Here is a 261,957-nt window from a genome sequence, read left to right as displayed (position 1 = left end):
CATACCAAGCTGCTGTAGAGGGTATTGTTCTCCTGAAGAACGATGGTACTCTGCCACTCTCGAGTAGCATCAATAACATTGCCTTGATCGGCCCGTGGGCAAACGCAACCACCCAAATGCAAGGTAACTACTATGGTGTCGCTCCCTATCTCATCAGCCCCGTCATGGGCGCGATGGATGATGGTTATAACGTCACCTACGTGTTGGGCACTCACATTGTATCTAATGACACGAGTGGATTTGATGCTGCTGTTGCGGCTGCAAAGGAAGCAGATGCCATCATCTACGCTGGGGGTATTGATCACACTGTCGAGGCCGAGACCCTGGACCGCTATACGATTACTTGGCCCGGCAATCAGCTTGACCTTATTGCTGAGCTTCAGACAATAGGCAAGCCTTTGGTCGTGGTGCAATTTGGCGGCGGACAACTCGATGACTCTGTTCTCAAGGGCAATGCTTCTGTCAGTTACCAATTCCACTTTTCTAGCCAACTTGCTCAATAGTTGGTTTAGGTCAATGCGCTTGTTTGGGCAGGGTATCCAGGTCAGAGTGGCGGAAAGGCTGTCTTCGACATTCTCAGTGGCAAGGTTGCGCCTGCTGGGCGCCTTCCCATCACGCAGTACCCAGAAAACTATGTCAACGAGATTCCCATGACGGATATGAACCTCCGTCCTAACTCGACGAGTCCGGGTCGTACCTATATCTGGTACACCGACACGCCTGTTTACGAATTCGGATATGGCGAGCACTACACTACATTCTCTTGCAAATGGGTGCAAGCCCCCGCAACATCATACAGCATCCAAGCTCTCGTTGATGCAGGGAAGCATGCTGCGTACTTGGACAGCGCACTATTTGCTACGCTCGCTGTCAGTGTAACGAACACCGGAAACAGTATGTGGCCCACAATTTGTTACGCCACACTATCTCATTTCCTTATTTTCAGGAACATCTGACTATGTTTCCCTTCTTTTCGCCAGTGGCACATATGGAGATGCTCCCTACCCTAACAAGAATCTTGTCAGCTACGCCCGCTCTCACAGCATTGCACCAGGCGCTACTGCAATAGCTGAGCTACCGATTGCACTTGGTAATCTCGCAAGAGCAGATACCAATGGCAACTTTTGGCTCTACCCCGGCACTTATGAGCTTGTGCTCGACACCACTAGAGTCTTGAACTCTCAATTCAAATTGACAGGAAGTGCTGCACGGCTCACATCCTTCCCGCAAAACACTATGACTTCATAACGTCGCACAGCCCTCGACGTCTCACGATTGACGCTCTGCGCATGTCGTGACTTTGACTGTTTGTCACGATTACATGGGCAATTGGAACTTGATGCTCCGGGCAATCACTAGATCTAATAATCTTCGTCGTGGGTAGTCAATATATTGTCGGATTGGAAACTAAGGGGAGGTACGGCGTAAGAAGCTGTGTGATGGCTCTTTTAATCAGCCGGCGCTTGGCGCCTGTCCTTTTCAATAATAACGATATACACGATGGTAAAGATTCCCGCACCTTCACTGATCTTCTAGCCCATAGACAGTGTTCTCGCCGTGGCTGTAACCGGCATGCCAAGGGATGCTGCCATTATGATGTCATCAACACTGTAAGATATTCCATACGGTGGGTATTGCAATGTGGTCACTCTGTTTCGTACGGGTGGTTGACAATTCTTCAGGCTTTTTTACTTGCGTGTTATTTGTTGTTTGATCTACTTACAACAGGACATCAACTTGTGGTGGCTGTCCTACTGTTGATACAGTCAGCGCTTCTTGCTTCTCACATCTGATATCATTTGCTAACATCATACAAGCACATCGTCGTCATCGACGTCATCTGTGCCGAAGATGGACTGGTAAATATCGCGACATATTTCTAGGTGAACCGGCAACATTCTTCGTGGACGTTTTCAAATCATATACCGGAAGCCTTGCATGTCACGCAAACTCTGTTTGCTGTGGTAGGTTCATATTTTATCTGCTAGTTTAGGACCCTTTGAGCTGATAGAAGCGTTAAAAGATCTACTGGTGTTATATTATGTGGATATCTATCCGTGTCATCATGCATCGGCGTCGCAGGTCAGGTGGTAGTGATACTCAGGATGCAGTGTTGTCAGATGATTGCCTCGCAGCGATTGACATTTATGCGTTATTGAAAAGCCGAGCTTCGATCTATTAGGCCATGCCGATCATGTCCATTGCCTTCTACATCGTGCAAGCAATAGAAACCGTCGCTTCTCGACTATTCCTAGAATGACAACGAGTGAGACTGAACAGGGAAACTCATGGTCATATCTACGGACCCTCCATGTGCCCCAATTGACCTGTGATTGGACTTCAGTCTACGGAACAAGAACTAAAGACCGATCATCGATCGATACGCACAGCTGACTGAACGAGCCCTGCAAAATGTGGTCATAGATTCCGCGCTTTTCGTATGTGCTTCTACTTCCACACTCGCACTCAGCCTCCTGCCATGATTTGTTGTGTTCACATGGACATTTCGAAATCATTATGATGCTCCAGTAGCACCGTTTGCTCATCGCTGACAGAAAGGATTGCAAATGTTGTTAGCTATTGTTAGATCGACTTCGGAGCCAAAGGGCGTGTTGCGCAGGACGTTGTATGAACATATATGTAGTACTTGGTCAATTGTCCATCCAAGTCCAGAAGGCCAGAATCAACCAGAACCGCCACACGGAAGCATTACGTTCTAAATACGGTAATTACGAAATATCGGGACGCTACCAGCGGTAGTGGTTAGATGCTCTTGCTTTCGTTCCATCATGAGTTCGCCTTATGCAAATGTACCCCGACCCTCTCCACGACCGAGTCCATCCAGTCGGAGACCTTTAACAATTGCAGAGCTCTCAGAACGTGCTCTTTCCAACCTTTGGGATCCTTCGAAAGGTCTCAAGCAATGGCTGAAGAAAGCAGATGGCTTCCGGAAAGCTGGTAGAGCATATGCCGAGGCTGGCGAACTTGAGGAAGCCTTCATGGAATACGCAAAATCTGCGACAATAATTCTTGAGAAGCTTCCGATGCACAAGGAGTACTACACTTTATTGTCACCAACACAGCGCCACAATCTTGGTCTTGTGAGTAATTCATGCCTGCTGCGCTTCCCGTTTCTTCCGATCATGAAATGTGTACTTTGTCAAAGTACGATACGCTCTTTATCGATCCCTCGTGAAATTGATCTCAGTGTGACTCTATCTAACCCTCCTTTCAGAACGGTCAACAAATTCTTCTTGATCTTGGTGAAATCAAACCAATCATCGTCGACCGCTATGAACGATGGAGAATGCAAAACATTGAATCTAGCAGGCCATCGTCATCAACCGGTTACCCAGAGGGCAGCAGGCACACAGAGTACAGGCGACAAGATGATGGTCGACGCTCTCCCTTCGATGATTCTGGATGGCTAGCACAAGAAGCAGCTCGTAGAGATGCTGAACGAAAGCGTGAGGAGCAGCGAAGAGCTGAGGCACGTTATTCTATGCGTTCATTCGAGACACAGCCACCGCGTCTACAGATTGATACCGGAAGCAAGAAAAAGGAAGACGCCTTGGGAGCTGCTAGGCGCGCAGCGAATTCACAGCTATTCGATTTGACGTACTACAATCGCGAAGGTACCACTACTGACCCCGTAACCCCTGTGAGCGCTGTGGAGAAACGGAGAGAGCATGACGAGTTCAGGAAGCATGAAGACCGAATAAGAGATGAACAAGATGAAGTTAGACGAAGACGCAGGCGCGAACAAGAGGGTATTCTGAAACGCCAAGAGGAAGCAGAGCTCGCTGCGCGGGAGGCTCGCCGCAGCATTGCTCCTTCTCCCATGCCTGCGGCGTCCGCAGGCGGTTCTCAGCGTTCATCTTACGCGGATCCACAATTTTATGAAGATGTAGCTCCTCTTCTTATGCCTATCGAGAGCCCAACAAGGTCAGCATCCTCGAATCTTGAATTTACATGTATTGACTTGGTATATAGAAACCGCGCTACAACTCCAACAAGTTTGAAGCCGTGAGTATCTCCTTATCGTTTTTGAGCGCACCTCATTGTCCCTTCAGCCCGTCTTATCCTGCACCAGTAACCACAACATCACCTGTTCCACCGGACGGACATATTCAATACCCAGAACTCATGTCGCAACATCAGCTCAAGCAAGGTTACGCACCTTCCCTGCAATCAATGTTCAACTACCCTACTCTTAAGCCCACCAATCTTGTACGGTCTTCCCTACTTTTCGTACCAGAATCTTCTCAATTGTCTACTAATCAACTCCCTGATACATCTGTGGTTGTGTTGCCAAGTCAGCCGGCACCATACCCATACTCTCAAAATACGCGGCCGCCTTCTGATGCCTACTTTGATTCTGCAACCCCGTATTCTTCCCTTTCACGAGCTCCTCAGGCTGCGCCTCCACCACCACCCGCTCCTATACATCATGTCGATGGTGACCGGTACCGAACCGCTTCCCAAGAGTCTGCACGGATCACTCGTAAAGCCAGCGATCCTGTTCAAGTACCCGACCTAAAGACTGTGAGCTTGCCACGAGAATGCCTTCCACGGTTTTTATCCATCGCATCGCTGAATACGGCACGAAATCGCGAAACCTGTGGGCTATTGCTTGGAAAAGACAGAGGAAATAAATTTACTGTCACGACACTCTTGATTCCAAGGCAACATTCAACGAGTGATACCTGCACTATGGACGAGGAAGAGCTTGTCCTGCAATTCACGGAAGAAAGATCTTTGATTACCTTGGGATGGGTATGTTTCCTCCGGCTGTCCTGTGTATCGGCATCTAATGATCTTCGCTAGATTCACACGCATCCTTCACAATCTTGTGAGTCCTTTAATTTAGCCCAAAATCTCTCGCTTACCTAGCCCTTTACGAAGGCTTTATGTCGTCGGTTGACCTACATACACATTCTGGATTTCAGCGTATGCTTCCGGAGTCCTTTGCCGTTGTTTGCGCCCCAAAGTTCACTCCCAAGTGCGTACCACGTTACTCGCACCACTCGTGTCCTGACTTTTTTTCCACGATTAGCTTTGGAATTTTCCGCCTTACCGACCCGCCAGGCTTGCAAACAATTTTGGACTGCAATGTTAAGGAAGCCTTCCATCCACACCCAGAAGTGCCGATCTACACAGTGCGTAGCTTCTGGAGTGGTTCGTCCACAGCTATTGATTGGTTGTTTAGGACGCAGATAAGGGGCACGTGCAAATGAAAGATATCCCACTAGAGATCGTAGATCTGCGATGATACACGAATCGACTTTTCCTGACTTTATCTATAATTTACAGACGTAGCATTTTTGGCACTTGGCATCTGTACAATCCGCATTCGTTACCCCATACATGCACATGCCTTCGTATCGGATACTACAGCACTTGTAAGATCACAGTCGTATCGTCCATATAAGCGACGGGCATCTCTACGCTAAGCATGCGCGAGACATCATCGATGTCTTCTGCCCCCAGAGCGTGTCTTAACAAGCGCAGCATTGCCTCCTGGATGTCGTCTCTCACGACGTCACCTACTATTCCCACCCACTTCTGGACGAGAGATGTAAGGGATTCAACGCGATTTGGGTCATCCGCGTAAAGGTCTCCCAGGCCGTCCGAACACATCAAGATAAAGTAGTCGCAGCTTGACTGCTCACGAAGATCGACATAACGAACGCTTGCAAGATTCGAGACATACGGCGGGCTCAGATTTCGTGGAATCAAAGACTCAATCACAGCAGGGACGCGAAATCCCGGTTCTACATTCAAGAATATTTTCTCAGTGTAGATGCGAGGCAGTTTGAAGGCGTGGTCTCCGACAGCTTGACGCCGCATCGCGGTGAGATCGAATGATCCAACACTCGGTAGACTCACCTCTCGTGACAGCAAGATTACCGAGCACTCTATCGTCGAAAACGCATTCTGGTTCGTCAGGGTGTTGCCGTTTGATGCGATCGACCTCAGCGGGGTTGCTGGCATTGTGATTATCGCTCAAGATGGATGCGTCCCATTGCGAACTCGCGTCTCGCCTACTTCCGAGGACTGCTCAAAAGTCGATGTTAGTGATTTATTTCCGCTTGCGCTTTGATAGCCTTCACCTCGACTTACCCACGACGCCATCACCGAGATTTAGCACCCAAAGATGTTTCCTTGTAGGGTCGACGAGGGTTAGTAGGATTGTAGATCCCCTCAAGCAACGCAGGGCTTTCTGGTGATTTCGTCCTCCAGAAGACTGGTCGTTGACCCGCGTTTTGACTGTTGTATCTGACATCGTAGCGATCTCCTCGACTTCTTCCGGAAATACTTCGAGGAAGTCCCGTTTTATTGCTTCGTCCACATCAAAGACCGCTCTGGTAAGGACATCTGAAACACCCTCCAAGTTGGCTACTGTGGGCAACAATCCAGCCACTAGAAGAGAGGGTAATTCGGCGACGAGGTAGTCAGCTGTTTCATGCCCTCCATGCCCTGCACATAAGTTATGTTTAATTGATTGATAGGATAAGCGGGGAAAGGTGAAGTATCTGCGCCTCACCATCGAAGACACAGTTCAAGCTCCAGACACCATTTGGGAGGCTCAAATCCACGATCAGATATCTGTCCTCGTTAGCCGAACCGTCATGAGGCTGTATAGAAGCACCAAGACTGCTTCCGTCACTTGAGATACTGGTTGTGCAGCGTTTCAGGATCTGAGCACGTAGCACGTGCTCTGGAAAGAGACGATAGCGCCAAGGGCCGCGGTCAGAGCCATAGCCTTGCATGTACGCACGACGGAACACTTGGATGGATGGCATGTCACCTTTGTTCACTAGCACAGATAGGACTGCGAGGTTAAGGCATGCAGGCCTGCCACGGTGTGCAGCACAGGAGAGTTATCGAAGATGTACTGTGTGAAATTTACGGCCCGTTAACAGGTCCAATCATAGATTGTCATACCGATGCACTACTAGTAGTAGTACGAGGGTTTTGGTGCCGGGTGACTCCGCAACACATGCACTGTTGTCTTGATGTCCCACGGTCATACGGTCCATCTCCAACAACAAACAACAGATCCAGGTCAAGTTACAAGTAAGGTCCCCATATGTGATACAGTATTGTACAATGCTAACTTGAATCCAAAGATGATTCGGACGAGTGGAGGAGAGAAGGCTTTTGTGAAAGTATTTCCTTTCTTGCCAGGCCTGGTACAAAAATCAAAAAAGATCGGACTCGCAAGAAATCACACGTACTAGACTCGCTCCCCTTTTGCGTGATCCCACATGCACACACGAACTTTAGGATCAGTGACGAGAGTCGCAAAGCCCTTGCAGCCCCAAGTCCCGCAGCAAGGGCAGGGATTACGCCGGGGTCTCCATAGCTTGTTCAGCACGTAGACTAAGGTTCCAGATGTGTCTCACCTCATCCTTTGCCTTGCTCGGTGCGTCTCTGGGTTGTGAGCGCCTTTGGCCCGTCTAACGATATTATTGTACATGATTTCTCTTTCCATCTTCTCTTTGAGAACTTGAGCGGGAACTTCGTCCTCGTCGCGACCTGCTGCATGAATGACTTCTATGTCTTGCTCTGTCATCTCACTCCGTAAACGCAACTGGTTCTGCGTATCCGCCCGAATATGTATATTGATATACCTGTGCAAGGTGATAATAAGGGGCTCCGTTGCTAATTCCTGGGAATATGAACGGAGGGCCTACTCAAGACATGTCATAGCGGTCATGGGTTGCTTGAACCGAGTGCCTGCGAGTGGACAAACGCGTACGAAGGGCTCGCGTTCTATCGCCATCTCAAGGATGACAGGGTTAATGTGACACCCAACACTTACTGCGTAGGTTATTGATTTATTGTTCTTCGAGAGCCCCGAATAAGAGAAATCTAGGAGTCCGACAGGATCTTTGTCGTAACCCTCCCTATTATGCTTTTCTCGAATCTCGCGCCATTGGTTCATTCGCTGGGGTGTGAGGGGGCGCTCGCCATGCATACCCGTATACCACGGAGTCATGGCGTTGACTTGCAACATCCCTTGAAGTTTCTCCCGAACGATCTTGTCATCGAAATACAATCCAACAAAGTCAAAAATGTCACTTGGTTCAAAGGCAATATCAACACGTGCCAGGAACGGCAACTCGAATCCGACCCGGGGATTGTTGAGCAGGTTGCAATCGAGAACGATAGCGGCTTTGAGGTACATCATGAGCAATGGATTTACACTGAACATCCGAACGAGTTTGAGTACTCCTGAGGAGTGTTCGATTTCGTTGCAGATTCGTTTGTGGGTGGGCCTGTCGTGACGTGCGCGATCTTGGGTAAGGGTTTTGATCTGTATCGATCATAGACAGTGCTCTCACCAGTTTTTCCTTTGACACTACACATGCACGGCATCAGCGCTTCAGACTTCACTGTCGTTCCAGTAGCAGAGCCTACCTCTTGTGAACAATATAAAACACTCCTACACTAAAAGTGATTTTGGTGACAGTCGATGAATTCCTGCTGACAGTGTTTAGATATATACCACTACTGACCTTTGAGCATTTACGAGGTTTCTCCATTTCCGTTTCGCACTGGGTACATTTCAAGCGAATTTTGTTCCTACTCTGCTCTTTGAGGTATCCACTTGTAGCTGCTAGAGCACGGAAAGTGTTTTCTCGCTCTGGGTCAATGACATGTATGATGGCTTTTGGAATCTCAGAGTCATTCGTGTCAGTCTGCATGTTACTGTGAGATGGTGAGTGAACTTGTAAGAAAGATGTTATCGATTATCTGCAACGTGAATCAGTGATCATTTGAAGGTGCGTCGAAACACTCCCTATTGTGGATCCTCCAAGCCTTGATGTTGCAGACCTCGGCTTCCCGATCTGGAGCCTTTAGATTCCCTGCACAACGCTGTAACACCGATCGAGGTTATGATGCAAGGCTAGTACCGTATTACTAATATCTGCATTATACCACATAGCTATTATGATGACTGCGCATCATATCCGACGTATCACAATAACCACCACCTATCGCACTGATGAATAGTAGCACGGGCACTGTCGACTTCAAGGTCGGCGACGAGACATACCAAACCTGGTACAACGTCGTCGGTGACCTCAAGTCGGGCAAACGGCCACTCGTCATACTTCACGGAGGCCCCGGAATGTCTCATATCTACATGATATCCCACACCGAGATCTATTCGCTGTATGACATCCCAGTCATCTTCTATGATCAACTCGGCATCGGGAAATCTACTCATCTTCGTGACAAACCCACTGAATTCTGGACCCCAGAACTATTCATGGATGAACTCGACAACCTTCTCGTGCAGCTCGGTATTGAAAGTGACTTTGACCTTTTGGGGCACTCATGGGGAGGGATGCTGGCTGCTGACTATGTCGCCCAGCGTCAACCTCCCGGGCTTCATCGTCTAGTCATATCCAGCTCTCCACCTTCAATGCAGTTGTGGGAAGAGAGTTTGCTGGGATATCTTGAAGCTTTTCCGGCAGAGTTCAAGGAGATGGTGTTGAAACACGAGAGAGAGGGCACCGTCTCATCGACGGAGTATAAAACAGCCATTCAAGTTTTTATGAGCAAGCACACATGCCAAGCAATACCCTGGCCCGAAGAGCTGGTTGCTGGGTTTGCTTCTGTGGAAGAAGACCCAACCGTGTCAAATGCCATGTAAGTACACCCACTTGAATCCCGGAGGACCCTGAGCTGAGTCCCAAAATTCAGGGCAGGGCCCGCAATTTTCCACTTGACTGGTTCGTTGAGAACTTGGTCAGTGATCGACCGCCTTCATCGTATTTCATGCCCTACGCTCGTCACGAATGGGCCCGAAGAGGGAGCTCAGGACTATGTGATCGCTCCTTTCATCGAGAAAATACCCAAAGTTAAATGGGTCAGGTTTGCGAAGAGTCACACTCCGTTCTTTGAGGATAGGGACGACTACTTCAAGGCTATCGGTGATTTCTTGAGGGTAGACTGACAGTGTTGGTTTCGGTCTTCAGAAGTTTCTACTACTTGTCTCGGGGTATGTTTATGACGAACGCGTACGAGAATGTGCTTTGATGTTGCCCGCTGATTGATGATAAGACCATGATACGGGAAGAGTGTTTCGTTTGCGCACCTCATTCGTAGTGTACATCGTTGACTAAGTCCCTGCCACATCATGGTTCATTGACATTTCCTTTCGCGAAGGAGCTTGGTCCAATGCTGAAGCGCTGATGGAACAGTCGTCGGCAAGATGTCGACAACTAATTGCATGGAAGTCACTTTACGTCAACATCGACAGTAAAGAACGCTTGTCAATAACGATGTCGACATGACTTGCGAGTGTCAACCGTTGTGGCGCCCGATACTACCTATATCGGTTGCTAATCAATGGCTTTATGCCAGTCGTGAAGTCTGCGGGTTTTAATAAGGGGGTGAATCGAAGAGAAGCCTTACATATACATCTGCGAGCCGTCGGTTGGTCAGACAAACGGAGACGAATGAAATTAGACAAAGACGATCAGGCCCCGGGAGCACTAATATCGACGCACGCGAGGTACAGACTCGCGTTTGGGCATCGATGCATAGTCGAACGTTGGTCTTGCTCAGTTCTATTTTGGGATTGTCATGGAGCTGCGTATCCAGCGAGACGCAGTGATACGATGAGAAATGGGATTGGGCCACAGTTGAACATGGTCATGCAGGTTCTGGAATTCCGGCCATTTGATAGCAATAACGATTCTGCCTGATTAATTAGAATCCTGTCCATGGGTATAGAAAGCTGACCGTCGTCCTACAGTGTCCCCCCATCCACAGAGATATCATTCGAGATTCCTTTCAGAAGATTCTATATCACTTCGCAAAGAAAATGCGTTTCTCCTTCCTCGCTGTTGTTGCTGCTATGACAGCATCTATGTCTGTCAGTGCATGCAGTACCGACAAACCTTGCAAATCAGATAAAGATTGCCACTGCCCATCGTGGTTTTGTGTGAGTATGAGCAGTGCAACCAGGATTCAACTGCACAACTCACCTGCACGCCTTAGTTAACGACAATGTCAACTTGCACAATATGGTTTGAAAAGTAAGCAGGCAGTTCGAGCGGCACGTCGCAACAGTAGATTGTGTTTCTGCTTTTGCTTTGATATCATGGTTGATGGTGCAATACCTAGTCTTGCTCGTGGTCCGCTAAGGCCGAGTTCAAGAGGCTGTCGCTGTTGATGATTAATATTGGGAGGTTGTACGAAGATGGAACGCACTGTGCAGACCATCTTGAATCCGTTCGTCTAACGTTGGCCTCGAAGGCTAGCCATAGATCCGAATCTCTCTCTCTCTTTGGTGTGATGGCGCCAAGGAGATGCCGCTTCGTGATTCGTGACGACGTGTTATTTTCTGGTGTGCAATCAAAGGTCGTACAGGAGCGTGCACTATGATGAAAGTGGGAAAAGAGGCCCGGCGACAGATCAGTGAAGATACAAAGGAATCAATATTACTGTCTGTGCAGTACTTCCTATCAGAGTAGCGAGGGAGCTTGAGAGTGATTCTCTTCATCGAGCGAGTGTTGGATCAATGGATATGGTACAAGAAATGGTCAATGAGGAAGCGGAACTTGATGATAGTCATTAGCTTCGTGATTTTCTCCAACGCCCTTACTTGTCTCCAAGGGAGTACAGGGTCATGGACCAACTTGTACGAGATGCGCACGAACTAGTGGTAACCAATACCATAGTACTGATACCAATATCTAGCTCGACTTTGCTGATCTTTTCACATCTTCTGGTGACGACATTTTTGTTCGATTGCTTGAATTGATGTTCGTGTGTCCTAACCTTGATTAAATTCAAGATACTCGATCGAAATTGACCAAAAGTAATTCGAAGTAACTGCGACTGGAGTTGGGAAATTTGGTTTCACTGAAATTACGAGCAATTACCAAAAATTATCAGGAATTACCTTGTTTTCACGAAGGAGGTTTTCCCTGACGAGTCCATGGCAGTATCGATATCTCTGTGTGACCTCAAGACTAAGTCTCGACATAAGTCTGCAGTCACAGCAGTCAGTCAAATCAGGAATAGAGAAATCAAAGGAGCCCTCGAATAAGACTCGAGCTCTTGTCAACACTCATTTCACACATTGAGCCTATGTTGTAGTACAGGATCACATTTCCGCCCATATTATGAGGCCTGGAGTCCATATCTATACAATAAAATCGGTCAACATGTTCCAAGATGCGCATTAGATGACTCGGCCTTGCGACGTTCAGTGCTCTGAACAAAAGCAACAGGTATTCGTAAACATGTAACACGAACAAGGTTACCAGTGTGAACATACTAAACCGAGTGAAAATGCACCTAGATATGCAACGAAAAATGTCCACCCACTGGGGTCACGATTTGGAGATCTGAAAAAGAGCTGAATGCAAAAATACGCTTGACGGGTGGAGGAGAGAACCAACTTAGACGGGCACAAAATTGGTGTATCATTCTAAGTATAATATCCGCCGGCTCGGGTGCAATCGTGTCCCCCACCATGTTCAGGTCTGTTATTGGGGCCGTTAACTCTGACTTTCGTGAGCACTATAACTTGGCCTGATACCGAGACTATGATCTACTATGCTTCGTTTTAACCAGTGGGTATCCATCTATCACAAACGATCGATCACATATAACTTAAACTGCATGCTTTTCGCCACATGAAATGGCGTGTTCAGCGCGAATCAGCGCACTGGCACAGTACTCAGTTCTTAGATTCGTCGAACTCTACAGAATGACACGACGTCACAAGAATACAGCAAAACAACAAGCCAGAACAGAGCTTGCAGGAGAAGGTCAGAAGACAGGCGGCTCTCCGAGTTTGTTTGCACCTAAGACACAATACTAACATTTCATTTCACGGTTCATATTGCGAAGATTCCAAGTTGGACCTGTGAAGTGTGTTTTCAGAGTCCTCTCGAGCACTCTGCATGTAGACACTAGATCAGAACACTGAATGATATTCTTTGCAGGTCCGAACCGGAACGACAGAGAATGGAAGGTACGCCTGCGAATGGACGAACGCGCTCATTGGAGAACCTTTGTTGAGTGATAATGGACGGTTGACGGGAAAGAGCCAAGGCTGTTATGAAGCGAAGAAGGATATGGAGCTCGTCGTCGACTTTGACCCTCCCCAAATTACGCATTTCCGGAATGGCATGGAACAGGTCGTATTGAACTGGCGCAGAGAGCGTCTGTGAGTAGGTCGCGGCATAAACAAGTGTCAACAACGTCCAAACCAAGAATCAAGCAAGTACTTCGAGTACAATTTCAAATTATCGTACATTCCATCCATCCAAAGAAAATGGGCATCTCCTGAGCCTCACTTTGAACAAGAAGAGCTGGCGAAGCACATCGCCCGCGCTAAGGAGCTTGGTGGAAAGGTGTGATGATCCACATAGTACTTTGGACAGGCGCTTGCCAAGATATTTAACCACGAGTTATTGGTGAGTGACAACTTGTTCGACCTCGACGGTACTTCTATTGATGTGAATATATCTATCCTCGCAACACATGACATACACTCACACAAGATGAAGCTTGCAGGAGAGATGCACCCTGGTTTGCCTGAATTAGCACCATCCAAAATTCCAAATCAATCTTCAAACAACTCCATCAACTCCTTGTTTTCCAAGGTGAGAATCAATAGGACCCCATCGTCTCCCTGGAACTGATTGGGAATAACATATAGTCCATCAGATCATATCCTGTTGTCAGAGCGCTCACGAGCTCGACATCGTGCGTAACTTATTGCCTCCTGAACAACTCTTGGAGCTCCAGCTGACGCCCGAGATGCTCGATCACAAAGTGGATACTGCTTCATTTCTTAACGAGCGCTGAAATAACTACAATGTACTAGGCTCTGTTTGTAAGTCGTTCATCATCCGACTTTAAAAGTTCAACCAGTGTTATTTTGGCGACATTGCTCCTCACGGAAGCATGGATTAATGACCAGCTGAAGCTATGGTCTGGCTTCAGCCGTGGCGAGCTGTGATATATTGATGTATCTGGGCAACACAACGCACTCGGTTTCATATTCTGCGGTCGTTTTGAGTCTCGCGGTCGGTAAATGTTTGGAGGCAGCGTTGCGATCATATTGGTCTTGGGGCTCACTTGCAAGCATCTATTGAAGCGCACATAGCGTTTGGATGGGTGCATATTGCGAGGTTTTGCGAGGAATCATGCAGATAGTCGTGAAATTTCAGATCTGGTCAGTAGATACTAGAGACTACCGTGACGTACTTTGTCTCAATCATCCATATAAGCTTAACCCACAGCCTATCAGATTCAACGCGCACGATTCAGATGTGGTCGAAATCCGGGTGTTTAGCGCTTGCAACACAGCTAGTAAGTAACTGCCTCGAGGCATGCCAGAATGGGTTCACAGCAGGTTCACAGGAGTGATTGTGCCCTTATTCTTACTTCGCTTCAACTACTACTAGCATTCACCATGACTTCGAGGAAAGGCAACTCATCTAGGGATTCAATTCAAGGATCTAGTCAAGTAACAGATCCTGGAGGCTCGGTACGTGGCTTATGGGATCACTCAGCTCACACCACTTCAAACACTGACACATCTTTCGTCTAGCATCGACCCCGTAGCAAAATCGGTCAGTTTCTAAAGAAGCTTAAGGAAGATACGAAAAAGTTAAGGACGGTGAGTCCACGAACATGCGTGATGAGCATCCTGGAACACCACTAAGATTGCAACAAGCGCTCGAAGGATTCCCGCAGCCAAGTCAGCTCTGCTCCTTCCAGCAGTGAACGTCCATCGACCACAAATACCTATGTAAGTTCTCATATTTGCCCTTTAGTCTCTGTGCTCTTTCTAAATGTGATTGCTGCGCGGGTTCAGGCTGCTCCATCTAATGTGGAAATCGAGGCTGATACTGAATCGGCACTTCGGGGTGCACAAGAGGATTTAAATCGCATGCATTCACTTTCGGGACAGTCTGATAACTGCAGCATCTGTCGTCGAAGGCGGACCAGAGGATCTCGATGCTGCTGACGAATTCCAGGACACATATCTCAAACCCCTCAGGATATTCGACGACGTTATCGGGAAGATCGCTGATGTATGGTTCCTCCTCTTAATCGAAACCGAACTAATCTAGTTTCACAGTTACATCCATATGCAAAGATGGCACTGGGCGTGTTGTCTTGTACTGCCAAAGTATGTTTTCCCTTTTTCTCTTCCTATCTCTCATAGCTCAGCAATTATTTGCACAGATCATTCTAGCTCAAGCGGATCGTGACGCAGCGGTACTCCAACTTCTGAAGAAGTTGTGCGAAGTTTACGACTTCATAACACAAGACGGGAAGCTTGACAAAAAATTGTCTATGCGCGCTACTAGTGTTCTTGGAAAGATTTCTAAGCAGATACGTGAATGCGCCAATTTTATCAACAACTATTCGGAGACAAGCAACTTTTGTGAGTGTTACTCGTTGCTGCGCTCTGTACCATCTCAAGTTTATATCACCATCACAGGGAAAAGACTCGGAAAGAACGTCGTCTCGGAAACGACAAATACGATCCAAAAGTACAACGACGTGTTAGATAGGCTCATGGACAACTTCCGGCACCAGGTTTTGCTTGATGTAGCCGTACAGGTCGACGACATAGACATACAGGTCCATCATATAGGTAAGGATTTGGATGTCCTCGGTGACTTGACATATATTTATACCTTTCCAGGACAAATACTGGAGCTCAGCGGTATGACCTATGCAGAGGGCGCGGGATTCGATACCAGGAAAGAATGCCTACAAGGAACGCGCACGGAAATACTTTCTGACATTACGAAGTGGGTCAACAGTACTGGGAACAATGTTCCACGCGTGCTGTGGCTATCTGGCCCTGCAGGCAAGGGAAAATCGGCCATCGCACACACCATTGCTAAGTGGTTCAACGACGTGGGAGGGCTTGGTTCATGTTACTGTTTTGACCGCCAGCGAGAAGCAGATCGTCGCCATGAAAAGATCTTTTCCACGATCGCACGCGACCTGGCTGACCGTGACCCGAGATGAGGCGGGCATTGGCAGAAGCAGTTCAGTCCACAATGTCGCTCAAGACGACAGATATCGTCCAGCAGTGGCAGAAATTGCTTATCGAACCACTCAAGAAGTCAACTGAGTCAAGTATGTCAACTGAAGAACCCATCGTGATCGTGATCGATGCACTGGACGAGAGCGGTGAAGCAAAGACACGGGAAGACATCCTCCGTATTCTAGAAGGCAAATATCAAAACCCCAATGTTCCTAATATCACAGCCCTCCCAAACAACTTCCGCTTTATTGTCACCTCTCGCCCGCTTGGTGACATCGAAGACGAGTTTTGCGGAGTTAAGCACATTCGACAGATGTCGATGGATGATATTCCAACAATATTTACAGAGCGCGACATCCGTGCTTACGTATCCAATGAGTTGGAGCGACTAAATTTCCAGAACAGAATAATCGCAGATCTCGCTGAGAAAGCTGATGGACTTTTCGAGTGGGCGCGTCTCGCCTGCGGATACATCAAAGGGCGCCATGTGGGGCTATCTCCAATTGATTGCTACAACGAAGTGATGTCACGCGGTCCTGCCGAGTTGCACGGCATTTATCGCTTCATTTTAACAAGTATCATGCCCAAGGATACATCTACCGATGTCCAGCATTCCCCGAAATTGCATCCGACGGCGCTAGCAAGGTTCCGCTCAGTGATGGGACAAATCCTAGGCACAGCTGAACCCCTTCCTTTAGCTTCCCTGAAAGCCATGAGGCGCCATTTTCCAACACCAGAGGATAATGTCGAAGTGGAGCTTGTGGTACAAAACATGGGCTCCCTCCTGAGCGGCACCACTAACGCAGATTCCCCAATACGACCCCTTCATGCATCCTTCCGCGATTTCTTGACAGACAAATCATCCAGCAAAGAGTTTTTCGTGGACCTGTCAAAGGCGCAACGCGGCCTTGCATTCGCTTCTCTTCGAGTAATGGAACACGGTCTTCGCTTCAATATCTGCAATTTAAAGTCGTCGTATCTACCCAATAGCAAAGACCCCGGACTGCAAGAACGAGTCCAAAAGTACATCTTTCCACATCTGTCATATTCCTCTCGATTTTGGATTTCGTACGTACGAGACACAACCTTTGACGAGGAGCTTGCGAAAGAAGTGAAAGTGTTTTTCGACCACGAGCGGCTGTTTTTCTGGATAGAGTTACTCGCCCTGATCAATGCCCTTAGCAATGCAGTTCATGCCCTTCGACTCATTCCCCAGTGGTTAACGGTGAGTACATGACTACAAAGTACTAGCTAAAACGCTCACGCGCAACAACAGGGTCATCCTGAATTCAAAGATGTCTCATTGACTGCAATGGACGTACAAAGGTTCATTCAAGTCTTCGGCAGCATCATTTTACACAGCACACCGCATCTATATGTATCAGCACTCCCATTCTCGCCTGCCAACTCTCCGCTATCGAGAACATTTTCCGCACGATTTCCGAATACTCTTCGTGTGGCAGCTGGACGTGATATTCACTGGCTGGCTGTTCAGAACGTGCTCAGGGGGCACACTGATGCAGTTAACTCGGTCTCGTTCTCGCCGGACGGCACTTGCATCGTCACTAGTTCTTCGGATCACACTGTTCGGCTGTGGGATGCAGGAACGGGGAAGCAAGTCGGTGAGTCCTTGCGGGGGCACACTTCTTCAGTTTGGTCGGTCTCATTCTCGCCAGACGGCACTCGCATCGTCACTGGTTCAAGGGATCACACTGTTCGGCTGTGGGATGCAGGAACGGGGAAGCAAGTCGGTAAGCCCTTGCGGGGGCACACTTCTTCAGTTTGGTCGGTCTTGTTCTCGCCGGACGGCACTCGCATCGTCACTGGTTCAAGGGATCACACTGTTCGGCTGTGGGATGCAGGGACGGGGAAGCAAGTCGGTGAGCCCTTGCGGGGGCACACCAGTTCAGTCAACTCGGTCTCGTTCTCGCCGGACGGCACTCGCATTGTCACTGGTTCTTCGGATGACACTGTTCGGCTGTGGGATGCAGGGACGGGGAAGCAAGTCGGTGAGCCTTTGCGGGGGCACACTTCTTCAGTTCGGTCAGTCTCGTTCTCGCCGGGCGGCACTCGCATCGTCACTGGTTCGGACGATGACACTGTTAGGCTGTGGGATGCTGGGACGGGGAAGCAAGTCGGTGAGCCCTTGCGGGGGCACACTTCTTCAGTTTTGTCGGTCTCGTTCTCGCCGGACGGCATTCGCATTGTCACTGGTTCACAGGATTCCACTGTTCGGCTGTGGGATGCAGGGACGGGGAAGCAAGTCGGTGAGCCCTTGCGGGGGCACACTTCTTCAGTTTGGTCGGTCTCGTTCTCGCCGGATGGCACTCGCATCGTCACTGGTTCTTTGGATCGCACTGTTCGGCTGTGGGATGCAGGGATGAGGCAGTCATCACAACAGTGCGCCGAGTCAGATCATCCAGCTCTTCCAGTTGAACATCGCGCGATCGAGGCCACCACTACCATGAAATCAAACACCTGGAACAATCACTTCATTCGCTTCTCATCTACCTCCATCCATGCGCTATGTGATACCTATGAGCTCATGGAGGGAGCATCCCATGACGATCACCGTTTGACCCCCTCGACCCCCTTTTTCCTGAACAGTAAAAACGGATGGGTGGTGGGGCCCAAACAGCGGCTTTTATTCTGGGTACCACCTGCTTCTCGACGCCTATTTTATAGCCCTGGAACTGCAATGGTGATCCCTAGAGGAGGTGTTGAGCTTGATTTGAGCCGCATGGCACATGGACAGCACTGGCAGAAGTGCAGAGAGGGGTGAGTCCTCAAGCCCTTTTCCGATCCTCAAAATCTGAACTCGACACTTGCAGGCGCCGCCTTAGTGACGACGACGATTGCAGTAATGAGTCCGTTATGGATATTTTAGATGGTATTTACATATGACACCGATTTTACAGTCATTGTTTTCGTGGTAACGACGAAGAAATCAGATATATTGGTTCAACGAATATATCTGATTCAAAGTGAAGGCCCACCGACTGAGAGTGCATGACATCCAATAATACTTGCACGCCTTTCGCAGAGATCGATAAATAAATAAGAGTCAACAACTGAGCAAGGTCCACGTCGGCGACGCCGACCCCTAGTCTTACAACCTCTTCTTGATGGCGCTCGTGCTTTTATGACAGTCAGTAAAGTTTCGCGCGCGTAGTACTTTTTCAGTCAAGTGGCAAGAAAACAGGTTTGATTTGGAATTGGACGTCTCTCAATATGTTGGCTTACCTCATGCGAGCTTGCTATTCCATGCTATACTTCCCACGGTTACAATGTCGTATCCTAAAGGTCATCCGCATTTTCTTTGCCTGTTGCCAGCAAGCATGCCCTTGTTCAAATATCTGTCATTCAACGACAGAAATTTAGACAAGTTACCGAGCGACTATGTTGACCTGCTCCATGCATCATGTATCATATATCACAGCTCGTGCTATGTTAACCACTTTATGCAATGGTGGTGTCGTGGACTAGTTTGGTGCCACACTCATAGTTCCTGACCACGGTACCAGGTCCGACCGGTCAGATCTGATTCCAAAACCCCTGATATACAACAGCAGACCTCGGCGTCCGTCTTCCCAGCGATGTTGCTATTATAAGCGATCTGGGAAAATAGATGGCCTTCAAGTTTAGATTCCACATGTCCAATCGAAGGGTCCCACAAGATCTCACGACTCATACCCAGCTGTTATAGAGTTTCGTTTGAAGAACAATGCAGTGTAACACCACCTACCCCACTGATGAGTAGTAACACGGGCACTGTCGACTTCAAAGTCGGCGACGAGACATACCAAACCTGGTACAACGTCGTCGGTGACCTCAAGTCAGGCAAACGGCCACTCGTTACGCTTCACGGAGGTCCCGGAATGTCTCATATCTACATGATATCGCACATCGAGATCTATTCGCTGTATGGCATCCCAGTCATCTTCTACGATCAACTCGGCATCGGGAAATCTACTCATCTTCGTGACAAACCTGCTGAATTCTGGACCCCAGAATTATTCATGGATGAACTCGACAACCTTCTTGTGCAGCTCGGTATCGAGAGTGACTTTGACCTTCTGGGGCACTCATGGGGAGGGATGTTGGCTGCTGACTATGTCGCCCAGCGTCAATCTCCTGGACTCCATCGTCTAGTCATATCCAGCTCTCCACCCTCAGAGCAACTGTGGGAAGAGAGTATGCTGGGATATCTAGAAGCCTTTCCGGCAGAGTTCAAGGAGATGGTGTTGAAGCACGAGAGAGAAGGCACCGTCTCATCGACGGAGTATCAGGCAGCCATCCAAACTTTCATGAACAAGCACACATGTCAGACGATACCCTGGCCCGAAGAACTAGTTGCTTCGTTTGCTTCTGTGGAAGAAGATCCAACGGTGTCGAACGCCATGTAAGCGCGCCCACTTGAATCCTGGAGGACTCTGAGCTCAGTCCTAAATTCAGGTCGGGCCCCGCACAGTTCCACTCGACCGGTTCGTTGAGAACCTGGTCTGTGATCGACCGCCTTCATCGTATTTCATGCCCTACGCTCGTCACGAATGGGCCCGAAGAGGGAGCTCAGGACTACGTTATCGCTCCTTTCATCGAGAACATCCCCAAAGTCAAGTGGGTCAGGTTTGCGAAGAGTCATATCGCGTTCTTCGAGGATAGGGATTATTATTTCAAGGCTATCGGTGATTTCTTGAGGGTAGACTGACGATGTTTGTTTCTATGGAATTTGGTCTTCAGAAATTTCCACTACTTTTTTTTTTTTTAGTGTTGTCTTTTTTGCACAATTGCAATGTGCCGAGCTCTGTTTCCAATCATGATGGGGTGGTTGTAGAGTCGACTTTTGGTGCGGCGCGCGTTCCTACTGTGGACGGTCGGTATAATGCGCGTTATACACTATTAACTGAGTCCGATCCAATACAAAATATCCCTCATGGTTCATTTCATTTAACATTTCCTTGTCGCAAATATGACCACGCTGGAGCTCGGTCCAATGCTGATGAAACAGCCGTCATCGCAACGTCAACAACTAATTCCCTTGAAGTCACTTCACGTCAACGTCGACTCATCAATAACGATGTCGACACGACCAATAATGGCTTGTGCGTCAACCTTTGTGGCGTCCGATATCAAAGCCCTATATCAGTCGCTAATTAATATTCTGGCTTTATGCCAGTCGCAAAAGTCTTTGATGGACTTGGAGCAATATGCGAATCAGAAGAATAAATTAATCATAGACGAGACAGGTACACGAGGCAAAATCTCTACTGCGGACTGTCCATCAATACAAGAGCTCATACACTCATTTCAAACATCGATGCTGTCTAAATCACATCTCTGCCCACATCACCGGCCCCATCACAAGGCCCAGAGTCCATATCTAACCCATCAAAAATCAATCAACATATTCCAAAAGCATTAAATGACCTTACCACGTTCAGCGCTTTGACAAAAAGCAACGGGTATTCGTAAAATTGCGGAGCGTATTTATTTCCAGGTCTAGGATGGGTGAATAGCACCCAGATGGAGTATGCCGCTATAGCGAGAGAATTGCGTGCCAGCATCGACGGAGATTGGGTGATCCTGGGAATTCCAAAAACCAAATTAGCGCGATCGTTGGGATGATGTGTGTGTTACTGACCCAGCTGCTAATGACATGGGTTCGTCGGAATACTTGGCGCCTTTCCCGAAAAACTTGAATGCTCCTTCCTGCATAATGTCAAATGCTTCGCCTACGTATATGGTCAATCATGAACCTTTAAGAATTTGACAGTTAATATTTACGTACCTTGGGCCGCGAATATGCCAGCCCAACTCATGCTCATGGTATTGATAGTGGACGCGAGCGGTTTTCTCAAGTGGTGCCACTTCTGGAGGACGGCCGAGATTTCATGCCAGTCGCTGAGGCTCTCGATGTGGCTCAGAAGATCGGAGAGAATGACTACGTCATTCAAGGCGACCGTCATTCCACCCGCAGTGAGCGGGTGGCGCATGTTCAATGAATCTCCTAGTAGGAACGCGCCTGCCTTGTTACGTTCACCCTGCTTTGTGGGCGGAAGATAAAAATGCGGGGCTCTTCGCACACGCGACGTCTCCACAGCATTAAGAACAGATGCGCGTATCGTTACTGGAAGCTGAGGAATAACGTCACGCAGTATATGCTCCTGCAATATTGATAGTAAGCAAGGGCGATCACGACCACACTACAAAGCAGAATTACAAACCTTGAGGTCTGGCGGCGACTCCTTCATTTCGACCAGCATCCGATACTCGTTATTGGGGAGCTCAAAAAGGACGACCGGTCCAGCGTCTTTCAGTACGATCATAGTGGCATAATTGGGCACCGGCAGCGTCATGTCTTTCAAAATCAGACCTGCCAAGTAACCCTTTTGGGAAGGCTCATACGGCATGTTCCCGAGGATGGCATTTCTGAACTTGGATGAGGAGCCGTCCGCGACAATGACGAGGTGAGCGAAATATGGCTCTGGCTGACCACCCGCTGTGGAGGCGCGAACACCTACTACGCGTTGTGTATCCTCGCTCTCAATGAGAGCCGTTACTGTGGCCTCGATCACGTCGACATTGGGTGCCCGCCGTGCGCGTTCGCGCAAGGCCATGACAAATGCCCCATGTTCGAAAGCTCGTGCGTTATGGCCTTCAGGGAATGAGGCGCAAATGCCCTGCTCCCCTCGTTGAACGTAATAACCTGACAAATAAACGGAGCCGAGTTCCTCGAGGCATGATTCTAGACCGAGCTGCTTGAGCGCGGTAACGCCGCCGGGCTGGAGCAATTCGGCGACGATGCGGTCTGGCTTTGACAAGGATCGCTCGAGTAGAGCTATCCGTAGAGGAGTATGACGCTTGTCGCATGTCTTGATGGCGAGGGCATAGGCGAGGGCTGGGCCAGCTACACCGGCACCAACAATGAGTACATCGTAAGAAGAGGGCATCGTGAAATGAGAATGATCACAGGGGAGGCGGCTCACCTGGTATTTAACAGAAAAGGGTCTTGACACATAGATCATCGCTGTTCGGGTGATGCCAGCGCGCCATCCCAATAGATGGGATAGTTGGAAGGTATTCGCGGCAGATAACGCACGAATATTAAGATTCTGGCCCAAGTCCTGAGGATCATTCGAGACAAGTTGGACAGCCTGCTATCAGAAGATTACCGAGCATTATCTCTCTTCGGTTGCTATCTATATAATTCATTTTAGAGCGATGCTTTTAGGATATTTCGGGGACACGGAGAATGCCATAGCAGAAAATCTTTTGATCTGAGAATCGTGAAATTCGGAAGTAAATTTTTCTTTCCAGCAAGGTCTGACTGTGCTGGGGTTTGTTGAGTAATGCTTATTGTAGTAGTTCGGGAAAAAGCGTCAATAAGGCCTGGGCCTGAGGCCGCGCATGAACCGGTCTAATAGTCGCGTACCTTCAATACCAGCGTTCCGAATCTTGGCCGTGAGACTGCCGCAAAACATGTACTCGTTGATTTTTAGTACCTAGTACAAGTGATTTGAGACTGCCAAAGAGTTTACGTGTTGTTGTCCGGTGTCCAAGACACAAGGCAGACTTGTCAGTTGTATGGCGGGAGGCGAAGAATGACACGATGCATTATGTAATGCATGCGAGGCACAGGCACTGACCTCTCTTTACCTAAATGTCTTGCTACTTTGGGCATTCAGTTTTGCCATCCTCGGAGGACCTTCCTTCACCTTCAAATCGTTGGTTTCTATTATCCTTAGGGGGAAGGAGCTGCGAGCATTGTGGGATAATACGAAGGATACCACACGGAGAGTACGATGGATATGAATACTTTGACTTGCGGTCCTCCTCAGCTTTGACTTCGCACCTGGCCATCGGATGGAAGCGTTGTGTAAGAATGCATATGCGGGGCTGACGTTATCCTGGCGGTGGCTGCATTGCGAACAGAAGACTTGATTGCAATCCTCGGAGCTAATGTAAATTTAAACTCAGTATTTAAATAATATTCGCATTTTCAGCGCTCGCTGACTGATTTGAAATTTCAATCGGGTTGATCTGCGTCGAGGCTCCGTGCGCCGTCATACGTGCTTCTCCTTAGTCACATCGACGTTCCTGGCCTTCCCCGCACTTCTCGCTACACTCGCCCTCTGCGATGCAGACTCATTCGACGGTTGATATCACTTTTGTATTGTATAGCATCTCCGCAGTCACTTTTCAACAGATATGTCTACCAACTCTTTCCCATTTGTAAACAATACTCTAGCACCGTGGAGTTCCGAGACAGAAGAAGAACAGAGTTGATTTAGGTTGGCATGGTATCTTGATTATTGCTATATAGATAGCTATTTAATATTTGGATAGTCTATGCCGATAACTGACTTCATGTTCTTCAGACTTCGGTGTCACCTATTCTTCCGGAATCGAGCCACTTTCAGTTTCCATCTACTGCTTTCCTTGCTCTCTCATTCCTGCCGTGTTCTGGCGCCTCAGCGCTCAGCACCTGCGCTACCTCACAACAGCAACCGCAATCTCCCACTATCACACCTGCCATTCACGCCCTACCCTCACAATGCATTTGCTTCTCCCTCCAACAGCGCACCGATTCTCGATCTTCTACATACGCCAATGTGTGCTCTGGATCCCAGGTCCAATTCTCTAAGCACTCCACCAGTTCTGTACTCATGTAGCTTCCCACACCTAGTGCGTGTAATTTGGATTTAGCTGCAGCACAACTTGAATGTCTACGACATCCAGCGCGGTACTTGCCAAATTTCATTAATTCCGTCATCGCCTGCCAAATATTCATTTCTCCAAGATCGACCAGCTCGACTACGTCAAAAGTCACGTTAGACTGGTCTGTCAAACCAAGATATCGCATGATTTGTGTGCAGTCTTCATCCAATGGATCATTTAATAAATCCATATAAAAGCCATATTCGTACACTTACGTCATCAGCAGAATCTTGCGCTTATATTTAATGACGGTTTTTGACATGGGAAAATGTAGTTTATATTTAGTCGACGGATCAAAGATATCGATCGATCGCGAGCGTGAGACTTTGCTATAGTCTTGGCGCCGCGAGCATTGACGGAGTGGACACATTTAACACCGAACCGGCGGCTCTTTTCGTGCTTAAATCGCAGTCATATACTTGAAAGTTGAACAGCACGATGAGATATCATCATCACTCGTATAACACAAATAGTGGGAGAACTAGTACGTACTATCAAAAACGACCTCGTTCCCGGACTCTTTGATCAACATGCTTCGCGAGCACAACATCGAGTGCGTGCCTCAGATAGGGGCTCACCTAGACTTTCATTAATTATTCAACTTTCTTGGAGCTCCGCTAGTGCGGCCATTCGATATCAATCAGGATTCTGCCATATCGTACGCATCTTTCTTCCATGATCTTTTGAGGCTCTTCACAGTTGTATGAAGTCCAGACCCGCCATTTTTTTGATAGCTCCGCTTTTTGATGTGCGTCCTTCTGATGCATCAGTCTAGAAGTCACGGCGATGGAGTGCAGTCCAATAATAACCCGACAGCATCGCAAAGAGTTCGAACAACATGCACGGGGAAGACGTACAAAGAACCATGATAGAGACTGCGTGAAAAACGTATGATGAACCATACGGGGAAAGGATACTACGAAACGTGTCCAATATAGTCTCCACGACCACAAAGGACTAAAATACGATGCAAATAAAAAATAAAAAATGATGGCGTCTCAATAACTTTGTCGTATAAACGCTTGAAACACGCGTAGCATCATTTTGCAATGTGCCAAAGATCTAATTTTTCATACTCCAATTTAGTTGCTTTCTATGAATACACAGACGAGGATAAAACTCTACAGCAATATCAAATCACTAAGACAAATAACAATACTGATTAATGACTCGACACATCAAAGGACGGACATACGGGGTCAGGTTCATGAAATAACTGATCCCAACGTCGGTCCTTTAATGATACTTCGCTTCCGACTCTGAGCAATGCGAATTGGTCTAGTGACGAGTTCATACACCGTGTATTGCGGGAAAAGAATAAGGATTTGATATATGCTAGGGTCTCTCGGGACATCAATTTCATATCGTCTGTACCCTAGAAGAGAGTATAGGTCTGGGCGCACTTCAAATTCAAATTGACGGCACGGCTCACTTGCTTACCGCGAAATCCCATCGTTTCATGGTGATCCTCAAGGCCTTCGACGTGTTTGTCATGGATTATCCTTCGATGATGACGCTGTTAGGTTCATGACGGGTTAAAGCCGAACAGACAATAAAACAAAGACTCGAAAAAAAGTTGAAGATTTTTTTGTGATCTGTCAAAACTCTACTAGTGTCGGGCGCAACTAATACGTACCAGGGCCAGGGCAAAAATCGCCATTGATATCTGCTCTTGGAGTGTAATCGGCAGCTGTGAGAGCGGGTGTTTGACAAGAACCTAGTTGGGCAAAGTCACATCCCATCAACGAGGGTGATGCGTCTAAAGCGCAGGAACAGCGGACTGGTAAAGTGCGCCTAACACCGGCATTCGCGCACCCCGAGATGAGATTGAGATACGGGTGTTTTCAGATGAGTCCGACATAGAGTTACACTATGAATAGACAGAAATTGGAAATTCAGATAAAAAAACCTTGTTGGGGTAGGGGCATGTCCACATGCACCACCGGTAGAAATAAGGGAAACATCGTCAGATGTCCCTGAAGATAAGGAAATGAGGTAGTGTGGAGTGACAAATTGCATTTCACGTACATTTTCCGGAGTCTGTTACACTGACAGCGAGCGGTGGGTCATCCGAGTACGCAGCATACTTCCCCTCCCCCCCGTCAACGAGAGCCTGGATGCTGTATGGTGGTGCGGGGGATGGCACCCATTTGTAATAAAATGCACTCTGGGCTCGCCATATCCAAAGGCATGTCCGTTTACTAGATATAGGTACGAGGACTCGTTGACTTGGGACGGAGGTTCATACCCGTCATGGTCACGGTGATCTCGTTGACATAGCTTTCCGTGTACTACGTGATACAAGGCAGCAGGCGTAACTTTGCCACTGAGGATGTCGAAAACGGCCTTTTAAACCACTCTGACCTAGACACCCCAAATGACTCTGAGCGTATTGACCTAAAACAACTATTGAGCAATTTGAATCAAAAAGAGAGATTGGCTGCTGACAGAAGCATTACCTTTGAGAGCAAAGTTATCAGGTTGTTCACCGCTAAACTACACCATAAACAAAGACTTGCCTATCATCTGAAGCTGAGCAATAAGGTCGAGCTGGTCGCCGGGCCAAGTAATCGTGTAGCGGTCCGTGACCTCGGCCTCAATGGTGAGATCGATATCCCCAACGTAGATGTCTACCTCCTTTGCAGCAGCAGCAAATTCACTCGTATCGTTAAATGGAATGTTGGTGCCCAACAGGCTGTAGGTGACGTTATAGCCACCATCCATCGCACCCGCGACAAGGCTGATGCAGATAGTGAACAACACCAAAGTGATTAGTACCCCGCAACTGGGTGGTTGCGTTTGTCCAGGGGCTGATCAGAGAAATATCGTTGATGCTACTTGAGAGCGGCAGAGAACCGTCGTTCTTCAGGAGAACAATACCCTCCACAGCAGCTTGATATCCAAGTTGTGAGGCAGTGGGAATATTGATGGTAAATTTCCTGACCTCCTCGGTCAAAGTGATTGGGGCTGAAGCAAAACATTGGACTGCGAACAGAGCAGAAAACATTCCGTTATATTGCCCTGTCACAGCTGAATACACCTGGGCCAAGAAAAACCTGGAGCAACACACCATCAACTGTGATTTGGCTGCATTATTCATACTGACTTTTGTACGAAACCACAGACTACATCACCGGCGGCTCGTTTACGCAGCCTTTGGTATGACAGCAGGGTTCCCGTGGATCGAAAGTTCCATAGTCGCATAGACGTTCCAGATTCGTATACGAGTCTTTTCGAGATGAAAATGATACGATGTAAGCCATTTGTACAACATGAAAAGAACAAGCTCGAGTATCCAAGATGTCAAATCGCGAGTGCGAGAAAAGAGAGCTAATTTTGAAGAAAGAAAAAAAGGGATGTCGAGAAGCTCACAAGCTCACAATTAGCGATGTCGCATGAATGAGCGTGGAAATCGTATAATGAACTTTGGCCTTCTAGCGCACGTTGATGTCCGATGAAGATTCATGAGGCGGCCGTCAGCTGTGATCCTTTCAGAATCTCATCAACAGACGCGAACAAAGGGTGGGATGATAGCAGATAGAGCCACAGCACCTGTTCAACTGTCCCGAGAAACCGTAAGTATTTAAACGCTTTGAGGGCATCTGGGAATCGTTGGTTCGGGAGGTAAAATTTTCCAGTAAAGTCTGATTGCGCTGGGGTTTGTTGGGAAACGCTTATTGTATTAGTGGTGGGAAAACATAGATCAGCCAAGATCCTGAATATGAAATAGTTCAATAGGCACATAGCTATACCTAGGCCAGTGCTCTTGGCCGAGAGTTTGAGACTGCCGCAAAAAATGTACTCGTTGACCGTTAGTACTTATAGTACTGATGGTTCGAGACTGCCGGTGAATTTACTTTCTGTCAGCCTTCCAGTGTCCAGACACCACACAGGATAATATAACTTTGCAGACTTGCAATATCATTGAGCTCGAGAACGGCGGGAGAGAAGCGATGGCATTATGTAATGTAGTCGCGTAGTCAGCCAACTACTAAACCGTTGATCGTTAACCCCTCTCTTTATCTTCCTTGGAGCACCTTTCAAGTTCACCCAGGCCAGTGCGCCACAAAAAATGCACGTTTGTCTCCTCATCTTGTGTGTCGAGTATTAAGCTCGGAGATCGGCCTATCACGAATTCGAAGCGTCCAAACTACTGCCCGTATAATGATAAAACCGGAAACCTTCCAACATTGAAATAAATCGGACCTAGTACCTGTCCCATTAATAGATGTTTTCTTCTAGACTTGATTCTGGCCTGGAGCACTAATAATGGCTGTCTTGATGAATGAACATCTCGGGACAAGTGACATCGGGTACGATGTTATTCAAAGTTCACTCAACGTTCCACTCACTTTACCGACATAATACTACCGTGCAGGCTCATGGTGAAAGGCCGCAGACCGGAAGTTTAAAAGGCTCATCTGCCCATGGAAAGCACTCACTTAGACCTCGACACACATCGACATGTTCGTTCGATTCTTCACTATTTTTGTCATCTTCCTTCTCTTTTCCAAAGCCTATGTAATGGCCGCTGTTATGACTGCTGTTCAGAACACAACCTCATCCAATTCGACTAGTTGTGGTGACGGAGAGCGTCGCTGCTGCATGGAGGTGAGAAAGATTCAAAGACGTAGAAAAACACTTGTACTTACCTGTGTTGCGAAAGGATTCGTCCCTGCCTGGGAATGTTAATGATGAGGAGTGCCAAAGCTGCTCAGGGAATTGCTCAAATGGCTACGTACCATCTTGTTGCTACGTCGATGCCAAGTTGATGGTAAGTGTCACCACTCAACCAAACGGCCCGGTCAATCTCAATTTGTAATAGAACTATTATTACTGCGAAGAGGATATGTCAAGTTGACAGGAGGCTTTCAGGTGTTTTAAAGCACGGCACATGAAGGGCATTCGTCGCGTTAGACTTTTAAATGAATTATACCAGAATTTTGTATTGAATACATAGTATTCCACTCCGGGAAAAAATGACTCGAACCTATGATATGCATCATTCAGTACTAGTTTGAAGTTTCGAAATGTTCCACCAGTAGGCACATGGTGACGTAGCAGAATGAAGACTTACTATATGGGTGAAATTATGCATCATATATATGGCACAGGCTACGTGGAATCTCGTTATATTTCATCGACCAGTCGGCAGGATCAAAAACATGTGCCATCAGAGAACCTGATGAACAGATGAGAACGTTATTTAGAGCGATATATACTAGTGGAGCATGGCAACAATTGACTTCCCACTGTCGTGTATCCCTGTCACGTATCAGAGATAGTTTGAAACCCCCCGTGAACATCATTACAGGTGGCCCAGCGCGGAGTTTGGAATTTCACATCGGACTCTCAAACATGCGGGAGAGAAACGTGGTCAGCCAATTAAAAATCATTGATCGTTAACCTCTCTCTACCTAAATGCCTTGCAGGCTCCTTCGATAAGTCGGAGCACCTTTCAAGTTATTCATCTAGCTTCTAGGGCTGGCTTGTCTCGTGCTTTGACGACGGTGGTATCATTCTTGGCCATGCATACCACTTGTCGAGCACTGATTTGAAATTTCATTCCACGACCCCAGGTGCTTCTCATACTGTTCCTGGCCTTCCCCGCAAGTACTGACACCTACCCATGTGCCTCGCCATCCCTGCTCTGCAATGGAGAGTCCGTCGAAAGTCTGCATCGCTGATACTTAGGTTTCACTTACACTTTCCATTCATTGTTTCCCTCTAATGTCTACAGATTTTAAAACTCCGTGATCCCCTTGTCAAACACGGGATCGACCAGTCTAACGTAAGTCGAAATTCCCCAGCGATTATCAAACGACATACGTCAGAACTGGTCATCTATCGAGTCTACCGCCTAATCAACATCGGCGACAAGATTATCCACCAGTGTTTCACAGCAAGTGCTTCCCTTCCCAACATCATGATGATTGCCATGATACAAGCGGTAGCCTTCGGTCGTCCGCTGTGGTTGTACGAAGTTTGCTTTTGTACACTATCTTTCCATTCATTTACGGCTGAAAATAAGCACAACGTCGACGCTTCTGATACGGGAAAATGCAGTGTCACTTCTGAGGTCGCGAGAACTGCATGAGACTTTAGCAATAGTCTCGTAAGCTAGTCTCGTAAATTGTTTGCGGCATGACATCACGGAGTGGAGCGGATACAATTCACACCCAGCCGCCGGCTACACATACATAATGGTATGTCATATGACACTAATGGTGGAGAACTATCGAGTACTAACAACATACTTTGCAAGCACAACTACTCAGGACGTCGAGGGGCTGATTTGGCAGCGTCGCGCCTTGGCCCAGAATCATAATTATGAAACTTGGAGCTCCGCTAGTGCGGCATTCATCAATCAGTTTCTCCCACATCGTATCGACTTCGATCAACCCCTTCAAGGTGGTGCTTCACAATTTATAAAGTCCAGACCGCCATTTTTCTATGCACCACAGCCCGAACAGTGTCACAAATGGTTAGAGCCACATGCACGAGGGAACAGTGACGTACGGCGGCAGCAAGAGACCGTACGATGATGTCTCGAGAGTTGTTGTATGTGCTTCTGAAACGGCCGGCGTGCACGGCGTGGGGTACACCTGGGACATTTGCAATTCTTGTGATGCGACGAAGCCCTTTAGACCAGATAGCAGTGTAGGTCACCCAAAACGGACATAAAATGGATTTTGAAAAACAAATAAATTGTCGTATAAGCGCGTACACATATATGATAGCTGCATCGAAAGATCATTGTCCAAATCAGTTACTTTCTATGAATACACAGTCCAGGATAAAAAGACCTCTAAATAGGAATATCAAATGACGAGAGAAGCAGCACTGATGAGCGAACATACCGAGTATCATGTCGGTCCTCTAATGATAGTTCGCTTCAGAGTCTGACAAGCACGGAGCAACGCGAAGAATCGGCTTAGTAACGAGTTCGTACACCCGGTATTGCAGAAAAAGAACGAGTGGATAATTGTTCAAGGTTGTTCGGAGCATTGATTTCAAATTGTCCTAACAAAGACATCGAAGTCATAGAAGAATGTCGATCGCGAGGCCTTGTCATCATGGAAAGGATGTGAGCCATGCGGCACTTGCCGTCAATTTGAATTGAGAGTGCACCCAGACCTGTACAGGAATATTCCTCGGTGATGATGCTGACAGGTTCGTAATGTGTTAGACTTGGAAGGTGCTTCCGTGATCTGTCAAAACTACACCACATTACACTGATGGCGAGCTAGCAGATGGTGCGATGTCCAAGTATGCATCGTGCCTCTCCTCCATCATCGAGAGCCTGGATGTCGTGTGATGCTGAGGGAGCTCGCACCCATTTGTAAGAAAAGGTACCATAGTGCTCGCCATATCCGAGTTCGTAGACAGGCATGTCGGTCGGTGAGTAAGGAGTGAGGTTCATATTCGTCATGGGGATCTCGTTGACATAGCTATCCGGATACTGCGTGATAGCAAGGCGCGGATTAGGAGCAAGTTTGCAACTGCAGATGCCATGAAAGCCTTTCAAGTGCCCATCACTCTGAGTTGGATACCTTGCCCAGACGAGTGCTTCTCGGCTCCAAAAGACCACGGAAATCAAACTGCGCGGCACTCAGCATCTTCTCCCTCTCACTCGCGTCGTCCTGACTCCTCGACACCGCTACTGTTACTATGCACTCACCATCTTTCCTGTCTCACTCGCCTCTTCTCGAACGCCGCTCCTCCTCTGCAGCCGTTGATAGTTATTATGTGTGCTTTGCCAAGCACAACGAGTAAAGCCGGTCAGCGCAAACGGTGTTTCCAAACGCGTCGCTAAAGCAATAGGTACGTACCTTTCTCTCCTGAGACATGTGCAGAGATTTGACACGAACCGTAATGGTGCCCCTCAAGTGCGTCGGAGCGTGGCAAACCGACCGTTTCTGTGGTTACTATCACTTGTTTTGTACTCATCCGTTTCATCAGTTGCGAAGTTTTCAAGCCGTGTTTCGCTGTTGTCGACGCAGCAAGTCGGACTTGTCACAAGGTTCAAGACTTCAAGTTGTTAGGCAGTATTTTCGGTTCATTTCGCGCTGCACGTGCAAGTCAGGTGATCATGATCGCGCGCGTCATTTCTGGAAAATAATCATCAACTTGAAGGTATATTCAAGTCTGCTCATCAGTATTACATGCAAGAACAAGTGCGGCATCAACAAAACACCACCAACTTGTACGTGCCAGGACGAAGACCGTGTAAAGTATTGAGCACCAAGTCAAACTTTGGTGGTGTACTAAGGTGACTACATGTCACGTCGACAGCAACAACAGGCAAGTACTCAGTAATGCAAATGACGATACGCTAAAGATGATATCTAGGATCTGTGGGCGGCACGGTCGAGTTGCATGCTATTTTACATAAATAGCAAGTAACTTCCCTGGATGATGAGGGCGATGCTTTGCTGCCGCGTTACGTACCAGTACTCTCAAACCAACGTAAGTTTATCGTCTCGATTCACACATAAGTAGCTCATTATGATCGTTCATTTCTACTAACAAAATGTTCAAAGTTTCCAAGCTCGTGACATCATCTGACGGTTGCCAAATCTATGCTGAAGGCGTCGGCAACCTCGAGGGTCCCACTATCGTCTTGGTTCATGGCTTAGAATCATCCACGGTCGTATTCAACAACCTTTTAAGATGATCAGCTACTTTCTAAAGTCTATCTTGTAGGTGAACCATACTGTTTCTCGGACCATATTCTCAAACGTTGCAGCTGAGATATGACATGAGAAGTCATGGCAGGAGCGGCAGACCCGTAAACCAGAGCGATTATTCCTCCCCAAAGTTCGCAGAGGATTTCATGGCTGCGGTCGAGGGATTTAATCGACAAAAGCCTCATCTCCTCGGCTGGTAAGTCGACAAACCGCTTTTGTCATAGATTCTGACGATGATTTTTAGGAGTCTAGGAGGTAAGTCAGTCATGTAGGGGAACATTCCCTCTAACAACACTCGTTTAGCAACTGTTGCGACAGATGTCTGCACCCATTGTCCCGCAGGCCATCTCAGGCATCATCTACATTTCCTCCTTTCCTTACATCGGAGCAGTCATGGTGGACTTGGCAAAAGACTGCCTTAAAAACCTCTGTCCGAGACTCATCAGGACGTCGCCGATGCGCTAAAAGCAAGGATCGATTTTGTCGATTCTACGATCAATAACTGCAACGCTTCGAACTGGGACGACCGGTTACTTTGTGTTGGGGCATTCGGTCACCTGAACGCCATGTCGCGGCAGCAAGATCCGGAACCCCTTTTGGATGCAGGGAGTAAGGGATTAGGATTGCTCCATCTATATGGAGACGCCGATAAACAGCTGGACAACGCGGTAGCTGAGGCCCAAGTAAGCCAGCATTTCATTAACAAGTTGTCGTTATCAAGGGTGGAGGTCATGCATTGTTTTACGAATTCCAAAACCAGGTCGTCGAGGAAGTCCTCGCGTTTGTTACCCAGTAGATTGCATACCCCCGTTGCTAGTTGTAGATAGCCAAATCCTGTGCTTTGTTATTTGATATCTTGTATTTATTGCCGTGATTGTACATCGAACCTGTCTATCACTCGTCACAGATCAGCATCATTCAAACAGGCTACGCGATACGTGGTTGAAACTACCTCGATCAAGTTAACTGATCTCCCTGAAACTCGTCCAAGCGCGCTGAGACTGACAACACGGACGAAGCACCATGGAAGGAGAGGAGTGTGTCATATGATATATTATACCCAACTCAGACACTGAATGAACTCTAGAATATGCGAACCAACACGGACCAGACGCAGCTTACCAAACAGATTTCCCTGCCATCCATATGATGGTGATGAGCAAGACTTTGGCAGAGCTTGTCTGGTTCGGTCATTCCACACGTGCCAGTGCAGGTCACACAATCGCGTCGTTCATAGTGGTTGCAATCACTAGCTTCATCATTGACCACAAGTGAATATCACATCTGAATATCATGAGAAGAGTATTGAGCGTATCTCGATCACCATAATGAACTACAAGTGTGGTACCAAACCAGTCCACGACACCGCCTTGTATGCATCAGCAGGAAGATTGTGTAAAGTGGTGAACATAAGTGCCAAGAGAACGGCACGAGCTAGGACGTACAACGCGAAACATGCGAAATAAGTTAGATAATATGCACCCCACACGACATACTTTAATAAATCTGGAATACACCGGAAGATCGAATGGGTTACTTCCGAGTCTAAGTAGATAATCCAACAAAGCCAGGGCGTGCAAGTTGTAGCGATGGCACTTATGCGCCATAGCATCTGTTCCTGGTGTGTGGGAAAGGCAAAGGACCAAGCCATACAATGGACACCGCCAAATATGGTCGCCATAATCATTGCAGCAAGCCGAAGAACCTTCCTATCCGGACGTTCGAGAGTGATGCTACCGTCAAATGTCGGAACTTGAAGCCTTTGAGATGTGGGAATGCGAGGAAAGCCTATCAATTCAAAGATTGAGCGGGCGATGGGAAGCGGAGCGAATTCATCTGTGTCACTAAAACTAAGGCAGACATAATCAACAGCGGTATAATTGTGCAGGCACATACATACTTGATGTGATCCTCCGGCCTTGACTCGGTTGACTTCCAGTACACTGGATGTGGACATCGTACATTGAGAGGTTTGTCCCACCACATAGCATAACTTAGGAAACTGAGAACTGCAAAAGCGAGCGTGCCCACTTCGAGCTGGGTGGTTTCAAGGTGATAAATGGCGCGAGTGATGAGCTGCAAAACAAACCAGGCCACCTGAAGCATGATCAATCCTTTCGAGATGGCATTGCCTTTGCTTCTATCGCGGATCTGATTTGCCGTTAGGATAGGGATGTCGATACACTTATCATGTATCAGTTTGAGAATGTAATCAGGACGTAGGGTGAGGTAGGGTTCCCCGTCCACATAAAGCATGAAACCACCCATGAGCACAAAGAAGCTATGTGTCTGCGTCCACGTATAATCTAAGGATGCAGATGAACCAACGTTTAGTGACTAGGTGAGCATGAATGGGACTTACCTTCGGAGTCGGATTCTAATTGCTCCGACCCAAAACAGCTTGCGACCCACCTCATGGGAGCACAAAGGAAACGCCAAAGGAACACAGGCACAGATAATGCACCTTTAGTAAGCAGGATCGAGAGGCGAATGAAAGGCAAACAGAGAAGGAAGCGAATGAAGCAATTCCCAGTTGCAGGTTCTTCAACAAAATCCATTTCTAAGGACGTGCATAATGAGTTGTAAGATACAGAGTTTCCAAACGCACAACTCACCTTCAGAGTCTGGACAAATGATCAACTTTGGATATCCTAAACTCTCGAACTGTCTTGTGACTTGATGAGCGCTGAACCACTGGCGCATAGCCCATGTGACGATCAGTTCAGGAACGATTAGGGCCATTATCGTCATGCAAAGTTGTCGCCATATGAAATGAAGGTAGCTGCTTTCCTTAGGACTCGGGATATTGGGATGAATGGCACTATATATGCATGCGAAAAGAGTGAGAACGGAGCTGAAGATGATCGTCGACAAGGTTCTGGTTGTGAATGATGGAGCTTGAACACTGTCGTTAGTAATTGTAGTTGTATTTGTTGTAGGCGCAGCTTGGATCGCTCCAGCGAGGTAGAGGAAGATGCAGAAGAATACTAGTATGCGCATTATTAGATGGGTATCTCGTATGCATCCTGTGCACTATTTGTATTTTGGTAGCGGGCGTCATCACAATTTACAACGAAGCCCTGTATATGGCTTGTTTACAATGTTTGCGGGCAACGGTGATACATGATAACCCGGTGAAAACTGCACGGATAGGCTTAAGCAAAGATGCTGTAGTGAGACTTACCTTATTTGTACTATGTCAAGGCGTGCTACCTGTACACCCTGGCAGATGATTGACAGATTGGCAGGTCATGGGCGTAAGTCTTTCGTGGGCGGTACCGTACAGGACACCACGTGGCTATCCAGAAGACGCGTCATTGGGACATTGGTTACCGGTAAGCGTTTGTTGTCGCACAAAGAAAGAGAAACGAAGAGAAGCAGACGACGTGCAAGGAGGAGGCTAAGCAGATATGACGAGCTCCTGGTGTGCTCTGGTATATCTACACTGTACAATATATCAGCTCGTCAATCCAAAATGCTAAATGTGCAATCCCACCTCGAAAAAGCATCCACTGTGGTTCCATCAGCACTCGACATAGGTGTGGTAAATTTTGGTTTGTTTCGGCCGTGATAGGCATAAGAACCGATGATAAGCGCGCAAGCTCCCAGGTGTGAGCTCCCCTACTATAGGCAAACTGCAAATAAGCCACGCACCTTTCTTTCCAGAAACGCAATTTCCTTGTGCGACCATGGTCTCTTCCTCAACTATTAGGAATAATTAACATGACTTCCTGCAGCGGCAGTGCAGCATGTGGCTTCTCTTCTCTGCCTACCACAAAGCGCCCAGGCTACGCCCTGTCTGCAGCCTGCCACCTTTCTGATTTTCTTTTCTGCTACAAACTCCGGTGAGCTCGGATGGTTTGGATCCTTGCGTGCATCCGCGAAGATGCTAGCACTGCTCTCTCGTGTAGGAAGTTCACTGTTATAAAACTCTCGTCAGGTACTTCACCAGAGGACTTGGATCCGGTCACCAAGGCACCTTCTGCCGGTAGCGAGCAAGAGTATCGTCATTGCCAACACCTGCTGCTGTGCGTGTGTGGATCCCCGCACTTTTCTGGACGCAGACAGACGCTCCCACCTGAATCCCTGCCCTATATTGACGCTCGGACTGATACAGATTCCTGCAATTATGCTCACGCGGATGCCTTCTTACTACCTTTGTTACTAACTGTTTCCTCATCTAGCCTCACCTCGACGCGTCACCTTGGGGATCCGACGTTCACTTCGCTGCGTTGCATTCACTCCTACTATTGTAGGGATCGCAGCTCACCTCGACTCACTTTTGCACAGGTCGGAGTCGCTATCTGGGCCAGGTCGCCTCTTCGCTGGGGCTTCCACCCTCAAAATATCTGCTTGCAGGATTCTCTGTGATAGTACTGGTGACTCCAGAAATAAAAGTTTTTCCACGCAAAATCACCAAGAAGAGGAGTGAGCGCTCGAGCTATTTGCTGATTGGCCGATGGGGTATACAACGTGCACGTACGTGTAATCCCAAATTGAGATAAACACCTTTCCCATGAAAGACGTCATGACAGACCCACCTCCTATCAGAATGGCGCTGCTAAGATCTGATATATATAACGACCTTGTACATGTACTGCAATTGCGATTATATCGCACTTAACGCCGCTTCGCAACCGGTCTATTATTTTCAAGATATCACAGTGCACTCTCATCATCCGCACATCCAACTCGAAGAAGAATGAGCCACGCACTCACTATCTTCTTCTTCTCGCTCACTCGTGTCTTCCAGAGTCTCTACTCCATCCACAGCCGTTGATGGGGTACGCTGCACATCGGCTCGTGCTCAAGCCTCAAAGGTAACTGTCTCTTCGTCAATTGAAAATACTGCTACCTGCTCATCAGTCGTCCGCATCATCTGCTGCAGCGTCCAAGCAGCCCTATTTTTCTGCCGTCCATGATGAGCAAGACTTCAACATCCAAATATCCAAACTTCAACCTGAGCAAAGTTTGTTTGGTTTGCGTTATTTTACACCTGCAGGTCATGTTATCGTGTCGTTCATCATAGCGGTTACTGTAACTAAGTACCTACTAGTACCTAGTAAGTAGCCTTGCCTAGCCTGAGGTCCGTGGTAGACCACAGGAATGCTACATCTGCATATCACTACAAAAGTATGAAGTGTATCACAAGTACCGTGATCAGGAGCTATAAGTGCGGCACAAAATTAATCCACGACACCGCCTGGTATGCGTCAGTAGGAAGATGGCGTAAGGTGGTGAACATAAGTACCAAGAGGATGGCACGAGCTGTAATGTACAATATGATAGATACCAAACCACTTGTGACATATAATCCTATGACGGCTGAATTTGCTGCATCGGCTGTGGAAATCTCAAAAACAACAAGCCAGGGTGTGCAAGTTATAGCGAGTGCACATATGTGCCATAGGAGCTGTTCCTGATGTGTGACGAAGGTAAAAAAACCAAGCCATACAATGGATTCCGCCAAATATGGTTGCCATACCCAATGCAGCAAGCTGAAGAACAATCCTGTCCGAATTTTCGAGCTCGATGCTGCCATTAAATGTAGGAACTCGGAGCATTAGAGATGTGGGACCGCCACCCATCAACTCAAAGATTGGGTCTAAGATTGCGGAGAGGACTATGCCAATGATACGAGGCGTAGAGTCTTTGTTTCTGCTCCTGAGACTAAGGCAGACATAATCAGCAACGGTATCATCATCCAGGCGCATACATACTAAGGACGATCCTCTGGCCTTGACTTGGTCGACTTCCAGTATACTGGATGTGGACATTGCACATTGAGAGGCTTGTCCCACCACACAGCATAGGTGAGGAAATTAAGAACCGCAAAAGCGAGTGTTCCCACTTCGAGCTGGGTAGTTTCGAGGCGATAGATGGCGCGGGTGATGAGCTCCATAACAAACCAGGCCACTTGAAGGATGATCAATCCTTTCGATATCGCATTGCCTTTGCTCTTGTCGTGGATCTGCTGTGCTGTTAGGGTAGGGACGTCGATACACTTTTCACGTATCAGTTGGAGAATGTCATCATGCCGTAGTGTAAGGTAGGGTTCCCCATCCACATAAAGCATGAAACCACCCATGAGCACAAAGAAGCTGTGCGTCTGAGTCCACGTATAATCTAAATTTAAGGATGCACGTGAGCTAACGTATAGGCAGCATAAATCAGGATCACCCTCGGATTGTTCTGAGAAACATGCCTTGACGGACTTTTTGACGGACCTCGCGAGAGAGCCAGGGCAACGCCAAAGAAACATCAACGAAGATGATATGCCTTTAACGAGCACTGCAAGGAGATGAAGGAAGCGATTTCCTGTCGCAGGTGCTTCAACAGAATCATCTTCTAAGGACGTTTACGGTAAGTTGTGAGACACAGAGCTTCCAAAAGCACAACTCACTAGGAGACTCGGACTTTGGACAGACGTTGGGATACCCCGAATCCTTGAACCGTTTTGTAATAAGGCGAGCGCTGAACCATTGACGCATAGCCCATGTGACAATCAGTTCAGGAGCGATTAGTGCCATGATCATCATGCCAAGTCGCCGCGACAGGATGCGATTAGGACTATCTTTAGGACTCGGAATATTAGGATGGATGGCGCTGTATATGCATGCGAAAAGAGTGAGCACGGAGCTGGAGATGATGGTCCATAGGATTCTGGTCGTGAATGATGGCCCTTTAACAATCTCGCTAGTAAGTAGTATTTGTTGTGTTTGTTGTGGGTGCAGCATGGATTACTCCAACGAGGTAGAGGAAGACGCAGAAAAGTACTGAACGCATTATTGGATGGGTGTCTCGTATGCATCCTGTGCACTATTTGTATTTTACTGGCGGGCGTTAGTACAGCGAGGGTAGACTGCGAATAGGCTGGTCTTATCTCTTGAGTGTTCCAACGTTCAGGGAAGCACAATACACGATGCCCTCTATGCGCCTTACTCTCCCCAAGATTTGGGAGCCAAAGTACTTCAGCATGGTGATGGGACGCCTATGACTCCGGGCATGCTGGCGCCTCAAGGCGGGTTTGATGAGGCTAAAGTAATTGTGTACCTGTGAGCGTCATATTCCAAGTCGACAAGCACCTGTTCCTTTCCAAAAGGTGATGACCCTAACGCGCGTCCAATGGCAGGATCTTCCAGTTCTGATCATGGGTCTTCTTTCGACGCAGACCTGGTGTGCGATACTTCTTGCGCGCTCTATGCATCTCCAGCGTTCAAAGTTGTAGATGTGAGATTTAATTACCTTCTCTTCGGCCAACTACCGTCAAACTGGGTCGTTAACAAAGTTCGGTGAGGAGAATTTTCAGCCGAGTGCACAGTGTTACTCAAAACTCGGTTGACTAAGTTTCAAACTATCGGCCAAACTGGCCAAACTGGCCAAACTCGGCTGTTTTGCCAAGTACGGTTGTGCCCCGTGCCGGCCGAAAACCATACGAATAACGGCTAGCTGTGTAATCTCGCGTCATGATAGACCACACCTATCAGAATGGCGCTCAGGCTGCTAAGAACTGATATATAAAACGACCTTGTGCATGTACTGCAATTGCGATTATATCGCACTTGACGCCGCTTCGCAACCGGTCTATTGATGTCATGACTTGACTAGTACAACTCACTTTTCTCAAAAGGTATGGTTTCACTGGCACGCTGTTCGATCATATGCCGCATGGCTGCCTCGTAGTACATCGCCGGGCCCAGGCAAAACATATTTGCCTCATATGCTATTTGACAGCCCTATCCATTTGCAAGAACAACCGCGCCATGTCGTCCTCGGGCCCCACCATTGCTCAGACAGAAGGTAAGTCTGGTCGACTTCACTTGCTGCGTTGCTGCGGTTGACGCCCGTTCCAAGTCGTAACCATAGTCATGCCTCTCGTGGCGATCGCTGTCACATCATTCCGCTTGTATTGTCGTGCGCGGCAAAGACGTCTATGGATCGATGATTTATGGGCGACCTTCGCCATGATATTCATTTTCGCCCTATTAGTTGTCAATTCGTTGTATCTGCAGGTTAATGGTGAGCCTTATTCGATGTGTAATATACGTATCATCCTAAAGACATCCAGAAAATTTTCCTCAGGACACGAGGGTGGCATTGTATTATCTGTATGTTCTCTTATATCGTGATGCTCAGGAGACGTTAAGACTGTTTCGGCACTAGGGTCAGCCAATTATTCACTGCAGTTGTTTGGTACGGCTCCGACGACATGTCAAGGCGACACGGCTGACGCGTCCATTCATGATAGGTGTTCCAGGATATCAATCCTGTTAACAGTCGTACGACTCACAGCCCCAGGAACACTCAGGAGGGTCTTCATACATACTACAATGATCTTCGTCATCCTATGGGCTATACTTTCTGCACAAGTATTGTGGACTTGTGAAAGTGAGCCGAACTGGAAAACACAATCACGCCCGCAGTGCTATCTCGGCAGCAACGTCGCAATAGCGCAGATCATCAGTGAGGACGAACCGTCCATACAATGCTATCATTTTCTGACTGAAGTTTTAGCTGATGTTTTTGGAGACACTGTTCTTATCTTGGCCCCGGTTCGTCTCGTTTATAAAGCCAGATTGTCGAAGGCGCATAAAATACGGATTCTCCTCATCTTTTCGACGTCAGCGATCACCACCGTTGTTAGTCTTGCGCATGCATATTATGTCTTGTCCGACGGAGAACTAAAGGAGGCGGTAGCTGCTATAGTTGAGGTATATTATCAACGCTCAAACAGCGTGTATTATTTTATTGATCGCCTTTTAGACTTCTGTGTCCTTGATCGTCGCGAACTTGAACGTGGTCGTGGTGTTCTTCTTGAGAATGAGCGCAGATGACGATACATCATTGCTAGCACCGTCGAAATCTTCACCCATCGTAACCTTTGGATCATGGCCTAGGAAGCGTCATTTTAACGACCCCCTCGTCATGACCGTGATAACCGTTGAAACCACCACGATTACGTTGACCGATCTCCCTGAAACTCACCCCAATGCGCTGAAGAATGGCAACACGGACGAAATCTCTTTGAACGTCATGGAGAGAGAGCAGAGCGGCGAATTGTGGGGCGCGTGAAGGTGTAGCCACTACTGGGCTTTGCATGGACCATCATCTGTCCGCGTGGGTGAACCACTGTATTATACATCACATGCATTACATACTGCATGTATGCGCACATTGTTATTTGTCCATAGGAGTAGGTGCCTGTCCTTCATGTTTCGCAGTCACTGATGCTGTGGATCGAGTATTAGTGAAGCTAGCCAAATGAAGTACGACCTAAACACGAGTGCCATTAGTGCCAATTCAAGGCGATACGGGAGGGGCATCAACAGCGGTGATTTCCAGTTCTTGCGGATGCAGAAGGTACAATGTCAGCGGGCCACGATGCATGATGTCATAACAAGGAGAAAAGACGCATCAATCACATGTACATCTAATCATCAAATTTTGATCTCCGGTTGTAAATATGCTACAAGTACATCATCCTACATCATTCAATCTATCCTCCGTTGAAATCGCTGCGTGGTAAGTGTTTGCCTGTATCGTAATTAAGCGGATCAAGCACATGTTCTTACAAGTCTTCGAAACATAATACGTGGTTCAGGTTTCATTACACGGCGCAAAGTGAAGGCGCCTCTAGATCTTTCAAAGACTCCATCGTGCTTGACGACTTGGATAGTTGGGCTTCATTTGGGAATTGGGGTACATAAACCTGCAAAGGGTTCATGTCATATCGCTGTGCGTGTTCTTGTCCTGCCTCCCTGGCCGCCCGCGCATCAGGAATATCCATAGCAGTCTGAGTCGAGACATAACTGCGTTCTGTTTTGTTGAGCGCGATGCGAATGAGCACCATGTAGAAGGCAATCGACATGATCGGCACGGCCTAATCGTTCGACGAGCTCAATATATTTCGATAAAAAGCGTTGATGGTGGACTTACCATGTCTACGACAGTATCCTGTTCGTTGTTCCCACAGATAAACAGCACTAGCGCAGTAACTAGCACCGCAGAGTACAGGATAGCAGCATCCACGAGCACACGCACTACTGGCATCCTATTTTTCCTCGATATACCAGTGCGGAACCCAGAGACACCGCGTTGAATAACCCAAATCCGATATGCCAGTAATCCTGGACGTAGTATGATCAGAGCTTGATGTTGCACTCATGCAGGTAGTATCGCTTACCTGAGCTCAGCAAATTAGTTGCAATTGTCGAGGCAAAGAACGCCGTGACCCATTGCACAAGGTGAAGTGAGTTGACGAAGACCTCGGAGCCAGTACTGGCTTGCGAGGATCTGTAAAGTGCGGTGACACCAGTCACTTCGAGGCGACGTCAGAGCCTACGGCGAGCTGAGCATGATTACGACTAACCTGCAACACTACACCACAGCATAATCGGTAGGATGACAATCCATACAGACTGCCAAACGACATAGCAACGAAAAATCTTTATGCCAGACCAGGAACTTCTATAAGCCCAGAGGGTTTTAAACCAACACGTAAAATTACAAACTCACCACCACACCATCGGCAACAAGAGTTTGCAACACATAAAACGAATGTTTTATTATATACGTCATCTGCGAAACATCTGCAAAATATTCTGATGGCCCGTTTGGGTACACGTATTGGTTCTTCACCAGTCCGTCTTCGGCTCGGATGATATTCACGACCATGTGCTTCAGAGATGTCAATCGATGATATTGAATATCAGAAGCAAGAAGCTAACCGCAGTGCTCAGTACTAGCAGCATAATTGCCACGATAAGGATTGGGAAGATTGATCTTCTGCATGTGACGTTTGTAGGTCAAAGAACAGAGGGTACCAATGAACAGGAGTATCGAAAAGCCTGCATAAGATTAATGTCAACTCCAACGAGCTCGTTGCAATGCTCACCATATAAAATGCCTTCGAGCACTGTCGACATCAAAGCCCCTGCATCCAATGGCAGACCTGCCATGGTGGGAAAGACTGGGGAGATGCAAGGGGAATGTGCGATTCAGAAAGTGAGCGCATCTGTTTATGTATAATAGGACATCAAACACGCTAGCTTCTAGCTGTGCGATATCACAAAAGTGACTCGCAATGGAAATTCCGAATAGACTGTATCATTTGATGCCCGTCGGACCATCATGATATCGTGCATCGAAACGAGCACTTCTGATACTGCGTGATGCAAGGCAGGCATGTCTTATAATATACATCGTCGCACAATCGTCGCAGCCGCCGTTCTCTATGCATGATGATAGCAATTTTTGTCCAAATATACCCTCGACAAATTGTTACCTGCTTACCAGTATCCATTTTATTATCAAGCTTTCAACATCAGGCACTCGGTTGTTGAACGTTGAGTTGAAGAGCATGGCATGGTCGTCTTCGTCAACGCTTTGATTTCAGCTTTTCCGCTCTGGAGTCAAGCTCGATTATTTTAGTCTCGCTCTGGTTAAATATGGCCGGACCTAAATTAGCTCTCGTGGGAGGCGAATTAGGAGGTGTGTGGTTCAGAGATGACGGTTCAGATGACTGCAACTTCAGGACTAGGTATGAGTTTGTCTGTTGCGAGAGTTCTATTTCCGAGTTGACCACTGCTGACAAAATACTTTGTTTAGATACAGGTAGGATTTTTCGGATAAAAGACTGAGGGAAAACGACAATGATACGGTATCCGAGTAAGTGAGCGTTTCGGGAAAAAGCGGAATACTATATACGGTAAGTAACGAAACGACGCTATGTCCAACAAGTTGGAGCCGGCTGATGGCGGAACAGGAGGGACATTAACAGCGGTGATTCCCATTCATACCTCATTCCCGCGGATGCAGTGCGGGCCTACAACTACTAGTTACAATGTCAACGGGTTATGATATCATAACAGCCTGAGGGAGAAAGGACGCATCAATTTTGCCAAATACATCTGATCATAAAATATTGATATCCGGCTGTGAAGATACAACGTCATCCTAGATCATTCGATGTATCCTCCGCTGAATGACAAACACGAGATAGTATCAGCTACATCGATTTTGAAACGAGAGGTGCGTTTATTCAAGCGGTCAAGATGCGACGTACAGTGCGTGCGATGCTTTTAATCTCAAGACGTTCTACACGGCGAGGTATGATCATGCATTGCTTTCGGTGGATAAGACAGACATTTGTATCGATTCTGATGCGCACGGAGTGCGAGGAAGAGATACGTGTGAGGTGAATAAACAACCATGTTCTCCATTTTGAATTGTACGCCCCAGATCTCTAAGATCAAAAAGAATGCGCGAAGCCAAGACACCATGCAGGACGCCTTGGAATCTGGTGAGGACAATTTGTCAGTTAGCCATGGATACGATGTGCAATCACTTACACGTCTGCAAGCCCACCCTGCCACTGTGATGAAACCTGCACCAATAAATCTCATATATTACCCTGGCGTGGTGCATGGAAAATACGTACCGGTAATGAAAAAGAAACTATGTTTACAATAGAAATTGCTTGAAACACAGTCAAATGAAACAGAAAAGGAGTTATAAACTGGATGACATACCAAGAAGTGTCAGCGCATATAGCAAACTTCCCTTCAACAGAGTTGACGTCACATTACCAATGGTTCGTATACCATCAGAACGCGACCGTATTGAATGATATATTGTAAGAATGACCACTGCTGGATATGATTGATTCATCAGTAGAGTTAAATTGAGGCAGCATCCTGAAACGCTCACTGAGTTCAAACAGCGCTGCGCTGATAAACTTGCCCATTACTAGGTATTCCGCTTTCTCAGCAGTAAACTCTAAAGCGGCCGGAGTCGATGTGGGCACACATATGCTTTCGAGCAGAAGCCCCACAAGTGCATCGCAAGTGGCCATGGAGACGACAATAAGCTTCAAGCTCCGTTAAATCACCACTTGGGACAACTAAACAGTCAAACTTTACCAAGTAGCTCGCCAATAAAAATAGCTTTATCTTCTTGTTGTTATGCCATAAGGCAAGTATGCGCATAAGAAGCAGACCTAAGACGTAAGACCTTTGCCTTGTTGATGTAAACAAACTAACCTTCTGCGGAGAGCATGATAAGAAACAGGGACGCTAGGATGTATTAGTTCACGCAGGACTAGTGGCCGCGAGGGGACCTACCCCCACTAATTCGATATGATGTCAAGCACTGTATTAGTACTTGGTATCAACATACATCGAATATGGTTCAGAGAGATTTCATACCGTTTCCACTGACTGTGGCATAAGAGTGGCTGGGAGATCACCGTTAGTACTAATAACCTTTCCCCAATAACGAAGTGCGTTACTCACCATATATTTCGCTGATAATCCATGCTATGGGAGCATATCTGGCTACGATAAACATAGCAGTGACAATGCTCCAGCATCTAATGCTGCTGAACAGACGGACTTCGTGTTCAAGGGTCAAAAGATAATCGAGTATCTAATGAAGACGATAAAGTCTTAGCATTCACTCGCGAGAAGAGTGCGTGATCAACTCACCCAGATTGCGGTTGGTGCAACTTTTCAATGTTCTGAGCACAAGCTAGAATGAGAGAAGCAAACCAATGACAAACCTCGAAGATACTGTGCGAGAGTTAGTCTGAAGAATGACAGATCTGGTGCCAAACGCGCATACCTTGATCGTCTGTTGTGTGTAACACTCCATCCAGTATAACGACGCCATATCCGTATAGTATGGGCCTGGACTGGCTCGTAGACTGGGTGGGTGATCCTGATGCCAATATATAAGCTCCTGATCCAAAGTCTGATTGCGTGAGCTAGGAAGAGTCTTCTTACGTGGGTGGATCCAGCCTCATGGTACGACTTTGTGTCGTCTAAGTTAGTATTTCATCAATCATCGAGCGACAGAGTCGCCAGCACAACTAAACGCTGTGACGTTATTAATACATCATGCATAGCTCGATGCACGGCGCGCCCAACGAATTTGCCGGAAAAGTCCGAGCGGTGTTTATACTAGTATTTAATCACCGGTATGCTTAGGTCACAATTTTGATCTCTGCGTATGTTCGTCCGGTGCCTGACTCTACAAGATTAGACCGAGCCCGAGTCTGACTCCCAGATTTGAACGGCTCTAACAAGCTACCCAACACTCACGAGCATGGTTCATCTTACACCATCTCTTGGTCCAAGCTTTGCTAGCCTGAGCCCGTAGCGTTTTGGAGAATACAAGAAGGGACCACAACATCACTGCACGAGTCAAAGATATGACACACGGTCATCGGTGCCGTGGAAGTACTACTGTATCGGTCCGTGTCATCTCCGTTGGATGATCCACTTACTGCACGAGACGAGATTTCATTTCTATATCGATACTCATCCGTCACTTGAACCCTTGATTAGGAGGAAGGATGCCGCGGCTGACGACGGGATCGTGGGTTCTTGTTGTCACAAAAATATACTTAATCTCTTAGAGCATTTACGATGCAACGAAATCAGGTTCTTGTGCGGGGGAAATCGGTCCACATCCACCGAGTACTAGATTCGAAAACATTCTCGTTGCATCGGTCCCTCCTTGAAGCAGAATAACTACTTACTGTTTTGAAGCCCCATCAGTCGGAACTTCACGAATACAAGGCAAACGTTATCATGGACTTTACAATGTAAGCAGTTGGAAACGGACGCTGATCGTGCGAAGCTGTTACAAGACCATCTATATATTGGACCAACAATTTCTGGCTCCACCTTACGATGTCCGTTCATATTATGTCTCATTGGTATGCATAATCCCCATGGTCGTCTATGCGAGCGATGTACCTTGGGATGATAAAAGCACAATTGCGGTCATGGCAAGGCTGGGGGAGCAACAATTGATTCAGTTGTCTAACAAGCGTCTTCATTCCTCGTATCGGATATAACCAACATTTCCACGAGAAATACAAATGTGCTTGTGGTCACGAACCTCACAAAGGTCGGGGATAGTAGGCTCGTGACCAGCCTGGCGTATACTACCACCTACGAGTGGTGCACCATTTCAAATTGACGCATAGTCAGGCTGGTTACGAGTCTACGGGGATAGCTCGTCTCTCGATTCACCACCAGCCTCCTACAACCTAACGGTGCACGAGAATAGGGCTCAGGTTAACAACTACAGCCCACTCACTAAATATCACTCCAGCGTGAGTTGTCTCGTAACCGACGAGTGCTTTAGATAATGATTATAGTCCTCACTTGACTCTAGACGATATGTTGCAATTTCCAACCAAACGCGCCCAATACTTCTATCATTGATACGTCGATCCATTTTTTAAAACAATCGAATGATCAATCAACCATGCCATGCAGAATGACTCGGTCATTGCGGTCTGAATTTCATCAGGCTGTGAGTCAATTTGTAGGATCCATCAGGTCCGCGACGTGTACGAATCGTGCATGGACAAAGTCGTGGATGACCATTGCGCTCTCGATGATTGGCCAAAGCATGCGATTTGTGAATTTATGGATGCAGATAGCTAGACTAGGATCATCGTCACCGGCACTGGTTCGAGGGCGTGTTGATGTACCTGTGATAAACGATTTCACATCGGCGTTAGCAGGACATCATCCCGGGGTCCTGAAGCACATCAGTAATGAATATGGGGTACTGGGGATAGAACATCCGTGCGGTTCGTTCCAACTTTGTCCGAAACATGCACTAAGGGTCCGCCTTCGGGTCCTCTCATAGGTTGCAGATCAAAATCAGATAGTCGTCAGTTCACAAAGGTCGACGAGCTTGTGGATTTCATGCTACGCATAATTACTTTGCGTCAAGGATATGATCGAGATACATGCGCTTACTATATACAAGCACTCTAAGCCCAAGTTGGCCGAGGGTAGTGGCCATAAAGCAGAAATTGCGGATCATCGATCGCCCGGGAACAGATAGACTTGAGACCGGGCCAGAGTCTCGGGAATTTGTATAGACCACAATGCACGATGTTGTAAAGAGCGCGCACGAACACTAACGATATACGAAGTCGATACAAACGATTTCGATAGAATATACGCGATAAAGTTTGGAACTTGGGGGCCAAGAGAATACGTACGACAAGCCGAATATAAATGATGGAATAAGTAATCTGAGACCGAAGGGTTTCAAGGGGTAGGCGTCGGCGCCACATGTGACATAGGAATGTCAACTTCAAGTCACAGTCACGGGCAAAGCCTGATAAGCCCATCAATTAGACATCGAGCGCGTGATATATCGGTGACTGGTCTAGTACTGCCGCAGGGTGCCATCTGTCGCAGAAACATATAGTCCGATCTAAAACCTCTGAGATTTCCTCGAGGCTCGAGCCCCAGTGATTTGTGGTAGATCCATGCCGGCAGCCCAAGACAACACTAGTGTTTGATGTTACGTTTAAACGTCATGGTTGGATAATAAATACCTTGGACCGGCAACTGTTGGGCATGACCATGCTCAAATTAAATGCCAAGCACTCATTGTTCGCATGCGAGGCTATCGGGGTGATACTGTCCAATCCTTCGATATGTCGCTGTGCGTCCCAACTAGCAGTACGCTGGGGCGTGGTGACTCGACGACCTTCTGGGAGGTGCGAGCCGCAGCAGTAGTACAGTATAATTTGTGAATTTGTTGTTTCTCCATTGTCATATGTAATTATCACGGTATGGTGATATGGTTAAGCTTCATCAATTCCTGTGGAACTAGTGCGGAACCAAGAGCTAAAACGGAGCACGAGGATGATGTGAGCTCCAACTTGAATCATAATGAAAGGGAGATAGGATGGAAAAGAGGCTCAAAGAGGCATTACTGTCTTTCCAGTCGAAAAGTCAGACCTTGGTGTTTGATCTTGGAAACAAATGATCAAGGCTTGATTTTGACTAGTAGTATTTTGAGACCCCGAAAAAGGATAGTGGCTGTGCAGGAATGATGTGGGTTGTCGGATGTCCGCATTTTATAAGCAAGGGGCTTGTGATCAATCTATCATAGCCATCAACTCCCGCCCATCATATCAGCCATCATCATGTCTGAAGACGCCGTACCGCTCCATCCCGTTGCTCCCCGCCTCAAGGCTGGCCTAAAGGTTCCTCATGTCGGTCCTGATCATGCAGCATACAAGTCTTCTCATGCGCAAACCCTCGGCCACGAATCTGATGCTTGGTGGAGAAAGGCTAGTTCATGTATTCACTCCTTCCTATGTTGCGCTTATTTATGGATGCATTAGATGGCCCATACTACGTTGCACTGGGACCGTCCATTCCACACTGTGCGTGCCGGTGGGTTTGAAACCGGTGATATCGTCTGGTTCCCAGAGGGAGGTCTCAATGCGTCTTACAATTGTGTCGATCGCTGGGCGTTTAAACACCCAGACAAAGTAAATATCACCCTTCTTGTCGAAATTTTATGACCTTGAACTATCTACTAGACCGCCATTATCTACGAGGCAGACGAGCCTGGGGAAGGCTGTCTCATCACTTATGCGGAGCTGCTCCGCGAGGTCTGCTCTATCGCGAACGTCCTAAAAGCTCTTGGTGTTAAGAAGGGTGATACAGTTTCTGTATATTTGCCGATGACGTGGCAAGCAGTTGCTGCTTTCCTCGCTTGCGCGCGCATTGGCGCCATTCACTCTGTGGTCTTCGCTGGCTTTAGTGCAGAGTCTCTCCGTGACCGTGTTCAAGACTGCAAGTCGCGTGTTGTCCTTACCAGTGACGAGGGTAGGCGTGGCGGCAAGTCGATCGCAACAAAGGCAATTGTAGATGCTGCTCTCAAGGAATGCCCTCTCGTTGAACATGTCCTTGTTCTCAAGCGCACCGGCGGCCAAGTGTCATGGGTTGATGGAAAAGACTTGTGGTGGCACGAAGAGACTGCTAAAGTCCCTAATTACTGCCCACACGAGATCATGGCCTCAGAAGACCCGCTCTTTATTCTCTACGTCAGTGGCGTCCTTTCCATGTCTTTTTTTGCCTAATCTTGACTTCTGTTCTATATTTAGACCTCCGGATCTACAGGAAAACCCAAGGGTGTCGTACATACCACCGGCGGATACCTCCTTTGCGCCGCCCTTACTGTAAAATACGTTTTCGATGTCCACCCAGACGACAAGTTTGCCTGCATGGCCGATATCGGTTGGATTACTGGACACACCTACATTGTTTATGGACCACTCGCAAATGGAGTCAGCACCACCGTCTTTGAATCAACTCCAGTTTACCCCACGCCATCCCGCTACTGGCAGACCGTCCAAAAGCACCAGCTTACCCAGTTCTATTCTGCTCCTACTGCCATTCGTCTCCTTCGCAGACTTGGCGCTCACCATGTGGAGAACCATGATCTCAGCAGTTTGCGTGTCCTCGGTTCTGTCGGTGAGCCTATTAACCCCGAAGCCTGGAACTGGTACAACGAACATGTTGGCAACAAGGAATGCGCTATTGTTGATACGTTCTGGTAAGCGAATTCACTGAGTATTCGTGGCCGGACTCAGTATCTTCTTTTAAGGCAAACTGAAACTGGATCGATCGTTGTTACCCCATTCCCCGGTGCGATTGAGACCAAGCCCGGTTCTGCAACTGTTCCATTCTTCGGCATTGAGCCTGCTATTCTGGACCCTGTTAGTGGAAAGGTAATCAAATCAATGTATCTTGTTCAATTCATGATACTGACAGGGTTTTGCAGGAATTAGAAGGAAACAACGTTGAGGGTGTTCTCGTGATCAAGCAACCTTGGCCTTCAATTGCCCGTACTGTATACAATGACCACAACCGTTACTTGGAGACGTACATGAAGCCATACGGTGGGGTTTTCTACACAGGAGACGGTGCCGCACGCGATGAACACGGTTACATTTGGATCAAAGGCCGTATTGATGGTGAGGACGTCCTTTGGAAGATATTCCGCCTGTAATGACCATTCTGTAGATGTCATCAATGTCTCTGGACACCGTTTGTCGACTGCTGAAATCGAGTCCGCCTTGATCATGCACAAGGGTGTTGCCGAGACTGCAGTCATCGGTACTGCTGACGAGTTAACGGGACAGGCCGTCTTTGCATTCGTCACACTTAAACCGTCAGTTTTTTTGTCCTTTGATTGAATGATGATTGACTTCAGATATGACAGGGAATTCACGTACGACCACAATGACGAGGCTTCCCTGGCTAAGGAGCTCGTACTCCAAGTTAGGAAGGTGATTGGCCCCTTCGCGGCACCTAAAAAGATCTTCATCGTCAGTGATCTGCCCAAGACCCGCTCCGGAAAGGCAAGTCCAGGCCTGTTTCTTCCTCAGCAATCATATAATAACTCATCTCAATGCAGATCATGCGTCGGATCATGCGCAAGATCGTCGCTGGTGAAGGTGATCAACTCGGTGATCTCAGCACTGTTGCCGAGCCAAGTGTGGTTGATGTTATCAAGAAGAAAGTTGCTGAGAGCACTTAAACTGAGTAATAAGAAGCACAAAAGTGTTCAGAAAGTTGTATTCATCAATGTACTTTCTAAGTTTCCGTTTTCATGTCCTTCACATCATCCGTGATTAATACTTTGTACAAGGTAGACAATTAGAAGTTGCAATATAGGAATGGTTTTCCCAGCTATTGCCGAACGAGTTCATCTCGCCATGCTCCACTATTATTTTTTAGGTTAACTTCTTTGGCTGTACTGCGACTGAGTATGTAAATCAGACATTTCTCTCAGCGACGTTCGAGGCTAAATGATGTATATAGGAGACAGACACTTTACTTGACTCAGGCTGATAGCAAAAAGGTACCGATGGTCTTGAAATAGTACTCCTTATCCTCGTAGAACGGAATGTGGGATTTCTTGAACTTTACCCATTTGACCTTTGGTATCTTCTCGATGAAAGGCTCAACCACGAAATCTTGTGCACCCTCCTCATGACCGTTGCAAACAAGCGTCGGACAAGAAATTCTGTCAAGACGATCGGTAATATCCCAACTGATCAACGAGCCCGTAAGGTTGAACTCAGACGTTCCGAACCTGATCGTGCTTAGAGTGAGCACACCGATAAGCCTTAAGTCACATGTCTGCGTACTTACATTGTGGTATACACGGTGGGATTTTTATCCATATCTGCAAAAGATTGATCAAGCTCCGCCGGCCAAGGGATCACTTGGCAGGTGTACTTGTTATAGAACTCCTTCATTCCTCGTTGATACTCCTCTGACGAGGTCGTCCCGTCCCTCTCGTGCCCTCTCAACATCTCCCCGAACTCCTCCGGAAATTTGCTCAACCAATGGTGCATGCTCTGTTCCCAGAGCTTAAGCGATGGGGCAGCATTAGCGATGATAAGGCGGCGAAGACCAGGGCGTTGCTGCGCCGATGCGTAGTCGGCCGCCAGCATCCCTCCCCAAGAATGGCCCAAAAGATCAAAATCATCATTGATTCCGAGATATGCAAGAAGGTTGTCGAGCTCATTGATGAACAGCTCCGGCGTCCAGAAATCGGCGCCCTTATCTGTGATGTGTGTAGACTTCCCGGTACCCAACTGGTCGTAGAAAACAATAGGAATAGTATATGTCGTGAAAATCTCTGCGTGCGACTGCATGTACACGTGAGACATGCCTGGGCCGCCGTGAAGAGTGATAAGAGGTCGAATGCCAGATGTTGGGTCTCCAACGACCTTGTACCAAGTCTTGTAAGTCTCTTTGCCGACTCGGAAATCGACAGTTCCTGTGACTTCAGTCATAATATATGGATGTTGTTGTATGAGCTGTTGGAGCGTCATGCCACTTCGGGAGTCCAGGATTGCATCTATGCGTGTCGGCGCTAAGTGCCACGCGAGAACTAAGGTGACGTGCACTCGTGACCAGTGCAGCCGGAGGTCAATGGAAGTTTTTTTGGGAAAAACCCGGAGGGTTGTTCAGCCCAACATATATCCGAACTGAGTAGCAAGGTGAGTTGTGACGGGACGGGTGGGCCCCGATCAGGTCACCGACATTGCAAGTGTCGAGTGCAGTGCGTCGGCCGAAGGTAAGTAGTTGAAGCATTTGTCTGCACCCTGAGAGCGAGTGACCGGCGGGTACAAACAAGAACGAGGCTCGATTGAGGCGTGTGCAGACCAGTGTAAGCCAAGTCAAGCAAAGGGCGCTGCGCCGTGTCGCTTACTAACACACTAAATTCTACGCGGCCTCGTAAGTAACTCGGGTCACTTAGAAAACCAACCGATGAAGTAAAAACGTAACATCAAAACAGTGGCCGACAAAATCGTAAAACTACAAGGTCACAAAGGGCGGAAACAAAGCAGCAGCGCTACGATCGTTATCTATCATACACACTATTACACAGGAACATGCCCTACATCGCTTTCACTTTACTACAATCCTCTAGTTATGATTCAAGATATCATGCATCTTGTAGTTCCCACTGCAAGTTGCGTAGCCTAGCGGTGCTCCCAAATTTGACCAGAGCTTCGAGATTGGTTTGGGATGGTACTTCCTTCTGCCGAGAGACAAACCCACGCAGCTGCCTCGCAACTGTGGGACGTTGGCTCAAGAATGGAAATGTGGTGTCGCTAATTCCAGAAGCGTAGATCCGCAGACATCGGTCTGTTTCGGCGTGATTTGGCTCCTTCTCCTGGAACGTAACATTAAGCTTTGGTTTCGCATCCAGGTCGAGAAGAAGAGCGATGTAGGGGAGATTCGATAGGCACTGGATTGAATCATGCGTGCGAGTGACCAACCCTAAGTCATGCTCATGGCAGTTTTCTCCCGCTTTGTCGGAAATAAACATCTGTGAGACGCGATTGAGATCATCGGAGCCAAGGGCAGGATCGTCAAAATAGATGGGAATCATCTTGTCGACAAGCGGCTGCAGATGACAGCATTGGACCGCACTTGTGCGATGCCAGTGCCGCAAAGTCCACTCTTTGGTGCTGCATCTAGCACTATGTAGAGGTGATCATCTTAGATGTAATATCGCAATATCTGGAAGCTTGCTTACCTCAACGAATCAGTGTCAGTTTGATCGGGAACCGGGGTTGATATGAACTCTGTCATAGACACCCAGTGCGAGAAATTGATGTAAGCATGCTGAAAAGCTGCCTTGGCCTCCTTAGCCGTCCTTGACCAGAATGTCTGGCCAAATAGGTACTCTAAGAAATCGATGAGGGAGACCTTCCGGCAGTCCATCAGCTCTGCATCCCCACTTCCGTAATAGTATAGATCCCGGATTACGTCTTTGGGGGGGTCCTTGCGGATAAAGAGATCCTTAGCGATGAGCAGCAAAAGCCTACTGGCCAACTCCCCGCTCTGTCCTATTTCGACCATCCCATCATCAACCTTTTTTCCCAAGATGGACAAAACGAAATCCAAATTGTCAGGCCTCCCATGGAGCATAATTGCTGCAACGCAAGACAGAATGGGTTCTGATGGATAACCGGTAAAGGCCCACATTTTATCTTCGGTCGTCGAGAAGCATATGCGCAGGTAACTGCCTACTGCTTTTTCGAGATAAGACACAGCATCAGGGTGACCCAAGCAAATGTCGAGACCGAATCTCTGGGACAGGACAGCAAGAGCCTGATTCGCATCACTCGCGTCAAATGACATCGATTTGCAGAGTTTCTGGGCAGCCAGTTTCGAAACATTAGCGATATCAAGTTTCCCTACGACTGACTTCCATCTATTCATGGCGGTCAATGAGATTGAAAACGAGAATAAAAACATAGGGACAAACAGCGGACGACCGAATCCGACGATGTGATCAAAGCTCGCAACGTTATTCGCCGACGTACCAGACAGAGGATCTGCATTCTGGTCCCAACCAAGATGTCTATAGGGCGGATAGAGGAGTTCGCCGGATACCGCTACGCGCATAGAATCATCTGCTAGATTGTTCAAAGGTTGGAGACAGGCAGCTTATACCAGGTACTCACGGATCGACTGAGGCACTGAAAAATCTGCCACCTGCGGGGTCGTGGATGCAAAGACGACCCAAACCGATGCAATTCTTTGATTGGAGTAGCAGTTGATTGTCGTACCAATGATATGTGATAGACGAAATCCCTTTCTACTCATGCTGCTCAGAGGGTGGGCCTCGTCAAACGCTATCACGAGTTTGGGATCATGCCTGTCCTTGTACTTCTCATTAAATATACGCTGCAGAACCATCAGCATGTTGTTATAAGATGTCTTGAGTAACGATTCGCTGATCTTGGTAAGGGTCTGTTGCAAACTTCTTTAGTCCATTTGTCAATAGACTATGATTTTCCCTGCTCACCTCCTGATATCGAAAATGAACTTTCTGAAAGAACTCGGAACGAGCATTCGAGCCCATATTGCACATTTGGTCATTCCATGATTTGATTACAGGATTAGGATTGCCAGAGCATAGCTGAGGAAGTTTGCTGCTCAGATCCTCCTGCAGCGTCTGAAATATGGCTGTAAAGAAGGCGCGACAACGAGCAGTATACTCGGCTTGAGTACAGTCCGTATCTTCCGTCAATATACGCGCGGGCACTAGGTCTCGCATAGGGAAGCCCTGATCACGCGGATCACGAAGGTTCATGTACAAAACAATAACACCTTTGTTCCGGAGCTAAATTCGATGCTTTAGCCACCTGATACGAACATAGACTGTAAAACGCTAACCTCGATCATTAGTCTTGATTTTCCTGTACCTGAACTTTGGACGATCGAACAGAATTTAGCATAGTATGCCCTATACATGCCACCCGCCGTGAACTTCATTTTTCAGGTACTCGTAGAACCCGTCCACAGCCTTGCCGACGTAAGGTCTTACGAATGGATCGTAATCTGACTGGTCCTCATCTAGGATACAACCGACCTGAGGTGTGACTGTAGATGACGTTGCAACATAAAAGTCTCTCACCTTGAGACAACCGGACGAGATCGCTAGCTTGGGGTATTTGAAATATATCTGCGTTTCCAACGACTGTCAACACAGGGACATCTATGTCGCTGACACGAACACTCACTGAGGTCAGCGATGTGAGAGAACGAGCGCGTCTGACAGGCGTGGCGGACGATTTCCCGTAGTTGAGGGTGTTCCTGTAGTGTTTCCATCTCCACTGTATACAGGTCAATATATTCCTTCAGATATTCGCGTTTGAGCAATCTCTTGGCCACCACAAGAGTTTGAAACATGATCGCGAAAAGCATCTCGTCGAAGAGATCCGATGTGGTGACCTCTTTATCTTCACTAGTACTGATGGAATTCAGGAAGGAGCCCATGTCCTTAAGTACGACTCGATCAATCTCATTACGTTGTTGCGATGTGAGCGGCAGGAGTGTTATGGGAAGATCCTGTGGTGTTGATGAGCCTGACATGGCGGAGCGTGTCAATGTAGAGTGATTGAAACTCTGAAGTTATCGTGTTTGAAGGGATTGAAAGATGAGAGTCGAGCGACGCGTCTGATAACCACTGCCTACATATTAATAGTCCGCGACTCTCCTATCATTCGAAGGCAGAGCACAATACTTCGCGGACGCGGGGACACGATTGCCACAAGGTTACATAATGGTAATTACTAAGCACCCATGGTTCACAGCACTTTTTCCAACCTCACGTTTGTTATCTGTCAAGTAATAGCGTCGACGCAGAAACCACCAATACACCTGGCACCATGAACTGGTGCTAAAATGCACAACAACAATCACTGATTTGGCCAGTGACGTCCAGTTGCCAGATCTGAGATGCTGTTTTTATCAGTTTTCTTCCAGAGCTGACTTGCGAATTTCTCATGAAATACTAGGTAGAGTGTGCCACCCGTGAAGGTATTCTGAGGGATATCGAGAGCACACAAAGGCAGGGTGACAAGCTTGTCCATTTCTTTCCAATGCACGCATGCATGCGGCCGTTGATGTCCCTCCCCGCTGATTATTTGAAAGTAGGGACTTCAATCAATTCGGCGCGCCTGGACACCCTTCTCCAGAATGCCCATGGCGGCCAGCTGACCACCACAATCATTCGTACTTCGGACGGAACTCCACGACTGTCCTATTCCTCCTCTAGGCTCTTACTAAACAGACTCACAGAATACACAACATACGATCCCAGCCTAGGTTCTCTGCTGGCCTCAAGCTTGGTGCGGGTGAACTCCATACTTTTCGACAACAATCTTCAACAAACTAGCGAACTAGGCTGCCAGGCATATCTAAGCTCTGACTCCGGTTTTGTTCCAGTAAGAAAACATCAGGCGGAATTTGAAATTCATCTCTTTCGCTAAATCTATTGCTCATATCTTAACCTATTTCCATCAGGTCGAAAGCTATGCATGATGGGATCAGTCCGCTATCTCAAACTTTTGAAACGGCCGTTCTCACCCAACGGAGGAATCGAGAATATCTGCTCGAATTCAATTTTACAACTATCGCAGGCAACTTCGATGGTAACAACAGCCGCTTCCTTACCACACGAGAACCGCGTTGCCAGCCGTGACTGCCAGCCGTCTTCGAGTCCTAACTGCTCGATCTTCTCTTTCTCAGGAAGGAATGCGACAGTTCCCATTAGTGCAATTCGTTGGGGTCGCGTGTTCCAGCTGAGGCTCGTCATGCCTTCAACAGTGGTAACATTCCAAATTTGGATTTCGGTGGTGGACCCAGATGAAGTATAGGACTTGTTGGCCGCCAGACCATCTTCCACAGTGGGAACAATGCTGTCGATATAGCAAGAGGTAAATCTGGACTGGCCGAGGTGCCACTGAAAGAACATCGAGTCCTAGAACGATATCAATAACAAAATTACTTTATGACACGGAGGTCCACTTACGCTGTCACTCAGTATGACGTGCGAGCCTGAAGTATACACTTGGTCAGGTAAGGCTTTGTTCACCCGCACTATAGCGCTTGGAAAGTACAACTTTGGTGCTAGCCACACAGGTTTGTTCGGGAGAGTCTGAACGATAACTGAACCTACGCACCCTTTTGGTTTTGTTGAGGGCTGCCCACCAATTCTATACCCGGATTCTGGTTCGGCTGACGCAACCCTTGGACATTACGTTGCCTGGAAACAGAGGCAGAGGCAATGTTATACAATACATACGCGCAAATAACTGCGATGACCTGTAACACTAGCGCCGCCCAAGCAAGCCGTTTAGATGGGGGGTCCACAGTGCGGTACTCAGAGGTGATGTGTTTGCCGGGGAGGAGAATATCCTCTTCAGCGTCTTCAGGCTGATGGCCTAGATCATGCATTCGGAGAGGCGAATACAACGCCATGAAGGTGCGTGGTGTATTTGAGAAGTAATTGTTAGAACCTCTTTCACTAGTCATTAGCACAGTACCCACGTATAAATCCTTTGATTGAGCCAGCCGGGAATGAATTTGACTGATTTCTTTTGGTTGAACGTTGTGGCTCAAGACCACTGGCTTCTGCCAACCGACAAAGTCAGCCCCGCTCGGCCCGCTAGGCGTTCCGGGAATTGCACCCAGCGATATAGGGATTTCAACCTGTCAGGGGGCAATGCATTTACGCAGACCCATTTGTAGGTACTATGGCACGCAATACCCACCAAAAACCCCATGTGGTTCACTACAGGATTCAAACCAGCGACCTTCTGATTGAGGCGGGAAACAGTTGGTGCAGTTCCAAGATTGGTGGTACATTCACTAAGCCACAGGAGGACTAAATTGTTGAACGAGGGCAGAATTCGAGTCATCTCCACTCTTACTGTGAGCCCTGCTAGGCCCCCTTCTGTCTAACGGAAGAACACTTTGCCTAAGCAGATACCATGCAGAATTTCCCGGTCTTCATTGAGCAGCCTGTGAATGGAAGAAAGCTTTTCATAAGCACACTGGCATAATATATTTGACGAACGATATAAAGTGAGTTATGTAAATTCCTCAAGCTTGCATATTTTAATTGTCCTACTTCTTGTATCGATTGTACACTCAGCACTCTGAGTAAGACGACATACACTCCTACATTTAACCACCACGGAACCCACTTCGTATTTTTGTTTCTACTGCCATCTCTTTGGTGCAAATGACGGTGGCGTCTCCTGTCCTTGATAATCAGAAGTTCTCGTATGTCTCAACGTGTCTGTTACCAGCATTGTTCCAACTGATATATTCACTGGTTCAACAAGATAGTTGTCAATAAGCGCGCTATCGCTGTCAAGGAACATAAATCCTCGTGTGCGTCTTATGACATCTCTTATTCGTACCCTACCTCATGTATTGTTGGCTTGGATTTTGTTGCAGATGGTAACACAGATATCGACAAGCGCTCTCCTAATTCAGTTGCTGAAGTTAATTCTATCTTTGCTTTGAATGATGTTTTGATGTTGTTCGATTCTCAGGCGTTGATGATCAAAGTACGTCTTCGGTACAACCTTAGAGTCTCGACTCTTAAACAAACACCGCCGCTACTAACAAAGTTAGAAAGTCAAAATTATCTTTTTGAGACCAATAATCATTTTCATTGGTCCATTGATATCAAAAATGACGATCACAACTACTTGTGATTGATTCGTTCATCCAACTAGTCACTGTGGCCTCATACAGTACTATCTATGCTTCATACATTGTGTAGGGTGCCTCAATCATGGTTCCAACCTAAGTTGCAGGCGAACTTGATGTCACCTGTGAAGTGCCACGAGAATTTGCAGACCGATTATCCCATCAAAGTTCAGTAATATTATCAAATTCTTCCCTCATCGCGTGAGAGACTGATGACAGGTAAAAGTGTTTAGACTCCTAGATACTAGCCCTAATTATATTTTGCAGAATTTTCAAAGTACAAAAAACGAGGTGCGTCGAAGACAAAGCCTGTGATAACACCTCAGGAACGATAAATTACAATTACTGGACCTGGAACATTTTATTCGATCGTCTAGTAAAACCTTTCTGCTGGCTAGGTACGAACGTCACGTAGATGCGCGGCTCAACTTCATCAGCACTCAATCAACTTGCCTGTGGTCACTATTGAGTCATGACCTGGCTATGCATCCAGGTCATCGATACTCAATATTTTTATTGCTAGACCAAAGAGAATTAGCCGGCAAATTCCGGAGTCGGAGTTGAAACTTTTTCTGACAGCAGCATTTACACAAGCGCCCATGGCTCCGAGACATCGTCAACTTATCTGCATTCTGCTAATGACTCTGAGACTCTAGATCTGATGGAAAGCTCCATCCCTGCCCAACGGTATTGATGATGGCCGGTACTATTCCCACGGTATGCAGTACACGACATGTAAGTTAGATGGGCGGCAGGAGAGCAGTCCAGCGAAGTTTGGCATCAACGATTATTACTTGCTGAGGTAGAGATTATCATGCGCGGGTCAGCCTGTATGCGACTCGCACCCACTTTTTCTGTGAATGTTCACTCAAAATGTTGCTCTGCAGAGTTTGATCCCTGTATGAACTCGCCTGTTTTTCCATCTCGCCCACCACACGGGCCTAGGGAAGCGGATGATGTCGTCTCGCTACGCACCAGTCCACCGGATATATTTTCCTAGCAAGACTTTCGTGGCTGAGCATGCAAATTTCGCAAACCCCTGCTTACATCAGCAAATTGTGGCCCTGCACAAAAGTTTTACTGGATCTGAAACTGACCCTCGGATAACCTGGATTCTGAACGAGCTTTCCAGGAACTCACTCGGAACATGTTAAATTCAGAAAAATAACGTGGATGGACCTCCTCAATTCACTTCAGTCTTACTTCCTCTCCTTATCGAAAGCGAAGTGTCCAAGTTTACAGAATCCCATTTTCAGAAGCCTTTGCTATAAGCTTGCTTAGACGGAGCCTTGGTACATCTAAAATCTACCCCATCCTCCACCTTTCTGATCTATCAAGGACACAACTGCCCGACGCAGAGCTACCATACTGGAATCAACGTGACTTTCATCTATAGAGTATGGCAGAAAATTTGGTCCTAGACAGCGTAACATCAGAGAAGTATATGCGAATAGCAGCTATCTCCATCGCATTCTATGAGTAAGTTTTTGTTTTCCCTGTTGCGTTCCCGCGGTTTTCATGGTATTTTGACTGATTACGTTCAGTTATATCCTCACAGTCCCTGCAGAATGGCGTTTCTACCGAAGTCAACCATCAATTTTTCGTATGAGGTATGTATAGGCCAGAATTTGTGTAAAGGTTGACGAGCTCAATTCCTAACAGTATACCCTGTATCTTATTCATTCTCATACGGTATTTTTTTCCTCATTTCCTCACGTGATTTTTTCACCCACATTCAATGAAGCTATGTCAGTATCGCAACTTTGGTAGGCAGCAATTATGGATACTTCTCCACCGACTTCACCCAACAAGCGTGTCAACGATATTATCTCGTTGCGCCTATCTTCAAAGGTTCGCCCTCTTGGTGTTCAGCCACCAGGGCTCTATTGATCATGTCGTAGCCGTACAAATCATGATATCACAGGTCATCCTAGGTGTCAGGTATGTCATGCAGCTTTTTTGTGGGTCACGAGCTGCACAGGCTGAAATACCGTATAGGACATTCAATGTTGCGGGGAGAGATAGGCGTATTGGAATTGCGCTATTGGCGTTATACTTTTTCTTAGTTTTGGTAGGCTCTTGCATACAGCCATGACATTCTTCGCTTATACATTATAGGTGGAGTGGTCCACCGATATGTATGGACGGACCCGTGAGTCCTGACTTATATTTTAATCCTAGGCTCGCATTGACCATTAAAATCAACAGCTGTTGTTATTGATGTACGTTTAACAGCGTTCCTCGTAACGAGATCTCACGCAAATAGCGTTCCTTTTTAGGGAAAGTAGGTGGTTTCTTGATCGCCAGTTTGAGGTCTCCGTCTGATATCTTCATTCACCATAGCTGCACCTCAGCAGATGCTGGTAAAACATTGTCAACTTGGTTCTTCTATCTCGCCGCTATGTTGTATGACATCGTGGTGGTGACGATTTCTACCAAGTACCTTCTGCGTTATAGCCCTTTGAGCAGCAGGTGGGCTTTTCTCTCTGTGTCTTTACGGTCGCTGATTCATTGTTGCTAGGGTAGAACGGCTGGTACGGGTGTAAGTTATATATCCCTCGCAGAGGTGATGCGCATTACTCATTGTACTTAGCCTGATATATGACGGCGTTGGATATTTCGTCGTGTTAACCGGCAAGTGATGCTCTCCTTGTGATGTTCGCTCCTAATATTCCCTCAGCGTCGAACGTACTGAACCTTATCCTTTATCATACAACCGATTTCCAGACTCAGGTATGTAGGCTCGACTACTGATGCATCGTGGAAACTCAGTGATTGGCCTGCTCCTATCGTTAGTCTGCAGGGTAGGTGTTGCACTATTTTGTATCGTCTGAGATTCAGTCTGTTCAAATGGCATCATAAGGGCATCGATGGGGTATGCTGTGACGTGGATCATGAGCCAACGAATCCTCATCCATGTACGAGGTACGCACCACTCTAGAGCTTGACTGCTATTCCGCTGACTCTCACCATGTCTATTCGCTCCATACTCCCGCTCTACTCACCTCGCACCCTAAAGAAATGACAGAGATAGACCCCAAATCATCAGAAAGAGTGGTTCTCGCGCGTCCCACACTCGGTGCACAGAGAAGGATGTTGTCCGGTCTCCGCTCACAATTCGAATCTAAGAGCCAGTCGAAAAATTCGAAAAATTCCAAAGATGCAGAGCTAGCGCCCACGTCACCTCGCAATGGGAATGCCAATGATATGGGGCTCGATATACGTGTACGCGTCGAGCGCTCAGTGGTCGTAGACCATACGCCTGTAGACGAATCTGATCATTCCAGTGTGTGGGAGGCGCCGGAGGTGAAATGAATTTAGAGGCATTGGTGCAGAACAAGAATCATGGCGAACGAACACCTGTCTACTACGTGATACCACTAGGGCTCACAGACGATATTTACTACTTTAGAGATATTGGTACTTTGGATTTAGAAGAAATACATACCCCTGTTTGGACCAACTACAATCACTGCAAATACGGACTGTATGTTGAGGCGGCGACGTTTGTTTTAGCATATTTTCAAGTCGAGCATGATATTATCACGTACTTCGTCTCGAATACCATCCGAATAACATGGTGGATCGACTGTCTACCAATACACCTGTAGAACCTATCACATAGCGAAATCCGAAGGATGGTTGCAGAATCGCAGCGGGACAGACGGACTCTTCACATCACCCGTGATAGTGTGGCTTGCTGATAAAAAGGTGAACTCCAGGTGCCGCAAGTGAGGCTTCTCCCACTCCCTGCAAACTATCCGCCCATCGCAAAAACAACCATATCCTACGCTACACACTATTGCTAGTTTCCACATGGACGTGCTCCTGGAAAACAATGGAAGTCATAACGCTTGTTGTATCAGAGTCGGCCACGAGCTTGGCGTTATATTCTCGAACGATAAGGATGAGGCGTGGTCCCAGCACAGACAGCTGCGCTATCTCGAAGATTTGAGCGAGACCGATATAGATCTGAGTGTCCACTGGCAGGGAATATATGTCCTACAGAATTGATAAACGTAGAGGTCGGTGATGGATCAGCATACTAATAAGAGCCTTGAAGAGAATATACCAAGCTGGAAGCAAGAAGCAGCCAAAAAACTAGCACGTCCAAAACTTTAGCGAGACAAGAACCGCATTCACATTATGAACTCACCTCGCGAAGTAACTAACATGAGTTTGCATCAACACACCGTGAAACAGTCCCTAATAATACCTCCAGTTGAGCGTCTTCGCAGTTCACGGAAGTGTTTTACAGCAATCCAGACTGCGAGACACAGTGCAAGGACCTCCCATACAGTGCCAAGTATCCAAGTCATGGAAACTAGAAATGTCGAATCTCCCGCATAGTTAATCATGCATTGATAGGTGCCAGAGAGAAGGAATTCCTCTGGTACTTGTCACTGACTCGGATGTACTTAAACATTTCATACACAATTAAAGCTTACCCCCTGAAATCTGCATCGTCATTGTTGCGATTATCACTGCACTGGCAATTCCGACGGCCAGGAAGATGATAACAAGAAATATCAGCATCTTTCTAGATCGTTGATACATAGCATGCAACCGAATCATCATGACGACTTGCGTGATGTATCAGCAAAGTCAAAATCATGGAGATGTATAGCTCACCACCCAGTATTGCAGTCATAACCTCGACCATCCAAGTAAGTGTGTCGTATATGACAAGGCCTGATAAATACAGCAACGTTGGTTATCAGCTTCGGAGGATCACTGCAGGCCTGAAGCAAACTCACAACTGTGGGAGTCACTGTATCGAACCAAGGAGTTGGTCAAGAATCTCACTCACCCCTACATGGTAGTAGTTCAATTGTTTGCACGAGGATGGAAGGCAAGGCATCTGTGCGAAATACTCACTACATCTGTTGTCGACATTGTTGGAACACTGACTGTATGCCGCCCGTCACAAGAAAGAAACAGAGCCCACGGGAGGAGACATACCCAAGACGTTAACTCTGATTGGGAGGGATGGGTAATGAGCGCAACACCAATGGCCCAGAACGCCGAAACGTACACAATGAATCCTATTGTAACATATCGTGCCTTGAATATGTTGACGTCAGTACAAGTTGCCTATCACGCTGAAAAACTACACACAATGAGGTACAAAACGGTCACGAGGGACCAGCGTTGCCTCTGTCGTGAGTTAGTTGTGGCATTTTCATGTCGGTCTTTTGATGTGGGAGTCGCTCACCCAAACCAGTTCCACCTATAATACTATTGTCAGTGACATGACTGCTCCTGTCATGGTGTCGACCTACCTCTTGTCCACCGTAGCCAAGGTTAATCGAGTCATTACGGTCATCATGCGGTTGGCTCTGAGCAAACCTATAAAATAACTGATGATGAGATTTGCATTGATGGCTGGCCACCAACCGGGATTGTTCGAAACTAGGGCCATAGTATTAGAGGATGGGAGTGAGCTAGTAGGTAGTGTTGCGGAAGTCCGGTTTGGTCCGGTTCAGCAACAAATTTTGCGAACGCTGAACCGGACGCCATGAACGCGTTCATGGCGTCCGGTTCACGTCCGGTTCAGCGTTTGAACATCGAACGCATTGTAAATATACTCGATTGTACTATAGCTAGTAGTAAGGAGTACTGGTACACTACTGTGAAGCAAGGCCAAGTGAAATTAATGCAAGGCAAGACTAAAGATCAGTAAGGACAACAGAAAGGTCATTTTCAGTTACATGAGCGAGGGGCTCAATACGAGCGGCGGCCTCAGCTGCAGCCTGGATATGCCTGTTGTGATAAGCACTCTTCAACAGTTGGAGCGCCTCAAAGATATCGGGCGTGAGCCGGTTGTGTCGACTCTGATCTGTGATGCTGCCGCTTGAAAGGGCCCGTTCTGATGGAGTGGCAGAACCTTGAATCGCAAGAAAATCTCTTGCCATGCGGGAGAGTGTTGGGTATGCCACAGAATGATGCTGGTAGGTGCATCAGTAAATAACTACTAGTCGATGCAATAGATATAACTTACCCCCCACCAACGGACAACATCTCCCACATCTTCCAATGGAGCCGTCAAATATGTGGCGAGTTCTTGACGAGGATTCGCAATGCAGTGTTCGGATGATCGACGAGCGACGAATCAGATTCCAAGCAAAAAAGTCGCGAGTAATCATGTCATGTTCAGTGTATTGCGTGTGTGGGTGATGTCATCTCGTATGTGTGAGTAGCCTAAAATGGAAGCAGTTCAAAAAGGTTCGGACCCGTTCAACGCGTTCAAGGAATGCTGAACGCTGGACTGGACCATCGGTCCAGTTCAGCCTATACTCTGAACGTTGAACTGGACCGTGGTCCAGTTCACGAAAGGTCCGGTTCGAACCGCGGTTCAGAACCGAACCTCCGCATCACTACTAGTAGGAGACTTGGTGGACGTTTAACGATCGCATCCATGCTTGATATACCGCCATCCGGCACTTACATTACCGAAGTGAGATTTCAGGGATGATTGATCGAAGGAACGTTTCAGCATGAATTCAGGTGGAGATGGGAATGTGCATCTAGGGATATATCGATGAGATTAAAGTAGCAGCTGATGATGAAAGCATGCAATACTTCCTTGCATGTTTTCATTATCAACTGCTACTTTGACAGTGACTCGCGCGAAATGTTTGACCCAACGCCCCAAAAGATCAAACTGGTCGTGATTTTGGCAATGTGCCAGTGCGATGCGATCATTGTTCTATGCGACACAGGTTTGAACAACGCTTTGAGCAAGCTGTCCTCTGTTGCGTGAGCGGCGATAAGGATAGATACCGCGTTCAACGAGTAAGACTAGAAGCACCTGTACAGCCACGGTATCGATATCAACATGCAAATTTGTTCAATGAGTATATTCACGTAGTTTGCGTGTCTTGACTGCTATGGCAGCTAGCGTTGATCATTCCGATTCAGACACGGCAAATTGAGGTTCGTCCCACATTCTCACTTACGACGTGTGATTTTCCCCCAGTGATCATTGGGACGGAACAGAAAAAAATCACTTTGGGGAACTTGGCCCCTTCAGACATAGACTGTACTCGGCGTACGTGTACGGTACTAACCGGTGATGATTTACCCGCGGGTAATCGCAAGGTCCTTCCTACTGAAGCACTACAGCCCGTTGGCTCGGTTCAAGTATATCCAAGTCACTAACGTGGCTTGCCCTCAGACTAAGCTTGCATGTAGATTGCCAAGGAGATGAATTTCATTCACAGAGCTGTATGTCTTCTCTTTCTCGGCGGTTTACAAAACGAGAACAGGTATAAGATCAACGCGGCTAAGTTGAAAAGGCTTCAGGGACGAACTTCTTCGACTATTGCAGTGAGTAGCCCTCTTGTGTCAGTGCCCATTTCATTGACGCCACATTCAATAGCTTTCCTAAGATTTTTTCATAGCAACTCCGCGTACATTGGACAATCAGATTTTTGTCGGCGGTGTGTGGTTCCCTCACACGTCCACACCATATATCCTGAAGCACAGTTTACCAGATACCATGAAGCTCGTTCAAATCCTTTACATCACAATCCTTACCACTTTCAGTGTCGCTATCAATCCTTCTAGGGTGGAGGTACCACCGCCACTGCCAAGCTTAAACTGCCCTGACGTAGAACCCGGGAACTGCGCTAAAACATATCCGAAGTGCCCGACAGTCTCACCAGTGCCTTTCAAAACATTGAAGCCTGATTGCTGGGTGTGTTGTAGCTACTATGTGGAGTGAAGAAGTTATTTGGACTTCTCGGTCATTTTTGCTCTCGATGCAAGTAAATGTGTCATGTCGTTTTCCAAAAGGTCGAGAACTTAGCACAGACAAGATCCATTGATCGAGCACCGTTAACTCGTGCGTTCCTGATAAGCTCTGACACCTTATTATTAAAGTGCGCCTGCTCAGAGGTCGCTGACAGCCGTGCATTCATCCGAGACCATGAGACGGTTCAAGTTGCACAGTAAACACTGTACTCGGCACTCCAGCCGAAGTGCTCTTCCTAGATATATAACATTGAAGCAATATATGAGTCCGGACCTTAATCATGAATTTGTTTTATATCGTAATATACAGGAAAGAAAGAGTGTGTAGTACCCTGTTAGCGTTCCGAAGTAGATCGGCTCCCAACAGGGTGGGAAATGCAAGTCTCTGAACGCATCAATTACATACCTGGGCAGGACTTGGACCAGCCACCCCCGCAACGTAACAACTCTACATTTTGAAGGCTAGGCGACGGACTACAAAACAAACACGCAAGCTGGGATGTGGGCGCCTGGGCCCTCAGTGCGCTACTCGCAAACACCACCACCCTCTCCCACAAAACTCGGGTGTGTAGTGTAGTCTCTCCTTTGCAGTATTTTGTTATTTACACATCACGAAATTTTGATCATGAACCAACTTAAACTGAGTGAGCACTGAGATGAATATACAGTATACAAATTATGACTACCAATATTTGATAGGAACATGTATATGGACAGTAGGGCAGTATGCACGAGGTAGGACTACAAGAAAAAATCCAGAATGCAGTGGGAATCACTAAAGAAAAATATGAATGTGCCTGGCGCAAGGTAGCGGTAAGAGTCAACTGGTGGGGAAAGACAACAAAGAGAAGATGACGACGAAGAACGCACTCATATATAACATTAAAGCAACATATGAGAGAGGCTGTACTACTTATTTGCCGCGTCGTACTGTTAGTCAGCAATTACAGTCGGTCCCCTCTGCGCATCAAGGGACCGTTTTTTGGCTATACCGGCGTGCGCCCGCCTCTCTAAATCGTGCGAGGCCCATTAGACAGGAAAGAAAGCATTGGGCTTACAAAGTCTGACGATATCGACCAATATCTAAGTTTCAAGGGTTTACTGATCGGCGATTTACCCGCGGGTAATCGTCCTTTTTACTGAATCAGTCACCAGTGGCTCAGTTCAAGTATCACTAACGTGGCTCGCCTTCAAGGATTGCATGTAGATTGCCAAGGAGATGTATTTCATTCACAGAGCTGTATGCTCCGCCGATTATAGAACGAGAACAAGTATAAGATCAGCGGCCAAGTTGAAAATGCTTCAGGGACGAATATTTTTGACTATTTCAGTGAGTAGCCCTCTTGTGTCAGACTATGTCTATTTCATTGAAGCAACATTCAATAGCTTTCATCATAGCAACTTCGCGTACATTGGACAATCAGACTTTTGTCGATAGTGTGTGGTTCCCTCGCATGTTCACATCGTTGCCTAAAGCATAGTTATACTAGATACCATGAAGCTCATTCAAATCCTTTACCTCACAATCCTTGTCGCTTCCAGTGCCGCTACCAATCCTTCTAGGGTGGAGGTACCACGGTCAGAGCCAAGCATAGAGTGCATTGGCACCAACTGCCATAAAACATATCCAGACTGCCCGGAAGCGTCACCTTTTCCTTATAAATGGGACAAGAACTGCTGGGTGTGTTGTTTCTACGCTTGAAGTTAGTTGGACTTCTCGGTCATTTGTGCTCTTGATGCAAGAAAAATGTGCCACGTCGTTTCCCAAAAAGTCGAGTACTGTAGCGTTCCTAAAAAGACTTCATTCTTACAAGGCGTCATACTTACATTTATTCACTCATTTTCTTATTGTTTCCGTACCTACAGTATATAAGGACTCCTTTATCTATTGTTAGGGCAGTTGATCTTTTCCACCCCCGAATATCATTTAGTTCGGACTATTCTATTTGTCTGAAATAAGTCTATTCTACGAAAATCGACTCTACTGTGTGTAACACTTTCTAGAGCGTCACAAGTACTTAGCACAGACAAAATCCCTCGATCAAGCACAAACAGGGATGCATCATTGACTCGCTTCTGACCTGCTACGTTCCTGATAAACTATGACACCCTGAAGGCGTGACTTGACAACTATGGCTGTGCTCCGCTCAGAGGTGGCTGACAGCCGTGCATTGATACGAGACCATGGTCCATGCGGTGTAGCATAGTGGGCGTGGTATCGTTCATCGCAATCGACTCGTGCAGGAAAGTATTGGTTCCCCCGTATCTACTGTTTATTCCAGGTATACTCATTTTGCAGGGCATCACGGCGTCCATAGATCATTCAATTAAGGCGGACCTAGAGAGTGAATTTGAAGCTTGCAAGAGAAACCGAACTCTGCGAACCATTCGAAACGCAGTGCCACAACCTGCAAGGTTGTCCTTGCGTGTCCCACACAAAGACTCACGCGTAGGCGATGACCCCGATTTCAGACACTGAGGGACTATAAAAGATATGTGGTCATTAGTGTATTGCCATCTAACCAAAGTAAGGCGCGAACCTAGGCCCTGAAAAATGCCAGTGAATGCGGTCTGTTTTATTCTGCCACCTGCTCAAGACATCAGAAGCGCACAAATCAGTCGGTGACGCAAAACGCAGCGTCACTAGTGCTGCCGTGGTCCGGTCCCGAACCGTGGTTCGAACCTGACCATTGGTCAGGTTCGTCCTTGGTTCAGTCCATGGTTCCAAGTTTTGGTACGTTCATGTCCTTTCATCTCTTGACGTTTCACACTAACATATATCTATCAGCAAAAAAAACCACTTTCAACTCTACAAGGCTCGTTGTCAAGCTGCAGGAATTGCAATGCACCCTCGTGCTATTCCAGCTGAGGATCAGGCACTGTGAGTTTTAACTAATCTTTTGTATAACATGGCACTAAATAATTGACAGTTCGAGGCAATCTACCCTTGATAGTATACTCATCACCAAAGCACCTACATTCACCAAGGCCGGTCTCCTAGAGTACATAATGGAGTTCATTGTGACCGAAGACGAGGCACTACAGCTGGTTGACAAACCAGCATTCCGAAACCTACTTTGCTATGTTCGCTCTGGCCTTACTGAACATGATATCCCTCACCGCACAAAGCTCACTGAGACCATCAAGGCATGCACAGAAGCCATAGTCAATGTCATACGTGAGCATCTTGCTAAAGTTGATAGCAAAGTCTCTATGACATTCGACTCCTGGACTTCGATCATCGGCGACCCGTTTTTCTCCGTCACCGGTCACTATATTTGGAGTCCAGATGATAAACCCCAGCAATGGGAGTTACATCGTGAGCAGCTTAGTTTCGCACATATCGAGGGCAATCACAGCGGGCAAAACATCACTCGTATGCTTATCGACTCAATTGACACATATAACCTCCGAGAAAAGGTAAGGTCTGGCCTACTATCCTGCAGCAAGGCTAATGATTCATATAGCTTGGGTGGATGACCTCTGACAATGTGAGCAACAATGATACCGCAATGAAGGAGGTCGCTCATGAAATTGATCCAGAGGGTGTCCAGTGGATACCTGCCATGCACCGCATCAGATGCCAGGAGCACATACTGAACCTTGCCGCACTGACACTTTGTAGATGCCGTTGCACCTACTCCTCAAGCTGCGCTTATGAAGAAGATCCATCAGGCACTCGATACAGGGAACGACAATGAGCTCGACATTTTGAATAAGGAGCTTGCAGCCATGGAAGTAAATGGTGATTGCGAGAAGGATGATGTGTTCAACACTGGGGATTCGCTTGGCAAAGCCCTTGCGCTCATTGAGCAGGTAAGTACTACATCACTATTCTATACTCTTACTGACTGGTATTGTTAGATTTGAAAATCGCCTCAAGCTCGTGCCTTCTTCAAGAAGGCCTGCAAAGAAGAGAATGTCCCCGCGCTCGAGTTATTGCAGTGGATTAGGACTCGCTGGGCTTCTCTATACAAGTGTCTTGATCACATGCTACTCTTACGTCGGGTGAGTCTTTTTTTTCAATCAGTGTTCATCAGTTTGATATTTATAATTGAACAGGCTGTGAACCGCTTCATGAACCTTGCCGACGAAAGTAAAGAAGTACCAAATCTTTGCAACAAGTCTTACAATGATTTCAAGCTCGATCAGAACGATTGGAAACACCTCACACTCGTTCATCAAGTCCTGAAGGAACTAGCTACTGCCTAGCAGTCATTCTCATCTGCGAAACACCCAACTGTGTCACAAACGATCCCAACATTGGAATGCCTTGCGGACCGGTGGCAAGAGATGGCAAACGATGACCAGTACGCGCCGATTGCGGATGCAATCAAGCATGGACTCAAGAACATCGACAAGTACTACAAGAAAATGAGTGACTCCAATGTATATTTCATTTGTCTCGGTAAGTGTTAATATTATTTTCTATGTTGCATGCACATCTAATTATATTCACACTCCTTGACCCCAACTACAAACTTGCCTATGTCGAAGATCGATGGGACACTTGAGACGTTGCAAACGGGAGGGCTCACCTCAAGGCTGTGGTAAGTAGTATTAGTTCTGACTGCTCATTATCCTTCCTGAACTTATGTTTATAGTTTGACAAGTATTATAAACCGCCAACTCGGGCACCTGCCAAAGAACCCGCTCCGCCAACAAGACCCTTGCATGAAAATCGGTATGGTGATGCGTGGATGCGCGAGGCCATCAAAACCCGTCAAGCCGCAGACAAATGCGCTCATAATCCTCATCAAGAACTCATGATGTATCTGTCTTCGCCGCTAGAGCAAGCTGACAACATTGTTGCCTGGTGGGGCATAAGTAATCTCATCATGACCTGTTTATTTGCTACTTAAATGGTTCCTTAGCTTCACTCATTGCAGTATCCTACTCTAGCACGCATTGCACGAGACTACTTGCCCATTCAAGGAAGCTCCGTCCCCTCCGAACAGGCTTTTTCGAGCGGAGAGATCACTTCTACTGTTCGACGCAATGGACTTGCAGCATCCACATTCAGCTCGCTGCAGCTATTGAAGGCAGCATACAAGAATGGCCATGTTTCCGCAAAGGTTGAGGCAGAAGCAGCCATGTTGGATGTGTAGCTACGAGTACAAGTTCTATCTACGTTTTTTTTGCGCGCTGTAAAATATCTACGTTTTTTTTTTTGCTCACTGTAAAAAAAATCGGGTTCAGTTCACGTTCGAATGTGAAAATAACCGGACCTGACCATTCCGAACCGTTCATAAAGGTCCAGTTCGGGGTTTGTTGAGTCTGGTAGAACCGGACCTAGGTCCGGTTCTTGGTTCTCGCTCATCCCTCTGTGAACCTGACCGAACCGGACCACGGCAGCACTAAGCGTCACTACCTGCTGTTTTTCTTGCCGTTTGCAAAACAAAAACTATGTAAGGAATGTCACCCTGATAGCCACGGACACCAGCTATTGAATTCCCTTTGTACTCACTTGGATAAAAAAAAGTTGGTCCTTACTTTCTGTAGCTTCAGTGAATAAATTCCCCCTCACTCATTCTCTCATGGTACGAATCATCCCCGTCAGACTCAATAGCAGCACTACAAAGATATCAAGTGACGGCGCTGCGAAGGAAGATAATATTGATTTTTCTGGGAGAACATTACAGTCAACGACACACAGGTTCGTGTCATATTGATGCATTAAACAGTACAACTGTAGCGCACCAATGATGCATCATTGGTGCAATTGTACTACCTTTGCTTTTCTCATGCTGATGCATCAGCCCACTCCAGGTTGATGCATGCCCACCACCATCCCCTCCGTTCGCCGATGCATCCTTTTTGTTTTCTGATGCATCCCCTTCATTTTCTGATGCATCCGTCCTCTCTTCACTGATGCATCCCCTCCGTTTGCTGATGCATCCTTTTCGTTTTCTGATGCATCAGTCCTCACTTTGTCACGCCCTCCCGCCGTCTTGTGCCCACTGTCCTCCCGCACACGACCTCACTTTCTCGCGCCCTCCTGCTCTTTCGCATGTGCTATCACACCCACCTGTTGTTACTCGTGCCCTCCCACTGTTTCACGTGTGCTATCACACCCACCTGTCGTTACTCACGCCACATCCACCTGTTGTTACTCGCGCCCTCCCACTGTCCTCCCACACACGACCTCACTTTCTTGCGCCCTCCCGCTGTTTCACGTGTGCTATCACACCCACCTGTTGTTACTCGTGCCCTCCCACTGTTTCGTGTGTGCTATCACACCCACCTGTTGTTACTCGCGCCCTCCCACTGTCCTCCCGCACATGACCTCACTTTCTCATGCCCTCCCGCTGTTTCACATGTGCTATCACATCCACCTGTCGTTACTTGCGCCCTCCCGCTGTTTCGTGTGTGCTATCACACCCGCCTGCCATTACTCGCGCCCTCCTGCTGTTTCGCATGTGCTATCACACCCGCCTGTTGTTACACATGTATTGCATTTATTATTTATCTACTTGTGCTCACTTTCTCGTGCCCTCCTGCTGTTTTGCATGTGCCTGTCATTACACGTGTATTGCCTTTATTGTTTATCTACTAATATTACAACAAAGGTCTACTATGTGTCCATGTCTATGTCTTGCTGAGCAACGAGCGAGTTGTGATCAAATGTGTCCACCAGTGCCAAGGTGTCGGTCCAGCTGGTCTTGAAGGACTCAGCAAGCATTCAACGTAAGGAAGCTTGACGTTTGGCGTATGCCATATGGCCCTCGCGTTCATCTTCACCTGCATCCTCTAACGTGTTTTCCAGGCCCCGCTCATCCCAGCGGTGCGCGTCCCATTCCAAAAATTGCAGAATCCTTCGCATCTCCTCCTTCAACAATTCTACCTCTTCTGTCCAGCGCATCGCCCGTGCCCTGGCTTTGCACCATTCTATTCGCATGTCTGCTTGTCTGTGAGTCTGACTAGGAAGTCATGAAATGAAGAGCCACCTACCTTCTGAGGCATTGTCCTTGTTGATCTCGTTGGCAGCTGCTCCCCGCATATTCCAAATCCATGACAACTTTCTCGTTCCCTCTGTTTCTCCCCATAATAAGTCCATCATCGAGCGGACGTCAGCTCGGTCTAGCGGTCGCAGTGATGAGTGCCACCCAGTCTGATTCACTCGCAGTGAAAGAACCACAAGGGCTTTATGTGCATACTCATAAGTCCTGGCAGCAGCCTCAATCCTCGCCTCAACAGCTTTCAATGTATTCCATGCCCTTGTGTTTGCTCCTTGTCCACGGAGGTTGCGGTCCTTGTACTTGAGGATTGCAGTCTGAGCACGTAAGTTTGAACGGAGAGAGCGAAGTGCATCGTGACCTTGTGCATACCGCAGCTTCCATCCGATGGCCTGGAGGCGGCTGTTGCAAGGTGTGGTCCTGCTGATCTGGGATGGCAGCCAGAGCTTGATTGCTTCTGGTGCAGCAGTCACGCTGCCAGATACTGAACTCTCGCTCACACATAGTGCAGCGAGTGATGGCATGTATAGTTCCTGCATCTTCATCCAGGTATCAATCCTCCGTTGGAGAGTGTTGCTTTGCTGAACCATCTTCCCTTCTTGATTATCTGTTGTGTGAACTCCGAGGCCAGCTCTGTTTGCTTTCATTCGCTGTCTACTGAAGTAAGAACAATGTCATAAAAGTAACAGTATACTCACTGTTGTTCCTCAAGTTCTAAGCCAGTACTAATTAATATGCTAGGCATGCAATCCTTATGTAGGGCAAGGCAAGTTCCTGTTTGAAGGTCGATCTCGTCCTCCCTAGCCAGTTCTAGTCATACCGAAGCCATAGTGACAGCTGCAATGCGTCAAGATCAAAATGAGCACATAAGCATTACCATCATTGTCTCGTGCTTACTTTCTGCCTTTTGTTTGAAAGGATTAGGCTGTGTAGAGTCGTACTCCCAAGCCTCCACTTGTTCTCTCCATTGTTTGAGGGCGGCGCCATATTCACCTCGCAAACCATCATTGAGGTCCTCGAAGGCTTCACGATGGTTCTCGCGCTCTGGGAATGCATTCTTTATCTTGTGAAGCATAGTATGACCTGAAAAATCTAAGTTGCCATTTTTTTTCACGAAAATCAATGCACCAAGTCTAACAACCTTTTTCCAATTTGAGTCTCTGAAGTAGTCATCAAGGGTGTCTCGCCGTGCGCCAGGCCCCATTTCTTTGGTGCTTGAAGCGATGGGGTTGATGTTGGCCCAGCCACGTTCTGGTGCTTCTCCGTCAGTCCTGCCTACCCTGTTCTTGAAATTGAATGAAAATGATGTTTGGCACTGCTCAATATGAGCGGGAAGGTGGAACTTCAGCATGAAAAATGAGATTGTCTTGACGGCATGCGAGAGATGCATCGAAATCGGAAAGGCACTCATGTGGTGCCATAATTTTTTGTGCCACTGGCATGCGATGTTGTAGGATACATTGAGAGTGTCGAGTACAGTATGACATAGTGCTGAGAAAAACAAGTAGCCCATGTTAATATATCTACATGTGTGTGTTAGATCGCCAACTGCTGGATGCAAATGACAATTTACCTTTCACCCTTTTGAAGATCCCCAACGGCATTGGGCAGTTTCATGTTATGGCGGGCACAGTCGACAGTACCTAAACCAGTGGTAGCGAGTCCACGGTTAGATTTTGTATCGGCCATGTTTACAGCATTGTGACTTGAACACGTTGATTTCTGCAAATATAACCATTAATATATGAAAAAGAATAATTCAAACCATGAACCTCCTGGACGCTGTCTGCACCGCTGTGCAAGAAATCTTTATATGCTTTATCCTCGACAAAATATCCCCAGCCATGACTCAGGCTTGGGTCAACATTGTCACTTGAAACAGCTTTGCGTTTTAAGCAGAAGTTCACATCTATAGCGAGGAATAATCCATATAGCCACCTAACAGTACCTATATCAGTAGAAATTCCCCTCCAGACTGGAGCTCGCTTTAAACTTACTGTTGAGGAGCATCTTTCCAACCGGCTGGGAGATTCTTCCCTGGGTGTGGGCATGCCAGGCACAATACAGTACATTCACCCTCAACTGTCCCATCTACACCACTGGGATCATGACCTCGCCCTGAGTGCTTAAGCATCTTCAAGTGGCGCCACTCGCATATCATCCGTGTAAACGAATCATACCGATCCTGGAGGAAGCTGGATTAACTTTGAAGGCACCTAAAATTAAGTTTACCTTGATGGGAAGTAAGCCAGTGTTATCGGACATCCAGCTGAGCGCATTGTAAAATTCGAAGGCAGATACTTTTGACTCAAATGAGAGTAGGTGATAGTGTTCAAGAACGCGGAATGTTGCAGCAGTTTTTGGATCTGACATTGTCGGAGGAAACCATGATATTTGAAGTAGCTGTTGTATATGGCTTTGGGCTGTTGCGCAATTGCAGAAGTCGAGAGATACTTCATGTATGCTGTGGGTGTTGACAACAATAAAATCATCATTGAATGCGCAACGAGGGTTAAAACATTTCAGGCCAGTGGTGTGGCCAAGCTGGACACGAAGGCCCAGGGTTTTCAGAGAGATTCGCTCGAAGTATTGACCGTTCCATTTCTGTATTGATATTAGATATTAGCCTTACATCCTCATCTCCCAATCAGACATGAAAGCATACCTCCAATCGGTGAAGCGGGTGGCGCACATGAGCCAACAGGATGCAAGGTGAACAATAGATCTCTGACCCTAAGCAGTCCTGACACCTATACTCTGGGCTGGGACAATTACACTCTGAGCAAGATTGAGCGCCAAGTCTATTACATCTTCCTTCAAGACGGATCATTTCGTGCAGAAATAATTCTTGGTGCTTCAACCACATCAACAAAGGATGATTCTGAATAACGGTGAGCGACATGTCAAAGGACTCAGAACATTATAGTGTACATACACCTGCTGCTCGTTGTCTCCTTTGCTGCCCTAAAAGGTCCAATGATACATCAAGCGGGAGGTCATCGAATGGCTCAGGAATTGACAATGGTGCCGCATCATGCAGAGTCATTGTCGCACAAGTTCGATTATTGATAGTTGCTTGAGCATTCTTGGGAGGTTTGAGACACTTCAGTGTATAGGTGATGGACCCGTCTTGATGAGCTTGGTATTCAGTATGCTGGCAAGAAGGGACTGGGACTGAGTGGTAAACATTGAGCTTGGGTTTCTTTTTCCATTTCTTTGGTACTCTGGACATTACTCCACAGTATATTGTCTGGATTGAAGATGTCCCTGCCTCAGAAGAGCCGACGGCACAAGTAGGATCTGTAGACATTCTTTGTTGATTTCTGCACTGATTGTCACGGTGTTGAATGAAGAGTATTCATCCATACTGATCTCACATTTACGGTTCAAGTCGCTACAAGAAAAAAAATCAAGCATTCATTTAGCAGAAAACAAACACAATGGACATGAATAGGTAGTCGAAGACTAACAAATGAGATTGATGCATGGAGATACGATGGGCAGAGCGGTGCAAACCAAACACGATGCCACAGGTAGACATGATTAGGGCCGGAATGAATTTTTCACCAGCAATGATGTCCAAACAGCAATGACGCCTTGAAGCTGGCACTGAGATGTCAACTAATGCTACCAAATAAAGTATGGTATTGAACCTACTAGTGTGTCACCTGCTTGCTGCAAGCCTACGTCAGATGGCACGATGAACTTTCTGTTCTCCCAGGACAAGTGACCGAACAGTAAAGTACGTAGCAACACAATTGCCTGGTGTCCGGAGTTCAAATTTCACGCCATCCCTATGGCAAGTGTTACATATAAAAGAGATGAATGAAAATGTGAAAACTCACCAGATGTGTGATGGAAAAACTCTGATGTAGCGGCCCTGAGTAACGCAATAAAAAGGGGGTTCTAGATCGCACTGTGAAGGCATATTATAGAATATTCCTTGATAAGAGTATAAAAAGCACTCTTCTGCCATAGCGTTCATGGCCTCCTCAAACTCTAAACTGCCCTCATGCACAGTCACAAAATCCTCTGGTTCGGCCATGTAGGGTGTCATGGTAATATCGAGCCAAAGGGGATCAGTGGATCTTGCATTGAGAGGTATCCTGGGAGTGGGTAAACTGAAAGATGCTATGTTTTTTTTGGATTAGTCCTCAGAAATGCCCCCATTAATAGTGAAAGACTCACCCTGCATCATGAACATTGACACGGTGGTAGTATTTCTGGTTTAACAGTCGCTCAGTTGATGTAAAGCTCTAGAGAAAATCGCCGGTGGTAGTTACAGTAGTTTTTGGGTCAGTCTTATGAACTGCTACTAATGATATAGCGGTGCACTCACCCCGGACATTAGTGTTGATATCAAAATTTGATTAGACCTAAATGGTGTTGTTGGAAATCAATTTCCAGCACTTGGAATCACCGGTATGACATTTTCAGACAGTATGAGTCACTGTATATAACACTGATGCATCACTGATGCATCTCTATGATTAATACAAAATATTGATATCAGGAGCAGTATGGTATAGTAGCTCACCACGTGAAGTATACCCTGTAGGTCAATCATGACATGCGTGAGCAGAATGCAAGTGGCGGCCAGGATTCCTAGTATGAGGCGAACATGTACTGGTTGAAATTGGGACTGCTCGGGTTCTTTGTGATGACACTAAAGATGTCGACCTAGTTGAAATTGGGATTGTTCAGGTTCTTTGCAACAACACCGAGAATGTTGACCAGTCACTGGAGGACTTGTCAATAGACAGTGTGAGATTTTGACATACAGTGACAATAATGTGCATCATACCATTTCAACATCTGCAAGGTCCTGTTTGATGTAACAGTTAGATATAAAGTTGTCAAATTATCAGTAAAGTGTGACTCACCGCTCATGCTGGTCAAATCCTTAGTGGAAAGGTCTCCCAACGGTCGGATGAGGTATCAAGGGGTTTCTGAGGTTGCCTTCGGGGTGCAAGCTCTTCCTGTGGTCTGGGTGCTGGGCAAGCAGCAGGTCCCTCACTCGACGGTTTGCCAAAATCAATCTCATCCCTGAGGACGATCCAGTCGTCATCAATGGTACTACCAATGTTTTTGTGAAAGTCTTCAACTGATTTTGGGTGGGGGTATCAGCACTGACATTGGTCAGATGGTTTTGTAATGTTCGTTATGGATTGAAACATACCAATGGCGCTCTTCAAGTTGATCATATTTTGGTTTGTTCTTCTTGCTGATGATGACGGCACAGTTACTGTGTCTTTTGGTACACATCAGTAGCTAGAACAGAGAGAGAAGTGTGCACTTTGCATTTGAATATCTCTTGCAGTAAGAACAAGCAGTGTCGAGTTGCCAGTCTTTTGGTGTGTGATGAAATCAAGGCTGAAGTGCTGACTGAGTATGGCTTTGCATTGTTACCGCAATTGGCAAGCAAGACCTGACACAAACTTTCAGCCAAAATGGTCTCATTATACGTCAATCATATAGTACTACTTAGATCAACTCAGAGTATGTCTACAGCGGTTCTACCTTGCACAATGATCTTGATAATAGCCATATTAGTTATTGAACTGGTCATCTTTAGGCTCAAGTGCGACACATAATTATGTTCACTGGCAAGTTGGAACTCAACTTGAACATTGCAAACACTGCGAGTCAATAACTACTATCACGCATGCTATGGCACATTGCATTGGACTGGTATCAATGCCCAGGTGATTCTCTCCTTCAAGTTGCTCTCAATGTGATGTTCTGAATGAGAGTATAGTACATGTTTGTTTCTCAACACTCGAACGTTCAATTACCTTTTGGATTTCAATTCCGATGTTCAACCTCCCATATCATTGCTGTTACGACTTGGATGGTATCTGTTGGCGACGCTCAAACAGAGCGTGTGTCGTCAACAGTCGAGGACGTCCTTGGGCTAGCCCTAAGGTTAGGGGTCTTACTTGGCAAGGCTTCGGCAAGTAAGATTTGACGCCTATGTCCAAATCGGGTAGCTTATGTCAAGCGGATGCAAGACAATAAGCTAAATCGGCCAAGGCTTACGACACCCGAAGGTTAATTGTAAGATCATCGTTAATTAGAAGGACAGAAGTCCGACTAGTTAACAGGGGCTTTGCTCGTTGACGGAGTCGATGAGTAAAGATTGAGACTATAGGCTTATCCGCGAAGAGCAGATAAGAAGATAGAATATAGACTGCTGGCGAGGCAGAAAGGATCACTCTGGTGAGAGTAGGAGGTCAAGAACCAAGTAGATTCAAGTTAAGGAATATAGTACATGGTAGCGAGTTTATATAGAGGACAGGAGACGTATTAGTGGGTGATAACTCGTACTACCAAGGGAGGCAATCGGTAAAGGGTATAACCATAAAAGGAAAGCACGTTTGCGTTGAGACACGGGCGAGGCAGAACGTGCTAGATAAGAAAGTGAGTCAAAGGTCGAAATAAGAAGTGAAACACGCAGGGGCACGATCGTGCAGCTGCGGGGCTATCTATAAGTCGCATGTGCGACTGCGCACCGAGTCAGAGATCAAGAAAGGGAACAGGGCAAAGGGAATGCGTCGTGCATCATATCATAGGTTACCGTCCGGATGGTAAGGGCAAGGGGACTGTCCACAGGATCAGTCAGGTGGTGGAACGGAGCATGGATATGCTTCGTCAGCGAAAGGATCCGGCCAGATGTACTGGCTCTGCTGAAGTGACAGATAGAGAGCGAAGGGGAAGGCAAGAATGACAAGGATAACAAGGGTGAGGTCGGGGTAAGGGTATGATGCGAGGGCTGATACCAGAAGGATGAGGAGAAAAATGGTAGGGGCCCAAGCGTCTAGATGTTCTTGTAACAATTGCCTAGGAAGCTGGAACTCAATGTTGCAAACACTCCAGGTCAATAACTACTATCACACATGCTATTGCACATTGCATTGGACTGGTTCCTGTATTTACTAACTTCTAATGTTGTCCAGGTGGGTCTCTAGTTGCTCTCAATGTGATGTTCTGAATGAGAGTATAGTACATGTTTGTTTCTCAACACTCGAACGTTCAATTACCTTTTGGATTTCGATTCTGATGTTCAACCTTCCATATCAATGCCTAGGAAGTTGGAACTCAATGTTGCAAACACTCCGGGTCAATAACTACTATCATGCACACTATTGCACATTGCATTGGACTGGTTCCTGTATCCACTAACTTCTAATGTTGTCTAGGTGGGTCTCTCCTTGCTCTCGATGCGATGTTCTGAATATGAGAGTATAGTATATGTTTGTTGCTCAACATTCGAACATCAATCACCTTTCATATTTCGATTTCCGATGTTCAACCTTCCATATCAATGCCTAGGTGATTCTCTGCTTGCTCTCAATGCACTGTCCTGAACTTATCTGAATATAAGAGTATAGTATATGTTTGTTGCTAAAGATTCGAACGTTCAACATCCAACGTCCAGGTGATTTAGTGCTTGCTCTAAATTGTGCGGTGTCCTGAACTTATATGTTCAATGTTCAATGTCCAGGTGATTCCCTGCTTGCTTTCAATTGTGCTATGTCCTGAACTCATACATTCAACGTCCACTGTCCAGGTGATTTCACACTTGCTCTCAATTGTGCGATATTCTGAACTTATACGTTCAATGTTCAATGTCCAGGTAATTCCCACTTGCTCTCAATGTGATGTTGTGAACTTATCTGATTATGAGAGTATAGTATGCCATGCTGTTCATTTAAACCATCATCAGTCACAGAATGAAAAAGTTGCCTTGTGATCAGATTATGTAGTAAGTTCATTAAATTAGCTTCCTTTTTTTCAATGGGTGATGTTGATCTGTTGTTTGGCAATGAGCGATATAAAGACGTACATAGATGTTGTGAAGGGACACACTCATCTATCATTGTGCAAAGCGAAAAAAAGTATGACGGCTCCACTATTAGTATGGCGTATGACTGAAAATTCTTTGCCAGATGCTGCCAGCTAAGTGGACTACTATGGAACAGTACCTATGGCTCCAAGAACAGTTCCAGGAGTATACTGCAATCCATGATGGGGACAAAGAATACATGCTCTTCTGGCCAAAAATCTATCTTTATTGGTTTAGCAGATGGCCCGAGCGAGCTATCCTCTTCCCTGGTATCGCTAATGAAACAATGTTAGAAAAGGAGAAACAAACCGCAGAAACTGATGCTGTGGATTCATGTAAAGCTGTAAGTCGTCAAATGTGTTGACAATTTATGACCACTAAGGCCTCTGGTAACAATTACAAACTTGGTTTCGTTGGCGGACGAATGCATCCAAGAAAAACCGCGGCTTGAAGAAGGACATGTCCGTCTCCGAAGCGGCACTGGTATCGAAGTCACGCGCAAAATCCACTGAAGAGATATACATGGACATGGTCTATAGTGAACACATCAAGCCTCCCGTCAAGGCCGAACAAGAGGCAGGTAACATAAGTACAGCTGGCCAGCGCATGGCATTGGGCCAAAGTTTTTGCAAGGAGCTCCTGGAAGACAAGTCAGACGAGGTTAAGGAGGAAGTGAGAGAGAGGTATAGTAGACAGAAAAAGGTAAAGAGGGTCGTGTTAGACAATGAAGATGACAACGATGAAACTGACACTGACGCTATCGCAAAGTAAGTACTGGCTTATGTTTGTGATTTTGATATACTCACACGACCTATAGAGCTATCAATGACTTACCAATCATATGCCAGCGCTTCACACATCTCATCAAGAAAAAAACTCAATTCATAGTCTCCTTCATGTGCGCTGGACCAGAGCCGAGGCATGATTGGGACATTGTTTCATTATTGTAAGCGCACCAAACTAGAAACATGACTAATGAACTCACACTACTAAGGTGCCATCCATCAGAAACTCCCGCTGGGAGTAATTTTTCTCAATTGTGCCCTGACAAGGACAACACATTCCTTGCGGCATACCAGCAATACGCTGAGTTGATATTCCATAAGCCAATCTTTACTGTCCAAATCACTGTAGACTCACCCCCATACTTGTCCATCAGCTGCAAACAAGCACAATTCACTACTGCCAGGTGTTGGAGATGGCAATGAGATTGAAGAACTTGAACGACACGACAATGGTGAAGAGGATATGAATGGAGGATGCGATGGCTCCATGGATTGGAATATTCCAGGTCTTTATATTATTTCGTGCCTGCCTGATGCAACTTCTGATGCATCATTGATAGGCTTTGCTACTTCCTCTGATACATCAATGATGTCAGGCTTCAGTAATACCAAAGCCGGCATCAGTGATGCATCACTCAATGAACTTGATCAATCCACGTCTAACTCTGAGGTAAGGCCATTTCATCATCCTGCCTATGTCATCTAACGGTTTTCTAACACAGGCCCAATCTAATGTACCATTTGGACAAGCCCAAACTGATGCATCACTCGCGCAGGCTCAACTTCATGCATCATTTGATTGGCACAACATTAGTACACTGCCTCCCGATCCAACTAGTGTGCCTGGGATGAATGAAGTGTTCGGGTCATCATTTTCTCATGCTGATCTTATAGCGATGGGGTTTTTGGGTGGCAGTAGCACCATGCCGAATCCATTCCCCCCGGCATTCAGCTCATTAGCACCCTCACTCACCGATGCTAGGAGTACTATACCAGGATACTATGACATGCAACATGACACACAATATGGCATGATGTGGAATTTTAGCAACCTTGATTCACAGGGGTGGGAGATGCCTAGCCTGTCCTCGTTCTTGAGCTCCCCAATTTCTGCTGAGCACACCACCACCACAGCTGAACAGGATGAGGTTCTTCCTCACTTTATTCGTCAGTTGCCCATTCTTCTGGCAGCAAATCATCCTGCAGATGACAGCACAGAAGACCTTGACAGCATTCATACTGGTGCTGGTCTTCCTAAGTCTAAGCACAAGCACAAGTTGAAGCTCCCAGCTGCCAAAGTCAATTGCAATCCTGCTATAGAACTCACCCCCACCATCACACCGCCCATGAACACAGCCAAACCCAAGGCCAAACCCAAAGCAAAACCTCTCACCAAGTCTGGTGTGGTAACGGAGACATCGCACGCTACTGCTGATGAAGGCAATACGCTGGGTCATTTGACTGCCCCCAATACTGCCATGAAACAGAATCTGGCGGTTGATATCGGTGCAGCTCCTCGTGTATCAAAGCGAATTCCAATCAAGTCCAGGAAGAATGATGTCGCTGACACTATTGGGTTAGGTGGTTCGATGTTCGTTGGCATTGGTAGGGAAGATCCACCTGTTCTGGGGGATGTCGGGGCATCAATGATGAAGCATCCTCCCAACTTGACTATGGGCAGCGTGATTCCTGCAAAGTACGACCAAGACATCTTAGTATATTCTCATTTTCTCAATGCTAACGGACACAGGAAAAGGCAAACAAAGGCATGAGCCCATGTCTTTATGTCATGATCACAAATTTGCTTCTCGTACCATAGTAATGTTTGATGCTGTTAGTAACACATGTAGTCGCTGTTTTTCTTGTGATGAATACAGTTGTGTCGTCAATTTAATCCCCTTAATAAGTGGTATATCGAGTGCGCTTGTACTTGTAAGGTTCGCTGGAGGTAGAATACAGCTAACTGACTGAAATTTATGAGATACGAGGTGTACATACTAAATCAATCTCCGAAGGTCCAGAGTGTAAACTAGTACATTATATGTGTTGGACAGCGAGACCGAGAGATCAGAGTCAAGGGGAAGATCAGAGTCAAGGGAGTCTGAAGGATCCGAGCGATAAGGGGAGATAGGTCCAAGTGCGTGCCAAAATGGATGAAGACGAGCAACATATGATGTTGGCTCGCGTCCTAGAATATTTTCAGTGGGATGTGGACCCATATCGACCATGTACAACTGTATGATGCTTCCCTTTTTTGATGGTTTGATGGATACTGATGGCAGGGCTGCCAGAAGGATCTGTGTGGAGTGTATGGAGGTGACCAGGTGGCGGCAGGATGTGGACCATACTGGGAGGTATTGTTGATCATGTACGAGTGTGGGATGCTTCCCTTTTTTGAGAATTGTTGATTTGATGCATCACTATTGCTTTGCTCCCCACTGTAGCATTGATGCATCACTGCAGAAAATGACACGGACACCTGAACAACGAGCATCGAACTAAAGCAGGATCCAAACCTGGATAGAGAAGTTTTGGACAGTGAACCTCGAAGGGTATGAGTTCAACTGGGAAAATCTCATCAAGTGAGCTTCAAAGATAATGATGTGGCGACCTCAAATAGTGCCAGATACCAATAAGGACAATTCACCTGCGGTGTCATGTTCATCTCCCACCGGTAGTAAGTTGGGATGTGGGTTCTTTGAAAGCTGTACAGCAGACAACACATGCCTGTACACAGTCCAAACTGATGAACCGAGTGACTGCAGGGCATCCCATTGCATCATAGCAATGTTCGATAAAGTTGTGAAGCATAGGTGGGACCAGATCAAATACTGGATGGGCAGTATTGATGTAGAAATTTCGAACATAGTCGATGCCCTCATGGTCTATAGCAACCTAGTCGGTATTGTAAGTCTTCATGCTGGGTTGCTTATGCAAATATAAATACCCTAAAGTCTAATGCTCTGAAATCTTCAGGAGTTTCATATATGAGATTTGGGACACCATGTGGGAGTACCTAGAGGGATTGTAAGTATACATTGTCACAAGATGGAAATAAATAAATTACCTTGTTGCGATCACGCCTCTTGACGGTATTATTCACTCAATCTCTATAAGTGTTCAGCTCCTGCTGCAACCAGGGTATGAAAACCCAATGGAAGACCATCCTAAAAGACATTATGAGCACATAAAACCATCAAACAAGTGCTACGAATGTGTGAAGGGTATTCCCTGTATCATACCAGCCTTCGATGACCCCTTCATCCAGCAAGGTCTCAAAGCCAGGAGTGAACCTATGCTGGAGCTGTGACCAAGTTATCTCTGGCATCACATTTTCTTTATATGTATCCAATGATGTTGCAGGGTTCCTTGTAGAGTTGGGTTGTAGTGCTGGCAAAGAAGGGTCTGTGCATTGGCAATACCATAATTTTTGGTCCTTAAATTACTTTGAGTGATTAATGGCATGTCTGGCAATTGTGTCAGTGAAGTATTTACAAATCATATATTTGAAAACTCATGACTGAGTTCTGCAATTGTATTGAGGTAGTAACTGAGAATTAGTTGTGGATTTTGATTGGAGTGCCAAACCTGGATCCACATGATTCACCCTGAAAATGGTTCAATTTCAGTGTGGAGACCGAGCCCAAACCTCAGCCATTTATCATGCTGGTCAACAGCTAAGAGGTCATTGACACCGGCTGCCCAGAAGTGCTTCCATTTCAGTCATCTAGCTTTACATTCCCACACTAGGTCGGGCTCATAGGCAGCAAAGTAAGACATCATGACTGACCTAGTGTAGTTGCAATACTAAGCCTCTGATAAACCAATGAATTGAAATGATGAATTCGGACTTAGCTGCCTCTGAGATTTCAAGTTTGGACTTGGAAAATTTTTCGAAATGCATTGTAATTGAATTATTAAAGTACTACAAGTACTACTACATTAATAGTATACAAATTGAATTGTGCTGCACAGTCCTATAGGCCATATCTATAAAGTGAGGGAGAACAGTTGTGGGAGAGAACAGTCGCTTGCATGGTTTTCGCTTGCACCACATAGAAATGCTTAGATACGCTTAGATTCACTAAACACCATGTGGTTTTCACTTAACTCGCTTAAAGCTCGATTCGGAAACTTGCATGGCTGTCATGTGCTTTCGAGGGTCCACTGCCTGTTAGGGCAGCACACATTTAAAAACATTTATTATTTATGAAATACACAATAAATTCAACTACATATTAAGAAAAGACAATTGAGAAATGGGAAATGGGACAGGAGAACGGGAGAATGAGGGAAGTGGGAAAACAGAGAAAATAGGGAAAATAGGAGAACAAAGAACAGGAAAACAGGAGAAAGGGAAAATAGAAGAATGGGAAAAACAGGAAAACAGGAGAATAGGGAAATGGGAGAAAAGAGAAGGGGGAGGACAGGAAACAGGAGGAGGATGACAGGATGGGAGGACAACAAGAGGATGGGAGGATGACAAGAGGATGGGAGGATGACAAGAGGACAGGAGGATGACAAGAGGACGAGAGGATGGCTTAGTCACTTACCAAGTGGCACCCCAAAAAAGACCCCAAACACCTCTCAAGCTCAACACGCCCCACAGCGCCAGTGTCGCCCGACGGCGTCCCCATCCTCCTTTTATCATCCAAGAAAAACATTAAAACCATCAAAAAACACCTTAGAGAAGTACTTTATACACTGTTCATACTAACATGCCCCTAGGAAAGTCCACTGCCCCAACAGGCATTGGCCCTCCCAAATCACAATCACCAACCCCTTCCAGTGCCCCAAATATCCGAAGGACCACATGGAACCTATCCTCTGCAGATAACATCCTAGCAATGCCCAATGATGTCATGGACACCACTGACGCAGAAAGGTACCTAACATCCAAACTCCTCTGCCTTGAGGACCAGCCCTTCTCCCTTTCCCACCTATCGTCTATTCTCTTCCACATCACCCAGATGTCTTCTGTCATCTCAGCTCCAGTAATCGCAGCCATCTGAGTGGTAGCTCTCCTCCTCTGAAAGCAAGTTGTGTGCAAGATTGCTGAAGTGGCAGCAAAGACTTTCACTATGACCATAACTGATACACTTTCATCTTGTCTCATTGACCACACCATAGCAGCCTTAGCTCCCCAAATTGCCAGTATACACATTGCATCAGAGGCCCTCTTGAAGACAGTGCAGCAAGCCAATGAAACCCTAACCACCACGTTGGACAAGGCCGAACACCTCCACAGACTCGCCTCCAATGAAAGGTCAGAACATGAAAGAGGAGTATCGAATGACTTGAGGAAGCAGCAGATGCTCTCTACGCTACTGCTACTGACTGTCAGAATGCCATCAAACTCCTCACCCCCTCACTCAATTCCACCCAAGAATACATCAACCATCTCTCCAAACAAATGATCGACACTCCATCCCCCTCTCAAATACATACTCAAATGTCATATAGCGCAGTTGTCACCGCCACGCACCTCCCACCACAAGTTGAACATGCTGTTAGCAGAGCAGCCATCTGCGCCTGCCAGATCATCCTGAATCTCAAACCAGGCACCTCGCTCTTCCCACCAGGAACTCCAAACAAAGACATTTCCAACCGACTCAAGGAGGCCATTGGAAACATTTAGGACAATAACATCCCTCCTGGATTTGTCCATGCAGTTACAGTACTCCGCAATGATAGGATCATTGCTGAAATAAACCCTGAGGAATTAGCTACTTGGCTACGCAGCACTATGGGACGCTCACTCCTTGAAGCCCAATTCAAATCCACAGTATTGTTCTGTTCTCGCACATTTGCATTAGTACTAGAATACTTACCATTAGGTCTGCAGCTTGAGGATGCCAATTTCCTCTGACTTATTGAAGCTGAAAACATGCTCCCTGATGAATCCCTCATTTCAATCTGCTGGATTAAGCCTCCTGCATGCCGCTCCCCTGGACAACGCAAGGTCTTTGCCCTCCTCCATATGTCAAATGCACACACCACCAATGATCTCCTTTGGGATAGCATCTGCATCAAACGAACGGTTTGTTGTCCACAAGGACAAGAAAGAGCCCATCCGATGTGCCAAATGTCAGAAATATGGACACATCGCCCGGAACTGTACTGCGCCAGCAGACATATGTGGTACTTGTGCAGGCCAACACTCCACCACCCAATGCAATGCCTATCACACCTCCCATTGCATCAACTGCCACTCTGACAAACACACCAGCTGGAGCAGGAAGTGCCCAGAATTCATCCACAGATGTGAACTTCTTGATGACAAGTTTCCAGAAAACTGCATGCCCTATTACCTGACCAAGGCAGCTTGAACTCACTCAATCTCTCCCCATGTCCACACCAATCCAAACCCACTGCACATGACCACACCTCCATCTCTCCCTCTCCGCGCAATCAATCAAAGGAGGCTGCCTGCCCTACCCATTGTAACGATGGTCGCAGCGCTGGGCTCGAAACCAGGCAATCCAATACCTATGTTCATACCATTCCCCGACCTCCCTTGACCTTCCAAAGGCCGCGCACACTTGTCCGAACCTTCCGCAGGCAGTTCTCGTGTTCCAAGATCCGTCCAAACCTCACAAGTTACCACACCATGTCCTATCCTCATCCTTTTGACTTTGCTGGTGCATTTTCCTTTATTCTAACTATATGTTGACCACGTCTTAGTGCTACACGGATAACAATCCCATTGGCATCCTGTCGGGAGTCTCGGAATACGTATAAGCAGTACGCATTGCAGCTTATTACATATATACTTGCATTCTTGCACACCTTGCGGCTTATTACATAGGTTCGGACTTGCTTATCTCGCTACTAGTTTTGCCTATGGATTCCGGCCTCTCACGGAAGTAGGATATAATCTTGCTCGCTGGCTACTGATAGGACACTTCACTTCCCATACTTCAAGTAGTAATTAGTAGAGTCACCTCGGTATAATCGTAAACTGTGCAATTGATCCTTGTTCATTCGGAACGATTGTCTGGCTAGACCGCTGCCAATTTCGCACTTTGTTTATTCTCGAGTCCCGATAGATTAGCATTGTTCTGGACTTCGGACGTTGCACAAAGTCTTATACTGTTATTTGACGCACCGACATACTGACACATCGACACACCGACATATATAGACCTTCGGACAGCCCTCACAAGCCTCGGAAGGCATCGCGCTACTTCAGACAACACTTTCGCAGCCTCGGACGACCTTCGGTCGCATCGGACAAGTTTCTCAGTACTTCGGAAGTAGTCTCGGAACTACGGACAAGCATTAAAGAGGTTTTCTTCCAATATCTTGTCTACTCTCTAACTGTATAAAGACTTCCCTTGCATTATCAAGGTAGTTCTTAGGTTGTCTCTTGGGATGAAGCATACTCAGCATCTCTCAGGACTAGGGACTCACATTCAGTAGAGCCCAGCCCAGATCTACTCTTTACACCATCAAACCACCATCACCTTCCCACACCTGTCTCCCTCTCGCCCTCCCACCCCTCCCACCAGTCACACTAAGCAACTCCCTTCTGCCAATGAAATGATGGCAGAACTATACCCCCCGGTCGACTTCAGCCTCCCCATGGATTCCTCCACCATCTTATCCCCATCGGCTACCTCCAACTTCTTCACACCCTCTCCATCTCCTTCCCCTCCCTCAAGCAGTTCCACCCCCTCAACACCATCTCATCATGTCTAGCAATGTCCCACAAAAACACTGTCTGACTTATAATATGGCAACAAAATCTTAATACCTCTCTCATTGCTCAACTGTTGTTACTCAACAATGCCACCATCGCTGACTGGGATATTGTGGTAATCCAGGAGCCTCACATCAACTTTCTATGCAACACCAGTGTGAATTACCACTGGCATGTAATATATCCTTCCCAGCATCTTACACACTCCTAGCAAAGGATGAGGGCTGTCACACTGATCAGTATCAGGCTGGATATGAACAGCTGGACGCAACTAACCCTTCCCTCCTCAGATGTCGTGGCTATTCAATTATCGGGCCCATTTGGCCGATGTACTGTATTCAACATCTATAATGATGGTAATCACTCTAATACACTAACCACCCTCGATGACTTTCTAGAACTCAACTCCACCTCCATCAAATCATCAGAGAACAATCACATCTTCTGGATGGGAGACTTCAACCACCACCATCCTCTCTGGGAGGACATCTGTAACCATCATTTATTCAACTATGCTGCTGCTAATCCCCTTATTGACATGATTGCTGACCACAGTATGATTCAGCTTCTCCCACAAGGAATTCCCACTCTGCAATCCACCAGCACAGGTAACTGGACCCGTCCTGACAATGTTTTCAGCACAGAACTCCTGTTGGACGCTGTTGTTTCATGCGACACAGCACCTGATTTGTGAGGACCCAAGACTGATCATATTCCTATCCTGCTAACACTAGATCTAGCTGTCCCCCATACCACAGTCGAATTATGCCGTAACTGGTGCGAAGTCGACTGGGATGCCTTCAATAATCACCTCAAGCTCATTATCTCCACGACACCAGCCTGACCTCTAACATCTGAAGCCAAATTTCAGCAAGCTGCCCACCACCTCACCACCACCATCACATCAGCTGTTATGACTTGGATGGTATCTGTTGGCGACGCTCAAACAGAGCGTGTGTCGTCAACAGTCGAGGACGTCCTTGGGCTAACCCAAGGTTAGGGGTCTTACTTGGCAAGGCTTCGGCAAGTAAGATTTGACGCCTATGTCCAAATCGGGTAGCTTATGTCAAGCGGGTGCGAGACGATAAGCTATATCGGCCTAGGCTTACGACACCCGAAGGTTAATCGTAAGATTGTCGTTAATTAGAAGGACAGAAGTCCGACCAGTTAACAGGGGCTTTGCTCGTCGACGAAGTCGATGAGTAAAAATCGAGACTATAGGCTTATCCGCGAAGAGCAGATAAGAAGATAGAATATCGACTGCTGGCAAGGCAGAAAGGATCACTCTGGTGAGAGTAGGAGGTCAAGAACCAAGTAGATTCAAGTTAGGGAATATAGTACATGGTAGCGAGTTTATATAGAGGACAGGAGACATATTAGTGGGTGATAACTTGTACTACCATGTGAGGCAATCGGTAAAGGGTATAACCATAAAAGGAAAGCATGTTCGCGTTGAGACACAGGCGAGGCAGAACGTGCTAGATAAGAAAGTGAGTCAAAGGTCGAAATAAGAAGTGAAACACGCAGGGGCACAATCATGCAACTGCGGAGCTATCTATAAGTCGCATGTGCGACTGCGCACTGAGTCAGAGATCAGGAAAGGAAAAAGGGCAAAGGTGATGCGTCGTGCATCGTATCATAGGTTACCAGTCCAGATGGTAAGGGCAAGGGGACTGTCCACAGGATCAGTCAGGTGGTGGAACGGAGCATGGGTATGCTTCATCAGCGAAAGGATCCGGCCAGATGTACTGGCTCTGCTGAAGCGACAGATAGAGGGCGAAAGGGAATGCAAGGATGACAAGGATGACCAGGGTAAGGTCGGGGTAAGGATATGATGCAAGGGCTGATACGAGGAGGATTAGGAGAAAAATGGTAGGGGCCCAAGCGTCTAGATGTTCTTGTAACATCAGCCATGGATGCTTGTGTCCCAGTTCTCGAAGCCCTGTCCCACACTCAAAATGATAGTGGACTAAATGTTTGACTGACCTCTGACAGCACATCAAGGAACTCGACAAGCTAGCATACCAAATGTGTGCACTCCCTCTCCATGATGTCCATGCCACCCTCAAAACGACCAAACAACTCTATGCTGACAAGATCATGAAGGCCAAGAAGCAACACTGGATTGAATGGTTAGAGGATATTGAAGGCAATGATCTGTAGATGGCAAACAGATACATATCCTCAGCGCCCAGAGATGGAGGCAAGACTCATGTTCCCACCCTTCACACCACCCGACCAGATGACACGAATGGTGAAGCAGCTACCAGTAGCGCAAAAAGCAAGATCCTAGCTAAGTCCTTTTTCCCACCTTCCCCAGCTGACAACTCTATTCCCCAGGATGTAATCTACCCAGATCCTGTTGAATGCATGCCCATCATCATGATGGAACAGATCAAGAGAGCTATCACCAAATTGAGCAGCTACAAGGCTCCCGGCCCTGATGGTATATACAATATAGTGTTCAAGGAATGCACAGACACCCTAGTGCCCTACCTACAACACCTCTTCAATGCTGCCTTCTCCCATCAGACCTACTACTAACCCTGGAGAGAATTTACCACGGTAGTCCTTTGCAAACCGGGCAAGCCCAACTACTCTGTCTCTAAGGCATATAGACCAATCGCCCTGCTCAACACCACCGGCAAATGTTACGACTTGGATGGTATCTGTTGGCGACGCTCAAACAGAGCATGTGTCGTCAACGGTCGAGGACGTCCTTGGGCTAGCCCAAGGTTAGGGGCCTTACTTGGTGAGGCTTCGGCAAGTAAGATTTGATGCCTATGTCCAAATCGGGCAGCTTACGTCAAGCGGGTGCTAGACAATGAGCTGTATCTGCCAAGGCTTACGACACCCGAAGGTTAATCGTAAGATCGTTGTTAATTAGAAGGACAGAAGTCCGACTAGTTAACAGGGGCTCTGCTTGTCGACAAAGTCGATGAGTAGAGATCGAGACTAAAGACTTATCCGCGAAGAGCAGATAAGAAGATAGAATATAGACTGCTGGCGAGGCAGAAGGGATCACTCTTGTGAGAGTAGGAGGTCAAGAACCAAGTAGATTCAAGTTAAGGAATACAGTACATGGTAGCGAGTTTATATAGAGGACAGGAAGCATATTAGTGGGTGATAACTAATACTACCAAGAGAGGTAAGCGGTAAAGGGTAAGACTATAAAAGGAAAGCACGTTCGAGGTAAGACACGAGCGAACGAGAACGTGCAGATAAGAACATGAGTCAAAGATCGAAATAAGAGATGAAACATGCAGGGGCATGACCGTGCAGCTGCGGAGCTAAGTATAAGTACACATGCGTGGCTGCGCACCGAGTCATAGGTCAAGAAAGGGAACTGGGCAAAGGGGACGCAGCATGTGTCGTATCATAGGTTACCATCCGGACGGTAAGGGCAAAGGGACTGTCCACAGGATCAGTCAGGTGGTGGGACAGAGCACGGGTATGCTTTGTCAGCGAAGGGGTCTGGCCAGATGTACTGGCTCTGTTGAAGCGACAGGTAGAGAGCAAAAGGAAATGCGAGAATGACAAGGATAACAAGGGCGAGGTCGGGGTAAGGGTGTGATGCAAGGGCTGATATGAGGAGGATGAGGAGAAAAATGGTAGGGGCCCAAGCGTCTAGATGTTCTTGTAACAGCAAACTGCTGACGGCGGTAGTTGCGGACCAGTTAACCTATGTACTTGAACATCGCCATCTCCTTCCCAACATGCACTTTGGGGGATGTCCGGGACGATCCACCACAGACTTCCTTCATTTGGTGAAGGAAACCATCAAGAATGCATGGCATTCACACAAAGTTGCTTCGGTTTTGTTCCTCGACATAGAGGGTGCCTTTCCCAACACAGTGACCAGCCATCTGCTTCACAACATGCGCATGAGGCGCATACCATGTGAGATAGTACAATTTACAGAACAAGTACTAACACATTGTCAGACCCAGCTGAAATTCAATGGTTACACTTCGGATTGGTTCCCTGTCACCAATGTCATTGGACAAGGTGAGCCATTGTTGATGATCCTCTATGTCATCTATAGTTCCGATCTGGTTGATGTTGTGATCCCAAGGCAAGGACAGCAAGCACTGAAAGTACTAACCCTAGCATTTGTAGATGATATGGCTTTCATCACCATAGGTAATACATTCAATGAAACCCACAATATCCTTGCCAACATGCTGGAATGCCCAGAGGGGGGATATGAATGGTCAAGAGCTCATAATTCTCGTTTTGAAACTAACTAATTTGCGCTAATGGATTTCTCTATGAACAGACTCAAACCACAACCTAATATGCACATCCAAGGGTCTGTCATCTGCCCAGTCCAGACTCACCAATTCCTTGGAGTCATACTGGACCAAGAACTCCGCTGGAAAGCTCAAGTCAACAATGCAGTGGCAAGGGGTTTGGCATATGTTATGCAACTGCATTGTCTTTCTACATCTGCCAAAGGCATTCCCATGCACCTCATGCAACAGCTATATCTAGCTGTAGTGGTACCTAAGATGCTTTATGCTGCTGACCTATGGTTTTCCCCGATCTTTTGTGCAGGCTCTAACACTCTTCAGCAGGGGATCTGTCGGTGTCGCAAAATGCCTAACGTCAGTACAACACCTGGCAGCCATTTCAATCACTGGTGCCATGAGGACCACAACAACAGACATGCTAGAAGCCCATCCCAACCTTCTTCCCACTACCCTCCTCCTTCAAAATGCCTGCTTCCATGCTATCATATGTCTTACTGCCCACCCAAGTTCCCACCCCTTGTTCACCCCAGTATGCAAAGCAGCAAGACGTTATGTAGTGTCACACCGCACCTCCCTCCATCACCTTACTTACCATTTCAACATACATTCTGACATGGTAGAAACTCTCAATCCAGCTTGTCGGCCCCCATCAGCTAAGAACCCCTGGTCCACTCACATTGCCACCAACAAAGAGGAGGCTGTAGTGGAATGTGAACACCTTACTGACCAGATCCAGATATATAGTGATGGTTCTGGCTACAAAGGCAAAATATGAGCGGCGGCAGTATTGTTCAGAGCAGGAAGGCAACCAAGGACTTTACAGTACCACCTAGGTTCAGAGGAGGAACACACAGTCTTTGAAGCAGAGGAAGTGGGGCTTACCTTAGCAGCATGCCTCCTAGCCACCGAGCATGACCCTATCTTTCCCATCTCCATCCTGGTTGACAATCAAGCTTCTATTCAAGCGGGTGAGAGTTTCTATTCAAGACCTGGTTCATACCTAGCAGATCATTTTCACAGGATAATGCATCAGGTGGCATGGAAAAATGCCAACTCTAATGTCACCCTGTGTTGGGTACTGGGACACACCAATATGCATGGTAATGAGGAGGCAGATAAACATGCCAAAGTAGCTTCTGAAGGTCACCAACACGACAGCCTGACCCATCTTCTCCCTCACTACCTACGCCATCGCACCCTCCCATTGAGCATCTCTGCCCTACTCAAATTGCACACCAAGACCACAGCTGAGCACTGAAAGACCATATGGCGCACATCCCCCCGTTTTCACCACATCAACCGCATCGACCCTCACATTCTCCACTGATCCTTCCTCAAACTATCAGCCACTTTTCCGAAATGTCTCACTAGCCTATATATCTTCCTAAGGACAGGACATGCTCTGCTCAATAAACACCTATATCGCATTCGGAAAGCCAACAGTCCTTTGTGCCCCCACTGCCCTGGCATTGTTGAATCAGTGCATCATTTCCTCCTCGCCTGCCTGCACTATCAATGTGAATGACATCATCTCACCCTAGCCCTAGGTCGCAACACCTCGTCCACTCAATATCTTCTCTCAGATCCAGAAGCCACCTCTCATCTCATTTCATATGTCAATGCTACAGGAAGACTGAAAGCAGTACTAGGTGAAGTACCCACCCCTCAAACTGAACCAGATTGATCACCCATTCTCTAATCTAGTGTATAATGCAAAGTGTATTCACCCTGCATCTACAACCACCCACTCATCATCCTCACACCACCCTATCACTCTCCCTCATCACCTATCTCTCTCACTCATACACACAGAGTCTTCAGCACTACCATAGCCCCCTGGATTACAAAATCGGGAACACAGGACCTTTGCTCATTATTAGGTCTAACAACTTCCATTCGTTCCCAATCATGACCAACCCGACTCCTGTACCTGTCCGCGAAAGCAGCTGAGTATGTGTTATAATTTCCATATAGCCAGCACACATACTGCACATATGTACACTACAGTCATCTCATCTTCGAAGAGTGGCACGTCTAAAATGGCTGGCAGGAATGGCGGACTGATGGGGGTACGCCTCACATCAGGACATTTGTGCCCAGAGATGCGAAGGGGACACCGGGGGTCCCCTAGACTAGCTAGTACTGTCCTCCATAGAGTATCTCTCTCCATAGGACAAAAACTTTGATTTAAAAAAAAAAAAAAAAAGACAAGAGGACGGGAGGACGACAAGAGGTGGTGTTTTATACAGCAGACAGTAAACCATAGGAGATGGGGCACAGAACACCAGACACAACAGCAGATGAGAAAATACATATATTCAATTGTACTTTTACTTTTGTCAAAACCCTGCTCAAAGAATGTAACTTATTTTGAAATTTTGATCACAACTCAGTGAATAAAATATAATTTATTTCAAAACCTGCAATGATTATTAAGACACCCAAAGTAGGATGAAGCTGAAGGCCAGGAAGCCAACAAAGAGCATGAAGCACTCTTTTTGCTTCCTGTGCCAAAGGCACAACGGGTGTGTGCTAGTAGAACTGTGAGCGGCTGGATGCCTTGTGGTTCGAGTGTGCTGGGACCCTGGCGGAACTGTAGAGTCTGTCGCTAGCTGCACAAGAACACAAATTTTGTGCTTCCTGTGGGAAAAGTTGTGGTTTGCTGATGTGGTGTCCGTGGTCCTGAGTCCTGACCTAATTTTAGCTTAGTAACAGAGCACGACCGTCCGGGCTTCCATATCACGGCGGCGATTTACCCGCGGGTAATCGTCCTTTTTACTGAATCAGTAGTACAGCCGGCTCAGTTCAAGTATTGCTAACGTGGCTCGCCTTCAAGGCTTGCATGTAGATTGCCAAGGAGATGTATTTCATTCACAGAGCTGTATGTCTTTTCTTTCTCCGCCGATTATAGAACGAGAACAAGTATAAGATCAGCGGCCAAGTTGAAAGGGCTTCAGGGGCGAACATTTTCGACTATTGCAGTGAGTAGCCCTCTTGTGTCAGACTATGTCTATTTCATTGAAGCAATATTCAATAGCTTTAATCATAGCAACTTCGCGTACATTGGACAATCAGACTTTTGTCGACGGTGTGTGGTTCCCTCGCATGTTCACATAGTTGCCTAAAACATAGTTATACTAGATACCATGAAGCTCATTCAAATCCTTTACCTCACAATCCTTCTCGCTTCCAGTGCCACTGCCAATCCTTCTAGGGCGGAGACAGCAGCAGCGGCTGACGTAAGTATAGCGTGCCCTGTCCCGTGCCTCTCTAGAACATTTCCGGACTGCCCGGAACAGTCACCATTGCCTTACAATTGGGGCAATAATTGCTGGGTGTGTTGTTTGTTTGAATGAAGAAGTTAGTTGGACTTCTCGGTCATTTTTGCTCTCGATGCGAGTAGAGTGTGCCGTATCGTTTTCCAGAAGGCCGAGTACAGACAAGATACCTCGATCAAGCACAAACAGAGATGCACCATTGGCTCGCTTCTGACCTGCTACGTTCCTGATAAGCTCTGACACACTGAAGGCGTGAATTGACCACTATGGCTGCGCTCCGCTCAGAGGTGGCTGACAGTCGTGCATTGATCCGAGGCCATGGTCCATACGGTGTAGCGTAGTGGGCGTGGTATCGTTCATCGCAATCGACTCGTACAGGAAAGTATTGGTTCCCCCGTATCTACTGTTTATTCCAGGTATACTCATTTTGCAGGGCATCACAGCGTCCAAAGATCATTCAATTAAGGCGGACCTAGAGAGTGAATTTGAAGCTTGCAAGAGAAACCGAACTCTGCGAACCATTCGAAACGCAGTGCCACAACCTGCAAGGTTGTCCTTGCGTGTCCCACACAAAGACTCACGCGTAGGCGATGACCCCGATTTCAGACACTGAGGGACTATAAAAGATATGTGGTCATTACGTGTATTGCCATCTAACCAAAGTAAGGCGCGAACCTAGGCCCTGAAAAGTGCCAGTGAATGCGGTCTGTTTTATTCTGCCACCTGCTCAAGACATCAGAAGCGCACAAATCAGTCGGTGACGCAAAACGCAGCGTCACTACCTGCTGTTTTTCTTGCCGTTTGCAAAACAAAAACTATGTAAGGAATGTCACCCTGCTAGCCACGGATACCAGCTATCGAATTCCCTTTGTACTCACTTGGATAAAAAAAAGTCGGTCCTCACTTTCTGTAGCTTCAGTGAATAAATTCCCCCTCACTCATTCTCTCATGGTACGAATCATCCCCGCCAGACTCAATAGCAGCACTACAAATATATCAAGTGACGGCGCTGCGAAGGAAGATAATATTGGTTTTTCTGGGAGAACATTACAGTCAACGACGAGCATCGAACTAAAGTAGGATCCGAACCTGGATAGAGAAGTTTTGGACAGCGAACCTCGAAGGGTATGAGTTCAACTGGGAAAATCTCATCAAGTGAGCTTCAAAGATAACGATGCGGCGACCTCGAATAGTGCCAGATACCAATAAGGCGTTGCTCTGAAAGGCAGATCCTGACATGGAGGTACAGCGCTTGAAAAGTAAAGTAAAGTTTGGAGGTGGGAGTTTAGAAGACGACGAGGTAGTCTGCAGGATCTCTAGAACAGCTGTGATTCTATGTCTGGTTGGGCTATGAGTAACACTCCTGCGTCGTTCACTCTGAGCTGTGAACTACATGAGAGGCTCCTAGTGGACCTAGAATTCTCTAAGTATTTGCATGGCTTGGTTACCTTACATTCATTCAAAGGAGTATAAAACTTGTGCTAGCTTCTTACTGTTACTAGTAGTTGTCCGAGTCTCCGACGCTGACACTTCGGGATCTGGCGATTATCGAAGTCACGAAACAGTCCTATGTCTACCTCCAAATGTTTGTGCTGTTTTGCGGTTTGGAAGCTGGTCTTTTGTGGACTTGGGCAGCTCCGTTTTAGTTGGTGGTGGCATCAGTGTACATAGTGTTGGCAAAACCGACGCGGGAACGGGAGGAATCAAACACAGTCAAGAAGCGCTCGATGAATGCGTAGCCATTGATAAAGTCATAACCTTTGCTACTTGGCATACCGATGTCGGCAACGATGAGATAGATGCCACTGCTACTACCGCCAATGTAGCTGTTAAGAGCACGAGGCCAAATCTGGGCGTTAGGTGTGAGAGAGAAGGTTTCCTGTGCAAACGATAAACAAGGGATGCGAAAGCTGACAGGAATGACGTACGCCAGCAATATTGAAGTTCAGGTTCTGGAGGGCTGCGTACTGGGCAGAAGAAATGAGGAGAAGACCAGTCGCCGCATCTGGAGTACCACCGGTTGCAGACTGGTAGGTGTTGAAGGCATCTATCGAAAACTGATTAGACGATGATGACTTGCTGCACTCTAGATACATACAGGTGGCAATATAAATAAAGGTGGTTCCGGCATCGACGATACCCGCAACGGGGCCCATGATCATCGAGGATCCGTAGGAAATGCTCTGGTCGATACCCCAATAGTTCGATGAAGGATTCGCATTAGTGGTAGGACTGAAACAAACCGACCACTATCAGCCTGGATTGACCTAGGAATTGAGGTAGCTTACGTGTACGTAATGGGACCGACATGCTCTTTTTTGACAGTTCCACCGAAGGTGAGCTCTCCACTGGCGGTCATCTCTGCTGAAGTGGCGGGCTCGAAATACATACTGACAATCTCGCGATGAATGGTGCCTTGGCTATGCAGGTTGTTAGTGATAGTCGGGATCGTCGTTCCACTTTCATCTGGCAGGGAACCCTTTGTCAACCCTACAGGCCCGAGGCCAAGGATACCGTCTGCGTCGCCCCAGTCGCCCGTCGTGTGATAAGCCACACCAATTGACTGTTGAGCGATGATGAGCCCATTACCAAGGTCAACAGTGTCGATGTACTCATATCCTATAAAAAATCATGAGTATTTTCGACAACTCGGGATATATTTGTGTCATACCAGAGAAGGAAGCACGTTGGTAGGAGACTGCCACACTCTCACCTGTGAAAGTACTGGTGCTGGTGCTTACGTACGGAGTTTTGGCGCCAACCCATGTGTTCGCGGTAGAGGCATCGACAATCAAGTCGTCTTCAATAATACATTAGTAGCTGTATATTTTATCCGTGCTGAACTTACAAGTTGTGGCGGGGCTGCCAATGCCAACTTCGAGGAGGTATACACCAAGACTGTTGCCCAAAGGAACGCTATGGCCGCCGTGCTTCAAGGATTGGTCTTTGATAGCAGTGACGCGAGCTTTATCCTGTTGGACGAGGTTAGTGGTACCATTGGAGACATTTAGCCTCCTGGCGATGGGGAGGGTGATGGGGGAATCGTTAACTTCAACGAGCGATCCCATGATTGACAAAGCTAGGAGGATAATCGTCAACAAGGATGCAGCGGACAACATGGCTGACTGGAAAGCAACATTATACTCATTAGTCTATTATATATGCGCTGGCGAACGCGGATATCGGGCATCTATGCCACGTATGAAATGCTCACTCTCGAAGAATCGATGAGAGAATTGTGGCGGTTCGAGTATAATGGGTGCAAAGATTCAACCTCCTGATAAAACAACAGCGACAAGTAGGTCAATGGTTTTTAAATTTTAATCCAAGATGGCAGGAATTTACTAGTTGCGTGTTTACCCATGGTTCATTGACTTAGAGATGCTCACTCACCAAGAATACAACTCGGAAAAAACGTTAGTGTCAGGAGTTGGTGTAGCAAGCGTTGCTGACTGGAGAGCAGTTGTCCCGGGCCCGGCTGTACGGTATCGATATCAGCATGCAATTTTGTTCCATGCCATCAGAGTTGGGTGTATTCATGTAGTTTGAGTATCCTATGGCAGCTAGCGCTGATCATAGGCACATGAAGCGAAGATTCTTTGTGACAATTCAAATTGAAGGTATCAAGGTGTTAATTGTGTGTCGGACAGAGCACTGACCGAGCACAGATTATTGTAGGATACAGCAGGCCGAAGGTGACAGTGCTTGAGGATCTGAGGTTGGCCCTTGTATAGTCACCTCGGGCAAGTTGTCTGGGATGAGTACGGGATGAGGATCGCAGAATTACAACGAATGTGATGATAATGTAATCATTCTATTTTCTTCCCGACACGTGCTCTGTTCCTAAGCAAAAATACGATCAAGGACTCCGCACGTTTTCGACTATTGCAGTGAGTAGCCCTCTTAGAAGACTTAAGACTTGTGTCGGTGCCTATTGAAGCCACATTCAATAGTTTTCCTAAGATTTTTTCATAGCAACTTCGCGTACATTGGACAATCAGACTTTTGTCGGCGGTTTGTGGTTCTCTCACTCGTTCACACCATATCCTGAAACACAGTTTACCAGATACCATGCAGCTCGTTCAAATCCTTTACAGTCTATTCCGAAAGTCTTGACTCACATGTTTGTGGCGGTTCAAAGATAGTGAAAATGCTGAAAATTCATTCTAGTCAGTTTCGAGTTTTGTAGGCCTACATATGAGTCAAAACTTTCGGAAATGACTGTAAGTCTGTATCTCACAATCCTTGTCGCTTCCAGTGTCACTACCAATCCTACTAGGGTGGAGGTACCACGGTCACAGAAAACTATAGAGTGCATTGGCACAAACTGCTCTAGAACATATCCGAACTGCCCGAGAGAGTCACCGGTGCCTTTCAGTTGGGACATGAACTGCTGGGTGTGTTGTAGCTACATAAGTTAGTTGGACTTCTCGGTCATTTGCCAGTGTGCTCTCGATGCAAGTAAAATGTGCCACGTCGTTCTCCAAAAAATCGAGTACTTAGCACAGACAAAATCCCTCGATCAAGCACAAACAGGGATGGATCATCGACTCACTTCTGACCTGCGTTCCTGATAAGCTCTGACACCTTGAAGGCGTTACTTGACCACTATTGCCGCGCTCCGCTCAGAAGTCGCTGACAGCCGTGCATTGATCCGAGACCATGGTCCATGCGGTGTAGCGTAGTGGGCGTGGTATAGCATGACATAGTGGACCCAGGTACACGCCGTGAAGTTCGTTTTGAAAGGGATGCGAGGTGAGAGGTACTCGCGCTCAGTCGTGACTCGTAAGCATCGGACGACAGCGAATGACCGTGCGCCAAGCCGAAAATTGTCATGACGGGGACTCGGAGAAGACTAAAAAGGGACTCCGGCTGGATACCACTGAGCAGCAGTATGTTCAGTGCTGCGCCCATGATGATCCAATGTTTGAAGCAGACTGGAGATGACACACCATTATCGACTACCTGCACAATCTGTTACATAGGAGGAACCGCGGCAATTGGAGTACCACGTCAGAGCGGATGATGAAGCTATGAGACGCGGTAAAAGATTTAGAAGCGCTTCAAATCGAAGCGATGAAGAATGTATGTACCCTAAATCTCACGAGGTGTTACAGTCACCGTGCATTCGGCGACTCCCGAATTAAACGACCTTTCGATCATCGATGTGTAAAGTTGAAGCTCTCCGAGTCGCGTGAATGCCTCGGAGTCAACCTGACATGGTACAGCATTAATGACTTCCCCGGTTTCGTATCACGTTAGTACTGCGCTCCAGGAAACGTGATTGACACAGTCAAGCTAAGTACCACCTTCCCGAACCGTCCTGATTCTTGCCAACTGTGATAGTAGGAAAGCCGGAAACCGCGAAATGAACCATCTCTCATCCTACCTCTTTGAATGACCTGAATCGACAAGTAGGGTGCGAGCATGAAATGATATGTCGATATAGCAACGTTCGATTATCACCATCAATTGATTCGATTCGATAGCGGATAATGGAACACATGCCAGGAGGCCCAGGACCAGCCTTAAAATGTTGCTGCGGACCGACGTCTCCAAAGTTTGGACTTCTGTGCAAACTCGGGTATAGAATTCTGGGTTTCTAATTCCAATAGGTTCACGCAACTGGTATCCTTCCGTGTCATGCATTTCATTGATGACGTGGCAATAGTCACACAAAGGCACAACTAATCATCCACAAGTACGTCCGTGGAGCAAATATTTGTATCATCACAAGTTCCATCTATCGCAGGGTCAGCGGATATTTTGTATCTCGATACCCCCAGCTTTGTCATATAGTTCCCCCGTCCCTACCGATCTAAGATTTAGTCAAAAGGGCACTCAGGCAGGTATCATTACTGCAATGCTGGTCAAATCAACCTTCATGATTGGACAATTGCACTTGTCGTGGACCTTTTAAAGCCTCAGTCGCACGTCTATTTGGAAAAATTAAAAACTCCTTCCTGTCGCTCTTCTGTCACAACTGACCTTGTGAACACTATCCCCACCGATCATATGAATTCTATCAGCTCTGAACACAACCGGTGTGACGAGGAGCGGCCGGAGGACTCGGTCTTGGATCTCAAAAATGTCCCAGTGCTGACGCCAGAACAGGAGAAGAAACTGTGGAGAAAGATTGACCTGCGGATAATGCCTATCCTCAGTCTGATGTATCTCCTGGCTTTCCTTGACAGAGGTGCGTAGTGATCGCAACAGTTGATATCGAATACGACTCTTCAACAGGTAACATCGGTAACGCGATGTTGGAGGGGCTCATCACTCAACTGGACCTCACGGGAGAGAAGATCAACGTTGCATTGGTCCGTTTTTTGTTCACGATATTGCCAATCTTACAGCTGGATATAGATTGTGTTTATCGTAGTAAGTAATGTTATTCTGACGGGTGTGGGATTTTTTTGAAGTAAACCGTAAAGTCATATTGCATGTTTGAATGTCCCTCCAAGTTCGTTTGGGGCCCATTGTGTTGATTATCTGCGCGCTGACTGCAATCTTAAGCCTGGTTCTTAAAGCGATCAGGCCATCCAGGCAAGTGTTCGTGTTAACATTTCAGCACTCAATGACTGACTCCCTGTATTTTAGATGGCTTCCAGGGATCAATGTAAGTCTCGCATGATGGCGGCTGAATTGATCTCACGCTCGATAGTTTGTATGGGGGGTAGTTATGTACGTCATTCAGTCTTAATACGTTCCAAAATTACTTGAGGCAGCCTATTTCCAGGACGCTCTCGGCTTTCGTGAAGACGTGAGATTGGGCAGTTTTCGCCAATTTTTTGACTTAATATTGACCTTACACTTCAGGTACCCTCAGTTTGTTGGAGTGCGAATCTTGCTTGGTATCTCTGAGGCAGGGTTGTTCCCTGGTGTGGTTTATTAGTGAGGATAAGTCACGAACTTTTGTTGGATATTGCTGACGGATCTGCAGCCTTACTTTTTGGTATCCGAGACACATGTTACAATATCGAAGTAAGCCTCCTGTACTTGGTTATCCGTTTGGGATGTTGAAGTGCTCCGAAAGTTGGCTTGTTTTTTGGTGCTGCAACGGTTGCAGGTATGTCGTCTCGTTACATCATTGGGATTTTAATATGGAAACAAACAAATCTCAGGTGCTTTCTCTGGTTTACTAGCCTTTGGGATTGGTTATATGGGTGGTATGGGGGGACTCGAAGCATGGTCTTGGATCTTCGTGAGCTCGTTCATGATCAATGTCAGAAGTGATACTCAAAACTCATATACAGCTGATTGAAGGCCTTGCAACGATAGTTGTAGCCATCATTTCTGTCTTTGGCAAGTGCAGCACGCATCTATCACACAGAGGACTGACATATATATATTGTTGTTCAGCGCTGGTCGACTTTCCGGAAACAGCTAAGTTCTTGACCCCGGAAGAGCGTGCCTTTGTTCTCTGGAAGAAAGGTAAGTAAAGTAACAAATTTTGAGGGGGCAGATACGAGTTATATTTCTTTCAGAATACGATAATTCATCAGTCGGCGAGGAAAAGCAGTTTTTCACAAGGCATGTCTGGGCGGCTTTCAAAGACTGGCAGGTAAAATGCTAATTATCTCTTTATCGTGTTCGTGCTTCAACCAACTTGTCAGATCTGGCTTCATATCTTCGTTTACATGTCAATCGTGGGCCCTCGTAAGCGATACACTTTTGCTGTTCAGCGACGGCAGAAGCTGATTTAGTCACTCAGTGTATGGCATCACCCTGTTTCTCCCGTAAGTTGACTGTTAGATCTTTGATGATGGTGTGTGTTTAACCTATCTGTGTCAGAACTATCATCCAGAGGTCTGTTGTGACAAGCTGATTGTGATCCACTTATTCAATTGCAGTCAGCTTTGGATATAACACGCCAGTCAGCCAGTTGCTCACCGTGCCACCATATGTTGCCGGAAGTCAGTTTTCTTACCCATCTGCAATTTCACTCAGTAACCTGTTCCATTTAGCTGTCACATTGCTCGCTTTTGCGCACTACTCGGACAAGCTGAAAATGCGATCCCCTTTCATTCTTGCCGGCCTTACAATGTGCCTCATCGGCTATTCGATAAACATATCCGCCGCACCCAATGGTGTCAAGTATTTTGGGACTTACGTCATTGTCATGGGAAGCTATGCATCGTTGCCTGGTGTCATTTCTTGGTATATCATTCAGTCGCGTCATGACTAAGGCTGACATACGGTAATTAAGGCTCGGAAACAATCTTTCCGGTCAGTACAAGAGGGGTATTGGCATGGCCCTTGAAATGTCCATCGGAAACCTCAGTGCTATAGTTGCAGCCACCATCTATAGATCGCAAGACGCACCTCGGTTCATATTTGGGCGTAAGTTTAACTTCGTTGACGCAAGGATCGTGTGCTGACCCTTCTTTCAGATGCATTTGAACTCATGTTTGTCGGGATCGGATTCACCTTTTTGCCGATTTTGGTGTTCACATACAGGAGGATCAACGCCAAGCGTGACGCTGCCGAACGCCTCGCGAGAGAAGGGGAGAAAGTGCAATATTCCCACCAGGAATTGCGGGAGTTAGGAGATCGTGCGCCTGACTTCAGATACACATTATAAGTAGGAACAAATTTATGCGTTATGCTTTGTATCGACTTCGCAAAGAAATGGTGTTTACTGTCTCTTTGGAATTGAATGTTCGATGATCATAATGAATAGGATTACTCCCGGTTAGGGTCAGTCCCAGGACGGGTCATGTGATCATTTTTCACCTTTATATCATGTCTGTTATAGTCACTGTCACAACCTACTGGTTGTTGATCCTGCTACCATTCAAATATCTTAGTAACGTATTCGTATTCAAGTTGCACTCTCGTTGCATCAAACCCACCCCTGACCAGCCCTGTCTCTTTCGTCATTCGCAGCTCGCGTATCATCTCCCTGGTGTGTGCTCATTGCGTGGCTGCTCGACACACGTTCACCGTGACCATTCGTATTGTTGTCCTGGTGACCCATTGATTCTAGGATCGGTAGAATATCACTGATCATTATACAATTCTTTTCTTTGTTGTCACAGCTTATCCCCTTCGGCCTGCTGTATCCTACAATAATCTGTGCTCGGTCAGTGCTCTGTCCGATACACGATTAACACCTTGGTACCTCCAATTTGAATTGTCACAAAGAATCTTCGCTTCATATGCCTATGATCAGCGCTAGCTGCTATAGGATATGCAAACTACATGAATACACCCAACTCTGCTGGCATGGAACAAAATTGCATGTTGATATCGATACCGTGACTGTACAGCCGGGCCCGGGACAACTGCTCTCCAGTCAGCAACGCTTGCTACACCAACTCCTGACGCTAACGTTTTTCTGAGGTGTATTCTTGGTAAGTGAGCATCTCTGAGTCAATGAACCATGAGTAAACACGCAAATAGTAAATTCCTGCCATCTTGGATCAAAATTTTAAAAACCATTGACCTACTTGTCGCTGTCTCCTACTATGTTGGTTCCTTCTCTGGTATGACACACAAATATATCATGAACTGTCGAAAATGCTCAAGATTTTTTGTAGGATGAGTACATCGACACTGTCGATCTCGGTAATGGGCTCATCATCGCTCAACAGTCAATTGGTGTCGCTCATGATACGAAGGGCAACTGGGGCAACGCAGACGGTATCCTTGGCCTCGGGCCTGTAGGCTTGACAAAGGGTTCCCTGCCAAATGAAAGCGGAAGGACGATCCCGACTATCAATAACAATCTGCATAGCCAAGGCACCATTCATCGCGAGATTGTCAGTATCTATTTCGAGCTCGTCAATTCACACAGGAAACCGTCAATGGAGAGCCAGAGCACGCCGGTCCCATTACGTACACGTAAGCTACCTCAACTCCTAGCTCAATCCAGGCTGATAATGATCGTTTTGTTTCAGTCCTATCGCCAGTTATCATCCTTCATTGAACTACTGGTGTTTCGAACAGAGCATTTCCTACGGCTCCTCGATGATCATGTCCTCTGCGGGTATCGTCGATGTTGGAACCTCCTTAATTCATATTCCCACCTGTATGTATCTACATTGCAGCAAGCCATCATCGTCTAATCAGCGTTTGATAGATGACCTACCAGTCTGCAACCGGCGGTACTCTAGATGCGGCTGCTAGTCTTCTCCTCATTTCCTCTGCCCAGTACGCAGCCCTCGAGAACCTGAACTTCAATATTGCTGGCGTACGTCATTCCTGTCAGCCCTCGTATCCCTTGTTTATCATTTGTACAGGAAACTTTCTCTCTCACGCCTAACGCCCAAATCTGGCCTCGTGTTCTTAACACCTACATTGGCGGTAGTAGCAGTGCCATCTATCTCGTCGTTGCCGACATCGGTATGCCCAGTGGCACAGGTTATGAATTTATCAATGGCTACCTATTCACCGAGCGCTTCTTGACTGTGCTTGATTCCTCCAGATCCCGCATCGGTTTTGCTACCACCTCGTACACTGATGTCACCACCAACTAAAATGGAGCTGCCCAAGTCCAACAACAGTCAGATTCGAACTGCGACGACATTCGAATCTGAACGTTGAACGTTGAACCTCTGAGCTCAACCCGCCAGCAACAGCCACTGACTTCCTAATACCTTTCATAGCTCTTTCTGATTGTCCAGTACTTCATCGACCTCAATCCTATTTACTTGTATTCTTGTTTATTGTCCGTTGGTGCGAAACCCTTTAGTGGACACCTACGATATGGTCGTATTTGTTACATCCTGGCTTATACATGGTGACTACTAGTATTTTATCATAATGGTTCAGGTAAAATGTGATAATGGAAATGCCATTACATAAACTGAGGGCGAATGTCAAAGAGTTACAATTGATTGATCGAGTTTTGAGTTCGTGGGTTTGAAACATGAGGTACGTGCGGGGAGTCTCACATGATCGATGCTGCTTCGCTCGAGCTCTTTAACTGGCCATGAGAGCATTGCTTGGTTACAAACTTGCTGATTTGCTGAAAGGTAGTTTAATGGGGACATTCTTTCTTGTTCGGAGTGACCTGGGTAGCATGTTGCCAGCTGATACTTCGCCTCTCGCTGCCTTCTTTGCCTGTACGTCTGCCGCTATATTTCCCGCTATCCCTCCGTGACCTGGCGTCCATCTGACGGTTAGCTTCCTCCTGTCTTCGATAGGCAGCAGCTCCTTGAGGGCGTTACGGAGTATATTGATGACTCGGACGTAGTGACCGGGTTGGGATTGGAAGGCTTCCTATGCTCCTGATTGCCGCCTGGTTGTCTACCCCTAATGCCATCGTGCCTTGTCCTCCTGCTTCCTTCAGTAGCTGGAGCGCTAGGATAATTCCGACTAACTCTGCCTCATGTGTCGTGTGCTCTTCATAGCCTCCTAAGTAAAATCTTCGCTCTTTGATCATTTTCTTTCCCTTCATCAAAACCGCTGCTCCGCCCACTCCTCCGCCCACTGCTGATCCATCTGAATAGACACGTAGGGTCTCGCTTGCGGCTTCCTGTTCCCTGATTGCATCCTTCTTGTTCGGCGCTATGCTAATAGTGATGTCTGAAATCCACTTGGGGTAGCGGCGGCCGTTGGCCAGCGGGAGTGTGCTTGAGACTGTTGCCAATCTGAGCGTAGCTTGGAAGCAGATTTTGCATACCATTTGCTCAATGCTGGATGGGGAGAATATCAGATCTCATTCTATATGCAACGTCATATTACAAGACCAATGACTAAGAAACATGTAAAAATAAGAAAAATGCTTGGCCTGCGATCGGTAATGTAACAAGTTAACGAGTGACCTTCGCGAAGAATGGAGCCTCGAGAGTCGAGTCGACTGCTGTGCCGTGCTTAACGAACCATGTCGGAATAAATCTGTAGTGTTTAGTAGTGTGACCAAACGAATACCACACTCAAATGCTCGAAAGTGTCATATAAACAGACTAAATCTGCCTTCGGAGTTAGGAGTCCCACTCGTATATGTAGGACAGCAGCTACTCACGATTATTGAGGCCTACGACCAATTGAACTACTCGCTTGGTTTGGTAATTTCTCTCTTCGCGTTACCCTAAAGATGATAACTTAAACACGTCGACATGATTGATTCCAACCACGAATGAGGGATTACGCGTCGGGAATTTTCGCTTTGAGCGCCTGGGAGAAGAACTCAAGTGCAGGCGCTGAGTAAGGAGGGTATCTTCCCTGCAACAAGCCCTCCGTCCTTCAGGATGTCCGGCGTTAGTCAGGTAAGTTCGACATGGACAGCCTCACACCCACCTCGCGTCTGCAGGGACATTTATATAGCCCCTTTGATGGGTGAAGGTGTCGAAGGAGTACTTCCCAAGGTATGATCCATCTGCAATGAATGTATGCTAAGCACTTCTCTCAGTGACACGCGGAATGCAACATACAGCCAGATTGCCCTTGACCACCGAAAGGAATTTCATAGACAGCAACCTGAGCGAAGGTTTCATTGAGAATTAGCTGCCCGCTCTGGGTGCGCTGCACGACTTTGGAACACAGTTGATCAACATGCATGATATACGTGGAAGGTGATCCCTACATTTGTTTTTCGTCTCCTCCTTTTCCGTGAAGACGTAAATGACGAGGGGAGTGGAACTATAGAGGATGAACGTTTTTACTAATAGGCAGCCTTCAAAAGACTCACCCAGATTGTATGTGTGAGATGGCGGCGTCAACATTTGCTACTGGAATGATTGGTAATATAGGACCAAATATCTCTCTTCAATCACGGTTTGAACAGTCAGCTAGATGGCGCTCAGAAGGGTACGAGCTCGACTGACTCTTCCATCAATGGGTCGTCCAACTTTACGCCGGTAACAATTGCTGGCTCAATGCGGAGATCCTGCCCAGCTTGTCCTCCGATCACGACCTTTCCTTTAGTTCGGGATAGGAGACTCTTGTCACGTTGGTAGTGCTGAGTGTTCACCACGGGAGCCATCTCAGAAGAGGAGTCAAGCGGACCCTTTGGCCAGAACGAGTCATACGCTTTCTTGAATGCCTCCACGAGTGCGCTTTCGTGTTGTTCCTGCACAAAAACATGATTCGGTGCGATACAAACCTGCCATAAGAGTACGATTATTTTGGTAATCTTGAGAGCCATAGGATAGACTTTACCTGTCCTGCATTCTGTTGCTTCCCCCATAGAATCCTCCTCGCAGCAATCTCAATGTTCGTGCTGTCCCCATCGACGAAGACGGGTGATTGTCCGCCGAGCTCGAGAGTCACTGGCGTGAGCTGCTTTGCTGCCGCCTCTGCAATGATTCGTCCGACGCTCGTACTGCCCGTGTAAAAGATGTGGTCCCATTTCAGACTAAGGACGTAGGTGGTCTCTTCGATGGCTCCGAGACAGACGGCATAGGCATCTGGATCAAGGTATTGTAGAATCAGTTTCGCCATGAGGGCTGCAGAAGCTTTGGCATGCTCTGAAGGTTTGATCAAGCACGTGCAGCCCGCAGCAATTGCGCCAATGAGGGGCAAAATCGTAAGCACCCATGGAAAGTTCCAGGGACTAGGGGTAGATTGTTAACATGCCGTCAAGACAACCTGGTTGGATGATAACGACTTGCCTGATAATGAGCACTGCGCCCTTAGGTGCCTTGAAGATGGTTGTGTCCCACCCACTGCGCCAAGCTTCTACTTGCGGTTTCTCAGGAGAATTCCACTTATCAAGATTCTCGACAGCATGAAGGGCACTTGAAACCATTGGACCTAGTTCAGGGAGGATTGCCTCAAAAGGGTGCCTCCCAAGATCAGCTTTCAGGGAGGCCATGATAGAATCGGAATTTTCCTGGATAAGGCGGGCAACCTGGAGAAGTTGCTTGCGGCGGTATTCCAACGGAAGAATGCGACCCTCACGGAAGGTCTTCGACAACCTGGTGTGAATCTACAGGGAATATCAGCGTTTATGATGAGTGCCATATGACTGATGGAAAACCTCTGTGATATGTTGCTTCGGGGTATACTTCAAAGAGGCCATGTTTAGAGTTCTGCCAGTGGGGATCTGGAAAGAAACTGAATATTGTGTACAGAGCTGACATCTTTGATAACTCACGAATTGCCTTTATGACTGAAGGAAGTGGTTCCACTCTCCAGCTCGATCCTGATCCCCGTTTCATATATTTCAACTTTCGTCTCACTTGAAAATTATTTTCAAGTTAGACGACCTTATTGAATCATCACCTGACTTACCCAGTCAGACCCAGCATAAAACTATTCTGGATCATCTAAGAGGTGCCACCAGTAAAAAGAGGCTATGCCATCAAGTACTTCGTCATGTATGTAGCTACGATGGGACTTCAGCTTTATTGTGATTACATCACTCTGATCGGAACATGCCCGAAACTTATTCGGCCCGAGTACTTGCCTGTTTGTTCAAACCTACTCCCTAGACGCGGCCACATGTGACAGTTGCTCAAGCTTCAAGGGCTGGCTAGGCTGCTCCATATTAGTGCCGTACCAGTTTTGGGAACACAATTGTGACAGACAGTACACATAGGCCGCTGCTGGGAACTACCTACTGTTTAATTGTCTTCTACATACAACGAGCGAGGATTTAGAAATCGAGGACAACAATTAGGAAGTGGTTGTTGGATGTGTTCTTGATTCGTAATGTCATCACTTGACAGACCAATTGAACCGGCAGATACACTTATACGGTCACTTGTAACATACAGAGATACGTCAACTGTCTAGAGACCCAGACTAATGAAGTCACTGGATCGCTGTGGATGAGTAGTAAATGTTTGCCGGTTGCTGCTGAATTTCCGTTGAGAACCGTGTCATTGAATGATCATATTCAGCATCATCAAGACTCGAGCTGCACTCGAACACATCAACGATGAGAGATCGTACTACAATCGATGCCCTGCTATTGCGCGGTGCGATCCAAGGGATGAAAGAGTACACACTCGAAAATCCCTAAGGACCTCTGATGTGTATTTTGGGCGACCGTGGCACATGAGGTCGAGATATGAAAACCAGGGTCCATCACAACACAGGTGTCCTTGGGGTTCCATTGTGCCGCAGAGGCGACCGTGACCTTTCAGGAGACGCAAATGGCGGTGAAACAGGTGTGGTGAAAAACACCGGTCGCGGCTGCGTCTCTAGGCCACTCCCAGGGGACGGAATCCCGGAAGGGTACACAAATAACGGCTGGGCCACATACGCTGGGTATAATGGCCCGGAGTATGGTGGGTTGCTGGTACTGTCTGACGACGGAGCACCATCTGAAGAGGGCGATCTGGACCTCCCACCAGATAATTGTCTAGAGAACATGAGGTTTGCAGTGCTCGGGCTCATGACATACGGTCTTGGAGCTGGAGCAGGCGAGTTCTGAACATGATGTGGAATACGGCCTGTAGATAAAGGAGTTGATGGACCTGAAAGCAAGTCCAATGTTCCCTTGTTTCGCGGAGTGTACCAACTCTTTGATGCTCTGGAGTACCTCTGACGACTATTCCTCCGCCGATTACCCTGCCCGGGAACATAATCACTTGAGATACGAGCTGGGGAGATCCATGGAAGGCCGCCAAGGTCCCGCATGAATCGCCGAACACGCGCCACTTGCGAGGCAATGGATTCCTCCGGTGGGGGGCGGATGGGAGACTCCATCTTTGCAAAGTCCTCTGCAGGCCGAGGCTCCACAAGGACGGGAGTCGCAGTGGCTTGGGTCGAAAGATGAATGGTATGAGGAATGGAAATCGCTTCAACGGAGCGGTTGAAGGGATGGAGAGTGGAAATCGCATCGGTAGAATGGTGGAATGGATGGGAGGTGTTCAAGGTATCGCGGTGGAAAAAATCATCATGACTGTGCGAGCGACTAGGCTCGTACAACTCATTGACAGCCGACAATGTTCGGTCACGCCTTGTATCCGCAATGGATGTGCGTGTATCAGTATCAAGGAGAATGTTTGGCTTTGAGGGAGATAGCATGTCGGACGGAGGTGTGTCAAGTCTTTCGACCTGAGGCACATTATTTGCTAGCACTTGCCGGTGTATGAGCGAGACCCCTGGAGCTTGAGGATTTGGTTGGTACGGAGGTATTGTGGTCCCATGCTTGGCAGGCTTGGCATGATCCTTTGAATTCAAACGTCCTCTCGACATGACTCTCGGTATACTTTTCAACCCATTCATAAACCCGCCGTAAAACTTCTTCTTCCCCTGAGGCTTTCTCTCATGTCCCTCTGATGACCCATATCCATTCTCCTCATCAGCACCTGTATCGTCAATGCCAACAGTCATGTACTCGTACTCAGTATCTGATAGTGTGGGTTGTGCTGTATGAGGTGCTGGACGCATGATAGGAGTGGAGTGCTGCCAGTGAGGCGTCTGAGGGGTTTGGGTTCCGGGGTATTGGGATGGCTGAGAGGCCGAAATCCATGTAACATCTCGAACACGCGATGTATGGCTTGCCCTAGAATATCTATCCCTGGGCATTGGCTCCGCAAGAAAATCCCGAGTAGTACTGGGGGAACGTGAGAAGCTCGTATCAATACCGAGTCGAGGTTGCCCATAGTCAGAATCAGACATTACAATAGACAACCGGGGTGAATGGCGCAACTAGTAGAAGTGGAATATGAAGAAGCGTATAGAAGGCGACACGAGTCCTTATATAAGTGCGGTCGGCGTAGAACTGTACTAGGAGGGAACGTCACGTTATGACACGAGGCTCCGGCGAGATCTGAGATTAAACAGACCGTGCCACTCAGAGCACTGAAATGCATGCTCAGTCTTGCAGTTCATCACAGCCCAAGCATGCATTTCTCGCATGGTATTAGACTGGCTGCAAGAACAACTGTGACAAAAGTAGTCAGAAGACAGCAATAATCCACCCTTCGGCATTTATATTTAAGTCATGCAGGCTGCAGCTCACGGTGTTTAACAGGGGCTTTTCTTGTATCACGCTGATACCACTGGGGCCGGTGGAAAGCGATGATTAACAAGGCAATGATACAACCGGCAGCGGTAATGCATTGAGGTACGTGCTGGTGCTTCTCCCCGCGAATCGGTTTGACGAAAGTGTATCCGACAGCAGTGCAGGACAGCCTGATATTCAGAGTCTTCTTTCCATTCAGTCCAAGATGGAGGAAATGCATAACGCGAATAGCTGTGAGCGTGACTGACCCGGAGCCTGAGGACAAAGCCTACACAAGTCCTGTGAACTTCTTGCAACTTCGTCACCAAATTTGCGAATTCCATGCCCCAAAGCAGGAGCCGGTGGGTCGCCGACCTCATGTATCCCCAGCACACTTGGCGGAACCTTAGTACGAGCTTATGAGTGACTGCAGCGTGCGCAAAGTGCTTCAAATTTTGTCCTCAACGAAAAGAACGTGATCACGTGTGCACTGGCACCTGACGGAGCTTGAACTCGAAGTTACTACTGGACTCTACCTTTGTAACCATGAATCGGTCGGCCAGCTCCTCGGATGCGATACGAAATGGAGTACCACTTGTTCCTACTACCCAAAGACAGCCTGACAGCTTCTGAGCAGTCAGCTTCCTGGCTCTATTGCAGATGAGCAAAGTGCTCGAGCGACTCAAGGTCAGTCAACTGGCAGTCGATAACGGAAGGCTTGTCACTGACGCTCGAGGAAAAAGCGGTTTTAAAGCATCTGGACGGACCAGACGCTAAGAAATACAACAATCCTGGGGCTTGCGTTTCAAGAGCAAACGTCCACTCCTCTTCAAGCCGTCGTCAGGCAAAAAATCGCGTCGTTCGTTTCTGGTATCTTACATGATTTCTATTCTTGTGCGTGCTCCTTTTTATCGTGCACTCGTGCACTACTCTGCCTCAGATGCCGCTCAGACTATACTTATCATGTTTTAACGTGCTTGTAATCTAGTCGTCTGGTTCCAATGCAGTGGCTTGGTATTACTTGCCTGCTGGTGCTCAGTGAAGGGCTCAAAGCGTTCAAGTAGGGCTGCTAGGTTTCGCGCTCAGGCTAGTTATCACCACACCGGGTTTTCAGATCCACTACATCTGGCCTGCTATGCCTATTGGTCATTTAACCTGTCTGATCACTTGCTGACTGGGCTAAGAGCACGTTCTGCATGATTATGATGGGCCACATACACGCGGCAGTACGTCCGATTATGTATAGGCCAATCTGGGGCAGACCCCGCACGCGTACGGGCTATTTGACCCTTAGAAATTCAAGGACAGTAAACAAAACCCTCGGAGCTAAGTTCCGGTGTCTTGACTTTGGCGTCAACATCCCTATAATACCAGTAGCAAAGTTGCGGAACTCGAACCCGCTAGATGCGGCAAACGCTCTCGCCGAAAACCCCGTCCTTGATTTTGATACGTTTCAAAACGATGTGATACGACGAGATGCATATTTTCCAGCAAGTCAATGTATTCCCATTGAAGTTACTTATACTAATACTTGGTCTGGTCCCCTAAGGATTCTAATTCTGCTAGCACAACTATAAACACGGAGTGCCGGTGGCCTAAAGTTCGAACTCGTGCTGAGTACTAAATAGTACGTGTAAGTGTGCCTACAAAGCGCATGTTTTGGTTGGATGATCGCTTTTACTCCACTTTGATTCTCCTCCATCATGGATCTGAATCCGAGGCTAATATCCGATACCCACGGTTATCTGTTCCTGATGAAGCCTGACAGGTTCTAGTGGAGGTCGCGGATGCAACTTTGAAAGGTTAACTCTGCTAGCAATCTCATGTATAATACGTACAAGGACTGTGAAACAGGATACAGATCTAGCCGCCCTCGCGGCAATGACATGCGCAGTAATACCCGGACAAAGCGAATTGATTTCATACCTGCATAATGCCATGTGTGTCTATTAATGTGCTCAGTATTGCCCATGGTTTGCTCTGACGAAGGTTAGACCTGGAAGTCGTGCGATGGGGACCAATTTAGTGCCCTGCTCGTAGTACCATCTAATTAAAGAATTAGAGTTTGGACACCGAATATTATGTAATAATACGTGCAACACATCAACTCAGGTTTTTTTTAACTTTACTTGATTTATACAAACGCGCTGCGCGCGTTGTCAGTCTCGAGCTTAGAGATGGCGGTAAGCTCTAAATTCAAGTCGCTATATTCATCAATTCTGATCCAATGATTTTGGACAGGACCGCCTAATCCACGCGCAGTGCCAGCTTAGTCCGGTTGATTTTATTCACGATACAGAGTTTTAGTGGATGTCATGTTATATATAAGGTATAGCGGCGCCCCCTTTCATACAATCCCCTTCACAGAAATGGCCATTAAAACACTTGTAAGTGGCTGATATCAATTCTTCTGCTACAATGAACTTGGCTAAGATACTACCTAGCCGACTTCAACTCAAATACTTGTTGTCGGCGGCGGACCCGCCGGAAGCTACGCAGCTGCTGCTTTAGTTCGAGAAGGCTTTGAAGTCACTCTTCTCGAAGCTGCAAAGTTCCCTCGGTCAGCGCATATCATACATGACATCAGTATACGGAATCACTAAAACACAGTTGCACCAGATATCACATTGGCGAGAGCTTGCTCCCGTCAGTCCGCCCCTTCTTGTCATTTATTGATGCGGAGGAAACCATCAAGAATCATGGATTTATAGTGAAGGTTTGGGTAGTCTTTCATGCGTCGGAGTACTTAGCCTAAGACGGTCACCCTCTTATAGCCTGGTGCTGCAGTCAAGTTGAACCAGTTCAAGCGAGAAGGATGTGAGCACAGCTGCCCTCATGCATCGTCATACTAGTATTATTTTTTTATTCCAGACACCGATTTTGTTGCGCTGAACCCAGACAATGGGTCTTGGAACGTGGTATGTAATATATTGGAGATGTGCTTGCCGTTTCATCGTTTTGCAGATTCGTTCGGAATTTGACGATTTGCTACTTCGTCATGCTTCGAAGAGTGGAGCAAATGTGTTCGATGACACAAGAGTTACTGAATTTCAGTTCGAGGGCGAAAGACCTGTTTCAGCCAATTGGAGGAATGCCAGCACTGGAACGGGGGGCCGTATCTTTTTCAGCTACCTAATCGATGCTTCAGGAAAGAACGGGATCATGTCCACAAAGTATCTCAAGAACAGACGCGTTAACCAAGCTCTCAACAATGTTGCATGCTGGGGATACTGGGAAGGGACCGAGTCTTACATGCCGGGTACCGCTCGCCAGAATGCTATCTTTGTTCAAGCACTTGAAGGTATGAAAACAACTTGACGGACTTGAGTAAGCTTATAGTCTGTAGATGAATCTGGATGGGCTTGGTTCATTCCCCTTCACGATGGATCCACATCTGTGGGAATTGTGATGGATCAAGAGTCAAGCAATCGTAAGAAAAAGGCTTCCCGTGCGGCTGCAGGAGGATCCGGCTCAAATCTTCTGGCTCATTATAAGGAAGAACTTTTAAGCAAGGCACCTGGAGTTCTCAAATTGATAGGAAATGCCACCCTTCGAAACGATGGCACACCGGAAGCGGTGAAATCTGCAAGCGATTTTAGCTACTCGGCCCCCTCTTATGCAGGGGATCATTTTCGACTGGCGGGGGATGCTGGAGGTATTTTTCTTGACATTTTATGGCACTCGCAATTGACAAGTAATAAGCATTCATCGATCCGTTCTTCTCCTCTGGCGTACATTTGGCTTTCACAGGAGGACTTTCGGCTGCTCTCACGATTGCTGCATCGATTCGAGGACTCTGCAGCGAAGAGAATGCCCAACGTTGGCACACCTCAAAGATTGCCACCTCTTACACGAGGTATGTGAATTTGGTTCCTGGAGTAATAGCGACTAAGTTCTAACGTAATATATATTGTAGGTTTCTTCTTGTCGTCCTGGGCACCTATAAACAGATCCGAAATCAAGCTATGTCGGTGATGAGTGATGTAGATGAGGACAATTTTGACAGAGCCTTTGACCTCATCAGACCGGGTGGGAATTTATGTTTTTTTTTCATCATTGCAAATACTGATACTCGAGTACAGTGATACAAGGAACAGCAGATGTTGGTAAGACCTTGACAGAAGACGAACTCCAGGTACGTATGTTCTGTGGTCATCTTCCACAAGATTCTCAATCCGATTGACAGAAAACTATGGACTTTTGTCGTAATCTATTCGCACCAACTGATCCCGAAATGCATTCTGCGGTCCAAGCTAGGTAAGGGACCATCATCTAGTCGATCAAAGTATCTCATACTAAACTTTGAATAGATTAGATCCTTCTCTGACATCCCCAGACGCACCCGTCATGTCAGAGAGCGACATCGATCGCTTGCTCGGAGATACTGATGATGAAGCTAAGATTGTTTTGAGCGAGATCAACGCCCGAAAGCCCATCCATGCGATGTACAACCCAACGGAGAACTTTGGTGTGGAGGAACACTTTGGTTTCAAAGCTGTTTTAAAACGAGGCAAATTGGGTTTGGTAACTAGCCATGCGGAGCTGTGATTGACATATCACTTATTCTCTGACTTAGATAGAATCCATCCACATAGAGGATCAATGTTAGCTGATAGTAGAATTACCGTGAACTTGTAGAGCTTGAAATTCCAGGCTCTCAGGGCAGTCTAGATTTTTGAACCTCTTGTATGAAATTTAAACGTCGAGTCAACTTGGCATTCAACGAACTATAGTTTGCACGTTGGCTGTGACTCTGGCGACGACGACATATCACCCCTTGAAAGTAGCGTATATTCAACCTTCATACTCACGCCTCAATCAGTCATCTTGTTTTTGACCTCGGAAAGACTCAGGCACTTATAGGCTAGACCGGTGACCAGGCAACTGTAGCGGAGCGTGCAATGCATTTCCAGTTCATGTTGCAACCTTGTCTCTTTTGCAATTTAATCCAGGACCAAGATCAACAACATGAAGTACTGAAGGAACGACTGCATAGTCTGCCAATGGACTTGGAAGGCTGCTAAATTAGTCATTGGCACGACGTGGGCGATCTGACTGAGGATTTCCACTGGAAGTCGTATATACTACTACTACCTAGACAAGCGCACAGATGGGTGTGGTTGTTGCAGGAGAGGGACCATCAAACACACGAATAACGTTCGCATAGGTTGAATTATCCAAGTCGTTATCTTCCACGGCGCAGCTCACCTCAGTGGCCACTGTTGACCAGAGTCACTAATCCATATCCGGATCTTGCGACAGGCTGGGTAGCGGACACTGCGGATTATGCGTGACAGCGTCGGTGGATCAACGATTGATTGTTCCAAGCATGCACAGACACGTAGAAAACAGGTTTCCGAGTCGCGCGAATGAAGGAAAGCTGCATATGATGAAACACGTCCAACATGGGGTCACTGATGCAAACGAAAGCATCGTGTGAACCAAAGTACAGGCCACAAGAAAGCTTAGGAAGAGAGCGTTTGGCTATGCTTGTCAGTCTAAGCTTTGAAGGTATATCGCCGGCCGGTCCGGGCGGTGCCGTCCTAGCTTTACACTCTGATACGCGCCACTCGATAAGACATTGGGGGTCTCAACTTTTTATCTCTTGCAAGATTTTAATCAAAGCAGATCTGGATCTGGTCGGAGCATTCTAGACCTAGCTTAGAGCACTCTAGAATACCTAGACGTAAATAACAAGCTATCAATATAGACATGTCATAGGTCATCTCAACTCTCATCTGTGTGAATAACGCGACACTCCATGATAGATACGTAAGCCCTAAGCTTGTACAGTCCTGTGACGACAAGACCGGCCCGGGATATTATAGTACGCCATTGATCCTGAAAGAAAGGTGAGCAAAGTTCATGCTAAGCCGAGGCAGGCCGCACCAATGTTCTTTCGTGACAATTCAAGATACACAAGAGATGCAAGGCAAGTGCCTGCGGCATGCGAGACGAGGAATTGAGAAGAGTTTGCTCGGTTATGAGGGAAGGAGAAGGTGTAAAATCCATTGTGTTCGCTGGGTCATGTTCAAACTGGACATGAGTGTCGGGATAGTGCCCAGAAATTCTCTCAATGATCAGGATCTTGGACTGGAAAGACATTTGAACGTGCTCTCGGAACTACAAAATGATGTCAAGGACGAACCTTTGGTCCTGCAGCAACAGCGAGTTTTTCTAGGACGTTCACCTGGAAACGTCAACTAAGACTTGACATCGATGATAAAAGAAACTTACAGCTTGAGTCTCGGGCCAGTTGTGTCTGTTGAAAAACGTCAGTGGATAATAAAGAATCATGAAGAAGGTACAGCGTACAGAACATGTCGTAACATGAAGGTATAATTATCCCCAGTGCGTGGTTGAGCAGAGAACAAGTCGTGGGCTTCAGCGACTACTGTACCACAAACTAAGTTGGGATCTAAATGGGCCTTGATGTTAGCTTCAGCAAGCTCGACCATCTCCCCCCTCTCCTGGATAACAAGACGGAGGGCAGGAAATCTTGATACTATATGTCAGTTGTGTTGCTTCTTGACAGTTTTGCACTGACTTGTTGGCGAGGGCAATAGCTAGGCTTCCTTTACCTCCCCCGCAGTCAACAATAGTCGATTCCAAGCACGTTTGCCATGGGTAGTCCGATAATATTCCTGGGGTTACATATTCGCCGAGTGCCTAAGAATATAAGTATAGTATTGCCAGTCAGGCAGATGATTCAAACCTCGACACACGCTGCAAACCGACCGAGATAATTCCTATCATCTTTCACCCATTCGAAGAAGGGCTTTGTAGTATCGTTCGCGAGTTGAAATGCGGTATGTTCTGGAGACTGAGAGAACCTGAATTCGGGATACGTGAGCCATCGAGGAAGAGCCTCTGCGATCCTCATGTTGCCGGGAACCCTATAACAAGGTTAATCGTGCAAAGCCGGTATGCAAGAAAATCCTACGATATCAATGCACGACCTCTTTGGTCTTGTAGTAAAATGCGAGCGGAGCGATTCATGGCAAAAATTCCATCCTGAATCTCTCGAATCCATCCACAAGCCGAGAGATGGCGTAATACAGTGGTGAGCTTATGGGAGTCGAGGTTCAGTTCTGACTGGAGAGTTTTGGCGGAGATACCAGACGGCTCCTTTGCCATGCGGTCCACAATACCATGCTCAACAAAGACTTGAACGGAAGCAAAATCATACATGGAAAAGGCGCTCTCAGCGGCTTTCTCAAAAGGATGTTGCAGAAGATTCTTGAGCTCTGCCTGAATAAATAAATTTGCATATCTCACAGCAGGAACACGTAGAATGTGAACTTACAACACATGCTAGAAGGGCAGAATCAGTACGTAGCCCTTGGGATCCTGTCGCATTCGAACATACCTAGTGCTGCTCGGCGGGCTTCGTATACACCAACTGGTGTGGGCTGGTCTAGGCCATCCAAAGGGTGCATGTCGATTCCATACTGTGAAGACAAAGGCGGCAACATTGAGCTGTCCATCGCGACGCGCAAACTGTTTAGCGCATTGTTTAGGGAGGTTTGAAGGTTGTCTAATTCACGGTGGCTCATCCTGGTCAGTAGTTCGATTGTCATTGAGAAAATTTTGCCAAAAGGTATATATACACCATCTGATGGAGGTTGGGCTAGAAACCTTACTGATCTTGCACTCACTGCAAATCTTCATTGGTTCCAATACAACCGAACGGGGATTAAAATTTCGATGATGACAATAATCTTGCAAATGGGAGAAAGACTCAGAAAGTGAGTTTGATGGAAACGTCGAATTCAAGCTGCTTACATAAATTTAATACATTATTTTCATTTACAGACTCGGCGATCTGACTCTCAGATCTTGATATCGGATACCAAGCGGACACTGAAAATCTGAACATATCCGAGTCAGCATGATGCTCTGTAGCGAATAGAGCCTTTGAAAGACGACGCACCCCGGGCCCACCGCAGACGGAAGGTCGTCAAGTTACTGCGGGCTTTTATCTTTAGGCATCATAAGTTATTTCAATGTAAGTAAACGCAACAGCCTTCTACGATTGATTATTCATCCTCATCAGTCATCGAACCGCAAAAACAAACAGCCCACGAAGTTTCAAGGGCGTGGCATGAGTCACACTGACTTTACATATGCGCTAAGTATTGCGATGAGTCGCAAGTGGTATGCAAATGCTTATCAATTATTGGTGAGCTTGCTGGCCGACTATACAATGGACGAGGTCACGATCACAATTCTGTAATAAGGCTACCAGACACATTTGTATCCCACACGAGAACGTCAGTATTCTATGTGAGTGTCCTCACAATATAAATGAATGTTGAGAATATCACTGACAATTCGCCATAAACTAGTGTTCTACGCCTTCATTATTGTTTTCGGGTTTCGAATTCTGAAGGCGCTCTTCCAGGTACATGGACTAAAACTGTCAGATCAAGAGACTACCACCGCAGTGCACACATACTGCAATTGCAACATTATCTGATAGTCGCGTTCAAACAATCCCTTCAACACTTGTTCTTGAATTCAAGATGACGTGACCTTGTGCTGGCTCTCTTAATCGGTATGAATTCGTTTTATCCAGAACTACAGATCGAGCCAGCGCATGTGTGCGACTGCCTGGTCATCAGAAGAATGAATCTATATATCCCGTTTGCCCAACTCAATTCATCAGATAACGCGTGATGTCGTCCTCAGCCCCACTATCACGGCTGTACACAAATCAATCGCCAGAGCTTTACATGTACGTATTGTCCAGCATTGGTCTTCGCTCCACCGAACAATAAACAAGGGATCAAAAACTAACATGGCTCAGACGTAAAGCCTTTATTTCACACCGTTGGACTTTAATGTGACGATTCATTTTGTTCGCATCCTTGACAATCGATACTTTCGTGGTGTGTGGTCTTTTAACAACGCGTCTGATCATTATATCTGACGCGTTCTACTATGTATTGATGTGTACAAAATGGCCTGCTGCTCAAACCGACACGGTCGGTTTCTGGGCGGTAAAAGCGTAGAAGATAACCTTTGACTGAGCGTTGCTCTCCCATTCCATTTCTAGATCTTCCACCAACTCTATAAATTCACCCTCTGTTCGAATCCCCATCCTTACTACCGGAGTTTGCATTCCCTTGTAGACACCAATGAAACTCTCTCGAGCTTTAGCTTTCATCTCGTCCTCGTCGTCCCCACCTCCAAGGCTAATTTCAAGACGCTGTGTCGTGATTTTGTCAAACCCGGCGCTTTTGAGGATATTCGGAATATGCTCGACACAATTGAGCAATAGACCTCTTTTAACAAAGAGGTCCTGAAGCATCGAAAAGTGCCTTTGCGTTGCCTCTCCAGCTACACAATGACTAGCTTCGACGAGCTGCACCCAGCCTCCTGGAGCAAGGACACGGAAAATTTCCTCCACAGCTGTGTTCCAATTCTCTTTGGATAACGCTGCGATAAGGAGTCTCTGGTTCACTAGCTGAAAATTGCTGGTCCAACCGTTCGGTAGCTGTAGAACGTTCCCCGTCCCCAACTGTATATGTTGCTTTTGTATATCATCGAGCTCTGGAAAAATATCCGTCTTTAAATCGATCCCACGGAAGGTAGCGTCCTTGTTGGCGTTATAGCAGTCAAGGAGCCAGGTTGCTGACGTATGAGTGATCCAACAGTGAGATTAAAGAACAAAGAATTTTCTGATGAATACAAACCTGATCCAGCTCCGCTATCGAGTATATTGTCTCCTGCGTGCAGCTCAATTGGAGCAAAGACAATACGGCCCCCGAATGCGTTTCGAAGGACTTCATGTTGAACTTCCAGTCTATTATACACGGAGGTGTCAATTTTCATTCAGGTCGAGCTATGATCTAACCTTTTACGCTCCTGTTCATCGGTTGGGAGTATATATAGAGATTTTGCAATTGCATGTGTCAGGTCATCACCGTGTGGTTTAGACTGAAGGGAGTTTTTCGAAGGCTAGTGAATGTAATCATGAGTTCAAAATATTTGGGGTTGACAAAGGAACTTACATGGGACATAATCATAATGCTTGAACGAACTTCAACTGGAATATTTGCGCGAGCTTTTAAGCACTTACTTACTTGTACGAGACTCGGACTTGCCTGTGCAAAAATCATTCATCAAACTCCTGTATACTAATAATTTATGTCGTCCCATCTTTCGTGTGGGAGTTAATGGCAAATAATACATCGCGATTCATCGCGAGTTTCACTGGATCGGCGGATCAGATGTTTCAGAACTTCTCGTCTGGGGCATGCGTGATGAAACTCAGCCAGTGATTACCATTCCTACGGGTGGGCCAGGGTCCGGCATTATATGTGCTGTAAATCTGGTTAGTGCGACACGTCTGATAATAGCGCGCTGCACCTCAGGATATTCTAATATTAAGTTGCTGCAAGTACTTGACTGTTAATCTCTTTCTCAGACCAGCTGGAGTGGCCATGAGCGTTTTAACTTCGGATTTAGAACTGTAAAATATGCCATAGTTCTTCAGGCTATTCCTAATCAGTGAGAGAGCTTTAAGGATATGAACAATTGCTCCCACATACAAAGTTCCTTGAAGAATTGTTAATTACTGACATGGTTCGCCGCACGCGCTCGGTCGCGCCACATATCAATATTTCAATATTTCAATTCTAACCTGAGGCGGCCTCATAATTTGATCCGTGAATCTTGGACCACTTGATATTATCCGCAGTGTAGGCAAAGATATTATGCTTCAAGAAGGCGTGCGCGGTGTCCCATTTGAAATTCAACCAGGGTCCACCCTATTAATCCATTCTCACGCTTTTGCCTTTTTAGGATCACTACACCAGCAATAAGTATACGCTGACATAATCTTATCGTGCGGTATCAGCGGTAGTATCGAACAGCGCTGGACGACGGAGCCTACGCTCCTAGACTCCACGGATCTATCACATTCCTTCGCATGTTTATCTTATAGGCACTGGTCTGTACTCTGTGATGAGCCCAATCTCGGAGCCTGACTCGGACGGACACTAGCGCCCGCCACAGGGACCACTGGTGCTTCCTTATGTTTCATCAACGTACGACGGACAACTGGCGTCTAATGCGAAGTTCCCCTCAAGAATTTTTTGTTCTCCAACCCTACCTTCTGTATTTGTATTATCTCGTTCGACAGCGGCCATGTCAGACTCAGGGCCTCTTTACACTGAGATTGATATGAAAATCCAGAACGCCGACGAACTGCTGGCATATAAAGAAACCCTTTTGAGGATCAGAAGCTGAACATTCTGTCCTGGGAACCGAACTGATAACATGTTCTGACAACCAGTCACTGAACGTGTATAAACGTCGTCACGGGAAGTTTCATGCCATCTGTCCTGCCGAACGCCCCTTGAAGTCGTGTATGACAGTCGCGAATGCTCTGGTGTGAAGCACACCCGCGCCAGAGTCCGTCGTTCCCGCCGGCTGCTTTATCGTAGGGCCTAGGCGCGCGCGAAAATGTTGTGAGTCGGGATCAGTGCAAAAATCTGTTGCAGACTGATTTGATGCATTGTAGAGCTCACGTGGTGCAATACGAGAGAGTGAGGGCAGATCGATGTTCGACATGTGCATGAGGATTAGCATACTGATCAATTAACCCAGCCCCCACTAGTCCTGTGTAGAATGACCAAATCACCTTGTTGCTTTACAAAATCACTAACAGTGGCGGTGTGGGAAAGTTGCCATAAAGTATTATGTAATGCTCTGCATAGTGGCGACAAAGTTTTCTGGAACAGCTTTGATAACCAAATGGTTAATCAACGAGCTCACAACTCAGTATCACATGACGCCTACAGAAAGTTAGTCGAGAAGGTTTTATTGCCGAAATATTCCAGCAGCATCCAGACACCAGCATGGACGAAGGTAGACTTGTGTACGGTGTGTATTTGACGAAAAACAGTTACAGGTGAAAATCATCGAACAGGAGAAAGATCTAAGACTGCAAAAACTACCATCACATTCAGCAGTTATGTCATGAGAACAGATTCAACAGAATTTCGCACCTTGCAGTGCTGCACGGCCTTACCAACCTGCAGACTGGATAACCTTTTCATCTGCCACTGGCTGATGGACTCGGAAGTGTAGGTCACGTACGTACGTGTAGTCAACTACTAGTATATTCGCCAGACAAGACTCATCCAGATTGAATATGGCACCCGGTGGTCGTAGTACTGCCAGTATCTGATGCTCCAGTCTGTCACTAGGTGCGTTCGGTTCACTTAGAAATTTCATGATTAGGAAGTGTTGAAACAAAGTCCGGCAATATTGCAAGTAGCCTACCCGCCATGTGCATGAAACTGCGGGCACGCGGCACCTGCGAGTGCCCGCTCAATGTTACAACGCTCAATGAACACTGAGTTGGACGTTCAGTTCAGTTAGTAAAGCAAAAGACCCGTCGGTTACTCGGCAATTGTTCGGACCCATGAACCGGGACTCCCGAACAAGTTCAAACATAACGGGTTACGGCAACCAGACAATGTTGGACTGTTGCTCAATACACGACTAACTTCTGGTATGTTATGGAAGGAAAATCAGCCAAGCTGTTGGATCTTTGTCATCTCACGGTTGGATCATGTCAACATGCTCGTCTGCTCACAAACCATTCTCCAAACTTGCACAGACACAGGATAGCACTGCCTTATCTGCTTTCAAGCAAAGGCTAGGAGACTTGGTAGTCACCGAGCTCCGTCACCGCCGTCAAGCGGAACCGGACACACCATCATGCGAATGACGTCCTCAATGTATAAAAACTGTGATACGTGAAGCGTCGCCAATGTAACTTCGATACCCCAAGGACTTCCTCGGATATCTTCAATGACTACTACATCTGGTTCAAGTAGTACACTACAACCACTCGGAGGCCTTCAACGCGGCAAAGCGTGCATTGCATGCAGACGTCGAAAAGTTGTTCGTAAATGTAACATGTGGTATCTGAAACTCGCTCATTTGTCTCGTTAGAAGTGCGATGGTACCCGACCAACGTGCAGTCAATGCGTCCGTGGTAACAGGCCCGACGACTGTGAATACACAGATGGCCAGGGACGGTCTCGGACAAATATGCTGGAACAAGAAATCTCACGTCTTCAAGCTCGAATACAAGAGCTCGAGCATCCCGAGAACACTACTCCCGCGGTTGCGCTACACCACCCTTACTCGTCGTCCGACGTCCCGCAAGGGTTTTCTGTCCCATTTGGGTTCCAGCCTTCCCATATCTCTGCGTCAATGTCATCTGCATTAAGTCCCGGAGCGCGTAAGTACTTACAAGTTGATGATCACACTGTCTCATCATTATTCAGCGTCGAGTTCTAGTTCTCGAATTACATCGGGTGACTTCAGTCCGAGCGGCTGGTGGGTTCAAGAAGAGCCTCCGAGCCAAATTGTACTCGAATCGTAAGCCAGTAATCCTGTTTGTTTATCCATATAGTTTACTTATCGTGATTTTTGCAAATAGTTTGAATAAAATTTTGCCTTACGCGGACGAACTTGGCTTTTTCCTGCATATCCCGCGCGTACGAAACACGCTTGTGACTGCTTCCCGTGATATTCCTGTTGCATTGCAAAACGCCATCATTCTGTTATGTCTCCATGTCACGAACACGAAGCAGACCGCCTTCGAGCTGACAGTGCTATCAAGATGTTTGCGTCAGCTAGCTGATATCATCCCTTCCTGCACTGCAAGTACCCGAGATTTGCTGGATGTCCTACAAACAGAAGTCCTGCTTATATACTACTTGTTCCGGGTCGGACGGACAGTTGAAGCGAAGTACTATTCAGGCGGAGCGGCCAGCCTTGTTCTGGCATTTCGACTTCATTCTTCTCCTGAAGAAGATACACCGGCGGACATGCAGTCTATGTCGTTCGATATATTCAGGACCACCCTTTCAAATCCGATTGACGATATCGAGCAGACAGAAGCCATACTTGCATTCTGGAACGTCTTCACTTGGGACAAGAGTGTGTCCGCCGTGCTGGGAGTTCCACCTAGCATCAGTAGATCCATTCGGGTATCTGTCCCTTGGCCTGGAAAAATGTAGGTGGTCAACTTGTTTGATCAAGATGTCCACCTTACAAGCCGCAGACAGGAAATTGGACCTCAAGTAGACACCATACAACAGTTCCTTGTCGACGGACAGAGTGAAAAAGGATATTCTGACTCAGCACTCGCCTTCCACGCAAAAGCAGCTGTACTCCTTGACGAGGTGAACAATTTATTGGAGCAATACACATCAGGTAGGTATAGTTAACGCACAATTTGGTTCTTCTAACGTCCTTGCATTTCAGATTCACGTGTTCAAGAAACACATTCATTCGGAGCACAATTTGGGTCACTCGACGCACTCATACAACACCTGCAAGCATCCATGCCGTCCAATCCGTCCTTGACAAGTGAGACGTCGCAATCGTCCTCGCAATCGGGTGTTGCTCCTTCGTCACCTGATCTCGGTTATCGTCGTTCAATTTGCGTGCAATCCCTTCTATCCCTCGCTACCATTCGGTTGCACAGACCCTTCCGTGAATCCTATGGCTTATCGAATGCCAAAATCGTCACCGCGGCCATGCTCATAGCGCGTGCCTTACAATACGTGAACGTAAATACACTGCAATATTTTGATCCCGTCGTCGTGAGTCATTGTTGTGAAGATTTTGGTATCTAATTCTTGACAGTTTCTGTTCGCCAGACAATATGGATAAATGCTTCCTTCGTGATTCATGCGGAAATTACACGTTTGCATGCCATAAAAGCGTGGCCGACGCAGTTCCCCGCACGCGGCGAAGGTCTTGTCCAGGCCCTAAGGACCATGGTGACTGTATTGAGAGATGTTGCGAAACATTGCCCTGTGCTTGGTACGTCTTTGTTTTCTTCTTTCAGACAAGACAAGCCATTAATCGTATATCACCCATAACAGCACTCCGGACAAAATTAGAAACTGTATTAACTCCTCTTGACCTTGTTGCTCGATGATTTCTGATCCTTTCGCTAGTGTGTATAGATATTTCTCATAAATACAAGTGTATCGCTGCATATCTCATCTATTCTGTACTCGGTGATTTTCTGATTCTTTCTCTAGTGTGTATAAACCTTTTTCTCCGGAACACTAGATATCTAATCTTGCTCTTGATACTACACAGGTCGTGCCATACACTTTTTTGAATTTTTCCATGTAACATACAACCTACTATTGTAATATCATGTGTTTGCTAGACCCATCAACAACGATGCTGGTTCTAGGAGTTGATGTGAACTTTACTGTGCGATCTCAAATGACAGATACATACATGCTGGGGAGATCATCCCCTTTCTGAGAGCTTGTAGGTTGATCTTTGTTCCATCCTGCGATTTCAAGGTCACTGTACTTTTGCTGGGGATGAAAGTGTTTGCGTTGCTATTCAGACTCCGCGTTGGGGAAGTCAGGGCTGGACTTGGGGAGGGAGATGACCTTGCGCTCAGCGAAGTTGCTGATGACAAGGCTTGTGTGGTAAATACGGAAGACGCTTGACGATCGTCCTCGATGTGCAATGTATGCACGTATGGTACAAGCTCTTTCCACGAGTCCTCGTCGATGAGTACCTTTGCGGGATCAACTGTCCCATCTTCGCGGTAGAATGCAGCATACATGATACGCGAATCTTCAGAGAGCTCCATGGAGGCTTTGACAAGCCCGACCACGGTCTGCATGGATCAGTTAGCATTGGCGAGACAAAGACTCGGGAGAAGGGTGGACCACGAGAAACAAGACGAAGCTCACCCTGAACGGGACGCGTGAGAGATGCTCCCTTCCGAATGCCTTGATTACAGAACCTTTCATACCCGAATACTCGACCATGATAGGCGATGATCTCGGCAGGGAGGAAACGAGACGCAAGGCCTCCATGCATTGCGCAAGCCCTGACGCCACATCGTTAGGCGATGATGCCAATTGGGATAGGATTTTCAGTTGAGAACGGCTCATCATCTGTGCTCAGAGGTCATATCTTATCGATTGCCTGTATCTATCATAATGCACCTACTATTTCAAAGGCTGCTTTGAAGTTTTAATGATCTGAGAGGGAAGGAAGACAGGTGCAACCGAGTAGAGAATCATTTTAGTCATATATTGTCGCCCTGCCACCACACGTTGCAACACGCTGCAATGTGCGATGCAGATGTTCGGTGATAGCTATTAGCTAACGTGTCAGCTGACACGGGCGTTTATGATATCGATCAGGGAACTCGAGCTGATAGAAGCATAGTTAACGTACCGCGAAGGAGGTAATCTGCAACGTGAGTGGAGCTCCTGCTTGTGCGTGGCTTGTGCGTAGCCTTCTACCTAAATCAGACCAAAGACTCAAGTCCAGACTCCGGAAGCTTCCAGACGCGCGAACTGAGCAGCTGGATCATTTCTGTCCATCCTGAGTCGAGTCACGAATTTGGAGTCAATGAACTTGTTCCAGGGTGATGATATAGTAAGCGCACAAGATGATGGATCGAACTTCCGAGTCAAACTTCTGAGCCACGATCATACCTGCTGGCAATTAACCACCTTCGCCCAATCCTTATGAACCAAGCTGAAGCCTACGATATCGTGCCAAGGTACCACCGACTCGGAAGGGACTGGAGGAGCTGTGACTTGGCAAATTTCCGTGAGTCTTATTATGTAATTTAAACTTAAACTTATATAATTTGGTGAAGTAACATCATGAGACACCCAAGAGACACCGCCGTCGGTCATGTTGAGTTTCTAAAGTTAGTGACAGCGTTAAAAACGCACCTGATTACAACCGATCATTCGCTGTCCAACTGAGAGCGGCCGGCGTCTCTTCATCGATACTCTCACCATCCTTACCACGGACTCAACTCCCGCTGCGGCAGCACAATAGATGATGTACAGTGTCCTGCTGTTCCCAATATTTCCACTTTATGGGGTGTTAGGGCTCTTATTTCGGGTCCTTTTGATCTTCCTAGTACCTTCAATCGGTGAGCTTTCTTTTCCATTCGTTCGCTTTTCGCAGTTTCAGTTCAATGTTCTTTTGTGATGAGCATTTCTCCATTGTATCATGATGCATCATTCTTCAGAGGCAGTCATAGACTTTCATAGCCTGACTCGCAGGAATGCTATGCAGTTTTGCTTTCTCATCTTGTCAGTCATATTGGTGGAGACTAAAGCTTGGCTCTGTCTTGGGATGGCAAGATCCCAATGATGGTATTCATCTTGTTGTTAGTCCTCGGTGCGGTCCCCTGTCTGGAACAGTGTCGGAATTCAACGCCGGTTTAAATCTTCCTCAATTTAAGACCATTGTAGCGTTTGGCGTTCGTAGGTGTTTTCCTTCGAGGTTTCAGCTGGCTAATGAAATCATACAGGACTCATTCACTGATGGCGGGAGACACGACGGTGGCCCTCTTGAACCTGCCGTGATGATACCACCAGATGCCTTTGCAGGTGGTCGTTCGACCAACGGCCCCATTTGGGTCGAGGGCATTGCCAGTGATATTGGTGCCCGGGTCATGGATTATGCCGTATGTTTTACCTCACAATCAGGTTGTATCTTAACGTCTTGTAGTGGTCAAGTGCTGTTACAAATATCAGCTTGTGGCCTAGCAACCCATATCCCCGGGACTTCATCATGCAGAGTGTGCTTCCTTCTCACTTACGGTGAAGCTTTCTTGAATAATTACCTCTAGCAACAATATTCTTAAACCAATCCAATAATTTGGATCCCGAGACCACTCTGTATGCGATATTCTTTGGAATTAAGTGAGTGTTGCGGCACGTATGCAGTCCCGATCTAATACTGTGCCATAGCGACTGGGGGGACTCCTTTGGTACTGACTGGAAATCACGAAACCAAATCAATGATGATTGATAATAGATTTCAGTGGACGGAAACCACCTACCAGAGGCAGCGCAAGATATGTTAGGCCAGATTGCTCTTCTTGCTTCTCCGCCTACAAATGCCCGCAATTTCCTCATTACTGACGCATACGGTCGCGGAATTCATAACGCACGGGGGGAGGCGTGGCTTCAGTCAGTTTTTGATGGCCTCGTTGCATTCCGCTCTCGGGATCCTCCATTGAATTTGGCTTTTGCCAATTTTGCGACTATATGGGACGGGGTACTTGGATCTGATCCGGGCTATAAGGCTTTTGGGTACACAAACCCGGGTGCCTGTTACATCGATGGCAATACCTGCGATGACCCAGAACATTACTTTAATTGGTTCGACGGGTAAGTTCAACATGAATGTTCCACACGATGTGAAATAACGCTTTCTTAGGCATCCTTCCAAACAGACTCATAGAATCATGGCGGACTACGTGGAGGAGGTCCTGAAGCATTGTCGTGTATAATTAACTTGTGCCATGACTCCAATCAAGAGCAGAAACCAAGATCTTCCAGTGTATGTATGTACTATCTTCGAGTAATATCATGTAACAAAGTAGTGCCATTCTTCACTAGCAGCGCTATCAAGCGCCATGTGTTTATAGAAGGGCAAACTGTGCGTATACTGATCAACCCAGGTGATAATTTCCGTGCGTCAGTGCGGTTCTGGTAGATAAAACACTAAGATGAGAAGCAAGCGAGTTAGGTCAAAGAATATAAGTGGTCAAACCGAGCATGTGCACATAAATCATCCATCAATGATAACCTAGCGAATGAGACATATAGTCATATCTCTTGAATCGCAACTTCGATCATATATTCCTGGTTTGCCATCCCGGACTCTATATTGTACTATATAATCTTAGTATTATCAATGCTCAGCGGTTTTGTCCACAACGCTGAGACTTGTCTATTAGTCTTATAATATCCAACAGGTCAAAACGCGGAAAACACTCAGAAGCACGGTGCTCCCTCTCTACGGCCACCGCCAAGGAACATTTGATGGGTGATCAGTATGATGAAGTGGAGTCATTGTCCTGGTGCGTGATACGGGATATGTGCACCTCAACTGGCACACACTTCATATGATATTGCTGTGGGGTCCCTCGTTCCTTGTCCACCCTAACAGCCGAGAGGTAACTATGACTTGCCGTCTTCATTGCCATCCGGATGATAACCATGTAGAAGGCAATCGAGATGATCGGCATAGTCTAGGTGGCCAAAAGCTTGGTTATCTTCGATAAAAAGAAGTTGACGATCGGAATTACCATGTCTAGTATAACATACTGTCCGTTGTTGTCCTCAACGAAACACACTAATCCCGACAGGAGCGTCACAGAGTACAGAATAGCGGCATCCGCAAGCACGCGCACGATTGGCATCATAGAGTTCTTCGTAACGCGATTTGCAGATATATTGCATTCCATCCTCCACATCCGATATGCCAGAAATCCTGAACAATTTGGTTTCGGGCCTCGAGTATTCAGATAAAAAGTATGCTCACCTGAAGCCAGTGAATTACTTGCAAGTGTCATGGAATAGAAGGCCTTAATCCATTGACCAGTTGATTGAGCGAAGATGTTTTCGGCATCGGTAGTTGCTTGTGAAAGGCTGTAGACTGCACCTGAGCCACACACTTTGACGGAACATCAGAAGCGCAACTTCCTGAGCATGATTGCGTCCTAACCTATGATACCTAACCACAACAAACTCGGGACAATAATAACCCACACAGATCGCCAAACGACGTAACAGCGATAGATCTTTAACCAAAAAAGACATTTCATAAGCCACGAAGGTTAAAATCTGGCTGATAGAAATTGAACCCACCACCATCGCATCGCCAAGCATTGTTTGCAAGGTATATATTGTATTTTTGACCATGAATGTGATTTGGGTAACATCTGCAAAGAACGCCACTGGTCCACCTGGGAATGTGTTGCGATAGGTAACCAAACCCTGCTCAACACGAATGATGTCTACTATCATGTGCTTGGGAGACTTGAGTACTGGATGACGCCAGATGCAAAAGGTGAGAAACTTACTGCGGTACTCAGTATCAGCAGCATGCATGCCACCACAACATTTGGGCGAGATATATCCTTCATACGACGTTTGTAGGTCAATGCCCACATGGTACCAACAAACATGAGGACTGAAAAGCCTGCATAACCCCAGCTTGGTGGGTATAGGACGGGCAAATCCATCGTAATACTCACCATATAGAATTCCTTCCATCGCGGTTGAAAATATAGCAGCAGTATCCAGTGGTATGCCTCTCGAAGCCATGGCAGACGGAGTTTTGAGGGCGTATCGAGGATTAGGGGACGGATATCCGTTCCTGTTTCATGTCAGCGCAGGCTCTTTAAATGTCAACAGGTCATCTGCCAATCATATGCCATGATGAATTGCTTTTCAGCGCACTAAATTTGATTAGCAATTCTTCTAACCGGACTCGGAACATCACAACCATGATGTCGACATCATAGGAGCAAAGATTTCATGAATAGCTTCGGTCCAATTTGATTGCGGAGGCAGTGAGGCAGTAATCTGCACGTTCAAATTATAAAGCATTCGTAAGTACTAGTAGTATGCGCACTGTACGCACCGACTGAGTGATTCGATCCAATGATGTTATATTTATACCTACAGCAATCAGCCATGGATACCATCAGACTCTAACCGCAACATGCAAATGTGTCATAAGGTGTACGCAAGAGTGCTTAGGATGTATGTTTGGTGCTATGCAGCTTGGAGAGATCTTGAGTGCTATCGAGTCCCTGTTATCAGTATTCAGTAGCAGACGGAGGGAGATACTACCGCTATATTCCCTTCCAATGCCGCCGAGTCAAGTGCTGCAATCCGACTAATCTCCCCAAGCTTCTACGCGGCCGTCGCCCCTCTGACAGAAAATAAACAAGGAGTATCCATGAAACTCAAATCTGTAGAGAAAGTAGTTAGAGTGACATCAGCTCTGTGCATAGTTTTATCTGTCACTATCACTCAACTTCGCAACATTGGCGTGGTAACGTTGATTTCAAATCGTGTTATATGAACGATGCTGTCTCAGGCTTGCGTGTTGGTCGGGGAGTCCATCCGTACCGAAAAACCGGAATAAGGCCGATGAATCTGCGACATGCTCACTAAGCTATGATATGCCCTATCAAAGAAATATGAACCTCATTGAGAGCAGCCAATAAGCACAACTAACCGTCTAGTACCAAAGCCAAAAGTAATGTCGTCCTTACCGTCTTCTGAATCAGGCCAGCAATGATCGAATTTGTCCCTTGGAAGGCGATTGTCAGCACCGATCGGTTGGTAAATCAAGCTACGCACAGAAAGGAGTAACAGCTTATCACTATAGGCCGCTGCACCCCCGGAGGTTTCAACATTTTACCTTTTATCAAAAGTAGATTTGGGTCTGGCTAGAGCATTCGAGACTTAGCCTTGGGAGAGCGTTTCAGAGCACTCTAGAATACCTTTCCAAGGAAATTCCACTGGCGGTAAAAAGTCAGTTTCCCTGCTGTGTCAGGAATGCAATAGCATTGCCGATTGCACATACTATAACAAGAATGTGCGTTACTCGGTACGGTATACGAGTCCGAGCGTAACGCTTTACATCTAGCGCTCAGCCTGCCATCCTATGATGCACGAGCTCCACAAACGTCGATCAATGCAAGTAGAAACTTCGTGAGTCGCCAGACTCTGAAACTTTTTTTTAGTCAAAGTTTATCACTCCCGGTTTCCATACCACGACCGATGTATTTCCTATTAGATAGGTCAGCGCTGGACACCCGGCAAACACCAGTAACCTTACATGAATAGCCTGATTCTGTACGACAATTATTGGTACCGTTCACATGTCCCGCAATGACACCGGGGCACGTGAACCTCCGCATCGTCTTTGCCCCCTTGACCACTTTTGTGCCTATGTCAGCTGTGTCCTCGGATCCCCACGCATCCGCTTAGCTTCTTCGCAGAACCATCAGTCTCTGAGAACCACCCACACCACATAGGCTATTGGAACAAAGCAGAAGGGAACTTGTTCCGGGTGTATATGCAGGATGTCGCTGATGCTATGCATTATGGGGATGGTAACTTCGTCTTATGCTAGCTGTGGGCACTTGATTAGAAGTCGTAGATGCAGCCCAGTACTTGCCGAGGATCTGCATAGGTTGAGGCCGTGGAATCCATTTCAAAGACGAGTTGATTTTGGACAACCTAAAGAAATTTAGTTATTGCAGCGAGAGGCGTGCAATCGGGAAACTGACAACATGCTAAGAGTTTGGATACCCTCCCTGGGGTGACAGCATGGAGTTTATTTGTGAGAATTGCGAAAGGCCGATATGAAAAGCGAGCAAAGCTCAATGTCGTATAAGAATGACCTAGAATCTGGATTATGATATGATTGGAGTCGAAGTGCGATGGTTCAATTTGACAGTCACATGTCACATATGACGAGAAACTGCAGTACTGACCGTCTGCCAGGATCATGATCTGTCAAACGTTGTTCTGCGCCCTGCAGTGGACTGACGGTAGCACTGGAGGTGACGAGGGAGCGCAGAGAGTTTGAACTTGTCACTGCCAGCGATTTTCGGACACTTTGAACTCTGTCACGCAGGATACAGTAGGCGTTGATTTTAGTTGCAGGGACCAGGACCTACTAGTAGAATGGGTACTGGTTTAGCAAATTGACACACATGACACGGTAGCTGGCAGAAAACCAAAGTGAAAAACATGATCACATGACCCGTCCTGGGTAAGCAAACCCTAACCCTATTCATCACGAACATATCCTTTGCTAGCAGTGCGGGTACGTATTCAGTTTACAAGAGACAGTAAACAGGTTTTCTTTGCGAAGAGCCGTATACTCGATGCCAAGTCATAACAAGCATAACTCTGTTCTGCTCACAATGTGTACCTGAAGTCAGGCGCACGGTCTCCCAACTCCCGCAATTCCTGGTGCGAATATTGCACTTTCTCCCCTTGTTCTCTCGCAAGGCGTTCGGCAGCGTCGCGCTTGGCGTTGATCCTCCTGTATATGAATACCAAAGTCGGCAAAAAGGTGAATCCAATCCCGACGAACATGAGTTCAAATGCATCTGAAAAAGAAGAGTTAGTACACGCGAGCCTCGTGTGGACGAAGTTAAACTTGCGCCCAAATATGAACCGAGGTTCGTCTTGCTGTCTATAGACGATGGCTGAAGCTACAGCACTGAGGTTTCCGATGCACATTACAAGGGGCATGCCAACACCCCTCTTGTACTGACCGGAAAGATTGTTTCCAAGCCTTAATTACCGTATGTCAGCCTTAGTCATGATGCGACTGAATGGTATACCAAGAAACGACACCAGGCAACGATGCATAGCCTCCCATGACAATTATGTAAGTCCCAAAATACTTGACACCATTGGGTGCGGCGGATATGTTTATCGAAAAGCCGATTAGGCACATTGTAAGGCCGGCAAGAATGAATGGGGATCGCATTTTCAATTCGTCCGCGTAGTGTGCAAAGACGAGCAATGTGATAGCTAAATGGAACAGATTACTGAGTGAGATTGCAGCTGGATAAGAAAACTGACTTCCGGCAACATATGGTGGAACGGTGAGCAACTGGCTGACTGGCGTGCTATATCCAAAGCTGAATGCAATTGAATAAGTGGATCACAATCAGCTCGCCACGACAAACCTCTTGATGATGGTTCTAGCATAAATAAATTAAACCCCATCTTCGAAGATCAGACAGTCAACTTACGGGAGAAACAGGGTGATACCATTCACTGAGTGTGATTAAATCAGCTTCTGCCGTCGCTGAACAGAAAAAGTGTATCGCTTACGAGGACCCACAATTGACATGTAAACGGGGATATGAAGCCAGATCTGACGAGTTGGCTGAAGCACGAAGATGACAAAGAGATGATTAGCATCTTACCTGCCAGTCTTTGAACGCTGCCCATATATGCCTGGTAGAAAAGTTCTTTTCCTCGCCGACCGATGAATTATCATATTCTGAAAGAAATATCAGTCTTATCTACCCCTCAAAATTTGTTACTTTACTCACTTTTCCTCCAGAGAACAAAGGCACGCTCTTCCGGAGTCAAGAACTTAGCTGTTTCCGGAAAGTCGACCAGTACTGAGCAATCATATATATACGTCAGTCCTCTGTGTGATCGATGCGTGCCGCACTTGCCAAAGACAGAAATGATGGCTATGGCTATCGTTGCAAGGCCTTCAATAAGCTGAGTATGAGTGTTCAGTATCACTTCTGACATTGATCATGAACGAGCTCACGAAGATCCAAGACCATGCTTCGAGCCCCTCTATGCCACCCATGTAACCAATCCCAAAGGCTAGTAAACCAGAGAAAGCACCTGAAATTTGTTCGTTTCACTATTAAGATTTCAATGATGTAACTGAACGACAAACCTGCAACCGTTGCAGCACCAAAAAACAAGCCAACTGTTGGAGCACTTCAACATCCCAATCAGATAACCAAATACAGGATGCTTACTTCGATATTGTAACTTGTATCTCGGATACCAAAAAGTAAGGCTGTAGATCCGTCAGCAATATCCAACAAAAGTTCGTGACTTGTCCTCACTAATAAACCACGCCAGGGAACAACCCTGCCTCAGAAATACCAAGGCAGATTCGCACTCCAACAAGCTGAGGGTACCTGAAGTGCAAGGTCAATATCAAGTCAAAAATGGCGAAAGCTGCCCAATCTCACGTCTTCACGAAAGCCGAGAGCGTCCTGGAAATAGACTTCCTCGGTAATTTTGGAACGTATTAAGACTGAATGACGTACATAACTACCCCCCACACAAACTATGGAGTGTGAGATAAATTTAGCCGCCATCATGCGAGACTTACATTGATCATTGGAAGCCATCTAAAACAGGGAGTCAGCCATTGAGTGCTCAAATGTTAACACGAACACTTGCCTGGATGGCCTGATAGCTTTAAGAGCCAGGCTTAAGGTTGTAGTCAGCGCGCAAATACCAACACAATGCGTTCCAAACGGACTTAGAAGGACATTCAAACAGGCAATATGGCTTTACGGATTGCTTCAAAAAAAATCCCACAACCTGTCAGAATAACGATACTTACGATGATAAACATTATCTGTATCCAGCTGTGAGATTGGCAATATCGTGAACAAAAAACGGACCAATGCAATGTTGAATTTGTCTCCCGTGAGATCCAGTTGAGTGACGAGCCCCTCCAACTTGGCGTTGCCAATGTTACCTGTTGAAGAGTAAGAGGCATATTCGATATCAACTGTTGCGATCACTACGCACTTCTGTCAAGGAAAGCCAGGAGATACATCAAACTGAGCATGGGCATTATCCGTAGGTCTATCTTTCTCCACAGTTTCTTCTCCTGTTCTAGCGTCAGCACTGGGACATTTTTGAGATCCCAATCTGAGTCCTCCGGCCGCTCCTCATCACACTGGTTGTGTTCAGAGTTGATAGAATTCATATGATCGGCGGGAATAGTGTTCACAAGGTCAGTTGTGACAGAAGAGCGATAGGAAGAAGGGAAGTTCTTGATCTTTCCCGATAGACGTGTGACCGAGGCTTTAAAGGGTTCACGACAAGCGCGATTGTTCAATCATGAAGGTTAATTTGAACGGCATTACGGTAACGATACATGCCTGATTATATCTGTGGCCCTTTGACTAAATCCTAGATCGGTAGGTATAGGGGAATTATATGACAAAACTGGGGGTACCAGATACAAAATGTCTGCTGTCCCTGCGATAGATGGATCAACTTGTGATGATACAAAAGTCAGCTTTAAAGACGCACTTGTGGGTGATTAGTTGTGCATTTGTGGGGACTACTATTACATCGCCATCCATGAAATACATGACACGAGAGAATGCCAGTTGCGTGAATCTATTGGAATTCGAAACCCAGAATTTTACACCCGATTTGCACAGAAGTCCCAACTTTGGGGACGCCTGTCAACAGAGACATTTCAAGGCTAGTCCCATGTGTACCATTAGCATTAGTCGCTATCGAATCGAATGAATGAACGGTCTGGCCGTAGCATTTGCAATGCGTTAGTAAATGGGTAATCGTCGAACGTTGCTATACCGACATATGATTTCACACTCGAATCCTACTTGTCGATTCAGACATTGATTGGAGAAGTATGACGAGCGCAGTTTCCGGTTTTCCTATCAGTTCGCAAGAATGAGGACGGTTCAGGAAGGTGGGGTACTTAGCTTGACTGTGTCAACCACGTTTCCTGGAGCGCGGTATTAACGGTGGTGCCCATTACCAGCCCGAACGAAACCGACATCTCAAGCTGACTCGGAGGCATCCATGCGACTTGGCGAGACCTTCAACTTTACTGGAAAGGGTCGTCAATTCGGGAATCGCCGAATGCACGTGTGATCTAGGGTAAGTGATATGTGGAACTCGGGCGAAGCCGATGTCACTCTCCATCAGCGCGGTCAAGAGATGGCACTCTTCTTACGAGTCAGATTGACCCTATCAAGTTGATCAACTTCTCCTTCCTCGACCTCTTTCGTGATACGGGGGTTGACATGTTACCATCAGTGAATTCAAACTTGAAAGTTCATGATATAGTGACCATGAGAAGTACACCTCGTTTCTTGTTCATCGCTTCAATTTGAGAGGCTTCTCGCTCGCCTTTCATTTTGCGGCATGACCGTGTCTCATCTGCTCTAACGCGGTACTCCAATTGCCTTGGTTCCTCTTGTCGTAACAGGCCATGCGGGCCCAGGCGTGTCATCTCCGTCTGCTTCGAACATTGTTTGATTATCGCGGAGTAAGGGCGCAGCTTACTACTGCTCAGCGGTATCCACCCTTTTTAGTCTTCCCTGAGTCTCCGTCATTTGATTGATAATTTCTGGCTTAGCGCGCGGTCATTAACCGCTGTCTGATCATGATGCTCACGAGTCACGACTAAGCTTGCGACATGTTGCGTGTAGTGCTTCACACCTCGCATCCTTTTCAAAACAAACTTAACGGCGTGTATTGGCGTGCACTATGTCATGCGATGTGACGACACTAAGGATTCATCGTCATTTCATGCATTGAAGATATTCGTGTAAACGTGTTCGCATTTGGTGCCAACACTAGCACTTCTGCTGAAGACGGAATCTATCTGTTGGATGCGCGATTCCTATCATTTATGAAGCCAGGTGTGCGTCATCTCTTTGCTAATGATTTATGTTCATAAATAAAATTTAATTAGGCCTCATCAGCTGGCGAAACTTTGAATTCTAATCAGTCTATGTATTGTTTCAGGCGAGGGTGCGTACTACATGCATGTACGGTATAATAACTTGCCATCCAATAGCGCTTCAGCACTCAAACACATCGAATGCTAGGTTCGCTAGGAGCCTCTCATGTAGTTCAAAGTCCAGGTTGAACGACACAGGAGTGTAACTCATAGCCCAACCAGACATAGAATCACAGCTGTTCTAGAAATCCTGCAGACTACCTCGTCGTCTGCTAAACTCCCACCTCCAAACTTTACTCTCCGAGCGCTGTACCTCCATGTCAGGATCTGCCTATCAGGGCTTTGTGCAGCGCTTTATTAGTATGCGGCACTAATCGAGGTCGCAGCGTCATTATCTTTGAAGCTCACTTAATGAGATTCTCGCAGTTGGAAACTCATGCTCTTCGAGGTTCACTCGTCAAAACCTCTCTCTCCAGGTTCGGATCCTACTTTAGTTCAATGCTTGTCGTTGACTGTAATGTTCTCACAGAAAAACCGACATTATTTTCCTTCGCAGCGCCATCACTTGATATCGTTTTTTGTTTTGCAAACGGCAGGAAAAACAGCAGGTGGTGACGCTGCGTTTCGACCACATCGCAGAGTCGTTTTTCGGAAATTCAACCTACGCTTTTGATATCTTGAGAGTTCAAGCGGTCGGTGACGCAAAAATGCAACTATGACAGACAAGACAACTCATAAGTCATTTCAAAATCATCCTGCGTCATACTATGATTCCCTACGCATGGAACGGGCGAGAGCTTCCCGCCTTGCGTATTCCGATACTTCCCAACATGCAGCGTGGTAGAGCATGCGGTGGCGTTCACGAACGGCTTCCAGGTATTGAATGACACATTGGAGAGTGTTTGTGCCAAGCTCTTCCAAAATCCTGATATACACATCCCTAGTCTAAATGTGACACGTATCATCAGGACTAAGAACTAAGAGATGTGTGCGAAACAATTCCTACCCCGTCACTGATGACTTCCGATGTATCATTGAAATTGATAGATCTGCCTTACAAGCGGTCAAAAAGATGTTGGTCTTCAAAGAATGTGGTCCTGCGATGGTAAGGATCGCCATATTCGTTCTCAGGGTGATAATTTTAATTGTGTGGCCCAGCTCCGTTAGACGGGCCATCGACGACACTGTTTCCTGTTGTTGTTTTCACATTTGAGTCTACCCAACAGTGACAAATGATCATAAGTCATTCATACCTGATCCTGTTGTAGAAACCAATGATGGAGAGATTGGAGGAGAACTCGAATGGTGGCCGAGAGTGCTGGGGCTCCTGGTAACGGCAGAAAGATGACAAGGACGTTGAGGAGATGTGGAGGGGAATACACATGGACCTTCAGCTTGAAGTTCAGACTCGGAAGATGGAACTAAGTCAAAGTTCATATTTTTTTTCACTCCTGGGGTCACGGGGGTCTGGGAGGTATTACCATGGTTGGCGTGCGTATTAAGGGTTTGGTAAATAGAGTTTGAACGTCCCGATACGGGGCTCGTGGTGACTAGGTTATATCGGTTGGATAGCACACACCAAACTCAATGCAATGCTATCCAAAACGGGAATCAGTCTTTGGCACATACCAAGATAGGAAACTGCGTTGGAACTGGCGGAGATTGAAATTGGCAGGGTGCTGCCTCTCCACCTGTTGCTCCTCGCGGTCACGACAAGGAGGCGTTCTGGTTCTTGTCACTGTCAAGCACTTTTCCGTTCTCGGGTCGAAAATTTAAGGACGAAAAAGGAAGTAAGCAATCTGAGAATTTTCTGATGCGGCTTTGCGTTTCAAACAAAACAGATCGCATTCACTGGTACTATCTCTTCACTGGCACTGCTATCACAGCCAGACTGATACGATGATCGTTCAAGATGTCTTTGTAGGCGACGGTGCTGTGTTCTGAGCCAGTCTCTGTCCGTACGTTCCGTCAGATGGTCATTATTGATAATCTCCTTTTACCAGTGTCTGAAATCGGAGTTGCGGGGTCATCGCATGTGCATGAGCCACAAGGACAACCTTACAGGTTGTCGCGTTGCGTTTCGAATAGATCGCATAGTTTGGTTGGTCTTGAAAGCTTTCGATCCACTCTCTTAAGTCCTCACGTTAGTTGAATGATCTTCGGACGCTGTGACACCCTGCAAAATGAGTATACCCTGGTATGACTGGAATAAGTAGTGGACACGGGTGGACCTATACTTTCTTGTACGAGTCGATTGCGATGAACGATATCATGCCCACTATGCTACACCGCATGGGCCATGACCTCCGATCAATGCACGCCCGTCAGCCATCTCTCAGTGGAGCGCAACAATAGGGTCAAGTAACGCCTTCAAGTTGTCAGGAGCGCAGGTCAGACGAGAACCAATGATGCATCTCTGTTCGTGCTTTATTGAAGGATCTTGTCTGTGCTAAGTACTCGACCTTTTGGAAAATGACATGGCACGTTTTACCTGCATCGAGAGCAAAAATGACCGAGAAGTCCAACTAGCTTCTTCAGTCCTCAAACCAACAGCACACCCAGCAGTCGTTGCCCCAATTGAAAGGCAACGGTGACTGTATCGGGCAGTTCGGAGATGTTTTAGAGATGCACTTGTCTTGGCCAGGGCACACCATGATATCATGGGACGCTGCTCCTTCCACCCTAGTAAGATTGGTAGCGACACTGGAAGCGACAAGGATCGTGAGGTAAAGGATTTGAACGAGCTTCATGGTATCTGGTATAACTGTGCTTTAGGATATAGTGTAAACGTGTGAGAGAACCACACACCGCCGACAGAAGTCTGATTGTCCAATGTACACGAAGTTGCTATGAAAAAATCTTACGAAAACTATTGATGTTGCTTCAATAAAATGGCCAGTCTGACACAAGAGGGCTACTCACTGCAATAGTCGGAAAAGTTCGTCCCTCAAGCCTTTTCAACAGTTAGCCGCGCTGATCTTATACCTGTTCTCGTTCTATACTCGGCGGAGACCCAAGAGAAGACATGCAGCTCTGGTAATGAAATACATATTCTTGGCAATTCGCATGCAAGCCTAGGGCGGGCGACGGTGATGGTTAAACCGAGCTGCCGTAGCGATTCAGTAGGAAGGACGATTACCCGCGGGTAAATGCAGCAGTGACCGCGGGTAATTTTGTGCAACGTCTTCTTACAATAGTTACCTTCGTCGACACAAGTCTACTTTGACAAGTTCGAAGGGGCCAAGTTTCCAAACTAATTTCTTGCTGTTCCGTCGTGATGACTGGTCTGTGATCCCGTATTCACCTAGGCTCGTGACCAGCCTGGCGTATACTACCACGGATGCTCCCACGGATGCTCGAGTGGAGTAGCCAGGCTGGTCGATCTCGGAGAGATTTGGCAGGGGAAGCACGGAGCTTTGAAAATTTGCAGTTGCTGAGTGTGCCGATGGTACTCAATACTCATTTACTTCTATGCCATAGTCTTTGTGCTTACTATTCGTGCGTCTATGCTATGATTGTGGCCTTGCGACCATGGATTGCAAGGCCATTTCAGTTTCCCCAATGTCCCTTGCTGTGCTAGATGCCCTTGAGAACCTTCCGACAGATTTTATTGATCCTTTAGATATATCTCAGCGCCAGGACATTGTAGACACCGGCACAAACTTTAAATTTTCGAGGGCATCTCGGACTTCGACTTTTTGCCCCGTTTGCCCCATTCGTGCCAATTGCCCCACTCGTGCGTAAGAAATATATATATATAAATAAATACACGCACAAACAAAGTACCAGATCATGTGATATACAACACTTTGCTGATGATGTAATTGCATGCAGGTACAACGATGAGCTCTGAGTCGACGTTACTGTTACTCCAGTGCTTGCAGGAATTGCAGGGTGTCCTGTCCCCTGTGACCAAACTCTCACTTGCATCTATAGTCCACTTTGTTTTTCTTGCTACAAACCTTAAGAACAACATAATCCTTGTTCAGGCAGGAGATTATGATCCTGGCTCTCTGCCTGCTACAGTCGTTTGCATTAAAAAGTTCACCCCTTGATTTGGACGCAACATCTTTGTATGTATTTGGTGGGTAAATTTGAATGTACACTCTAACCCTAACCACAATGGCCACTGTCACACTGCACAGTATTGATTGGATACCAAGCCTCGTTTTAAGCTGATTGATAATAGTCTTCATTTTTCTTTGGCAAATTCTGCCAGCAACTCATTTTGCTCTGTTGCTGCCTTTGAAAATTTGATGTCCGTTTGTGTGTGACTGCAAGCCGATGAAGGCTGTGCGAGAGCGTGGGAATTGAGACTTGAAACATTTTCGTGCTTCAAGCAGCTGCTCTTGAAATTTCATCAAGGAAATAGGGTAGGGATGAGTTGGCATTGAGAATGGATGTGATAAATGACAGGTCCTGTTGGTTGAGAGTACAAGGCTTGCCATGGCAATGAACAAATGGATCTCTTGTCTGTCCAAAATCTCGGTGAAGTCTGTCAGAATTTTGTAGATACTTTGCTGACTGCACCCAGCAAGTTGAGCTATTTCAGCAATTGTCTTAGAATGCCAGACAATGATCCTCTCCCTTGACTGTTCTGTGAGGTGTGGAGACATGATATTGTTACATCATATAGTTCTTGTGTGACAGGTCACCCGGCAAACACATTTGAGAATAATATTTGAGGTTTTTTTGTGGGCACAAATACATACAAAGATGTTGCGTCCAAATCAAGGGGTGAACTTTTTAATGCAAACGACTGTAACCTATCACCGAGTATCATCCACTTTCTCTCTGCCAGCTGTCAAATTGTACTGGAGGATGTGCCAGCATTCTGGACAGCATTAAAAGACACAATTTGGCATGAGGGGAACTTCGGGCTTTACAATACACTCTCTCTTTTCACGCAATATGGGCAGAAACATGGTATCAGTGAGTCTTCTGCTTAGTATCATCCTCTTGGGCCTGTGAACTTTGCAATATTACAGCCATGTCTCTGCTCTACCCACCACAGCAGACATGCATATCTCATGGCTGTACCAACAAGAATAAGCTAATGAGAGCCAAGCAGCGTCCTGCAATCCTGTACACACTTAATCGCAGTCCAATTGCTACGTACTCTGTCCATCTCAAATGTGATGGTGTGCATCTACAATATCATCTTTGACAAGGTACTGACACTTACCCGAATCTTACAGCTTGTCATGTCGGTTTCCATCACCACTATTCAATCGACTATAAAGTCCCTGCACATGATTGCAAGCGGACCTATTATGCACATTTACCAGATGTGCTCCATGTTGGTGGTCATCAATATGTTGATATAGCCATTGTGTGGATGTGGAGAGTACTGAATCTCGTTTTATGGTAAGTACTGTCAATAGTATCACTTCAGTGTTCTGACTTGATTTTGGCAGGACGTCCATGTTGAACTGTGCACGCTTCTATAACATCTCCTTTTCAAAGGGTGCTGTGCCCCCACCTGCCTTTCCTTTCAAGTTTGGCCTCTCAGGTGACCACGTCTGGAGCAGAGTCGTCCAACTCTCCCTTGTTACGACTTGGATGGTATCTGTTGGCGACGCTCAAACAGAGTGTGTGTCGTCAATGGTCGAGGACGTCCTTGGGCTAGCCCAAGGTTAGGGGTCTTACTTGGCGAGGCTTCGGCAAGTAAGATTTGACGCCTATTTCCAAATCAGGTAGCTTATGTCAAGCGGGTGCGAGACGATAAGCTATATCGGCCAAGGCTTACGACACCCGAAGGTTAATTGTAAGATCGTCGTTAATTAAAAGGACAGAAGTCCGACTAGTTAACAGGGGCTTTGCTCGTCGACGAAGTCGATGAGTAAAGATCGAGACTATAGGCTTATCTGTGAAGAGCAGATAAGAAGATAGAATATAGACTGCTGGCGAGGCAGAAAGGATCACTCTGGTGAGAGTAGGAGGTCAAGAACCAAGTAGATTCAAGTTAGAGAATATAATACATGGTAGCAAGTTTATATAGAGGACAGGAAGCGTATTAGTGGGTGATAACTTGTACTACCAAGAGAGGTAACTGGTAAAGGGGATAACCATAAAAGGAAGGCACATTCGAGGTGAGACACGAGTGAATCCTGAATGTGCAGATAAGAAGGTAAGTCAAAAGTCAGAATAAGAAGTGAAACGCGCAGGGGCACAATCGTGCAGCTGTGGAGCTAAGTATAAGTTGCATGTGTGACTGCGCACCGAGTCAGAGATCAAGAAGGGGAAAAGGGTAAAGGGGATGCGTTGTGCATCATATCATAGGTTACCGTCCGGACGGTAAGGGCAAAGGGACTGTCCACAGGATCAGTCAGGTGGTGGAACGAAGCATGGGTATGCTTTGTCAGCGAAAGGATCCGGCCAGATGTACTGGCTCTGCTGAAGCAACAGGTAGAGGGCGAAAGGGAATGCGAGGATGACAAGGATAACGAGGGTGAGGTCGGGGTAAGGGTATGATGCGAGGGCTGATACGAGGAGGATAAGGAGAAAAATGGTAGGGGCCCAAGTGTCTAGATGTTCTTGTAACATCCCTCATCAAATATTTGCAACTTCGTGGTCAAGTGCTGGAGGTCAAGCATGGAGGTGACCACAAAGATAGATTCACTGCACCAATGCGTGCTCGCAACTTACGCATCCGGCTCTATGGTCAGGAGGAGCTCCGTCATTATTGTACCAAGTGCACTGTTCTCTATAACAATGAAGATGGCACCCTTGACAGAAATTTTTCCATTGTCATTATGGATGGGATAACCGTAGGCCATCCATGTTGCGGCATTCACAATTGCCATGAACCCCTTTCCAATAATTGCAATAGATTCTGTCCTGACCATCTTATGACGCACCTCCGTATCTGCACAATAGTGGACTGTGAGTGCAGTGTCATACTGTCGACTAGGACATGTGATGACCCCACACACCAGGCCATTGAGAAAGTATACACCTAACGTTGCCAGGCACACTTTCAGCTTTAGGAACAGCTTCAGTGTGCATATGTAGCCATGCCCACCAACTCTGATACTAGTGATGTCACAACTGCTGACCTTGAGGCCAATGATCCTGTAGAAGAGGAGTTTGAGGTCCCAGTTGTTGCTGGTGAGGGATCTGTGAAGATGATGAAGCAAACTAAGCCAAGGAAACTTCATGCAAAGTTTGATCGTAACCGCACCCACAATGAACAGTTGATCATCTCACCATGTGGGGTTATTCTTGCACGTGAGACATTTTATGGAGCGGAGGGTGTCACAAGCATTGTGGTAAGGCCGATGCTCCCTCACTTGCAATCACAGACTAACTATGAGTGGATAGGAGATGATCAAGAGGGTATTTCACAACAAGAGCATCAAGCCCAGCCACATCTTTTACGACAACAATTGCACTTTGTCTTACCATGTGCAGAACAACCCTTACTTCAAAGGTGTGGGCCTATCTGTCGACGTGTTTTACTTCCAGTGCAAGCATTCAGTTGAAGATGCATGGTGTCAGGAACACTGCAAACCTACCCACTTTGATGAGCTGCAGGATGCCAGTGGCAACTGGCTATTCAACTCCTCGATTGTGGAGCAGACAAATGTCTGGTTTGGGGAATATCACTCAATATGCCGTGAGATGCTTGTGGACATATACATTTTTTTCTTAGATGAGATGATCCTTCAGAAGAATCGGCTCATGAAAGCAAAGCTACATGCAGAGGGGAGACACCCTGGCAACTGGCCACTAGTAGAGTAGGCAATTTGTTATTTGTCTTTATCACGCTATTCTACAATATATAATCATGCCTCCATCAGCCTCACAGCGCAAAGAGCAGCCCTATTACAGCCACCAACCTGTCTTTGTTGAAAGGTCTTGCAGCAGAACATGTATGCACTGTTTTGGCTAACCCAACATTTTACAAGTCTCTTGAAAAGTTGTGCAACTGCAACTGCAACTGCGCCTGCTTCCGCTACCGCGACAAGTCTAAATCCACTTCTCACTGTTGGGGGCGCTGCACTGGGTGGAGGAAAAGCAATGCTTACTGCTCCACAAACTGTCCTGGAAGCGCAACTGCAACTGCAACTATGCCTGATTCCACTACTGCAACAAGTCTGAATCTACTTTTCACTATTGGGGGTGCTGCACTGGGTGGAGGAAAAGCAACACTTATTGCTTCAGGCAGCGTCAAGGCCGAGTGTAACAATCGTGGTGCTACCCATACCCTACTATAGAGAAGGGGTTTGAATGATGAGTTAAATTGCAATGCTTGTGGTCTTTATTGTAAATTGGTGAGTGGTGTTTCATTTATATATGTCATTTGGACTTTGCTGAGTGAACATCTCATTTCTGTTTCTAGCATAAATGTCTGCATCCAAAGTCCTGGCAGAATCATACACAAGCAAGTAAAAGAACCCACAAAGCTTTTATTGATGTGTCATGATGAGTATATCCACAAGTTACTGACAATACGAGTAAGGAATCAATAAGACAGCAACAACGGCATAATGAATGAAAAGAAAACAGATATCATAGAATAGTACCTGTGTTCGCCCTTGCAGTCTTAGGAGGTGCTTCTTTGCGGCCTTTACATCCGCACCAGGTAATGGATTTTCCTTCATGAATGCTGAATACAAACCTGTGTCACTCTTGCCTGCCTGTATAAACATGGTTTGTGAGGATGCTGGTGCACAGTCCCATCATTTCTGATGCTTTGAGAAGGTTGACAGATGAAAGTGTACACCCTCTCCAAATACCAGTGAGAATGCAACGTGGGAGGACAGTCCAACTCTGTAGAATTTATCATACTTCTTGAACCCATCCGCAATTTCACATGCATAGAAGCTGACAGGGCCTGACATTGTTGAAGGCATCAACATCAACAGCATCCTCAGGAGAGTGACCTGAAGACAATGACAAGCACTCAGATACAGTAGAACCATCGCTCTGGCTACTGCTGTCCAATGATGGCAAACAATGACAATGACTTGAATGTGGTGCATGTTGATGGGGAGTAATGTCAACCTCAGAGCTAGAATCAGAGCTAGAATCAAAAAAGATCTCTATCTCATCCTGTAAGTTAGGGTTTGTGGCATACTTGTGTTTCACAATTAACGGAGGCAAGTCTGATGTTGAGGGTGACCGACATGGTGTCAGAAGGGTGTGCTCATGTTTTATCACCAATTGAGGTGAGTAGGGATGAACAGCTGAGGAGCTGGCTGTGTTTGTGTGTGCATGGTGAGTATTGCCTTGCAGTAAGTGACCCAAATGTTTCTGCTTCCGCATATCTTCAGGCTCCTCTGAATCAGAGGCTACAATGCTAGCAGCTCTGAGCTGTTTGCAAGTGTTGGACAGATGAACAGCAGCATGCTCAGCTTTGAGATTGGTACAGATGTTGGGAACAGCATGAAGAGAGTTACTTTTGAAGATCTCATCAAACTCAGGAGTGATGGCAATACCTATGTTGCACATGTATACTTGGTGGCTGCCAAGAATGAGTGCATGCCCTTGCTGGACCAGTGCACCATCGGCTCTTAGATGTGTTGAAGTATTGGACTTGCACCTCTTTGTCATCTTCAGAGTATAGTCCAAGTGCCTGAAGTACTCGAGTTGTCACCTTGAATTGTGGCAGGGTGATACCATCTTGAAATTCACACATGGTCACCTCTGCACCATCCTAAAGCTATTATTAGGATATGTAGTATGAGCCATACTTAAGAAAACACAACTTTGACCATCCATATGCTTCCGTAGTATTCTTCATGTGGTGCTCTAGATCACACTACTTGGCAGCTTGATGTTCTGTTGCCTTTAACTGCTGTTCTTGTTCAGCATAACACTGAGTGAAAACAGGTGGGAGTTGCGATGGGTAACGAGGGTTGGCATGTATGCCAACCTCTGATGGAGGCAGTGTCTGATCTTTACCTTTGTTTGAATGGTGCAGGTATGTAGTGTTCCCCTGTAAAAGAGTGTGGGTAACAGCAGGAGTAGGCAGTGGAGGAGTACATTGGGCAACAGCAGTAGGCAGTGGAGGAGTGTGGGCAACAGCAGGAGTAGGCAGTAGAGGAGCATGGGCAATGGCAAGAGAGATTATAGAGGGTTCAGCCTCAATGGCCTGAGACATACTACTGGAGTTCATGGTAGGGGCAGAAGACGTACTTGCGACAGGTCTGGGTGGTACTTGAAGTGTAGGGTCGATCACTATGTTTCACTGGCTTTTGGCAGGGGTGGGCTTGTGAGTCTTTGAAGAACACCCACCAAAGGCAACACAATGCTTACGACAGCACAAGGTTTTGTAGTCAGGTGTGATTTGTGTGAACTTACATCCAGGTACAGCGCACAGACGTGGGTGAGAGGACACGTCACCAACTGGCTGTGGTGGTGGCAGTCCAGGATGAGTTGGTATAGGCTGGGTTGGTATAGGCTGGGTTGACATAGGTGGGATTGGCATAGGTAGGGTTGGCATAGCAGGGTTGTGGGGAAGGACTGGTGATTGTGTGGGAGACAATCTGGGTGAGTCTTAGCAGAAGTACTGGCATGGTTCATTGTTTGAGGGGTGTTTACGTCGGCACTAAATCCTCAGCAGTTAGTACAATGAAATCATAGACATGAATAGATATACTACCACATACCAACGACCTTGATTACCCTTTGAATTGTCTTTGCAAACCTATCATTCAGCAGGTTCGGAACATGATTGACAGATAGCGACCCATCCGGGCTGGATGAAGGGTGTCATAGGAGGAACAGATGACATGAATACTATTGCAGCATGATACAAAGAACTAATAGAGGGAGTGTGTTGAAGGTAAGCATTTAGAGTTGTACACTGAATGAAGCCTATCAGTACCAGTGCACCATGCAGCAAAGACCAGTGCAACTTACATGGTGCCAATACATACTGCTTATAGATGGGCGGGGCAGGTGAGGAGAATGGGTGTGGACAGTGCTAATGGGGATGGAGGTAAGATAAAGCATCATAGTATGTCACAGACTTTGTCTGTTACTAATTGTGGGAAAAAATTTAGGACAAACCTGAATGGGGCAAAAAGTTGAAGACTGAGACTTTCTGAAATTTTCAGGGTGTCTCAATTGTCAGACAAAACTTTGTACATAAGCAGATGTCCCAAACTTTATATTTTGTCCGATGTTTTAGGTCAGAATTAAACTTCAAATCTGAGCACACACAGAAAATCCAATTAAATTTCTTATTGTTATTGGCATATGTATGGTCAGCAGGAATATGTTTGCCAATGCTGGACTTCGTCCAAAACACAGCCAAAATTTATTGTTATGTCTCCATTTGTATGTCAATTTAAATTTCAAATATTTTCTTGACATTTGGTACGACATACAAACATCACCTAAATATCAATAACCCCGATGTGTGAGTCCAATGCTTTCTTTCTTGTATATTATGATAAAAACTGATATGTTATAAACAAATTCATGATTAAGGTCCAGACTCATATCGCTTTAATGTTATATATCTAGGAAGAGCACTTTGGCTGGAGTCTCACCGGTTTAACTGAGCCCCTGCCCGCCTTAGTACCATACATATATGCTGAGTACAGTGTTTACTGTGCAACTTGAACCGTCTCATGGTCTCAGATGAATGCACGGCTGTCAGCGACCTCTGAGCAGGTGCACTTTAATAATAAGGTGTCAGAGCTTATCAGGAACACAGGTCAGAAGCAAGTCAATGGTGCATCTCTGTTTGTGCTCGATCAATGGATCTTGTCTGTGCTAAGTTCTTGACCTTTTGGAAAACGACATGACACATTTACTTGCATCGAGAAAAAAATGACCGAGAAGTCCAAATAACTTCTTCAGTCCATGTAGTAGCTACAACACACCTCAGGCATTACTTCTCGGTATCAATATAGACCTTTGAGGTAGGGTTTTTATGTTGTGGGAAACTTATCTCTGAGGTGCGCCCTCCCACCATTCTATTAATGACATGCCTTGTTCATTTCATCCAGCACCTCCTGGTGTGGCTCATGTGGTGCTCGTGCTGCCTGAAACTACCCTCCTTTCATTATTGCACACCTCCAGCGATCCTCACTTGCTTTGAGCGGGGTGATCTCTATATGTTCTTGGGGCTCTTGTGTCACAGGAATCAGAGCCTCTCATGTCTATATTGTCCACTAAGGTTGAGGAGTGAGTCATAATTTTCCCTCACACTCTCCCTTTCACCATGGTCTCAACCAGTGCTCATGCTCCTACTCATTGTAGAGCCTCACATCTCCACAGGCACTTCCCTCGAATTCTCCCACATTCTCTACACACTCCAGCTCTAATCCCAAGGATACGTCTTGTGCAGTAGGGCTTCATATATTTTACTTTGCAGATTCCGCTGCAGCCACTCGCACTTCACACGCGCTGCGCATCTGTGTCAGCATCATCCGCAAATCTGTCCACCCATCCTCCCCATGTCCTTAGATGTCCATTGGTGTGTTTTCTCACTATATTTCCATTTTAACTAATTGTTTCCATCACTAATTCTTGGCCTAGCGCTACGCCCGCAGCCGAGACCCTATTACCTATCTCACGTACTATATCTAGCTTACTTGGCTTACTACATCGGACCTGCATGCCTAGCGCCACTTATCTACTTTACTTATACTATCCCTTTACTCTATTTTCTGGGTCGATTTTCCGCCCACTTTCTCTGTGTCTCTAGATACTAAGAATTTTACTCGTTGTTTGCAAGTGACTATCTAAATTCGCGCACTTCAGTTCTCGGACTCCACTTTAGCATCAGCCAACCTTAGTTGGGGTGTTAACACTCATCTCGCCTCATCTCTCTCTCTTCTCTCTCGCTCATTTGTCTCTCACCTTTGCTCACGTGCACTACCTTCGCGTCGCACACCTCAACCTTCACCTTACGCACTCGCATGTCATCGCACGCGTTCACCTTCTGCACATTGCATTGTTTCCGCTTCCTGCATTACTTAGACTTAGTACTTCATTAGTTGTTTGGTGTCCCTCTTTTTACAAAGAGAGGTTTCCTTTACTCATTTAGCTGCCCTTGGGACGACAATTTCACTTGCACCCAGGTCTATCTGTGTTTGCTTAGCTTAGCACCAACTTACCCCACAGTTTAGATTCCTCATCTTCATCGTGGAGCTCAATGTGTGTCTTCTGGACTAGGCCACCACTTCGTCAGCCCGATGTAGAAAGCTGATTCCTGCTGGGCTCAGCAGAAATCATACTAACTAGACAACAAATATTTAGGTAGATATTAGCACGACCTAGTCTGCTATACTTGCAGAGCAAGTGCATTCAATCCTATAGGGGTAGCTGTTTGGTATTAGTTTAGATAGTTAGTTATTGATAATAGGAAGATAGTTCAAAGCTAAGAACTACTTGTCCAAAGGGAAACTGTCGGGTTTGAAAATATCAGAGTCGTGTCGGGCATCGGACTATGCGTCAGACTGTTGGGAATGCATCAGATGGTGAAGGAATGTGTCGGAAGTATGTTGGATTGTTGGTCAAATGAGTGTTGGATGTGCCGGAGTGTTTCGGAGAAAAAGAGGAGATAGATATTTCGCAATACAATCAAGTACTGTTACGACTTGGATGGTATCTGTTGGCGATGCTCAAACAGAGCGTGTGTCATCAATGGTCGAGGACGTCCTTGGGCTAGCCCAAGGTTAGGGGTCTTACTTGGCGAGGCTTCGGCAAGTAAGATTTGACGCCTATGTCCAAATCGGGTAGCTTACGTCAAGCGGGTGCTAGACGATGAGCTGTATCTGCCAAGGCTTACGACACCCGAAGGTTAATTGTAAGATCGTCGTTAATTAGAAGGACAGAAGTCCAACTAGTTAACAGGGGCTTTGCTTGTCAACGAAGTCGATGAGTAAAGATCGAGACTAAGGACTTATCCGCGAGGAGCAGATAAGAAGATAGAATATAGACTGCTGGCTAGGCAGAAAGGATCACTCTGGTGAGAGTAGGAGGTCAAGAACCAAGTAGATTCAAGTTAGGGAATATAGTACATGGTAGCGAGTTTATATAGAGGACAGGAAGCGTATTAGTGGGTGATAACTTGTACTACCAAGAGAAGTAAACAGTAAAGGACATAACCATAAAAGGAAAGCACGTTCGAGGCGAGACATGGGCGAACCAGAACGTGCTTGATAAGAAAGTGAGTCAAAGGTCAAAATAAGAAGTGAAACGCGCAGGGGCACGATCGTGCAGCTGTGGAGCTAAGTATAAGTTGCATGTGCGACTGCGCATTGAGTCAGAGATCAAGAAAGGGAAAAGGGCAAAGGGGATGCGGCATGCATCATATCATAGGTTACCGTCCGGACGGTAAGGGCAAAGGGACTGTCCACAGGATCAGTCGGGTGGTGGAATGGAGCATGGGTATGCTTCGTCAGCGAAAGGATCTGGCCAGATGTACTGGCTCTGCTGAAGCGACAGGTAGAGGGCGAAAGGGAATGTGAGGATGACAAGGATAACGAGGGTGAGGTCGGGGTAAGGGTATGATGCGAGGGCTGGTACGAGGAGGATAAGGAGAAAAATGGTAGGGGCCCAAGTGTCTAGATGTTCTTGTAACAAGTACTACTAATATCCAATGACCTCCATCCTACTACTGAGTGGGGAAAAGTAAGTAATGCAATAGGTAGGAAGTACTAGATATTAAATAATGTCTATGTAGGATTTCGGAGTGCATTAGGCAAAAACAGTAGCACAAAATTGGGTCCGAATGTATGTAAAAGAGCATGTGTACTGCACCTTTTTGTAGATAACATGTAATAGCACTGTCTCTAGTGTTTAGTAATGCGAAATGAGTAAATACGCACCAGTGGGGGTAGATACAACTGGACAGGACATAGGGAGGACAAGTCTGATGCGAAAACGTTGGGTCCGAAGCTTTCATGTCAGGGTCAGGCGTCGGGATCGGGATTGGAATGTCAGGGAATGCGTCAGATGAATACTGTTTAACATGAGTATCAAAAACACGGGTTTTAAGCCCAGCGCCACGACTATTGTTACAATAGGCATTTGGATCACCCACAGCAGTGCTGACTTTGAGCTGCTCATGAAGCAGGGGTTTGTACTTCTGAAGTTAGCCATGCCCCATGTCAAGTTTCATAATTTGCTTCCTGGTCTTGGTATATATACTCGCATGCAGGGAGACAGCCTGCTGCACTGACGTCCCTGCGACCAGGCTCGAGTTTTCAGGGCTTGAGATTTGGCTTGCTGACTGTCATTTGGAATAGGACTGCCTTGTTGCACAAGTGAATGCAGAGGTTGTGAAGTGCATCATTTGCCTGCCCTTCACAAAGGTACATCTCCAGTGGAATGAGATCCTCTGCCATCAAGCGTCTGCATCGATCTACCCCGAGGTTTGATGGCAATGGGATCATAATGAGCTCGGGCAAGTTCGTCCATGTATCAGATGTCTCAGTAAAATCTTCTGGATCGTCATCGAGATCATCTAGGATGTCTACGTTCAAGTCATCATGATCGTCATCTCCATCAAATCCCTCTCCGAGATGTGTGACAGCAGAATGTGTAAATACATCTATCTGGCCTTGGAGACAATCTTGTTGCTGGGCGAGGTCTAATCTCTGTGTCTCCATAGTTTGTTTTCCAATTCTTCGGACCTCAATGAGCAATGCAATTTGAGCCTCCTTGATTGTCAACCCCATCAATATCCATGTTGCCACAGATCTCCGATATGGTGCTGCATTACGGGCATTACCCTGCTCTAGCAGTCTAAGTTCAATCTCCTTTTTGCTCAGTGCTGAGTGTGAAATTAATTCGGACTTCTATGGAGACATGGTCAGCTTACCCTTCTTGATATTTATCTCGTAAACATCCATCACCGCAGGATCATTTATTCTGCTGGATTGAGCGATCCTCTTGTTGGCCAACCATTCTGTCTTCAAATTGGCAGGTGCTGCTTCATTGAGTCTGTTAAAAGCCTTTTCACTTTCGGTGATGCAATTTTTCACCTGCTTGTATTTACGGCAAAGGGTCCTTTTCATGCAGATCATCTTGCAGAAGTTGAAATCATTCATCTGAAAATCGAGACATTCCTGTCGATGAGGGGACAACATTCCCCGAGCAGCGGGGGAAATTAGGTTGAGATGTGCCCAGAGAGTCTCCATGATCTCTCCATCTATCCAGCCAATGTCTTCAATGAAATTCAACACATATCAGACATAGCAGCTGTCTTGATGTCCATGCACGTGCCACAAACCGATGCCAGGAATGATGGTCAATTCCAGTACCATTTCAAGAAATTAGCTTCAATCCACCTGAACCCAAAGGTGCTTGTTGTATTGACAGTTGATGTCATAAAAGGTGACAGCCCTGGTAATGCCTTCCATGTTGTGCTGGGCAGCCTCGCAAAGGGCATAGTCCATGTTCATTGTCTGCAAACCATGCATGATCAACTCGTGAATGTAGAACTTCATGTTGGGCTTGCCTTTCGCCTTTCTGAAAATCAACCATCGCATGAGGGACAAAGCAGCCGTAGCAGGTACAAGCAACTCCCCCAATACACATTGACTCCAGCTTGTGCCGAGCCACATTTGCTTGATTTACCGCCCGGTGATTGTTGCAGCTAGATTTTTCCAAAGTGTCAGCAGCCTCCGCAAGATGCGCTTTATACCTGTCCTTTCCCACCATGAACTCTAGCCCATCTGCAAGCCATACTTCATCAAATGGCTTGATGAGATGCAAGTGTTCAGCTTTGAAATTACTGTCCATCACAATGACTGGGTATATTTCCAGCTTGGAGTTCTTATCATCACTTAGGTTACTTAAGTATGAAACTAGACTCACTCATCAAGTGTTTCATTCCCTGACAAGGATATGTTTATCCCAGGCTGAGGACATGTCAGGCAAAACAATGTGAGATCTCTGGCATTCGTAGCATTGGAACAATGGTGAAGCCATGCCATTTCATGGTCTTCAACTGCCTCCACTGTCAAGTGACTCTCATGGGCTCTCTGTATCGATCCTTGCCAAGTGCCTTGTCAATATAATGTCCTTTAGATGAAGGAGATATATAATTACCGGAACAAGGTGAGGAAACATGCTGGAGGTCATTTGCCAGAGCTTGCTGTAATAGTTCATTGCAGAGGTGCTGCATTCTAGGTTGTCCAATAGAAAATTGTCGAGCACTTTGAAGGTGAACACAGTCTTTGGTTTGTTGAATGATGCAGGGAAAAATCCATGTCAAAACATTTGAATGTCCGGACTCATGGTGTTTGGACAATCACAGCATTGAACCTCAAGGCGATGAACTCCAGACTTGTCGACAATGATTATGGTGTTTTCCTTAGGCTGGAACTCTGGTCCCGGCACAGATGGTAGATCTTCAGGCTCAAGCTGGTCTTCAGGTTCATCTCCTTCGAACAAATCCCACCTATTTGCAAGTGCAGGACATTCTTTGCCATCATGACTGAGGTGTATGACGAGTCCGACATGAGCGAGACAACTTTGCTCAAAGAATTGACCATTCTATTGACTGATCCAGTGGAAATGATTGCGACAATGTTGACTCCTGCAACATCCTGTGCAATAGAGTGGCTCCCCAAGACAATCTTGACATTTGTAGACCCCATCCTGGTTGCAGACAACACATCTCCTATCTTCTGGAGGAGCTTCTCGATCTAGGAGGTGATGCAGATATGATCTCTGCCTTGGGAGCCATTGCCTCAGGTAGTCATTCTGGCTCTGCATTTGTTATACTTAGCAAGGTTTGAACGACACTCCAACAGTTTACATTCACTTGTCATTGTTTTTGAAAGCTGCAAAGGTTCAAATGAGCCTTGGTCTTGCTCATAAGTATTATCAGGACAGTCTTCCCAAGTAGGTGGTGCCGGAACAGGCTGAAGTGTTGGTGATTCCGGGGGAGAGTTAGGCATGGACCTGTAGGTGAAATGTTGTGCAGTATTGGTTGTTCATTACAAATTTATTTTCATTAATGGCATCATGTCCAATATGGGTTAATTAACCAACTGTTAGGCTTTGGTCAAAGTTGAACTTTGAACCAATATTAATTATGCCTTCCTTATCCTCAGCACATTCACCAATCAGAGTCACCATGGCAAGATCAGGTCATTCCACTTGCTTGTCTCCTGGAAGACATAGAGCATGTCAACCTCAGACACAGAAGCTCACTGAAACCAAAATTTCTGAGCTGAAGAACTACCTTCCTGAGTGGACTTATGCGAAAAGGAGCAAGAAGCGGGCAGTTTTCACTGCAATTGCCAGGGCTGCCAGGTTGTTTGCACCAAAGGTGGACCAAGGACAATGGAAAAAGAGGAAGCAGGTGATACATCCTTGTTGCGATGTGAAACAAATTTTTAATGTCTTACACTTCCTTCAATGCTCAGATGTACAAGACTTGGTTGTTCAACAACAAGAAAAAGAAGGAAAGGAAGGACATGATAAAGTATGGCAGGAAATGGACACCTAGGATGGTGATCTACCAGGAGAATCAGGAAGAGGTGCTGAAGAGGATCGAGGACAAGTCTGGGGAAAAGACAGGAGATCCTGGTATGTTCAAGCATTATCAAGTGGCTGTGAAGAGAGTCATGGCTGAATTGTCCGACGACGAGTTGGAGAAGGCGAAAGAAACTGCTGAAGAATGGTCCAACAACTGTCCTCCTCCCAAGATACAAGCACAGGTCGCCCACCAGAAGGGACCTGCATATATGGAGCACTTTTCGAAGGAGATGTGGAGGCAATGTGGGATGAGAGTGTTTGTGTTGTCAGCTTGAAAGAATGAACAGGGCGAGGTGCTGTTCGGGATGTGAGTGAATTTTACCTGTCATTATAGATCTTTCAACTCAATATATTTCATGCAGGCATGATGATAACGAGGCATTAGGAGATGGGGACAGCTTCATGAAGACAGGACTGGGAGGACATCGAGCCAGTGTGGCAGGAGTACACACAGGAATAGTTCGGTGAGTGTTTAAACTGTTGATACCCGGAGGGGTGTGTTGATGGTCTCTGTGATAGGTGCCGGGGCACGGGAAGGTGGCTGACAGATGAAGGGAGGTTGCAAGAGAATCCAAAAACCAGCCTTCAAGCTCGACACTGACGAGGATGGGATGCTGTTGCTTCCAGACATCACCGAAACAAAACTCGAGGAGAAGAAGGCCATAGTGAGGGCTTTTCTCACATCACACTATTGTGAGTCAATCCTTGCTACATCCGGGATGTTGTTGAATGCATCGACATAGGGATTTGTTCGGGGATTGACAAAGCAGTAGTGCCATAGAGTGCCATTCTTCAATGCCAGGATGACTTTGTGTCATGAAGATATCTTCCAGTGGATGTTGACTTGAAGGAGCCTTCCAAGTTGCAAAATTGGGACATGACAGCCCTCCTCAATTTCTGGTATGCTTGGCAGGAGAAAGGCAAAAGATCAACATTCATGTTCAAAGTGTGGAAGAACAAAGATGGCGACATGGTAGCATCGGTCGTATCAGGCGGGTCGCCTTCCCATTGGATGGGTAAAGTCAAAAACACACAAAGGGTAATTATCTGAAGCCCTAGGGATTCATCCTCCGAACCCAACAGTGATTTTGGGAATGACACTCATCATACGGATGATGATGATGATAATGACTCGGCTGATGGTAGATCACCAAAAAGAGAACCAGAACCGGAGAAGGTCCTTCATCATCACATGCAGAGACGGCAATCCCACCGTCAATTCTGAAGCCTCGCCCTGTCAAGCGGGTGAAACATGGTGGACTCCTGACTTCATGAATGGGCAACCTCCTGGCAGGGTTAACCAACGGCAACACTGGTGATGTTGACGATGATGTTGCAATGGAAGGGAGGAACACATCGCCAGCTCCAAAAAGGATGCGGGAAAGAAAGTGGTGATTGAGCCATCAGCGAGGACCACCTGGAGTAATTCAACGCCAAAGCCATTAGCCAGCACTCCTTGGGTGACTAGAGCGAGGGGAAGGAAGTGATGGACTTATCCCACACTGTCTCCCCTTATGTACATATCCATGTGATGCAATGGGAAGTAGGTTATTGGTGCGCCAGACTCAAAACATGGACCTGGTAATCAATACTCGGGCCTCGGTAGTCCTCAGATAGTGAATAAATCGGAAATGGGAGTTTAATACATCCATAATTAAGTAGTTTACATGATGTGAGTGGGTTCATAAAAATTTGGAAGTTCACAGGTAATTTGTCTACTAACAGAAATTGTGTAATTTACATTTGAATTTGATCTTCAAACCTAAGAATGAGGGAATCTAATACCTTGAGCATTTCAGAAGTCAAACGTTCAGCTCTTCTGAGTTTGTCAGATGTTTCTGCCCAGGCAGTTCAGAATGGTCTCTCAGCCTCGAGTAGTTGTTGCATAAATGGGTTGGGAATATGTCCATGTCACTGTTTGTAATCCCGGAGCCAATCTTGAATGGATTGAACTAAAAGACAAATTAGCAGAAAGATAAATGATTATATCAGATACTCACTGCCTGTGTGATTGTAAGACTGAAATGGCTGGAACTCCCAGACCATGGCAAGCAATTCTTCATAGGTGACATCTGGGTGTGGCAAATCACGTTTGGGAGATTTTGCAATCACTTGGGAGATGAATTAAGTAAGGAAACCTGGATGGTATGGAGAAACCTACATGACCTGGATACTACCAGCGCACCTGAGACCTCACTATTCAAATCAGCACACTCCTGCTTCACATCACAGTTGATCAGATCATCTTCAGGCCCTAAGTACATGTCTGGGTGAATGGGGAAACCCAGTTGATCAGACTGGGCCAGAAGAGATTTATCTGTAAGGGTTTAGTGAACAGAGATGGTGAGATGTTTTGATTGACAGACCAGGGAATTCTGGTATAAAATCTTCATCAGGCCCGAGGTACAGGTTCGGGTGGATGGGTACATCCGGTTGATAAGGTTGGGCTGGAGGTAATGGATCTGTCAGGTTTTAGTAACCAGGGATGGCTGGACTTTTCATTTGAATTGATGAACATACCGGGGATTCCAGTCATAAGATCTTCATCAGGCCCGAGGTACAGATCCAGGTGGATGGCTAGACTGGGCATATCAGGTTCAGCCAGAAGTGATTGATCTGCAAGATTTTTGTGTCAACATGCATTGTTAGATTATTTAAATAATACTCACTGTGCATCCCAGCCATCAGATCATCCTCAGGCCTGAGGTATAGGTCCAGGTGAACTGGGAGGCCTGGTTGATCACATTGAGCTGGAGGTGAATGATCTGTGAGATTTGAGTGAACATGGATGATTAGATTGTCATCATATCAATTGATAAACTTACCGGAAATTGGAGAAAAGACCTCCGGACCATTGGATGACACAGAACATGATTCTGGATCATCAGCCGGCCCAAGATATAATCCATCTAAGGATGTCTGGTAAATTGATAAGGTATGATGGATGTTGAACATACCTGTTGACATCCAGGACACAGTTGATCCATCCACATCCATTGAGTTATATTCAGTGACCGGAGGGTCATTGAATCTAACTGTAGCAGGGGAGTTCATGTTCTGTGAGGAACTGATCAACTGATTCACTGATTATTGATAACTTCAAAGTTGAACACAAGGTGCCAGCAATTGCCAAAAGTTGAACCACAACCAAACAAGGACAAACAATTAATGAAATTTTACATTGTTAATCACTGATCTTGTTTTTACTGAAACATCATCCTTGTGATAACTGATTTCAACCTAAATATAACTTGATTTCTACCTGATCTCAACACTTTCAACACTTTCAATTGAAATACCATGTCTACTCCAGTTGACACCTCTTTGACCAGCCTCAAGGAAATCACTGGCACTCAGCAGCTTCCTCCAGGCCACAGTCACTTTTCTCTGACAACCCAGGTCAGTACACTTGTGGTATGTAGCATTGTCATATTTTCTCCCCTTCATTTTTTCCATCATCTGGGTAGGCTGATGCGGTCCGGCACTATGGGAGTGGTCCCTACCTTCCAGGTCTCGTGTGTTCGTGCTTGAGGGAGTTGATTTGAGTTCGGGGCATGACTCCTCAGGTCTGGCCCAACTGGCACAGCATCGGGTATGACGATGCCTGTTTGTTGACGCACCCCTGGCGCAGCAAGGTTGTTGCCTGGGAGGAGTTAGGTGATCACACCTTCGATCTCCCAGTCATGGCCAGTCCTTCAGTAGGTCCAATTCCTGTGGATCTTCCACCCTCACTTGTCATCGCTGGGCCTTCTACCAACCCTGCCTCCGAGTCCTGGGTAGGCAATAGCACGGGTAACCCGTGGGTATTCCGTGCTGTACCCGCACCCATACCTGTGTGGAACTAGACCCATGTTGTTGGGTACGGGTTTGGGTATGGGTCCATGGGTATTCAGGTGTACTATGGGTACTAAGTATATACATGTAAACAGCTCATAATAAGAACTACAATCGAATCGAATCCCATCCGTCGTCAAGCTCATTCTCTTCACCAACTACCTCGGGCATCACAGCAACAGCCATAACATCTTGGTCTTTGACCAACCCTAAAAGACTCCAGGAACCTAAGCAAAGCAATGCGCGGACAGACTGGGCAGATAGGCAACTGTGGACATGAGATAGCAAGAGGCGGCTGCGGCTAAAAATTCGCTCTACATCAACTGACATCGCTACATATAATGAGCGAGATGAGTTGCCAACAGACGCGAGGCTGATAAAAAAACTCACCAGGAATTGACAGATAATCTAAGGCCATTCAGGAGAGTCGAGGATACATTGCCTTCCGTTCGGTCCACCAAGCTAAGACGTCAGCAACATATTCCAGATCTGTGCTGAGGTATGAATCAAGCTCATCACGGAGCTCTGACTGCTTGGGTGCTGCTAACGCTGGAAGTTCATCAAAGATGTTATGAGATTTTCGCTGGTTAAAACAATGGTGAGAAAACAGTAAAGTTAAACAAGACAATACATACCACTGATGTTTCCTGGACTTCGTCCTCATCCACAGCATCATACGAGTCGGTGTTGTTAGTAATGGTTGTGTAAGAGCACTTGAACTTGTCGCAAACAATACTCTCCGCAGCTTGAATCCATTCAGCTCCCCATTCGGCCTCCTTGAAATATGATAGTTTGTGTCAAGGGTGCAGTACTGGAAGCGGTGTCAGCATCAGTAAAGTACACTGGTAAAGTATGACAGAAAACTTACCCATCAAAATCCGATAAACTTCTGACCAGTCGGTTATACTGTAGTAGCGGTTCAGTGTGTTCTTCGCCAGTCCGAGTGACGCACTTCAATGACATCCAGTATCAAGCTGAAAGGTTGTCCGTCTTGCTCGAAGTGGACGGACACAGCAACAAATGCTTTGTGATTTGGAGACGTCCAGGCGTCAGTAGCGAAGTTAAGATTGCCCTTGTAGTTCTATCAGGAGTGAGTTGTTTGTGTGGTGCACATTGTTACTGACATACCTGAAGCATCCTAGCTATTTGTTTATGTGTTCGTGCAAAAACAAGCTTAATGTTGTGTGATACTGTTGATGCTGATGGGATATAACACTCAGGCCGCCCTGTTTTCATCAACGACTGGAAGCCACGGTCTTCAACGATTTTAAATGGCCGCACACTCTCAGATACCCATCACACTATTTCAGCTCAGCTCTCGGTTTTGGTATGCTGTCTGTGTGAGTATGTTACCTTCCCCTTCCCCTTCCTTTCAAAAGCTGTTGTAATTGAACCCATTGTACAGAGAGGTTTGATAATTGATTCTTGTGCCACTGTTGCATTCTTCGCTTTATCGACAATCTCAACTGTCTCCATTCCCCAGCATTTTTTAGCGTGTTTCCACATATTGCTTGTGGACTTCGCATCTGCTTTATCAAGGAAACCACGAATCAATTGGTTGCACCCTCTCGTGCAGCAACTGAATGCATGGAATCTTCGTCTGTTGACGTGGCCAATCACAGGAATGGGGTTGAAGAAGGAATAAATGGGAGCAGTCCAATCTTTGGTGAGTCTCGCTAGATTTCATCATGTCAGATTTTGACTATGGTTGCTTTTTACAGGATCATACCGAGTTCAGCTTCTGGATCTTCTTCAGCACTCGCATTGTTGGCGTCATCTTCGGCACTTGCATTGTTGGTGTCGTCTTCCTCACCGCCAGCTTGGCTCTCAGCTTCACTGCCATCAAGACCAATATGGACAACTGTGCTCCCAGTATGTAAGGCATTTTCTTCTTCTTCACTCATGACAGAAGCACGATGTGATGAGAACCTTGATGCAGAGCTATCTTTAGAAGGTGTTGCGAGCTTCTTGTGTGCCATCTCCTCGCTGGTGAGAGTGCTTCCAGCAGGTGGGTTGGTTTTTACCTTCTTTGGTTGTGTCTTTGTGCTATCTCCAAGTCCATTTGAAGTAGCTTTTCGTTTCTTGGATGTTGTGGCTTCCAGTGCAGCTTTGGCTCTGGCAGAGATTTTTGGGTACTCGTTTAGCGGTGTTAGACTTGTGCATGGTGACAGCAAGAGTTTGGTGAATTCAAGTTTTGCAATTGTGCTCCTGACTTATGTTGACTTTTCCCGACTGTACATTAGAGTTTGATATATACAATACCTCCAAACTTCATTTGCACTAGGCTATCAATGAAGGCACGGGTATGGCACGGGTCCAGCTTAGAGCGCGGGTCAGGTAATCCTAACCCGCACCTGTACCCGCCAGTACCCTTACCCATTACCCGTGTGGGTTACCCATACCCGTGCTTTTGCCTAGCTATGAGAAATGACGAGGAGGTCAGCAAAAAGGTTCGCATTCGTTCTACCTAGTGTACACTGCTACAATGCTGACGGCTTGTTTTTACAGGCTATGAGACACAGAGACGACACTATCTGGACCAATGGTGAGTGCTCATCAATTATCAGACATCCAAGTACTCACTGCAGTTTGCAATCCCCCACACAGCTCAAGCGATGTGTTTCGTCTTGTCTCGACCCCTGTTCCACATCCACCTCTTCACCCTCTTCCAAAAGCCCAATGAGGCCCCCTCCGTGTTTGCCTCCTCCTCCTCCGCCTCTGCCTCAGCCCGAATGGCAGCATCCGCCCTGGTCACCACATCGCCCCACTGGCGCCTGCTCCCCCGCCCGCAAACCAATGTTTTTGAAGCTGCCATGGACTGTAATCAACACCATCTCGTCAATCTATCATAGCCGGAATGAGTCTTAGTAGTACTTACTTCACTTACGTTACTTGCAATTGAAAAAGCCACTTATCATGCTTGTTTGTCACGTGCTACTTTTCGATCACTTGTTTGTCGCGCGTCTCTTTTCGTTAAACGCGCTCAAGTAAATAATGGCAAATAAGTTGTAATTAAGTTTTAATTTTGCAAATAAGGGCGGCCAAGAAAAGTGTGAATTTACTGATGAGTCTTGTCTGGGATTTGTGAATATCAGGACCAGCATAATGGGGGGATGATGAGTATAGATGGCCTGTTAGAGAGGGATAATGAGTGTGTATCTTCTTCGTGGTTTGAGTGTCTTATTGTATCCCATTCACGTTCATGTCTTCTTCGAGTTGTTAGTGTCTCTGTCCCATTCACACCAAATATACTGTCTGTCGCACCATCATAATAGTATTGAGAATTCACCGTGTTTGAAACATGTGTTGTAAAACATATGAACCATCTATTTTAAACAGCGAGGGTGCCGCACGGCCTCGCGAGGTTTATACCTACCCTCGCGAACCTCTGGGAGTACATAGGCAGTACGCTAAGGAAAGGGCATGGACCTCTTGTGGCAATTACAGGGAGCCTCTATGGAGAGGCATACCTCACAGGTAGGTTTGCTGCAACATAGAAACCCTACCTGATAGATCGTGAGACGGGCGCTAAAGTGCTGCCAAGGGTACTACAACACACCCAGCACTCAGGCTCCGTTGTTTCGAAAGGCACTGGTGAGATTGCCGGGCATTTCGGATATGTTTTAATGCAGTTCCGGGGTTCTACGTTAGGGCAGTTTAAGCTTGACTGTGGCGGTGGTACCTCCACCCTAGTAGGATTGGTAGCGACACTGAAAGTGGTAAGGATTGTGAGGTAAAGGATTTGAACGAGCTTCATGGTATCTGGTAAACTGTGCTTCAGGATATATGGTGTGGACGTGTGAGGGAACCACACACCGCCGACAGAAGTATGATTGTCCAATATACACGAAGTTGCTATGAAAAAAATCCTTGAAAACCTATTGAATGAATGTTGCTTCAATAAAATGGGCATATTCTGACACAAGAGGGCTACTCACTGCAATAGTCGGAAACGCTCGTCCCTCAAGCCTTTTCGACTTGGCCGCGCCGATCTTATACCTGTTCTCGTTCTATACTCGGCGGAGACTCAAGAGAAGACATGCAGCTCTGGTAATGAAATACATATTCTTGGCAATTCGCATGCAAGCCTAGGGCGGGCGACGGTGGTGATGGTTAAACCGAACTGCCGTAGTAATTCAGTAGGAAGGACGATTACCCACGGGTAAATGCGACAGTGACCGCGGGTAATTTTGTGCAACGTCTTCTTACAATTCGAAGGGGCCAAGTTTCCAAACTAATTTCTTGCTGTTCCGTCCTGACGACTAGTGTGTGATCCCGTATTCACCTATATTGTCCATGAAGGCGACTATACGAGGGTCAACCTCAGATTCCTCAAGTGCTGTTGAGGAGCTAACTTACCGCCTTCGGCCTGCTGTATCCTATAATCATCTGTGCTCGGGGGTCAGTGCTCGGTCCGATACATTAACCAACGCCTTGGCACCTTCAATTTGAATTGTCGCAAATTTTGAAGCACCCTCGCCTCATGTGCCATGTCTGACTCGGAATGATCAGCGCTAGCTACCATCGGACGCGCAAGCCGTATGAATATACCTAACTATGCATTGAACAACTTTGCATGTTGAAATCGATACCCTGATTGCACAGGTGCTTCTCCATGCGTCAGACGTTGTTCTGGGCCCAGTGAACTAAGTAAGTATTCTGAAAAGAGAACGAACGATTACGTATTTGCATTTGTCTATGCATATGCCTGCCAGGGCTAAGCTCTTCATAAGCACCGGATTTCGGTGCTGCATGATGGGTGGGAGTACATTCAACGCCATCACTCAATTTATACACATGGTCATCACAAAATTTGTCTTGTACGAGTTGTATGAGGTACCATGCCAGATCAGTACTGTTGCAGCTTCATTTTTACCCACAAATCACCAGCTTGAGCGCACCTTAGACTAATAGGAACGATCACCCCTGGTTCAGAGGCAACAAACTTGGAAAATACAGATCGAGATCGAAATTGGGTGTACATATCGTGTAGGTATACATTCTCAAAGTCTGGAATATCGAAGTGTTGACAACAGGTCACGGTTGCACGTGGCCCGACTGGATGCTAAATGCGAAATCGTTAGATTATCTCAAGAATGCTTTAATCAAGAAAGCAGGAAAACGCACGGAATTGATCATACGCCAATATGCACGAACACTATGCGCTGGTCCAAGGGAATGTCTGTGTCACAAGCCAATGACTGGACCGCTCGGTGCAGCGCTCGGGCAGCTCGTTTGGAACTCATTGTCCCATCCCCGCAAAAGTTTTTGTAGAATGCTTCGACTAAGCGCTGCACGGTATCATCGTTGACCTTCCATAATGTCCCAACCACACTCTTAACTCCAGCGAATTGCAGGCCAGCTGCCAGGTGTACCACTTCATCGGGCGTTGTAGGGTCACCGACTGCGGTTTCACAGGCAGAAAGAAATGCAAATTCATGCAGAGACAGATCCGTTTGTGTGACGTCGAGGAGCGAAAGCGGCTGGTCACGCATAAGGAAGGCTGATTTGAAGGGTTCGTCAAATTTCTGTGTCCCGTGACACGCGAGATGGAGCCAAGTATTGTCCCGCAATGCACATAGCGCTCTTGATTTCGTGGCATCAACGCTGGTTACCTTGGAGAAGGAAACAGTCGGAGGAGGGGGTAAAAGTCTTCGCACCAATTCTAACTCAGGCTCTACAGCATCCAAAGTGAATTCGGCACCCGCTGGGCAATTCTGGCCAATGGCAGCGAAGGACACCGACGCGGACATGTCATGACTTCCGCGAGCCTTTATCAGCGCGGTGAGCGATGGAGTGTATGAAGAAACATAGTACTGCGAAAAGGACTTTCCCTTTGCCCTGTACTCGCCAGCAGCATGCAACGGTAAGAAACTGAAGAGAGACGTCGGGCACCACCATATTCGGGAACCTCGTCGTGCAAATCTGTCCAGAGTCTCGACCACTGGGCAGACGACGGTGTCCCACAACTGTCTCAAATATTTTATCAACGCTGTTTGGTTCCCTTTAGGACCAGCCTCTTTTGTAACCGCCTCTTGGAGTGCGTTTACCAATCTCAGGAGTTTCTCATAGTCCGTAAAGAGTTGAACGCTGGTCGGAGGTTGCTTGTGCAGGATGATAACAGCATGGCAAGATGACGTGCTTGCGATGAGCACGATGATAGGCCCTTCACGAGCTGCATCTTGAAGATCGGAGAATAAGGGAGGAAGGAGGAAGCGAGAAAAGCCCTCGATCTTCCGAATCTCTTCTACAGCTCTATTCCAGTCTTCCACTAGACGTCTGTACCGGGTTTCTTCTGCTTCTACATCGACTCTTGAAGTTTCTTCCAGATAGTTAGCAGGAGGCTTATCGAGGAGAGAGCTGAGATCTCTAAATTTCTTCATCAAGGCCACTGCATGATCACCATGAGTCTGAAGGCTGTCAAGAGGCGAGCGGAGTCGCGTCATCTGGTTCCAGATGACAGTCCTGCCTTGCTCCAACAACTCGACAGCACGACACACGTCACCACTACGAAGAGCACATGATGCAGCGTCCACGGCAAGTGTACGTGGGAAGTCCCTCATGGCTCTATGACGAGACGATACCGAAGCTGTCACAGACATGTAAGCGTCCAGAAGTTGCATAGAAGTTGCACGAGCTTCCAGTTCAGTGCCATGTCTCTGTTCATCAGCATGGTGAACCCAGGATAGACTTGCTCGCACGCGGGATAGCAAGCCTCCAGAGACAACATTTGCTGCTACCTTGTGATGATGCATGGCCACATTGAGACTGTCCGTATCTTCACCCGTGCCAGTACCGTCAAGTCCTGATTGATGGAACAACATATAGACCTTAGCTAGCGACCTGTGGACTCCCAATTGACGAGGATCATGTTGGGTCAACAGAGTCAATGCACAGCGTAATTTCTCTCGTGACTCGTCGAGGTCTTCTCTGTTGTGTTGGTGCTCAAAGCGGGTGGAAAGCCGATTCGCAAGGTTATTTAATGACATAAACCGCTCTGTGTGACCGACCGGGCGCAAGGCTAGTGCTTCCCTGTGAAGTGCGATAGCCTGATCTAAGTCTTCGTCACTGCTTCGGTGATGAAAGCGATAGGAGAGTTGAAGTGCAAGGTTATCTAACGACACAGACCGATCAGTGTGACCCACTGGGCGCAAGGCCAGCGCTTCGCCATGAAGTGCGATAGCCTGATCCAAGTCTTCATCGTTGCCTCGGTGCCTAAAGCGGGAGGAGAGTCGAACGGCAAGGTTATTTAATGAAGTGGATCGCCCTGTGTGACCGACCGGGCGAACGGCCAGCGCTTCCCTATGAAGTGCGATAGCCTGATTCAAGTCTTCATCATTGCCTCGGTGATCAAAGCGGGCGGAGAGTTCAAGTGCAAGGTTATTTAATGAGTTGGAGCGATCTGTGTGACCTACCGGGCGCAAGGCCAGCGCTTCCCTGTGAAATGCAATAGCTTGATCTAAGTCTTCGTCGTTGCCTCGGCATTTGAAGCGGGAGAAGAGTTGAACCGCGAGGTTATCTAATGCTGCACACCGATATGTGTGACCTACTGGGCACAAGGTCAGCGCTTCCCCGAGAAGTGCAATAGCCTGGTCCAAGTCTTCGTCGTTGCCTCGGTGCCGGAAGCGGGAGGAGAGTTGCGCCGCGAGGTTATCTAATGACTTGGACCGGTCTGTGTGACCCGCCGGGCACAAGGTCAGCACCTCCCCGAGAAGTGCAATAGCCTGATCCAAATCTTCGTCATCGCCTCGGTGCTCAAAGCGTGTAAAGAGTTGAACTGCAAGGTTATTGAATGCCCCAGACCGATCTGTGTGACCGATCGGACGCAAGCCCACTGCTTCCTGGTTAAGTGCAATAGCTTGATCCAAGTCTTCGTCATTGCCTCGGCGATCAAAGCGGGTGAAGAGTTCAACTGCAAGGTTGTTTAATGACATGGACCGGTATGTGTGACCCACTGGGCGCAAGGCCAGTGCTTCCCTGTGAAGTGCGATGGCCTGATCTAAGTCTTCATCGTTGCCTCGATGGTGAAAGCGGGAGGAGAGTTGAACAGAAAGGTTATTTAATGACATGGACCTATCTGTGTGGCCCACTGGGCACAAGGCCAGCGCTTCCTTGTTAAGTGCAATAGCCTGATCCAAGTCTTTGTCGTTGCCTCGGTGGTCAAAACGAGCAGAGAGTTGAGTTGCGAGATTCTTTAATGACGTGGGCCGATCTGTGTGACCAACCGGACACAAAGCCAGCGCTTCCTTATGAAGTGCGATAGCCTGATCCAAGTCTTCATCGTTGCTTCGGTGATGAAAGCGGGAGGAAAGTTGAAGTGCAAGGTTATTTAATGACATGAGCCGATCCGTGCGACCCACTGGCAAGGCCAGAGCTTCCCCGAGAAGTGCGATACCCTGGTTCAAGTCTTCATCTTTACCTCGGTGGTCAAAGCGAGTAAAGAGTTGAACTGCAAGGTTATTTAATGACTTGGACCGATCTGTGTGACCCACTGGGCGCAAGGCTAGCGCTTCCTCGTGAAGTGAGATAGCCTGATCCAAGTCTTCGACGTTGCCTCGGTGGCGAAAGCGGGAGGAGAGTTGAACTGCGAGGTTATCTAACGACACAGACTGATCTGGATGACCCACTGGGCACAAGGCCAGGGCTTCCCTGTTAAGTGCGATAGCCAGATCCAAGTCTTCGTCATTGCCTCGGTGATTAAAGCGGACGAAGAGTTGAACCGCAAGGTTAATTAATGGCATGGACCGATCTGCGTGACACACCGGGCGCAAAGACAGCGCTTCTCCGTGAAGTGCGATAGCCTGGTCCAAGTCTTCATCGTTGCCTCGGTGGCGAAAGCGGGTGGAGAGTTGAGTCGCGAGGTAATTCAATGACATGGACCGATCTGTCTGACCCACTAGGCACAAAGCTAGTGCTTCCCTGTGAAGTGCAATAGCCTGATCTAAGTCTTCGTCATTGCCTCTGTGGTCAAAGCGGGTGGAAAGTCCATTCGCAAGGCTATTTAATGTCATGGACTGATATTTATGACCAACCGGGTGCAAGGCTAACGCTTCTCTATGAAGTGAGATAGCCCTATCCAAGTCTTCGTCGTTTCCTTGACGTTCGAAGCGAGTTTGCAGTATTACAGCCAGATTACCTAGCAATTGCCCTCGGCAAGCATGACTAGCGTTGTAGTATCCCAGGGCATCATAATAAAGTGATATCACCTCATCTAGGCCACGAGGTTCGTTTCTCTGCAAACACCACCCTGCTCGATCAAGAAGTTGATCCGGCGATAATGGATGCATGGATGCAGTGGACCGCTCCTGCCCGAAATCATTTCCATCAGTGCTCCCAGCAGAATGCAAAGCGGATGTTTCAATTGCGATCAGAGCGGCTCTGTAAATGTGGCTGTGGGCGTGGCAAACACCGAGGACTGCGATTAGTAACTCTTTAGCTGCATCAGCATCTGTTTGAACTCTCCGTTTCGCGAAGCGAGAGAACAGAGCAATGGCGAGATGGAGCTGAGTAATGGTTCGGTCTGGGTGATCAGTTGGACGCAAATTAAGTGCGCCTTGAAAAAAAGAGATAGATGCGTCGAGGTCGAGGTAAGTTGCGTCAGCTTGGCAACCAACAAATTTTGCGGTGGCTACATTGAACAGTGCGGCAGGGCGGTAGGGATGATTCGTGGGGCAGAGATCCAAGGCGCATTCAAAGTGGTTTATGCATTGGTCAAGATCCCTACTGCTCTGTGTCCTGCGGTATCGTGCGAGAAGATGATGTCCGGCATCCGTCTGTAGTGCTAAGACATCCGTATCGCAGGATGTCAGCTACACATTAAAAGCTCTTAGCATCAGAAGCCGGAATGCATTGATCACTCACAGTAGTAAGGGGATGAAGAACTGCCGCATCGTTTTCGTCAGAGAGTCGCTGCTCCACTGTCATGAACAGCGAAGTACAAGCAGATACGACTTCCTCATGCATGGGTTGAAAGATTATGGCTGTGGTACTTATTAATATCTATCAGGCGTGATTTGTATTAGACAATACTAACGATGTGAATTTGCGCTGCGATCCAGTAATTCTCCGACGGAGATCTCGAATGTGCGGAGGAGTTCTCCGTGACAAAGCATGGGTCCCAACTCAAATGACGCATACACGCTGACCCGAACTCTAGACGTTGGCTCGCAAGGTCTACAGTCTTTCTCAATACATGCAGGACAGACGGAGTTGAAGATAACTTACAGAAGAATGTGCTCGTGCCATTCGACAACAGTCTGGTCTACGTGTACAGATTGATTGCTTGTCTGGTATTCAGCGCTGTCAGTCTTGACCACCGCATGGAATCCAGCAGGAATCCGTCGGAGACCAAGAGTGAGATCAGTCGCGCGAATGGCTTGGAAAACGTGAATATGCGCTTAACAAAAATTGATATAACATACAAGTGATGAAAATTCGTTGCACTCCACTGAGGTGTATCTCTCCCGAGTCCTGAGTGTGTTCTGGGTGGCCTGACTCCTCATCCAATGCTGGGAGGGTATCATCGAGCGGGTCCGATGTGGAATCTGTCATGGAAAGTCATGGGTACCACGTGCTGAGTGAATGTATATGGCACGTACTGTCGATGGCGACCTGTAGCATTTCACAGATCACGAGGCTTGTCTCTCCTGACTCCTGGGGTTCTTCTGGTCGACCCGGCTCCTCGCCTAAGACATCATCGAGCGGGTCTGGCACAGAGTCTGTCGCGAAACAAAACAGGAGATTGATGGTGAAAAAAATTGTTGCTAAAATTGCTTTGGGAAAACATCAATACGTGCTAAATGAAGGCAAATGTGACGCATACTATCGACGACGACTTGTAGCGCTTCGTTGATCACGAAGTTTTTCTGTCCAGTATCCTCAGGGCGCTCTGGGTAGCTTGGACCTTCTCCCAAAGGCGATGGGTAGTCCGAGTCATTGAAATGGCCAGGCACGAATCCTGACATAGTATGATTAAGGGGTGGATTCAAACTAACCCTTGGGAATAAGACGTGTGCTGGAAGTCACGGAAATACTGCAGAACTTCTAAGGTCAGGCCTGTATTGACGTCGTCCGAAGATACCGAGCACAGAGAGAGTCGGGATGCCGAATAGCAGGTACGAGCGCAAGGGATGTGTCGGGAGCGGGAGGAACGGAGAAGGACCTGTTGACGTCGGGACCGAAATGGTCCAAAGTAAATTTTTACCTTCATAATAATCGAGAGCGCTTACCGTATAAATACTAGCGCCCAATCGTTGCGAGCGTCTCAGTTCTTTCTAGAGACTGAGACGTGAGTCTACACCTTTACCGTTATTGTTACACTTAACTGACTTAGCGTAGTTGCTCTTACCTGTTAGGTACATGCTTCGTCAATATCAGTTCTTTCTAGAGACTGAGACTTGCTCTTACCTGTTAGATCCTTTCTATCTCGCTCAACCTCTAATCTCTAGAGGTTATGAGCCCTGCCATGACCGTCGATACTATGCTCCCCGCCAGCACATCCGCCTTGTTCAATGTTCCGAAGCTTGCCGAAGATGGCACGAACTGGATTACCTATAAGGAAAGAACATTGACGGCAATCAGTGCCCGAGGTTTGATGCGATATCTAGATGGTCGTGCATCCGAACCATTACCGTCATAGACGAGAAAACGGGACTCCCGCAGAAGTCCGATGGTTCGACACCTACCGAGAAGGAGATCAATGAGCGCGATAAACTCATGGACGAATACGACCAAAAGAACTCACTGGTCAAGCAACAAATATTCAGTACTATTACTGATCGTCTACTCCTGCGCGTACAGAAGTCCGCAGCTGCCTCAGAGGTCTGGGCAGAGATATGCCAGATCCACGAGGGTAATACTGAGCTCATCCAAATAGACCTGTGATGCCGTTTGCAGGACACCAGGTGTGAGGAGGGGGGAGATGTCAAAGCACACTTCTCAGAAATGCTGCGCTTAAGAGAGTTATTAGCGGGCATGGGTGCAGCGATACAAGACACTGACTTTCACGCGATCATCCTCAGGTCACTCCCAGAATCGTACCGCTCTCTCCTATCGTCTATTAATGCAGCCGCCAAAATCACCAAGGTCTCCTTGTTGTCCTACGAGCTCATCAATGTCACAAGAACATCTAGACGCTTGGGCCCCTACCATTTTTCTCCTGATCCTCCTCGTATCAGCCCTCGCATCATACCCTTACCCCGACCTCACCCTTGTCATCCTCGTCATCCTCGCATTCCCTTTCGCCCTCTACCTGTCGCTTCAGCAAAGCCAGTACATTTGGCCGGATCCTTTCGCTGACGAAGCATACCCATGCTCCGTTTCACCACCTGACTGATCCTGCGGACAGTCCCCTTGCCCTTACCGTCCGGACGGAAACCTATGATATGATGCACGACGCATCCCCTTTGCCCTTTTCCCTTTTATGATCTCTGACTCGATGCGCAGTCGCACATGCGACTTATACTTAGATCCGCAGTTGCACGATCGTGCCCCTGCGCGTTTCACTTCTTATTTCGATCTTTGACTCACTTTCTTATCTAGCACGTTCTACCCAGACCGAACGTGCCTTCCTATTATGGTCTTACCCTTTACCGATTGCCTCTCCCGGTAGTACGAGTTATCACCCACTAATACGCTTCCTGTCCTCTATATAAACTCGCTACCATGTACCATATTCCCTAACTTGAATCTACTTGGTTCTTGACCTCCTACTCTCACCAGAGTGATCCTTCTGCCTCGCCAGCAGTCTATATTCTATCTTCTTATCTGCTCTTCGCGGATAAGCCTATAGTCTCGACCTTTACTCATCGACTTCGTCGACGAGCAAAGCCCCTGTTAACTAGTCGGACTTCTGTCCTTCTAATTAACGACGATCCTTACGATTAACCTTCGGGTGTCGTAAGCCTAGGCCGATATAGCTTATCGTCTCGCACCCGCGTGACATAAGCTACCCGATTTGGACATAGGCGTCAAATCGTACTTGCCGAAGACACGCCAAGTACGACCCCTAACCTTGGGCTAGCCCAAGGACGTCCACAGACCGTTGACGACACAAGCTCTGTTTGAGCGTCGCCAACAGATACCATCCAAGTCGTAACAATCAATATCATTAGTGAAGAATATGAGCACTGCCTCCTCACAGACCGTCGCCCCTCCAAAAGGTCCAAGGACTCGGCACTATCTGCCAAAGAGACCAAGGGAAAAGGCAGGAAACCTTTGTCGTCGAGCTCCAAAGCCGATCCGGACGTCTCATGCTTCAATTGTGACAGGAAGGGGCATTATAAGACAGATTGCTGGAGGAAGGGTGGCGGCAAGGAAGGGCAAGGTCCCAACCAGCAGAGGCGGAAGGACGAAAAGGGGCAGAAGGAGACAGCCAATACGACTGCAGAGGCCGAGAATCAGTACGCATTCATCACCACTGACCTCGCCAGCATAGCAAAACACCTTAAGGTGCCTGCCGAACGACACGGTGCTATCGTCAACTCCGGCGCCACATCCCACTTCTGCCCCAATAGGGCCAAATTCACGAACTTCGTCCGGATCCCCCCGCAGGAGATCCGCACAGCTGATGGCTCCTCCCTGAACGCTACGGGAAGGGGAGACGTCCACCTAGAGCTGCCGCTCGGTGAGAAATGCACCTAGGTCACCCTGAGTAATGCGCTATACGCACCTGAAATGGCTTTTACCCTCATATCCACCCATCGAATCGCTGAGGCCGGTATGGCCGTACTTTTCGAGGGGCACATGTGTAAAGTCTTGTCACATGGCCCCAACCGGAGAGTGATTGTGGAGATCCCGCAGGTAGAAGGTCTGTACAGTGTGGCAACAGGAGAGTCAGCGCCCATGCATCATGCCAACGTCGCAAAAGGGAAGCTCACCATCAACAAGCTCCACAGAGTGTTGGGACATGTGTCCCAAGTAGCAGCAGCCGACGCTGTAAGCAAGGGACTCATTACCGGCGTTAATCTCGATCCAACCTCCAAGACCGAATTCTGTGAGGCCTGCATGAAGGCGAAATTGGTGCGTCAGCCGTTTCTGGATCAGTCAAAATCCCGTGCAAGCGCCTACGGGGAGTTGGTGCATACGGACCTGTGGGGACCAGCCCAGACCGCAAGCATTGGCAGCAGCTTGTACTATATGAGCCTCACTGATGATTACAGCCGTCAGACAAAGTTATACTTTCTGAAGGCGAAGAGTGAGGCGCTCACCGCTTTCAAGGCCTATGAGGCTTGGATGGGCAGGCAAGGACCGGGAGCAAAGGTGCAGAAGATCCGTTCGGATAGAGGCGGGGAGTACCTGAGCACAGAGTTCGACGAACATTTGCATCAGCAAGGCATCGAGCGTCAGCTGACCGTCCACAACTCACCACAGCAGAATGGTGTGGCTGAACGCCTCAATTGGACACTGGTAGAGCATGCCAGAGCAATGCTCCTCGCCAAGGATCTGCCGAAATTCCTGTGGGCGGAGGCCGTGAATTACGCGGCATGGCTGAAAAACCGCTTACCTTCTAGAGCCACCCCCAGCACCACTCCATATGAACTCGTCCGGAAGGCAAAACCCGACCTTGCACAGGCCCACGAATTTGGTGCGAGGGTATACATCCATCTTGTGGATGCCGGGAAGCTGGAGGCGAGGGCAGAGGAAGCGCTGTTTGTGGGGGTTGATATGGAGAGCAAGGCCTATAGAGTGTACTGGCCGTCAAGACACAGGATTTCAGTGGAGAGGAACCTCACCTTTGCATCTATGGACATACCGGTTGCTGAGGATACCCTGAACAAGGGGGAGTCAGCCGTCATGCGGAATGACGAATACAATGACAATGGTAATAATAATACCGCACCTCGCGTTCAGTCTATCCCATCACCTCCTCCTGCCACCTCAGATGATCCCCAACACTCCATTACCCCTCCAGAGCCAAGACCTACGAGGCACAGGCTAGGACCAGGGTACTATGCCACCCTCCATAAGGGGGAGACAGCGACCATAGCAGTGGATTCCCTGTTGGAAGCGTCAGAATTAGATCTCCTAGACAAAGAAAACCATATTCACCTTGCGCTAGCAGCAGCTGAACCCGAGCCCACCCTTCATCAAGCCCTGAACGGACCTGATGCAGTCGAATGGCAAGAAGCAGTGGATTACAAAATTAGTCAACTTGAAAAGCTAGGTACGTGGGAAGTCGTTGACCCACCTCGAGGCACGAATATCATCCCCTGCCACTACGTCCTCGCAATGAAACGTGGACCAGACGGCGAGAAGCTCAAGTTGCGAGCTCGACTGGTTGCTAATGGTCAGAGACAGCGGCAAGGCGTCAACTTCTTCGAGACCTTTGCCCCCACCGCGAACATGACAACCATTTGGACCATACTTGTTACGACTTGGATGGTATCTGTTGGCGACGCTCAAACAGAGCTTGTGTCGTCAACGGTCTGTGGACGTCCTTGGGCTAGCCCAAGGTTAGGGGTCATACTTGGCGTGTCTTCGGCAAGTACGATTTAACGCCTATGTCCAAATCGGGTAGCTTATGTCACGCGGGTGCGAGACGATAAGCTATATCGGCCTAGGCTTACGACACCCGAAGGTTAATCGTAAGGATCGTCGTTAATTAGAAGGACAGAAGTCCGACTAGTTAACAGGGGCTTTGCTCGTCGACGAAGTCGATGAGTAAAGGTCGAGACTATAGGCTTATCCGCGAAGAGCAGATAAGAAGATAGAATATAGACTGCTGGCGAGGCAGAAGGATCACTCTGGTGAGAGTAGGAGGTCAAGAACCAAGTAGATTCAAGTTAGGGAATATGGTACATGGTAGCGAGTTTATATAGAGGACAGGAGACGTATTAGTGGATGATAACTCGTACTACCGGGAGAGGCAATCAGTAAAGGGTAAGACCATAATAGGAAGGCACGTTCGGTCTAGGTGGAACGTGCTAGATAAGAAAGTGAGTCAAAGATCGGACTAGGAAGTGAAATGCGCAGGGGCACGATCGTGCAGCTGCAGATCTAAGTACAAGTTGCATGTGCGACTGCGCACCGAGTCAGAGATCAAGAAAGGGAACAGGGCAAGGGGGGTGCGTTGTGCATCATATCATAGGTTACCGTCCAGACGGTAAGGGCAAAGGGGACTGTCCGCAGGATCAGTCAGGTGGTGAAACAGAGCATGGGTATGCTTCGTCAGCAAAAGGGTCCGGCCAGATGTACTGGCTCTGCTGAAGCGACAGGTAGAGAGCAAAAGGGAATGCGAGGATGACAAGGATGACAAGGGTAAGGTCGGGGTAAGGGTATGACGCGAGGGCTGATACTAGGAGGATTAGGAGAAAAATAGTAGGGGCCCAAGCGTCTAGATGTTCTTGTAACAATACTGACTATAGCGGCTCAGCGCGACTAGGAAATACATCAAGTCAACATCAAAAGTGCATACCTGTATGCGAGCATTCAAGAGGAAATCTACATGAGACCGCGGCCAGGGTATCTGAAGGCTGAGAGGGAGAAGAAAGTGCTGAGATTGAGGAGGAGCCTACCTGGGTTGAAGCAGGCCGGTTTTGAGTGGGCAGGAGAGCTGGCGGGAGTATTCAGTGCGCTGGGGTTCCAACGATCGAAGGTCGATCACTCCATGTACTTCAAGCATACCTTGAAGGAGCACATAGTCGTCACAGTCTCCGTGGATGACATGGCCATTACTGCTAACGACATCTTGCACATCCTACGCTTCAAGACCCAGCTCCAAAAACACTTTGAGATTACGGATTTGGGTGAGCTAAACTGGTTGTTAGGGCTGAAAGTAACCAGGGATCGAGCCGGGCGCACCTTAATGCTATCACAGAATGCCTATGTCGCCACCCTCGTCGACCATTTCCACCTAACCGATGTGAAGAATGTCCAAACACCTATCGAGCCCAGAGCAGGCCTATCCATTGAGCAGTCCCCAGCAACACACGCCGAAATACATGAGATGTGCGATGTACCTTACCAGAGGGCCATTGGCTCCTTGATGTACGCTGCAACCAGCACGCGCCCAGATATAGTGTTCGTCGTATCGACCCTTTCGCAGTTCATGCGGAATCCAGGCAGGCCCCATTGGGACGCTGCCAAACGTGCCCTCCGGTATTTAAAAGGTACGGGGAATCTTGAGTTGAAGTTGAGCAAAGGCGAAGGAGGCCTTGAAGTGTACGTCGATGCGGACTGGGCCTCGCAGGCCCACAGACACTCTACTTCTGGATACATTGTACTCCTGAACGGGGGAGCAGTAGCCTGGAGCGCGCGTAAGCAGCCTATTATTGCCCTTTCCACAGCTGAATCAGAATATATAGCACTCACCAGTGTTGTCCGAGAGCTGCTATACCTCCGCCTACTCCTCGAGGAACTCTATGGCATCACCCAACGTCCCATCCCTATCCATTGTGACAATCAGGCTGCCATCGCACTTGCAACAAATGGAAAATTCCAATCACGCACCAAACATATCGACCTTCGTTATCATTTCGTTCATTCTCACATGAAGGCCAGAACCTTTAAGCTGCAATACTGCCCCACTGATGACAACATCGCCGACGCATTCACCAAGGCACTGGCCCGCCCCCGCTTGCAGAGACTCAGAACCCTGATGGGACTAGCTTGCGCTTGAGGGGGAGTATTGACGTCCGAAGATACCAAGCACGGAGAGAGTCGGGATGCCGAATAGCAGGTACGAGCACAAGGGATGTGTCGGGAGCGGGAGGAACGGAGAAGGACCTGTTGATGTCGGGACTGAAATGGTCCAAAGTAAATTTTTACCTTCATAATAATTGAGAGCGCTTACCGTATAAATACTAGCGCCCAATTGTTGCGAGTGTCTTAGTTCTTTCTAGAGACTGAGACGTTGTCACAACCCAAATAACGAATTAACGCTTGGGTAGAGACTAGGACTCAATTAAGGTTATCAGACAAGAGAGAGAGGAGCAAGTACGTCTTGGATTGCTACAGTGTAGATACAAGAGGTTTGAACTAAAGAACTATCGACCAAGACATGCTACCTATATACAACTATTGAGACAGAGATTGAAACTGAGTTGTAACTACTAGCCAATCATAAAATAGGAAAAGGAATCATACCATAGAACATTGTAGAATGTTAAAGAAGTATCACGTGACCATATCTTATCTTATCATATCTAATCTAATCTATTCACAATCAAAGAACTCGTCTTCTTCATCAGTCACATCGAAGACACGTGTTGTGGGCACTAAAGGAATCTCTGAACTGGTAGATGCTTTCGGGGTAGGGTTAGGGTTTGACTTAGGCGCTGTGTATTGGCGTTTAGGAAGATTTAGGAAAGAATAATGGTTTGTTAAAGGTACTCGTGACAGATGTGAGTCTACACCTTTACCGTTATTGTTACACTTAACTGACTTAGCGTAGTTGTTCTTACCTGTTAGGTACACGCTTCGTCAATATCAGTTCTTTCTAGAGACTGAGACTTGCTCTTACCTGTTAGATCCTTTCTATCTCGCTCAACCTCTAATCTCTAGAGCCTGATGGTTTATAAGTGAAGGAATCACAGAATACATGTGACATCCACGCCATGCGCACGGCCCAGACATTAACAAGAAACGGTGCCACACATAGCGGGCGTCGGGTAGTAAGAGGGCACTGCGAATGGCAATGATGACGTCATGGTTGATGGTGAGCTCGTGACGTTGAGCGTGACAATGTTACGGTCACTAATATTATGTCACCCACAATTCGTCAACGTTCTTTTTCAACATCGATCTACACTAAATTCTATTTTGCCAGCCACGTACGTACGTGTTGTGAGATTCAAGAAGTTGTGTTTTGCCTGTTACCATTGCCCATACTAAGTTGAGCATGCTGAATGCGGCACTGACGGTCCCAAAGTAAGTCAGCTTATTATCTGCTCCGTCAAATCTGTATGCTCAATTTCTGAATCTTGACCTGTTCCAGCTTATCATTATCTTAGCTCACTCGCATCAGTTCTCCGCACGACCCTGACTGACCTATTATTACATACATATATGTTGAATCATGATAGAGCAAGCGAGAATTCGCTATCCCGCAGCTCCCCCCTCACGAGCACGTCTCGGTGTACCATCTGCCAGATATCACTTAAGTAGGAACCCGTCTTCGCGTTATCTCTTCACCTTGGACCATTTCCTCATCTCAACATCATCATGCCCAGCCCGGTCGACGAGAAAGGTGGCAGCCCTGAGAATGATTCTATCACCGTCTACGAACGACCAAAGGGCTTGCGTGGTGTTTACTATCACCCCATAACACAAATCGTCATGCTTGCTCTTGTCTGCTTCTTATGCCCTGGAATGTTTAACGCCCTCACTGGACTCGGCGGAGGCGGACAAGTCAACCCAACGATTTCTGCAAACTCGACTTGTGCAGTATACGCAACATATGCGTTTTTTGCGTTCTTTTCGGGGTAAAAACATTCCATCCATATGACTATCTGGTGCTTAATTTAATAGAACCGTCAACAACAAGATCGGCGCTAAGCGTACTTTGCTCTTTGGAACATTGGGCTACGCGCTCTATGTTGGTTCTTATCTGCAAGTTCTTTTCTTTTCCTGCCGGTTTACATCCTTATGCCTAATCCAGCGCAATTAATATTCACCCTGGCGCTGGTTGGTTCGTTGTTACCTCGGGTGCCCTCCTCGGTGTCACTGCTGCGTTCCTGTGGACCGCTCAAGGCTCAATAATGCTAAGCTACTGTACTGAAGCCCAGAAGGGCATCTTTATCAGTATATTCTGGGCCGTTTTCAACGTGGGAGCAGTCGTAGGAGCTGCCGTGTCCTTCGGGCAGAATATTAAATCAACGGTATGTACTCAGGCGCATTATCAACACCAGCACTTACTACTGCGGATTTAGAACAACGGTGGTAAGTTTCCTTCCTCGTTCTGCCTTCCTCTTAATTCAACTCATCTCCTACCAAGTCAGCAATGGAACATATGTTGGTCCTCCAAAATGCTTTATTGGCGCTATCACTAATCACGATTACTACACAGGTTGGAATCCTTGTTCTCACAATAATTGGGATTACGATCCCTCTTCTGATGGCTGATCCTGACAAGATGATACGCACGGACGGTACGAGGGTCGTGATGCCTCGCCATCCATCATGGAAGTCCGAATTTTATGGCCTGTGGGTTGCAATTATCACAGACCCCATGATCCTTCTACTTTTCCCGATGTTTTTTGCGAGTAATTACTTTTACACATGGCGTGCGTCTCTCTTGATTCCCACTGCTTGAAGTACCTGACCCTCTATGAGCAGAGTTCAACGATTACAACTCGGCACTATTCAACATCCGTGCGAGGTCTCTCAACAATTTCGTGTATTGGCTTTCGCAGATCATCGGCAGTGGGATGATCGGCATCATCCTAGACTCCAGGAGGCTGCGAAGACGTGTGCGCGCGTTCGCTGGGTGGGGTATCCTACTGGTAATGACGTTTGCGGTGCACGTCTGGGCTTATTATTATCAACGGTTTGCATTCTTCAGCACTTGCCGTCGATTCGCAATAATGTTGTATGCAGGACGTACACCCGCGCTTCCATCCCTCCAGACTCGCAAAAGATGGATATTTATGACACGAGGTACCCAGCACATGTCTGGCTCATGATATTTTATGGATTGCTGGACGCAATGTGGCAGACGACGAGCTTCTGGCTCATCGGTGCCATGAGCAATGATACGAATAAGCTGGCTATCTACTCCGGGTTTTGTACGCCTTGTCTCTTATTTCGCCTAGTATGCGAGTCCTAACTAGATTTATTTTACAGACCACTCCATTCAGAGCGCCGGAGCTGCTGGTGTGTGGCGAATGGATGCAATGGGGCTTCCGTAAGTTTTAGTCACTCGACCAATCGACCTGGTTCGAAAGTTAACCCTGATCTTGAAGCTACATGAACATCTTCCTCTCTACGTGGTGTCTAGTTGTCGTTGGTCTTGTGTCTAGTTTGCCGGTGATCTACCTGCGCATCAGAGATACAACTGTGCTCGAAGACGAAGGCTTGTACGTAACTCTTCTTCCTTCGTGTGTCTGTCTGCAGTTGCTAATCTGTGCCGTGTGCAGAATGCAGAGAGATCAGGAGATCGAGATGAATATCAATATGAAGGCGAAGGAGATGATCGAGAGCGAGATTGAGATGTCATGAGCACCTTGGAGATATGATATATACTCATGATCATCACGCAGGTCAAATTGAAAATCAAGCTGTTCACCTGTAGACGTTGGAATTCATCCACCATCGTTCGGCTTTGAGCCTTTTGAACTCATTGGAACACGGTTGATGTCCTACGGTTTCAGTAGCAAAACACAATGCACGGATCCTGTATCATGGGATGCCACCTATTTCAGAGGGCGTCTCACATCCCGAGTCCCGACATGCTCCTGTTTGCTCTTAGATATTCTAAGGATCAATCATCTGGAAGACCTTCGAAAGTCAAGCTCACCTCCATCTACATAGATCTCTGACATCATTGTTTTTCAGTTAGACGGGTAGGGAAGAGCGAAATTCTGTCATTACCGCTGTATTCTGATCATTCCTTATAGTTCATGTCTCTATCAACGTTCAGATTTGTTGCGTAATCCTTATGCTTTATCGTACGAACGATCGAACAGTTGCTTCGTGTCTGTGCGAGGGCATAATCAGTCGCTCGGTGCAGATAGATAAGAGATAGACGCCGTGTGTATTTGTTGTGTCGAAGCTATATGATAGAAGCCCCTTGCTTCGTGTTCAATCGCTATCATAATTTGCCACGATCTCGTTCTGTACCGCGGTACAGCTTTCACGATAAACGGAATCACCTCTACTTCAGGATGCACATCAAGATCTCCCAATACCAACCTTGGATGCCCAGGAAATCAGAAAAATAATCGAGCGCTTTCGAGTCCTGATCTTAGGGAGAGCAAACGCAGGCAAAACAACCATTCTTCAGAAGGTCTGCAACTCTACGGATGAACCAGAAATCTATGATGTCAAAGGAAACAAGGTGCGGGTGATGATCTATGCCATGCACGCGTCTATCGCTGATCAATTGTGGGTAGATCGATGCGGATGTCGTGAAATCCTCGATCAAGGTGTGTACATCATTTGCCGTGCGGGCATACATGTACTGACGGGTTCTAAGCGTGGAAATCACAATATCGCAAATGAGATGGTGTTCAAAAGCAATCCCAGTTTTGTCTTTCACGACTCTTGCGGTTTCGAAGCGGGCTCTAAAGAAGAGTTCGAGGACATGAAGGCATTCATCTCAGAACGCGTACACGCGAAGAAGATGGAGGAGCGAATCCATGCCATCTGGCAAGTAACTACCTTCTGACAGTTCGCGCTTGTTGATTGCCATCAGGTATTGTATTCCGATGGACGAACCGAGTCGGACATTCCAGCGGTCCGAGGAGAAGTTCTTTTTGGAGTGCGACACTGGGCATGGTGAGCTTGCAACTTCTTCGTCGATTGCTATGCTCAGACTAAATCTTCAATCTTCAGTTCCCGTGGTCGTGGTGTTCACCAAGTTCGAAGCGCTGCGTCCATTCGCATATGGTGAAATCAAGAAGCAACTAAAAGACTTATCCGCAGAAGAACGCTCAAAGAGGATTGCCCAACGTGTCGAAGAACTGTTCACCAAAACAGGTGTCTGTGATCGGTTGTGCGACTCTAACAACCGCACCCGTCCTAAGTTTCTAGTACGCCTAGAGAGTAAGTGGTTCAGATTGAGTTGCCCCATATCAAAACTGATATTAATCACCGTCCTAGGTATGAACAAGCTGAATACAAACTGTAACGCTCTACTGGAGCGCACCGCTTTCGCACTGGACAATGAAGAATTACGATTGTGCTTGGTATCGACACAACAATCAAACTTGGAACTTTGTATAAAGTGTGCCGTTGCGTGAGTCGCAGATTTTCAAGTCACATGCTTTTGTTCCAATATCATCTAGAACACTTGTTGATCATTCACAAGAGATATTCGGGCTACTTCGAATTAATAATAGAGCCTATCAGTATGACATTGCTAAGTGGTTTCCTCATCTCAACGTAAGATAAATATTCATTCAATGATCTGACGATTCCCTGGTGATGGTGCTCACGGATGGTAAAAATTGAAGTGCTGAAACTGTAGACCTTCTGATATATGTTCATCCATTGTAGTTGCACATTGGTAAACAGCTGGTGAGATTGTGGTTTACGAAGTTCGACCAGCATGGACAATGCTGATGCATTGTTCCTGCCCGCTTGTTGACAGTCGGTAAGTGCCTTGATTGATTGTGGTCCTCGACACGTGCTCATGATCTCTATACCTCGCTCCTCGCCTGTTGACAGGTGGTAAGTGCCTTGATTGTGTCTAGTCCTTGAACAGTGCTCATCATTCCCATCCCTCGCTGCTGCTCGCCTGTTGACAGCGCGTAAGTACCTTGATTGTTTGTAGTCCTCGACACGTGCCCATGATGTCCATCCCGCACTGTTGCTCACCTGTTGACAGGAAGTAAGTGCCTCTATTGTTTCTAGTCCTCGACCTGTGTTCATCATTACCATCCCTCGTTACTGCTCGTCTGTTGATAGCGGGTAAGTACCTTGATTGTTTCTAGTCCTCAACCCATGCTCATGATCTCCATCCCCTGTTGCTGCTCGCCTGTTGATAGTTGGTAAGTGCTTTGATTGTTTCTAGTCCCCGGCCCATGCTTATTATCCACATCCCTCGCTGCTTCTCGCCTGTCAATAGTGGGTAAGTGCCTTGATTATTCGTAGTCTACGAGCCGTGCTCATGATGTCCATCCCTCGCTGCTACTCGCCTGTCGACAGGAAGTAAGTGCCTTGATTGGTTCTGGTCTTCGACCCGTGCTCATCATCCCCATCCCTCGCTGCTGCTCTTCTGTTGACAGGACGTAAGTGCCTTGATTTTCTTTGTGGTCCTCGACCCGTGCTTATGATGTCCATTCCTCGCCGCTGCTCGCCTGTTGACAGGTAGTGAGTGCTTTGATTATTTGTAGTCCTCGAGCCGTGCTCATCATCTCCATTCCTCGCCGCTGCTCGCCTGTCGACAGTACGTAAGTTTCTTTATTATTTGTAGTCCTCGACCCGTGCTCATCATCCCCATCCCTTGCCGCTGCTCGCCTGTTGACAGCGGGTAAGTCCCTTAATTGTTGGCAGTTATATATCCGTTCTCATCATCCCCATCCCTCGCTGCTGCTCGCCTGTTGACAGCGTGTAAGTACCTTGATTGTTTGTAGTCCTCGACACGTGCCCATGATGTCCATCCTGCACTGCTACTCGCCTGTTGACAGGAAGTAAGTGCCTTCATTGTTTCTAGTCCTCGACCCGTGCTCATGATCTCCATCTCTTGCCGCTGCTCGCCTGTTGACAGGGGGTAAATGCTTTGATTGTTTCTAGTCCCCGACCCGTATTCATGATTTCCATGTCTCGCTACTGCTCGCCTGTTGACAGAACGTATGTACCTTTCATTGTTTCTCATACTCAACCCATCTGACAATCGTTGCTGCTCATATATTGATAGAAGGTAAGTGCCTTCGTAGTTTTCTGTCCGCCACACATGTGGACCGGTCTCACATCTTGTTGTTTTGTTTGTTTTGGCAGGTGGTAGGTGTCTTGATTATATCTTGTATTGAAGTGACACTGAATAGTATAATGATGGTAACTCATTTTCATAGCCTGATGTAAGTATCTTCTATTCTATCACATGAGTCAGACCACCATTACTCATATGATGCGTAGTTCGTTGAGTATTCCTCCTTGATAAATTATCTTCCACGTTTACTCATATTGCGTATTGTCCTGCTCCGTGCAGAATGTAAGTCATTTGACCATCATAATGTGAGGGATTAAATGTATCATAATTTGTTTGCTCTTTAACTCCATAGGATGTGCGTGTGTTAAATGTTTCGATCGCTAAGGAATTTAGCCACGTGATCCCTTGTATTCATCGTGTGCTCGCAGAATGTGTGTTAATCATATCCTGTCTGATATGGTGGTACTCCGCTGACATACAATCTTATTTTAGCTCGTACGTCTATGGATGGCAAATTTTCTAGTGATACTCATCTGGTTCCAACCCCTGACAGTTTGTAAGTTACCTGAGCACCGCAGTCATTAACAATCCGGTGGTTAATTATTCGCAACTGTCACTTCAACCAAATAGAAGGTGCGTCTCTGTTATTAATCAAATGTCAATATTTGCCACCTCATAATCCTGACATTCCTCTCCTGTAGGAGGCAAGTACTTTACTCTGTGGGGTTGATTCTGATCCCCACACTTTCAACCTGTGGCTAGGCCTGGATCAAGCGAGATGACATCATCCGAGTTCTTCAGCCTTTGGTAAGTTGCCTTTCCTCTGCGCTGATTCTCAGCACTGTAAGAGTGTACAACAGGCTGCGAAAGTATCATTGTTCACTTCTGCTGGGAACATAATTGTTCAGACCGGCGTTGGTTAGTTTCTCACTGCATGACTAGTTGTAATCTTAATGACAGGATGCAGCTACTATTATCGTCCTCGAGTACTCCGCCTTTCTCGCGAACAGCTTGGGGCGCATCGAGTCTGCCGTAGACTACTACCTGAAATCTTCGACAGCTGTCGCAGTGGAGAAAGGAGTGGAAGAGATTTCTCGTCAAGGCTACGACAAAGAGGAACTGGAGAAGAAGATTCTTGAGTTCATCTTTGAAAATCGCTTGTGTACGTCCCCTAGCCTTGTTGTGAATCTGAAAGTCGAAGCTTACTGGCAGCCTGCAGCAAAGGAGTTGACAGAAAAGAAGTAGATGATGCTCGAGCCAAGTTTCTTGTTTTTGATGCATCTTTTCATGCTATGCCGATGCTAGTCGGCAGCCTGTGGGGAGTAGTCATGTACATGAAAATCTGGGAGACCGCATTGAATTTAGAACAGAGAAATTATCCAGAAGGCAATCAAAGCATTATATTATTGGCTGGTAGTTGAACATAACTTTATCGTCTCGACGATGGGGAAGATTTCGGACAAAAAACCAAGATGGCAGAAAATGGCGCGGACGTATCGAGGCATTGAACCATCGTGAAGCGTAAGTATGCTATGGACACGACAAGGTAGCGCCTGCATAAGTTGAAGTCGGATGGGAAACGAGGCCAGATACGAGCGATTGTGAATGAGAAACATTTTCATGACAAGGGACGCACCACCAAGTTGTCCTACGACTGCTCTGCGCGGTTCCTATCATTATTCCGTACGTCATAGAGGGTGAGTGAGTGTGTTCCGCGTCTTTGTCTGCGACCCCAAAAAAAACGTTTTTAGGTGTGGGCCACCGGGATCAGGACAGACGGCGATGTAGCTGAAGACCGTATGGATGATTTCTCCATATTGATAGGCATGGTAGGTGTGGTCACTGATCTATCTTTGATATGTGGATTAGCGACACCTGCTAGAATGGAAACGGGTACTCGTGCAGTCACTGCTTGTAGGTGACCAAGGACCAGATGACTTTATGAACATGTCACTGAGCAAACTTTGTGGGTTTACATACCCAATCAGCACGACGGGGATGCGAGAACAATGACAAGACTTACGCAGGCTGGACTGCTGAATACCACCATATTGACATGTCTCAGAGTCGGCCTCAGTGAATCGGTGAACCTACCCATGACATGGTTCGAAAATCCACGCTCAGCCAGGTTTTCTTCGAAGCAGGACCAGGCTAGATCGCTGTCGTGTTGAAAGTACAGCCACAAAGCGCTGCACATCACGTGCTTACATGTTGGGATGTTAGACCAAGCTGGAACGCTATCTTTGGTGCGGGTATTTTCGTTAGGGAAATCAATCGTAACTCACCCACCCGGGCCATACTACCAAGTCGAACATTCAAAGTCCACCTTCTAATGATATTGCGCTCGTGAACTCGCTGCCCAAGCAACAGCCCTCCTCGATACTCCAGATGACTACACTTTGACGTCTTTAAACCTCGGTGCAGGTCTCCGTCATTACCCTGAAAGCACTTGCGCTCGGCAAACACTGGCGCTAAGCGAAAACCCTGTTGGCAGTAGACGTGGCATAGTCAAATTGATCGGGCAGATGATGATAAGCCCAAGGGGTTCGTGTGGAGAGTAGCCGAAAATTGGGAGTTGAGCCGGGCCACACTGTCGCCGGCCATGCTATCGCAGCCAGCAAGATACCTTCTTTGTCTAACACAAATTGTTGTGCTTCCCTTTGTATATTTGGTCCTCCTAAAACACTTCACCTTCGCCGTCGTCGCTCATCACGATTACCATCCAGGTCGGAATACTGGTTCTCAGTGTGATGATCCTCATGCTGATATCGTCGCTCGGAGTTGGGCTTCAGGTTAGTTGTCTGTCGTCTCATGACATATATAGCAGTTTGGGAAAATGTGTACAAATACTACGTATCATAATGTGGTACGTGGAATAAAATAAATTGTCATTCGAAGGCCTTTGCGGTAAATTTAATCCGCCTAGCGATATCTCGGAACTTCCACAATGTTACTGCCATTACCAATATGAAGACCTTCCTCTACAGTCGTGGAGACGTCTCTATAGTCAGTAGATTTAAGCCCCTCGTTACGCATGTGCTGGGACGTGAATTCGATGTCGGAGAAGTGCGGTGATTGGATAGCGGTTTTACTGGAAGATGCTGTGGATAATGCGGAGCTAATCCAGCCGTGACCCTGGGCCTCGCGGAATATGATCAATAATGGGGCAATGAGCTGTAAAAAGTCAGCGTTAAAACTTGAATGAACGTGATGATACTGACTTGTGCCTCTCCAAGTACTTGCATGAATACGTTCGCAACGGGACTTTTTGTCGCGAATGGGATCAGGAACAGTAAGGAGAATGTGGAGTAAATTGCAGCGCTCTCGACGATCATCGACTCAATACTGGTGTGTTCCGCTACGTGCCCAGGACCTAATAGTGCTTGTTTCCTTTGGAGACGATAGAAGTATAGGCGAAGTACGATTAGGATGGTGACGATGATATTGGTGGCAAGTTCGAAAAAAAAGTATGGAAGAGTGAAATTCACACTCGTGCCAGCAGCAGAGTATGGCGATGATAACGGTGATGAGATCTGGTAGAGGAAGAGGATGCCAAGCCCTGAGGAGAGTTGAGGACATATGAAAGCGTAAAAGTGTAGACTATTTACCGAAAGATCCGATGAGCATGGTCCCTAGCATCCCGATGATTGGCCATGGACAATTTCCACAATCACGGTATATGATCATGCAGCGCCAGACCTAAACTTGTGAGGAATGGTGATATGACCGTCTCGACCGAAACTCACCATGAGGGCTGTAGCACACCAATCCGCCAGGACGAAAGAGACATTGGCTATCTCATCGACACTGATGGAAAACATCTCGACCTCCCACGCACTGGGACCGCCTGGAAAATTTCGATCGTTTATGAAAGCGAGCTGGGTGAATTGGGAGTTGGAGCCCATGAAAAGCGATCCTAGGGTGAACATGACGCAGACATAGACAAGAAAAAAACAATTCCTATTGTAATCTGCATCCTTCACTCGTATACGGCGCCATAATGACTGCAGACAGAGCCAGAAAAGAGCAAGGACGACACCATAGCCGACGCCGGTCATGATGCTACCAGCCAGCCACGTTTTCTCGGCATAAAGCTGAGCAGGGGACTCGTCTGGTGTGTTGGACATGGCGAATGCCTGGTAGCGGGGGTTGACTGAGAAATTTGAAGAAGAAGCCCAAGAGAGACATGAGCTTGACGACCGACGGAGATCATGAAGAAGGCTGCGCTGCGCTAGTAGATTTTAGGTAAACGCGGCTCCATCAGACTAGTCTAAAATTAATTAACCTTCGAAGATCGGTTCCGCATGAGCTTGAATTCAAGCTTGAAGGACCGTACTCCTACTACAACTCAGCATTCAGACCCTCTCATGAAAAACACCTGCGATACTTACTGACCTGAAGCACAACTGAAGGATTGTTCTTTCTTTTGGTCCTCGGCCGCGGACAGCCTCAAAGCGCGGATATCATGAACCGACTCTTCTCCATGTCAAGCCGTCCATCAATGTTTAGACAGGTGACGCCAGGTGACCAAATTGCCCTCGTAATTTTCGAGTCCCTTTGATACACAAGCAAAATCACCATCGCTGGCCTGTGCGAGAGTCGTGAAGTTGCTGGGAGGACACTGGTCTCGGTACGTGTGTTATTGTATATATTCTCGATGTATGAGACTCAGGCTCGGACATATCGACAGAAGTGATGTTTAGACAATAAGGCCTTGTCACTTCGACACCGGCCACGTTGATGCCATCTGACTCTCGAGGACTTCCGAGTCCAATCGATATCGACCGGTCCACCATTGTACACGCATCTTTGACCGATCGGCTCATGACTTCCCTCGAACCCTCCGAAGCGCTTCGACAGATCATTGATGATATACTAGTCGCGGCAAAGCTCAAACACGGCGAGATTCTCCCAGCTTCGGATGGTACACGATGCAGGGCATCATTCATCAAGCCCTCGAATTTCCTTGCCCGTAATGAGTTTTGTTCAGAATTTGAAATGACTTCTCAGCCTGAGGAACTGTTTTTCCAGGCGTTCAACTTCAAGTATAAAGCGTTCAAGGATGGATCGGCGGTTGTTTCGTCACGGTACGACTTATGACCATGACTAGATATGCAGGCATCGTGTACCACTCCCTGGACCAAGATATCCTTCATTTACCACTTCAAGAGGTCGATGTGAGAGTATGGATGGTCGATGGTGAGTTGGAATGGGATCCACGTTTACCACTAATCTATACTCCTCTCATAGTCTCTGCAAGGGTCATGCTGTCTCAAGTCTTCGAGAATGAGTCAGAGAGCCCTACAAGCCGCGCAAAATACGTGTTCCCTCTTCCAGCGAGCGCTGCCATTTGTGCCTTTGAGCTCGAACACGGCGACGGGCGCGTTATGACTGGTATTGCAAAGGAGACGTCAGAAGCCGCAAGAGTTTTTCACGGCGCAGTGGATGTTGGAATGTCTGCGAGATCAGTAGAAGGTGTGTCGCGCGATCGAGCGCATTAATACGATCCTGGACGGATTCTGACTCGACCTTGATCTAGTTTTCACTATTTCAGTTGGTTCCATTCCCGCCCGGCAGAAGGTTACAGTAAGGTTGACAGTGAGTCCGCTCTCAGTTCGTCGCAAATACTTTGTTTGACGAGCCAGTAGTTTGTGATGGATCTTTTAGATGAGGCAAGACCGGATCATATCTGTCTACAGCTTCCAATGACCGTTGCTAAACGATACGGCGAGACTCCGGCAGACTTTCTCGATGCATCCACAGCTAACGGAAGGATGCGTGTTCATATCACTGTTGACGTCCAAACCAGCGATGTGATACAGGACATACGTAGCCCTACCCACCGGATTTTGCCCGTACGATACAGGATACACGCAGCAACAAAGTGTGAACGACGGATGTCCATAAAATGGTCATCTACGACGTTCCTGGACCAAGACTTCGTGCTGACGGTACACGCTCTCGGACTCGACAAGCCTCGGTGTTTTGCCGAAGTCCATCCCCAGCGTGCGGATACAATTGCCATGCAGCTCTCTTTCGTACCGAAGTTTGAGATACCTCGCGTTACATCGCAAGAATTCATATTTGTTGTTGACTACAGTTCGAGCATCGAAACAACTAATCGCACGCTGGAAATGCTCCTTCACCTCTTGCCAGACTCGGATACGACATTCAATATCTACAGCGAGATTGATGGTATGTGGGAGACGAGTATGCCATTCAACGACAAGAACATGCAGTATGCGGTAATCATGTTCTGTCACCGTCAAAGGCAACTAGATATTGAGTGAGTTATGCAGATCTCGAATATTCAAGCCATGCACATCAACGATAACGGAACGGAATTTGCCCGCGTCCTTCAGCGCGCGGTCGCATCTCGTGATCTCAATCGCCCGACTGTCATATTAGTTCTTACTGGTGGCGGCGCACACATTGGAGTGAACCACCTTCAGACAGAAGGCATGTTTGCGCGGTGTCGTAGAGTGGTCACGCAGGTCTTGTCCAGAGTCAAGCGCTCGAGGCCGTCGTCCCACTCAAATGTGCGTCTGATGCTGGCTGAGGCTCTACTCGAACTGATGATGAGATAGTCATCCACAGACCTTGATCCATTTGAGGTCATCTCGGCAGCTGTCGATAACTGCAGGCCAAACGCACCATTCAGGCTATTCACCCTGGAGATCGGTGAACATGTCGCATCGGCCATGTGCGAGCGCCTCGCTCGCTCGGGCGGGGGTGAATGTTTGTTTGCAGTTCAAGCTGAAGACATGATTAGGAAATGTGCAAGGCTTCTGAATGCTGGTCGGACGCGCGTAATCGAGAGTGTCATGGTTGACTGGCATGGTTCGGGCGACCCACCACCCGTCGACTTCTTACTCTCGAATTACGATCACTCGCTTCCACCCAGTCACGTACAGCAGGTTCCACATAGGATCACGAAGGTATACCCCGAGACGTGCTTGAATATCTTCGCAATCACCACTTTTCGATGGATCCCGTCTGAAGTCAGGTTGCGTGCCAAGGTTGAAGGTTTGGCTGAGGTACTCGAGTTCGTGGTACCAGTCACGGTAGTGAAACAGCCGTTCAAGGATGAACTCAAGGATGAATTTCCGCTCCTCCATACTTTGGCTGCACGAGAACTCATCAAGCACCTGGCAGGGGTCAGAACACCAGTTCCAATATCTAGGGCACCTACCATGAACGAGGAAGTTCGAAAAACGGCAATTGTCCACTTAGGACTTGAATACCAACTTGCGAGCGAGTATACATCCTTTGTTGCCATAGAGTCGACAACATCACTTGAAAGGTCTCCGCGGCAGCATTACTATGCATCTCCACCTAGCATCACGAGCGACGCTGCTGAAGATGATGCTTTCAGAATGGATGTGACTATGGTGCAGACGGTTTTGGACAACTTGCCTTGGGCGGTTGATGCAGTGTTCAGCTTTTTCACCCCAGATGTCGCTCTGACACACTCGAGACGCCAAAGCTTGATCTCTCACACGTATCATTCCACTGCACAATCACGTTCGAGCTCACTGTCTAGTCAACACGCACGTCTATTTCATCACGATGACTTGAGCACGGAAACGTTCTCCACATTGAGTTCATTGGAAGGCTCTTCTACCAACTCTCGATGGGCTCATTCACGGTCGTCCAGCCCACCACGTTCTTCGGAATACTTAATCCAGCGCATCCCGTCGCCAGTATTCAATCCAATCGGTAACGCGCGTCGGAGAGTACGACTGCCGGGACGTGCAGTAATATCCGACTCTCCCGTGCCCAAGGAAGTGTTCGATCTTATCTTGCTGCAGGGCTATGACGGCTCATTCAGGCAGTCACCTCAATTAGAGATGATGGTGGGCTTGGAGATCCTGGAAAAGGCGGTAGATTTACGGGTCAATGATACTATATGGGCGACTGCGGTCGTTGTGGCGTACCTGAGACATCACCTGGGTGCGCAACCAGATTTGTTGCATGTTTTGGTGAGCAAGCCTTTGGAGTATGTTGAGGGAAAGGGAAGGAGATTGCTGGCCGGACGAAGATTTTCGGATTTGGTGGCGATTGCGGGACGTTCTGTGGGTCAGTGATTGTTTGTTATGTGGGGCAAGGTTTTGCAGTGTCGAGGCTAGCCAGATAGCAGTTGTTTTGTTGCGTTCAGCAGATTTCATTGACAGGCCAGATCCCACTAAGGTACCTTGTTTCTCAGTCCAACTGCCACAGGGCAATGTTCTTGTGCGGTTCGTAGAAAAAAAGAAGCATGCACATACGCATGATACCGAGCTACGCAATGTTGCAGTGCCACTGCGTCCACCTCGTTCGCGAAATATCCTGGCTCGGTCCACTCAAGGTCGACCATACGCTTCACAAACGAGGCTTGCCGGAGGACCTAGATCCACACATCGACTCTTGACTACGATCAACGTTGAGAGTTTACTCACAGCACCAACCAAATCGAGTGAAAACACCCTGTCGTCCGTGTAGGCACCCATGATCTTATTCAACCTGTCCCTCGATTGAAAAAAAAAAACATATTCATTGTAACAAAAATAGGACATACAATCTTGTGTTCAAATGCTTGTTCAGCACGGTATGCATGAGCGCGACGTCATACTGGAAGTGTCTTAAAATATGGCCAATGTGATCAGTCGCCTTACGTCGGAAAGTGAAATCTGAGCGAAAAATGCGCTCCTTGATTGTGTCTCCGCGTGCAGTGTTGTGTATTTTCTGTGTTGTATGAAGAGTCCCACTGTATAAATGGAATTATATCAGATGTCGTACAGGATGGTCAGCAACACGACACCCACGCCAAATATTTATCAGGTGCTTCTTGTTCGACTATATTCTTCACTAACTTGTAAAGGCCGAGATGTTCTTTAGTAATCCGCCGAGAGCATCGACACGTGATACTAAAGTTGCTCTGGGCGTATCCTTTTCCATCGAGCTGCAAGAACGCTACAGCTGGTTGTCAGAATAGATTCCCATGCAATGCGGGCGCAAGGGACATACGTGAAAGAATAGTACAACGACAGTAAGGGCACTCGATAGATTTGTGCATTAGAGCCGCAGCAGATGCAAATGGGTCATAGGGTAATTGAGTACTGCGCTCCCATGCAGAAACACGCTCGTGTTGCGGTGAGTCAGTAGTTAACAAATCAGGGTTAGCCTAGCATAACATTCAATGAGCTCGGGACATTATTCCAGGTGTTGGAGCGCACGAGAAGGTGAGGAAAGTGATCAGTGAAGTGAGCAAGAGGCTTGAGCTTGGAGATCCGTGTGGTGTCTTCCGCATACCAGCTACGGATGGGACCGAAAAACGTAAGGTTCGCTATTTCCCAGGAATAAAAGACATACTTGCCTCGGATTTAGGAGATAGGTGTGCCAAACCATAATCACATCAATCGGAGGCAAACGTTGCTCCATTATATCAGTTTGCTTGATTATCAAACACCACTTCTCAAACCTGCTCCACCAGTGCAGTGAGTTAATAGTGCAAGTGAACGTAGAATGCTAGTAAGGCCCGCACCGTTCAACGGCCAGATTGACGAACCATACCCAACGTTTCTCGCTGTCCAACTCTAGTCCCGCGGTAAGGCTCTCGCTAGCAACGACCCGCTGCTTAAGATGGCTGAATGCCGCCAGAAGCTGAAGATGGGCCTTGAGCTGATCTGGGCAGATGAGGTGCCGCGTAATATGTTGTCCAATCCTGAAGGTCGTTGGAAGAGTATACTGCGGTGGTTCGAGCTCTGGCTGGAGAAGCGTAGGGAGGTGCTCGGTCATGCTGTAGACTGCTGTGTACGTGGTTTGTATGAGTTTATAGCAGATGCGATGATATGAGTCATTGCTTGGTAGCATGTGCTAACGCGTATTAAGTTGGCATACTCATTTCTGTTGCAAGGTGGCCATGGGTGTTCTAGAATTTGGCCGTATTAGTGAAAGTGGCAGAAGATCGGGCTTGAGCGCTTGAGCTGGAACGTTTCGTGCCATAATGACTCGGAAAGCTGAAATAAAAGTGCTTCTAGTCTACCTGCTTCCGATGGAAATGGCATGCGGCCGTGTGAGAGTCCAGATCAAGTTGAAAGATAACCACATGTACTAAGCACTGCTGTGTGATCTGGGTGATGATCGATGGTCCTGGCAACGTCTGATGTTCGCGTTGTGGTACAGCACGTGACTCACCTGGGCTCTGCTGACCACCGTGACCACTGTTTTTGCAGCGTTTAATTGACAACCTGGTAAAACGAACGTCATGATGATAAAATGCCGGGATTGTCAAAGAATCTACTACTCAGCCATCCTCTATGGGTGCCGCTTGGTTGGATGACTTGTGGCAGAAAGTTGTGCATGACATAGTACTCCTCCAGAGTGACTACAGGCTGCGTGTTGTCCTGACGAGCATCAACAACGTCATCAGTCTTCATGCCCGTCTGTTTCAGCATTGGAGCATACCAAGCCAGTTCTCGAATTCTCATGATTGAAAATGAGAACGGACAACGATCATTTGACGAGTCGACATAAGACAAAACAAAACTCGATATGATGAGATCTTAAACTCGATATGTACTGTCTGCAGCTCAAACTGGAGTGCTGGGTATAGTACATGACGTGGGGAGGAGCATCGGAAGCAAGGAAACATAACAGTCTGCGCCGCTCAGAAACTGAAGTTGACGCTCTTGGTATCATAAACAACACAAGTGCATAGCACGAGAGAGAGAAAAAAAAGGAAACTTGGCTCGAGCATCATTTACTTCTTTGCTGTTAGGTCTTTTGCTGTGGACTGTTAGTAAACTTTAAGATCTAGGTTCACAGCAATGCGAGGGACGAACATATGCGATGCTGAAGGATAAAGTCAAGAATCTTCTGCTTCAATTCCTCTTTCTTGTAGGTTTGATGGGAAATCTCTTGCGCTCCTTTCTCTACTGCTACAACCGTCGGAGATTTCAGGTAGTAGTCTACGGCAGACTCGACGCGCTTCGAGGTCTTCAAATTGTTCGGGAGAAAAGCGGAGTACTCGAGGACGATGATAGTAGCTGCTTCCCGTCATTAAGACCACAGCTGGTCATGTAGTGAAAAACTGACCGATACCCGTCTGAATGATTCTGTGCGCAGCAGCAGCGAACAATGATCCCTTCGCAACCTGATGCACACTCATAGTGTTGAGAATTAATGCAGAGAAAGAACAACCTACCAAAGGCTGAAGGACGCTGACAATGATATTTCGCTCGATTTTGGCCTAGCCACAGGTTGAAAGTATAAGTATCAAAATGAACACCACAGAGCGAAGTACTTGCCTCCTGCGGGAAATGAATGTCAGAATCGTGAGGTAGCAAAATGACATTTGATTAATAACAGAGACGTACAATCTATTTGGTTGACGTGACAGTGGCGAGTAATCAAACTTCAGGTTGTAGACGATGGCTGCTGTGCTCAGGTAACTCACAAACTGTCAAGGGTTTGAACCAGACGAATATCACTATGCGATGGTGAATATATGCCAGCCATGGACGTACGAGCTAAATAAGATCGTTTGTCAATGGAGTGCTATTGTATTAGACAGTATATAGTGAACCCACATCCTACAATCACGTGACGAATACCGGGGGTCATGAGCATAGAATCCTTAGCGCTTGAAACCTACTCACATCCTGTAGAGTGAAAGAGCCAGTTAAAATAAATTGAAACTTTATGCATTACATTGTAATGGTCAAATGACTCACATTCTGCACGGGGAAAGGACGTATGCGAGACGAATGAACATGGAACATGAGCTATCAAGGAGGGATACTCAACGAACTATACATTATATGAGTAATGATGATTTGACTCGGAGAGAATAGAATATGCTCACATCTGGCTATGAACATGAGTTAACACCATCATACTATTCAGTATCATCATTTCAATACAAGATATGATCAAGACACCCACCACCTGCCAAAAGACAACCGCAAGATGTAAGAACTGTCCACATGAGTTGCAGACAGAAAACATCAAGGCACTTACCCGCTGTCAACCGGTAGGTAGCAGATATTGTTAGCATGAATTGAGGATGAGAAATCATCAAAGGAACATACATTCTGTCAACCGGTGAGCAGCAGCAAGGGATAGGGATCATGCGCATCAGTCGAGGACTAGAAATCGTCAAGGCACTTACAACCTGTCAGCAGGCAAGCAGCAACGCATATAGATCATAAGCATGGGTCGAGGACTAAAAACCATCAAGGAACTTACAACCTGTCAACGAGCCAGCAACAGCATCATGAGCATGGGTTGAGGGCTAGAAACTGTCAGAGCACTTGCCTCCTGTCAACAGGCGAGCAGCAGCAATGGAGATCATGAGCATGCGTCAAGTACTAGAAATTATCAAGGCATTTACCCGCTACCAACAGGCGAGCAGTAGCAAGGCATGAGGATTATGAGCATGCGTTGAGGACTATAAATCATCAAGGCACTCACTGTCTGTCAACAGGCGAGCAGCAGCGAGCGACAGGGACAATGAGCATGTGTCGAGGGCTCGAAATCATATAGACGCTTACCGTCTGTCAAAGGGCAAGCACCGGTAAAGCATGGGAATCGTGAGCATGGGTAGAGGACTAGACACCATCAAGTTACTTACATGCTGCCAACAGGTGATCAACAACAAGATATGGAGATTATAAGTATGGGTCAAGGACTAGAAACCATTGAGGCACTTACCCGCTGTCAACGGGCGAGCAGCAAGGGATAAAGAGCATGAGTCGAAGACTATAAATTATCGAGTCACTTACATGCTGTCAACAAAATAGAAGAAGAAAGGGACGGTGATCATGAGCATGGGTCAAGGACTAGAAACCATCAAGGCACTTACCCACTGTCAAGAGGCGAGCAGCAGCAAGGGATCAAGATCATGAGCAATGATTGAGGCGTAGGAACCATCAAGGCACTTACCTCCTGTCACAAGACGAGCAGCAACAAAAAGTGTAGATCTTGAGCATGAGTCGAGGACTAGAAACCGTAAAGGCACTTACCTCCTGTCAAGAGGTGAGTAACAGTACGGTGCATGGGGATCATGGGCATGAGTCGAGCACTAGAAACTATAAAGGCACTTACACGCTGTCGTCAAGCGAGTAGCAGCAAGGGATGGAAATCATGAGCATGGACCGACGACTAGAAACCATTAAGGCACTTACATGCTGTGAACCGGCGAGCAGTAACAATGGATAGGGATCATGAGCATGAATCGAGGAATAGAGATCATTAAGGCACTTACGTCCTGTCGACAGGCGGGCAGCATGGGATTGTGAGCATGTGTCAGGGACCAGAAACCCTCAAGGCACCTACCCACTTGTCAGCAGATGAGCAGCAGCAAGACGTCAGCATTGTGCATGCGGTTCAAGCCTCGGAAACCACAAACTGACCAACTGTTATTGATGGACAACTACAATCAAGGAAAATATGTCAGAATGTCTACAGTTTCAGTAGTTCAACATTTACCATCATGAGCATCAGAGCATCATCAGAGTTGAATCAATCTTCATCTTACTTTGAGATATACAAACCACTTAGCAATGTCATGCTGATAGACCTCGTAATCGAATCCAAGAAGCCCAGATTGCTGATGTACACGATCAACGAGTATTCTAGATGATGTTGAAACAAAAACATGTGACTTGCAACTCAGCGACTCACGTAACGGCACATTTGATACAAAGCTCCAGGTTTGATTGTTGGGTCGACATCAAGCACAACCGCAATTCTTCGTTGTCCAATGCGAGAGTGGTGCTTTCCAGTAAATTGTTACAGTTTGTATCCGGTCTGTTCATATCTAAGACGGAGACTAATATCAACTTTGACACGGGACAAGTCAATCTGAACCACCTACTCTGCAAGCGTACATAAGACTTAGGACAGGCACGGTTTTCAGGGTCGCACAACCGATCCCAGACACCTGTATCTGTGAACAATTCTTCCACGCGCTGGGTAATTCTCTTTGAGCGTTCTTCTCCCGATGCCCCTTTTAGTTGCTTCTTAAGTTCGCCAAATGCAATTGGACGCAAAGCTTCAAATTTGGTGAATACCGCAATCACGGGAACTGAAGATCGATCGTTTAGTCCGAGCAAAGCATATGACAATAAAGCTGCAAACTCACCGTTCCCAGTGTCACACTCCAAAAAGAACTTCTCCTCAGATCGTTGGAATGTTCGACATGGTTCATCCATCGGAATACAATACCTGATGGTAATCAACACGCATGGGACGTCAGAAGGAAGTTACTTGCCAGATGGCATGAATCCGCTCCTCCAATTTCGTCGCGTGCGCGCGTTCTGAGATGAATTTTTTCATGTCCTCGAACTCTTCTTCAGAGCCCGCTTCGAAACCACAAGAGTCGTGAAAGACAAAACCAGGATTGCTTTTGAACACCATCTCGTTTGCGATGTTGTGATTTCCACGCTTAGCATCCGTCAGCGCATGTATGTGCGCACACGGCAAATGGTGCACACACCTTGATGGAAGATTTAATGACATCAGCATCGATCTACCCACAATTGATCAGCGATAGATGCATGCATAGCGTAGATCATTACCCGCACTTTGTTTCCTCTGAAATCGTAAATTTCAGGTTCATCTATGGTGTTGCAGACCTTATGGAGAATGGTCGTTTTGCCTGCGTTTGCTCTCCCTACAATCAGGACTCGAAAGCGCTCAATTATCTCTCTGAGGTCCTGTGCATAGATGGCTGCCATTGGGAGATCTTGATGTGCGTCCTGAAGGAGAGGTGATTTGGTTTATCGTGAGAGCTGTAATACAGGATGAGATGGTGGAAAGATAGGCTCTTATGGCTTATGAGACAACGTTTATCTTATCTATCTCTCTGCATGAGGCAACTGGTTATACCCTTGCACCAACGCCCGCCGTGAATTATGGTCTGGCAAGCAGGGCAAAACATGCACGTGATTTTTGTGACAACATAATCACGTGATATGAACAGTTCGCGTCCAGGTAGCAGGTACTAGGCACCGTGAGGTGCTGGAACGAAGAAACGAAATAGGGATGTAAACTTGTGTTCGCCAAAGAGAATGAACAACAATGAGTCATAGACATAAATACAAGGTACTTCAAATAGAACGTAGTTCGTATACAATTAGTATACCGAATACAAAGGCCGACCAATTTGAACCAAAGGGGAACCACGGCACAACAAGTATCTTGACGGCAGCGCCGTAAGTTTGGGTGTCGCATGACGCGATGGCAGTGCCTGCTTGCATCAAAAGCCTGTGCGTCGCTGTCAATTTGCAGGGTGATCAATCAGTACCAGTCCTTCTTCGGCTGCATGCGAGGCAGGTCTTGGGAATCAGCGGGGTGCAGTGGGAACCATGTGTACTGGGCGTCTACTCTGAAATTTAAAGCAAGAGAATGATTCCTCCAAAGCTCACCTCGACCAAGTCCAACCTCCAGTAAGATGTTGAAGCTCATTCCAATCACTACGCCCCTACGACAATTTAAAGGTCATGAACATTGTATAATGGCAGGTGCAGTGTTCCCCGATAAACGATGGATGATTACGGGCTCGCACGACAAGACGGTTCGTTTGTGGGACTTGGAGACAGGTGTTATGTTGAAGAAGATGAAAGTGCATCGCAGGGGGGTGTCGAGATTGGCGGTATCGCCAGATGGGCAATTGATAGCAAGCGGTGATCTGAATGGAGAGGTCATCGTCTGGCACAGAGAATCTGGAGAAATGCTCACCCAAGTGACCGAACCCATCAAAGCTTACCCCGAATGGATTGCCTCGCTGGAATTTTCTCCTGATGGAACAATGCTGGCCATTTGTTCAAAATACGCAATAGCAAAACTATGGAACACCAAAACTTGGACGGAGCTGTTAGGTAAACCAATTGCATGTGGTGAAGGTACCGGCTGCATCCGGTATTCGCCAACTGGAGAATTTCTTGCTATCGCAACATTGAGCATAGAAATTTATAATTTAGGCACGAGGGAACTTGTCGCATCCTTCAAGGGTCACACATCGCAAAACTTCTCACTCGCATGGTCGTCCGACGGCACACGCCTTCTCACAGGCGGCGATAAGACTGATCCTACCATACGTGAATGGGATACAACAACCTGGCAGCAGGTTGGTGATCCTTGGAAAGGCCACTCGGACTACATCAATCTCATAGTCATTAATCCTGCTGGCACACTTCTCGCATCAGTATCTCCATTTGAGAATCAAGTCCGTCTCTGGCAAGTCTCAGATCGACGAACCATCGCCATCTTCAAGCACTCATCTGGGCCAGAATGGGTCACTTTCTCCACGGATGGCAAGCACATCCTCAGTGGAGGTAACGATCAGACAATCTCACAGTGGGAAATACCCAGCACCGGTAATTCAAAGGCACGTTTCTGTCCTTGACTCATATAACAATCTTGAACATGTTTCGTACAGATCTTAGACGTCACAACAGCCCGCGCTGCATGCATAGATGGAGACTTGTCAACTGCCCAAGCACTACTCACACATGATATAAATACAAATAGGAATAACCATACTTCCTATGCTCATCGCTCATTTGTTATGGCGCGAAAACACGACTGGGACCACGCCGTTCAGGATGCTATCATGGTGAGATATACCCAGTGATCATGTCCTCTTATGAAAGACTAACCCGATGATGACATAGTCCATTAGTATTCAGCCCTCGTTGATAGGTTTTATCTCCAAGGGTATTGCCCTATGCGGAAAAGGTCACGTCCGGGATGCGAGGGCAGCATTTGATGTTGCGTCCATGTATGCGGATCAAGATTCAGAAACTGTTCATTTTCTGCTCTTGATCAAGGTATGTTGCAGTTGCCTTGCATACTCTGTCTCATTGCATATTTCAGGCCATTGCACTGTTCAATGCCGATCGACACGACGAGGCATGCCTGCTCCTCAAAGAGCTCGCTACTGGTTGTCCGAATGCCGATACTCGCGCGTGTCGTATCGTGGAAGTGAGTACATTTACCTACAATTGGTCATCAATACCAACCTTTACAATCTCGCCCATTAGGCATATCTACGTGTTCAACTTGAAATAAAAGCCTTGAATGGCGCGCGTTACGGCGAAGCCGCTGACAATTTCACTGCCGCTGTCAACTCCACCACTTCATCGTCAAAATTAAACATTCATGAAATATATGAAGACTTGGTCGTGGTGCGTTGAGATGATGTGTACATAATGCTTTCATAACTGAGCGTCTTGTTAAGCTCTTCGGCTGGGATTTCAAATCTTTGTGGCTGACTACACAACAAAATCGGTGTAATGCACTCCTTCAGGCAGGTAAATTTCAAGATGCCGTAAAATCATACCGGTCCATGATGTGTTTGAGGGACAAAAATGCCGTGGCTAACTACCTCGACTGGTCCAATGGCAAGTCTAGAGTTCGTAATGTCGTGCAGGCTACAATGCTTACCTGCATTTTATCTAGCTTTCACAGAAGAATGCAGCGCACTCTGTATTACCAACGGAGATGCTGCTTTCGCTGCAGGAAAGTATGGTATGGCTATTGACTTGTACTCAGCAGCGATCGACTTGGATTCTGCATCCGATATCGTGTTTGCAAATCGCAGTAAGGCAATGCTGGGAAAAATGTTGTGGGAGGATGCGCTTCTCGACGCGCAAAAGGTGCGCTAGCATCTAAGTTTCTGTAGTTCTTGTTGACTTCGGCGATGTATAGGTCACCGAACTCAATCCTTCGTCTCACGTTGGATACCAGTTGACACATGAGGCGTTGCGTGGCGCGAAACGTTATGACGAAGCAATCGAGGCATTCGCAATGATGCTGTCCAAGTTAGACGATGCTCCTGAAGCGGATATACGCAGTAAGGCATGGAACACTCCTGCATAATCTCGAAATGCCTATCTCGTTCTGCAGGTCTGCGTCAGCAGTATGTCTCTCTTTCAGAGGCAGAAGACGCTATTCGAAGAGCAGTTTTGATTGAACTCGAAAATGCCCCCCTTCGTCTGCTCAACACCTCTACGGGTCTTTTGTGTGATCGAGCAGCACAGCTGAACTCATTCAAAATGAGTCCGGATTACAACGAACTTATATCATTTTCGACAAAAGACTCGAACGTCCGAACGGAGCGCATCAAAGACGTAGTGACGACATACTTCCGCTGCGTCCTGCTATCACACAGGTGGGAAGAGACGGAGGTACTGCTGCACGACATCCAAGACAAAGCCGTGCACGAGTTAAATGGACTTGGTGGCATCGCGAAACTGCAGTCGTTCTGCAAAATCGTTCGTGATGCTGGATATCACTGGGCATGGATGGACACGTGCTGCATCGACAAGAAGAGCAATATTACCGAGCTCCAAGAATCGGTCAACTCCATGTTCGTCTGGTACCGCCACTCAGCGCTTACGATCGTCTACCTGTGCGATGTCCTTCCTTCGTCCCAGCCTGGTGCACTGGCGAGCAGTGTTTGGAACCAGCGAGGATGGACCTTCCAAGAATTAGTTGCTTCGAAAGTTGTTATATTTTATCAGAAGGATTGGTCGTTATACCTGGGCGACCTCTCTCCTAACCACAAAGAGTCCCCTGCAATAATAAAGGAGTTGGAGTGTGCGACGGGAATAGATGCACGGGCCCTGGTGAACTTCACTCCAGGTATGAGCGGTGCTCGAGAGAAACTGCGATGGGCATCGAAGCGCGTCACCACTCTGCAGGAAGACATTGCGTACTCATTATTTGGTATCTTCGGCATCAACCTACCTGTTATTTATGGTGAGAAGAAGCAGAACGCGCTCGGGCGGCTCCTACAGGAGATCGTAGCTCGATCAGGCGACATCACTGTCCTCGACTGGATTGGGCAACCTTCCACGTTTAATAGCTGTCTTCCAGCCCACATTTCCTCTTACACCATTCCTCCATGTGCCCTTTCATCTTTGTCTGAAGATGATATTCACACGCAGGTCTCTTCGCTGCGAAAAAATCCTGTGACTGTTGATCTGGCGTTGAAGCTTTACAACCAGCTTGATTACACAAGCGCTGCTCGTTTCGCGAACTGCAGGCTGCATCTGCCTTGCATGGCATTCCGTGTCACAGAAGTTAGTCTGAGCTACAGTCCATCCCAGGAGACTCGATATACAGTCAAGGCAGACGGGCTTCGTGACCTGCTGATCACCACCAAAGAACCAAATATTCAGTTCTCACGGACAAAACCCATCCAACAAACCTTCGTGCTTGTCCGTCCCTGGAATCGGTCTCTCCTCGAGCTACCAGACTTTACAAATCTGCTAGACGATATGGAGAGCGAGGTGGGTTATTTGCCGCCACTTCTTTCTCCGTTAGACTTACCTGGCTGTTATCTTGTAAAGCAAGAGATGGCTGACCTAGCATTGCGGTTACTTGTTCGCCTTGGGCAGCCTTTTGGCGCCCTTTTGCTAGCGCGGCAGCGCGGCGGAGAATTCAATAGGATCGCGTCGGATCGCGATATCATTGCACAGGTCAAAGATGTGTCTTCTGTTCGAGACCTGATGGACTCCATCAGGACGATAGAAATATTGTAGATGCATATATTTTCCCGTAGATGTGAGATCTGAGCGGTTTTCATTGGACTTCGTATGTGATACTACATGCATGTGTATTGGACTATAGTTTCCTTTCAAATAAGACCATGGAAACCTATTTGCAGCAAGTTGACAGCCGTTTTCTTTTGTTCGGCATGAACCGAGTGATTCCACCGACAGACGAGGGTACTTGGTTTCTCGGTCTATCTGCCAAGTCCGTTACACCAGCAATTGAGCGAAAACAGTGAAGATTCATAGGGAGATGCACTCGCAATGGTAAGAGGATGAAAGTAGATAACGCAAGGGAGACCGAACAAAACAGTCACAGCTGGTCCTGCGCCTGCTCGTTGGGGACGCGTAGGAGGTGCCTCTTCATTGTCAAAGTCGCTGGTGGGAGTCAACAACATGTAGCATTTAAATGGTTGAAAAATATTCACCAAATCTATTTGCATATTCAATTCAAGCTTGAAGTTTGCAATTGGTACTATACAAGAGGGCGTCATAGTCACGGCTCAAGCATACTAGGCCCTTGTCCAAAGCCCGGGCCGGGTCGACCTAGGCTTCAGGCCTTCAGGTCGGGCTTTGCACAACACTACTGGAAGGTAAATCGGTCGATCCAAGGCCGATTAACGACTAGCAATCATAGCGCTTCACAGTATGATCCAACATGGAGAATGCCAACAAGCCCGGTCACAGGAAACTCGTGCAGTGGCGCGGGAGCACTGAATGTCTTGGAGTAAGCAACGATGACGACACAGTCCACCCAACAGCACCAAAGGCTCACCGGATATGTGTATCTTTGTTGTGAACGGGGACCAAGATTTCCATAATAGCACTGGGTAGGTATATATACGCTAGTATCGTACGTTGGGTATTATCTCGTAGCATATAGTCTTTCCTCTTTGTCATAGTCTCAGGCGTCAGTGCCTCAGATTCATTTTACCCACGAACTTGAATGCTCAGAATCGTCCATGTAATCTACCATCACCGAGCGCTCGACGCGGACGCGGATACCGAGTTCCATGTCGTCGTTGGAATTACGAGGCGATTTGGGCCTGGGCTCTGCATCGTTGGGGTTTTTGGAGCTGTTAGAGCCTTTGGAATGGCTCTTAGACTCGAACTGGGAACGGAGACCGGACATCACTTTTTTCTGCGCAGTGAGTGTGGGACGTGCGACGATCACATTTTCCAGGTGTTGGTTGTTTGGCTCTAACATTCCTTTGCGAAATTGGGTGTTCGGAGCGGAAGCAACGGAAAGAATGAACAATGCGAACATCAGCAGAGTAGCAGTCAAGCTCTAGAGTGGTGCGTACCTCGTATATGGATGAGAATCCGTTGGCTCATGATCCACGTTAAAGCATAACCTATTGATGACCTAATGATGCATTCTGAGGGGTCTGATCTCCTTGACGCCAGGGGTACGAAACTTACCCTGCCGACTAATAATAGGTGCGAGTCGATATAAGTTGCTATGGTGTATCCGAAGTTAAGCTCACATACCTGAGTCCTGATATCAGTCGTACGATAAAGGATGAGATTTAATACGTTCGCCGCTGAGTGAATATTAGGAGGTGCTGATCACGAGCAGACTATACTTGCCGGTCAACACGATAAAATATCCGATGCCGTCATAGATCAGGCTAAGTATGATGAGCCATGCACATTGACTCTGCTAGTGGTAAGGGACTTACACCCGTATTAGCTGTTCTACTCTACGAGAAATGGTTTAGCGACCTAAAAGACGGGTGAGAGAAGACACACCTGCTACTGAGAGGATTATAACGCAGAAGATGTATGGTAGAAATTGTCACCATGGCGATGTCATACACCATTACAGCCAGGTAGTAGAACCAGGTTGATAATATTTTTCCGGCATCTGCCGAGGTACAGCTATGGTTCATGAAGATCTGAACAGCAGACACTGGTGGTAAACGACAACTTACTTTCCCTAAAAAAGGGATAGTGTTTGCGTGAGACCTCTTTGTAAGGAAAACCAACGTACATCATTAACAACGGCTGTGTATTGTGAAGGTCAGTGCGAATCCAAAATCAAAATAGAAGCCAAAGCTTACGAGTCCGGTGGAATAGATCGGAAAACCACTCCGCCTAAAGGGAATAAGAGAAAGGATATCATGCCTGTGTTGTAATGACCCACCGAAATCGAGAAGAGGTATAGTAACACTAGTACAATTCCTATCCGCCTATCTCTTCTTGCGATATTGAATGTCCTAGATGATATTTTTAAGTCTGTGCGGCTGTGACCCACAAATAATCGACATACCTGATACCTAGGATGGCCTGTGATATCATAGTTTGTATGGCTACAGTGTGGTCAATAAAGACATGGCGGGTAGACACCGATGAGACAGACCTTTGAAGGCAGGCGCCACAAGATAGTAGTGTTGACACGTCTGTGAGGTATAGGTGGTGGAGAAGAATCCGTAATTGCTAACTACCATGGCTATAATACTAATATAACTGCATTGAATGTGAGCGAGAAAAAAATCGTAAGACGGATTTAGGACAAACGTACCGTATGAGAATGAATAAGGCGCAGGCAAGACTGATGGAGTTTAAGCTCGTCGACGGTAATATGTGAAAATATGACAGAGCGTCGTACCTTATATGAAAAATTGACGATTGGCTTCGGTAAAAGCGCCATTCCGCAGGGAGTGTAATAACATAGCTGAACGTAACTTGTCAGAATATCGCCGCGACTACGGAACCGCGACAAAGAGAGAAAACACTACTTACTCGTAAAATGCAATGGAAATGGATGCTACTCGCAAATATTTCTCAGTCGTTAAGCTGCCTACAACCCCACGCCGCTCCAGAGCCTCCATTTAGTAGATGAAGTACTCGTCGATTGGCTCTGCGGCGGTCCTTGGTAAATTGAGGTGAGGAATGAGAGTGAAAAAAGGAATGTATTAGGCAAGGCCACGACTGACTCGGTGCAGGCTAATGCTGAGTGCTGAAGGCTTGTAGAAATAGAGAAAGAAAGCAACACTGAGGAATGCCAGCAAGGCAGCATTTTCTAGCGTGACCGAGATCACATTTTGAAATTGATTAAATGTAGAAAGGGGCACAAGAGATCTGTCATGCAAGCCAAGACTAGCCAGCGAGACGTCGGCTGGGATTGGCGAGGCACATCCGAGCCGTCTAAGGTCCAGTGTCAACTTTGCTGATTAGTAATAAGCATATGTGCGGGGTTTATGAAATTCATTTATGAGTCCGAGTCAGTCACGCGCACGTCTCGGTCTCACAGTCACAGCCAACCCCACGAACCAGAAGGGCTACAGTTGTCAACGGTCTGGCATGCTCGGACTTATTGACAGGAGAATCTGGTCTAAAGTCGAATGAATGGGTGTCCGTCGTATCTACATATGATAGTAAACCTTCTTGGAATCCTCGAACTCAACTCACGCTCATCATCATGCTCTTCAAGTTTTCAGATTTTTACTGATAGGATACCAAAGTCGCTCCCTCTTAGCCTTAGAGACTCTTATCCTCTTCACCATACCATGGCGTGCGAGCATGCGTGTCTGCACTGCTCTCGGAATAACCTGTCAACTCGGACTCGCATATGTACATACTGCTTTCCGCACCACCAAACCACCGGATTAGTGTGTTTGCCAGCAATAGGGCCTAGTATGCGCTTCATCCGGATCGTGCTCCGACTTTCTCATCCGCAGGCCTGGTCGACAAGTTTAGTCATCCTTTGACAGAGACGACGACGTTATCCGTGGATCATCTATACTGCCGTATGCCCATGCGTTTCTCTTGGCATATCGACTTGATATAAAATTCGCAGATAATCCTTTAAACGTGGACCTGACCTGGTTCATATTTCACTTGTATGGGCTTGGGTATACTTTTGACCAATCATATTTATCACAGTTACGTTCGCTAGTCATTTTCAATCACCTTTATGTATGACATGTTCAAATCTACGAAGACGGCTATGACACTGGCAAGTGCGTGCTTGTTATACTTCATGTGGGCGACAAACCAGAGAGGGTGTTCCATACAACTCGCCAAGTTCGTCTTCCTTCCGTGGCAGAAGATACTCACATTACATGCAGCTGTACAGATTAAGCGCCCACTAACTCGGAGTCTTGCATCTCATACACATCTGATATCTGCAGTGTCTCATCAGCATTGCTCTGCTGCGAGGTCATGTATTCAGCCCCAGCCCTGGGATTTTTCTCAGGTCAGATCTGTACGTTATATTAGGTAGTTGCGGTCCCTACTACTTTATTGTCCCGCTGATCCACGGCGCTTACGTCGTTTGCAATGGTTCAGTCTCTCAGTCCGCCTTCTTTTACTTCTCATGATGAGATTTACGCTCCCCTGGAGTTCGCACTGACCCCTGCAAATGCCATGCCACAAATCACTACTGCTACCGATGCAAATTGTTTTTTTCTCAACTTTGGCCAAGACCAGGACCCCATCGTCGTAGTTTTACTATGGTACCATTTGATATCATAGTTAGATAATTCAGGTCAAGTCACCTGCTTTCGTTCTTTTTACCACAGCCCCAATCGGGTGGGCTCAGCAGCTCGTTGCCGTCGGTTCCACAAAGCATACAACCTGAATCATTGCGCCGATCTACCTTATGGGGAGTCACAACTTAGGTACACATTTTTCTTCGAGAACATCCCGAAGTTTATGCGACACCCAACGCCTATCGTGTCATCAACGCAAATGATATATACTGGTTGGTGAAGCACGTATGGGGGAGGAAGAACGACTTGATGGACTGCGAGGAAGCTAACAAGACTGAGTCAGTAATACGCATCATGACTTGATCACCAAATATTGACGCGGAATTAACCGAGAGCTATAGTAGAGTCTGTTATTACATAAACGGATGCAAACCAACTCATCCGAGTCCTACTCTTCCACTACACAATAAATTGCAAATTCAGTGGGAGACCTTGAGTCAACCGAAAAGCAGGAATCTGCACGTACGCGTGGTATCACATTCATCAGAACTTCACAACACCAACTCCTTGAAGCACAAAAGCCACGTCTCGAACATACTATGGGTCGTAGTTCGATTTATAGTAAATGCGAGGGTGACGCAGCCTACAAATTTTTATCTTAATGAACATCTGGCAGGCGTCCTTAAACTTTAATGCTTACCCTCATTTCAATTCAGCACCCACGATTTCCTCCTTTCCAGATGCTGCAGTGAAGACGGTCACTGTAACACTGTCTGTTGCACGCAGAAGGCTATTACATCTTTGCTTCGCCATACAGCATTCCGAATCAATGCTATGTTCCGCAATTCTGTCGAGGTTTCTCACAATAGCTGGATCCAAGGCATATCTTGCGCAACTAGTGCTAGTGAGTCTTAGGTCATACCGCGAGTATCCATATTCACTGTATTCTTGTCAAAGCATGCTATTTTGTCACTACGATTCAGACACAGGTCATGTACTTCATCACTTACATCACGATTGACCCTATATGACTTCAACGCAATCTCAATCCCGTCGACAGACACCAGGGAGCTTGCTATAAACCGAGAAGGAGCCAGTCTGAACGTCATTATCAATCACAGTAGGCACCAGGACGGGAAGAGGCAAGTGAGGGTTCAGTCAAAGGGGAGGCACAGAACTGGGTGCCACTGCGACTCTTGAGACTAGAACAAGTCTGTCCATTCTGATTATGGGGCAGATTATGTCGTAATCCAATGGCCTTTGAATCTGCATATATATATGTTAACCGGTACGTCTTCTTTAAATTTGTTACTTGACAATACGTGCGCCAATCGATAAAATATGATGGACAGTCGGACTCGTCCGCGGACATGTACCAAACCTGCCCAAACTATCTATAAATACACAACCTCCCGCGGTCTGCTATATCGGCCTCTCCCTCAGTACCAACGAGCGTGGTCAACGTTTGAGTTCAGCCAAACACACTGCACCTACTGCTCTGTTTCCCCTTACTAGTTCATACCCAGAACCACCATCTTCCAGGGAGAACTTCAAACGTGCAGACCCTGTCGAGTACCCGGTATGTCTCATATTACCACATGCTGTTGTTTTCTCTCAGACGTCTCAAAGATCAGTCATCTGGAAGGCTTCGGAAGATCGAACTCATCTCCATCTACATAGATTTCCGATATCACTGCTTTTCAGCCAGACAGGTAGGGAAGAGGAAAATTCTGTCATTTCCATCGTACTCTGATCATTCATTATAGTTCATATCTCTATCAACGTTTTCATTGTTCGACATCCTTGGTTGTATTATCCTTAAGCTTGTGCTTTACGTACGAACGATTGAACAGTTGCAACTTCGTGTCCGTACGAGGGTATAACCAATTACCTGATACGGGGAGATAGATAGGAGATAGCCACCCTGTCATATCTCGATCTCGTTCGTACATCTTTCACGATAAACCAGATCACCTCCACTTCAGGACGCATATCAAGATCTCCCAATGGCAACTATCGATGCCCAGGGCCTCAGAGAAATAATTGAGCGCTTTCGAGTTCTGATCGTAGGGAGAGGAAACGCAGGCAAAACGACCATTCTCCGGAAAGTCTGCGACACCAAGGATCAACCAGAAATCTACGATGCCGAAGGAAATAAGGTGCGGGTAATGATCTATGCTGTACATGCATCTATCGCTGATCAATTGTGGGTAGATTGATGCCGCCATCGTAGAAGCCTCGATCAAGGTCTGTACCATCTGCCTTTTGAGCATACATGCGCTGATGGACGCTCAGCCTGGAGAACACAATATCACAGATGAAATGGTGTTCAAAAGCAAACCCGGTTTTGTCTTTCACGACTCTTGCGGCTTTGAAGCGTGCTCTAAAGAAGAATTTGAGGTTATGAAAACTTTTGTCTCAGAACGCGCACACGCGACAAAATTGGAGGAGCGAATCCATGTCATTTGGCAAGTAACTCCTCTTCTGACATTCCACGCGTGTTGATTGCAATCAGGTATTGTATTCCAATGGACGAACCGTGTCGAACATTCCAGCGAGCCGAGGAAAAGTTCTTTTTGGAGTGTGACACTGGGAACGGTGAGTTTGCAGCTTTATTGTCCTATGTTTTGCTCAGACTAAACGATCGATCTTCAGTTCCCGTGATTGTGGTGTTCACCAAGTTTGACGCTCTGCTTCCAGTTGCGTATGGAGACATCAAGAAACAACTAAAGGGGGTATCGCCAGAGGAACGCTCAAAGAGGATTGCCCAGCGCATGGAAGAATTGTTCACAAATACGCGTGTGTGGGATCGGTTGTGCGACCCTAAAAACCGTGTGCGTCCTAAGTCTTCTGTACGGTTGCAGAGTAAGTAGTTCAGATTGGCTCCTGTCATGTCAAAGTTGATGTTAGTCACCGTGCTAGATATGAACAAACCGGATACAGACTGCAACACTCTACTGGAAAGTACCACTCTCGCATTGGACAACGAGGCATTACGCTTTTGCTTGGTGTCAACCCAACAATCAAACCTGGAGCTTTGTATCAAGTGTGCTGTTACGTGAGTCGCAGAGTTGCAAGTCCCATATTTGTACCAATTTCATCTAGGACACTCGTTGGTCATGCACGTCGGCAATCTGGGCCACTTGGAATTGATTATGGATCCTATCAGTATGACATTGCTAAGTGGTTTGCACATCTCGAAGTAAGGAAAAGATTGATTTAACCTGACGCACTGGTGATGATGCTCATGATGGTAAATGTTGAAGTGCTGAAAATGTAGACATTCTGATATATTCTTTGATCGTAGTCATCCATTGATAACAGCTGGTAAGATTGTGGTTTACAGAGCTCGAACAGCATGTACAACGCTGATTCCTTGCTGCTGCTCGCCTGTTGACAGTATGTAAGTGCATTGATGGTTTCTAGTCTTCGACCCATACTCATGATCGCTCCGTCTTTCCGTTGCTCCCCTGTTGGTAGACGGTAAGTGTCGTGATGGTTTCTGATCCTCGACCCATTCTCATGATCTCCATGCCTTGCTGATGGCCTCATCTGTTGACAGCGGGCAAGTGTCTTGATCATCTATAGTTCTCGATCCATGCTCATGATCTCCGTGTTGCTTGCCTGTTGATAGCATGTAGGTGTCTTGATGGTTTCTCGTCCTCGACCCATGCTCATGATCTTCATGCCTTGCTGCTGTTTGCCTGTTGGAAGACGGTAAGTATTTTGATGGTTTCTAGTCCTCGACCCACGCTCATGATCTCTATGCCTTGTTACTCGCCTGTTGACAGTATGTAAGTGCATTGATGATTTCTAGTCCTCAACCAATTCTTATGATCCCTATACCTTACTGATGTTCGCCTGTTGACAGCGCGTAAGTGTCTTGATCATTTATAGTCCTCGACCCGTGCTCATGATCTCCATGCCTTGCTGCTGCTTGCCTGTCGACAGGAGGTAAGTGTCATCATTTGTAGCCCTCGACCCATGCTCATGTTCCCCACACCTTCCTGCCTGTCGCCTGTTGACAGTATGTAAGTGCCTTGATGGTCTCTAGTCTTCGACCCATGTTCATGATCATCATGTCTTGCTGCTATTCGCCTGTTAACAGAATGTCAGTAATTTGATTGTCTACAGTCTTTGACCCATGCTCATGACCCTCATGTCTTGCTGCTGTTCGCTTATTAACAGAATGTCAGTGCTTTAATAGTTTATAGTTTCGACCCATGCTCATGATCCCCGTGTCTTGCTGCTGCTCGCCTGTCGACAGGGGGTAGGTGCCTTGGTTGTTTCTAGTCCTCAACCCATGCTCACGATCCCCATGCCTTGCTGCTGCTCTCCTGTTGACAGCATGTAAGTGCCTTGATTGTTTACAGTCTTTGACCCATGCTCATGATCTCCATGTCTTGCTGCTGTTCGCCTGTTGACAGTGTGTAAGTGCCTTTATTTTTTCTAGTCCTCTACCCATGTTCATGATCTCCATGCATTGCTGCTGCTCGCCTCTTGACAGTGGGTAAGTGCCTTGATGGTTTTTAGTCCTCAACCCATGCTCATTATACCTATGCATTATTTCTGCTCGCCTGTTGACAGAAAGTAAGTGTCTTGATAGTTTCTAGTCCTCGACCATGCTTATAATCTCCATGTCTTGCTGCTGTTCGCCTGTTGACAGCATGTCAGTGCTTTAATTGTTTATATTCTTCGACCCATTCTCATGATCCCCATGTTCTGCTGCTGCTTGCCTGTTGACAGGGGGTAAGTTCCTTGGTTGTTTTTAATCCTCAACCCATGCTCACGATCCTCATGCCTCGCTGCTGCTCGCCTGTTGACAGTATGTAAGTGCCTTGGTAGTTTTTAGTCCTGGACCTATGCTTATGATCCCCGTGCCTTGCTGCTGCTTGCCTGTCGACAGCATGTAGGTGCCTTGATGGTTTCTCGTCCTTGACCCATGCTCATGATCTCCATGCCTTGCTGCTGCTTGCCTGTTGAAAGACGGTGAGTGTCTTGATGGTTTCTAGTCCTCGACCCATGCTAAGATCCCCATGCCTTGTTACTGCTTGCCTGTTGACAGTATGTGAGTGTCTTGATGGTTTCTAGCCATCGACTCGTGCTCATAATCGCCATGCCTTGCTCTTGTCCACCTGTTGACAGACGGCAAGTGTCTTGACGGTTTATATTCCTCGACTCATGCTCATGCTCGCTACACCCTGCTGCTGTTCACATGTCGACAGTGTGTAAGTGTCTTGATAGTTTATATTCCTGGACCCATGTTCAAGATCACTATACCTTGCTGCTGCTCGCCTGTTGACAGTGTGTAAGTGCCTTGGTGGTTTCTAGTCCTCGACCCATGCTAATGATCTCCATGCATTGCTACTGTTCGCATATTGACAGACGGTAAGTGTCTTGATGGTGTCTAGTCCTTGACCTACGCTCATGATCTCCATGCTTTGCTGCTGCTTGCCTGTTGACAGGAGGTAGGTCTTATCATTTGTATTCTTCAGCCCGTGCTTATGATCCCTGTCCCTTGCTGCTGCTCGCCTGTTGACAGCGGGTAAGTGTCTTGATGTTTTCTAGTCCTCGACGTGTGCTCATGATCTTGATGCCTTGCTGCTGCTCGCATGTTGACAGAACGTATGTACCTTTGATGGTCTTTCATGCATGACTCATGCTTACGGTTCTGATGTCTTGCTGCTGCTCGATTGTTGACAGAACGTATGTACCTTGATGGTTCCTCATTCTTGAATCATACTTATGGTCCTGGTGCCTTGCTGCTGCTCGCCTGTTGACAGAATGTACGCATCTTTAATGGTTTCTCATCCTTAACCCCTGCTGACGATCACTGCTACTTGCCTATTGGCAGCGGGCAAGTGCCTTGATATTTTTCAGTCCGCAACCCATGTTTACGGGCCTTACATCTTACTGTTATTTTTTTGGCAGGTGGTAGGTGCCTCGATCACATTTTGTATTGAAATGATACTGAAGATCATGATGATGTTGATTCGTTCTTAAAGCCTGATGTAAGCATCTATTTTATCAGATGAGTCGAAGCATCATTACTTATATAATGCATAGTTCGTTGAGTATCCCTCCTTAGCTTACTTTTCTCATTCACTCATCTTGCATATTTTGCGCTGTGCAGAATGTGAGTTAATTGACACTGATAACGTACTAAATCTAATAACGATTTTGACTGGTTCTTTCACTCTATAGGATGTGAGTATGTTTCAATCGCTGAGGATTCTAGCCACATAATCCCTTGAATTCGTCATGTGTTCGCAGAATGTGTGTTAATCATACTTATCCTATCGGGATATCATAGTACTTCACTGACGAACAATTTTATTCAGCTCGTACGTCCATGGATGGCATACTTCACCATTTAAAGCGGTACTAATCTGCCCGACAGTTCGTAAGTTACTGAACACAGCAGTCATTGTCCACAATCTAGTGATTAATTATCCACAACTGTCGTGTCAACCAAATAGAATGTGCGTCTTTGTTATTAATCAGATGCCAAGTTGCCGCCTCATGATTCTGTCATTCCTTTCCAGGAGGCAAGTAGCTTGCTCTGTGGAGTTGATCCTGGTACCCACACTTTCAGCCTGTTGCTAGGCAGAAATCGAGCGAGATGACATTATCCTCGTTCTTCAGCCATTGGTAGGTTCGTTTTCCTCCACATTAATTCTCAGCACTGTAAGAGTGTGCAACAGGCTGCGAAGGGAACATTCACCGCTACTGCGAACAAAATTATTCAGACCGGCATTGGTTAGTTTCTCATAGCATAACTCTCAGTTGTAGCCTTAATGACAGAAAGCAGCTACTATCATGGTCCTCGAGTACTCTGCCTTTCTCCCGAACAACTTGAAGACCTCTAAGCGCGTCGCGTCTGCAGTGTATTACTACCTGAAATCTCCGACAGTTGTCGCAGTGGAGAAAGGTGCGAAAGAGATTTATCGTCAAGGCTACGACAGAGAGGAACTGGAGAAGAAGATTCTCGAGTTCATCCTTGAAAATCGCTTGTGTATGTCCCTCGCCTCGTTGTGGAAGTCGAAGTTTACTAACAGCCTGCAGCAAAAGACTTGGCTGAAAAGAAGTAGATGATGCTCGAGCCAAGTTTCCCGTTTCTCGATGCATTTTCCCCGTGCTATGCACTCGTGTTCTATACGATACCCAGCACACCAGCTTCAATTCCTGAGCGGTGCAGACTGTGATATTTCCTTGTTTCCGGTGCTCTTCCCTATGCTATGAACTGTACTTGGCACTCCAGTTTCAACTACTGAGCGCTGCACACTGTATCGGGTATCAACACCCATTTTTTCGGATCTCATCACATCGCGTTCTGCTTTGTGCTATGTAGACTGAGGCTTGCGCTGGTCGAATGATCGTTGTTTATTCTTATTTTCAATCATGAGAATGTGAGAACTGACTTGGTATGCTTCAATACTGAACCGGACAAGCATGGCAATATTATCGATGCTCGTCGGGACAACATGCAGCCTGGGGGAGTAAGTCATGTATAAGAAAGTCTGGGAGGCCGCAGGAGATTTAGAACAGACAAATAATCCAGGAGGCAATCACAGCGTTAGATTCTTGTCTTGTAATTGAACACGAATTTATTATCTCGACTCGGATATCGAACATAAAACAAAAATGACAGGTGATAACGCGGACGTATCGAGTCGTTTGACAGCATCATGAAACTTGAGTATGTTATGGACATGACAAGGTAGCGCCTGAAAAAGTCGAAGTCGGATAGAAAAAGTGACTAGCAATGCAGGCTAGCTACCATTTTGAAGATAATAAACATTCTCATGGCAAGGGACGCACCATCAAGTGTATTACATCTCTCTGCACGGTTCTTGTTGAGTTCATTCTTTCGTATGTCATATAAGGTGAGAGTGTTCAACATCTTTGTCTGCGACCACAAAAAGACGTATTCAGCTGTGGGTCATCGGGTCAGGACAGACAACAGTGTCACTGAAGACCATACGGTCCATTGTCAATATTGACAAGCATGGCAGGGTAAAACACACACCTAGGCAGAATGGTTATGAGTCTAGCTTGAGGTTGCATGCCAGGTTTGGTCGCTGATCCGCCAGCGGTACGTGGAATAGCAACAACCAGCGATAGGATAAAAACGGGTACTCCCAGTGGTGCACTCACCACTTGTGGGCAGCTTGCGCCTGCCACGATCGCCTTCTTCGTCCCTGAAGTTTTGCACATGAAACATGGTCGCAAAGACTTGTCGAACTAAGTGCGACCGCCAAAGCACCACAGCCTTATTCGAGTCGATGCATAAGTTGTGAGAGTCCAACCTTTACGCTTGATGAGCAACATGATGGATTGTCTGTAACTGCATAGAACGTGATAGGAAGTAGGTTGTACCAGGTTGTCAACACCGCATGGTCAGTTGCCTGCAAAGCCTCAGTGTTGTGGGCAGAAGTCTGCCATCATCCTGCCGGCCGGTTTGGCAGAACTGTGGTGGTCAATTGACAGGCAGGTCGACCTTCCAAAGCATCAGCACAAGATCAGACAGGTATCAGATTACACACCTTGAGAACAAGAGTAATAGTGTATCGAGCAGGGACCGCAGTGAGTGCTGCAACAACAATGCGCTAACAAAGCGCGGCGGTTGAAGGGGTAAAACTTGCCTTGACTGGCTTAGTAAGAGTCGGCAGCATTCGATGATTATATAAACGTCACTTCATGGAAAATTTAGTCCGATTGTCGTTGATGTGGAAGTCGCTCTTTAGCCAGCACTGGCAGCCGCCTAGGGCTAGCCATGTGAGCCAAGTTTTTTCCAGTGCCCCTATCTACGACCTCATATTCCGCGATTTGAGTCCTCGCACCCTGGTGTGGTTGTCGCGCACATGCCACATGATATATAAAGCGGTAATCCATTTTTGCCAGCGTGCATACAACATAAATCGACATCTGTCGCGTTATTTCCCCGATCCCCTCTCATTTCGCTCTCTCCAAGCGCGGACTGGTCTTGTCATTTCAGGATCAAGTGCACTTCAATTTTTGGACCGTACTTTCTACCCCGAATCAGATCTCGACATCTACTCTCACCCTGGACATGTTTATGAGGTGCTAGACTGGATCGAGAGCTTTGGGTATCGGTTTGAACCACACAAGTATCAAGAGGAGGACTGGCGTAGTCAGGTTTCAGCTGAATGGGATGGCACACAGCCGAGAAGGCTCCCACCCGTGGAGCCACTGTGGCACTCAGAAGATCATGTACGCTCGACGCGGTATTCTAACATCAATGAAGTCTACACCTTCAAGCGTTATGTATTCATAGATGAAGAGCTTGTAGAACTTCAAGTCCAAGTTATTGAGGCAATCCACAACCCTATTGATACTATCCTGAAGTATCACTCAAGTATGTCTAAATTATTCCCTTGCATTCTCACGAACTTGATTGATATCGGTTACAGCTTGCGTCATGAATATCATCACTTTTGATGCGGCGTATTCATTCTACCCAATCGCGACATTTGAGGACCGAAGCGCACTCCAAATCCCTGGATCGAGGCACCGCCCGGACGTTCTCGCAAAGTATATCAGGAGGGGTTGGAGAGTCTATACGTTATTAAGGCCCGGTGATTTTGCGCAGCCCCATGAATCTCCATTCCTCCCGAACGTGACACGATGGGTCGGTGATCGTCATTGTTGGATCGTTCCACTAGATACATCGGGAGTCGAACTTCGTCCAGCGTTATCTCCAACATCAAGACAATTTTCATGGGACCCCTCCACCCAGAACGGTTGGACAATGTTGGCCAAACGATCCAGCTCAGTGGAAATGGATTCCAACCTCGTCGCGACCACTATGTTCCGTTACAACTATATTATTCCCAGTGAATCGCTTGCTTTGGAGATTCGTGGGTGGGTATCCTCCCAGGGTCAATTTTACCACAAGTCAGTAACGAGATATGAATGGACTTGGTGCGTCTATTGCTACACAATCCATTCAATTGCATTCACACGTGTACTTAGGTTCGACTCCGAAATTCCAGGGTTCCGTAAGTTTGGCGTAGCGGGGGTGACATGTTAGAGTTGGCTGTTTGGTAGGTGGACCAGGCCGGCACCGTCATTTTATCTGGTCTTTTATTTTTTCAAGACTCGTCCCACACGCATCACACAGGTTAGAAATTATTTGCAAATGTCATTCTTTTGGGCATGTTTGAAAAAATGTCTTGATGCACCGACGGATCACTGTGATTCAGAATACACCAGTGAGTATTTCGAACTCAGAAACAACCTAGTAGGGAGGGCAATTTGGATCACCTTCAATTATTCCTCACGATCTCTTTGCCGGTGACATTGCAATTTGTTGTAGGCGTGAAAGAGATACCTCCATGATCAGACTGCGCTTTTGTCACTAGATGAAACTCATCCATCCCGGACCTGATCACGACATTCTTACCCCGGTCATCAAAGAAGCTTCAGCTTTTAAAGATCTCTGGAATGATATGACCGCCGTCGCTACAGACTCCTCACAGCACTTGGTTTCTGGGCATGATAGTTAACAGCCTTGGATCATACCTGTGTTGTGTTTTCTAACCGCTCATCAGTTTCGTCGGAGCCAATACGAAGAGACGAGCAGCAAACATTGTGACGAAGAACCGAAGAGCTGGACGAGTTGACAAAATTTTACCCTTCACATGATCAAATAAACTAACCTACACGTTGCTTACATGGAGCATCGTCTACGACAATTCATCTCAAATTTAATTCCCCTCAGAACTCGTACCTCTCATTTCCTGCTGCGCACTTTAAAGCACATCTACAGGCGACAAGTCCTGGAACTTGGACAGTGAAAGAAAATTTTTGACTTTTGGTCAGCGCACCAAGAACCCATTCTAACTGATACCCGTGTTTTATCATAACTTACAAGATAAACTCGTTACTTCTCTACAACAACAACCTCCAACACTCGTCAGCACTTGATGAAATTTCCAACGATCATACTCGGTATACCCCACTTATCCCGCCTGATGGTGAATGAGAAACAGCAGTTTACGAAGCCCTCCTCATTGGGGACATCCTCCTTTTTTGGTGTTTGCGACTGTGTGTTGATAAGGGGTTTATAACGTAGCACGCAAGAAGTGAGTACGGCCTTCTGAGAAGAGTCAAAAGCGACATGGCCGTATTTCTAAACATTTGCGATCAAAAGTTGAAGCATGTTACGACGGACTAGGCTCACCTCCCAGTAATTGACTGCCGACTCTTCTGCCATAAGTTCGTAGATACAAAGGCGGCCCTACAACAGAAGGAATTAGCTTTTGCAGACATCGATAATCATATTGAGGGGGCTTACGTCTCGCATCATGTATCCATCGACGCCTACGAGTTCTGAAAACTCACGGTTTCCTTTATAGATTTCACCTGTTCGGCGCCAGAGACACGCTGGGACACCCATAGCCGAGAAGACACGGTCGTAGTCAAGAAGTAATCGCTCGAAGGCCTCTTCTATGAATACGAGGTCCTTGTAACGTGGTCAATCGCAAAAACGTATCAATAGGGTCCATCAAACTCACGATATCACGGAGGGATTGCGCAACAGCCTAAGTATGATTAGCAACTTCCCAAATACCATAAAGGCTCCTCGCTCACTCGGAACTTAGGTCGTAGCACAGACAATGGTTGCAGAATTTGCTGCTTCGATTGTCGAGACACACTGAAGATGAACGGGGTGTCAAATCATTGTCTCAATGCGAACGCATTGACGCACTTGCGATCCATCCACCTCGACAATCGTGCATAGCCCTTGACATAATCATACGGTTTGAGTAGACCTGCCTCGTATTTGCTCCGAATAACGCGGTTCAGTCGTTCGTCACGAGTACCTGACTCCTGATCATGCAGCAGTCAACAAAAACTTTTCGGTCTTGGTGGCAGACGGTAAAAGAGGGGGTGTAGGCTCTTCAGCAGGCGCCTCAGGGGGTTGTGCTGGAGAATTGGATGTCGTTTCAGCAGCAGAAGCAGAATTTGAGATGTAGGGAGTGGCTTGAGAGAATGCGGGAGCAGGCATGAGAGAGGGGGTCACTGCTGGAGATGTCGTGAAGAAAGATCCCTCGTCAAGAGTTTCTAGGAAGTCACTGGAATAACTAAGTGAAATGCATGGTGGAGTGACCGTAAGACGACATACGTGAGGACTGAAAATTCGTTGCCCAAAGTTTCGGGCTGATACAGGAATGCGCCCGAAGGAACACTCATTGGCCATGCGGTGGTCGCTGGAGGAGGCATTGTTGAACCATAGATGGGCTCTGCGTAGAACGCTCTCAGTATTGTAATATAGAATCATGATACACGCACGAGCCATCGACCTTGCAGGATCAAGACCGTTTGACGAACCAGTTGGAATAGCATCAGAACTCTGCTTCCCACCAGTCTTTGATGGTCGCTGCTCATCATGGCAAAGATGGCCAATCTCACGCTTAATACTACGGACATCAGCATATCCAACCGTGTATGTATCAAGGATGTTCATGGGCGCTTACCAGCGTTGGCAGGGTCTGCCTTCATCGCAAGTCATATGACTACGTCGACAATAAAGACACGCGTGGTTAACCTTTCTTCGTTTCGTAGTCTTTCTCTTCTTTGAAGCATCGTCGGCCTCTGGCGTATGGGAAGTAGAATCTGGCTCATGACCAGCAGGATCCACTGCTGGTCCAGCATATGGATGGGCAGCAACGGCATAGTTTGTCATGATGTGTGGGGGATGTATAAATCCAAGGTATACCAACCAAGGAAAGATCGAATGAAAGTCAAGGAATAATGATCTAGTCGTTGACTTGTAGATGGAATTTCTAGGTTTCTGAGCCTGATCACACGATTTTGGAAGCGTACAACATTGCAACGTATCGCCTGCTCACAAGGACCTACAACATGCCGCGGCGGACCCCAAACACCTCTCTCGCTTAATACACCATGCCTGGGCATGGAGTACGAAGATGTAGTCATGCTATGTACAGTACTAAACAACAGGCAAATTGACACACAAAACAAGACCGCGAGCTAAATCCTCCTGCAGGTACCTCACTAACTTATAGGTGTAGTCGATAACAGCCCTCCAACAATACTCGGAGGGTCGAGATCCTTTCATTATAGTACCCTGTCGCCTGCATTAATGTTGTCTCCAAACCACTGCAGAAATGCGTAAGCATCCTTGACCTTTACTCTTTACGGCAAACTAACCTTTACAAGGAATTTCGCAGACTCCTTAGGATATCGCTGTTGGGTCTCATAGTCGACGTATGTTACGCCAAATCGTGTGATGTATCCATCCGCCCTGGGAGAAACATAAGCGAAGGGGAATATCATGAATCTTTCTGACTCGCCACTCAAAGTTGTCTACGAAGCCTAGGAGAGAAAAAGATCAGAAAAATTAATCGCAAATGATATAATAATACAGACTCCACGGGAAATAGGCTCTGACATCGACACCATCCTCAAGTACAGCGGCCTTGATAGAAGCGGTGTTACCCTTGAAGTAATTCACACGGTCGCTGTCCTGCAATGCATCCTCAATCGACTTCAAATGCTCGTCCTTGACAGCGAATCCATTTTCGGTGACGCTAAAGTAAAAATCAGCACATTGTCCAAACTGCTTCCTCGAAATAGCTTACTAGATAGGTAGCTTATATCTCTGTTAAATGCCCGTCAGTAAATGTAATGAATGTACACTATGAACGAGTGAGCAAACCTTCCAAATATAATTGAGCAACTATTTTAACACGAAGGAACCAAGGGCGTCAGCTATGTTTTTCCTTACTAACCACTATTATGCTCACATCACGAAATCCCTGGGGGTCTGGATCACAATGGCCATGTTAGAAAAATATTCACCATGTCTCATATTCATATTATTTTGTAACTTACAGTCCTGCAACCAGGCACAATGCGCTGCAACATCTCTGAATTTCTGGTTCTAAATATAGAAGGCAAGAGACATACCTTGGGTACCTAATTGAGTGCCATCGGGACGGATGAAAGTATACTCGACGAATCCTTGAAATTCGTCATCGCCACCGTCTCCTGTCATGACAGTTCAGGCGCATGAGACTCGAAGCAGATAAAATGAACATACTGCACAAGTGGGTGGTATAGGTGTTCATGCCATAGAAATCAGAGGATCCTTTGACGACTTTCAATTCTTCTGATGTAAACTCCGGCAGACGTTCTCGGAGCATCTGTTTCATGTATTCCGGGTAATGACCGAGATAGATTGGGTCCTGAAGAATATCATTTGTTTTATTTAACGACTCGACAGAGCATACGACTTGAAGCTTACAGCAAACCATCCTGTCAACCGTTCGTTAGTGCAGACCGGATGCTACTGGCAGAGGCCGCACTTACCGATAGCTACGTCAAGGGCATGCTGCGCCGCTTCCACATCTGAAAACACAAACGCGTGTTATCAGTATCCGCTCATCATATCAGCAAACTGAAGATTGCGCCTACTCTGTGGACTGTCGTCGTATGGCATGGCCCAGTCACCATTGAGCGTGATTCCGATCTGGCCGCCCTGCACGGCCTTGAACTCCTCGCGATAAAGCCTGACTGCATATGCGTGCGATAAAATGACGCTGTGGCCGACTCTGTGTGTTGACGTGGAATCAGCTGGTTGATTGCGTACAGACGGACAAGTGGTAGACATACATCCACGGTTCAGTAGAGGAGTCGCCTTGGGGTGATCTTTCTCGGTCACTCGATCGTCCTGGCGCGAAGACGCCCCTTCCATACCCTAGAATTGAGACGCACCACGGCTCGTTCACTGTAAGCCTAAAGATGTACGATTGATGAAAAAACCGAATACTTTATCATTGAAGAGTACTGACCAGTGCTTGACTCTGTCTCCGAAAGCCTGGAAGCAGACCTAACAACCATGATTTCGCTCACTCCAAACATGCACGTAAAGATTACACGAGAACTCACCTTAGCATAGCGAACATAGTCCTGGACAATCTCATCCTTGTTCAGCCACCCGCCATATCTATCGTGCAGGGCCTGTGGAAGGTCCCAATGGTATAAAGTCTGAGAAAGCAGTGAGAACGCGCTGGAGTAGCCGCGCATACTCCACATACAACGAATGGGATTATGCCATGTTCCAGAAGTCCATCAATAAAATTGGAGTAAAAAGCTATACCCTTGGGATTGACGGGGTCATTGCGGCCACCAAGTGGGATGATGCGAGACCAGGATAAGGAAAAGCGGTAAGACTTGACGCCGTACTGGGCAAGCAGGGCAATATCCTCCTTCCAGAGTCTGTATGAATCGGTTGCGATATCTCCGTCTCGGCCATCCATCGTCTTTCCAGGTTGCTTCGAGAAGTCGTCCCAGATAGACTTTCCGCGTCCATCAACGTTGGTAGATCCTTCGACCTGGAAACTCGCTGTAAGACACGTTAATACATGATGTTCAAACGCGTTAAGAATGGAGAAACTCACCAGTAGCGAATCCCCATATGAAGTCCTTTGGTAACTTATTTGCAGCTTTTGCAGAGGTCATGAAATCAGGAGTCAACTTGTAGAAGAAGATGAGTTACACATGCACGAAATGGTTGAGCCTCTTAAACTACTAAAACACATTGCTACCATGCAGGTTCATGTGACGATCCTGAGCAAAGCAACCGACAATTATCCGGGCGAGTTGTACAGGGAATTTGAAAAGTAAACAGCTCATGGCATCGTCGAACGCACGTGACAAGAATTTGTAATACAAAGAACACATGCTTTGGAGTGTATTCTGGACGATATTGAACATGTGAGCCATGATGCACCATGTGCTGTCCGATATTTCTCCGTGATAGTGAATCGAACTGCAGGAATAAAGCGAACCATATAATGATCCATCTTGTCTTCTTCCCCCTTGTTGCCAACGTTCATCTTGTCGATCAAGTCCAAGTTCCTCCATGTCAGCTCCAAACACTGCCGGAACCGCCATACTTGGCGCGGGTATCTTCGCCAAGGAAGGTGCGCAACATCAACACAATTGACACCCTCACAAGGCTTATCATGATGCTATTTCAACAGCACACCTTCCTGCACTGCAAGCACTTGGTCCTCTCGCGCCAAAGCTTAAAGCCGTTTACTCGCGATCAGAGAAGAGTGCGCGTGAATTGGCTGCCCAAGCAACAACTCTCCTCAACACTACTCCTGATGTCTACTTCGACGGAAATCCATCTTCCAATCTCGATGCACTTCTTGCCAGATCTGACATTTCATCCGTTATCATCATGCTCCCAATCACCCAACAGCCCTCCATCGTCTTGAAAGCACTCGCCGCCGGCAAACACGTGCTAAGTGAAAAGCCTGTTGCACCGGACGTGGCGTCTGGTGTCAAATTGATCGCTCAGTATGAAGCCCAGTATAAGCCCAAGGGGCTTGTGTGGAGAATAGCTGAAAATTTCGAAGCCGAGCCGGGCTATATCGCCGCTGGCCGTGCTATCGCTGCCGGCAAGATAGGAAAAGTCGCCTTCTTCAACTCTCATATCGTCAACTTCATCGATCAAGATTCGAAATGGTATAAGACCCCGTGGCGTACTGTTCCGGACGTAAGTAAACGTTAATTTTATCGTTCTGACGTGTGGTCTGACATGTTCTGACCGTGCCTTTGCTTCTATCGGATTAGTATCAAGGAGGCTTCCTGGTAAGATTCGTGTTGCGCTCACCTCAACCAGCTGACGCATGGATGGACATAGCTCGATGGCGGTGTGGTCAGTCCCAAATACTTGCAGAAACCCGCAACTGACTTTGCTCTTAGCACTCTGTCGCGGTTCTTCGCGTCGTACTCCCGAGTGCAATGACTCACCTGTCTGGGTTTGCATCGCTAAACAAAGAGTGGCTTGCACCTCACGATACCATTAACACAATCATAAAGAACGCAGACGGTTCACATGGCACCTTTGAACTCAGTTTCGCTGCACCCAGCTCGTCTCGTTCTAACGCAGGTCGAGGTACTGTCATCACCGGTACAGATGGATGGCTTCAAGTTCAACAAACCCTGGCTCGTGACCTCATTCACAACATCGATAAGCCCATCATTCGCGTCACTATCGAGTCGGCCACCCGTGATGCAAATGGGGTACTTGGCCCCGAAAAGGAGGAGGTCATCGATGAGCCTATCAGAGGCATAGAAATGGAGCAGGCGAGCTTTTTTGCAGCCCTGGATGGAAAAGATGACGGCCTTGGCAGCCCCCTTGGTGCACTGAAGGATGTTGCGGTTATTCAGGCTGCCTTGAATAGTGGTGGTGAACTCATCGATCTTGAGAAGCTCATCAGCCAGTCCTAGATGGACATGCGGCACGAAAAAGTCGGGGAAGCAGCACAAAACGATTGGCGTGTGATTATGGGAATTGTTATCGACGGCAGCCATACGCGTATATGTATCCTGATCTGATATTCTGATGTCCTGTGTCCCTTGTAGGCAGTTTTGGATCCCTGCTTGAGTAAATGATGGTAATGCACTATGTCTGCTCTCACGCTGGACAAGCGCTGGAAGGTGCCAAATGGCGCACAAGCACATGATGCAAAAGGTAAAGCGAGCTAAGTCGATTAAAATTTGTACTTTTTAAGTTTTGTAATGTCTGTAGTGAGTGGCCAGTGAGATGCATATGGGTAAAGGCAGGATTAAATATTTAAACATACTGATGCGACCAGGTCAAAACCACCTATGGATGGAAACCGAATGACGGAGATCTTCGAACACAATTTATACGCTAAGGGATTATGACAATAGCTTACGGTAAAATCAGACATCCCGCGCAAAACTCGAAAAATGAATGATTCGATATGCTGGGAGAAAAAGTATCGAAAACAGAAGGCGGCAATGCGATTACAGAATGCGGAATCTCCGAACAGTGAGGAAACAGACGCTTATCGTACACCAGAAGGCGACAAGGGCTGAGTGGGAGGAAGAACAAGATTTGTAGGAAGACGGAGATTGAGATCGGTAAACACCCTGTATATTACACCCGCCGATACACCAGCCTCGACCAGATATTCAGGAGAAACGCCCCAGCCTAGGAGATCAAGTACGAGGTTCTTGGTGTGATCCAAGTCTTGGCGAGTCACTACCAAAAAGGTTTCAATCGACATTGACAGAGGAATAGAAGAGATGACATACTAGGTCCCATACCCGAATCTTGTGGTGTTGATGTCGCGGCGATGATTGAGGGAGAAGGTAAACGGGAGCTCTGAACAGATTCAGAGGGAAGACTTGTGCCACTTGATATATTCAACAGCTGGCCCGCAATTTCGGGAGGAGTTGAAGCAGTACTTGATGCGTCTTCCTCGGAAATCTCTCCTTCCTCTAGGTTGTCTGGATCTGTTACCGCAGTGATTGACGATGGAGTCTGGAGCTCGTCAGATTGCCCATTCTCCAGAACTGCGAGCGCTGGCTTCAGAGATATCTTGTCTGTCATACTGAAGAAGAATTAGAAGTTACAGGACTTAAAAGTGACAGGTTATTGAACACAACGATGGCGAGAACATGAAGTCGTTGAACTTCTAGCGCTATTAAGTTAGCTAATGTGACGCCAATTTGCAACCACGTGACTAACTTTGATGCTATAGGTTCCAAACTTTCATTGCATCCATAGGTAGCACCGTAGCACGAAAAATCTGTGATATAGGTCTGAAAGTTAGACCCTATACCACAGCTGTGAGGTTGTTGGTCGTGTAGCAATTTTATCCTACTATCCGTTTGAGATGTATCCAACACAATCGACGGTTCAACGAATGTTGCAGTAGTGGCAGTACAATAAGTCATACATACATACAAGGGAGACGGCAAATCGTGAGCCTAAAATATCCTGCCGCACCATGAAATCTGCATAGCGAGTCTGCACAACCTCCCCCTTTCTTCCTGATCTTACGACTACGACGAGACCTCGACGACTAATTGTGCGTTTATGCATGGTGTCAGGACATTGAGTCACTTAATAATGTAAAACAACGTACGAGCAATATAGTCAAAAAAAGTCATCATTGTGGGTACTCAAGCGAAGGGACAGGTGGGTGAATGAGAACCGCGATAGCCACAGTGGCAGCACTGAACTGTATTGAAGTTCGTGCAGGATTCATCATCAGATGAAATGCACATTGATACAGGGGTGACAGAAGAGTGATCCAAGTTAGATGAGGATGATGAGTGGTCGAATGACTCGGATGCAGTACTGGTCAAAGACATGGAAAGTGTAGAGCTGGAAGCGTGTTGAGAGTAGTACTAGCAGTCCTGTTGTGCAGGGGTTTAATGATTGAAGGGGATGAATTTGAACCACCTTTTATGCGGTGAAAATGCGACCCTTGAAGTGTGCTCAGGTTCAAGTTCGCTTGCGGGTCATGTGGCCCATCACCGATCTAAACCAAATGCGCAAAACAAAAATGGAAGTACAAGCTAGTACCTCAACCTGGACATGGCCATGGCATACATGCTTTGTCCCAAACCAAACCGGCCAACGGACCTCAAACCAGGATGTATGCCAACGTCAGACACAGTAATCCTTCCGTGCCACCCACTGTGCGCATCGGTCTTCATTATGTGAAAGTTCTGTACTACTGGCAAACAGCATGGCAGATGGTACACTTCAAAACATGTAAATTAGTATATCCTGAACACACAAAAGTCACCGTGCACAAATGCAGTTTTCCGTTTCATCGATGCCTCAATTTTAATCGCCCTGCATCTCTTCTGGTGGAGGACCTTGTTGTTCGCGCTCTTTTCGTGTGGCTTGTACGACATCGTCGACACGCAATAGCATACGAGCGGCCTGTGGGAATGGTAAGCACTCCGCATACGCGTAATGGACAATAGATGTACCTCAACGGCAGTTTTCAGGATTTGGATCTGAACGTGCAACAGATAGATGGTAAGGGGACTCATCGAACTACAAAACCATGGCGCGTACCTTTACGCTTGCACTCTCGTACAAGCCGTATTCCTTCATATCGACTATCTTTCCAGTCTCTCCATTCACGCCCCATGAATGCTCTCCATTTGCATGCTTAGCCTATCGGAAGCCATTAATCAAATCCAATTTCTCCAGAGATATGATCACCCACCCTGAGTTCTGTCAGTATCCTGATAGCATTCCCGCCGCTATTTTGCACTAGAGTCCGTGGGATCACCTCCATAGCATCTGCAACAGCTCTGAATGGCCATCCTTCAACCCCAGTAACGCTGCGTGCTTTGGCATGCAACCCCACGCTGATCGCCATCTCAGTCGCTCCTCCTCCCGGCGCAAGGAGGGGATTAAAGTATGCATTGCGCGCAACGCTGAGAGCGTCCGCAAGATTACGATCGATTTCATTGAGGATGTCCTTGGAGGGGCCACGGAGGAGAATGGTGCAGGCTTTGGGATTTTTGCACTCGGTCAGGAATGTGAAGTATCTGAGTGGATCGCGTAAGTGAACGCGCCAGGAAGAACTGACATAACGAACTCATCCCCCATCTTCTCAATATTGAATAACCCACATCCCGTGCCAACATCGGAGTCGCGGAGGTCTTCAACACGGTTTACGATGGTTGCACCAACAGCCAAAGCGATACGGTTGTTATCGGATTTACGGACGCGCCGAATGGCAGAGATGTTCGCTCGCTCAAAGACATATTGTGCCGTATCTGAAGGAGAAAAAACATTAGTAGTCCGGAAATTTTTCGACCTCAACACATACCGGATATGCCTTTCTCGGTGATAATAAGATCGGGCTTGAATTCGAGTAAACGTCTGCACTGTGCGATGACCTGCTCCTCTTCGATCTCCTGTGCGCGTTGCCAGTCGCTCTCCTTGGAAAACTCCATGTTGGTCTGACTCTCACCCTTCTTGTACTCAAGGGGACAATCGAGTAGGATGATACGCGGATTCTTGATTCGTCGGCGCATGTTTGGGTGAGTGATGTCTTTATTGAGAAGGACACCATCAAGGACTCTCGACTCCTCGATGGACCCGCCTGGAATTTTTTCAACACGTGCATAGCGTTTGATGTCAACGCTCTTGTGTCCAGCATCATCCGAGGCAACGGTGCGTACGGCTTGAAGGGCTAGATGGCACATTAAATCGCTCCAGCGTGCCACGAATTTGGTGCCGATGGAGGTTTTAATGAGAGAAAGCATCTCTTCATCAGATGACGTGTCAATTGGGATGGAAATGCGATTTACGATCGCGAGGGCCTCTTTGAGAGCTTTGTTGTATGCGGAAATGATGACAACAGGGTGGATGTCGCGTTCAAGCTGCGAGAGGGATTGAGCAAGAATTTCTCCCGCTATAAAATGATGAGAAAATGATATGGCCTCGAAGCTTAAGAACAAACCAAGGATGATAACGCTGGTTGTACCATCACCACATTCTTCATCTTGAGTACGACTCAGTTCGATCATATTCTTTGCTGCAGGGTGTGCAACGTCGATTTCGCGGAGAATTGCGTTTCCATCGTTTGTTAGTCTGTAAAGTTACACTGCTCAAATATATTGATAGCAGGAGATGTGTAAAGACGCACAGTATGCCGCCCATTGGATCGAGGATCATCTTGAGCATGGCTTTTGGGCCAAGACATGTTCGAATGACATCAGCGATAGTCTATTTGAGAAGTGAGTATAAATGAGACAAAAATCAAGTATATGTTGACGATTATACTTGCCTTTGCGGCAGTGATGTTGGAGATCTGGGCTTTCCTTCCTGACTGCCTCTCTGGTGCAGTGTCTGCAAAGCATCGCTTTCAGTGATATATTTGAAAAGAACAGGCGGTACATACTCATGACGAACACTGGTGTCTGTCCTGCCTGCATGGTCGAATATTAAGTGTGGATCGCGTTGGACAATGAGCACGCTGAGCGATCAAAAGCAAGCCAAAATGCTCTAACCGAATCCTGTGACACATTTCATGTGACATCTATGTCACTCTACTAGCACTTCAAATTCAATGATCACTATTCACTACAGCACTATCTGCATCGGCAGAACCAAGAAATATCATATGATGATTGATGCTGACATGCTGAACTCACAGATCAGCTACGTATATATATATATAGTCGCTCTAATCTGGACTGAGGAATCGCATCTCCCTCGCATCAATATCATCAACACGAAGAACTGCGGTTGGGGCAAGGTTGGGGGTAGAATATTATAAAAGCGTGCATAAAATATAGCCTCTGCAAACTGAATGGTCTAGAGGACAAGAAGTGTCAGTATGCCTGAGTCGTGTGATCAAACAGGTAGCACGTCCAAATAGCCTCAAAAAGCCCGCGTGCCATTATTCCACCTCTAAGGTCATGGACGACATCCACTAATTCGCGTACTTGAGGCTGTAGCGTTAGGATTTGTTCTTGAGACATACATCCTGTCGGTGTGCTAGAGAGCAAGACTCTTTCCAAAGCCAGATCTTTCGCCTAGAAACATGAAACATGATATTTACGCCGCCTATTGTGAGAAGGTGATAGAAGGTGAATGTCGAGGCTGCGAAGGGCTCTATATTTCCGTGGTTCGGTGGGCGAGGAATCTCCAAAATAGGTAGAACTTCTGCCCCTGAGGCGTGAATTGCCAGGGTCGAGAGAACTCAGAGACAGTGAATGGTGAAACTAGGTCGACCTTGTTTCGAGTCTTCGGTCAAGGCGGCTTGAAAGAAAGCGAGACTATATTTTGCTGCCCAGTCGTGTATGCATGTTGCGGTGCCTTTTTTTTCAACATTATAATCGTCTAAATATTCATCGGGCCGGTTGGTCCAAGGATCTATACTGCGCGTGTGTCAATGCAGACTTAGGTTTTGATATACGCACGATGCAGGCCATTGACCCGTGGTTTAAGAAAACAACACACCTCGGCTACTAGCGTGGCGAGTTGGAGCTACGGATACCTCGGAAGCTGGGGAACAGGTGGATCAGGAATGAAGGACAGTGCGATATTCTGCATATTGGAGCTCGCTTGGTTTTCTAGGATGTAATACCGTAGGTACCACTGACTTGCCGATGACGACGCAAGGTTGCTTCGCCGATATATCGCAGGAGCCCAAATTGAACATTTGAGGCAAAATAGGTCATGATCAGGGATGAGAAATCCTGGATGGGTTGCCAATAATCTGACTCCAGGCTTACTTTCATGGGGGTACTACATAAAAGCGTGGCTACGTGCCAGCAATCAACTAGTCATTAGGAGGCAGATCTTGGTGCACTGTCAGCGGTCATGTGGGCATTAATGATACATGAACGTTTGAATCAGAAGAAGGTCCGAGAGACTCGGAGCTCAACTACTCCAGAAGCAATCTCGCTTATGTAATTGATACTCGGGTCCATAATTAAAAATCGTTAATCGTTCGTAATCGTTAATCACTCGATATTGACATGGTCGAGCCTCTTGGGCATACAATATCAATGTGTGGCGTCCTCGCCGGACATGCTCACAATCGCGTATCAGTCTACCCAATGTGTTGATCTCGGTCATTACCATATAGTAAGAGACACTTTGTATTTTGTGGAATGAACACATAGAGGCGCTAGTACGTGAGCGCTTCTCTTAGAGCAAGCTTAGCGAGGTGGTTCAGATCGTAATTCTAATTCTATGTTACAAATTGCGAAAAGTCAAAAATATCATTATATACATCCCTCGTACTCACTTTGTGCTTCATTAGTTTTGAGATGTCTGACGCGCACGTCTGTCAGCACGGCATGGAGGTCCAATACGCACTGCCAGCCAGATCAGGGGTACCGACATAAAACATATCCCTCCTAGAAGAACAAATGTCCACCCGGCGTCAATCTTGTGAAGTAGCAGCTCGATCATAGAGACCAGCAACGCTCCCATGGAGCACCTTATGAGGTTATTCTGCGGTTCTTGTCACAATCTTGTGTATCAAATAAAGTAGACGTACTCACACATGCAGTCACCGAAGAGCCTTGTGACGGTACAAGGTCGATCAAAAGCGTTTGAACGGTAGTGAGCATAGCGATTTCCGAAAATCCGACTGTGTAACCAAACATTGAGCACTAGACTATGAGCAAGAATCGAAACCAATACTCACTGACGAATTGGAGGACCAGAGGTACTGCAATGGTGGTTTGCGCTTCAAAGCACCAGCCATACCCAATGCAAGCTACAGAAAATATGATTATCCAAAGTGGCAATCTCTTCAGCCTTGTTGCTTCGATGGGAAAGTCACCATCGTTTATGATATGACCTGGGATACCGTTCTCTGGCGTAGAATTACAAATCAGCTGCTCTCTCGCAGTCCTGTAATCCCAATCCATGAGCTTGCCACTGAAAATTGCGCCCAGTGCAAGCCCGCCTCCAGAGGCCAGATAGCAAATCCCAATATCCGTCTCTGTCAAGTGAGGGTAGTGTTCTTCGAACAATGAAGATATGGTCGCTAGAATGGCGGTGAACACTGCGTATTGAATTCCATTGAAAACCAGGAGGTTCAAGATATCGACACAGGCGAACAGACGGAACGGGTTAGGAGATTTACGAGCAGGTGGACGCTCCACCTCAGAATCTTTATGGCCACGCCCTATTAAGGGTAACAGAGGACGATACTGGATGGGCGGGAAAATACTACCATTGCCGACGATGCTACGCAAGGTCTCCGGGAGGAACCTGACACCCAGGTCGCGTCAGAGAGAATAACACCAAACATCGCGACTTACGTGACCAGAACGATAAAACACGCTGAACTGGAGATACAGAGGAACCAAAAAATGGATCTGAATAATGGACAGTATGAGGAATCTTTGTTCCATTTGTGCGGGAAACTGATCACCTCCATCCGAGTTTGTCCGCAAGAGCGCCTCCTACAACAGGTCCTATTGCGGGTCCAACCTTCGAAACGCAGTTACTACATGGTCACGTCATGTGCTCTTGCGCTCACCTGTGGGCCCATTGTAAAGATACCGAAGAAACCACCCCGCTCCGCGGGGGTAGCGATGTCTGCGATGATACCAGCACCTGTAACGAATGAGACACAGCGAACATAAAAGCAAACAAATCTGCATACCGATCGTGAGCGTACTAGCGCTACCAACAGCTTGGAGACACCGAAGAACCATCAACAGCCAGAAATATGATGTCGGTACGAATGCCAGACCGATACAGGCAAGGCTGAGAACAAACAAACATCCGAGCGACGTCGGTCGTCTGCCCATGTGATCTGCTAGAGTACCCCAAAACATGGGTGCTTTAAGCGGTAACAATGAGCCCGGATACAAACAGCATGCAGAAGGCTTCACTGACATACACCCTGAAATACCAAATAAACCGTCACCGTGAGATTGGTGAGTTCGACAGTCTTTCCAAAAGCAGTTGCGATCATTGGAATGGCAGGAAGGTAAATATACGCCGTCAACGGGCTGACAAAACTGTTCAGAATAATTTCAGTGACGAGGAACAACCATTTGCTCACCTAAACAACCCTGCTATGGACGCAAGAGTTACTATAAACCATTTTTCGCAAGTCGTAAATACAGAGTAAGGAGGTTTGACATCATGCTCCTTCGCGAGCACGACGGGAATATCGTGGACTTCATCAGTCTGGACCATAGTAGTATGCGGAGAAGTATGAGGGAAACAAATGGTGAATCACCACTGTTTAAATATGCAGGCTACAGCTCGTGCATCGGTTTATGCTGAGCCGAAATCAGCTTCGCAGATTCTTGGAGTGGGTGCTTGCACCCTCGATACACACCCTGGACGACTCCAATAAGGAAGTGCATGGCGAATCTTGCCAAGTAATAGCTTTCCATGCGATACTCGTGCAGTGTACCATGAACCGTCACTTCACTTCTGGCACTTGGTTCACTAGTACCAGAACAAAGTGCTTGGAAGGCTTAGCAAAAGTGTTCAATGCCATTATGGCTGACGTGCGAAGCCTCGCCAAGGAGATGAATGACACAGAATGACTAAAATCTATCAACTCGGTCATTAAATATATGTAGCTTTCGTCATGGACTTACCCGCTAGTACATCAGGCCTTCAGGTCCGATTTATATACAAACGTAGTTGCCCGAGCCACAAGGTGTGGTTCCGTGAGGTACATCTGCTTTAGGACACTCTTCTATTTCTGTTCCCTACCAATGTCCCAGATGTCTTGAACACGCTGTGGAAACACGCTTTTACATTGATAACTTGTCGCCACCCCAAGTCCGTTCCGGGAGCCATCTGAGTACCAGCAGAAGGCATCCATCCTCTGCCGACAGAAGTATCAAATTTAATTCCGATATCGGCGCTGATGCGTTGGGCAGGACCGCCGGATAGATAGAAATATTGGGGAAGTGTATCGATAAAAAGGCTATCAAAGACTCTGCCAAGAAATCATCACTTCATAGTAGTAGTAGGAATGTAAAAACCCACAGTCCAGCTTCCTAAACTGTTTCTCACGCTTCGCCAAATAGAAGTAGTCTGGCTAGGCCTGGTTCGCGAGCTGATTAACTTCACGAGAAATCTGAGTTGCTTGTTTGCCATTCTCGCATTTGCATTGTCTGCTTGATAGTGGAATTTGTCATGCCGCCGTCGAATGAACCCTCGGAGAGGATTCTCCGTTCGCCACAGGTCCAGCAATATGGGTTGATTCACCACGAAAACTCTCGACGCCAAGCATAACAGAGCAAGACGTTATGGATTGTATTCATTTGAATCGCGAGACGAATAGCTATCAAAACTCTAGAACCAAGCAAGCTGGTAAAATACCATCAGTTAGGCTTGCGACGCTTATCCAAGAAAATACTTGCTACAACGGTGCAATATGGTCGAGGCGTTAATGCACTGGGCTCGGAGAAGGATCTTGCGAGGGGCCGAGGTTCAACAAGGCCTCAAAATTCGCGAAGAATATTTCCGATTCTCTCACTGAGGGCGTAATATGTCAACACTAATGCAGAGCGCCCCTTCGGTTGGTTTAACTTCGACCGGACGCTGCCATCATTCGTTGATAATCGGGTCCTCTCCTGCGGCTTTTGATGTATTTGGTATCAAACATGCATCGACTTCCGGAAGCAGAAAAACCGCGATTCAAGTTCTCGAGGATTGAAATGCCGCAAATGATATGCGGCATGCAGGAAGGTAGTACACTTCCTAGAGGGATTATAGGTGCTTGGACGGATAAGCGATCAATCGAACAGTGTTTGAGGTCAAACTTACGGCTACTAATGCTATATTGTCGCGAGTGGGCATAAAAACGCGTTCATTGAACCGAAAACCAAAATAGAGGGGTACTTGGTAGATGGGCGCTTTTCTTCGAGGGTGGGTCTTCATTTCGATGCATTCTGGGTTTTACAACATAGCAACCTTTCGGGGTGAGAAGACAGAAACTCTAGCCAAGCAAAGCTTGGCGGTGGGCGCTTGCAAGTGAACTTCGGACTGAGTCGGAAGGAGTCCTGCTTAGTCAACTCATGCCAAGAGCACTACTAGTAACTACTCACCATGACCAAGGTCACCACACCACGTCGTGCTGAAACCCGAATTTCTCATCCTACAACAATTATGGTCGAATGGTGAACGCCTTCCTTCACCTCACATCCGCATCAAACAAAGCGCCTTGCACCACGGGTCGTACGAGTATGTTGCGTTAACAGTGGAGGACCCTCTTAGCAACTTGTCTTGACTTTCGAAAAATGTTGGCAGTTTTCAAGGTCACTTCATCCAAAACTTGAGCCATATTTTTTAATGACAATGAGCGATATCGCACCGTAAACTCAGAGGTGCCTGTGTAACTCTACTACAGCCGCACCTAATAATGCACCGAGGTACGATAAAGAAAGTTAAATCTAAGGGTTAGTTGTACGATAAGCCAGAGCGGCACTCACCATAGTGAGAATCAATTTTTTGCTACCACCATCATTGACCCGTCGATGCGTCGGTGGGATATTTTGCAATTGACGGTCGACCTCAATTTCGAGTCTGCATTCGAAATCGATATATCAAATACGAGGGTAGTACCGGACGTCGATGATGGAGGCATCATATCTGGAGTACAGCTATCAATGAATTAGGGATACCATTCGCTCAACCAAATATCTATTGGTCCTGGAAGTAAACTCTTCTCTCTATCTCGATAAGTTAACTATACCTCATCTTCCTAATAACCTCCCATGGCTAAACACCACCATACCCCTACAGTTGTGTACCTAATTGCATTTGTTGAATGTTCATGAAGATGTTACAGCTCGACTTGCAACCCGCCTAAACCTACATTCCTGTCCACTACCACCGAGCACCTTACTCCACTGGATAATCAAATAGTTTGCAAACACGATAGTGAGCACCGACCGCGGTCTGAATTTCACTTCGTAAGGCGCTGCGAACAATACTTTTCCCACAAATGTAGCAAAAATGAGTGTTACAAGCCGGAGAGATGCACTACGACAGCATATACGTTAGAATGGTCTGTTTGTCAACAAGTAGATCACTCACAGTCATGTGGCTGCATCCCCCGTCCCTCTGGACTGGCGTTTTGCAGTCTGCCAATGACCATAAGTAACAGCAAATAACAAATAGGATGAGAATATACTTGGGCAGTACTTCCACCCGCGCTGCTTCATCAAATGGTCTAAGTTCCGAAGTGCCGTCACAAGAATGGGGAGGACCGCCGATTATAATAGATTGTTGGCACGCTTTGCACCAAATATGGCGACAATCGGGTAGGGGACAAACGAGCATGCGAGATTCATCATGCTCCTGTCTGACTACAGGCACTGATCGCTGACATCTAAAATGACATGATTAGCGTGCTGGAGATATCACAGGCGAGACACTCACTTGCGGCAGTGGAGGAGAACTGAAAACTGGCTAAGTTCCATTTCTTCCCAAATCGCATATTGCCGTTCATCGATACCAATTTGCTGCACGAGTAGTCCCGAGATCGCTAGAGAGGATAAGTTAATGATGGGTACTACAGAAGATGTACAAACCTTTAGGTTGACGATCATTCTCCGTCATGCAAACGGGGCACAGGACTGGAAAACGATGTTCTTCGATCTTGGAGCAAACATGCCCTCGGATACAAGTTCTGCATATCGAGTGCTTGCATTCAAGATCCACACTGTCGTCCGCAGATTGTTCTTCCATGCATATTAAGCATGAAAAGTTGTCTGGAACTGAGACAGCCAAAGCTTGCATCTGGTCTCGAAGTTGCGAATCCTCAACGTCGAAAGTTTTCTGCAACTCGAGGGCCACAGCTGAATTCAGGCTGTCGAGTCCCCAGTCATCTCCTTGGTCTTCCTTGGCTGTATCATAAAGCGAGGACCATGCGTCTGCATCACGATCGCGAACGTTGTCCATAATTTTATCGGATGACGAAGACGAGTGTGAGAAGTCGAGAGCAGGCCACGATGATCCAGCTATTCCATTCGAGGACCGTGAAGAAAGGGGCCATGAAGTGAGGTGCCGATCACTGCTGCTCTGCATGATCTTTGAAGCTTCCTGGAGTGATACCACTTTCTTCTTCTCGATACTCAAAGCATCGTCCAAGCGTTGAACCTCTCCTTCAAGTGTCTCGTTTTCTTTAGCCAGCCTCTCATTTTTCTGTGTCAATCCAGCCACTTCAGCTCGCAATCTCAGAACAGCTAGGCTAGATTCAACGATAGTATGCTGCATGCCCCGCATGTCTGCAGGTGGTCCATTTGATGCGAAGATATGGCCTGATACGTTATTAAGTAGCTGAGCCTGCCATTGAAGGCCACTCAGGGAAAGAAGATGGCTGTCGGTAGCAGGTAATATGCTGGCCAGGCGTGAAACCGCTTGGTCAATCGATGTATTGAGAATAAGACCAGCACCAGCTGGATAGCTTGGTCGTGGGTGAGAATCGAAAATCGCAAAGACGTCTGTCTCCGATCCTTTAATCACCGTGCATGCGATGATCTCAGGAGGACGAGTGATGATGACAGTAGAAGAGGAGCTCAAAGATTGCATATATCTGAGAAGATCATGGAGGTGATGACACCGATAAACGAGATAAATAAATGATCGACTTACTCCAAGGTACGCCTAAAATGCTTCGCCTTTGGGGGACCAAACCGTGTTGTTAAAAGCTTCAAAGACTTCTCGAATAGGGGAACTTGCTGTATTTCTTCCACATCCAAGTGCAAGTCGCTTGACCATTCCGAACAGATGGAGATAATGTCCTATGGTATGACGTTTCGTGAGAAGCAATGAGGGACTACGGCCACTGGATTTGACGGGCGCTAAAATAGACAAATACTGACTTGAATGACCTCTTTGCTGGTGATAGCTCGAAGCAAATCAATCATCCTGTCCGGACTATGTATGTGGACGAGGTCAGAAAGTACTCTCGCAAAATTCATGGCTGCAAGGCCACATGCAGATATACCGCGACCATTGAACTGACTCGTGCCAGGGTAAGATACAATGCGCTCCCTTCCCTGCAAGATATCCATGATGCTATCGTCGGGTCCGTTGAGGCGAATAGCTGAGACCATAGCTTTGGGTAATGGTTGTGAAATGGTTGTGACCACTAATCAGAAGGGAAGGCTGAATGAACGGCGCTCACTGTCATCAACTTAAGTACTACAGGGTCCTGGATATGTAGGTGTGGCAGTGACCACTTGACAAGAGCTTGCTTCAATCGGACTTTGGGGGCGTACTACTAGTAAGTACAGCGCGACAGGCTGTCGCCCCTACGGCAGTCGTGACGCGGCTGTGGTGCGGCGTGACGTATATGTGACGCAGCCACTGACGTGCAGAATGTCAAGTACTAATGTTTTTATATGTTCTACGAGTCGCACGGGTTGCTTTGTTATTCATAGGGACATGCAGTCAAAAAAATTCTGGAGCGAAGGAATAGGCGGCTGTACAACGTCATCCAATTCTTTTGATACTTCCACTGGTATAAAAGTTCTGAAGCAAGTCTTCTTCGCGAGGGATATCCCAAGAGTGTACCTCATGTTTGTTAGAAAATCGATTATTACGCAGATTGAAGATATACCTAAATTACACGCGGACAATTGAAATGCCAACGCGCAGGGTGGGGTTTGGCGCGGCATGTGCTAGGTGGGATGCGGCACTAACGAGGCGTAGTACTGTACATGTGCGACAGTTGAAATGATGAAGTTCGACGCGGGTAGTTGTGACACGGAATGGATGAAAGACGCACCGTCGCACATGTGCACACAGTGCAGACACAGGTCCGACGATAAATTTGGTGCAAAGTGAATACAGGACATGTGAGAACATCCCTGAAACCACCCCTCCGGCGCATAAAAGTCCGGGGCGCACTGCGGCAAGAACGGCGGCAAAGCTGGTAGCTAACAGACGGCACGTCGGACATTGAAAACACACCTGGAGGCTCGACGTTCAACTACAGCACCGATGCTCGATACCTCCAGCTTACTTCGATGCTTCCTAACTAACAATCTATTCCACATTTACATTTATCAACTATTTACATGATAATACCATGTTTCTTCGGTCACACGGCCCACCATATCCAAAGCCCTCGTAGCTAGCCATGAGTGATTCTAGCAACTCACCCTCTCCTTTCCTGCTTGAACTTTACTGGTAGAGGTAGCCCACACCCACTGGGGCTCTGGACAGTGATTATTGGAGGGCGGTAGCTGAGATACGGGGTCCATACGGATATAATAAGGAGTGATAAGATTAACACGTAGTATTAGACTTACCTAGGTGTTTTGAAAGTCCGCTACCTGGCCGTTTTTTGCCGCCGGACTGCGGATATATCCGCCGTAGCGCCGTACTTTGCGCCGGACAGGTTTTGGCCGGAGGGTGACCTTTTCGGACATGTATTAGATATTATGTAATTAGACCGCTGCCAAATATTACATAAATAAATGATCTTAGCTCACATAAGCCTGCGTATCGTCAACCAGCAGTAGCGCAGCCTTGCAATGAAAATCGTTTATCATTCATCATGCATCATGCATCAGTGACGAAGACAGCACACTACATGGAGCTATGAATTTAGCATTCATAGGATTCGTAAGTCGAATCCTGCCCCAGCTCTCCTTCGAATGGTGTCTTTCCATTGTACCCGAGTCGCACCCCGTCCTTATCCTTCTGCGCTCCCCAACACAAACAGGCAAGAAATCTTCTCTTCGAGATGATATCGACTTTAGTTCACACAACTAGAGAGGGAGCGCGCAAAGGGCATGCGTATGGTGATGGCCCTGATGGGTGGGTAGTTAGTGGGGACCGATGCCGACCATCTAATGCATCGAGTTTTGCGTCTCGCTCTCGAGAATATGATTGTCACAACAACTTTCTCTCCCTAGTTCATCGGGCCACAGCGCGGGGGTACTTTTGAGTTTGCATTGACTTGTTCATAAGTATCTGTATTTAATTGTTTTTTTTTTCACCAAATTTCGGCTGTTCAAGATATTCATGACCCAAGCTCCAGCCGTCCATCTTTCACTGTGATCAGAGACGAAAATTGGATGTGTGGTACTCGCTCTGAAGTGGCTTGGTAGCGTTGCCTTTTCATACGGACCATGGTGAATTGAACACGTATCTCCAGGTCAGTCCATCATCAATATTAATGTGCTGACTATTAAAAGTAGCTCAGCGAACTCACTCACATGAGACACTGCCCCTAGATGCTTGTCAACATAAGTGCATGTCATGCTTTGATCAATTGCATGACTGTGTCTAGCCCTGCTAAAATCAGCTACAGTCACCGAGGAGTACTTCTTGGCACGAGACCTTGCTTCTGGAAGATAAAGGTAAGATGGTGTTCATGTGGTCTTCTTGTTATCTCCAGGAGAGTATTTATCTCTGCTGTTTCTCGTGAAACATGCTTGGAGCTTTCATCGATACCTGTCATGGATTTCGATCTCATTGTTCGTAATGGCACCGTCGTGACTGCCTCGGACATTTGGGAGTCTTGTGATATTGGAGTTAAAGTACGAATTCCACCTGTCATCGTGTTCGAATTTTACTAATGTGTCGCTACCTATGTCAGGATGGAACCATTGTCGCTGTTGGTCCTCGTCTTCCAGCCGCACCCGGCGCGCAAGAGATTGACGCTGAAGGGGCTTTTATAACTCCTGGAGGAGTCGACGCTCACGTTCATCTGAGCCAGGCAAGTACATTTCTTTACCTTCTGCCGAGATACTTATCATGTTGTGTAGTTTTACGAAGGCACCGTAGGTGTGGACATTGATCACTCTATTGTCACGAATGGGGTCGTCCCTGATCCCGAAAACTTTGTCGGTGACACGTTCGATACGGGCACGCGCAGTGCGGTAGCTGGAGGAACAACAACAGTTATTACGTTCGCCTCTCAAATGAAGAAGGATGAGAGCATCATTGCTGTTATCGAAGACTATCACAAGCTCGCCAAGGACCAGTCCTACTGCGACTACGCTTTTCACGTCATCATTTCCAATCCGACACCCCAAATCGTCGAAGATGAATTCCCCCGGATGGTCAATGAGTACGGAATTACGAGTGTGAAGCTGTATATGACATATAAGCCATTGAGGCTTCAGGATTATCAAATTCTCGATGTCATGTATTCCGCCCGGAAACTTGGTATCACTACGATGGTGCACGCCGAGAATGCCGATGTTATCGACTGGATGACACAGCATCTGGAACAGAAGCTCATGACGCATCCTTACCACCATGGTACATCTCGACCTCCGATCGTGGAGGCTGAGGCTACGGTGAGCTTATTCTGTGCTTGGTTTGAACTGATAATGACATGCTCGTATTGTAATAGAACCGCGTCATTTGTTTAGCTGAACTCATGGATACGCCAATTCTGCTTGTACACATATCTGGTGGGCCTGCCACGAAGCACATCCGAGACGCACAAACGAGGCTGCTTCCTATCTACGGTGAAACATGTCCCCAGTACATGTTCCTTCTCGCTGACTCGATGCGAAAGGGAGACTTCGAAGGTGATGAAACATCTGCGCTTTTGTTCATTGCCTTACGGACTATGATACACAGGCGCGAAGTGCATATGCTCGCCTCCGATCCGGGAGGACAAGTCCGACCAAGATGCTATTTGGGCTGGGGTCAAAAACGGAACGTTCACCATCGTTTCTTCAGACCACGCTCCTAGCAAATTCAATCATCCAAATGGAAAGCAACGCGGGCTCAAAGACGGAAACCTTCCATATGGGAAATTCCGTCTCATCCCAAACGGGCTGCCTGGTGTGGAGACCCGTATTCCGCTTCTCTTTTCCGGTGGCGTCCTCTCCGGACGCATCTCCCCACAGAAGTTCGTCGAGGTCACGTCCACAAACCCAGCCAAACTATACGGATTGAAGAAAAAGGGCAGCATTGCCCCTGGCTTCGACGCTGATCTGGTCATCTGGTACCCGCAAGCAAAGTTCCAGCCATTCAAGCTCACGAACGAAATGCTGCACCATGCTGTCGACTATACACCTTTTGAGGGTATCGAGTTCAAGAATTGGCCGAAGTACACAATCATCAGGGGTAAGGTGGTATTCAGCCATGGGGAGGTAGTTGGGGAAATGAAGTACGGTCAGTACATCCGGAGGGAGCAGAGTCTGCTTCCAGGACCAAGAGATGTTTGGTTGAGCGAATGGCGGCCCTAAGGTCGGTACGAGAGGCGTCTAAACTATTGGTTGTCGCAGTTCAATTTTCGAATCTCATGCTTCCGTTGATATCTATGTCGCACCCTGGTCACAATGTAATATAGCCTATACAGATTGAAGTATACAACTACACACGTTCGCGTGTCTAATAAAGTTTTCCGCGCGGGATTTAGGTAGGCACAAATGACGCATGATATTCCCCTGTGAATGAGCAAACGTTGACAACGAAGTTCAATAAAGCCGATGATCGTAAGGTTGAATGTTGAACAATGAGTCACTTACTACGAGCCATTTGCTAATTATTTGGACGTGCCTCGCGTGTGTAGTTGTTATGGTTTCTGACACTGCTGTGATTATAATCATTACGCATGGCAAACGTGAATTGTTGAATAGCCACCTTTAAATGAGGTCCAACTTGAAGGGGTTAAGGCGGCATCTATCATATCTGTATGAAATCCATATGGTCATGTCATTGACACTTGGAAATCACTGAGCAGTATGAAAGCACATTAATGACCATTGGTGTTTGATTGAAAGTCGCAGTACTCACCGAGTACGACTGTCTGAACATCATGATGATGATGCATGAAACGATCGGACTTTGAATTACCTTCAGTGAGTTCCCAGTTCGAAAAGCAACTTTAGCAGCCTGAGGCTGCAGGCATCGACTGCTCAGTACTTGACCATTGGCACCTGCTCGACGCCAAGCTAGTCGTGTCATTCCTCTGTGCCTTGCTGCCAAGTCTAGAGGCCGTCTCATGTCCGATTCATGAGATTTAACAGCTATCAGCGATCCAGGCCGCAGGATCTGTGAAATGTGCTGGACCTAAGAACCCGAGCCCGGTACCGTTCAAGAGCAACTAGACTTGATACCATCCAGTACAACTCGAGTCAAACCTGACTATTCGATTGCAAGTTCATCGAACAGTCATGTCGAGGAGTAGTCAGCACGTAACTGATTCTCTTTTCTTTCTTTGCCGCTGTCCAAATCGTGCCTCGCCCCACAAACCCAGACTGGACTTGTCCGCATCTCGCCAAGGCTCCCCATGCATGTCACAAACATTATGCCCGTGATATATTGGAAGCTGACAACAAGTGCTGCGGTTGGCCTGGGCTCTGCCGCCTCGATTCTTGATTCTCGAATGTCACGTCGTATTTATTAGTAGGTACTGCCAGGGTAAGCTTTACGTGCCATCAGCTTTGCCCCTGCATGACTTATTTTTCATCAGTATGACATACAAAAGGTAGGCTACCGACATTACGACACTGCAGGAGATGGTTGAAAGTGTTTGCGTATTCTCATGTTGATTCAAATCTGTCCTTTTCAGATCTTAGGAATTCTAGGTCTGAGAACCTGTGGCGTTGCGACGATATTGGTTACTAGTATACGTTCTCTCTATTTCCGAACAACATAGTGCAACCTATGGGAGTTTATGAGCCTCAAGTAGCCAAGAATAGCGCATCTCATTAACCTTCTGATCAGTATAAGGTTGGACAGGTTGGGCATCCCCGGTGCCTGCCCCAAGCACAGTTTGGATTGGCCTTGACAATTGCTACCTTAGGCCTCACGCCGCGCTCCCCTAGGTGATATCCTTATCATTTTCTTTCAAAACGTTTACAAACTTAACTCTGTTGATAGTATCATTCTGAAGTTTCGAAGTATAGAATAAGAAGTCTCTTGCTGATGCGACGGCCCGGTAACCCAGGCTTGACACCGATTACGAATCGAGGACGTGGACCTTTAATCGATATGAACGTGGGACATCGATACGAGGTGGTTTGTTGTTTGTGTGGAGCCTGGTGGTAATTAATCATAAGATGCGCTCAAATTCGGTGCTCCGTTTGTCTCTGCTGCACATGACCGTTGTCAGCGATATCAGAACGAGTACTGGGGAGAAGTTCATCTCCGGCCCCACAGCATGTGCATGAGATAACGGATCATGAGTTGTACCGACTGAATGAACTCATTTTCGAGTGAGATTACAGGTCAACGTTCAAAGCCAAAACGCATTCAAGACGATGGCAAACCGTTGTTTACCTCAACATTACTGTCAGTCGTTTTACCGAGGTGATTGTTTTATGTAATCGATGATTCGGACAATTGGCCGAGCCTTCTCAAGGCCGCAAACTCTGAACTGTTACAGCTAAACTCAAATATTTCGAAACTCATCGATCAAGACGCGCCTCCAATCCATTTGGGGTGGTCAGCTCTATTCGGGTCCACATCCAGATATGATTGTTTCACTTATTTCGCAGTATACAAGGCACCTTGGCAGAACGCAGTGCATGTTTGACCAGAAATGTGATGGTGATTCGCCCCTGGGACCTGCAGACCTGTACACCTATGTACGACCGCAAGCAAGGGGAGTTCCTGCAATGGAAGCTCAAGAAGGTTTGGTGTGACCAATAACGTGATATGCTTCTGATCGGAATATCGCATTCGGTAACTCCTAGCGCAGAGATATGTATCATTGACTTGTCAAGTCAGAAGTGTGAGTTTCGCTTCATCTTCCTAGGTCCCACTATTAATTAGAATCCTTTATATCGTTCTCTCTTTACTCCACCCTCCTTTCTATCACCTCTCTCGAGATGCTTACTTTCGCCGACAGGCTCAACGCCCAGGTCCGTACATATCCTGCCCCACCTATTCATCTTCTTCAAGTCGATAACAATCTGGTTCGTTCCTTTAGGTTGCTGATTCTGCAATCGGACGATGGTTTCGCCTAGAGGGCTCTGGTCACGCCCGTGAGCGCGAGGGTTCACGTTTTATGGTTCGTTGTTTGTTTATGCAGCTCACCTAGACATCGTAGTCTGATCTCATTCGCATCGATCAGACAGATATCCGTGCAGGTATAACGACCTGGGTAAGCAACATTTTTTCACCGTCGAGATTATCTTTTTAACGCCCTTATCAGGCAGCCATGGCCTACATCGTATGTCTTCGTTCGTCATCGTTGAATCACTATTCAATCAAATCATCTTTCCATACAAGATTTCTGTCAACGCTTCCATAGTATCTGACTCTGGGGGAACTTGTGTCTGTGAAGCCGCCAATAACTGTGTCACTGATCCGGCATATCTCCAATGTATCCAAGAGGTGAAGCAAGATCTCATTACGTCCACAGCGGCCATGTCCGCTCTTGCATCAATCTTGATGGGCGCCCTTGCGAATTTGCCTGTCGGTATGGCTCCAGGGATGGGTCTTAATGCCTATGTACGTCCGTTAATGCCCTATTCTTGATCCTAGACACCGTCATTGACACCGTTTCGACAGTTCACATACTCTGTTGTTGGTTATCATGGGAGCGGCTTTATCACTTACAGAGAAGCACTTTCTGCTGTCTTCTTAGAAGGGTATGTCGATTTCTCCCGCGGGACTCTCTGCCTCATCAGGCGCCCTTTGCAGATGGATCTTCTTCATCCTGTCCCTTTTAGGCTTACGTCAATGGCTTGCTCGCATCATGCCACAATCGCTTGTTCTTGCTGTAGGCGCTGGTATTGGATTGTACATTGCGTAAGTGCATAATTCTGCGCTGATCGTTAAATGAACCTGCGACTGATGCTCCCATCATCGTTCGTTGCTACGCAGGTTTATCGGATTGAGTTCGTCCCACATGTTCCATCTGACGGGGTATCATTTACTCATTGTTTTCGCACAGCATCCGGTGGCTTGAATGTAATTGGAGGTGACACTACCAACCTCGTCGGCCTTGGTGGCTGTCTCGAGTCAGGTGCGCTCATTCCGTCCTCCATCGACGTCATCGAGTCTGACAGTCTATGTTTGTAGATTGGTTGGAAGGTCTACCATACTTCTGTGGTACTCAAGTTCTACGGAGTCCTACTACATGGCTTGGCATCTTTACTGGCGGGTATGCGTCTTATCTTTATCTGTACTTACGACATAACCCAACCCAACCCAGTATTCTCACGATCCTATTGATGCTTTATCGCGTCAAGGGGTCCCTCCTAATCGGTATCTTCATCACTTCCATAATCTCTTGGCCACGAAACACTTCTGTCACCTACTTTCCACACAACGATTCGGGTGATCAGCTGTTCGACTTCTTCAAACAGGTCGTGACCTGGCACCCCTTACAACATATCGGTAATGCACTAGATGTAAGTAAAATCCCAGTAATCTACAGGTCGACGCTCATGTATCACTTCGAAGTATAACTATGGCAAAGGAAAGGTGTGGTACGCACTCATAACCTTCCTTTATGTCGACATTTTGGGTGAGTGTTTCAAGAATGACATGAAACCACGTCTGAAATTAGCGTTTTGTTAAGACACCACTGGTACTCTTTACTCTATGGTTAAATTTGCTGGCCTGCGTGATCCTGTCACCCTCGATTTTGAAAATTCTACCATCGCATACTGTGTCGATGCCTTCTCTATTTCTATGGGCGCGCTCGCAGGCACAAGTCCCGTCACAGCATTCATCGAGAGTGCCACTGGTATCGCTGGTACGAACACCATTTCATCTTCAATATATTATCTTGGATCTAATTCAGCTCGCAGAGGGTGGTAAGACTGGCATCACTGCAATCGTCACTGGACTCCTCTTCTTCCTCTCTATCTTCTTCGCGCCCATCTTCGCCTCCATTCCACCCTGGGCTACCGGCGGCGCGCTCGTTGTCGTCGGCTCGCTTATGATCCGCAATGTTCGCGATATCAACTGGGACTATGTCGGCGATGCTGTCCCTGCATTCCTCACCATCCTATTTATCCCTCTGTCATACAAGTAAGTCTTCTGAACACTTTAAAGGGCTTGAGATGTTGACAGCAAGGCACAGCATTGCGTATGGTGTCATCGTCGGCGTGTTCTCCTATGTCATTATCAACGGCTTCGTATGGATCGTCTCCAAGATCTCCAAAAACACGGTCATGCCACCCAACTACGACGCAGCCGAGCCCTGGGTCGTTCCTCCTGGCGGAATTGTGCCCTCCTGGCTCAACATCTTGTTGAACCGCAACACTCGCGTCCTCGACGACTCACCCTCAGAATACCCGTTTCAAGTACGCCAACGACACTCGAACATCTCAGTCGACACGACTTCGCAAGAAAACCCTTTGACGCCCAGGAAGTCGGCTTTCACGAGTGAAAAATGAAATGAGTTATTGTTGTAGTGCTTCCACCTATCCTGCTTTCCCGATATCGCGATATCCGCTATGCTGTCGATCTCCCCCCGCTTCGAATCGGACCCTCCCGACGAGGCATCCACTCTTTTGACTTTGAGATTCTATTTTTTGTTATATATTGCACATATCATACATACCTCTCGCATACAGATGGTAGCTAGGGACTTTATTCTCTGTTGTATTTGTTTCATAGCTATTTTTTGTTCATAGATAGTGTTGGTACAGAGCAGCTTGTGGGGTTTCTATGTGAAGCTTTACTGTGGAGTATATCGGACATGATACTGGTCTCGTTCGTCCCCTTGTTACATTGATCGACGCTGAAAAATCGCAAGTTGTACGGCGCTAGGAACTCGTTGACTAATCCGTTACATCACATTGATGCGTTGTGTAAGCAGTCTCGTTTCAGGACGCGGACGCCTTAATGATACCGATTATCGATCGATGACCTAGTCGACACTGATGAAGTGATAATGACCCGAATATCACCTTGAGCATACAGCAACGACGACTCTTCGGTCGATCCAATCACTCGCACTTTCCGAGCTAGGCACACGAGTTAGCAATGGCTGTGGAAGTAAACCTGAGATCATTCATATAGCGCTGACTTGGTCAATACATGAACCATGGTACACTGTAACCCATGACCATGCATCTCGATTGGCGAGCACCGCCCAGGTAGGTCCAAAACTGAAAATGCCTCAAATTGCGACAATAATACATAACTGGAAAGCAGATAAAACGGAATGATATTGTAACCAAAACAAAGCGGAATGAATATAAACGGAGTGGTAATGTCAGGGATTACAGGAGAGATACGCGGGAAAACCCGTTTGCATAACGCCCAGGGGTGCATACTAATATCCGCCTTGCGAACTCTGTACTACCTGCTGGTGCTGCAGGGACGGGGAAGCCATTTTCATGGTTTGTGGAGGCGGCGGACGAGGTGGGGACTGATGGGATGGTAGCGGGATGGACGACGGCAGTGGAGATGGCTGCATATGGGGCGACATGACATACTGATTTGGTAGCAGTTGACCGACCTGCGGAGGAACATTGATGCTCCCGGCACGATTCGCAGTCCGCATGCCATTAGCAGACGGCGTGCGCGTAGGTAGATTGCCCGGCGTAATATGAGGGCTCGGCGTCCCTTCGTTAAGCTGCGCAGGCTGTTGATGAGGTGACGCTACGCCTGGCCACTGCCGTCCCTGAGGAAATTTGATGTTGAGATTGGCGCCACCCGCCAGCTGGACATTGAAGTGTGTGCCATTCTGCACGTGGTGCCCTGTGTACGGAACTTGCACTGGGCGTCCCTCCGCGTTCTGTGCAAGCGCCATCTGCGCCATCTTGAAGGACTGTACTTGCTGCAGAGTAAAGCTATTTGGCTGACGCATGACGGCACCATTAGGCAGTGCATACCCGTTCATAGGAATGTGGTAACTGCTTAGTGGGAGTGGAGCGTGCTGGGACTCGGCCTTGGGACGCGCCGGTGAGCCGGCCTGATTAGACTGGGGATCAGCAGGGGAAGACATATGCACGTCTGTGGACTGATGTGCTGTGCCATTGATGGTCGTGGCGGTATTAGCAACGATGCCATTGGGTGCAGCGATCAACCTGACTGAGTCGCCATCTGACGTAGGAGTGACAGCATGGTTTCCATTGACTCCGTTCGTAGAAGTGGCACGAGGAGGAGAGGACTGCTGTACTACAGTGGGCGAGCTTGGGGATGCAATATTCCCAACAACCGGAGGACGCATGGAACCATTTGATGGAATGCGCATTTGCGGAATGGCAGATGGTGGTTGCATCGCTTTGACATGTGCCTGCATGGATATCGGCACACCATTCGGCATCGGAATGCCCGGGGGGGCTGCACGAGTGGCCGACAGCGGCATACCTCCAGGATATACCCGCTGAACGCCATGTTGATCGCGGCGGATACTGTACTGGGGTTGCACTCCAAGACGGTATGGGGAGACAGGGTGTTGGCGGCCGTCCACAGTCACGACAATGGTATTATCTGTCGTAAGGGCCTGATGGTCTTGATCTGACAACAATGTCATCATTTGACGAAGATACTTTGGATCATAGTCATCGACGAGAATCCGATCTTGCTCGTCAGCACCCTCAGGTCCGACGGTGGGCTCATCATCTTGATCGAACCTCCAGCGCTCGCGTAGACGAGCCGACATATCCTCATCATCCTCGGGAATAATGGCATCCATGCGCCGTGCAAACGCTTGTCGTCGTCGTATGAATGTAGAATCATCACCACGAATTCCGTAACGTTGAATGAAAGCGTCGCGACGATCGATCGTAGCGTTGCCTAGACGAGTCACACGGTGGCGGACATAACGCACGCGCTCTGCTTCCTCGTCCGCTACATTTGGTGATGGTGTCGACGGGCGCGAGGAGGAAAAAATCGCCTTCCAGTGACGTCGCGGAAAGGAAAATGTTGGGCGTTGATAAGCATTCTGAAGGAAAGGTGAGCATTCGAAAAATGTACTGCATTTAGTCCTACCTCCACCACATCTTCATACCCGTGGTCACGTTCCTTTTGGCTGGCAAGGTCACGCTCCATGGCTGCATTGATGAGGCTAACGCGTTCCTTAGGCCGGATAGATGCCTCGACAGCGAGAGACGGAGATCCTGGGTCCCCGCTCTCTCTCGCACGTATCTTGAGTCCAGGAATACGATTGGGTTCGACCTTAGGCTTCTTTGCTACTCTCTCTTTGTCAAGTAAAAGTTCTTCGTCCTCTTTAGTACCCAACGAGGGAAACTTGCGCTTGAGCTCGGCGAACTCAAAGCGCTTGTCCCAAACCTGGAGTGTTTGCTGTGTGTAGTCACGCTTGAGATTTTCTCGAGAAAGAAGTGTTTTGGCGAGCTCCAGACCCTGCGTTAACTCGTTCTGCAACCGCAAAAGTTTATCGGATGACGTCGCCTGCGAAGCACGGGTTTTCCGAACAGCCTTGATCTCGCGACGGCGGAAGCAAATATAGGACTCATTGAGCACGTCCGACTCATCGAACTAGCAAGTAAGTTAAACAACCTTGTTCGAATTATACAAATGTAGAGATACTCACATTCAAAGTGGGTATAATTCGGTGGCCTTTTCTTTCGATGCGGCGATCACGCCAATAAGGATAAATGACTTTTGCCAAACGAAGTAATAGAGCAGGTTGCGGTATCCACGTCGGCACTGTGAATGTGGCAAACATAGATGGTGGTAACGGGGAGGAGAATGCTTCTTGATAGTCCGTAAACGGAGGAAATGCCATGCCAGACTCAAGGCCCTGTGACACAAATCAGTGGTGGATTATGGTTTTTGGGTAAATGAACTTACATGGTGCAAGAACTCCGTCGTGTCATGGGTGACCTTCTCAAAAATGCCCATCACAAGTTCGAACTCGTCCTCTGTAATAGCAAGCGGTTGTGTCGACTCAGGTTCCTTGCCTTTTGCCTTGGCACTTCGTTGGGATAGGCCAGAGCGAGTGGTTGCGCCAGACGCTGAAAGAGCACCCTGGGCACTCGTGCCTTCACCGCGCGCCTCCTCATTGTTTCTATCGAGCCACTCTTTATCACGCTCATCCATGTAGTACGTGAACGAATCAACGAGCGCATTTGAAACTGCCTCATCGACAGTCTCCGATGATCTGATGTACGCGCCTGGGTCTTCCCAACGCTGGGAGGGATATAACTCGTCATAGTTGTCGACGATACCCGTGGAGTCTGGTGTGGGAATATATGCGGCGGGTGCGACAGCCTTCTCCCCACGTGTTGACCGACCCACTGATTGGTGTCTGTGGGATGCGGCAGACAGTACCGCCTGCAAGTGGTGCTCCTAAGCGGAAATATGAGTCAGCCATCGATAAGAGATTTCCCACGACCATCAACCAATGAGAAAGAGACACGTCAGCCTATTCAACAAGGGCGTTGAAAGCGACGGCGAGAGGGAAAACGACTCACATTGGCGTCCTCAGCGTCCACGCCAGCAGTGCTAATGATCCTGGCTTTTTCCTCGTCCTCGTCGACCACGAGGGGGTCTGCATCGATGCTACCTTGGATGACCTTGAGGCGTGTCTTGTTGGTAACTCGATTGCGATTTCGAAGGGTCGAGGTACCCAGATTCGGGTTGCGGGGCATGACATGGAGACGTGGCAGGATGAAGATGAGTTCAAAGGATACTGGCTTCTACTAGTAAAGCTCCTCGTCGTCGTCGGTGGCAGCGGCGGCGTGGTCGGAAATTTGCCGAAAAAGTCCTCGGCCCGAGATAAAAACAATAAAAATCTGACAAATACCAAGGGTTTCCCCGGTGTTTGTCCTAACCAAATAATCTCACTGCGACGCCTCAGGACTAATACACTAGCTACGTCAGTATGAAGCGGCCAGAATATTGTCTAGCTATTATATATGTGTGCTGAAATTCGTAGCTAGGGGATGAAAAATGGCGAGGGAACAAGAGGCTCATCAGACGAAATTCTTTGTGAGAAGGATTGGAGATGCGCACCTTTATTACGCAGCCAAGAAAGAAATACATTGATGATTCTCTGACTTGCGATGAATGAGCAACGATATCCATCCAATGAGTTATCGTTGCCAACGAGCATAAAATGAGGATCCTGCATCGGAAAATTAGCTGAAATGGCATATGCAACCAGGACATACGGCTCCCACCTATTTCCAAGTCTCAACAAAGGTACATATACAACAGTCAGATAAAGCGAGGATGTATGCGCTCCAAAACACTAGCGTCTGCGAATTTGATCGACCACCGTTATACCAACGACCGACAACATCCAAGTTCTGCGCAGTGAGAGCGCAACTTGAAGTCACCCATCATATGGCAGCGAGAAAAAGCAAAGGCTGATTGAATGATATGTAAGCATGTTTCCTGCAAAGATCACAAGCAAACTATGAGAAGGCTGTACACTTCGGATGAGCACGAGGACGCGTGGAGCTGACTCACAAACAAGGGCAGCGCTGCACGTATGCAAAATGCAAACAACGGTAGATATATGCAATGGCAGCAAATACGAAACACTGCAAGCGCTATCGCAATGTGGAATTGTCACTGAAGTCGTCACCACACTCGCTGCTGACTCTGCTCTCATCGCACTCATCGGATACCGATTGCGGTGAACCAATACACCCAACAGAGCACCCTATTAACTTGTGAGCTTTTCAGAACATTTTTGGGTCAATCATAGCTACCGACACTTGTCAGGTCCGTCCTTGCATGATTCCTAAGCCAAAGAAACATTACCCTGATCCCCGCTTGATACTCCAGATACTGTTGCCAAAAATTACAATTCAGATAGCCCCCAAAGAATATTTTAGCGTTAAGGTAGTTTGTGACGGGAGAGATGGAGGGGCAGCATGCATGGCGATGAGAAATGGCGGAAGGGAATGGTGAATGAGCTAAACAAGGTGTTTCGCCTCCTCATCACTTGCACTCAGCCACGTGGGTAATAACGGTCACACATCAAGCCACAACCGGCTGTTCACAAGTTTGCCCGAGACAACCAGTCTCGGACAGTCTCATATCATATTTCCTAGCCAATATTATCGTCTTTCTGGCTAAGGCTGCTCGCTGCAAAAACGAATATGCAGGTTGAAGTACTTTCGGGTTTAAGTCGATCTAGTCCGAAACTGTTTTAGTGGTAACTTACTGGCAGCCGACCAGTGAGGCTTACCCACAGTGCATCATGATTCTAGGACCAGAAGAAGTTCTTTTTGTGCACGGAATCCATGCCCTCAAGGAGACGGGCTCGAGACATCCAGTTTATGCCAGAATCTGACGCACAATCACTCTGGCAGTTTCAAAAGGGCGTGATGGCTATTCATCGAGATAGTTATCCAGCGCAATTTGCACCTGGACTAAAGCAGTTTTACTCAAGATGCCTCAGTGTGAAGCCCAGTTTCTTCCGTTCTGTCAATCGTGCGTTTTCACATCAGCTATCCACATCGAGTTGACCGCTAGCACCAATTTGTTTTAGAACCCACCGTTCGTATGGTAGAAATGACTCGTGGTCAAAGTCGTCCCAGGCAATGTTGGTTCGTAAGCTCTTAGGTTATTGAGTGTCACTAATCGACAGTAGCAGATTTGTGATTGACGCTGTGTCCTCGATGATGCGGCCCGTCCTTGGTATCGTTGAGTGTTTTATTGAATTACTATTGACCTTTTCTTGCTTTCAGAAATCTACCTATTATGCTTCGGAGCCATGAACCTTCGCCGAAAGTACTGCTTGACAGGCATATAACAGGCCATCACATACTGGCGTATAGCCTGGACTGCATCACAGCAGATGCGTCGCACTGGTTATGAGGGCAGTTTAAGTTTGTCTCGAGTAGTGCGGCTTTGCACGTGGATAAGCATTCTTTTGCATCCTTCCCGGAATCGGGCCATAAGACCACTCTTCTCGCGGGGTTTAAGGCGTACTCCGTCTGAATCTCGTCAGTCAAGGAAAGTTTGATCAACCTGCGCATCAGTGCGGTGATCTATTGCCACTTCTGGGAGCAGCTAATCAGATGACATTCAAAGCTGTGGCTTCGGGACAAATTGTGCCCCGGAGGTCCGTGACGGTCGGAAGTCAAGCCGTTTCGCTGGCAGTTGCAAAAATTTCAAGCTCTGGGTGGAGTTAATGTAGCTCAGCCACATTTCACGACCATTCAGATCGACGGCCTCAGTATAGACTTGGCATAACATGATCATGACATTGTGGGGATCACCCTCGTGCCGAAAAGTTGGTTCGGAGGCGCATCTTTCTATATGTACTCGTGGTGTGTCTTTCCTTTGGGTTATGATTTGGACGCTAATACAGAACCTTTATTATGATTTAAGATGTAGTACTCACGTATCATGTTGTGCAACACGATATGCCGCTGGAAAGACACCACTACTAGCCGAGAATCAACACACCCTGCAGGCCTATGAGAAGCAGTACTGCAGTGGCACTGATGTTACTCATTTCCTCGGTGCTTCACTAGAAGCGTGATGTACACAGTGATGTAAGTACTTGTGCTACAGCCTGGAGCGATGTTTGTAAATGACCTTGGAAATCCAGAACGGCACTTTCACCCTACTGATCAATGGTGATATGTAAAGCCGGGACATGTTAATCGTTCACAAGACTGGGCTGCGGCGTGCGGACATAGTGATAGATAATAGGGGGAGAAAGTTGTGAGTGCCTGTGCACTTCGACTGATCCAAAGTATCTGTTGCAGATAACCGCCGAATTGGGTACTCTTGGCTTTGACTTTTGTGACTAATATTCCATGGGGTAGTTCCGCAATCATCGCACAACGCTACAATGTTCTTGTAATTTCTTGTAGTGCATATCAGGGTCCGAGCTTAAGCTTATTCGACAGTGCTAAAGAATTCTAATGACTCAGAAATGTTATAAACTTGTGACACCAAAATATCGCCTCCCTGATTGTGTATCAGTTGGCTTATAGTACAGTACTAGTGACTGCACGGAATGACGACATGCCACCAAATGAACGGGAAGTTTAAGACACGTGCTCCAATGTGAAGTGAGGGCATATCGAGTCAGCGCAGTACCTCGGATTCGCCGCTGACGGTCTATTTGAAATTCACACTCTCAAAATTAATAGGATATACTTCATTCAGTCTCGAGTTTCCCTGGAAGAAGTTCTTGGAGCTGGCAGTTCATCACAGGAATCAGAGCAGCAGCATGTCACAGCCTCGGATATTCCTGTTCACACTTCCAAAGGATCATGGGTTTCAGCACAGGAAGCCCGGGCGTCAAACTCCAATTATAAAATCACCAAGGTGTTATCTCCACCTTATCTCGTCACTTTAATATGGACAGACACGTAGGAATTATACATCACTCTCCGGACAAAGGTCTCTTGCATTTGCCGCTCCAAGAGGTCGATGTGAGAGTATGGATGGTCGACAGTGCGTATATCCCTCGCTGTACAGGTAAAAAGCACTAATCAGCACGCCACTTTCCTTGTAATAGTTTCTGCGAGGGTTGTGCTCTCTCAAGTGTTTGAGAACATGTCGGATAGCCCTACCAGCCGGGCCAAATATGTATTCCCTCTTCCAGCGAGTGCTGCTGCTTGTGCTTTTGAGCTCGAGTATGCCGATGGCCGTGTTATTGTTGGTGTCGCGAAGGAAAAGTC

At 47.1% G+C, this 261,957-nt stretch overlaps 73 protein-coding genes across 73 annotated transcripts in view; 32 read left to right on the top strand and 41 right to left on the bottom strand.

Moving 5' to 3' along the window:
* Nucleotides 1-1,248, top strand: part of EDB93DRAFT_1252579 (glycoside hydrolase family 3 protein) — a gene marked incomplete at both ends in the record, with an annotated part of 2,684 nt that extends 1,436 nt beyond the window's left edge. Inside the window, 3 exons of the mRNA XM_041453300.1 lie at nt 1-461; nt 513-894; nt 947-1,248. The exon at nt 1-461 is cut by the window's left edge and continues 86 nt beyond it. Coding sequence (XP_041305549.1) covers nt 1-461; nt 513-894; nt 947-1,248 — 1,145 coding nt within the window. The remainder of the gene's footprint in view (nt 462-512; nt 895-946) is intronic.
* Nucleotides 1,249-2,725: 1,477 nt separating this feature from the next.
* On the top strand, nt 2,726-5,332 carry EDB93DRAFT_635377 (uncharacterized protein). Its single transcript, XM_041456933.1, has 8 exons — nt 2,726-3,101; nt 3,236-3,945; nt 3,994-4,026; nt 4,074-4,776; nt 4,828-4,852; nt 4,906-5,002; nt 5,057-5,159; nt 5,210-5,332. Exons 1-8 carry the CDS (start codon nt 2,790-2,792, stop codon nt 5,270-5,272), a joined length of 2,046 nt encoding a protein of 681 aa, XP_041305548.1. The 5' UTR covers nt 2,726-2,789; the 3' UTR covers nt 5,273-5,332.
* Nucleotides 5,262-7,034, bottom strand: EDB93DRAFT_635621 (phosphatase 2C-like domain-containing protein). Its single transcript, XM_041456936.1, has 4 exons — nt 6,548-7,034; nt 6,124-6,480; nt 5,890-6,057; nt 5,262-5,837 (listed from the first exon to the last, which is right to left on the bottom strand). The coding sequence occupies exons 1-4, from the start codon at nt 6,804-6,806 to the stop codon at nt 5,392-5,394; spliced, it is 1,230 nt and encodes a 409-aa protein (XP_041305547.1). The 5' UTR covers nt 6,807-7,034; the 3' UTR covers nt 5,262-5,391.
* Nucleotides 7,035-7,324: 290 nt separating this feature from the next.
* On the bottom strand, nt 7,325-8,995 carry EDB93DRAFT_635445 (uncharacterized protein). Its single transcript, XM_041456934.1, has 6 exons — nt 8,925-8,995; nt 8,526-8,876; nt 8,428-8,457; nt 8,352-8,368; nt 7,701-8,285; nt 7,325-7,637 (listed from the first exon to the last, which is right to left on the bottom strand). Exons 2-6 carry the CDS (start codon nt 8,712-8,714, stop codon nt 7,406-7,408), a joined length of 1,053 nt encoding a protein of 350 aa, XP_041305546.1. The 5' UTR covers nt 8,715-8,876; nt 8,925-8,995; the 3' UTR covers nt 7,325-7,405.
* EDB93DRAFT_635562 (proline-specific peptidase) lies at nt 8,977-10,436 on the top strand. Its single transcript, XM_041456935.1, has 2 exons — nt 8,977-9,666; nt 9,721-10,436. The coding sequence occupies exons 1-2, from the start codon at nt 9,017-9,019 to the stop codon at nt 9,971-9,973; spliced, it is 903 nt and encodes a 300-aa protein (XP_041305545.1). The 5' UTR covers nt 8,977-9,016; the 3' UTR covers nt 9,974-10,436.
* A 1,240-nt stretch (nt 10,437-11,676) lies between these two features.
* Nucleotides 11,677-12,431, bottom strand: EDB93DRAFT_1159856 (uncharacterized protein). The gene has a single exon (XM_041450010.1). It carries the CDS (start codon nt 12,303-12,305, stop codon nt 12,057-12,059), a length of 249 nt encoding a protein of 82 aa, XP_041305544.1. The 5' UTR covers nt 12,306-12,431; the 3' UTR covers nt 11,677-12,056.
* A 927-nt stretch (nt 12,432-13,358) lies between these two features.
* EDB93DRAFT_635199 (uncharacterized protein) lies at nt 13,359-14,167 on the top strand. Its single transcript, XM_041456932.1, has 4 exons — nt 13,359-13,496; nt 13,548-13,643; nt 13,708-13,815; nt 13,868-14,167. Exons 2-4 carry the CDS (start codon nt 13,560-13,562, stop codon nt 14,000-14,002), a joined length of 327 nt encoding a protein of 108 aa, XP_041305543.1. The 5' UTR covers nt 13,359-13,496; nt 13,548-13,559; the 3' UTR covers nt 14,003-14,167.
* A 291-nt stretch (nt 14,168-14,458) lies between these two features.
* Nucleotides 14,459-16,035, top strand: EDB93DRAFT_1252575 (uncharacterized protein; the record flags this gene model as incomplete). Its single annotated transcript, XM_041453299.1, has 9 exons — nt 14,459-14,533; nt 14,597-14,665; nt 14,723-14,768; nt 14,823-14,915; nt 14,974-15,083; nt 15,131-15,181; nt 15,238-15,439; nt 15,497-15,652; nt 15,704-16,035. The coding sequence occupies 9 exons, from the start codon at nt 14,459-14,461 to the stop codon at nt 16,033-16,035; spliced, it is 1,134 nt and encodes a 377-aa protein (XP_041305542.1).
* A 2,276-nt stretch (nt 16,036-18,311) lies between these two features.
* On the top strand, nt 18,312-18,885 carry EDB93DRAFT_1159827 (uncharacterized protein; the record flags this gene model as incomplete). Its single annotated transcript, XM_041450009.1, has 1 exon — nt 18,312-18,885. A coding segment is annotated over one exon (450 nt), but the record flags the coding sequence as incomplete, so codon positions are not given.
* A 466-nt stretch (nt 18,886-19,351) lies between these two features.
* On the top strand, nt 19,352-21,005 carry EDB93DRAFT_1209393 (proline-specific peptidase). The gene is made up of 2 exons (XM_041451022.1): nt 19,352-20,456; nt 20,510-21,005. The coding sequence occupies exons 1-2, from the start codon at nt 19,807-19,809 to the stop codon at nt 20,760-20,762; spliced, it is 903 nt and encodes a 300-aa protein (XP_041305540.1). The 5' UTR covers nt 19,352-19,806; the 3' UTR covers nt 20,763-21,005.
* A 258-nt stretch (nt 21,006-21,263) lies between these two features.
* EDB93DRAFT_1209390 (squalene epoxidase-domain-containing protein) lies at nt 21,264-23,063 on the bottom strand. The gene is made up of 5 exons (XM_041451021.1): nt 22,279-23,063; nt 21,843-22,218; nt 21,696-21,786; nt 21,487-21,637; nt 21,264-21,434 (listed from the first exon to the last, which is right to left on the bottom strand). Exons 1-5 carry the CDS (start codon nt 23,002-23,004, stop codon nt 21,384-21,386), a joined length of 1,395 nt encoding a protein of 464 aa, XP_041305539.1. The 5' UTR covers nt 23,005-23,063; the 3' UTR covers nt 21,264-21,383.
* A 2,748-nt stretch (nt 23,064-25,811) lies between these two features.
* EDB93DRAFT_1338616 (uncharacterized protein) lies at nt 25,812-27,976 on the bottom strand (the record flags this gene model as incomplete). Its single annotated transcript, XM_041455395.1, has 9 exons — nt 25,812-25,865; nt 25,968-26,147; nt 26,205-26,248; nt 26,409-26,462; nt 26,801-26,973; nt 27,002-27,063; nt 27,275-27,467; nt 27,502-27,828; nt 27,879-27,976. The coding sequence occupies 9 exons, from the start codon at nt 27,974-27,976 to the stop codon at nt 25,812-25,814; spliced, it is 1,185 nt and encodes a 394-aa protein (XP_041305538.1).
* A 1,095-nt stretch (nt 27,977-29,071) lies between these two features.
* On the top strand, nt 29,072-29,762 carry EDB93DRAFT_635100 (uncharacterized protein). Its single transcript, XM_041456931.1, has 4 exons — nt 29,072-29,085; nt 29,151-29,383; nt 29,439-29,546; nt 29,598-29,762. Exons 2-4 carry the CDS (start codon nt 29,237-29,239, stop codon nt 29,631-29,633), a joined length of 291 nt encoding a protein of 96 aa, XP_041305537.1. The 5' UTR covers nt 29,072-29,085; nt 29,151-29,236; the 3' UTR covers nt 29,634-29,762.
* Nucleotides 29,763-33,305: 3,543 nt separating this feature from the next.
* Nucleotides 33,306-34,737, top strand: EDB93DRAFT_1252570 (uncharacterized protein; the record flags this gene model as incomplete). The annotated part of the gene is made up of 8 exons (XM_041453298.1): nt 33,306-33,398; nt 33,454-33,474; nt 33,522-33,658; nt 33,707-33,717; nt 33,766-33,782; nt 33,909-34,145; nt 34,454-34,499; nt 34,550-34,737. The coding sequence occupies 8 exons, from the start codon at nt 33,306-33,308 to the stop codon at nt 34,735-34,737; spliced, it is 750 nt and encodes a 249-aa protein (XP_041305536.1).
* A 58-nt stretch (nt 34,738-34,795) lies between these two features.
* EDB93DRAFT_1294699 (uncharacterized protein) lies at nt 34,796-36,932 on the bottom strand (the record flags this gene model as incomplete). Its single annotated transcript, XM_041454601.1, has 4 exons — nt 36,078-36,932; nt 35,825-36,022; nt 35,363-35,768; nt 34,796-35,306 (listed from the first exon to the last, which is right to left on the bottom strand). The coding sequence occupies exons 1-4, from the start codon at nt 36,460-36,462 to the stop codon at nt 34,796-34,798; spliced, it is 1,500 nt and encodes a 499-aa protein (XP_041305535.1). The 5' UTR covers nt 36,463-36,932.
* A 1,884-nt stretch (nt 36,933-38,816) lies between these two features.
* EDB93DRAFT_1294695 (uncharacterized protein) lies at nt 38,817-40,430 on the bottom strand (the record flags this gene model as incomplete). Its single annotated transcript, XM_041454600.1, has 3 exons — nt 39,866-40,430; nt 39,183-39,810; nt 38,817-39,132 (listed from the first exon to the last, which is right to left on the bottom strand). Exons 1-3 carry the CDS (start codon nt 40,197-40,199, stop codon nt 38,817-38,819), a joined length of 1,278 nt encoding a protein of 425 aa, XP_041305534.1. The 5' UTR covers nt 40,200-40,430.
* Nucleotides 40,431-41,330: 900 nt separating this feature from the next.
* Nucleotides 41,331-42,851, top strand: EDB93DRAFT_1241775 (uncharacterized protein; the record flags this gene model as incomplete). Its single annotated transcript, XM_041451921.1, has 6 exons — nt 41,331-41,481; nt 41,523-41,553; nt 41,720-41,925; nt 41,977-42,173; nt 42,226-42,526; nt 42,805-42,851. 6 exons carry the CDS (start codon nt 41,331-41,333, stop codon nt 42,849-42,851), a joined length of 933 nt encoding a protein of 310 aa, XP_041305533.1.
* A 218-nt stretch (nt 42,852-43,069) lies between these two features.
* On the bottom strand, nt 43,070-44,420 carry EDB93DRAFT_1105705 (uncharacterized protein; the record flags this gene model as incomplete). Its single annotated transcript, XM_041447524.1, has 7 exons — nt 43,070-43,342; nt 43,399-43,589; nt 43,646-43,780; nt 43,832-43,880; nt 43,978-44,114; nt 44,190-44,309; nt 44,357-44,420. The coding sequence occupies 7 exons, from the start codon at nt 44,418-44,420 to the stop codon at nt 43,070-43,072; spliced, it is 969 nt and encodes a 322-aa protein (XP_041305532.1).
* Nucleotides 44,421-45,404: 984 nt separating this feature from the next.
* EDB93DRAFT_1159785 (uncharacterized protein) lies at nt 45,405-47,344 on the bottom strand. Its single transcript, XM_041450008.1, has 13 exons — nt 47,083-47,344; nt 47,021-47,030; nt 46,947-46,966; nt 46,755-46,887; nt 46,668-46,696; nt 46,584-46,611; nt 46,503-46,535; nt 46,383-46,459; nt 46,171-46,330; nt 45,993-46,112; nt 45,902-45,939; nt 45,813-45,847; nt 45,405-45,760 (listed from the first exon to the last, which is right to left on the bottom strand). Exons 1-13 carry the CDS (start codon nt 47,128-47,130, stop codon nt 45,577-45,579), a joined length of 915 nt encoding a protein of 304 aa, XP_041305531.1. The 5' UTR covers nt 47,131-47,344; the 3' UTR covers nt 45,405-45,576.
* A 2,969-nt stretch (nt 47,345-50,313) lies between these two features.
* Nucleotides 50,314-52,961, top strand: EDB93DRAFT_634373 (uncharacterized protein). Its single transcript, XM_041456929.1, has 9 exons — nt 50,314-50,575; nt 50,630-50,779; nt 50,831-51,337; nt 51,398-51,849; nt 51,901-52,024; nt 52,078-52,270; nt 52,320-52,467; nt 52,519-52,657; nt 52,714-52,961. Exons 1-9 carry the CDS (start codon nt 50,429-50,431, stop codon nt 52,834-52,836), a joined length of 1,983 nt encoding a protein of 660 aa, XP_041305530.1. The 5' UTR covers nt 50,314-50,428; the 3' UTR covers nt 52,837-52,961.
* Nucleotides 52,962-53,141: 180 nt separating this feature from the next.
* On the bottom strand, nt 53,142-54,103 carry EDB93DRAFT_1089480 (proline-specific peptidase; the record flags this gene model as incomplete). Its single annotated transcript, XM_041446209.1, has 2 exons — nt 53,142-53,394; nt 53,454-54,103. 2 exons carry the CDS (start codon nt 54,101-54,103, stop codon nt 53,142-53,144), a joined length of 903 nt encoding a protein of 300 aa, XP_041305529.1.
* A 347-nt stretch (nt 54,104-54,450) lies between these two features.
* Nucleotides 54,451-57,282, bottom strand: EDB93DRAFT_634537 (uncharacterized protein). Its single transcript, XM_041456930.1, has 5 exons — nt 57,006-57,282; nt 56,635-56,952; nt 56,291-56,579; nt 55,357-56,239; nt 54,451-55,300 (listed from the first exon to the last, which is right to left on the bottom strand). The coding sequence occupies exons 1-5, from the start codon at nt 57,102-57,104 to the stop codon at nt 54,760-54,762; spliced, it is 2,130 nt and encodes a 709-aa protein (XP_041305528.1). The 5' UTR covers nt 57,105-57,282; the 3' UTR covers nt 54,451-54,759.
* Nucleotides 57,283-58,619: 1,337 nt separating this feature from the next.
* Nucleotides 58,620-59,594, bottom strand: EDB93DRAFT_1241772 (uncharacterized protein; the record flags this gene model as incomplete). Its single annotated transcript, XM_041451920.1, has 4 exons — nt 58,620-58,645; nt 58,701-59,094; nt 59,146-59,243; nt 59,297-59,594. The coding sequence occupies 4 exons, from the start codon at nt 59,592-59,594 to the stop codon at nt 58,620-58,622; spliced, it is 816 nt and encodes a 271-aa protein (XP_041305527.1).
* Nucleotides 59,595-62,080: 2,486 nt separating this feature from the next.
* EDB93DRAFT_634199 (uncharacterized protein) lies at nt 62,081-64,399 on the top strand. Its single transcript, XM_041456928.1, has 16 exons — nt 62,081-62,128; nt 62,195-62,315; nt 62,381-62,446; nt 62,499-62,528; nt 62,590-62,687; nt 62,738-62,777; nt 62,835-62,907; nt 62,955-62,988; nt 63,045-63,058; nt 63,116-63,120; nt 63,180-63,308; nt 63,358-63,378; nt 63,430-63,470; nt 63,517-63,577; nt 63,700-63,761; nt 63,856-64,399. The coding sequence occupies exons 2-16, from the start codon at nt 62,236-62,238 to the stop codon at nt 64,149-64,151; spliced, it is 1,050 nt and encodes a 349-aa protein (XP_041305526.1). The 5' UTR covers nt 62,081-62,128; nt 62,195-62,235; the 3' UTR covers nt 64,152-64,399.
* Nucleotides 64,400-64,628: 229 nt separating this feature from the next.
* Nucleotides 64,629-66,751, bottom strand: EDB93DRAFT_1252558 (uncharacterized protein; the record flags this gene model as incomplete). The annotated part of the gene is made up of 6 exons (XM_041453297.1): nt 64,629-64,838; nt 65,799-65,900; nt 65,955-65,993; nt 66,052-66,066; nt 66,119-66,175; nt 66,548-66,751. 6 exons carry the CDS (start codon nt 66,749-66,751, stop codon nt 64,629-64,631), a joined length of 627 nt encoding a protein of 208 aa, XP_041305525.1.
* Nucleotides 66,752-75,273: 8,522 nt separating this feature from the next.
* Nucleotides 75,274-78,413, bottom strand: EDB93DRAFT_1089415 (uncharacterized protein; the record flags this gene model as incomplete). Its single annotated transcript, XM_041446205.1, has 10 exons — nt 75,274-75,491; nt 75,543-76,201; nt 76,246-76,347; nt 76,414-76,630; nt 76,676-77,070; nt 77,121-77,269; nt 77,320-77,485; nt 77,545-77,732; nt 77,780-78,151; nt 78,213-78,413. The coding sequence occupies 10 exons, from the start codon at nt 78,411-78,413 to the stop codon at nt 75,274-75,276; spliced, it is 2,667 nt and encodes an 888-aa protein (XP_041305524.1).
* Nucleotides 78,414-83,520: 5,107 nt separating this feature from the next.
* EDB93DRAFT_1105696 (uncharacterized protein) lies at nt 83,521-85,950 on the top strand (the record flags this gene model as incomplete). Its single annotated transcript, XM_041447523.1, has 7 exons — nt 83,521-83,736; nt 83,829-84,160; nt 84,211-84,339; nt 84,388-84,416; nt 84,583-84,684; nt 84,739-84,848; nt 84,901-85,950. The coding sequence occupies 7 exons, from the start codon at nt 83,521-83,523 to the stop codon at nt 85,948-85,950; spliced, it is 1,968 nt and encodes a 655-aa protein (XP_041305523.1).
* Nucleotides 85,951-101,053: 15,103 nt separating this feature from the next.
* On the bottom strand, nt 101,054-102,530 carry EDB93DRAFT_1089483 (aspartic peptidase domain-containing protein; the record flags this gene model as incomplete). The annotated part of the gene is made up of 6 exons (XM_041446211.1): nt 101,054-101,290; nt 101,340-101,458; nt 101,510-101,643; nt 101,700-102,030; nt 102,083-102,211; nt 102,260-102,530. 6 exons carry the CDS (start codon nt 102,528-102,530, stop codon nt 101,054-101,056), a joined length of 1,221 nt encoding a protein of 406 aa, XP_041305522.1.
* A 2,779-nt stretch (nt 102,531-105,309) lies between these two features.
* EDB93DRAFT_1294649 (MFS general substrate transporter) lies at nt 105,310-107,995 on the top strand (the record flags this gene model as incomplete). Its single annotated transcript, XM_041454599.1, has 16 exons — nt 105,310-105,607; nt 105,655-105,731; nt 105,846-105,874; nt 105,928-105,963; nt 106,180-106,305; nt 106,355-106,395; nt 106,448-106,480; nt 106,536-106,615; nt 106,668-106,845; nt 106,899-106,975; nt 107,028-107,070; nt 107,126-107,150; nt 107,269-107,327; nt 107,379-107,571; nt 107,621-107,754; nt 107,805-107,995. Coding segments are annotated over 16 exons (1,620 nt in total), but the record flags the coding sequence as incomplete, so codon positions are not given.
* Nucleotides 107,996-108,076: 81 nt separating this feature from the next.
* Nucleotides 108,077-108,854, top strand: EDB93DRAFT_633881 (uncharacterized protein). The gene is made up of 5 exons (XM_041456927.1): nt 108,077-108,225; nt 108,277-108,382; nt 108,453-108,531; nt 108,587-108,767; nt 108,817-108,854. The coding sequence occupies exons 1-4, from the start codon at nt 108,157-108,159 to the stop codon at nt 108,753-108,755; spliced, it is 423 nt and encodes a 140-aa protein (XP_041305520.1). The 5' UTR covers nt 108,077-108,156; the 3' UTR covers nt 108,756-108,767; nt 108,817-108,854.
* Nucleotides 108,855-108,881: 27 nt separating this feature from the next.
* On the top strand, nt 108,882-109,892 carry EDB93DRAFT_1252549 (acid protease; the record flags this gene model as incomplete). The annotated part of the gene is made up of 6 exons (XM_041453296.1): nt 108,882-108,899; nt 108,954-109,175; nt 109,211-109,257; nt 109,314-109,413; nt 109,496-109,606; nt 109,656-109,892. The coding sequence occupies 6 exons, from the start codon at nt 108,882-108,884 to the stop codon at nt 109,890-109,892; spliced, it is 735 nt and encodes a 244-aa protein (XP_041305519.1).
* Nucleotides 109,893-110,215: 323 nt separating this feature from the next.
* On the bottom strand, nt 110,216-111,096 carry EDB93DRAFT_1159675 (uncharacterized protein). Its single transcript, XM_041450007.1, has 2 exons — nt 110,669-111,096; nt 110,216-110,637 (listed from the first exon to the last, which is right to left on the bottom strand). The coding sequence occupies exons 1-2, from the start codon at nt 111,041-111,043 to the stop codon at nt 110,365-110,367; spliced, it is 648 nt and encodes a 215-aa protein (XP_041305518.1). The 5' UTR covers nt 111,044-111,096; the 3' UTR covers nt 110,216-110,364.
* EDB93DRAFT_1159672 (Aldehyde/histidinol dehydrogenase) lies at nt 111,057-113,677 on the bottom strand. The gene is made up of 12 exons (XM_041450006.1): nt 113,593-113,677; nt 113,456-113,539; nt 113,339-113,404; nt 112,971-113,287; nt 112,519-112,912; nt 112,185-112,462; nt 112,049-112,123; nt 111,944-111,999; nt 111,792-111,890; nt 111,658-111,736; nt 111,383-111,601; nt 111,057-111,329 (listed from the first exon to the last, which is right to left on the bottom strand). Exons 3-11 carry the CDS (start codon nt 113,378-113,380, stop codon nt 111,505-111,507), a joined length of 1,437 nt encoding a protein of 478 aa, XP_041305517.1. The 5' UTR covers nt 113,381-113,404; nt 113,456-113,539; nt 113,593-113,677; the 3' UTR covers nt 111,057-111,329; nt 111,383-111,504.
* Nucleotides 113,678-115,446: 1,769 nt separating this feature from the next.
* On the bottom strand, nt 115,447-115,896 carry EDB93DRAFT_1043976 (uncharacterized protein; the record flags this gene model as incomplete). Its single annotated transcript, XM_041444598.1, has 1 exon — nt 115,447-115,896. A coding segment is annotated over one exon (450 nt), but the record flags the coding sequence as incomplete, so codon positions are not given.
* A 2,498-nt stretch (nt 115,897-118,394) lies between these two features.
* On the top strand, nt 118,395-120,980 carry EDB93DRAFT_1159664 (putative halogenase). Its single transcript, XM_041450005.1, has 14 exons — nt 118,395-118,440; nt 118,499-118,644; nt 118,702-118,817; nt 118,877-118,973; nt 119,032-119,074; nt 119,129-119,175; nt 119,222-119,558; nt 119,604-119,912; nt 119,960-120,113; nt 120,174-120,286; nt 120,340-120,392; nt 120,444-120,514; nt 120,568-120,781; nt 120,834-120,980. Exons 2-14 carry the CDS (start codon nt 118,573-118,575, stop codon nt 120,864-120,866), a joined length of 1,659 nt encoding a protein of 552 aa, XP_041305515.1. The 5' UTR covers nt 118,395-118,440; nt 118,499-118,572; the 3' UTR covers nt 120,867-120,980.
* Nucleotides 120,981-121,821: 841 nt separating this feature from the next.
* Nucleotides 121,822-124,016, bottom strand: EDB93DRAFT_1209358 (S-adenosyl-L-methionine-dependent methyltransferase). Its single transcript, XM_041451020.1, has 10 exons — nt 123,627-124,016; nt 123,564-123,571; nt 123,201-123,508; nt 122,973-123,153; nt 122,805-122,926; nt 122,573-122,755; nt 122,495-122,519; nt 122,406-122,447; nt 122,147-122,350; nt 121,822-122,098 (listed from the first exon to the last, which is right to left on the bottom strand). The coding sequence occupies exons 1-10, from the start codon at nt 123,835-123,837 to the stop codon at nt 121,985-121,987; spliced, it is 1,398 nt and encodes a 465-aa protein (XP_041305514.1). The 5' UTR covers nt 123,838-124,016; the 3' UTR covers nt 121,822-121,984.
* A 1,215-nt stretch (nt 124,017-125,231) lies between these two features.
* EDB93DRAFT_1252544 (uncharacterized protein) lies at nt 125,232-126,282 on the bottom strand (the record flags this gene model as incomplete). The annotated part of the gene is made up of 4 exons (XM_041453295.1): nt 125,232-125,893; nt 125,956-126,065; nt 126,117-126,220; nt 126,274-126,282. 4 exons carry the CDS (start codon nt 126,280-126,282, stop codon nt 125,232-125,234), a joined length of 885 nt encoding a protein of 294 aa, XP_041305513.1.
* A 2,803-nt stretch (nt 126,283-129,085) lies between these two features.
* Nucleotides 129,086-131,234, top strand: EDB93DRAFT_1252543 (uncharacterized protein; the record flags this gene model as incomplete). Its single annotated transcript, XM_041453294.1, has 8 exons — nt 129,086-129,178; nt 129,230-129,521; nt 129,568-129,661; nt 129,723-130,301; nt 130,350-130,501; nt 130,553-130,893; nt 130,951-131,116; nt 131,179-131,234. 8 exons carry the CDS (start codon nt 129,086-129,088, stop codon nt 131,232-131,234), a joined length of 1,773 nt encoding a protein of 590 aa, XP_041305512.1.
* EDB93DRAFT_1159636 (uncharacterized protein) lies at nt 131,100-132,534 on the bottom strand. The gene is made up of 2 exons (XM_041450004.1): nt 132,019-132,534; nt 131,100-131,942 (listed from the first exon to the last, which is right to left on the bottom strand). Exons 1-2 carry the CDS (start codon nt 132,223-132,225, stop codon nt 131,517-131,519), a joined length of 633 nt encoding a protein of 210 aa, XP_041305511.1. The 5' UTR covers nt 132,226-132,534; the 3' UTR covers nt 131,100-131,516.
* An 827-nt stretch (nt 132,535-133,361) lies between these two features.
* EDB93DRAFT_1089354 (carbohydrate esterase family 16 protein) lies at nt 133,362-134,597 on the top strand (the record flags this gene model as incomplete). The annotated part of the gene is made up of 7 exons (XM_041446203.1): nt 133,362-133,559; nt 133,611-133,766; nt 133,811-133,880; nt 133,932-134,004; nt 134,053-134,072; nt 134,127-134,475; nt 134,525-134,597. 7 exons carry the CDS (start codon nt 133,362-133,364, stop codon nt 134,595-134,597), a joined length of 939 nt encoding a protein of 312 aa, XP_041305510.1.
* A 319-nt stretch (nt 134,598-134,916) lies between these two features.
* EDB93DRAFT_632469 (uncharacterized protein) lies at nt 134,917-136,689 on the bottom strand. The gene is made up of 7 exons (XM_041456926.1): nt 136,350-136,689; nt 136,176-136,294; nt 135,961-136,122; nt 135,818-135,893; nt 135,635-135,766; nt 135,399-135,583; nt 134,917-135,341 (listed from the first exon to the last, which is right to left on the bottom strand). Exons 1-7 carry the CDS (start codon nt 136,417-136,419, stop codon nt 135,141-135,143), a joined length of 945 nt encoding a protein of 314 aa, XP_041305509.1. The 5' UTR covers nt 136,420-136,689; the 3' UTR covers nt 134,917-135,140.
* Nucleotides 136,690-139,038: 2,349 nt separating this feature from the next.
* EDB93DRAFT_1241764 (MFS general substrate transporter) lies at nt 139,039-141,613 on the bottom strand (the record flags this gene model as incomplete). The annotated part of the gene is made up of 19 exons (XM_041451919.1): nt 139,039-139,232; nt 139,287-139,420; nt 139,470-139,662; nt 139,714-139,772; nt 139,887-139,911; nt 139,969-140,011; nt 140,064-140,140; nt 140,193-140,264; nt 140,322-140,370; nt 140,423-140,502; nt 140,558-140,590; nt 140,643-140,683; nt 140,733-140,807; nt 140,940-140,959; nt 141,005-141,023; nt 141,076-141,105; nt 141,158-141,186; nt 141,303-141,379; nt 141,433-141,613. 19 exons carry the CDS (start codon nt 141,611-141,613, stop codon nt 139,039-139,041), a joined length of 1,431 nt encoding a protein of 476 aa, XP_041305508.1.
* Nucleotides 141,614-145,775: 4,162 nt separating this feature from the next.
* On the bottom strand, nt 145,776-146,166 carry EDB93DRAFT_1159565 (uncharacterized protein). Its single transcript, XM_041450003.1, has one exon. It carries the CDS (start codon nt 146,098-146,100, stop codon nt 145,885-145,887), a length of 216 nt encoding a protein of 71 aa, XP_041305507.1. The 5' UTR covers nt 146,101-146,166; the 3' UTR covers nt 145,776-145,884.
* A 3,753-nt stretch (nt 146,167-149,919) lies between these two features.
* EDB93DRAFT_1089446 (uncharacterized protein) lies at nt 149,920-150,312 on the top strand (the record flags this gene model as incomplete). Its single annotated transcript, XM_041446207.1, has 1 exon — nt 149,920-150,312. A coding segment is annotated over one exon (393 nt), but the record flags the coding sequence as incomplete, so codon positions are not given.
* A 1,722-nt stretch (nt 150,313-152,034) lies between these two features.
* Nucleotides 152,035-153,406, bottom strand: EDB93DRAFT_1105682 (uncharacterized protein; the record flags this gene model as incomplete). The annotated part of the gene is given in 4 exon segments (XM_041447522.1): nt 152,035-152,238; nt 152,516-152,793; nt 152,813-153,011; nt 153,260-153,406. 4 exon segments carry the CDS (start codon nt 153,404-153,406, stop codon nt 152,035-152,037), a joined length of 828 nt encoding a protein of 275 aa, XP_041305505.1.
* Nucleotides 153,407-158,523: 5,117 nt separating this feature from the next.
* Nucleotides 158,524-159,585, bottom strand: EDB93DRAFT_1252536 (uncharacterized protein; the record flags this gene model as incomplete). Its single annotated transcript, XM_041453293.1, has 3 exons — nt 158,524-159,092; nt 159,141-159,485; nt 159,552-159,585. 3 exons carry the CDS (start codon nt 159,583-159,585, stop codon nt 158,524-158,526), a joined length of 948 nt encoding a protein of 315 aa, XP_041305504.1.
* A 2,112-nt stretch (nt 159,586-161,697) lies between these two features.
* Nucleotides 161,698-162,084, top strand: EDB93DRAFT_1089401 (uncharacterized protein; the record flags this gene model as incomplete). The annotated part of the gene is made up of 1 exon (XM_041446204.1): nt 161,698-162,084. One exon carries the CDS (start codon nt 161,698-161,700, stop codon nt 162,082-162,084), a length of 387 nt encoding a protein of 128 aa, XP_041305503.1.
* Nucleotides 162,085-163,720: 1,636 nt separating this feature from the next.
* EDB93DRAFT_1294507 (uncharacterized protein) lies at nt 163,721-164,863 on the bottom strand (the record flags this gene model as incomplete). The annotated part of the gene is made up of 8 exons (XM_041454598.1): nt 163,721-163,761; nt 163,810-163,920; nt 163,971-164,126; nt 164,176-164,271; nt 164,330-164,425; nt 164,479-164,574; nt 164,635-164,718; nt 164,767-164,863. The coding sequence occupies 8 exons, from the start codon at nt 164,861-164,863 to the stop codon at nt 163,721-163,723; spliced, it is 777 nt and encodes a 258-aa protein (XP_041305502.1).
* A 246-nt stretch (nt 164,864-165,109) lies between these two features.
* EDB93DRAFT_1252533 (uncharacterized protein) lies at nt 165,110-165,654 on the top strand (the record flags this gene model as incomplete). The annotated part of the gene is made up of 3 exons (XM_041453292.1): nt 165,110-165,223; nt 165,277-165,324; nt 165,376-165,654. The coding sequence occupies 3 exons, from the start codon at nt 165,110-165,112 to the stop codon at nt 165,652-165,654; spliced, it is 441 nt and encodes a 146-aa protein (XP_041305501.1).
* Nucleotides 165,655-168,900: 3,246 nt separating this feature from the next.
* On the bottom strand, nt 168,901-169,692 carry EDB93DRAFT_1159563 (uncharacterized protein). The gene is given in 5 exon segments (XM_041450002.1): nt 168,901-169,149; nt 169,203-169,405; nt 169,460-169,519; nt 169,582-169,653; nt 169,666-169,692. 2 exon segments carry the CDS (start codon nt 169,398-169,400, stop codon nt 169,054-169,056), a joined length of 294 nt encoding a protein of 97 aa, XP_041305500.1. The 5' UTR covers nt 169,401-169,405; nt 169,460-169,519; nt 169,582-169,653; nt 169,666-169,692; the 3' UTR covers nt 168,901-169,053.
* A 1,086-nt stretch (nt 169,693-170,778) lies between these two features.
* On the bottom strand, nt 170,779-176,607 carry EDB93DRAFT_1329918 (CHAT domain-containing protein; the record flags this gene model as incomplete). The annotated part of the gene is made up of 7 exons (XM_041455155.1): nt 170,779-175,452; nt 175,505-175,623; nt 175,677-175,816; nt 175,868-176,018; nt 176,065-176,187; nt 176,242-176,406; nt 176,466-176,607. 7 exons carry the CDS (start codon nt 176,605-176,607, stop codon nt 170,779-170,781), a joined length of 5,514 nt encoding a protein of 1,837 aa, XP_041305499.1.
* An 8,197-nt stretch (nt 176,608-184,804) lies between these two features.
* EDB93DRAFT_1241762 (major facilitator superfamily domain-containing protein) lies at nt 184,805-186,799 on the top strand (the record flags this gene model as incomplete). Its single annotated transcript, XM_041451918.1, has 9 exons — nt 184,805-185,064; nt 185,111-185,215; nt 185,241-185,460; nt 185,649-185,865; nt 185,918-186,128; nt 186,179-186,366; nt 186,425-186,485; nt 186,544-186,657; nt 186,718-186,799. The coding sequence occupies 9 exons, from the start codon at nt 184,805-184,807 to the stop codon at nt 186,797-186,799; spliced, it is 1,458 nt and encodes a 485-aa protein (XP_041305498.1).
* Nucleotides 186,800-187,790: 991 nt separating this feature from the next.
* On the top strand, nt 187,791-188,734 carry EDB93DRAFT_1159526 (uncharacterized protein; the record flags this gene model as incomplete). Its single annotated transcript, XM_041450001.1, has 5 exons — nt 187,791-187,948; nt 187,995-188,077; nt 188,135-188,344; nt 188,402-188,537; nt 188,587-188,734. Coding segments are annotated over exons 1-5 (676 nt in total), but the record flags the coding sequence as incomplete, so codon positions are not given.
* Nucleotides 188,735-193,031: 4,297 nt separating this feature from the next.
* On the bottom strand, nt 193,032-194,458 carry EDB93DRAFT_631916 (uncharacterized protein). Its single transcript, XM_041456925.1, has 5 exons — nt 194,458; nt 193,919-194,403; nt 193,781-193,871; nt 193,394-193,731; nt 193,032-193,346 (listed from the first exon to the last, which is right to left on the bottom strand). Exons 2-5 carry the CDS (start codon nt 194,297-194,299, stop codon nt 193,095-193,097), a joined length of 1,062 nt encoding a protein of 353 aa, XP_041305496.1. The 5' UTR covers nt 194,300-194,403; nt 194,458; the 3' UTR covers nt 193,032-193,094.
* An 816-nt stretch (nt 194,459-195,274) lies between these two features.
* Nucleotides 195,275-198,259, top strand: EDB93DRAFT_1089349 (uncharacterized protein; the record flags this gene model as incomplete). Its single annotated transcript, XM_041446202.1, has 6 exons — nt 195,275-195,371; nt 195,423-195,647; nt 195,712-195,770; nt 195,821-196,436; nt 196,464-196,609; nt 196,760-198,259. 6 exons carry the CDS (start codon nt 195,275-195,277, stop codon nt 198,257-198,259), a joined length of 2,643 nt encoding a protein of 880 aa, XP_041305495.1.
* Nucleotides 198,260-198,357: 98 nt separating this feature from the next.
* Nucleotides 198,358-199,949, bottom strand: EDB93DRAFT_1089431 (uncharacterized protein; the record flags this gene model as incomplete). Its single annotated transcript, XM_041446206.1, has 8 exons — nt 198,358-198,558; nt 198,611-198,680; nt 198,715-198,918; nt 198,977-199,124; nt 199,179-199,335; nt 199,388-199,497; nt 199,520-199,635; nt 199,696-199,949. The coding sequence occupies 8 exons, from the start codon at nt 199,947-199,949 to the stop codon at nt 198,358-198,360; spliced, it is 1,260 nt and encodes a 419-aa protein (XP_041305494.1).
* Nucleotides 199,950-200,621: 672 nt separating this feature from the next.
* Nucleotides 200,622-201,916, bottom strand: EDB93DRAFT_630359 (uncharacterized protein). Its single transcript, XM_041456922.1, has 5 exons — nt 201,739-201,916; nt 201,526-201,612; nt 201,249-201,402; nt 200,996-201,199; nt 200,622-200,939 (listed from the first exon to the last, which is right to left on the bottom strand). Exons 1-5 carry the CDS (start codon nt 201,742-201,744, stop codon nt 200,914-200,916), a joined length of 477 nt encoding a protein of 158 aa, XP_041305493.1. The 5' UTR covers nt 201,745-201,916; the 3' UTR covers nt 200,622-200,913.
* Nucleotides 201,917-203,576: 1,660 nt separating this feature from the next.
* EDB93DRAFT_630607 (uncharacterized protein) lies at nt 203,577-205,068 on the bottom strand. Its single transcript, XM_041456924.1, has 8 exons — nt 204,740-205,068; nt 204,652-204,684; nt 204,427-204,599; nt 204,298-204,380; nt 204,031-204,240; nt 203,838-203,973; nt 203,643-203,788; nt 203,577-203,586 (listed from the first exon to the last, which is right to left on the bottom strand). The coding sequence occupies exons 1-7, from the start codon at nt 204,890-204,892 to the stop codon at nt 203,683-203,685; spliced, it is 894 nt and encodes a 297-aa protein (XP_041305492.1). The 5' UTR covers nt 204,893-205,068; the 3' UTR covers nt 203,577-203,586; nt 203,643-203,682.
* Nucleotides 205,069-205,498: 430 nt separating this feature from the next.
* Nucleotides 205,499-209,894, top strand: EDB93DRAFT_630557 (uncharacterized protein). The gene is made up of 10 exons (XM_041456923.1): nt 205,499-206,544; nt 206,596-206,772; nt 206,831-206,986; nt 207,033-207,140; nt 207,200-207,343; nt 207,397-207,559; nt 207,618-207,814; nt 207,867-208,011; nt 208,065-209,452; nt 209,513-209,894. The coding sequence occupies exons 1-10, from the start codon at nt 205,609-205,611 to the stop codon at nt 209,702-209,704; spliced, it is 3,606 nt and encodes a 1,201-aa protein (XP_041305491.1). The 5' UTR covers nt 205,499-205,608; the 3' UTR covers nt 209,705-209,894.
* Nucleotides 209,895-210,197: 303 nt separating this feature from the next.
* Nucleotides 210,198-212,707, bottom strand: EDB93DRAFT_630215 (uncharacterized protein). Its single transcript, XM_041456921.1, has 18 exons — nt 212,653-212,707; nt 212,459-212,587; nt 212,325-212,390; nt 212,238-212,267; nt 212,076-212,182; nt 211,986-212,025; nt 211,860-211,932; nt 211,777-211,810; nt 211,707-211,720; nt 211,648-211,652; nt 211,466-211,594; nt 211,396-211,416; nt 211,304-211,344; nt 211,205-211,257; nt 211,136-211,143; nt 211,018-211,079; nt 210,489-210,922; nt 210,198-210,426 (listed from the first exon to the last, which is right to left on the bottom strand). The coding sequence occupies exons 2-17, from the start codon at nt 212,545-212,547 to the stop codon at nt 210,639-210,641; spliced, it is 1,056 nt and encodes a 351-aa protein (XP_041305490.1). The 5' UTR covers nt 212,548-212,587; nt 212,653-212,707; the 3' UTR covers nt 210,198-210,426; nt 210,489-210,638.
* A 3,381-nt stretch (nt 212,708-216,088) lies between these two features.
* EDB93DRAFT_1229803 (uncharacterized protein) lies at nt 216,089-217,550 on the top strand. The gene is given in 8 exon segments (XM_041451271.1): nt 216,089-216,308; nt 216,364-216,396; nt 216,445-216,647; nt 216,665-216,747; nt 216,805-217,014; nt 217,072-217,207; nt 217,255-217,402; nt 217,457-217,550. The coding sequence occupies 7 exon segments, from the start codon at nt 216,156-216,158 to the stop codon at nt 217,370-217,372; spliced, it is 936 nt and encodes a 311-aa protein (XP_041305489.1). The 5' UTR covers nt 216,089-216,155; the 3' UTR covers nt 217,373-217,402; nt 217,457-217,550.
* A 5,322-nt stretch (nt 217,551-222,872) lies between these two features.
* On the top strand, nt 222,873-224,341 carry EDB93DRAFT_1159358 (uncharacterized protein). Its single transcript, XM_041450000.1, has 3 exons — nt 222,873-223,528; nt 223,584-224,094; nt 224,146-224,341. The coding sequence occupies exons 1-3, from the start codon at nt 222,877-222,879 to the stop codon at nt 224,201-224,203; spliced, it is 1,221 nt and encodes a 406-aa protein (XP_041305488.1). The 5' UTR covers nt 222,873-222,876; the 3' UTR covers nt 224,204-224,341.
* A 747-nt stretch (nt 224,342-225,088) lies between these two features.
* On the bottom strand, nt 225,089-226,861 carry EDB93DRAFT_1252514 (uncharacterized protein; the record flags this gene model as incomplete). Its single annotated transcript, XM_041453291.1, has 10 exons — nt 225,089-225,304; nt 225,356-225,412; nt 225,470-225,637; nt 225,690-225,716; nt 225,766-225,829; nt 225,884-225,961; nt 226,032-226,250; nt 226,301-226,418; nt 226,468-226,595; nt 226,653-226,861. The coding sequence occupies 10 exons, from the start codon at nt 226,859-226,861 to the stop codon at nt 225,089-225,091; spliced, it is 1,284 nt and encodes a 427-aa protein (XP_041305487.1).
* A 395-nt stretch (nt 226,862-227,256) lies between these two features.
* Nucleotides 227,257-229,662, bottom strand: EDB93DRAFT_1089482 (glycoside hydrolase family 1 protein; the record flags this gene model as incomplete). Its single annotated transcript, XM_041446210.1, has 18 exons — nt 227,257-227,298; nt 227,350-227,443; nt 227,496-227,514; nt 227,569-227,729; nt 227,781-227,800; nt 227,858-227,878; nt 227,946-227,965; nt 228,034-228,057; nt 228,109-228,189; nt 228,242-228,386; nt 228,446-228,456; nt 228,511-228,549; nt 228,616-228,752; nt 228,814-228,936; nt 228,993-229,030; nt 229,090-229,188; nt 229,239-229,546; nt 229,602-229,662. 18 exons carry the CDS (start codon nt 229,660-229,662, stop codon nt 227,257-227,259), a joined length of 1,443 nt encoding a protein of 480 aa, XP_041305486.1.
* A 242-nt stretch (nt 229,663-229,904) lies between these two features.
* On the top strand, nt 229,905-231,653 carry EDB93DRAFT_1159336 (uncharacterized protein). Its single transcript, XM_041449999.1, has 5 exons — nt 229,905-230,126; nt 230,187-230,707; nt 230,785-230,802; nt 230,855-230,869; nt 230,917-231,653. The coding sequence occupies exons 1-5, from the start codon at nt 230,066-230,068 to the stop codon at nt 231,442-231,444; spliced, it is 1,143 nt and encodes a 380-aa protein (XP_041305485.1). The 5' UTR covers nt 229,905-230,065; the 3' UTR covers nt 231,445-231,653.
* A 200-nt stretch (nt 231,654-231,853) lies between these two features.
* On the bottom strand, nt 231,854-232,812 carry EDB93DRAFT_629500 (uncharacterized protein). Its single transcript, XM_041456919.1, has 3 exons — nt 232,715-232,812; nt 232,279-232,661; nt 231,854-232,225 (listed from the first exon to the last, which is right to left on the bottom strand). Exons 2-3 carry the CDS (start codon nt 232,574-232,576, stop codon nt 232,029-232,031), a joined length of 495 nt encoding a protein of 164 aa, XP_041305484.1. The 5' UTR covers nt 232,577-232,661; nt 232,715-232,812; the 3' UTR covers nt 231,854-232,028.
* A 673-nt stretch (nt 232,813-233,485) lies between these two features.
* Nucleotides 233,486-235,938, bottom strand: EDB93DRAFT_1294440 (chaperonin Cpn60/TCP-1 family; the record flags this gene model as incomplete). Its single annotated transcript, XM_041454597.1, has 10 exons — nt 233,486-233,923; nt 233,974-234,000; nt 234,062-234,163; nt 234,216-234,543; nt 234,594-234,774; nt 234,828-235,415; nt 235,464-235,594; nt 235,650-235,729; nt 235,779-235,852; nt 235,905-235,938. The coding sequence occupies 10 exons, from the start codon at nt 235,936-235,938 to the stop codon at nt 233,825-233,827; spliced, it is 1,644 nt and encodes a 547-aa protein (XP_041305483.1). The 3' UTR covers nt 233,486-233,824.
* A 1,658-nt stretch (nt 235,939-237,596) lies between these two features.
* Nucleotides 237,597-240,037, bottom strand: EDB93DRAFT_1159325 (major facilitator superfamily domain-containing protein). Its single transcript, XM_041449998.1, has 11 exons — nt 239,823-240,037; nt 239,541-239,763; nt 239,372-239,487; nt 239,136-239,315; nt 239,010-239,086; nt 238,902-238,960; nt 238,789-238,845; nt 238,167-238,738; nt 238,021-238,109; nt 237,762-237,970; nt 237,597-237,704 (listed from the first exon to the last, which is right to left on the bottom strand). Exons 2-10 carry the CDS (start codon nt 239,675-239,677, stop codon nt 237,773-237,775), a joined length of 1,485 nt encoding a protein of 494 aa, XP_041305482.1. The 5' UTR covers nt 239,678-239,763; nt 239,823-240,037; the 3' UTR covers nt 237,597-237,704; nt 237,762-237,772.
* Nucleotides 240,038-242,347: 2,310 nt separating this feature from the next.
* Nucleotides 242,348-244,524, bottom strand: EDB93DRAFT_1241755 (uncharacterized protein; the record flags this gene model as incomplete). Its single annotated transcript, XM_041451917.1, has 8 exons — nt 242,348-242,488; nt 242,543-242,589; nt 242,640-242,678; nt 242,701-242,837; nt 242,888-242,993; nt 243,040-244,043; nt 244,103-244,251; nt 244,417-244,524. 8 exons carry the CDS (start codon nt 244,522-244,524, stop codon nt 242,348-242,350), a joined length of 1,731 nt encoding a protein of 576 aa, XP_041305481.1.
* Nucleotides 244,525-246,921: 2,397 nt separating this feature from the next.
* EDB93DRAFT_1089476 (uncharacterized protein) lies at nt 246,922-248,670 on the top strand (the record flags this gene model as incomplete). The annotated part of the gene is made up of 5 exons (XM_041446208.1): nt 246,922-247,002; nt 247,062-247,185; nt 247,250-247,767; nt 247,824-248,004; nt 248,057-248,670. 5 exons carry the CDS (start codon nt 246,922-246,924, stop codon nt 248,668-248,670), a joined length of 1,518 nt encoding a protein of 505 aa, XP_041305480.1.
* Nucleotides 248,671-251,164: 2,494 nt separating this feature from the next.
* EDB93DRAFT_1159303 (permease family-domain-containing protein) lies at nt 251,165-254,254 on the top strand. The gene is made up of 15 exons (XM_041449997.1): nt 251,165-251,292; nt 251,361-251,441; nt 251,505-251,534; nt 251,586-251,603; nt 251,663-251,884; nt 251,945-252,024; nt 252,077-252,184; nt 252,260-252,273; nt 252,330-252,401; nt 252,458-252,539; nt 252,591-252,789; nt 252,842-252,905; nt 252,960-253,136; nt 253,192-253,414; nt 253,467-254,254. The coding sequence occupies exons 1-15, from the start codon at nt 251,260-251,262 to the stop codon at nt 253,780-253,782; spliced, it is 1,719 nt and encodes a 572-aa protein (XP_041305479.1). The 5' UTR covers nt 251,165-251,259; the 3' UTR covers nt 253,783-254,254.
* Nucleotides 254,193-258,339, bottom strand: EDB93DRAFT_1159302 (enhancer of polycomb-like-domain-containing protein). The gene is made up of 5 exons (XM_041449996.1): nt 257,776-258,339; nt 257,153-257,650; nt 256,893-257,102; nt 256,331-256,837; nt 254,193-256,283 (listed from the first exon to the last, which is right to left on the bottom strand). The coding sequence occupies exons 1-5, from the start codon at nt 257,950-257,952 to the stop codon at nt 254,667-254,669; spliced, it is 3,009 nt and encodes a 1,002-aa protein (XP_041305478.1). The 5' UTR covers nt 257,953-258,339; the 3' UTR covers nt 254,193-254,666.
* A 2,889-nt stretch (nt 258,340-261,228) lies between these two features.
* EDB93DRAFT_1229775 (uncharacterized protein) overlaps nt 261,229-261,957 on the top strand; it is a 3,829-nt gene continuing 3,100 nt past the window's right edge. The window contains exons 1-2 of the mRNA XM_041451270.1: nt 261,229-261,730; nt 261,795-261,957. The exon at nt 261,795-261,957 is cut by the window's right edge and continues 77 nt beyond it. Coding sequence (XP_041305477.1) covers nt 261,634-261,730; nt 261,795-261,957 — 260 coding nt within the window. The 5' untranslated portion in view covers nt 261,229-261,633. The remainder of the gene's footprint in view (nt 261,731-261,794) is intronic.

The sequence above is a fragment of the Suillus bovinus genome (assembly GCF_016758785.1).
Source record: "Suillus bovinus strain UH-Sbo-P2 chromosome Unknown EDB93scaffold_47, whole genome shotgun sequence".
NCBI lineage: Eukaryota > Fungi > Basidiomycota > Agaricomycetes > Boletales > Suillaceae > Suillus > Suillus bovinus.
This window is presented reverse-complemented; position numbering and strand designations above follow the sequence as displayed.

What these genes read in the sequence shown, in the direction of transcription:
- EDB93DRAFT_630607 (XM_041456924.1), bottom strand. Translation starts at nt 204,892, where the DNA reads ATGGCAGCCATCTATGCACAGGACCTCAGAGAGATAATTGAGCGCTTT. An exon ending in TCATTAAATCTTCCATCAAG is followed by an intron (nt 204,600 to 204,651) that starts GTGTGTGCACCA and finishes ACGGATGCTAAG; the next exon opens with CGTGGAAATCACAACATCGC. An exon ending in TGTATCAAATGTGCCGTTAC is followed by an intron (nt 203,789 to 203,837) that starts GTGAGTCGCTGA and finishes AACATCATCTAG; the next exon opens with AATACTCGTTGATCGTGTAC.
- EDB93DRAFT_1159856 (XM_041450010.1), bottom strand. Translation starts at nt 12,305, where the DNA reads ATGTTCACACTGGTAACCTTGTTCGTGTTACATGTTTACGAATACCTG.
- EDB93DRAFT_634373 (XM_041456929.1), top strand. Translation starts at nt 50,429, where the DNA reads ATGTCTGAAGACGCCGTACCGCTCCATCCCGTTGCTCCCCGCCTCAAG. An exon ending in TGGACCCTGTTAGTGGAAAG is followed by an intron (nt 52,025 to 52,077) that starts GTAATCAAATCA and finishes AGGGTTTTGCAG; the next exon opens with GAATTAGAAGGAAACAACGT. An exon ending in CCAAGACCCGCTCCGGAAAG is followed by an intron (nt 52,658 to 52,713) that starts GCAAGTCCAGGC and finishes ATCTCAATGCAG; the next exon opens with ATCATGCGTCGGATCATGCG.
- EDB93DRAFT_1159785 (XM_041450008.1), bottom strand. Translation starts at nt 47,130, where the DNA reads ATGGCGTCGTTATACTGGATGGAGTGTTACACACAACAGACGATCAAG. An exon ending in TTGCACCAACCGCAATCTGG is followed by an intron (nt 46,888 to 46,946) that starts GTGAGTTGATCA and finishes CGTCTTCATTAG; the next exon opens with ATACTCGATTATCTTTTGAC. An exon ending in CGCAGCGCTGTTTGAACTCA is followed by an intron (nt 46,113 to 46,170) that starts GTGAGCGTTTCA and finishes AATCATATCCAG; the next exon opens with CAGTGGTCATTCTTACAATA.
- EDB93DRAFT_1159303 (XM_041449997.1), top strand. Translation starts at nt 251,260, where the DNA reads ATGCTTACTTTCGCCGACAGGCTCAACGCCCAG. An exon ending in GCGAGGGTTCACGTTTTATG is followed by an intron (nt 251,442 to 251,504) that starts GTTCGTTGTTTG and finishes CGCATCGATCAG; the next exon opens with ACAGATATCCGTGCAGGTAT. An exon ending in GGATGGGTCTTAATGCCTAT is followed by an intron (nt 251,885 to 251,944) that starts GTACGTCCGTTA and finishes CCGTTTCGACAG; the next exon opens with TTCACATACTCTGTTGTTGG.
- EDB93DRAFT_633881 (XM_041456927.1), top strand. Translation starts at nt 108,157, where the DNA reads ATGTCTGTTATAGTCACTGTCACAACCTACTGGTTGTTGATCCTGCTA. An exon ending in CATTCAAATATCTTAGTAAC is followed by an intron (nt 108,226 to 108,276) that starts GTATTCGTATTC and finishes ACCCCTGACCAG; the next exon opens with CCCTGTCTCTTTCGTCATTC. An exon ending in CCATTCGTATTGTTGTCCTG is followed by an intron (nt 108,383 to 108,452) that starts GTGACCCATTGA and finishes TTGTTGTCACAG; the next exon opens with CTTATCCCCTTCGGCCTGCT.
- EDB93DRAFT_1159563 (XM_041450002.1), bottom strand. Translation starts at nt 169,400, where the DNA reads ATGAAGCTCGTTCAAATCCTTTACCTCACAATCCTTACCACTTTCAGT. An exon ending in CAACGGAGCCTGAGTGCTGG is followed by an intron (nt 169,150 to 169,202) that starts GTGTGTTGTAGT and finishes ACGATCTATCAG; the next exon opens with GTAGGGTTTCTATGTTGCAG.
- EDB93DRAFT_631916 (XM_041456925.1), bottom strand. Translation starts at nt 194,299, where the DNA reads ATGTCCAACACACCAGACGAGTCCCCTGCTCAGCTTTATGCCGAGAAA. An exon ending in GGTGTGCTACAGCCCTCATG is followed by an intron (nt 193,872 to 193,918) that starts GTGAGTTTCGGT and finishes TCACAAGTTTAG; the next exon opens with GTCTGGCGCTGCATGATCAT. An exon ending in CATGCTCATCGGATCTTTCG is followed by an intron (nt 193,732 to 193,780) that starts GTAAATAGTCTA and finishes AACTCTCCTCAG; the next exon opens with GGCTTGGCATCCTCTTCCTC.
- EDB93DRAFT_630557 (XM_041456923.1), top strand. Translation starts at nt 205,609, where the DNA reads ATGTTGAAGCTCATTCCAATCACTACGCCCCTACGACAATTTAAAGGT. An exon ending in CCGTTCAGGATGCTATCATG is followed by an intron (nt 206,773 to 206,830) that starts GTGAGATATACC and finishes ATGATGACATAG; the next exon opens with TCCATTAGTATTCAGCCCTC. An exon ending in TATATGAAGACTTGGTCGTG is followed by an intron (nt 207,344 to 207,396) that starts GTGCGTTGAGAT and finishes CGTCTTGTTAAG; the next exon opens with CTCTTCGGCTGGGATTTCAA.
- EDB93DRAFT_632469 (XM_041456926.1), bottom strand. Translation starts at nt 136,419, where the DNA reads ATGGCTTCGAGAGGCATACCACTGGATACTGCTGCTATATTTTCAACC. An exon ending in TGCTGATACTGAGTACCGCA is followed by an intron (nt 136,123 to 136,175) that starts GTAAGTTTCTCA and finishes AAGTCTCCCAAG; the next exon opens with CACATGATAGTAGACATCAT. An exon ending in TGCTTGGCGATGCGATGGTG is followed by an intron (nt 135,894 to 135,960) that starts GTGGGTTCAATT and finishes TTTTGGTTAAAG; the next exon opens with ATCTATCGCTGTTACGTCGT.
- EDB93DRAFT_634537 (XM_041456930.1), bottom strand. Translation starts at nt 57,104, where the DNA reads ATGAAGTTCACGGCGGGTGGCATGTATAGGGCATACTATGCTAAATTC. An exon ending in TTCATTTTCGATATCAGGAG is followed by an intron (nt 56,580 to 56,634) that starts GTGAGCAGGGAA and finishes AGTTTGCAACAG; the next exon opens with ACCCTTACCAAGATCAGCGA. An exon ending in TTCAGTGCCTCAGTCGATCC is followed by an intron (nt 56,240 to 56,290) that starts GTGAGTACCTGG and finishes ACAATCTAGCAG; the next exon opens with ATGATTCTATGCGCGTAGCG.
- EDB93DRAFT_635621 (XM_041456936.1), bottom strand. Translation starts at nt 6,806, where the DNA reads ATGCCATCCATCCAAGTGTTCCGTCGTGCGTACATGCAAGGCTATGGC. An exon ending in TCTCGGTGATGGCGTCGTGG is followed by an intron (nt 6,058 to 6,123) that starts GTAAGTCGAGGT and finishes ACTTTTGAGCAG; the next exon opens with TCCTCGGAAGTAGGCGAGAC. An exon ending in TAATCTTGCTGTCACGAGAG is followed by an intron (nt 5,838 to 5,889) that starts GTGAGTCTACCG and finishes TGCGGCGTCAAG; the next exon opens with CTGTCGGAGACCACGCCTTC.
- EDB93DRAFT_635445 (XM_041456934.1), bottom strand. Translation starts at nt 8,714, where the DNA reads ATGCAGACTGACACGAATGACTCTGAGATTCCAAAAGCCATCATACAT. An exon ending in AACCTCGTAAATGCTCAAAG is followed by an intron (nt 8,458 to 8,525) that starts GTCAGTAGTGGT and finishes AATCACTTTTAG; the next exon opens with TGTAGGAGTGTTTTATATTG. An exon ending in ACCGCTATGACATGTCTTGA is followed by an intron (nt 7,638 to 7,700) that starts GTAGGCCCTCCG and finishes CACCTTGCACAG; the next exon opens with GTATATCAATATACATATTC.
- EDB93DRAFT_1209358 (XM_041451020.1), bottom strand. Translation starts at nt 123,837, where the DNA reads ATGACAATCGAACTACTGACCAGGATGAGCCACCGTGAATTAGACAAC. An exon ending in GGTTTGCAGCGTGTGTCGAG is followed by an intron (nt 122,927 to 122,972) that starts GTTTGAATCATC and finishes TTATATTCTTAG; the next exon opens with GCACTCGGCGAATATGTAAC. An exon ending in CTGTTGCTGCAGGACCAAAG is followed by an intron (nt 122,351 to 122,405) that starts GTTCGTCCTTGA and finishes ATGTCTTTCCAG; the next exon opens with TCCAAGATCCTGATCATTGA.
- EDB93DRAFT_1229803 (XM_041451271.1), top strand. Translation starts at nt 216,156, where the DNA reads ATGGCAACTATCGATGCCCAGGGCCTCAGAGAAATAATTGAGCGCTTT. An exon ending in ACGATGCCGAAGGAAATAAG is followed by an intron (nt 216,309 to 216,363) that starts GTGCGGGTAATG and finishes AATTGTGGGTAG; the next exon opens with ATTGATGCCGCCATCGTAGA. An exon ending in TGTATCAAGTGTGCTGTTAC is followed by an intron (nt 217,208 to 217,254) that starts GTGAGTCGCAGA and finishes AATTTCATCTAG; the next exon opens with GACACTCGTTGGTCATGCAC.
- EDB93DRAFT_1159336 (XM_041449999.1), top strand. Translation starts at nt 230,066, where the DNA reads ATGTCAGCTCCAAACACTGCCGGAACCGCCATACTTGGCGCGGGTATC. An exon ending in GGGTATCTTCGCCAAGGAAG is followed by an intron (nt 230,127 to 230,186) that starts GTGCGCAACATC and finishes CTATTTCAACAG; the next exon opens with CACACCTTCCTGCACTGCAA.
- EDB93DRAFT_1159565 (XM_041450003.1), bottom strand. Translation starts at nt 146,100, where the DNA reads ATGAAGCTCGTTCAAATCCTTTACCTCACGATCCTTGTCGCTTCCAGT.
- EDB93DRAFT_1159675 (XM_041450007.1), bottom strand. Translation starts at nt 111,043, where the DNA reads ATGGTATGCAAAATCTGCTTCCAAGCTACGCTCAGATTGGCAACAGTC. An exon ending in AAGGCACGATGGCATTAGGG is followed by an intron (nt 110,638 to 110,668) that starts GTAGACAACCAG and finishes TCAGGAGCATAG; the next exon opens with GAAGCCTTCCAATCCCAACC.
- EDB93DRAFT_1209393 (XM_041451022.1), top strand. Translation starts at nt 19,807, where the DNA reads ATGAGTAGTAACACGGGCACTGTCGACTTCAAAGTCGGCGACGAGACA. An exon ending in CCAACGGTGTCGAACGCCAT is followed by an intron (nt 20,457 to 20,509) that starts GTAAGCGCGCCC and finishes TCCTAAATTCAG; the next exon opens with GTCGGGCCCCGCACAGTTCC.
- EDB93DRAFT_1159664 (XM_041450005.1), top strand. Translation starts at nt 118,573, where the DNA reads ATGTTATATATAAGGTATAGCGGCGCCCCCTTTCATACAATCCCCTTC. An exon ending in TGACAGAAGACGAACTCCAG is followed by an intron (nt 120,393 to 120,443) that starts GTACGTATGTTC and finishes TCCGATTGACAG; the next exon opens with AAAACTATGGACTTTTGTCG. An exon ending in CATTCTGCGGTCCAAGCTAG is followed by an intron (nt 120,515 to 120,567) that starts GTAAGGGACCAT and finishes AACTTTGAATAG; the next exon opens with ATTAGATCCTTCTCTGACAT.
- EDB93DRAFT_1159672 (XM_041450006.1), bottom strand. Translation starts at nt 113,380, where the DNA reads ATGGCCTCTTTGAAGTATACCCCGAAGCAACATATCACAGAG. An exon ending in GGCGCAGTGCTCATTATCAG is followed by an intron (nt 112,913 to 112,970) that starts GCAAGTCGTTAT and finishes ATCTACCCCTAG; the next exon opens with TCCCTGGAACTTTCCATGGG. An exon ending in ATCTCACACATACAATCTGG is followed by an intron (nt 112,000 to 112,048) that starts GTGAGTCTTTTG and finishes CATCCTCTATAG; the next exon opens with TTCCACTCCCCTCGTCATTT.
- EDB93DRAFT_1159302 (XM_041449996.1), bottom strand. Translation starts at nt 257,952, where the DNA reads ATGCCCCGCAACCCGAATCTGGGTACCTCGACCCTTCGAAATCGCAAT. An exon ending in TGGACGCTGAGGACGCCAAT is followed by an intron (nt 257,651 to 257,775) that starts GTGAGTCGTTTT and finishes ATTTCCGCTTAG; the next exon opens with GAGCACCACTTGCAGGCGGT. An exon ending in GAATTATACCCACTTTGAAT is followed by an intron (nt 256,838 to 256,892) that starts GTGAGTATCTCT and finishes CTTACTTGCTAG; the next exon opens with TTCGATGAGTCGGACGTGCT.
- EDB93DRAFT_630359 (XM_041456922.1), bottom strand. An exon ending in GTCAACCAAATAGATTGTAC is followed by an intron (nt 201,403 to 201,525) that starts GTCTCTGTTATT and finishes ACCTGTGGCTAG; the next exon opens with GCCAAAATCGAGCGAAATAT. An exon ending in AATCATTCAGACGGGTATCG is followed by an intron (nt 201,200 to 201,248) that starts GTCAGTTTTTCA and finishes GACGGGAAGCAG; the next exon opens with CTACTATCATCGTCCTCGAG.
- EDB93DRAFT_635377 (XM_041456933.1), top strand. Translation starts at nt 2,790, where the DNA reads ATGAGTTCGCCTTATGCAAATGTACCCCGACCCTCTCCACGACCGAGT. An exon ending in AGCGCCACAATCTTGGTCTT is followed by an intron (nt 3,102 to 3,235) that starts GTGAGTAATTCA and finishes CCCTCCTTTCAG; the next exon opens with AACGGTCAACAAATTCTTCT. An exon ending in GCCCCAAAGTTCACTCCCAA is followed by an intron (nt 5,003 to 5,056) that starts GTGCGTACCACG and finishes TTCCACGATTAG; the next exon opens with CTTTGGAATTTTCCGCCTTA.
- EDB93DRAFT_635562 (XM_041456935.1), top strand. Translation starts at nt 9,017, where the DNA reads ATGAATAGTAGCACGGGCACTGTCGACTTCAAGGTCGGCGACGAGACA. An exon ending in CCAACCGTGTCAAATGCCAT is followed by an intron (nt 9,667 to 9,720) that starts GTAAGTACACCC and finishes CCCAAAATTCAG; the next exon opens with GGCAGGGCCCGCAATTTTCC.
- EDB93DRAFT_630215 (XM_041456921.1), bottom strand. Translation starts at nt 212,547, where the DNA reads ATGGAGGCTCTGGAGCGGCGTGGGGTTGTAGGCAGCTTAACGACTGAG. An exon ending in TATAATCCTCTCAGTAGCAG is followed by an intron (nt 211,417 to 211,465) that starts GTGTGTCTTCTC and finishes CATTTCTCGTAG; the next exon opens with AGTAGAACAGCTAATACGGG. An exon ending in GATTCTCATCCATATACGAG is followed by an intron (nt 210,923 to 211,017) that starts GTACGCACCACT and finishes AATTTCGCAAAG; the next exon opens with GAATGTTAGAGCCAAACAAC.
- EDB93DRAFT_635100 (XM_041456931.1), top strand. Translation starts at nt 29,237, where the DNA reads ATGTTCGTTCGATTCTTCACTATTTTTGTCATCTTCCTTCTCTTTTCC. An exon ending in AGCGTCGCTGCTGCATGGAG is followed by an intron (nt 29,384 to 29,438) that starts GTGAGAAAGATT and finishes GTGTTGCGAAAG; the next exon opens with GATTCGTCCCTGCCTGGGAA. An exon ending in ACGTCGATGCCAAGTTGATG is followed by an intron (nt 29,547 to 29,597) that starts GTAAGTGTCACC and finishes AATTTGTAATAG; the next exon opens with AACTATTATTACTGCGAAGA.
- EDB93DRAFT_1159636 (XM_041450004.1), bottom strand. Translation starts at nt 132,225, where the DNA reads ATGATGAGCCGTTCTCAACTGAAAATCCTATCCCAATTGGCATCATCG. An exon ending in TCTCACGCGTCCCGTTCAGG is followed by an intron (nt 131,943 to 132,018) that starts GTGAGCTTCGTC and finishes TGATCCATGCAG; the next exon opens with ACCGTGGTCGGGCTTGTCAA.
- EDB93DRAFT_1159358 (XM_041450000.1), top strand. Translation starts at nt 222,877, where the DNA reads ATGTGGAAGTCGCTCTTTAGCCAGCACTGGCAGCCGCCTAGGGCTAGC. An exon ending in TATCCTGAAGTATCACTCAA is followed by an intron (nt 223,529 to 223,583) that starts GTATGTCTAAAT and finishes TATCGGTTACAG; the next exon opens with CTTGCGTCATGAATATCATC. An exon ending in ACGAGATATGAATGGACTTG is followed by an intron (nt 224,095 to 224,145) that starts GTGCGTCTATTG and finishes ACGTGTACTTAG; the next exon opens with GTTCGACTCCGAAATTCCAG.
- EDB93DRAFT_629500 (XM_041456919.1), bottom strand. Translation starts at nt 232,576, where the DNA reads ATGACAGACAAGATATCTCTGAAGCCAGCGCTCGCAGTTCTGGAGAAT. An exon ending in AGATTCGGGTATGGGACCTA is followed by an intron (nt 232,226 to 232,278) that starts GTATGTCATCTC and finishes CCTTTTTGGTAG; the next exon opens with TGACTCGCCAAGACTTGGAT.
- EDB93DRAFT_1159325 (XM_041449998.1), bottom strand. Translation starts at nt 239,677, where the DNA reads ATGGTCCAGACTGATGAAGTCCACGATATTCCCGTCGTGCTCGCGAAG. An exon ending in CGCTAGTACGCTCACGATCG is followed by an intron (nt 239,087 to 239,135) that starts GTATGCAGATTT and finishes CATTCGTTACAG; the next exon opens with GTGCTGGTATCATCGCAGAC. An exon ending in TGTTTTATCGTTCTGGTCAC is followed by an intron (nt 238,739 to 238,788) that starts GTAAGTCGCGAT and finishes CCTGGGTGTCAG; the next exon opens with GTTCCTCCCGGAGACCTTGC.
- EDB93DRAFT_635199 (XM_041456932.1), top strand. Translation starts at nt 13,560, where the DNA reads ATGCACCCTGGTTTGCCTGAATTAGCACCATCCAAAATTCCAAATCAA. An exon ending in TCAACTCCTTGTTTTCCAAG is followed by an intron (nt 13,644 to 13,707) that starts GTGAGAATCAAT and finishes ATAGTCCATCAG; the next exon opens with ATCATATCCTGTTGTCAGAG. An exon ending in CCGAGATGCTCGATCACAAA is followed by an intron (nt 13,816 to 13,867) that starts GTGGATACTGCT and finishes ACAATGTACTAG; the next exon opens with GCTCTGTTTGTAAGTCGTTC.
- EDB93DRAFT_1209390 (XM_041451021.1), bottom strand. Translation starts at nt 23,004, where the DNA reads ATGCCCTCTTCTTACGATGTACTCATTGTTGGTGCCGGTGTAGCTGGC. An exon ending in AGTCGCCGCCAGACCTCAAG is followed by an intron (nt 22,219 to 22,278) that starts GTTTGTAATTCT and finishes TCAATATTGCAG; the next exon opens with GAGCATATACTGCGTGACGT. An exon ending in TTGTCAAAGCGCTGAACGTG is followed by an intron (nt 21,435 to 21,486) that starts GTAAGGTCATTT and finishes TTGATGGGTTAG; the next exon opens with ATATGGACTCTGGGCCTTGT.
- EDB93DRAFT_634199 (XM_041456928.1), top strand. Translation starts at nt 62,236, where the DNA reads ATGGCAGAAAATTTGGTCCTAGACAGCGTAACATCAGAGAAGTATATG. An exon ending in CCATCAATTTTTCGTATGAG is followed by an intron (nt 62,447 to 62,498) that starts GTATGTATAGGC and finishes AATTCCTAACAG; the next exon opens with TATACCCTGTATCTTATTCA. An exon ending in ATATTTCGTCGTGTTAACCG is followed by an intron (nt 63,471 to 63,516) that starts GCAAGTGATGCT and finishes ATATTCCCTCAG; the next exon opens with CGTCGAACGTACTGAACCTT.